This window comes from Pogoniulus pusillus, chromosome Z (genome assembly GCF_015220805.1).
Source record: "Pogoniulus pusillus isolate bPogPus1 chromosome Z, bPogPus1.pri, whole genome shotgun sequence".
Lineage (NCBI taxonomy): Eukaryota > Metazoa > Chordata > Aves > Piciformes > Lybiidae > Pogoniulus > Pogoniulus pusillus.
In genome coordinates, this window is record NC_087309.1 from 35927345 (window position 1) to 36201002 (window position 273658).

General features: G+C 43.0%; 4 long non-coding RNA genes across 18 annotated transcripts; 2 read left to right on the plus strand and 2 right to left on the minus strand.

Moving 5' to 3' along the window:
- Positions 1-2263: 2263 nt before the first annotated feature.
- LOC135173436 (uncharacterized) lies at positions 2264-214575 on the minus strand. Of its 11 annotated transcripts, none has more exons than XR_010301328.1 (7): positions 214002-214575; positions 141839-141983; positions 135429-135527; positions 8363-8437; positions 7361-7569; positions 5945-6142; positions 2264-3799 (listed from the first exon to the last, which is right to left on the minus strand). It is a non-coding gene; the product is annotated as an uncharacterized LOC135173436 (long non-coding RNA). The 11 variants fall into 11 exon arrangements; XR_010301325.1 differs by lacking the exon at positions 141839-141983 and adding an exon at positions 198048-198099; XR_010301327.1 differs by lacking the exons at positions 141839-141983; positions 214002-214575 and adding exons at positions 198048-198099; positions 205042-205368.
- LOC135173437 (uncharacterized) lies at positions 97298-101143 on the minus strand. 2 transcript variants are annotated; one of them, XR_010301334.1, is made up of 2 exons: positions 101094-101143; positions 97298-98589 (listed from the first exon to the last, which is right to left on the minus strand). It is a non-coding gene; the product is annotated as an uncharacterized LOC135173437 (long non-coding RNA). The 2 variants fall into 2 exon arrangements; XR_010301333.1 differs by lacking the exon at positions 101094-101143 and adding an exon at positions 98897-99022.
- LOC135173435 (uncharacterized) lies at positions 191991-200378 on the plus strand. 4 transcript variants are annotated; one of them, XR_010301318.1, is made up of 4 exons: positions 191991-192095; positions 194222-194768; positions 195159-195201; positions 197402-198749. It is a non-coding gene; the product is annotated as an uncharacterized LOC135173435 (long non-coding RNA). The 4 variants fall into 4 exon arrangements; XR_010301319.1 differs by lacking the exon at positions 191991-192095 and having other exon boundaries at positions 193907-194401; positions 194535-194768; XR_010301320.1 differs by lacking the exon at positions 191991-192095 and adding an exon at positions 199072-200378 and having other exon boundaries at positions 193912-194768; positions 197402-197716.
- Positions 214576-216945: 2370 nt separating the features above from the next.
- LOC135173431 (uncharacterized) lies at positions 216946-219914 on the plus strand. Its single transcript, XR_010301315.1, has 3 exons — positions 216946-217039; positions 218234-218340; positions 219661-219914. It is a non-coding gene; the product is annotated as an uncharacterized LOC135173431 (long non-coding RNA).
- Positions 219915-273658: the final 53744 nt, after the last annotated feature.

The following is a 273658-nucleotide window of genomic DNA, read 5'->3' on the forward strand; positions in this document are numbered from 1 at the left end:
GTTTGAGCTGAATGCAGCTGTGAGAGTCATCACAAGTGCTGTATTTAGTTTATTGTTTCCATCAAGCTGTAAAGCAATCAAACAAATCTGCAAATGTTCTTCAAAGAGTGCATCCAGAATGCCACCTCATTAAACATCTCCTTGGTATTTGTTCCATTTCCTACTTTGAATTGCTACATTTAGTTGTAAAAAGACCACTTGTACCAGTGGAATTCTATTAACTCTCTGATCCACTCACACAGAGGTGAAAATAACGGTGACAAGGTAAATAAAAAAATAATGGATCATTTTGATCTGAGTCATGATGGAGAGGCATGGAATGGAAGTTCTACAGTCAAATTAATTTGATACTGGTGGTATTCCCTTCAATCTCCTAACAGGTTGTTGACCAGTGTCATGGATCCATACCCATTTATCTTCTAGATTTCTATTAAATAAAGCAGGCCTCAAATACTCTGATTATATTCATACATTCAAAGTCAAAATTTTGTGTTTTTTACTTTTTTGCTTTCTGTTGAACAATAAACCTGGTGCCAGATTCCCCTGTCCCATGAATTATTCCTAAGCAATCAGGGTTAAGGCAACTCCCATTTAGCTGTGAAGAACCAATGCTACAGGCCACTCACATTCCACCCCTGCTACCATGCAGCTTTGAACACTCTTTCCTGTTACTGGAAAGAGTTCAATTGAGGCTATGAAGATGCTGAGGGGCCTGAAGCATGTGTCTTACAAGGAAAGGCTGAGACAACTGGGGCTCTTCAGCCTGAAAGAGAACAGACTGAAAGGTCATCTTCTTAATGCTGATAAATAGCTGAAAGTTGAGTGTCAGAAGGATGGAGGCAGGCTCTTTCCAGCAGTGGCCAGTAACAGGACAAGGAGGAATAGATGAAAACTAGAACCCAAGAGGTTCCATCTAAGGATGAGGAAAAGCTTCTTTGCTATGAGAGTGCCAGAATCCTGAAGCAGACTGTCCAGAGAAGTTGTGGAGTCTACCTGTCAAGACATTGTGATCCCGGGCAAGCTGCTGTGAGTGATCCTCGTTTAATGGGTGGATGAAGAAGAGGACACTTAGAGGGGACCTTGTCACTCTCTACAACTACCTAAAAGGAAGTCATATTCAGGCAGTGTTCAGGCTCTTCGGCCCGGTGACTAGTGACAGGACAAGAGGTCATGGTCTGAAGCTGCACCAGGGGAGGTTTAGATTGGATAGTAGGAAGCACTTCCTCACAGAAAGGGTGATGGACTGCCCAAGGAGGTGGAGGAGTCACCATCTCTGAAGGTCTTTAAGAAAGGATTGGATATGGCACTTGTGGCATGGTTTAGCTGATGTGCTGTCAGGTCATGGGCTGCATTTGATGATCACAGAGGTCTTTTCCAGCCTCGGTGATTCTGTGATTCTGTGCCTAGGTGATCTCCAGAGGTACCTTACAATTCCATCATCTGTGATTCTAAACCAATTATAATATATTGAATTAAATTCACATCTCTCAAAGCCATGATGAACATGTTGTGGTCATGTATCATATGGCCCCAAATGCTTTGAAAAATATCTTTATTTAAAATGTAAGTAGTGCTGTGCTATTTTTAATTATTCTATCACTACAGGATAGTGCTGCACAGAACTTTAGACTTTATCCATCACAATAATACCCTGAATAAACAGATCAAGATCATAAAGAGGAGCCTTTTTTATCATCTGGGCTTCATGAAAGGCATGGGAATTTATAAGAATTTAAAGATTTTCATTAGGAGTTCAACCAGAGAGACATTTTTAAGCAGTATGATCTGTTTATTTTACTGGTAAAGACATATACATTAATTGCATCTAGAGGTAGGTGATATTGATAGAAAAAGTCTTCTGAATATCCAACATGACATGGCTAGTGGTGATATGGAAAGTGGCTGGGAGGGGGTCTGTGTTGCACACACACACAGAGCTAATCTCACATCTCAGTCTTATAACCTCTGTTTCATGTAATTTCAACAAAGGTTCTGTCTACAGGATTGCAGAAAAGCTAGACTCCAAATTTTAAAAAATATTGTAAAATAGCTATAAAAATACTAGTGAGTAGAAACTGGTTTAAGTATTTTTTCCCACTTAGTTTTACTTTTTCTTTAGTTTAAAGCTATAATGTTATTGCTGAGCATTTAAAAAAAAAAAAAACACAGGAAAATGAAAGAAGTTTTGAAAAGACTAATTTTATAGGTAAGATGATGAAGATTTTTCTGAAGGTCTGTTAAAGAATGAACTAAAAATAACCACTTTTAGTAGGAACAAGCTGGCATTTAATTTTAAGGTAAAATTCATACATATTGTAACAGAGGACAGTCATGCTTTAGGTACTGATCATCACTTTTCACTGTTGATTTCCATTTCAAAATGATGATTATCTGTAAACCAGACTGTTTCTGAAGTCTGTATATGTTTACAATAAAATAATGACTATTAGGGCCCATGGTGCTGGAAGCCAACAAGTGACCAGAAATTAAGCAGCAGAGCTGAATTTTCACCATATAATGCAACAGGTAAACAATCAATTGGTCCCAGTATAAGTTATCATTAAGTTCTAGCTAAAACAAAGTCAGGAAGCAAGCAGATAAATAAATATTTTAGTGCAGTGGCTGTTCATGCGTCTCAAGGATGTTTTGAGATTTTTCCATTTTCCATGTAGTTTAACTCTGTATCATCTCTGTAGACTTGCTTCTACTTGAAGAACCCACCCAAGTGCTCAGACCATGGGTTAATGCACAAGTCAACACATGTCCCTGAAGATGAATGTAAATTATCAATCTCTGGGCACTCTCTCCATTTTCCCCCTGCACAGCTCTGACTTCAGAACTCAAGAACTGTACTTCAGCATGAGGACATTTTGCAATTAGGCATGCACTAGAAACAGTAAATGCGCTGAAGGTGCTTCTCTGAATTTGTTCAGAAGCTGGGGATGATTGATGAATTCTCAAATGAAATTTTGAAATAAACTGAGGCTCAGATTTTTAATTATTTTACATCTTAGTGATGTCCCTTGAGTACTGTGTTCAGTTCTGGGCCCCCCAGTTTAGGAGGGACATTGAGATGCTTGAGCGTGTCCAGAGAAGGGCAACGAGGCTGGTGAGAGGCCTTGAGCACAGGCCCTACAAGGAGAGGCTGAGGGAGCTGGGATTGTTTAGCCTGGAGAAGAGGAGGCTCAGGGATGACCTTATTGCTGTCTACAACTACCTGAAGGGTGGTTGTGGCCAGGAGGAGGTTGCTCTCTTCTCTCAGGTGGCCAGCTCCAGGACGAGAGGACACAGCCTCAGGCTGTACCAGGGGAGATTTAGGCTCGAGGTGAGGAGAAAGTTCTTCACTGAGAGAGTCATTGGACACTGGAATGGGCTACCTGGGGAGGTGGTGGAGTCGCCGTCCCTGGGGCTGTTCAAGGCAAGACTGGACGTGGCACTTGGTGCCATGGTCTAGCCTTGAGCTCTGTGGTAAAGGGTTGGACTTGACGATCTGTGAGGTCTCTTCCAGTCCTGATAATACTGTGATACTGTGATTTTACTTTTTTTTTTTTTTTAATGCTACTTGCTGTCCAAAAGCACAACTATCACTTCCCCAACATCAGTGTAAAATACACACCTCACACACTATAAAGTTTATCAATTATTGCCTTCAGACTATTATTTGATGCAGATAGACATCACATTTCCTTTTTGTGGTTAACTATTTTTATTTCCAAAACATTCAGAACTGTAGGTGTGTTTCTTGGTATTCAGTAATCACTCTTAAGTGCTCTTATGGAATGCAGCTATGGTACATCATCTGCAAAACAAAACAGAAGTTAGCATTAACTCTTTATTACAAAACAAATAGCAGAAAGGAAACTGTTTCTCTTACAGAAGTCAAACAATATTATCTATGATGTGTTATCTTTCTGCACTCACTTTCCACTTCAGATATGAAGAGAAGCAAAGAAAACAGAATTTTGTTCAAGGTATGGAAAACATTTGCTGATGTTGGTGATAATCACATTAACATATTTATAGGTAGTCATTTATACATATACTTAACAAAAGATTACACAAAACATGATGGAAGTAAACTACATTTTCACTTGTGTTTTCTTTTAAAAAGAAGGAAAAAAAAGATAATGCCAAAATTTGACCCTGATGCCATCCATTAAACTCTCCATTTTTTTTTAATTCGGAAGTTAATTTAATTCAAATATGTTTCAGCAATGGGAAATGTCTCTGTGAAATGACAGAATACCTTTTGTAAAACTAATGGCCTATTTCACAGCGATGGTGGAATGTCATGCAATTTTCAGCACAGATCAAGTACACTGATTTGAGTTTTCTTAGCATCTCTTCAGTAGGAGACAGCCAGTGGATAGGGGTGCAGGCAACACACCTCATAGCCTTAAGGGAATATGTTCTCCATGGAGCAGGGATACCTCAGTATTAGTGGAACTTTAATCATAGAATTGTAGAATCATCATCATTGGAAAAGACCTCTATCCCACACCTCCATGACCACTAGAGCAAGTCCCAAAGTGCCACATTGTGCTGGTTTGAGGCTAACTGGAATATTTTAACCAGAAAAATTAGATCATTGGCTGTAAAAAGAAAATAATAGTGATGTCTATATCATTCATTGGTTCTGTTGAGGGACGCAGTCAAAACATAAACAAAATCTCTCACTTCTTTGATCTGTGTGTCTCGCTGCATGTTGCCTTCACTAGTCTGCATGAAACCTGTGTAACTTGATCTAATAATTTCCTTCTAACGCCTTTATTGCCTGACTATAACCACCTTTCAGGTAACCATAAAGACCAATAAAGCCTTCTCTTAACCTCCTATTCTTTGGGCTAAACAATTCCAGGTCCTTCAGCCATTTCTTCTAAGACAGGCTCACCAAACCCCTCAGCAGCTTCACTGCCCATCTCTGGACATGATCCAGCGCCTCAGTGAGCCTCTTGCAATCACACCAGTGCTGAGTAGAGGAGCACAATCATGTTTGCATTTAATGATCTGAAAGGTCTTTTCCCACCAAAATGATTTTAGGAGTCTATGACATATCTGATGCTATTTACAGAAGGTTCAAGGGAGTAATTGCAATTCCCTTCAAGTCCAGTAACACACAATTGGGCTCTTGTGGGAACTGCACTGAAATTATTTTGACTTTTCAATATGGTTCATTTTTTTCCTGGCTGCCCACCACTGTACATCACACGCAGCAAAACAACAGGAAACAGAGGCAAGAAGAGCATGCTTCTAACCCAGATAGTGAAAGTGAAATGAGGACCTGCCCTCTTGGTCTTCCCATCATTTCGCACCACACTGACAGTCCCATAATATACTCTTTCTGACTTCCCATTGAGATCTGGAGGCAAAGAGCACTGCTTTCTTACTAGTAGGGTTGTAATGAAGAATGTTCTTGTCACTTTACACAGATGTTGTGCAAGTTTATCACATCCTAAGCATCTAATGGCTTGGGGGGTTATTTTGATTGAGATGGGAAAGAAAATTATATGCATAGTGTCGAGGTAGGCCTGGTAGGCCAAAATAAGCTTATACATGTCCTGGCTTTCCCAGACATGTTTTTCTGCTCTCCTCCCTTTTGTTCTGGGGAGAAGCAACTGTGGGAAAGAGGACAAAGAACCTGAAGCCACAGTGTCTAAGGACTCTGGTCTGCCCAGAATTGTTTTGCTCCTGTGGTAAACAAGGTACACACACTTAGCGTGCACCTGCCTTGTGCATGGTCTATGCTTTTCCCAAATTTGGGTAAAACAAGCTTACAGTTTCACCTAATTTGGTCAAGCTTGGCTAACAACCATTCTGACTGGCTATTCTGTGTCCAAAGGCCCATCAGTCTAGGGATGTACTGATAAAACAATATTAATTTTGGAAAATACAATCTTGCATTAATTAATTAACCCTTCACACAATAGCCCCAAAACTGGCTTACATTTTCAGTAGCTTACACAACTCCAATGAAGAGTAGACAACATGTAGGTGATGTAGGTGTCTTGGTATTGGCTGGCTGTTTTTGGATGGCAGTATGTGTTTCTTCTTCACAGATTTTCCCACTTCAAAGCATGTTTCCCTGGTTTCCTGTAGCACAAGAGTATGGAAAGGCTGCACTGCTGCAGACGGTGTGAAGTGCCTGCAACACACAAGTTAACACCATTTTTTCATACATTGTGGTGCTTTTTAAAGAAGAAACCCTCTGACTAGTGGGAAGTCACAGGTACATGTTACAGAGACCTATCTGTTGCTTGTCACGTTGAAACTGGTTGTTTGTTTTATCAGACTATGATTGCAACCATCTGCCTATGGAAGCCACTTAGAATCATAGAATCATAGAATCAACCAGGTTGGAAGTGACCTCCAAGATCATCCAGTCCAACCTAGCACCCAGCCCTATCCAGTCAACTAGACCATGGCACTAAGTGCCTCATCCAGGCTTTTCTTGAACACCTCCAGGGACGGTGCCTCCACCACCTCCCTGGGCAGCCCATTCCAATGGGAAATCACTCTCTCTGGCAAGAACTTCCTCCTAACATCCAGCCTATACCTACCCTGGCACAACTTGAGACTGTGTCCCCTTGTTCTATTGCTGGTTGCCTGGGAGAAGAGGCCATCCCCCACCTGGCTACAATGTCCCTTCAGGTAGTTGTAGGGTTCTGCATAATTCTTGTATTTCATGCATTATATTGCTCCAGATACTCAGCAACCTTGTTTACAGCAGACTTGATTTTTTAGAAGGACTGGTCTATATGAATTTTCTCCAGTTATTCCTGTTTCAAGCACACCAGTTAAAATTTTACATTTTTACTCTTCCAGTGAAAAAAGCTTGGAAACAGAATTGAGACAAACTTATAATGTTGGTTGTTTTTTGGTGGTTTTTTTTTTTTTTTCCCCCCAGGAGTCACAAGCTTTTACATTTTTTTTCATCTGAAACAAGAAATCAAGGAAGGTGGGTATCTGAAAATGTTGGTGAGTCCAACTTAACCTCCCTGCTTGTTACAGAACATAAAACCAGCTAAGACCTGGCTGGTTTGGAGTTTAATTCTATGGCAGCAATTATCGCTGTTTTTTGCTCCTGACTGCTTTAAAATAACATAGTGTGTATTTACTTGCTGTCAAGTTCTGGAGAACAGAGATTTACCATATCTCTGCCTAGAGGAGCAAGATCTGTTCTTAAAGATCTCTATTTCATGACATTAAGGTGCAAGCAAAACCAGATATCACCACAAAAATATTTATTAAAGGATAAAGTTGAACAAAACACAGAGAGAGAGAGAGAATAGGGGAGAGAGAAAGAGAAGGAAAAATGGGGAAAAAGAGAAGCAGGAAAGGAAAAGAGCAGGGATTACATTACCATCAGCCAAAGATGAGGGGGGAGAGAGAGAATTGTGCGTGCCCCAGGGATGTTCTTCAGTGGAGCTTATCAGGATTTCCTCCAGAAGAAGACTTCTGGAGTTGTTCTGCAGTTGTTCCTCGAATTCTTCTGGTGGAGGTGTACTGGTGGAGGTGTTCCTCTTGGCAGGCATTGCTCATGTTTTTTTTTAGATCGGTGTCCAGGTGCAGCTCCCCAGGAAATCATCCTGTTTATTCTCATGCATTCTCAGCGGGTCAAGCAGCAGCACCAGGGAGGGCCTCTGCCTCCTCCCTGCACTGCTTACTTGTCCATACCCCAAATACACATAAGTCTTTTCTCTTCGGGGTAGCTGATGTAAGGCATGCACATCCTGGACATTCAAGCCAGGCTGAGGTCTGGGAAGTCCACAGAGGCACTGTGTCTCTGTTGTTTTGCAACCCTGAGCTTTCAGCTAGACACCTCGCCTGAGCCCAGGATGGCAACAAAGGCAAACTTTATATTTGTTGATTTGAACAAGGGAAAGGCAATTTAGACTCTGACACTTCCTAATATAATTTAAGTCAGGCTACTGAAAGTGTAAGCTTTTACTCCTCAGCGGTTGTTAAAATGCCATTAGAGACTGTAATATTTACACATTACATAAAGAGTAATTATGTTGACATGAGGCAATAATGATGATGATGATATCAAGCATCAGCTGTGTGAACAAAAATGCACACTACTTATTTTAAACATCAGATGAAGTAAACGGGAATTTAAGTATCTTTTTGGGATCATTTTGTTAAAGTCAGTATAAATAATTCTTTAAATTGTATTCTTCATTAGAAGATGCAGAAAATTACTTTCAAACATTTGTCACAGTGTGGGTACTACAGCAGCACTGATGTTATTACTTCAGAGGTAGCTAACTGAGAAACACATTAGGTAAGATGTATTTTAAAATGCATATCAGGAGAACATTTTAAAATTTCATGTCCCTCTTGAAACGCTGTAGGTACTTACTATGCTTGTTCTCAGCAGAGTCTACTGCAGCACTGATAAGGACCTCCTTCACACCTCTAAGTATTTAATTGGTATCTATGAGAAAGATGACATAAGACTTGTTTAGCAGGGCTTGTTATGACAGGACAAGGGTTGATGGCTTCAAACTAAAAGAAGGGGATTCAGACTGGAGAGAAGGAAGAAATGTTTCACACTGAGCATGGTGAGACACTGGCTCAGGTTGCCAGTAGAAGCAGTAGATGCCTCACCCTTGGAACCATTCTGGGTCAGGCTGGACAGAGCTTGGCGCAATCTGCTCTAGTTGAAGATGTCCCTGCTGACTGCAAGGGAAGTTGGACTAGACGGCCTTTAAAAGTCCTTTCCAAGTCAGTCTATGGCATATGATTCTATGAGAAATCCCTTTTTGCGCATCTCACAAGATTTTTAATGAAACATCTACCAAACTGGACATGACAAAAACCCAGTGATGGAGTCAGAGACCTTTCCAGTTTTTGCTGTGTTTTCTCTGGTAACTCAGCAGAAGTGGTTCCTTCAACTCATTGAGCATTATCCCCTCCTTCGGCCTCTCAGGATACAGCCTAACTACCCAGTGCCCTGGAGGCAGAGACTCTCTCAGTCTACAGTATCTGTATGTTGCATGAAATTGTTCTACTTTGCTGAGCCATGAAAATATCAGCCATGGATAAGGCAGTAGTTGAGAAAGAGGGAAGGGCTCAGGTGGTGAAATGTACATCAGACATAAGGTCATACCTCAGCAGGTGTGATATCTTAAGATGAAGCACCCAAATGTGATGAGAGAAGGGAAGAGGCTGGGTATCATGAGGATCTCTCCACGTATAGTTTAGGAAGACAATTTGCTACCAGTTCTGCCACTCATGGTTGAAGGTCAAGATTTGCATCCCAGGATCTAAAACCATATTGGAGATTTTGATTGATAGGATGGCTGCATCTCAGAGTCTGTTAGAGCAAGAGCTGGCACCAATTAAAAAATGTGTAGGAAATTGTAGAAAACTAGGAACTGACTCTTGAACAGATAGTACAAATCTTAATTAGCCTTTGTCCTCTGTCACGAGCCTTCCTCAACAGTTTGCCTGCCACAACATGGAGAAAAAGCAGTATTTGCATCCAGGTTGTGATGGTGTCATGGAGGGCCTGTAGGCCTGAAGAGGGGCTTCTTTATGCCCCTGCATGCCTGGACATGTTTTTCTGCCAGGACCCCCGGTAGTAAATAGGGTTGTGTAACAAACACACATCCAGCCTGTGTATCCCTGGGATCCTCCCATGTGATCCCCATATTTGGGAGAGTCCAGGCAAAGAGCCTCCTGCCTATTATGGTAAAGTTTGGCTTACTGCCAACCTGATTGGTCACTGGTGGCCAAAGGGACACATTAATCTCGGCCCACAGTCTATAAAGAGATGTGCACAAGAGCCCCACGTGTTCAGACTCAGTTCAGATTCAGCTGTTCAGATCCAGCTCTCTGACCCACCTGCAAGGATCAGCTAAGCTCTAACCTGCACCCGAAGTGCTCAGCCACTCATATCCACATGCTCAGAAGCCCTTGCAGTGCTCCAGTGCTCACTCATGCTTTGATTCAATTCGAGCTAACCTGACTGCGTACCTTAGAAGCAGAGCACATTCAAGCCTGCACGCCTTTATCTATATATGGAGCCAATAGCCTCCTAATCTAGACCAGCATCAGCTGTGAGTATTTGCAAGCTATCTTGATTTATCTACGGAGCTCAGTCTCCCAGCAGCCTGGCACACTGCATGCCATTCTCTCTCCTGGAGAGAACCAGGAAAGCAGACATCTGGATTGTCTGTTAACCCACACACCCACGGCCTGAACCCATATGCAGAAGACCATGCCAGAGCCAGCATGGACATTCTTCTCCTGTTCCGGGAATCCTGCCAGCTGATTGTCCCTGGACGCAGTATCCAGAAGGGAACAGCATCATCGAGGCAGAGACTATCCCATGCCAGGAGAAAGGTTAGAGAAAACCTGTTTACCCCAGAGACTGGGAAGATTTATCATTTCCCTCTCAAGCCGGGAAGATTCCAGCCCCACAGAGTCCACAGGCAAAGCCCCTGTAAGTCCGGACACTGGGCACAGGCTGAGACACAGCCCTGGGAGGGTGATTAATAATTAAGAGCAATGCTTCTAAGTAAGTTTCAATTCCTCTGTAGTATAAGTTGCCTCTGCCTTAGAGCAGACAGAGTTTCAGCTCACCTTGCTGGGCAAACAGCATAGTTCTCAAGCAACATTAAGCCAGAAGGGAAATCTCTCTCTGTAAATAGTTTGAAAAAGTTTTGCTAGTTATTGACTAAATCCCTGTATATATTATATTTCTAAATTGTTTTCATAACCTTGCAAAAAAGAACTAAACAGTGGTTGGGTGTGGCAAGAGTTTGTAAATATTAATTTTTTAAAAATATATTTTTATATAAAATTAATACCACCTCAAATTAATTTCTCACCTCCACCAAATAGGCGTAGGCACTGTGAACCCCCTCTGCAACAGATGGATAGCCCTAGTTGGAAGGCACTACTACACCAGCTGTAATGAATTATAAAATAATTAATAATTAATTATAAGAAGAAAAGATCAAGGATTGTTCCCACCAATCTTAACCATTTTATTGATATTCAAGCATAGTAAGTTGGGGTTATTTTCTTGCATTTGGCATTTTCTTCTGAATGTCTATTCTGATTTGTTTTGGCCTCCTCCCAAATCTGCTTCAAGTATCAAGTGTCAGTTCTAAACTCCATTTCCCCTATAAAAAACCAAAGATGAGAAATAATTACATTTAAGAGCACTGCATAGAAAAAAGAGAGCTGTAATGAACTGTGATGGTTTGGGTGTTACCTGCCCCCTTCCCCCCTCCCCCCCCCCACTTTGGAAATCACCCAGACAAGACTCAGCTGGCTTGGGAAGTTGAATGAAGCTTATTATTTACAGCTTAGCACAATATACAGGCAGATATTTACAGTATATATAGTTATATACAGAAATATACAAGGTAAAAGGTAATACAGAAACATAGCAGTCCTCCCAGAAACATGAGTCCCCAGGAGGGGCTCCCAATCACTCCTTCACCTTCCCCCTACCCCTCTCAACCTTACCCCAGTCCCAAGGAAGAATGGAGGTTCAGCCAGGGGGTTAGGAAGCAAAGTGGATTATTCAGAGAAACGGCAGAGAGGTTAGAGAGAGATGCAGCTCATAGCTCCCCAGCATTAGATGTACTTCATCTATGTTCTGATTCTTATTCTTATACATCTCAGCAAGCCAATGGGTGAAGTAGACATCACCATTGTTTTCCTTTCACAGCCTGTGATCTAATCCTTCTCACCAAAACATTCTAACTAGGCTCAAACTAGCACATTAACTTCTGTGGGAAGACATAGAGCAAAATGATAGCTTTAAACAGACATATCTTATGAGCTGCTTGAACAGACCATTTGCACATACCGCTTGTATGCAAGGTCTTACAGTGAAGTGTTTAGAACTCCTTGCTGCAAGAGACAATATGCCAAATATGCGGTGTGGAGACAGCCCAGAGAACTCATTACACTGCAAGCTGTGGGTCTGAGAGACACATATATACATTTTCCTTAGCCTAATACTTGAGACTAATGCAAATAACATCTTCATGCCATATGACTATAGATCCTCAGGTCAAAGGAGGGTAAAGAAAGAAAAGTTTCGCTGGACTTAGACCAAGTCACAGATATAAGAACAGGAGTGTCTGTGTATACCAATATCATTAATTACTTCCCTGAAGCTCTCTAGGAGTAACGTTTGCTCTTGCAATCTCCAGCTGATATATCAACTGATATATCAACTCTTTAGAAGTCAATACACTGGTATTGAATGTATTTAGCAAGGTTTGTAATTCATTCTGTTTCAGAGTTACTGTTGTAAAACATTACAGCTTGGGCTTGTATTCAGACTACTAGAGATCTAGTCCAGCACCAGTAGGTTCACCCAGAGCAGGCTGCAAGATGCCATCAGTCAAAGCCAAAATATAACAAAGCACCTATGCACATCCCTACAAAACATAACTTTAATACAATAAAACTATTTGTTGATAAAAGAAAGAAAAAGTACTTGTGAACTTCAAAACTGCTTTTCTTACTGAAATTCTGTGTATCCCATGATCAAAAAGAGAGCATGAACATTGAGGAAGTTTTGGGGAAAAAGAGGAAAATCTTTCAATATAGACTGCACATAGCTTACTTTCAAGCACAAGGGTAAAACAGCATTTTACCAGCAGAGGAACTTAAATAAAGGTACTTTGAGTCCTTATGAAAGGTCATGAAAGACTGAATACTGTCTTTTTACATATATATCTATATAAATATATACATATACAAGTTACTTGGGTAACCTGCATTATTGTCCTGGTAGTCTTGGATGGGCCAAAATAGGCCTTTATGTGTACTGGCTTGCCCAGACATCTTTTTCTGCTCTCTCTCCTGTTCTGGGGAGAAGTAACTGCAGGAAAGAGGATAAAGAACCTGGAGTCACTGAGTCTAAGGACTCTAACCTGCCCAGATTTGTTTATATCCTGTGGTAAACAAGGTACACAGGCTTAGCTTGTGCTTGCCTTGTGTGAGGCCTATGCTTTTCCCAAATTTGGGTAAAGCAAGCCTATGGCTTCACCTGATATGGTCAACCTCAGCTAACTACCATTCTGATTGGCTATTCTGTGTCTAAAGGCCCATTTGTCTCGGGCTGTATTGATAAAAAGGAGATGAACAGGTAACACAATGTGCTCTGCTGTTGTATTCTTGGTTGCTGCTTGTTACTACCTGTTGCCATCTCTCTCTACCTCTAGCAGTGATTCTGCCATTGCCTTCTGAAGCATTATGCTTTGCTAAACTATAAGTTAGCGATCTTGAAGTGCCTGGAAGCTCTATTGCCTTGAGTTTACCAGGAATAGGCTCTAAATGTCTCTACACGATCGGCCTTCATAACCAGCATGATACTGTGCTAAGACTGCACACTGCGAGACATCTTGCCTACACCTCCAGGAAGTCCTGGAGATACACAAATCATCCAGAGAGTCAGGATCACGTCAGAGAAAATCTACCTCCTTTCCTCAGCATCCTGTGAAGCCTGAGAAGCGTCATAAGTCTCAGTGGCTGACTAGACAGTAATAGAATTCCCTGAAAGCGTTTGGCTGCTGTCTGAAGCAGTAGTTAGTCCTGGGCAATCGTGAGACTAGTATTTTGTGAGTAAATACTTAAAGCCTCTTGTAATTCACCAACTGCCTTCTGCTATAGGTAGCAAAAAGCTCTCTGAGTCCATCTAGTGGGCAAGCAGTACTGACCACAGGAACTTTCTCTTCCAGTTCAATTAATGTTTATATATTTTTGCTAGTTATTTCTAGACATAGTTATTCCTCTGTATGTTCCCATGACTGTACGAAGAACTGATTATTATTACAATTAGTGGTGGGATGGTGAGAGTTTTTAATACCAAAATTAATAAACTATATTAATTTTGGAAATATAATATATTAATTAATGGCCCCTCCATAACAATTATCAAAATTCATTGAGTGGTATTTTCATTATACAGTGAAACTGAGTTTGGCTCTGCATATCCTGGGTTTCTAAGGCCATTACAAGATATTAAAAATGTGCCTCCAGCAAGTACTAAGATTTTGTAAATGAAACCCTTCAACTTTTACATAAGTGCTGGGAGAATTCTGCAAAACATTAGAGCTATAATGTAAGAAGACAGGACTTTACCTTGTATAAACTTTAAAGGCAGGGAAGGATTTGCAACGTCTTTCACAACTGAAAGATTTGCAGTGTCTTTTGCAGCTGGAAAAGTGTCCTGATCTGAGGTAGACCAGAACTACTTCTGTTCAGGGATTTGACTTCTCACCTCAGTCTGTGCTTAGTGATGAAAGGAAGAAAGGAAACATTACACCCATTTTTATAAAGGGTAGAGAGAGGGACATTGGGAACTATTGAGCTGTCAGACTCACTTCAGTGCCTGGGAAGATCATGGAACAGATACTCCTAGATGCCATGCTAAGGAACATGGAAGACAGGAAGGCGATTCAAGACAGCCAGCATGGCTTTACCAAGGGCAAATCATGCCTGACCAACCCAGTGGCTTTCTATAATAAGATGAATGTTTCAGTAGATAAGGGATGACCTATGGATGTGATCTATCTGGACTTCTGCAAGGCCTTTGACACAGTCCTCCACAACATCATAGAATCATAGAATCATAGAATCAACCAGGTTGGAAGAGACCTCCAAGATCATCCAGTCCAACTTAGCACCCAGCCCTATCCAGTCAACTAGACCATGGCACTAAGTGCCTCATCCAGGCTTTTCTTGAAGACCCCCAGGGACGGTGCCTCCACCACCTCCCTGGGCAGCCCATTCCAATGGGAAATCACTCTCTCTGTGAAGAACTTCTTCCTAATATCCAGCCTATACCTACCCTGGCACAACTTGAGACTGTGTCCCCTTGTTCTATTCCTGGTTGCCTGGGAGAAGAGGCCAACCCCCACCTGGCTACAATGCCCCTTCAGGTAGTTGTAGACAGTAATAAGATCACCCCTGAGCCTCCTCTTCTCTAGGCTAAACAGGCCCAGTTCTCTCAGCCTCTCCTCATAAGATTTGTGCTCCAGGCCCCTCACCAGCTTTGTTGCCCTTCTCTGGACACGTTCCAGTACCTCAACATCTTTCTTGAATTGAGGGGCCCAGAACTGGACACAGTACTCAAGGTGTGGCCTGACCAGTGCTGAGTACAGGGGAAGAATAACCTCTCTTGTCCTACTGGCCACACTGTTCCTGATGCATCCCAGGACACCGTTGGCTCTCTTGGCCACCTGGGCACATTGCTGCCTCATCTTCAGCTCACTATCTATCAGTACCCCCAGGTCCCTTTCCTCCTGGCTGCTCTCCAGCCACTCAGTCCCCAGCCTATAGCGCTGCTTGGGGTTATTGTGGCCGAAGTGCAGAACCCTGCACTTGGCCTTGTTAAATGTCATCCCATTGGCCTCTGCCCACCCATCCAGCCTGTCCAGGTCCCTCTGCAGGGCTCCTCTACCTTCCAACAGATCAACACCTGCTCCTAGCTTGGTGTCATTTGCAAACTTACTGATGCTGGACTCAATCTCCTCTTCCAGATCATCAATAAAGATATTGAACAGGACTGGGCCCAGCACTGATCCTTGGGGAACACCACTAGTGACTGGCTGCCAACTGGATGTGGCACCATTCACCACCACTCTCTGGGCTCTGCCATCCAGGCAGTTCTTGATCCAGCACAGAGTGAATCTGTCCAAACCATGAGTCGCCAGCTTGGCTAGGAGCTTCTTGTGGCAGACAGTGTCAAAGGCTTTGCTGAAGTCCAAGTAGACTACATCCACAGCCTTCCTCACATTCACCAGGCGGGTAACCTGATCATCAAAGGAGATCAGGTTGGTGAGGCAGGACCTGCCCTTCCTAAACCCATGCTGGCTGGGCCTGATCCCTTGGCTATCCTGTAGGTGCTTTGTGATGGCACCCAAGATGACCTGTTCCATGACCTTGCCTGGCACTGAGGTCAGGCTGACAGCTCTGTAGTTTTCTGGCTCCTCCTTATGACCCTTCTTGTGTATGGGAATCACATTGGCCAACTTCCAGTCTTCAGGGACCTCTCCAGTGAGCCAGGACTGTTGATAAATGATGGAGAGTGGCTTGGCCAGCTCAGCTGCCAGCTCTCTCAGCACCCTAGGGTGGATCTCATCCGGTCCCATGGACTTGTGAGGATCCAAATGACGCAGCAGGTCCCTTACTGCTTCCTCATGGATTAGAGGGGGACTGTACTGGTCCCTGACTCCATCCACCACTTCAGGAGTCCAGCTGTCCTGGAGACAACCTGTCCCACTAGTGAAGATTGAGGCAAAGAAGGTGTTAAGCACCCCTGCCTTTTCCTCATCCTTTGTCACTATGTTCCCCTCTCTATCTAACAAGGACTGGAGGTTGTCCTTGGCCCTTCTCTTGCCATTCATATATTTAAAGAAACACTTTTTATTTTCCATGACAGCCGTGGCCAGCCTGAGCTCCAAGTGGGCTTTTGCCTCTCTAATTTTTCCTCTACAAGACCTAGCAACTTCCTTGAAATTCTCCTGGGACACCTCCCCTCTCTTCCAAAGGTGATACACTCTCTTTTTAATCTTTAATTCCTTCAGCAGCTCCCTGCCCATCCAGCCTGGCTGCCTCCCTCGTCGGCTCATCTTCCGGCTCAGTGGCACTGCCTGCTCCTGTGCCTTCAGGAGTTCTTTCTTGAAGTAGGTCCAACCTTCCTGGACCCCTTTGTTTCTAAGGGCTATTTCCCAAGGAACTTTCTGAATTAGTTCCTTAAATAGGCTGAAGTCTGCCCTTCGGAAGTCCAGTGTGGAGGTTCTGTTGATGCCCCTCCTGGTTTCTCCATGGATTGAAAACTCTCTAATTTCATGGTCACTGGACCCCAGGCAGCCTCCAACCACCACATCCCCTACCAGCCCCTCTCTATTTGTGAGCAGCAGGTCAAGCAGGGCTGCCTCCCTGGTAGGCTCACGTAACAGCTGGGATAGGAAGTTGTCTTCCACACATTGCAGAAACCTTCTAGACTGCCTCTTCTCTGCAGTGTTTAAGTCCCAGCAGATGTCTGGTAGGTTAAAGTCGCCCACCAGAACAAGGGCAGATGATCCTGAGGCAGCCTCCAGTTGTTTAAAGAGTAATAAATCAACCTCTTCTTCCTGGTTGGGTGGTCTGTAACAGACTCTAACCAGGATATCAGCCTTATTGACCTTCGCCTTAAGTCTCACCCATAATGACTCAACTTGATCATCTTTGATTTCTACCTCCATGACATCCAGAGCATTCCTAATATACAGAGCCACTCCCCCGCCCTTTCTCCCTTGCCTGTCTCTCCTGAAGAGTCTGTAGCCATTGATTACAGCACACCAATCATGTGAGCCATCCCACCACGTTTCAGTGATGGCGACAATATCATAGTTTTCCTCCAGCACCAGAGCTTCCAGCTCCTCTTGTTTGTTACCCATACTGCATGCATTAGCGTACATACACTTCAGCTGGGCTGCTGCTTTTACTCCTAGCTCTAGCCTACCATCCTCAGTTTCCTTTGATTTATCTCTAGTGCTGTCATGTTTAACCTCCTCCTCCTTCCATTCTAGTTTAAAGCCCTCTCAACAAGCCCAGCCAGCTTATGTGCCAGGGTCCTTCTCCCCTTCTGTGATAGTTGTATCCCATCTGCTGATTGCAGACCTGTGGCAAGATGAAGTTCCCCAAGATCAAAGAATCCAAAGTTATGTTGGAGGCACCAACCTCTGAGCCACTTGTTCATCAAATATGCTTTCCTATTCTTCTCTGTATTCCAGCCTGTAACTAAGGGTATAGAGGAAAAGATTACCTGTGCCCCTGTTCCCTCAACTGTTTTCCCCAGTGTCTTAAAGTCCCTTTTGATAGCTTTTAGCCCTCTGTTATTAATCTCATCATTCCCTGCCTGTATAACTAATAAGGGATATTAATCAGAGGGCTGCACTACAGTAGGCAGCCTCCTGGTAACATCCCTGACCCGGGCTCCAGGGAGGCAGCAGAGCTCCCTGTGGAAGGGGTCTGGCCGGCATATGGGGCCCTCTGTTCCCTGCAGAAGGGAATCACCAATAATAATCACCCTCCTCTTTTTCTTCTGGGTACTTGTTCTGATGCGAGGGGGCAACTGATTTGTCTCAGTTGCCCTCCCAGCCGGTGATGCTTCTGCCTGCTCCAGGATCACCTCATCCTCAACCTCTAGTGCCCTATATCTGTTATGTAAGGGCAGCTGGGGATGTGAAGATGGCTGGAAGGGTTTTTCCTTGCCCCTTCTGGCAGGCACCTGCATCCATTCTTCTTGGTTGCTCTGTTCGTCTCCCTCTGGCAAGGGGGACTGCAGAGCATGTTGCTCTTTTGTACCTTCCCTTTCAGCCTTCAGTCGTTCCACCTCTCCCTTGAGTTCAGCCACCAGGTTGAGCAGACAATCAATCTGCTCACACCTAATGCAGCCATTGCCTGTGTCGAGTGCCAGGCTCCAGCACTCCTCACATCCAGACGTCTGGACGCCTGCATTCCTACAGGTGGGCTCTGTTTGGGTGCCCACAGTTTTACAAGTATTATACAGCTTGGACCTAGTTCGAACCATGTCTGCTATCCTGAAGGTCCGAGGGGAGTTGTTAGGTGTGGTGTGTTTGTGGTTTTTTTTTTTTTTTTTTTTTGTTTGTTTTTTTTTCTTTCTTTCAGCGGTGCGCGCTGCGCTGCGCTCAGCAGAGACACCTGCTAGCCTCGGTCCTGCTCTCCTGCCAAACCAGGCTGTGGCTTCGACTCTGCCGCTCCTCGTTTAAATCTGCCGCTCGCCAGGCACTGCCCTCTGACTCACCTTCCTGCTTGCCAGGTTGGAGAGATACAGATTTAATGGGTGGAATGTTCAGTGGATAAGGAATTGATTGGATAGTCATATCCAGAGGTCAGTGCTTGATGGCTTGAAGACCAGATGGAGAGCAGGAACAAATGGTGTCCCTCAAGGGTCATACTGGGACCTATGCTGTTTAATATTTTTGTCAATGCTATAGACAGTGAGATCAAGTGCACCTTCGGCAAGTGTGCAGATGATACCAAGCTGAGTGGTGCTATTGATAAGCCAGAGGAAGAGGATGTGATCCAGAGACCTGGGCAAACTGGAGAGGTGGGCCCAGGTGAAAATCATGAGGTTCAACAAGAGTAAGTGCAGTGTTCTGCACCTGGGCTGAAATAATGCTCATTATCAATACAGACGAGGGGATGAGGAGACAGAAAACAGCCCTCTGGAAAAGGATTTGGGGGTGTTGATGGATGAGCAGACAGCATAAGCTTGCAGCCCAAAAGTCAAATGGCATCATGGGCTGCATCAAAAGATCACTGCCAGCAGATCCAGAGAGGTGATTCTGCCAGTTCACTGTGCTCTGATGCCTTAGGGAAAGGAAACCTCACAACACGCGAAGTGTTATCAGGTATGTTTAATCAGAACTGGCTGATAAGGAAAGGTCATCCTCCAAAGCCCTTGTACAACTTTACCTTGTGCAGGTGAAATGTTTATACTACAAAATCATACATATTCAGTAGAGGGGTAGGGGTAATACAATTAGTTCTGGGAATAGGTGGAGTTATTACAATCAGTTCCTGGAACTCATTTCCATAATGTCCCACCTTTTTACGCATCCTCATTGCCGCCTGGTGGTTGATTTTTGGGATCTTCGAGAGGAAGGCCAATGTCTTCCTCAGTCCAACTTCTCTACCTTTCATCCACTTAGCATCAGTTGTGAGTCATATTATTGGCTGGAGTCACTGATGTGCTCATCTTTGAATACAGTATTCTTCTTTTCCATGAGAATGCTTCAAGACCCTCTCAAGCTTAACCCACCTTCTTTGTGTTTATCTGATTGATGATGCTTTATATAAGTGCTCATATAGTTAATGATTTAACTAGGTTCCTATACTCTGTGTTCTCTATCCCTTTTTCCCATATCACTGGTAAGACCTCACCTGGAGTATTGAATCCAGGGCTGAAGCCTTCAGTGTAGGAAGGACATAGACCTGATGATGTAGGTCCAGAGGAGGGCCATAAAAATGACCAGGGGGCTGGAGCACCTCTGCTACAAAGACAGGCTGAGGGAGCTGGAGTTGTTCAACCTTGAGAAGAGGCTCCAGGGAGATCTAATAACAGCCTTCCACTACCTGAAGGAGATTACAGGAAGGGTGGAGAGAGACTGCTTACAAAGGCCTGTGGTGATAGGACAAGAGGCAATGGCTTCAAACTAGAGAACAGCAGATTTAGATAGGATGTTAGGAGCATGTTCTTTACTATAAGGGTGGTGGAACACGAACACATTGCCTGGGGAGATGGTTGGGGCCCCACACCTGGAAATATTCAGGATGAGGCTCAACAGGGCTCTGAGCAACCTCATCTAGTTGAGGATGTCCCTGCCAACTGCAGGGGGTGTTGGACTAGATGACCTTTGGAGATCACTTCCAATCCAAACCATTCTATGATTCTAAGAGTTTCTGAAGTTCAGGGCAGGTTTGCACAGCTTGTGGCTGCTTCTAGCAGTGACAACACTGATAGGTAGAGTGATTGCCAAGGGCTGGGCTGCAGAAAGGCTCCAACTTCTACTTTCTGTTATGGAAGTCAAGGCTACTGCTAATTCTTGTGTGCCAAGTCACACCAGAGTGGAGGAGTGGACAGGACAGGTGACTCTAAACTAACTAGGAATTTTATTCTGTCTACATCATGTTCAGAATAAAGTTGAGGGATCACCAGGATCAAGCCTCATTTTCAATGGCTGATGTCCCAGGATAACTGTCAATTCTGCCTTTGACTCGGTTCCAGAATCCAGTTCTTGTTTGTTGGCGAATCCACTCTGGGACTTCTCCAGTGTTTACTCATATCATCAACAGTGATGGCAATGTAATTACCATTAGGCAGCTAGGTTTGATACTGGTCCTCTATATATTTATATGCATTTCATTTTATTGTTCTTCTGTTCATTGAAGCTGGTTTAGTTTTTCAATCAGTGTCTCTCTATTTTGTTCTCAGTCTCTTCCCTTTGAGAAGGGTTTAGAGAGGACATCTGCCACTTGTCTAGGGCCCAGCACAGCCCTAAACCTTGTCAAAAGGAGACAAAAAACCTATCTGGAGCAACATAACAGAGACATTTCTCTAGCAAATATCCTGCCTCTGTTTTGAGTAGTACGGTTTAAAGTTGTGATGAGCTCCTATTCTAGCATATGCTTAGTCAGACAAAACAACCCAAATAATTGCTATTCAGGCTATTCCCCTGTGACAGTGAACCATGTAGCTATCAGATCAATGCAGTGCAAATGCATATAACGAGACTTCATTTTCAATACCCTTTCACAATATGCTTTGGCCAAGAGCATCAAAAGCTTTAATAGTGAAAACAACTACAATAAACATTTAGTTACTTCTAGATGTTCTGGAAATTTTCTTCAGCCTCTAAAAGTCTGACCTCTGCATATCAGCTAGAATACACTGGCCTCTTCACAAATCCATCCCAATACCCACTCTAGATGTCTTTGGATGCTTTTCTGGACTGTCGTGGAGGGGTATTCTGTGACCTACGCCTATTTTGGCAGAGGGGAGAAATTAATTGGGGTGAGATAATATTATATAAAAATATTATTTATGAAACTCAATATTCTGAACTCTTGCCACCCCCAATCACTGTATATTAATATTAAATGATTCTTTACACAGTTATGAAAACATTCTAGGATATAATATGTGCAGGAACTTGTTAATTAACTAGCAAACAGTTAAAACTATAAACAGAGAGAGGAGTTTTCCCCATGGCAAACACCGTTTGGGGTCTATATGCCAGCTGCCCAGCAGTGGGCTGAAAAATGATTCTGCTCTATGGCAGAGACAACTTATATTACAGAGGTATTAAAGCTTTTACTCACAATTCTTATTAATCATCAATCACCCTCTGGGCTATGTCACAGCCTATGCCAGTGTCCAAACTTCACAGAACCTCTGCCCGTGGACTCTCTGAGGCTGGAATCCTCCCGGCTTGATGGGAAAGGCTGAATCTTCCCAGTCTGTGGGGAAACGATGATCTCTGACTTAGTTCTCCTGGCAAAGGATGCAATCTCTGCCTTGGTGTTGCTGGCTTCTTCTGGATGCTCTGTCCAGGGACTCTAGCAGGATCTCAGGTGTGGGAGTAGGATATCATGCTGTCTCTGGCACGGTTTAAAGTTGGTCAGTGTGGTGGTTTGGCTGTCACCCGCCCCCTCCCCCCAACTTAGAAGGTACCCCAGCTAACTCAGTTGGACTCTGGGAATATAAATGAAGCTATTTATATTACAGCTAGCACAATATACAAGCAGCTATTTACAGTATATACAGTTATATACAGAAATATACAAGGTAAAAGTAATACAGAAACACAACTCCCCTCCCAGAAACCTGAGTCCCCAGGAGAGGCTCTCAACCACCCCTGTACCTTCCCCCTGCCCCTCTCAACCTTACCACAATCCTAATAAAGAATAGAGGTTCACCCAAGAGGTTAAGAAGCAAGGTTAGTGGCAGTGAGGTTAAGGAGATGCAGCTCAATCAAAGCCCAGCCTGAAAGTGAGAGCAAAATGGGGAGAGTGTTATCTAATATTCACTTTCTTGTACCCATACTTCTCAGCGAGACCGTGAGGGAAGGAGACGTAACCATTGGTTTCCTTTTCACAGCCAATTATCTACTTTTTCTCACCAAAACATTCTAGCCTGCTTCAAACTAGCACAATCCACCCCTGTCTACTTCGCGAAGAGTATCACTGAGAATTATCTGATCTAATGTAAACCAATATTTACATTCAAGAATATTACAAGTTCAGTTCACACTTCCTTGCAGCTATCTCAGATGTAGGTGATTCAAAAGCTCAGAACAGTTTGTCTCCTCACAGATGAGACAAGAACAAGGACTCCCAGGTGACGTTGGGTTCATGCTCATGTACTGTAGATTCTCTCGTAGATGCTTTCAGTGTTGGACGCTGACGGTACCTACAACAGAAAACTCCTAACAGCTTGTATTATACATTCTGAATTTAGACTCTCTCAGCTAAAGTTAGATTTCTCTGTGGAATACACTGGATTTCACCATTCTCCTGCATTACCCAGTAGGTGTGACCAGGACCTTCAGCAGATACCACCCCTCAGACAGGTTTCCCCTCGCCCGAAGGTGAAAATATATAAACAGTTTTCCTTAACAGATTCTTTTCACGCACAACAGGAACTTTATCACTGTCTACTGTTTGGACCAAGTCTGATATTGCAGGTCCTGCTCTGTTTACTGAACCTCTACTACTTACCAACCAGGTAGCTTGTGCTAAATGTTTGTCCCAGTTTTTCAGAGTTCCACCCCCCATGGCTTTTAGGGTGGTTTTCAGCAAACCATTGTAGCACTCAATCTTCCCTGAAGCTGGTGCATAGTAGGGTATGTGATAGATCCACTCAATACCATGCTCTTTGGCCCAGTTTTTCACAAGATTGTTCTTGAAATGAGTGCCATTGTCTGACTTGATTCCCTCTGGAGTGCCATGTCTCCACATGATCTGTCTCTCCAAACCAACAATGGTGTTACGTGCAGTTGCATGTGGAACTGGATAGGTTTCCAGCCATCCGGTGCTGGCCTCTACCATCGTCAGCACATACTGCTTGCCAGAACGAGATTGAGGTAAAGTGATGTAGTCAATCTGCCAGGCTTCACCATACTTGTACTTTGACCATCTCTCACCACACCATAAGGGCTTGATTCGCTTAGCCTGATTAATAGCAACACAAATGTCACAGTCATAGAGGACTTGGGTGATAGCGTCCATGGACAAGTCAATTGACCTATCGCGTGCCCATCGATATGTTGCATCTCTGCCTTGATGTCCAGATGAATCATGGGCCCACCGAGCTAGGAACTGTTCACCTCAGTGTTTCCAACCAAGGTCAAGATCAGAGTTGGTATCAACTTGAGCAATCTTAGCAGCTTGGTCTGCCTGCTGGTTGTGTTGGTGTTCCTCAGTAGCTCAGTTCTTAGGCATGTGTGCGTCTACGTGCCGCACCTTCACTGGAGTTCTCCCCAGTCGTGCATCAATGTCCTGCCATAGATTAGCACACCAAATAGGCTTTCCTTTTCTCTGCCAACCATGCTTCTTCCAGTCCTTTAGCCAACCCCATAGAGCATTGGCTACCATCCACGAGTCGGTGTAGAGGTAAAGGATAGGCCAATTCTCATGTTCAGCCACACCAAGAGCAAGTTGAACAGCTTTCACCTCAGCGAACTGACTGGATTCTCCTTCACCATCTCTCGCGTCAGTAACTCTCCTGGTAGGACTCCAGACTGCTGACTTCCATCTTCGCTTGTTCTCAACAAGATGACAGGAACCATCTGTGAACAAAGCATAGTTCTTTTCCTGATCAGAGAGAACTCCATAGGGAGGAGCTTCCTCAGCATGAGTTATTTTCTCCTCTGGAGATTTGGTACAGTCTGTGCCTTCTGGCCAGTTGGTGATCACCTCCACCAGACCAGGTCGACCAAGATTACCCATTAGTGCTCATTGAGTTATCAAAGCCATCCATTTAGACCAGGTTGCATCTGTGGCATGATGCAGTGATGAACTTTTGCCTTTGAACATCCAGTATAGAACTGGCAGTCTAGGAGCTAAAAGCAATTGTGACTCAGTTCCAATCACTTCAGAAGCTGCTTTCACTCCTTCATAAGCTGCTAGTATCTCTTTGTCTGTTGGGGTGTAAGTTGCCTCTGAACCTCTGTAGCTATGACCCCAAAAACTAAGTGGATGACCATGTGTCTCATTTGTAGCTCTCTGCCAAAGGCTCCAAGTTGGACCATTGTCACTGGCAGCCGTGTACAGAATGCTCTTAATGTCTGGACCAGATCGCACAGGTCCTAAGCTCACTGCATGGACTACTTCTTGCTTGATCTGATCAAAGACTGCTTGCTGTTCAGGTCCCCACTCGAAATTGTTTTTTTGTGAGTCACATCATGCAGACTTTTGACAATCTGACTGAAACCAGAAATGTGTAGTCTCCAAAATCCCACCACACCAAGGAAAGAAAGGGTCTCCTTCTTGTTTGTGGGAACTGCCATAATAGAGACTTTGTTGACCACATCCTGAGGAATGTAACGGCGACCATCCTGCCACCGCACTCCCAGAAACTGAATTTCTCTGACAGGTCCTTTGACCTTGTCTCTCTTAATGGCAAAACCTGCTTGCAACAGAATGTCAATGATTTTGTTACCTTTCTCAAAGACTTCCTCCGCAGTTTGGCCCCACACAATGATGTCGTCGATGTACTGGATGTGCTCTGGAGCTTTACCTTTCTCCAGTGCATTGTGGATGACTGAGTGACAGATGGTTGAGCTGTGTTTCCACCCCTGAGGCAAACGGTTGAACTGGTACTGGATTCCTCTCCAGGTGAATGCAAACTGAGGCCTGCACTCCTTTGCTATGGGAATAGAGAAGAAAGCATTAGCAATGTCTATGGTTGCATACCATTTAGCCTCCTTCGATTCCAGCTCTTACTGGAATTCCAGCATGTCCGACACAGCTGCGCTCATGGGTGGAGTCACCTCATTGAGGACAAAAAATCAACTGTGAGTCTCCAGTCGCCCATAGGTTTGTGCACAGGCCAGATGGGACTGTTGAAAGGTGAATGAGCTTTCTCGATGACAGCCTGACTCTCCAATTGACGAATCAGCTGATGAATGGGCAACAAAGTGTCACGGTTAGTTCTGTACTGCCAGTGGTGAGCAGTTTATGCAGCAAGTGGCACTTCCAGATCCTCTATGTCATGATGTCCCACAACTGCAGATTCATCTGAAAGTTCAGGTCTAATGGACAATTTCAATTTACCATCCTCAATCTCTACAGATGCTATTCCAAAACCCCATTTGTGACCCTTAGGATCTTTGAAACAACCTTGTCTCAAAAAGTCAATTCCCAAAATGCAAGGCGCATCAGGACCAGTTACAATAGTATGTGTCTTCCACTCTTTACCAGTTAAACTGATCTCAGTCTGCAACTTAGTTAACTCTTGAGATCCACCAGTGATTCCAAAAATAGATATGGACTCTGTCCCTTTGCAATTGGATGGCAACAAAGTACACTGAGCACCTGTGTCAACTAAAGCCCTGTATTTCCGAACTTTTGAACTGCCAGGCCACCTAATGAATACATTCCAATAGATTCGGTTCTCTCCACTATCCCTTTCCTCCTCCTGGCTGGAGGCAGGGCACCCCAATGCTAAACATGGCATGTAGGGTGTACACAATGATTGGTGCTGTTATGAGAGAAATTGCAATTGTTGGAATAATTGCAGTTGCTCTCGGAAGCTGAAGAAGTGACAGCTACTTTCCTGGCATTGTTGCTTCTGTTTCTGCCACTCTGCAGTTCCCTGACTCTCTTTGAAAGAGCTGAAGTAGGTTGACCATCCCACTTGTTCATGTTCTCACCGAATGTGTCACACAGAATTGTCCACAGTGACGCACATGACTGCTGCTGTCTGGGTGGAATTTGTCTCCTCCTGGGCTGGAATTGCCTTGCAGGAGGTGAGCGTCTGTTCCTGACTGCAGAAACATGCACCCATTCAGATGATGCAGGAATGATATCTCATACCAGATTGGAAATTGAGGTTTTAAGGTCCTCCTTCAGTTCTTTCATGCTGTTCTTAATGCCATTCTCAATGCCTTCTTTCATCTCTGTACCTAGAGATTTCATGGCACAGATTATACCAGAATGTGACAAGCTGTCCTCTATCTGCCTATACCAGAATGTGACAAGCTGCCCTCTATCTGCCTGAGCTGGTCAGTGAACTCATCAACAGTGAAAGACCTTCCATTATCACTCCTTGCTAGAAACATACTGGCCAAGATGTTAGCATAGGATGAAGGAGCAAGCTTAATAAGCTTCTTCATGAGACCTGTTCCAAGAGGAATGTCATCAGGCTCATGTGTGCCATGATCTCCATAAAGCACTTCCTTCACAGCAAACTCCTTCAGAAGCTTAATTCCCTGCTCAATGGTGTTCCACTTCTTGGCAGCCCATGGCAGATCATCTCGGCAAGGATATCTCATAGCCACAGCCAACAGAAGGCGTGTCCGCAAGCTAACCCTACCAAGAGGACTTGCGAGGTATTTGTCCACTCCACTCTCCTTAGTGAGTGGTCCTAGCTGCTTGGCAGACTTGTCTCCTATCTGCAGGGCATTGGCCCCAATGCTACAGCACCTCACTAGCCAGCTTAGGATTGGCTCACCTGATTCCCTTGAGTATTCCTTTCTAACTTCCCTGACTTCTCTGAGTGGATCATTGGATTCCTGGATGTCATCCTTCTCCTCTTCCTCTTGTTGATCTGGTTGTCCCTGGCCTAGAAACAGAACTTTCCTAAGAGCACTCTTAAACTCATTGGAACCATCCTCTTTCTTGGCAGTCAACCTCACAGCACTATTCTCATCAGAGTACTGGGATCTGAGCATGCTCGCCAGGTCCCAAAGACTAAATGCCTCCTCTTCCTCCTCTTGCTCACCAGAGGTCCCCTCTCTTACATCCTCCTTTGAGTCACACTTTGTCAAAAGCTGTGTCTTGGCTTTTGCCTTAGCAGGTGCCAAAAAGGCCTGCACAGCAACAGACTTTGACATGTCTGCCGGAGGGTTTGAATCACTGGGGGTCTGACCTGGGGTCTGTGAGTTCAGATCTGCTTTAGAGGTAACAGGGTTTTGATGTGCTGGCTGGGGATCTGAATAGGCCGATAGCATGTGCAGACAATCCAGAGTCTGCTTCCTGGAAACTTGGCGACCAGTGGTGCTTACCAGGCAATGAGAGGCAGTGGGCATGCAAGATATGCGTGGCTGCTGGGAGTCTGAGCTCCATAGGTAAAGGCAATACAAGATCTGGTCCTAATAACACAGTGGCATGCAGATGTGCACCGCTGTCTTAGGGGACTATAGGCTCCACATATATATATATATATATAGGCAGGCTTAAATGAGCTTCTGCAACTGAGGCACACAGGCTCAGAACTGCAAGTGAGTCAGGGCATGAGGGTCTGAGACTCTGAGCATCAAAGCTATGCAATGGAGTCCAAGCATAGGGGTCTGAGCAACTGAGCTATGCAGAGTCTGTGCCTGAGGGTATGAGCACTTCGTTTACCTATGCACCCGTATTTATTGAATGTGGGCTGAGATTAATGGCTCCTCTGGCCACTAGAATGACCAATCAGGTTGGCAGTCAACCAAACCTTACCATAATAGGCAAATGCCACTCACCTGGACTTTCCCAAAATATGGGAATCACATGGGCTTACACCAGGGAGGCACGAGCTGGGTGTGTGGGGGCTTACATAATCTGTTTACAAACAGGGATCCTGGCAGGAAAACTTGTCCAGGCAGGACAAGGCATAAGAAAGCCTCTTTTCGGGCCTACAGGCCCTCCACAACATGGACCAAACAGAATCTATATATATTTTTATTATTTTTTCTGTTTCTAGAAGTTCAGATTGTGCCCAGAATTAATAATTGCAACTGAGCTTATGGTACTATCTTGTAACTTATGTTTCTGGTCAATAATGTCAACAGCAGAGCCATGTTCAACAAAATCTGCTTTAGACTGTTCCAGTTTTGAAAAGGAGTATCTGATTCCATCTAGCAGATGCAGTAGCATCATCTCACAAAAAAAGCGATAAGCTGAAGAAATCACTGTTTTACACATTTCTTTGTTAATGTTATATTTTATACTTGTTCTAGATCTGCAACAGCATAATTGCAACTAATAAGCCAAGTTTTAAAATTCCTTGATGTTTTCTTGCCTTATAGATCCTACAGATGTGCATACAAAAACCAGTTACAGTAACATCTGGACTCTAGTAAATAAATTTGTTTTATTCTGTTGCCTTTTGAACACATAATGTTAGCTGAGGTCTTCTAAAACAATGGCTCTGATGAGGCGTTGTCAAGCAAAATTTTATGCACTATTTACCCTATTTTGGATTTATTAACTGTATTTTGCAATGAATGACAAAAGTTCACACTGAAGTTTGTCAATGGGAATTATGTGAGTAAAACTTCTGTAATCTATTCTAACATAGATAATAAGAATGAGATTCCACTATTTGTAAAGCGTCCTCGCACAGCCATCCTCATGGGTAGCCTCCTGAGGATACAAGCAGTAGAAATATTTTGATGAGGAGAAAAGCGTAGGGAACGCAAATTCTTTCCGCAATTTTTATTTTCTTAATGTTCTTTATTTCAGTAATTAAAAATGAGGGTTTATAATCCATTTCACAAAATCACAGAATCACAGAATGGTAAAGGTTGGAAGGAACCTCTGGGAAACATCAAATCCAACCACTGCACTCCAGCAGGATCACCTAGGGCAGGTTGCAGAGGAATGCATCCAGGCAAGTTTGGGAAGTCTCCAGAGGAGATCTCACAGCCTCTCTGGGCAGCTTGTTCCAGTGCTCAGGCTCCCTCAGAATAAAGCAATTTTTTCCTCATGTGGATGTGGAACCTCCTGGGTTCCAGTTTGTGTCTGTTGTCTCTTATCCTATCACAGGACACCACTGAAAAGAGACTGCCCCCTTCTTCTTGGCATCCACCTTTCAGATATTTGTAAACATTAACCTTCTCTTCTCCAGATTAAACAGACCCTAGATTTCTGCCTTTCTTCATCAAACTGATGTTCCTGTCACCTAATCATCTTCATAACACTCAACTGGACACTCCTTGGTACTTCCCTGTCACTCTTGAACTATACTATAGATTTGAATTTACTAGGGAAGAGTAGAGGGGAAGAAGAATCTCTCAATCTGCTGGTCACACTCCTCTTAATGCTTTCCTGGACATCCTTGGGCTTCTTAGCCACAAGAGCACATTGCTGGCTCATTGTCAGCTTACTGTCTGTCGAGACTCCTAGGCCATTCTCCATGGACTTTCTTTACAGCAGGTCAACTCTCAGTCTGTACTGGTGCAGGGTGTTGTTCTTCTCTAGGTGTAGGATTATACATTTGTCCTTGTTAAATTTCCTTATGTTCCTATCTGCACAAATCTCCAACCTATCCAGGTACTGCTGAATGGCAGCACAGATTCTGGGGTGTCAATCATTCCTCTCAGTTTTGATAATTCATCTTTGTCACTCCAATGCAATATCTCACTTTTAGAAAACATAAAGAAAATTTAGAGTATTCTACATGCATACAGTACTCTTCCTTGCTCCTTCATCTGGTTTGTAATTCCTAAAGCTGCTTCATACTTGTCTGTTCCTATGCGTAGGAATATGTTTCAAATAAGGGAGTCACCTGACTTGTTTTTTAATGTATTTAATTGACTTTTAAATGTAATTTTGACATATCATTTCAATAAAGCATTTTCTTCTCTTTAATGAATATTGAAACAACTGCAGATGACGCCAAGTTGGGGAGGAGTGTTGATCAGTTTGAGGGCAGGAAGGTTCTACAGAGGGACATGGAAAGGCTGTGTATAGGGTTAACACTCCTGGGGGAGTGACCCTTAACCTGACCCTAGGGGTCTTGGCCCCTCCTCAGGGGTGGGCCACACTCCAGGTGATGGTTAGCCCACTCCTCCCACTTCCTGCGGTATAAAAGAGGAGCACTTCCTGCTCCTCGCTCTCTTGCTCGTTCCTCCTCTACCTGCGTTCATGATCACACACACACTGATACTGCATACCAGCCACGAGGCAGAGACACCATCACACACTCGGGTTGTATCCATCCCTGTTTTGTATTTTGCTGTTTTCCCTTCCTTATCCTTTGTAAACTCCCCTACCTCCAATCCCTTTTTCTAAGTTATTGTTAAACTTTTCCTTTTTAACTTCCAAATCGAGTGAGATTGATTTATTGGGGTGTCCCTACCTTTTATCTCTCTCCCTGTCTTTTGGGGAAAGGAGGGGGAGGAGGGGAGGGCACTCTATAAATTCTATAAATTGTCATTGGGTCTACCAAATTTATAAGAGTCTCTGGGAACTTGCATTTGAACCCAAGACAATTTATTGAAGGTTGTTGGGGTCTCTGCCCAGCAGCAGTGCTCCCAATGTGGGGGCATATGTGGAAGGGGCACACTGAGTCAGTTTCTTTAAGAGGGCTGGCTTCATGCGGACATCATCAGGGTCCGAGGGCCTCTGGTCGGCTCCATAAATTATCTCTTGAACCGCCATTTGCCTCAGGTATGAGATCCCCTGTTCCATATCTGTCCATCTAAGGGGATGGAAAATCATGTCATCCTTAGTCGGGTACCTGTACCTCACAGCTATCAGAAGCCTGGCCCAAAGTGAGTGGGTACCATCGAGCCTTCCCAGCTCCTTATCCACACCTCCATCCCTCGACAAGGATCCCAGCTGCTTTGCCTCCCTGTGATCTAGGTCCACGGTTTCTGCTCCTGCATCCCAGCATTTCAAAAGCCAGGCTAAAAGGGACTGTCCGTTTGCCCTTGCATACTTCTGCCTTATGTGCCTGATTTCCTTTCTGGGCGTGGAGCTGATAAGGATCACTCCATTATCAGGTCCATTTCCAGCTGGTTGCTGTTGCTGGGGGGTGCTGGTTCCCGAAGAGGTCCCTTGCCCCGGATCGGTATCTGCGGGAGGATTTGGGTTTGATCTGGCTGGCCGCGTGGTGATGGGGGCAAGATGGATGGGGCTGGGCTGAGGGGGCAGGGTCCGGGGGGCTGCCCTGGGCGGGACCGGAGGCGGAGTTCGGGGCGGAGCCGCGCTAGGGGCGGTCTGCCCTGTCGCCCATCCCCCGCAGCTGCAGCTGGGGCAGTGAGGGCCACCCCTCCCCCTAAGCACCCTAATGGCGGCACCCACCCGAGGTCCCCACGTGTTCCAGCTCGGAGCTACGTTGTAAATTCCCAAACCCACATTTACACACAGTGAAATAACAGCTATCCAGTACCATTTCTCGCCCAAAATATCTGGAGCTTCTGTGCTCCAATGCATATACTCAGATTGATTCCATGTTCCAGAAACATTTCTAAACACAGTGATATTACTAACAGAATTCAGGAAATAGGCATAGACTCGGGCAGGCAAATGCTTAGAATATTCCCAGAGCATATCAATGACAATCCAGAAGACATGGTAACTTATAAACTTTAACAGCCAGCCCCACAACAGCCATGCAAAAGCGTTAATGATTAAGACTTTCAGAATATCCATTTTTTAACTTCCAAATCTTCTCTGAAAGAGTTCTTTCTACCTAGCCCCACGTTGAGACGCCAAATAAATTGTCTTGGGTTCAAATGCAAGTTCCCAGAGACTCTTATAAATTTGGTAGACCCAATGACAATTTATAGAATTTATAGAGTGCCCTCCCCTCCTCCCCCTCCTTTCCCCAAAAGACAGGGAGAGAGATAAAAGGTAGGGACACCCCAATAAATCAATCTCACTCGATTTGGAAGTTAAAAAGGAAAAGTTTAACAATAACTTAGAAAAAGGGATTGGAGGTAGGGGAGTTTACAAAGGATAAGGAAGGGAAAACAGCAAAATACAAAACAGGGATGGATACAACCCGAGTGTGTGATGGTGTCTCTGCCTCGTGGCTGGTATGCAGTATCAGTGTGTGTGTGATCATGAACGCAGGTAGAGGAGGAACGAGCAAGAGAGCAAGAGAGCGAGGAGCAGGAAGTGCTCCTCTTTTATACCGCAGGAAGTGGGAGGAGTGGGCTAACCATCACCTGGAGTGTGGCCCACCCCTGAGGAGGGGCCAAGACCCCTAGGGTCAGGTTAAGGGTCACTCCCCCAGGAGTGTTAACCCTATACAGGCTGCATCAATAGTCCTATGAGGAGAGGCTGAGGGAGCTGGGGTTGTTTAGCCTGGAGAAGAGGAGGCTCAGGGGTGATCTTATTACTGTCTACAACTACCTGAAGGGACATTGTAGCCAGGTGGGGGGTGGCCTCTTCTCCCAGGCAACCAGCAATAGAACAAGGGGACACAGTCTCAAGTTGTGCCAGGGTAGGTATAGGCTGGATGTTAGGAGGAAGTTCTTGCCAGAGAGAGTGATTTCCCATTGGAATGGGCTGCCCAGGGAGGTGGTAGAGGCACCGTCCCTGGAGGTGTTCAAGAAAAGCCTGGATGAGGCACTTAGTGCCATGGTCTAGTTGACTGGATAGGGCTGGGTGCTAGGTTGGACTGGATGATCTTGGAGGTCTCTTCCAACCTGGTTGATTCTATGATTCTATGATTAAAGCTGTTCAGCAGAAAAGGACCTAGAGGTGCTGGCTGACAGCAGGATTCATGTAGGTATAGCACCATGCATAAGCCACCAGTGTGCTCAAGTGACCAAGAAGGCCGAAGGCATCCCAGCCTGAATCAGCAACAGTGTGGTCAGCAGAAGTAGGGAAGACATTGTGCCCCTGTAGCTGGCACTGGTGAGGACAAACTGGGAATCCTGGATTCAGTTTTCAGCCTCTCACTACAAGAAAGACATTGAGGTGCTGAAACATGTCCAGAAAAGGACAATCAAGCTACCAAAGAGTCTGGAGAGAAGTTTTTCTGAGGAGCAGCTGAGGGAGATGGCATTGTTCAGGCCAGAGAAAAGAAAGTTGAGGGAAGACCTTCTGCCTCTCTACAACTACTTGAAAGGAGGTTGTAGTGAGGTGGAGAGTCAGATCTTCTCCCAGGTAACAAGCAATAGAACTAGAAGAAATGGTCTGAAGTTGTATCAGGGGAGATTTAGATTTGACATGAAGGAAAGAAAAATATCTGGAAGGGTTGTCAAGCCCTGGAAGAGGCTACCCAGGGAGGTCACAGAGTCCCTATCTCTGGAGGGATTTAAAAGACATGTAGATGTGCTGAGGGATGTCGTTTAGTGGTGGACTTAATAACAGCATTACCAGGTTGCTCTTACAGCAAGTCAGGATGGATCATCAGAGATTAACCATCAGCAGAACTATTTGTCTGTGAAACTTCTGCTCTTATAGGAAATATTTATGTGCTAATACCAGAGTGATCAACACTGTTCCAAGAGAGTCAACCCCACTTCTATCTTATTGTGTTAAAGGAAGACAGAGATCTCTGTCTTGAACAGGTCTTTATTTTTCTTCATTTTTTAGGAGTTTTCTCTGGCATTCCTGTACAACACCGTTGTAGAAATATTTTTAAATAGAACAGTGAAAGTCTACAAATCCTGAAGCAAAAAAGGAGGAAGTTATCACAAAGAGGTTTTACACCTGTGTTTGGATGGAAATTTGGCACCGTGCTGGAATCATGAAAAATACTGTTTTCCTAGCACTAAGCATGTGGGAGTCTGTGGGAGATGCTTCTTCCACTCCTTCCTCTGTTGAAGATATAAATTATTGTCACTTAGATGTGTGTTATTAGCACAAGGGCTCTCCTGGCCACACACTGAGTTGATGCTAACCTAGACAGCAAAAAGAACAATTCTGTTCTCCTGTGCCAAAATCACATCTTCATTTGCATGTGTGTGTACAGAGACACACATGTGAAGAACAGGTGTGTAAGGAACCCCCTCTCATTCTAAAGTAGGATGATGAAAATCAACCAACAGGAGACCCAAACCTGTGTGCCTCTTCTAGCTGAGAAGCAGCTACATGCAGAAGCAGTTGTTTAGCAAGCAGCTGTTGTTTTCTTTGTGTAGAGAAAAACAATTATAACCTGTTGAGGACAGGACAGAAAATGAGAAAAAAAAATCCCCCAAAACAACAAAAACAAACACAGAAACTATTTATTTCTTAAATATCTTTTAAAATAAATTAATTTTGCTACAATCCTGAAAACTATTTAGAAGTTACTTCATGCATTCATGGAGTGTTTTTTTTTTTTCACAATTTCCAGAGCTAACACACCTAGATCCTCATTTTAAAATGTGCAATGATGGGCCGGTCTTAGCTAAGGCTTACTGATCATTTCAGGACTTCACTTCCAATTTTAACAAAGCAACTATCTGATTTGAGTAGCATATTTAATACTAAAAAGCAAATGGTCCTTATCCTGTGATTAGAATATAAGTAACCTATAGAATCATAAACTTGTTTTGTTTGGAAAACACCTCTAAGATCAGAGTCCACCCTCTTAAGGAGGTGTTTGGATCTGGGTTAGGAGTGAATTGTAATGAGGATGATGTAAAAAAATTATTAAATGGTTTATTAATTATACAAAGAAAACTTCCCCAAACTTATTCACAATTAACACACACAGAGGCTGTGATGTGGTTGGTAAAACTCTTTTGCAGAATGTATATATATAGAGTCAAATTAAATGCTTTAGGAAAAGTCATTAGAAACATTTACAACCAGAGAGCCTGGCAGCACAGGCTGCTGCTGAAAGGTTAAGCACAAACCTTTACAAACTCGAGAGTTAGGGGACTCACTGGTCACAAGTCTAAATGTTTGTGCTCCAAAAGCATAAACAGGAAAATGCAGGTAGTGAAAGCCAGGTGGTGGACTTCAGGTGGTAATGATGTGATGGGGCTGTGCTGCTTGTTCAGTCCAGATTGAGCAGGCTCACGGACACCAGAGAGGTCTTCCGTGGCTCTCAGAAAGCCATCGGGTGTCAGCAGCCACCTGGGCAAAGCAGGGTCCAGGTTTGCAGGCTGGAGCAGTCTGACTGTGAGTGCTGTGTATAGCAAGGAGCTGGCCCTGGGGCTGGCACGGCAGGCTGGTGGGCAAGTCCCAGTGTCAAAACTCGCTGCTAGGTCGTTGCTGGGTCGTTACCTATATTCGGGCTCGATCAAGCAGGGTCAGGCTGCCAGTCGTAGGCAGGTCCCCACTTAAGTGCGATGCAAAGTGTGGTGGCAGACAGAGGCTTGTAAGGCAAACAGGTAGCGAGCAAAGCAAAAGCAGCATCAGCAAACAAGCAGTTCGCTAGGGTTTGAAGCATTTTGGCGAGTGCCTTTGCCCAATAGCAACAGGTAAAACCAGCCCTAGAGCCGGTCCTGAGTTATTTCTCCAACAAAGGAAGATGCACAGGCCTAGGATCCTGACCTGTGCTTATCACAAAACAGAGCAAGCTGCAAAACAAGCCAAAAATGGAGTCTGTGATAGACTGAGAGGTGCCAAAGGTTTTGTCTGCTTTCCCGCATCTTCCACAGAAGAATAAGTAGGAAGGGGCGGCCAAAATGGGTATTTGGGCAGGTGTTTAGGGAGTGTGATGGATAGGTGTTCTAGGCATAATTTGGACCTTCCACCACACGCCCATGAACCAAACACCACCACAGTCATTAAACTACGTCCCAGAGTGCCATGCCCGTGTGTTTCTTGAAAACAAACAGGGGCAGCGATTCCACCAGCTTCCTGGGCAACCTGTTCCAATGCCTGACCACTCTTTCAGGAAAGAAATATTTCCAAATATCCAAACTAAACCTCCTCTGGCATAATATTAGGCGATTTCCTCTTGATCTATCACTTGATACTGGGGAGAAGAGACCAGTCGCCACCTCACTCCAGTCTCCTTTCAGTGAGTTGTAGATAGCAATGAGATTTCCTCTCAGCCTCCTCTTCTCCAGGCTAAATGACTCCAGTTCCCTCAGCCATTCCTCATAGACCTTCTCTAGATGCTTCACCAGCTTTGTTGCTCTTCTCTGGACACATTCCAGCACCTCAATGTCCTTCTTGTAGTGAGAGGCTGAAAACTCAACACAGTACTTGTGTCATGGCCTCATCAGTGCTGAATCACTTTCTTACTCCTGCTGATCACACTATTTCTTGTCTAAGCCAAGATGTCTTTGGCCTTCTTGGCCACCTGAGCACACTTCTGGCTCATGTTCAGAAGGCTGTAGGTCAACACCCCCAGATCCTTTCTGCTGGGCAACTTTCCTATCACTTTACCTCAAGTCTGTAATGCTGCGTGGAATTGGTGTAATTCAAGTGCAGGAACCATTGCCTGTCCTTGTTAAGCCTCATACAATTGATCTTGGCCCAACAACCTAGCCAGTCCAGATACCTTTGCAGAGACTTTCTACCCTTAAGCAGACCAACACTCTCACACAATTTTAGTGTCATCTGAAAACTTATTGAGAGTGCATCCAAATCGCCTGTCCAGATAATTTATAAAGTTATTAACCTGCACTTTAGACATTACCTTAAATACTTAAGTGTCTGGAAAATGCAATATATTTGGATGACACCTAGATGTATTAAATAAAAATATCTTGTCATTTAAATCTGTCAATACTGAAAGATCTAAGCTTAAATTTGACCTATACTGTTACTTGTTGAGATGTTAGAGAAAGATAAATACTGCCCTGGAGCCAACTGCTAGCTAAGAAACTCTTCCTTTATTATGTAGAGTTTCCTGCACAGAATTAATTTGATTTAACTTTTCAAGGTGCTTTAAAAAATATTAAAAGTGCACAACCTTTATCAAGGCAATAGTAACATACTCAAGAAGAAAACCAATAATCAGCAGTAAGAAAAACAATTGCTTATTGAGCTGAATTTTTGCTTTCCATCTAAATTCAGAGAGACAGTGGCACCAGGACCAGATCCAGCACCGAGACCAGCTCCGAAGCTTAGCAGTATTGCGGTCGGGCAAACAGGGAGCTTCCCAATGCAGAGGCACCTGGAGAAAGGGGAGGAGGGGCGGCAGGATCGTCTCCCTTACGTGCCTGTACGAAGGGACTGGCGCAGCTGGGGGGACGTAGCCATGGTTAGGCGTGAGATACAAAGATGGTCGAGCCAGCAGCGGAGTGCCATGTGGAGAGGCAGCAGCTGCTGCACCGCATCCCACCCAGCAGAGCGCCCTGAGAGTGTTTTGGTTTTTTTTTTTTTTTTTTTGAAAAAAAAAAAAAAACAACAACCAACCAAAACCAACGAAACAAAAAAACCCAACCAAAACCCCAAACAAACAAGCAAGAAAAACCCAAGAAAAACAACAACAACAAAAAAAAAAAAAAGCCAAAATCCAAACACCAAATTATTAGCTGTGGTTGTAACCTGGGCAAATACTGTGGCTAAGAAAACTGTGGGCACCCAGACTGGTGTCTCATGCAAATATGTGTGTCCAGACCCCTTGCTGCAGACAATGCCTGAGCATAGCATTTGGAATGGAAGGTGGTGGGTATGAAACCTGTGTGAGGTGTGAGCAGGTGAGTGAACTGCTCAGTATGATAGCTGGGCTAAAGGAGGAAGTTGAGAGACTAAGGTCTATATGGAATTGTGAAAGGGAAATTGACTGGTGGAACCAGGCTATACCATCCCTGAGGGAGGGGCAGCAGGTGAGGGCTGCACAGCTAGTAGAGGATTCCATTTCCTCTTGCTACCCAGACAAAACGGGTAAAGAAGGAGAGCCAGGAGATGAGGAGGAGTGGAGGCAGGTGCCCCCAACAGAGGCAGGAGAGCCCCCTCCCTGTCTTCTCAGTCTTACCAGCTGCCCTTGCATAACAGATATGGGGCACTAGAAAGTGAAGATCAGGCAGAGGAGGATGGAGGGGAAAGTCTATCTGTTTAGTTGCCCAGCGCATGTCAGCCAGTCCCAAGAATTAGGACTAGTGAAAAAAAGTAAAAAGGAAAATGATGGTTGTAGAGGATTCACTTCTGAGAGGAATAGAGGGACAAATATATTGTGCAGACCCCTCTCATAAGGAGGTGTGCAGCAAAAGAGGTTCCGCCTCAACACAAGGGGGAACTTCTTTACTGTAAGGGTCACAGAGCACTGGAATAGGCTTCCCAGAGAGGTTGTGGAGTCTCCTTCTCTGGAGGCTTTCAAGGCCTGTCTGGATGTGTTCTTCTGTGATCTGTGTTAGATAGTATTGTCCTGATTTGGCAGGGGGGTTGGACTTGATCCTTGGGTCCCTTCTAACCCCTAACATCCTGTGATCCTGTGATCCTGTGCTGCCTACCTGGAGGCCAGGTTAGAGATGTTGCAAGGAAAACTCTTAGCTTGGTGCACTCTATGGAATACTACTCATTATTGATCTTCCATCTAGGAGGAGAAGAAATAATGACTGTTAGTCTCAGAACCATGAAAAAAGACTACAGAACCTTGGGACGAGTGATACAAAACTCAGGGGCACAAATAATCCTCTCTTGTTCCAACCAATGGCAGAGACATTGGATTAAGCAGCCACATACAGTCTTTTAATACATGGCTCCATGGATGGTGTCACCACCACAACTTGATCTATTGAGACAGAATATACAAAATTAATAATCTGTATTCATTTCAATATCCAGGTGAGGACTGTTAATAACTATGAAAACTGTTTATTAACATTAAAACTCACCAGAAAACTTATTCCTAAGGTTGAAAACACATGGTTTGGAAATTCATACATACAGGGAACAGGCACAACTAGAGCACTTATTTCTTAAAGTGGCAAATGAAAACATTATACTGGAAGAGAAGATTTTTGTGGTTAATTATGCCACTCCAGATGGACATAGGAAACTTCTTTCTGCTTACAGCAGAAGGCAATTAGTGAATTACAAGAGGCTCTGAGTATTTACTTACAAAATATTATCAGACAGTACCCAAAGCACATGGAGGAGTTGCTGTCAGCAGCCTCAAAGCTGCTAGAGGTTTTGGAGAGGAATCTGGGAGTCTGTTACAGCTACACTGTTTGCAGCAGCGGGAACATGGTCAAAGCTCACAAAGATCAGTGTGATCAAAAGCAATGCCACATGGACTCCAGGCCATTCAGTGTGAATTATACCAGAGACCTTTATTGATTGTTCTGATTCTCATTATATAGTCTTGAGCATAGAGCACACACCTACACATTAGCATAATTAGGCAAGAACAACCCAGTCCTTTACATGGCCATGCCTTCTTTTTCTCATTAACAAGATGTCCACTTATCTATCCCTTCTCAGATAAGGTAGCCAGCAGCTGTGGGAATCAAGGCCAGCACTTGTCTGTTATTCTTCTTCTCATATTGCATTCCCACAGGAGTCTATGGCATAGTCTCTAACCTGGTTCCTCTTGATTCCTAATCCAGAAGAAGCCTTGCAGTGGGGGACACAGGATGCAACATGATGTGCAGTCTTGGCACAATGTCACACTGGCTATGCAGGCTGATTATGTGCAGTCTGTTCCTGGTCAACTCAAGGCAGTGAAGTTTACAGGCAGTTCAGGATGCAATGAGGCAGCAGCAGTACACCATGCTACCTGCTCATCCCTTTTTATCAATACCAACTTGAGACTAATGGGATTTTGGACATAGATTAGCCAATCAAAAGGGCACTTTGCCAAGCTTGACCATAATTAGGTTAAACCAGGGCTTTCATTTTCCTCTCCTGTGGCTGTCTCCTCCAGCACAGAAGGAGGGGGTGCAGGAGGAACGTATCTGGACAAGCCAGAGTCCATAGACTCAGTGGCTCCATGTTCTTTGTCCTCTTTCTCATGGTTGCTTCTCCCCACAGCGTAAGTGGGGAGAGCAGAAAAACATGCCTGGGCAAGCCAGGGCATGGATAAGCCCATTTTTTGCCTATTAGGCCTACCATGACTTCTATAAGCACCAGGGTTGTTGACACCAAACAGAAGACACCTTTCTCAAAGGAGGAAGAGGATCTCTATGGAACAGATGGCAGGGCTAGTTGACAGGGCTTTAAACAGGATGTGAAGGGGGAGGGGGATAAAGTCATCAGGCTTCCATGTGGCAAGGTGTGGGTGGACACACCACTATGAGAGCAATGGGGGGGACTAATAAGGGCTCTCAACCCACTGCCCAGAAGCATGATGGGGACAAAATAATGCAGTCGGTCTTGCAGAGATGAGCCATATCCCCTTCAGGTAGTAGCTGCCAACAGGGAAACATCATGTGGTAGTGATGACATAAGAGGCTGAGATAGGTTGATAGCTACAAAGGTGCCTGAGCATGGACAGGTGGGATCTGACCCTAGGAGTTGTTTACAGACTGAGAAAAGAGTTCCCAAAGATCAGGGTAAGGGAAAATCAGTCAGCAAGTCAGCTCCAATAAAGGCACAATTGAAATGCCTCTACACTAATGCAAGGAGCATGGGGAACAAACAGGGAGAATTGCAAATATGTGCAAGCCTACAGGGTTATGATGTCATTGGCATCACTGAGACATGGTGGGATGGATCTCACAACTGAAGCTTGGTTATAGACTCTTCAGGAGGGACAGGCAGGGGAGAAGGAGAGGCAGCATTGCCCTCTACATCAATGATAAACTAGACTCCGTGAAGCTCCACCTGGGGATGTGCAATGCAAAACCAGAGAGCTTATGGGTAAAGGTTAAAGGGAAGGCAGGGGAAGGTGGCATCATAGTAGGAGTCTGCTACAGACCTCCTGATCAGGAAGGCAAAGCAGATGATGCACTTTACAAACAAATAGGATCACAGGCCCTGGTGTGGTTAAAACAATCACAGGCCCTGGTACTCATGGGGGACTTCAAACACCCTGACATCTCTTGGAAGGGCAACACAGCAGAGCATCAGCAATCTAAGAGGTTGCTGGAGTGCATTGATGACCACTTTCTCCTCCAAGTGTAGAGGAACCCACAGGAAAAGGTGCTATGCTGGATCTGGTCCTCACCAACAAGGAGGGTATGGTGAGTGAAGTGAAGCTGAAGGGTAGACTTGGCAGCAGTGACTATGAAATGGTGGAGTTTAAGATCCTTAAGGCATCAAGGAGGGTGCATAGCAAACTTGCTGCTCTGGACTTCAGAAGAGCAGATTTCAACCTCTTCAGGGACCTCCTTAGCAGGGTGCCATGGGAAAAAGCTCTGGGAGGAAGCAAGGCCCAGGTAAGCTGGTCAGTGTTCAAAGATCACCTCCTCCAGGCCCAGGAGCAATGCAAACCAAAAAAGAGGAAGACAGGCAAGAACAGCAGGAGGCCTGCATGGATTAATAGAGAGCTCCTGGAAACACTTAGATGCAAGAAGAAAGCCAACAGAGAGTGGAGGAATCTACAGGCAACTTGGGATGAATGCAAAGAAACTGCCTGTGCAACCAGAGCTCAAGTTAGGAAAGCTAAAGGACAGCTAGAATTAAATCTGGCTGGGGACATTAAGGGGAACAAGAACTTCTTGAGGGAAATACAGGATGGCCAAGGGATCAGGCCCAGCCAGCACGGGTTTAGGAAGGGCAGGTCCTGTCTCACCAACCTGATCTCCTTTTATGATCAGGTTACCTGCCTGGTGAATGTGGGGAAGGCTGTGGATGGAGTCTACTTGGACATCAGCAAAGCCTTTGACACTGTCTGCCACAAGAAGCTCCTAGCCAAGCTGGCAGCTCATGGTTTGGACAGATTCACTCTGATATGGGCCAAGAAGTGGCTGGAAGGCTGGGCCCAGAGAGTGGTGATGAATGGTGCCACATCCTATTGGCAACTGTCACTAGTGGTGTTCCCCAAGGATCAGTGCTGGGCCCAGTCCTGTTCAATATCTTTATTAATGATCTGGACGAGGGCATTGAGTCCAGCATCAGTAAGTTTGCAGATGACACCAAGCTAGGAGCAGGTGTTGATCTGATGGAAGGTAGGAGAGCCCTGGAGAGGGACCTGGACAGGCTGGATGGGTGGGCAGAGGGCAACGGGATGAGATTTAACAAGGCCAAGTGCAGGGTTCTGCTACAGGCTGGGGACAGAGTGGCTAGAGAGCAGCCAGGAAGAAAGGGACCTGGGGGAAGTGGTAGATAGTAGGCTGAAGATGAGCCAGCAGTGTGCCCAGGTGGCCAGGAGAGCCAATGGCTTCCTGGCCTGCATCAGGAACAGTGTGGCCAGTAGGACAAGGGAGGTTATTCCTCCCCTGTACTCAGCACTGGTCAGGCCACATCTTGAGTACTGTGTCCAGTTCTGGGCCACTCAATTCGAGAGATGTTGAGGTGCTGGAACGTGTCCAGAGAAGGGCAACAAATCTGGTGAGGGGCCTGGAATGCAAACCCTATGAGGAGAGGCTGAGGGAGCTGGGGTTGTTTAGCCTAGAGAAGAGGAGGCTCAGGGGTGACCTCATTGCTGTCTACAACTACCTGAAGGGAGGTTGTAGCCAGGTGGGGGTTGGTCTCTTCTCCCAGGCAACCACCAATAGAACAAGGTGACACAGTCTCAAGTTGTGTCGGAGAAGTATAGGCTGGATTTAGGTGGAAGTTTTTCACAGAGAGAGTGATTTGCCATTGGAATGGGCTACCTGGGGAGATGGTGGAGTCACCATCCCTGGAGGTGTTCAAGAAAAGCCTGGTTGAGGCACGTAGTGCCGTGGTCTAGTTGACTGGCTAGGGCTGGATGATAGGTTGGACTGGATGATCTTGGAGGTCTCTTCCAGCCTGACTTATTCTATGATTCTATGAGCTGGCATTTTGCACGTACAGCCCAAACAGCAACTGTGTCCTGGACTGCATCAAGAGAAACGTGGTCAGCAGGTCAAGGGAGGGGATTCTCCCCTTTTACTCTGCTCTAGTCAGACTCTACCTGGAGTATTGTTTGCAGTTCTGGGGCCCTGAACACAAGAAAGACATTGAAAAGTTAGAGTGAGTCCAGAGGAGGGACATGAAGATGATCAGAGGGCTGGAGTACCTCCGCTATGAGGACAGGCTATAAGAGTTGGGGCTCTTCAGTATGGAGAAGAGAAGGCTTTGAGGAGACCTTATAGTAGCCTTCCAGTATCTGAAACAGGCCTACAGGAAGGCTGTGGAGGGACTATTTACGAAGTCTTATAATGACAGGACAAGGAGTAACAGATTTAAGCTGGAAGAGGGGAGATTCAAACTAGATGTTAGGAAAGGGCTCTTTACAGTGAGGGTGATGAGTCACTGGAGAGATTGCCCAGGGAGGCTGCTCCCTCCCTGGAGGTGTTCAAGGCCAGGCTGGATGAGGCCTTGAGCAATCTGTTTTAGTGAGAGGTGTCCCTGCCTATGGTGGGAGGTTGGAACTGGATGATCTTTGAGGTCACTTCCAACCTAAACCATTCTGTGATTCCATGATTCTATGAAATTCCACAGTTTGCATCTCAGTCATATCAGTCTAACACATCAACAGCACAGCCAACACAAATACATCAAGAGAATACATGGATTTCTAAATAGGCAATTACATTACTAATCCACTGGATCACATAACATTCTTAATCAAAACATTTGGCATGAGAATGAAAAATGCTAAAGAATCTGTAACACCTTTCAAGAAGTGATAAAAAATGTACAGCTTGATCCAATTTAATACCACTTAAAGTGGATATTCTTAACAATTCAGGCTCGATGCTGTTGAATCACTTTCTTGCATTGCAAAGAACTGCAAACTTCTGCCTTTGCTAGCGTGTTCGCCATTCAGTACTATTTACAATCAGCAGGGCAACCTAATGAAAGCACTGAAACAGCATAAATATATTACCACAAATGACTACCATATGCCCCCGTAAACTTTACGGTTTATCTTCTGGAAGGCTTCTTCTATTTAATAAGATTTAGCCTCCTGCTTTTTATCTTGTGCTGCAGGAGCAAGGAAACACATAGTCCTGCTCCAGCATGTTGCAGTGTTGTTATAGACACACAAGTATGAACCATCACTTCCACCTGTTGTACAGGGTTAACCCTCCTGAGGCTGTGTTCTTGACCCTGACCCCAGGTGGTCTTGCCCACTCCTGCTTGCTGTCAAAGATCCATAAAAGCAGGGGGACTTCTGTTGCTCTGCCCACCAGCAATCACCATCCTGTTCCTGGTTCTCTTTGTTTTACCACATGGCCATCAAATCTGGTCTATTTACATATTTTGTATCTTTTCCCTTCCCTATACCTTTGTAACTTCCCTACCTCAGATACTTTTTATTTATTGTTAAACTTTTACTTTTTTAACTTCCAGATGGAGTTATTTTGCAAAATGGCTAAAGGAAAAAGGACATGACTTAGAGGTGGGCAAGCAGGATGAGTATATAGAACTAAATTAAACCTGTGCTAGGCCACACTGAAACAAAGGCAGCATTGAATAAACAGAGGCAGCATTTAATATAACTAGCTAGGGAGGCACTGTCCCTGACGAGTCAGCAGACAGCTCAAGCAGAGCAGAATCCAGCTAACTGAATAAGATAAGAAGTAGGTTTGCTGCTTGCAGCTGCACGTAGCAAGTAGGTGCACCATGCAAATGGGGTATTTAGAGATTCAGCCATTTAGCTTCTTACATGTATGCATATATTACCTGTAACACATATAAGCATGCATCTACCAAATAAAGTTGACACTTGCTTTTGATCCACACTGAATTGTGCGGTGTCCTTGCATATTGAGTTTAGCCCTTCTCTGCGAGATCTGCCTCACCACAGAGTTATTTGGGTGTGCTTACCTTTTCTTTCTCTACATCTAATTCCTTTTCTTTGGGAAAGAAGGGGGAAGAGGAAAGGACATTCTATAAATTGTTATTGGTTCTATCAACTATATTTGAGTCTCTGGGAAATTTAAATTAGAACTGAGACACCTGTAAATAATCAATATTCTCAAAGAATATTTGGGTAGGATTTACTAGCTCTCTAGCACCATTGGTAGCACAGGGCTCTAAATAAGCTTCTAGGTTTAGAAAAATATTCACACGGTATGCATATGTATCTTCATTTAGAAAAATCAAAGAGTAGGTGTTACTCTGTGTGTAACTTTCCTCACCTTTTATTTCAGTTTATCTTTGTTTCTTGTTTGTCAGAAGACATTTGTAGATTACAGGAGAGATAACACTCTAATGTAGCAAGCAACTTGGAGTAGTCACCTACCGACTGCTTAAACTAATTAGTTAAAACTTTACAAAGTGCAGTTTGCTGATTTTTATGAGTAAAAGACATTTCAATGTGCCAGCAAGGTTTTCAGTGTTATTCTCACCATTCTTACTAAAACCAAGTCCTCTTTCATCTTTGTAGCCTACTCCAGTCTGAATCTCAGTCTTATTAGTAAGTTTTTCAGCAACTGCAACAGGCTTGACTTGAATCTAGCAAATCAACATCTTGCATTTCAAAAAACAAAAGCATGGATTGCTAAGGATGTTATATTTTTCATGGAACATGAAACTTCACAGTAGTAAAGGTCTTAGCCAAGGACTCTGGTTTATCAAAGAAACAAATATGGAAACATCAAAATAAACTGGGTAAAAAACTCAGGTTTGAAAGCTCAAAACCCACAAATCTTTAATACTTGGAAAGACAATTTACTGAAAAACAATATAATTTACTTATATAGAGAGTTTACAATAGCAGGTAGATCTTCCTTGCTCAAATCACCACCATAATATGATGATTTGTTCAGGTGTGCACACATATGTATGACTGGGATGTTCTATTGAGTTTAATTGTTGGCATGTTTTTGCTGTTTAGCCTGAGTAAAGCTAATTTAAGGCTAGACAGAGTAAGTAATTCATGATGAATAATTTATTTGATAAATTTAACCATTTTTTCATTTCTTGTCAGATCTGACAGCAGATTGCAAGATAGCTTTGAGACTCTATCACTTCATTCCCCATACTTAAAACCTGCATTGAACTCATCAGCTGCCTTTAGTTGGGGAAGTCATAAACTGTACCTGTCCTTTTAGTTTTGGAGCTAAGCCTGTGTGCTGATTTGAGTGATCACCCTGGCCTCTACACAACAAAGAAACAAACTCCCATTTCACTGAGGGTTACTGAATCATAGAATGATAGAATCAGTCAGGGTTGGAAGGGACCACAAAGATCATCTAGGGTAGGGACACCCTACCCTAGATCAGGCTAGCCAGTCTGGCCTTAAACACCTCCAGGAATGGGGCCTCAACCACCTTCCTGGGCAACACAGTCCAGGGTCTTACCACTCTCATGGAGAACAACTTCCTCCTTACGTCCAGTCTGAACCTACCCATCTCCAGCTTTGCTCCCTTCCTCCTAGTCCTGTCACTACCTGATAGCCTAAAAAGTCCCTCCCCAGCTTTTTTGTAGGCCCCTGTCATGGAGGGCCGGTAGGCCCAAAAATAGGCTTGTTTGTGCCTTGCCCTGCCTGGACATGTTTTTCTGCCTTAACCAGAGGTAAACACATTAAATGGATAAAAAGGAGGCACAACAGACCTGGGTCTGGTCTGCCAGGACCCCTGGTTGTAAACAGGTTGTGTAAGCCCCCACACACCCAACTCGTGTCTCCCTGGTGTAGGCCCATGTGATTCCCATTTTTGGGGAAAGTCCAGGCAAGAGGCATTTGCCTATTATGGTAAGGTTTGGCTGACTGCCAACCTGATTGGTCATTCTAGTGGCCAAGGGACCATTAATCTTGACCCATATTCAATAAATAGGGGTACATAGGCAAACAACATGCTCAGACCCTTGCATAACTCAGTTGCTCAGACCCTCATGCTCTGACCCACTTGCAGCGCGGGCTCCCCCTGCATAGCTCGGGCTCCATACATCAATTGCATGCCTGTGTACCTTAGTTGCAGAGCTTACTTAAGCCTGCCTATGTATATACATGTGGAGCTCATGGTCTCCAAGCCAGCCATACACATCTTGCATGAACGCTACCTATCATGGTAGCCTGGTAAACACTGTTGCCACTGAGTTAAGCAGGAAGCAGACTTCGAATTGTCTGCACACACTAGTGGCCTGCTAGCTGCTTGAGAACCGTGCTAGAGACTGCATGACATCCTACTCCTGCACTTGAGATCCTGCCTGCTAAGAATCCCTGGACAGAGCATCCAGAAGAAGTCAGCAGCACAAAGGCAGAGATTGCATCCTTTGCCAGGAGAACCAAGTCGGAGACTGTCTTTCCCCAGAAACTGGGAAGAGTCATCCTTTCCCCTAAAGCTAGGAGGATTCCAGCCCCAAAGTTCACGAGCAAAACTCCCCTGAAGTTTGGACACTGGCATAGGCTGTGAAATAGCCCCAGAGGATGATTATTGATTAATCAGATTTGTCAGTAAAAGCTTAAATGCCTTTGTAAACACCTGTTGCCTCTGCCATAGAGCAGAATCCGTTTCCAGCCCACACTGCTGAGCAAATAGCTTATAGAGCCAAATGGTATTTGCCGCAGGGAAAATTCCTCTCTCTGTTTATAGTTTGAACTGTTTTCTAGTTATTAATAAGTTACTGTAAATATTTTATCCTAGAATGTTTTCATAACAGTGTAAGAACATTTTAATATTAACATACAGTGGTTGGGGGTGGCGAGAGTTCATAATATTGAATTTAAATAATTACCTATTTTTATAGAATATTATCTCACCCCAATTAATTTCTCCCCTCCACCAAAATCGGCGTAGGCGGCAGAATACCTCTCCGCAACAGCCCCCTTCAGATACTGGAAGGCCACAAGGTCACCTCAGAGCCTGCTATTCTCCAGACTGAACAGCCCCAATTCTTTCAGTTTGTCCTCACAGCAGAACTGCTCCAGCCCTCTGATCATCCTTGTGGCCCTTCTCTGGACACACTCCAGCACATATGCATCCTTCTTGTAATAGAGGCTCCGGAACTGGATGCAGTACTCTAGGTGGGATCTAAGCAGAGTGCAGTAGAGGGAGAGAATCACCTCCCTCCACCTGCTGGCCGCACTTCTCCTGATGCAGCCCAGACTCTGATTGGCCCTCTGGGCTGCAAGCACTCATTGCTGCCTCATTTTGAGCTTCTTGTCCACCAGCACACCCAAGTCCCTCTCCTCAGAGCTGCTCTCCAGGCAGCCACTGCCCAGCCTGGGCTGCATTTGTGCTTGGCATTGCCTCGACCCAGATGCAGGACCTTGCATTTGGTCTTGTTGAACCTCATAAGGTTGGCTTGTCCAGGTCCCTCTGGATGGCATCCCTTTCCTCCAGCATGTCTGCTGCACCACACAGCTTGGTGTCATCAGCAAACTTGCTGAGAGTGCACTCAATGACACTGTCCTGTCACTGACAAAGATGTTGAACAAGACTGGTCCGAGGACTGATCCCTGAGGGACTCTGCTTGTCACTGGCCTCCACTTGGACATGGACCCATTCACAGCCACTCTTTGGATATGGCCATCAAGCCAGTTCTTTATCCATCTAGTGGTCCACCCATCAAGCCCATGTTTCACCATCTTGAAAACCAGGATGTGGTGTGGGACAGTGTCAAAGGCCTTGCTCAGGTCCAGGTAAATTACATCAGTCGCTTGCCACTCATCTAAATGATTCTTAAGACATAGACAAAGCACCTTACCTTCAAGAACATGTATGTTCCTGCTGAACCCAGGAGTGCATGGACCTTCATGAAGAAGGAGCACCAAATGTTTCTAGCAAAAAGACTTCAGGATACAAAATTGGCTTTCCACAAGTATTTCATCATTAGCACTCATCTAGTACAATATTTACTGAAAGCAAGCACAGGGGAGACAGGAGCCCAACCAAAGCAGATAAATGCCGTGAATGGGTGTTTGCGATTTGGGGTGTTTGCTTTTACTGGTTACCCTTTGCTACTTGATAAACATCATCATCAAGCCCTATATGTTGTTTGTAAACTCCTTGGGGCAAGAACATCTCTCTTGTGCTCAGAAAGCATGCAATGCACTAAAATGATCAAGAAAAGAAATAATAAGTTATAACAATGCAATTTTTTTCTTTTTCTTTAGTAATTCCCAAATGTGACAGAAGTCACATTGCAGTTACATCTCTAAGGATTATCAGTAAAAATGAAGGTTATGGGATCAGACTCAACTGTTGTAGGCCATGTAGGACTGAAAAATACAAACACTTCAAGTTAATAATCTGTATGTTTAAACATTTGAAGCCCCATTTAAAATAAATTCTCTTAAAATGGTGAAGGTAGCCACAACACACTTGCAGTTAAGCAGCAGCAGATATTGATCTACTAATTTATTCCCTATTTAATGATGAAATTGTGAATTTTAACTCTTTTTTTTTAAAGGGAAACAAGAGAAAAAAAGACTTCTAAGGGTCCTAAGAGAAATCAAAGCATAAAGACATCCCTTAGAAATCAACCCTCTCTTTAGATTACTGCTTTTGAGGGCTAAACATGGGTGAGTTTTTCGTCCTCTACAAATTAACAGCAATGTGGGTGTGCAAGCACCATCCTGCCCTCCTCAGAAAGCCATTATGGTCTATAAAGCCGCAATTCAGATTACACATCCAGTACCGAGAGAGTTAATTTAAATTTGATAACAAATGGCTCTGCTTTTGAAATGAATGTAGCCTGGCAACTTCAACTGAGAACCCTTCATAGGGCCTCAATTATGTATGCAGCTTCTTTGAGAAATAGTTTCACACATCTGACCCAAGGCCTGCGATGCTGTTGCCATGAAATAAAACTGTACGCAGGCAACAATACATTTCTGTATAACTTCCTGCTTTCTGCACTCCCCCACCCAGAATGCACACATGAAACACACATAAAATCTCTTTCTCTGGGCGGATTTCTTACATATCTTGTGTCACATCATGCACAACCATCTGAATAGAAATTTAACACCTACAATCTTTATTCCAGCATTTAACCTGCACTCTTATTTGGGTGGTTTGTTATTTTTTATTTAGGAACTTGCAGCCACTCTACTAGGGCTGAGTCACTGTGTGAAACCAGAGAGACAGACAATGGGTTAAACACCCACGCAATTTCATTTTTTTTTATCCCATCTCCTCCCCTCCCCCTCCCCCCAAAATGGCTGCTTTGTCTGTGTGCATACACCAATAGCAAATGTCCTTCTGTTATTGTACAACCAATTCGATGTGTCAAGTATTCATATGCTAATGGTGGTACAGTTTCTCACTTTTTCACAGTAAATTGTAAGGATTGTTACAGACAGTGAAACACAAGAATAAACAGCTTTTATTTCAGATGTGATAAATTACTTTCCATTCAAATAAAATGCAACATTTGCTACTGACCATTATTGTTTCTATTCATTTGAGTTTGCCTTTTATTTTTCTTTCTTAGAATGGTGAGAAAATATTTAGCAGATAGAATCAGACCTGATGCAAGTAATTTAATTTCCTTAATTTGCTTTCCCCATTAGTGATAAGTTAATTTTTGCTCAGTTTTCACCAGGAATGAAAGTTTTGCAACAGGCACAGAAATTATTCTGCCCTATGGAGCAGCAACATTTTTTTCAAGCTTACAATAGGTGGGATTTAAAGACTGAAATATTTCCTTTTGCACTTTAACATCACATGCCATGCTCTGCATGCCCAGCACCCATTACTTAGGAATGCTACTGGCAAACAATTCCCTAAACATAGCATAGAGCAAGAGCAGATGAAAAAAAAAAAACAAAACATTTTCTTTTCCTCTTGCAAGATCACTTTTTAATCAAAACACAAAAAGGCTATGACTTAAGAACGATCATTTGTATTTATACCTGAGCCTCTATTTTGTAAATATAGACTATTTGGCATGGATAAAATAAACTTGCTTATTAAATAAACACTTTAATTTAAAAAAAAAAAACACAAATATTTTAATGGATTTTCATATCTACTGATTGAAAACATGGGGGTTTATGTAACATAGTCAAGGATTATATCTGTCCCCTCAATTCTGACATGAAAACACATTTATATAATTATATTGTCCCACAGTCAATTCATAAATGTAAGGAAAGTCTGAGCAAAACCCATGAGTCCAGACAGATGCTGTTAATTTAATTAGCCATAGCAGCTATCTGTGGTTGTGATGGTTTGGGTGTTCCCCACCCCCACACACACTTTAGAAATTACCCAGACTAGACTCAGACAGTTCTGGGAATATAAATGAAGCTATTTATTTACAGCTAGCACAATATACAAGCAGATATTTACAGTATATACAGTAATATACAGAAATATACACGGTAAAAGGTAATACAGAAACACAACAGCCCTCCCAGAAACCTGAGTCCCCAGGAGGGGCTCTCCACCACCCCTGCACCTTCCCCCTGCCCCTCTCCATCTTACCCCAGTCCTAGGGAAGAATAGAGGTTCGGCCAAGAGGTTAAGAAGCAAAGGTGGGTGGAGTGTATGTTAGAGAGATGCAGCTCAGTGGCAGCCCAAGCGAGAGTGAAAGAAAAAAATGATGAGAGTGTTATCTAATGTTTTCATTTCACCATTGTATTCCTTTCACAGCCTATAATCTAGTTCTTCTCTGCAAAACATTCTACCCTGCTTCAAACTAGCACAATCCACCCCTGTCTACTTCGCTCAGAGTATCACTGAGAATTATCTGATCTAAAACAATACTTACACTAAAACAATATTTACAAGTTCAGTTTACACTTCCTTGCAGCTATCTCAGATGTAGGTGATTCAAAAGCTCAGAACAGTTTGTCTCCTCACAGATGAGATGAGAACAGGGACTCCCAGGTGACATTGGGTTCGTGCTCACGTACTGTAGATTCTCTCGTAGATGCTTTCAGTGTTGGACGCCGATGGTACCTAGAACAGAAAACTCCTAACAGCTTGTATTATACACTCTGAATTTAGACTCTCTCAGCTAAGGTTAGATTTCTCTGTGGCACACACTGGATTTCACCATTCTCCTGCATTACCCAGTAGGTGTGACCAGGACCTTCAGCAGAAACCACCCCTCGGACAGGTTTCCCTTCGCCCGAAGGAGAAAATACCCAAACAGTTTTCCCTAACAGATTCTTTTCACGTACAACAGGAACTTTATCACCGTCTACTCTTTGGACCAAGTCTGATATTGCAGGTCCTGCTCTGTTTACTGAACCTCTACTACTTACCAACCAGGTAGCTTGTGCTAAATGTTTGTCCCAGTTTTTCAGAGTTCCACCCCCCATGGCTTTTAGGGTGGTTTTCAGCAAACCATTGTAGCACTCAATCTTCCCTGAAGCTGGTGCATAGTAGGGTATGTGATAGATCCACTCAATACCATGCTCTTTGGCCCAGTTTTTCACAAGATTGTTCTTGAAATGAGTGCCATTGTCTGACTCAATTCCCTCTGGAGTGCCATGTCTCCACATGATCTGTCTCTCCAAGCCAAGAATGGTGTTACATGCAGTAGCATGTGGAACTGGATAGGTTTCCAGCCATCCGGTGCTGGCCTCTACCATCGTCAGCACATACTGCTTGCCAGAACGAGATCGAGGTAAAGTGATGTAGTCAATCTGCCAGGCTTCACCATACTTGTACTTGGACCATCTATCACCATACCATAAGGGCTTGATTCACTTAGCCTGCTTAATAGCAGCACAAATGTCACAGTCATGGATGACTTGGGTGATAGCGTCCATGGACAAGTCAATTGACCTATCGCGTGCCCATTGGTATGTTCCATCTCTGCCTTGATGTCCAGATGAATCATGGGCCCACCGAGCTAGGAACAGTTCACCTCGGTGTTTCCAACCAAGGTCAAGATCAGAGTTGGTCTGCCTGCTGGTTGTGGTGATGTTCCTCAGTGGCTCTGCTCTTAGGCATGTGTGCGTCTACGTGCCGCACCTTCACTGGAGTTCTCTCCAGCCGTGCATCAATGCCCTGCCATAGATCAGCACACCAAATAGGCTTTCCTTTCCTCTGCCAACCATGCTTCTTCCAGTCCTTTAGCCAACCCCATAGAGCATTGGCTACCATCCATGAGACGGTGTAGAGGTAAAGGATAGGCCAATTCTCACGTTCAGCCACATCAAGAGCAAGTTGAACAGCTTTTACCTCAGCAAACTGACTGGATTCTCCTTCACCATCTCTTGCTTAAGTAACTCTCCTGGTAGGACTCCAGACTGCTGACTTCCATCTTCGCTTGTTCTCAACAAGACGACAGGAACCATCTGTGAACAAAGCATAGTTCTTTTCCTGATCAGAGAGATCACCATAGGGAGGAGCTTCCTCAGCATGAGTTATTTTCTCTTCTGGAGGTTTGGTACAGTCTGTGCCTTCCGGCAAGTTGGTGATCACCTCCACCAGACCAGGTCAGTCAAGATTATCCATTTGTGCTCTTTGGGTTATCAAAGCCATCCATTTAGACCAGGTTGCATCTGTGGCATGATGTGGTGATGAACCTTTGCCTTTGAACATCCAGTTTAGAACTGGCAGTCTAGGAGCTAAAAGCAATTGTGACTCAGTTCCAATCACTTCAGAAGCTGCTTTCACTCCTTCTGTTTACCCCAGACATTGCTTTGTGTCCAAAGAAGAGGGAAGGGTCGGACAGGAGGCTTAGGAAGCAGGTGGATTAATCATAGAAATGGCAGGTTAGCTTAGAGAGAGAAAATGCAGCCTGCAGCCTGGACTTAGAGCAATTCCCTTATCTGTGTTTGGATTCTTGCTCTTATGCATCTCAGCAAGCATATGAGCGACCATTGTTCCCCTTTCACAGCCTGTAATCTAGTTCTCTTCACCAAAACATTCTAGCTAGCTTCAAACTAGCACAGGGTACTGATAGAGAGTACACTGAACATGAGCCAGCAGTGTGCCCAGGTGTCCAGGAGAGCCAATGGCATCCTGGCCTGGATCAGGAACAGTATAGCCAGTAGGACGAGGGAGTTTATTCTTCCCCTGTCAGGCCACACCTTGAGTACTGTGTCCAGTTCTGGGCTCCTCAATTCAAGAGAGATGTTGAGGTGCTGGAACGTGTCCAGAGAAGGGCAACAAAGCTGGTGAGGGGCCTGGAACACAAATCCTATGAGGAGAGACTGAGGGAGCTGGGGTTGTTTAGCCTGGAGAAGAGGAGGCTCAGGGGTGACCTCATTGCTGTCTACAACTACCTGAAGGGAGGTTGTAGCCAAATGGGGGTCGGTCTCTACTGCCAGGCAACCAGCAATAGAACAAGGGGACACAGTCTCAAGTTCTGTGTGCATACGTGTGAGGTATAGGCTTGATATTAGGAGAAAGATCTTGCCAGAGAGAGTGATTTGCTATTGGAATGGGCTGCCCAGGGAGGTGCTGAAGTTGTTGTCTCTAGAGGTGTTCAAGAAAAGACTGGATAAGGCACTTGGTGCCATGGTCTAGTTGACTGCATAGGGCTGGACAGGATGATCTTGGAGGCCTCTTCCAACAAGGTTGATTCTATGATTCTGTGACTAGATGATCTTCAGAGATCCCTTCCATCCATTATCATTCTGTGATCCTGTATTTGTTACATTTCTGTAGGTTTTCTCACTGTTTAGTAATTCAAATAAATCATCCGATGTGAAGTTACTCTTCTGGTTTAATATATATCATAAATAGACAGGGCAATATGTTATCATAGATAAGCTGATGTCACAGCAAGGTTCTTTCTGCATTGCCTAATATCTTACTGTATGTCTGCAATGACCTAATGTTGCATGTGTTTAGCTGGCAGTGATGTTCTACAGAATAGTGGGGGATGCAAGGGACCTCTGGAGATAATGTAGTCTAACTCAACTGCTAAAGCAGGTTTGCCTAGATCAGGCTGCACAGGAATATGATGAGATGGAATCTTTCTGGATCCACAAAGGCAAGGAAAAGCCCTAACACACGCACACAAATCCCAGGTATGCCAATTATTTGTAGGTGACCTCGCTTTCCTGCCTGGGCTGGAGCAGGGCACAACAACTTAAAATGGGCATCAGTGGAGCACCACTGTGCTAGTTTGAAGCAGGGCAGATGTTTTTGGTGAGAAGAACTAGATTATAGGCTGTGAAAGGAAAACAATGGTGATGTCTACTTCCCTCAGAAGTCTCACTGAGGGGTTTGGGAAGAAGAAATTAAAACATCAGATAACACTCTCACCATTTTTTTCTCTCACTCTCGCTTGAGCTGCTGACTGAGCTGCATCTCTCTAACACACACTCCACCCACCTTTGCTTCTTAACCTCTTGGCTGAACCTCTATTCTTCCTTAGGACTGGGGTAAGGTGGAGAGGGGCAGGGGGAAGGTGCAGGGGTGGTGGAGAGCCCCTCCTGGGGACTCAGGTTTCTGGGAGGGCTGTTGTGTTTCTGTATTACCTTTTACCGTGTATATTTCTGTATATAACTGTATATACTGTAAATATCTGCTTGTATATTGTGCTAGCTGTAAATAAATAGCTTCATTTATATTCCCAGAACTGTCTGAGTCTAGTCTGGGCAATTTCTAAAGTGTGTGTGGGGGTGGGGAACACCCAAACCATCACATATTTTTATTTGGCACTCCAACGAGGGCCAAATCCATTTTGCATGATTGTTAATTAACTCTGGGAATCAGAAAGAAGCTAATGAAGCAGCTACTTTACTTAGTGGGGGCTACTGTGTGGCCTATTTTCTGTTTTCTTGTGTATAATGGGATCAAAGCATAATTGGTTATTTCTTGCTTAATGTAGTTTTTAAGAAAGTCAAAGCTAAACTCACAACCCTTTTCTGGAGCTGGGGCAATCTCATTCTTGGGTATGCTGGATTTAATATCACTGAAAATCTTACCAGTAATATTACAGGGGTATTTACCAATAATATTACAGGCAATCAAAGTACAACTACTGCTTTATCTACCGCACTGATGAGGGTTATCTTACCCAGAACTGAGATGCCAGACCCTGTTCAGAATTTTATTCACATCAAACTGTGGCATTTCTGGTGGGTGTGATTTTAGATCTTGTAATTTTGATTTTCATATTAATTCTGGCATTATGTGTAAAAAATACGAATGCAATGCCTGTAAGAACTAGGAAGTTGTCTGTGTCTGAGAAGAAAGATAAACAATCCAGTGGTCCAAACCAAAACAAAGATATCTCATCAGCACAACAAGGAACACCACCTCCTTCCCAGCAAGGCACAGCCACTACACCTCCCTCTCCAGATTCTGAGAAAGCTGCCAATGTTCCTAGTGGGAATGATGACACGGCAGGACTGGCAGGAGTCCCAGGAGTACAGGGAAATAATCAAAGCCAGGATGTTCCCTCTACTAATAACACTAACTCAGCCAGTTCAAATTCCCAGCTAGCAGACAACAACCAGAATCCTGTTACCTCTAAGGTAGATCTGAACTCACAGACCCCAGGTCAGACCCCCAATGATTCAAACCCTCCAGTAGACACATCAAAGTCTGTCGCTGCACTGCAAGTTTTTTTGGCACCTGCTAAGGCAAAAGCCAAGACACAGCATTTGACAAAGTGTGATTCAAAAGAGGATGTTAGAGAGGGGACCTCTGGTGAGCAAGAGGAGGAAGAGGAGGCATTTAGTCTTTGGGACCTGGCGAGCATGCTCAGATCCCAGTACTCTGATGAGAATAGTGCTGTGAGGTTGGCTGCCAAGAAAGAGGATGGTTCCAATGAGTTTAAGAGTGCTCTTAGGAAAGTTCTGTTTCCTAAGGCTAGGGACAACCAGATCAACAAGAGGAAGAGGAGAAGGATGACATCCAGGAATCCAACGATCTACTCAGAGAGGTCAAAGAAATTAGAAAGGAATATTCAAGGGAAACAGGAGAGACAATGTTAAGCTGGCTAGTGAGGTGCTGTAGCATTGGTGTAAATGCCCTGCAGGTAGGAGACAAGTCTGCCAAGCAGCTAGGACCACTCACTAAGGAGAGTTGAGTGGACAAATACCTAACAAGTCCTCTTGGTAGGGTTAGCTTGTGGACACACTTCCTTCCCGGGATGATCTGCCATCTTTTAGACATTGCCATTGTTTCTCTTTCACAGCCTGCAATCTTATTCTTCTGGCCAAAACATTCTAGCTAGCTTCAAACTAGCACAATATAACACCATGGAATGCTATACATTCCTCTTTTTCCATTTAATTGTCTAAGAAGGAGTTAACTTCTTTTTTTCTGATTTTCTTCCCCCTTGTAACTTCATGTTATCTATTTAAATAAAATTGCACCCTCTCCAGAGTTCTGAGCTTCTAGTTCAGAAACTTCATAGACTTCGAACTCTGCCTGCAAATGCACAAGTCAGCTGCCTGACCTTGCACTTTATTTGCAAATACATTAGTCAACCTCTGGGTGAAATTTTGTTCATCACTTAAGAACCAGTTTTGCTTGCTGCTGGGATTTCTTTCTAAAAGTCATTATTTAATGTACTAACTTGAACCTGAAGCAGTAAAATTGGGGTTGCTTCAGGATCACTTCAATACATGACAGCTCTGTAAGATACTTGATCTTTCATAATTTACTAATGTATACGAAAATCAGGGAAAGTGATCTGTGTTGAAGTGGCAATACTCTGTCCTCAGTAACAATGGTTTCATTTTAAGTAAAACCTCCATTAAAAGCAAGTAACTTGAGAGCAAAGTGTATTGGGACTTCATGAATTGCAGCCATTGGGCATTTCTTCTTGCTTCAAAAAAGTGCAGGTTGTGGGTGTAAATTATAAAACACGAGGAACTCATATCAATCTACCTTGGAGGTAAGAGTTCCCACTCACTGCAAAATGTAAAAATAAAAATAAATTTAAAAAAAGGAAAAAGAAAAGAATAAGAGACATGGATCTTGATGACCTTAGAGATTCATTCAGCTGAATACAGGTTTTATAACACAAACATCTCATGATAGAGAAACCAAAGTTTTCAGATGATTTCAGACCCAATGCGAACACTATGAAATGAGAAGTACTGAACCTGTGCATCTCCCCAGGAGAAATCATTCTCCTTGAAATGCGACCACTGCTACTGTCTCCCTCGCTGCCCTATGGTGTCTAAAGTTGCTATCTGAATGATAGCTTAGCCCTCTTAGATTACTTGAACTTGTCTCCAACTCTGTAAAACAAGATCTTTGCCTTATTTTCAAACTGAAAAACCAAAACCAAAACAAAACAAAGCAAATAGTATTCTATGCATGAAGGTCAAATATGAAACTCATGATTCTAGAGTCCTAATACTGCCTTTTCCTTTACTAAACTCTCCTTATGAGTATTTTGCTGACAGAATATGCAATAATTCATATAATGCTTATAATTTGCTGGCAAAATGAGTAACCCAGTGTCTTCTAGTGAAAATATAAACAAACTTAAGTCACCTTCCTCTGTTTATTCTCATTACTCACATGGTTTGAGTTTAGGAATTTAATTTAGATGCTTTAAATCAAGCCTAAAGACATTTAACTTCTTTCAGTGACCAAGACTTTTGGAGGTAGATGCACTGAATACAACTGAACCTAACGACCTATGCCCTATGAGGAGAGGCTGAGGGAGCTGGGATTGTTTAGCCTGGAGAAGAGGAGGCTCAGGGGTGACCTTATTGCTGTATACAACTACCTGAGGGGTGGTTGTGGCCAGGAGGAGGTTGCTCTCTTCTCTCAGGTGGCCAGCACCAGAACGAGAGGACACAGCCTCAAGCTACGCCAGGAGAAATTTAGGCTCGAGGTGAGGAGAAAGTTCTTCACTGAGAGAGTCATTGGACACTGGAATGGGCTGCCTGGGGAGGTGGTGGAGTCGCCGTCCCTGGAGCTGTTCAAGGCAAGATTGGACATGGCACTTTGTGCCATGGTGTAGCCTTGTGCTCTGTGGTAAAGGGTTGGACTTGATGATCTGTGAGGTCTCTTCCAACCCTGATGATACTGTGATACTGTGATACTGTAACTTTTTTCTCCAACATTCACTGACAAGCAGCGACAAAACCTCTGCCTCTTTATTTCTATTCACAACACTTGAATTTCTCTAGAGTCTTACTGTTTTGTGTGTGCATGCGTGGGCAGCTTGGTTTGAATACATGTGGTTCAGTTGTCATTATTGACAGCTTCTGATTTTGTTGCAATTATTGCATTATTAGAATATTGGGAAGGGAGGAATTCTTCATGTTCAAAAAAAAAAAAAAAATCAACCCACAACGAAAAACATGAATGGATCAAGTCAGAGTATTCTGATTTATTTAAACCCTCAGGGTGCAGAAACTAGAAGTTAAAGAACTCGGTTATGAGTTACGATTCTTTCTTAAACTGTTATCATTGTGTTGGAGGACTGAGGCTGTTGACTGCTTAGTTACTGTGTGAGCATTGAAGCAACCTACAGGAGGACCCAAATTCTTCATGTACTTTCTGTTTTCATATGAGTGTGGCACCCAGGACACATGGCACCTGTCTGAGATACAGACCTCAATCAGGAGACCTCAGAACCTGATCCTAATGGGTGGAATCTAGCCCACCACAGCAATTCAGGACAATCTGGGACCAAACTCATATTCCTGCCACAGATTTTGACTCTAAAATGAGCTTCTGAAACTTGACTCCAATGGAAGGGCAACTGCCGTAGTCCATCTTGGTGATGTTACACATAATTGTCCAGAGTAGCAGTTTGATGGGACTCGAACTCCCGTTGCAGACCTGGCATGGCCTGAAGGAAGAAAGCAGCATAAGAAAATAACAACAACTTAATTTTCATTTTGCACTTGCACTGCAGATGCAGGAATCATGATGTACTATGGCTTAGTAAAGCATAAAGCTGACTATCAGCTCCTGCTTGGCAACTGCTCTTACTATAAATAATGGTGGACTGCTTTTGAAATTATTATTAGAGCTGTGTTATTTGGGATGAGGTAATAAAAAAGTATATGTAGTATAGTTACATGGGAAAGTTAAGATTCCTTTCCTTTTTCGGTTACTATAGGATTATGGTTTTGAATGTGCTTAGCTTAGTTTACAGATTATTCTGATAAGGTGCTCTACTGTGTTTCCACAAGGCTGTTTCTTTATTTTTCCTTTCTCAAAAGAAAGAATAGCCTCCCCCTTGTTGATTGCCAAGTGTATCTTCCTTTGCTTAGCAGCTGTTACTGCTGCTGGAGTTACACATGTCCTAGGAGGCAGCTGTTATACATCATTCTCAATTAAATTGAATATGGGGCCATTCAAGATGTATCTTAGAACAGCAGGTGTATCTGCCAGGTCACTCCTCAGCACAGTCCTTAGTTACTTGTACTTACTCAGTACAAATAGCATTTCCACACAAGATGTCTCAGTACTTGCTGCTGATAGTACGAAAAGCTTATAGCAAGCACATCTATGCCACCATACCACCAAGTAACTATCCCCTCAGCCAAAAGCAAGGGTGATATTCACAACTTAATTGTCATGCATCTGCAGGTTTCATATTGGGAGGAAACACACAGGCACTGCAATGTGTAATTAATACTGCTGACATGATAAAGGTGACAATTAAGCAATAAAGTCAGCAACCTACTAAAGTAACTCATAGAATTGTAGAAATCTGCTGATAGGAAAAGACTTTAAGATCACTAAGTCCAACCACAACTTAACATCTCCCTATACACAACTGTTAGAACATATTCCTAAGCACCTCATCCAATATTGCCAAGGATGGTGACTCCACTACTTTCCTGAGCAGTCTATTCCAGTACCCAGTAACCTTTTCAAGTGAGGAATTTTTTCCTAATGTCCAATCTAAACCTCCTCTGGCACAATTTTTCCTCTTGTCCTATCATTTGTTATTTGGGAGAACATCCAACTCACTACGACCTCAAGTCTTCTCTCAGCCTTCTCTTCTCCAGACTAAATAATCCACTCAGCAGACTTATGTTCAAGACCCCTCACTAGCTTTGTTGCCTTCCTCTGGACACATTCCAGCACCTCAATGTCTTTCTGGGAGTGAGATGCCCAAAACTCAAGACAGTACTTATGGCATGGCCTCATCAGCACTGAGTATAGGGGGAAAATTGCTTCTCTGATCCTGCTGGCCACACTCTTCTGGATCCAAGACATGATGCTGTTGGCCTACTTAGATACCTGAGCACACTGATGGCTCCTGTGCAGCTGGCTGCCAGCCAGCACCCCCAGATCCCGCCCTGCCAAGCTACTTTCCAGCCTCTCTTTCCCACGCCTCTAGTGTTACATGGAGGTTTTGTGACCAAAGTGCAGAACTTGGCACTTGGCCTTGTTGAATGTCATGCATTTGGTCTCAGCCCATCAATTCAGCCTGTCCAGACACCTCTGCAGAGTCCTCCTTTCCTCTATCAGATCAATACTCCTGCCCAGCTCTGTGTCACCTGCAAACTTACTGAAGGCATGCTCAGTGCTCTCCTCGAGGTCCATAACGAAGATATTAAAGAGAACTGCCTTCACTACTAAGCCCTGGGGAGCACTACTCATGACCAGATGCCAGCAGGATTTAACTCCCTTTCCCACCAATGTAAAGGGTTAACCCTCCTGGGGGGCACATCTGAACCTGGCCCCAGGTGTAGTGGTTAGCCCACCACCACTTCCTTTCTAGGGCCCCTATGAAAACACAGGAACTTCCTGCTTCTTTCTCTCTTTGGCCTCCCTGCCTGATAGTACCACCCTTGTTCCTGCCACTCCTGTTTTACCACGTGCCCATCCTTCCAGATGGTGGACAAGCCCTTCCCAATTATACCTCCATCCATTGTCATCAATCTGGTTGTGTGTATATATATATATATATATATATGTATCTTGTTTCCCTCCCCTATACTTCTCTGTAACTTCCCTACCTTAAATAACTTTTATTAATTTTTTTTTTCTTTAAACTTCCAAATTGAAGCAAGATTATTTGGGTATTTTACCCTTTTTCTCTCTACATGTAATTCCTTTCTTTCCAAAATGGGGGAGAGGGGAAGGCATCCTATTATCATATTGGTTCTCTTAGCTACATTTTGAGTCTCTGGAAAATTTAAACTAAAACAAAGACAACCACTCAGACAATTTTTGACCCAGCAAACACCATGCCTGTCCAGACCACAGGCAGCCAGTTTTGCACAGAGGTTGTTGTGCAGGGTTATGTCAAAAGCCTTACTAAAGTCCAGATACACAACATTCACAGCCTTTCCCTTATCCACCATGTGAGATGCCTTGTCACAGAAGGAGATCTGGTTCATCAAGTGGGACCTGACTGTCATAAATCTACACTGTCTGGACCTGATCCCCTGGTTGTCCTAGACATGCCATTCTATGGCTCTCAAGATGATCTGCTCCAAGATCCTCCCAGGACTGAGGCCATACTGATAGTCTGTAGTTTCCCAGATACACCCTACAGCCTTTCTTATCAATGGGCATCACATTTGCCAGCCTCCTGTCATGCAAAACTTCTGCAGTCATCCAGGACTGCTGAGACCTAATAGAAAATGGCTTGGACGTCACCCTCACCAGATCCCTCAGCACCCTTGGGTGGATGCTGTTGAGCCCCATAGACTTGTCTGTGTCTAAGTGGCAGTGCAGTATTTTGGGAGTAAAAGAGAAAATCTATTAAAATCTGCAATTATTTCAAATTTCCTCTGTTTCAGACTTCACTTTCCTTCCTGTTCTCTGTCCAAACAAACCCTCACCTCAGTGGATTGTATTTCAGATCTTTCTTTCCTTTCCTGTTTAATGATATCACTTTGCTATGTGAGTTCAGTGGGAATGGAAAAGCTGCTTCTTGAAGTGGAAGAGAGATGCAGATGTGCTGAAGATGGGAATGACATGCATTCCACAGAACTTCTGGACTGCATCTGGAGCTAAATGGGCCTTATTGTTTTCTTCAGTGTGGCCAACTGATATCAAGAGCCTTCAGTAAGCAGACACTACTGTAACTGCAATTCTCCCATGGGAATTGGAGTTATCTTACGTTCTATACACATACAGGGAACACAAGGTCATCTCTGTGCAGCATTTGATCTGTGTTTAGCCAAAACCTACAATGTGTAATCTATCCCTCCCAGTCACATCCAAATGGATTTTGACCAAGAACCTAGTTTGTGATGTATCTGTCTCCCACAATTTGTCTGGAGTTAAACAGTATTTCATGGACTATTGGGAGAAATGCATTCATGGGAAATAAGTAATTATGTGAGAAGAAGAGATTTGGGAACAACCAGAAAAGACATCTCTGGGTTTTGGTTTTGTTATTGTTGTTATTTTTGCTGTTTTGTTCATTTGTTTTAGTTGAGAGTCTCTAATCTTTACAGCTACAAAGAAAAGATGAATAATCTGACTTGGATATAATAGTGATTTTTTTTTTTTTAATTCTGAAATAATCTGTAAAAAATAAAAAACCCTAATCTTAGGAGATTCAGAGGGAGTTGATTCCTGGTTTTCAAGGTAGCCGCTAACAATGCTGACATATTTTCTGCTCTCCCCAGTTTCCCAAATACTGCAGTAGAGTTTTCATATGCTGCTGTAGATTTAAAAGCAAAATTTCCCCAGCTGGTAGGAAAATATGACCCACTTTTACAAATGTGTCTTGGTTCGAGGCACTTCTCACCTCTATGGAAAGAAAAAAAAGAACAACCAAACAACAACAGAATGAAAAATCAAAACATAAAAAAGAACACCAAACCCCAAAATAAACAGGAAACAAGCAAAACCCCAATTAACAAAACAAACAAATCTACCAGTCTGAAACCTCATCCTATCTCCTTCAGTAACCCCTCAAGGATGGTATTAGGGAAAAGGAGGGGGAACCCAACATTTTGAACACAATGCTATGGGTAAACTAGCAGAAGACAAAGAAACTTCTATAACCTCCATGGATGGGGTGGTAGTGAATTTTCCCAAGGAATTCAGTGTGACGATCTGCCTAGTCTCCTGGCTTGACTTGTAGGAAGCTGATCCTGGTAAAGCTATAGGTGAGGAGAACTAGCCAGGACTGACCACAAGCAGTTTCCATGACTGACTCATTTCCTGTACAAGATTAGTTCTAGGTTTCTGACCTGTGGGCAAAACCGAACTTCGCCACTCAGTGACAGGAGCAGATCAGAGGAGAGCATGTAGTCATGCCATAGCTTGTCAGAGAGCTATGAAAAGCTGAGATTACTCTTCAGAGAAGGTAAAACAAACTGCCATTTTAGACTCCTGAACCACAGTACTGATGGTTCATAATGATCAGATTTTTCACCACAGACACAGTGAACATTCTGGCTTTCCAGGACATGGACACAAGAAAAGCAAGTAGAGCTCCTGTTTGCTGCTCCAACAGGCTCCTGCCTCATTTCTTCTGTAATTAGACTGGATTGATCACATCCATAGAATCACAGAATGGCTTCAGCTGGAAGGGACTTTAAAGGCCTTTTAGTTCCAACTGCCCTGCCATGGGCAGGGACATCACCTACTAGACCACATTGCTCAAAAATTTGATCTTAAACACTTCTAGAAATAAGGTGTCCACAACTTCTCTGGACAGCCTGTACCACTGTTCCACCACCCTCATCATAGCAAAGAATGTCTTCCTACTGTCCAGTCTAAATCTACCCTATCCTAGTTTAAAAACTTATTTAAAGTTCTCTGCTAGTTTTAATGTAAGACCTTTTCAGATGTGGGAAGGCTGTTCTAAGGTCTCCCTGAACAGACTCAACTATCTCAGACAGTCTTCATACTCCAGTCCTCCAGTCACCTTTGAGGCTTCCTCTGCACTTTCTACAACAGATCTATGTCCTTCTTCTGTTGGGGGCTGCAAAGCTGGACATAGTACTCCAAGTGTGGTCTCACAAGAGTAAAGGGGCAGAATTACCTCCCTTGACCTGCTGTCTACGAATCCATGTTATTCTCAGAATTCTTCAGAAGACTTTTGGACACTTTAGAGCAATACTATCCAGTCAGGCTTGTGTAGATAGCCAAAACTGTCAGATTTTCATGTCCAGAAGCAACACAACCTTCTGGGGAGGAAGGATGTACTGCCCCCAGGCAGCATATTAGCCGAGTATTGCATAAGGATAGCAGCTTTTATGAATATTTCCTTTTGAGTTCTGATAACAAATCTGATATGAAGGTCAAGATTGACAATGCACAGGTCAAAGGATTCTGACTGTTCATGCTGCTGCTCTGCTGGATAATCTGTGAAGTTTATGCAAACAGAACAGCAAAGACTTTAAGCTGCCAAGCATGAAAATAAAGAAAAAAAAAGGAAAACAAAACCCCTAAATGCACTATTGGTGGAGGAAGACATGGTTCTCGTCATGACCTAGACAGGTTTGATACACGTAGGAGCTAAAACTTAATGGAATCAGTTAAAATATTTTCACTGATTTAGGTGTGATTTGGCTCATGTCCAAATGGTTTAAGTCAGATTGAAGAGGAGATAGAGTAGTATCTGTGTATAAAATAAAACCACCTAGCGTAGTTGCAGAATGTAAGATACATACAACACACTACATACACTTTGAGATTTTATCAGGATCAGGGAGAAAAATTATCATAACAAGTTACTTTAATTTGCTTGAAAAAAAACCAAAAACATGTATGAAAAACACTTGGATTGATTTCACCATGTTTATAACACTCTGTAACAGAGATCAGGCATAAAAGCAAACAGAAAACAAAACAACCATTGTACCTCCGGAGCTGCATGTAAACTAAGTGGTTGCTACACTGTTAACATAATTTACCTTCAAATTTTCTGCTCTAATACAACAAAGATTTCTTTAATTCTGTTGTGGCTGATATAATTATGACAGAATTCCATAAAGCAAATTTGTACACTCATGAGCCTATGTAAACAGTGCTTACATCTTCATGAAATTCTTCTAGTTGACTGCCATAGAATCATAGCATCAACCAGGTTGGAAGAGAACTCCAAGATCATCCAGTCTAACTTATCACCCAGCCCTTTCCAGTCAACTAGACCACGGCACCAAGTACCTAATCCAGGCTTTCCTTGAACACCTCCAGGGATAACAACTTCACCACCTCCCTGCGCAGCCCATTACAAATTAAAGGAGGGTAAGGGGATATATAAGAGCTTAGGACTGAACTGACAGGAGCAATTACACCCTCACAAAACAGGATCTTCATTTGTGAGTTCTACCTTGCATGGGATTTCAGAAGGTCCAACTTTCAGTTTAGCATTATTCCTATGTGGGGATTTAGGTATCTGCAAAACACATATTCAGGTTACTTCTTCAGTTCATAAAGTGAGGGAATGCCTTTCCTCTGACCTTGCTTTATCTATGACTCTTAAAAAGAAAAAAAAAAAAAAGAAGAAAAAACAACCACTTTTTACTGAAACACAGAGGATCAAATATTTTAGTTAAGCATCTGATTACGCACTCTTAACAATAGAGAGTATTGAAGCTAGTTCGCAACACAGACATGGTCTAATTACTTTCCCCTTCTTCGTTTTATAAAAGCCTAAAGAACAGCAGACATTTGGAAAAATAAAGAACAGTAGCCAAACTGAGGAGGGGAAGCAGCAACACAAAAAAATACTTTTCATATCATTATCAAAGCTATCCTATGAGATGTTTTTAACTGTCTAAAGACAAATGTTTCCTCTGTTAAATACCACTTTTAGTTTTCGACAGAATACGAATTCTTTTCCAGTTCAATGGAGAATTGGACCAAACCCCAGTCATCTGAAAATGTTTCCTGACCAAAAAGACTAGAAAATTAGTTTCTTTGTGGTGTGAGTGATCACTTATAACACTTTGAAACTAAATACTTTGCTAATTCATATAAAATGTAACAAGCAGAAAAATCTTAGAGAATTTAGAAAGTTAAAAACTACTAAAATTATCCTATTCACACAAACTTCAATGAAAAGCTGTTCTGAATAGAAAGAAAAATTATACTTTCTGTATATCCCACATAATAGAGGAATGCTATTATATCAAAGAAAAAAGTTGCAATTTGTGACAAAGTAACAGTTAACTTTATTTTAGAACATTTATTATTCCATAAAAAAGGAAATGAAACTTTAGATTTTGCAAATCAAACCTTAATCTTGCAGTAATTCTGCTATAAGTGGTACAGAGACCTCACTGTATGCCCTGGCATGTATAGATTACCTTGCAGCAAAACAATAAATTGACTCATCTGCCATGTAGGTGATACTTCAATTGCTTTCTTTTTATTTTAACAACCACTTGGAGTATGGAGAAAGAAGTTAAAAATACTCTGTTCTACATGGCTGGAAAAGTCATTGCAAGTTAAATATGATTTGAAGAAAGTATCTTATCAAAATGAAAATTATTTCAGGATTTTTCTGGTTTTGACTTTGGTATATTTCCGCGGGGAAAAATGAATCAACACAGGAAATGTCAAAATGTAGGCAATTTAATGATATTTAAGAGGAGCATCAGGTCCAATTTTATTAAGTTCATTGGTGCAGTTTTATCAAAAGTTTAGATGAAAGGTTGCCTTTTCAAAGATTCTTTGTTCAAGAAAAATAATGGGTCTGTAACACACTGTCTTGGACATAATACGTGATACCACCTTTGCACATTACAGTATTATTACCTACATATTGAAAGCTTGATTTCTTTTTTGATAGCTTGACAGTGGTTCTCCATTCTCATATCATTTCTAGTGTTTCACAGAATTTGTTTCCTGAAGCTGCCAAATGCCAAGGACTAGAATTTCTGCATCAGAGAGCAAGTTTTTCTCACCGAATAGCTAAGCTGGTTTGGGCATGACATCAAGATTTACTTTTTTAGTCAAACAAACAAACAAACAAGCCAAAAGCCACCACAAACCAACCAACAACAAAATAACCACCAAAAAAAAAACCCAACCAAACTCACAACAACAACAAAAAAATCAAACCAACAGAATATACACACAAAATAAGCAGAGAAACTGTACAGGGAAACTTTCATGGCCATAATCTTTTGTCCAATCCCATTCCAGTTTAGAATGCTGCATATCTTGAGATGCGTTAGCAGATTTGTGGAAGTTAGGTTTGTGATCCCTCAAAGCTTTTTGCTCTGTTTTGCCACAGTTTGGTTTTTTTTTCATTCTCCTGTATATGCATTCTGTGCATCTCAAGATCTTAGCTTACTGAGACAAATGGCACAGGTCAGTAGCTTGGTGGTTGTGGCGCACATTCCTCACTGAGCCAGGCTGGCTCAAAGATGCTCACCATAGGTTGTCAGAAAAAGAGAAATTATAGTTCATTTGAATTTTGTGATATAACTGGACCCCCTCCCCGCCTTTCCTTTTATTCTCTCTTAAAAAGACACTTTGCAATTTTCACAAGATAAGGCAAAAATAACCAGCTTTTCTCATGCTAAATTAATTCACTTTTTGGTGCCATTTTCCATGTTGGTATGCTACAATTTTGTTATTCTTGATAACACTTAATGGAAAATACTTTTTTTTGTGCAAACATTCACTTCTAAATAAGCAAACAAAACTTATGAAAATGTAGAAAAATAGGCCTTCCTGCATCTTCAGTCCCTAACTCAAATTACTCATTGAGGATAAACTTATCCATGTGGCTGGTGGAACACTCACCAATAATCAATAACATAATTACTTATACTTTATATTTGGTGTGACCCAAGTTTCCTTGAATGCTTTTCCAGAGGGTATTCCTTATGTTATTTCATAGTCAGACCTCTGAAGTGTCCTGAGTCAAGAGCTGTTCCTGTTCAATATGCCTTGTGAAGTGATGATGTAATACTCAGTATGCTGTAAATACAACATCTTTTTTCACCTTAACTCTCTTCATATTTACAATTCCTTCTTCCCTCCTCAAAGAGAAAGATGCCCAGTTGGCTAGCATCTTTCATTCCTTCTTTTCTTTATGTGAGACATCCCTAATCCCGAGGTGATTCCTAAAGTAAATCTATAACTTTGTAGAATAATAGAATTGTTTCAATTGGAAAAAGACCTTTGATATTATCAAGCCCAACCATCACCTAACTCTGTGAAGCCTGATGTTAAGTCATATCTCTCAATACCACATCTTGGCATCTCTTAAATACCTCCAGGGATAGGAATACAACCACCTACCTGGGGACCTGTTCCCATGTTTGAGAATCCTTTCAGTGAAGAAATTTCTTCTGAGATCCAACCTAAACCTCCCCTGGTGCAACTTGAGGCCATTTCCTCATGTTCTATCACTTGTAACAAGAAAGAAGGTATCAGGATGAAGGTGATGTCCTCTTTTCAGTGGTGCCCAGTGGCAGAACAAGGAATAATGGGTACAAACTGGAGCACAGAAGCTTCCAATTCAACATGAAAAGAGAAACTTCTTTATGGTGAGGGTGATGGAGCACTGGAGTGGAGTCTCCTTTTCTGTAGACTTTCAAAATGCGCCTGGATGTGTTCTCATGTAGCCTGCCCTAGGTGATTGTGCTTTGGTGGAGAGGATGTAATCAGTATCTCTAGAGGTCCCTTCCAACCCCTAACATTTTATGATTCTGTTTCCCCCACCTCACTACAACCTCCTTTCAGGTAGTTGTAGGAAGGGAGATAGTCTTCTCTCAGCCTCTTTTTCTCCAGACTAAGCAACCCCAGTTCCTTCAGCCACTCCTCATAAGACCTGTTCTCCACACCCTTCACCAGCTTTTTTATCCTTCTGCAAGGTCTATCTGCTGTCCTCATCACCTGCCAGGGCAGACTGATGTGCAAAAGCTGTGACTCACACAGAAAATCTGAGCTACGTGTGCACCTTTGCTCTGGTGGGATGGTGAAAGAATGAGATCATCTTCTCATCAGTGGTATTTACAGCAATGTGGTCACAACCAGGAAAAAATACTAATCTAAGAGGCATGTCTCACAAGTCTAACCACACTGGTTTTGTGCTCTGCACTACAGTTTTTGTGCTTTACTGCTACATTGCCTTTTAAAATTTTTTTTCTTTGTTTATTTTTATTTGGGGTTTTGGTTGGTTGGCTGGTTTTGTTAGTTGGCTAGGAAGGAAGGTACTGCCTTAATAGACAGGTAAGGCAAGGAAAAATATGCAATTTTTGCCCTAGTCTTTACCCAGAGCAGTGCTTCTTACGAGACATAAAAGTCACTGAAATCAACTTCAGGCTGATACAAGTTACATCAGAAGCTACTTGAGCCCTCAATTTGTCTCTGAGGGTGTGTTAGGGTTACATCACCTCTTACTTTAAATTTGTGTCTGCTGCAGAGATCAGACGAAATTATTTCATTTGAAGAGCTGAAATAAGAAGTGCCATTCAAAATTATGACCTTGAAAAAGGCACTGTGTTGATGGTAAACCAGCACTACTCGATGAAGCAAGAAAATGGACTGGGACAAAAAGCCTGCTCTAGAAGTGGGAGGAACAGTCCATTTAGCATTTGGAAGTCTTTTAATTATTTCTTATTCTCTTCATTTTTTTCTTGAGTAAACAGCCAACCTGCTAGAGAAGTTCATCCCAGAGATAGTAAGATCTTGAAGTGCTTTTTACCAAAGTGAGAATACTGCCCAGGAGAGGAGCTTGAGAAGTCGCCATCAACAGCTCAGGCAGTCCTCCTGAAGAGTCATTAATTTTTCTCTGCTAACTACTGCCCAGCCTCCTCCCCATCTAGAGAACATCGTGTGCCTGAAGGTAAGAGCAGGATAAGAGCATGCAAGCATCAGGTTTTGATAGAGAATATGTGTTAGAGAAAGAGATAAGAGCATAGAAATAGAGAAGAACATGACCTGGCATGATGGAAAGTGGAGAAGAACTTGTTAAGTCCTGCAGTGAAGCCAAGAATAGAGACATAAGGCTGCAGAAAAGGCAGGGAAAAAAGGTAAATCAGCACTTGACTAGGGAACAGAAGTACAGCTGTTTTGTAAATATGACAAATGTAACATAACACTTGAAAACTTATTCAAAGAGGGAAGTCATCTGGTACCTGGCCTTTTTAATTCTGTGGCAAAAGAGCTTCAAAGATGGAAGATAAAGTAGTGTTTGTGATCTTACAGGAGACAAACACTAATGATGAAAAAACAGAAATAAATATTGAGAGTTTACATTATTAAAAACCCATAGTTGTATACTATAATCCAAGTAGAAGTAACACTGTCAGGAGTAAAGAACAGAATGTACTGTAGAAATGAGAGACATTTCCAACTTGTGAGTCTTGGAAAGGGCAGAAGGTAGGGGTGAAGGTCCACAGAGAAAAGAGATTTGGTGTGAAAGATCATAACGAAGGATTACTTTCAAGTAGAGGCGAGGTTGAAAGTACTGCAGTTAAGATGTGAGAACCAATGGACCATTTCAGGACAAATGATAAAGAATAGGAAACAAGAGGTAGCAAAATGGAATCACCGGCTGCTTGATGACTAAAACTAACAGAGAGACTGGGGAGTTTGAAATATAAATAAAGGGGGGTGAGCAGTCAAAAGTAAAGTGGACATACAACAAAAGATGTGTAATGAGCCCAGCCATAGTGGAATACAACCAAAAACTAAGTTTTTTCAAAATTACCCTATTTAAGTGATTTTGCAGCAGCCATTTTCCTCACAGTCACTTATTTGACTGGTGCACACAGTGTCTTATTCTTACTTAACAGTCACCTGAGAGATACAGGCTGACAAAGCCAGCTATAAGTCAGAGAGACATTTGAGATAAGAGTAGATAATGGCTGGCTGAAGAACATTGTTATGGAACCTTCAAGTTTCTTTGTACTGAGGAACAGTTTAATCTTGTTCAATGAACATAATCACACAAGCAGAATCACAGAACATTAGAGGTTGGAAGGGACCTTCAGAGGTCATTGAGTCCAGCCCTACTACCAAGGTAGGATCACCTAGGATAGTTTGCACAGGAACACATCCAGGCAATTTTTTAAAGTCTCTGGAGAAGGAGACTCCACAATCTCTCTGGACAGCCTGTTCCAGTGCTCTGTCACCTTCACTGTAAAAAAGTTTCTCCTCGTGTTAAGGTGAAACCTCCTGTGTTCCAGTTAGCAGCCATTGCTCCTTGCATTATTGCTGCTGTCCACCTGAAAGAGATTGGCCCCATCCACTTGAAACTCACCTCTTGGAAGTTTGTATACATTGATCAGATCTCCTCTCAGCCTTCTCCTCTCCAGGTTAAACAGTCCCAGGTCTCTCAGTCTCTCTTCATAAGGTAGATGCTCAAGGCCCCCAGTCATCCTTGTAGCACTTCACTTGACTCTCTTCAGCAGGTCCTTGACTTTCTTGAACTGGGGAGCCCAAACCTGGACACAATACTCCAGGTGTGGTCTCACCAGGGCAAATAGAGGGGGAGAAGAACATCCCTAGACCTGCTGGACACACGTTTACTGATGCACCCCAGGATGGCATTGGCTTTTTTGGCTACAAGATCACATTGCTCTCCTGATCAGAACTTCCTCTTCACCAGGACTCCAAGGTTTTTCTCCACAGAGATGCTTTCCAACAGGGCAGTCCCCAACCTGTATTGGTTCCTGTTGTTATTCCTCTCCAGATCCAGGACTTTGCACTTGTTCTCATTGAATTTCATGTGGCTAGCCTTCCTCCAGTTCTCCAGACTGTCCAGACCTCACTGGATGGCAGCACAGCCTGACAGGTGTCAGCCACAACCCCACCCCCCCAGTTTCGTATCAGCAAAGTTGCTGAGGGTACACTCAATGCCCTCATCCAGTTCATGGATAAAAATATTCAACAAAACTTGACCCAGTACTGATCCCTGGGGAGCACAATGGGCTACAGGCCTCCAACCTGAATCATAGAATCATAGAATCAACCAGGTTGGAAGAGACCTCCAAGATCATCCAGTCCAACCTAGCACCCAGCCCTAGTCAGTCAACTAGACCATGGCACCAAGTGCCTCATCCAGGCTTTTCTTCAACACCTACAGGGACGGTGCCTCCACCACCTCCCTGGGCAGCCCATTCCAATGCCAATCACTCTCTCTGGGAAGAACTTCTTCCTAATATCCAGCCTATACCTCCCTGTACACAACTTGAGACTGTGTCCCCTTGTTCTATTGCTGGTTGCCTGGGAGAAGAGGCCAACCCCCACCTGGCTACAATGTCCCTTCAGGTAGTTGTAGACAGCAATGAGGTCCCCCCTGAGCCTCCTCTTCTCCAGGCTAAACAACCCCAGCACGCTCAGCTTCTCCTCATAGGATTTGTGTTCCAGGCCCCTCACCAGCTTTGTTGCCCTTCTCTGGACATGTTCCAGCACCTCAACATCTCTCTTGAATTGAGGAGCCCAGAACAGGACACAGTACTCAAGGTGTGGCCTGACCAATGCTGAGTACAGGGGAAGAATAACCTCCCTTGTCCTACTGGCCACACTGTTCCTGATGCAGGCCAGGATGCCATTGGCTCTCTTGGCCACCTGGGCACACTGCTGCCTCATCTTCAGCTTACTATCTATCAGTACCCCCAGGTCCCTTTCCTCCTGGCTGCTCTCCAGCCACTCAGTCCCCAGCCTATAGTGCTGCTTGGGGTTGTTGTGGCCAAAGTGCAGAACCCTGCACTTGGCCTTGTTAAATGTCATCTCATTGGCCTCTGCCCACCCATCCAGCCCGTCCAGGTCCCTCTGCAGGGCTCTCCTACCTGCCAACAGATCAACACCTGCTCCTAGCTTGGTGTCATCTGCAAACTTACTGATGCTGGACTCAATCCCTTCATTCAGGTCATCAATAAAGATATTGAACAGGACTGGGCCCAGCACTGATCCCTGGGGACACCACTAGTGACAGCTGCCAACTGCATGTGGCACCATTCACCACCACTCTCTGGGCTCTGCCATCCAGCCACTTCTTGATCCAGCACAGAGTGAATCTGTCCAAATCATGAGCAGACAGTGTCAAAAGCTTTGCTGATGTCCAGGTAGACTACATCCACAGCCTTCCCCACATTCACCAGGCAGGTAACCTGATCATAAAAGAAGATGAGGTTGGTGAGGCAGGACCTGCCCTTCCTAAACCCATGCTGGCTGGGCCTGATCCCTTGGCCATCCTGTAGGTGCTTTGTGATGGCACCCAAGATGACCTGTTCCATGACCTTACCTGGCACTGAGGTCAGGCTGACAGGTCTGTAGTTTTCTGGCTCCTCCTTATGACCCTTCTTGTGAATGGGTATCACATTGGCCAGCTTCCAGTCTTCAGGGACCTCTCCAGTGAGCCAGGACTGCTGATAAATGATGGAGAGTGGCTTGGCCAGCTCAGCTGCCAGCTCTCTCAGCACCCTAGGGTGGATCCCATCCAGTCCCATGGACTTGTGAGGACCCAAATGACGCAGCAGGTCCCTTACTGCTTCCTCATGGATCAGAGGGGGACTGTACTGGTCCCTGACTCCATCCACCACTTCAGGAGTCCAGCTGTCCTGGAGACAACCTGTCCCACTAGTGAAGATTGAGGCAAAGAAGGTGTTAAGCACCTCTGCCTTTTCCTCATCCTTTGTCACTATGTTCCCCTCTCTATCTAACAAGGACTGGAGGTTGCCCTTGGCCCTTCTCTTGCCATTCATATATTTAAAGAACCTTTTTTTATTTTCCATGACAGCTGTGGCCAGCCTGAGCTCCAAGTGGGCTTTTGCCTCTCTAATTTTTCCTCTACAAGACCTAGCAACTTCCTTGAAATTCTCCTGGGACACCTCCCCTCTTTTCCAAAGGTGATACACTCTCTTTTTAATCTTTAATTCCTTCAGTAGCTCCCTGCCCATCCAGTCTGGCTGCCTCCCTCGTTGGCTCATCTTCCGGCTCAGTGGCACTGCCTGCTCCTGTGCCTTCAGGAGTTCTTTCTTGAAGCAGGTCCAACCTTCCTGGACACCTTTGTTTCCAAGGGCTTTTTCCCAAGGAACTTTCTGAATTAGTTCCTTAAATAGGCTGAAGTCTGCCCTTCGGAAGTCCAGTGTGGAGGTTCTGTTGATGCCCCTCCTGGTTTCTCCATGGATTGAAAACTCTATAATTTCATGGTCACTGGACCCCAGGCAGCCTCCAACCACCACATCCCCTACCAGCCCCTCTCTATTTGTGAACAGCAGGTCAAGCAGGGCTTACCCCTGGTAGGCTCATGTAACAGCTGGGATAGGAAGTTGTCTTCCACACATTGCAGAAACCTTCTAGACTGCCTCTTCTCTGCAGTGTTTAAGTCTCAGCAGATGTCTGGTAGGTTAAAGTCGCCCACCAGAACAAGGGCAGATGATCCTGAGGCAGCCTCCAGTTGTTTAAAGAGTAATAAATCAACCTCTTCTTCCTGATTGGGTGGTCTATAACAGACTCCAACCAGGATATCAGCCTTGTTGGCCTTTGCCTTAAGTCTCACCCATAATGACTCAACTTGATCATCCTTGATTTCTACCTCCATGACATCCAGAGCATTCCTAATATACAGAGCCACTCCCCCGCCCTTTCTCCCTTGCCTGTCTCTCCTGAAGAGTCTGTAGCCATTGATTACAGCACTCTAATCATGTGATCCATCCCACCACGTTTCAGTGATGGTGACAATATCATAGTTTTCCTCCAGCACCAAAGCTTCCAGCTCCTCTTGTTTGTTACCCATACTGCGTGCATTAGTGTACATGCACTTCAGCTGGGCTGCTGCTTTTACCCCTATCCCCTGTTAGCCCTGACTAGAAGGTTCATATGAATCACAGAATCATAGAGAAGCCTAGATTGTAAGGGCCTTTTAGAGACCATTTGAAGCAAATTTTTTGGCCTTGGATTAGGTTCTCCAGGGTCATATCAAGTCAAGACATGAACATTTTCAGTAAAGTGGTTCTACCACTTCACTGGGGCAGTGAGTCCAATATTTAAGAGTGCTCTTACTGAAGTTGTGCTTATATCCAGACAACATAATTCCCAAAGCACCTTGTGCCCCTTGTATCCTGTCCTGTCACTGTGCCTTGATGCGAAGTGAGGACAGTTTCAACTCTAAAACAACCTTTTATATCTTTTATCCCATGATCCTTATCATCTCCAGGTCAAAACACACTCATTTCCCTCCCTCTCTCTCTCTCTCTCTCTGGCAAGTTTGCCAGTAGTCTAATGACCTTATTGGCCTCTAACTGGACACACTGTAGTTTTCTTGCACTTCTCTTGAATTTTCTTTTAATCCCTTTGCAATGTCAAAATGTGAATGGATTGTCTCTGTGAGATAATGAAAGAAGAACACCTTTATATGCTAATCCTACTGAATCTTCAGTATCTCCAGTAGCCATCTACTTTATCTTCTTTCCCATCATCATTCATGATAATCCGTAGCTTTTCCATGCCCTTTCTGAGTCTTCTTTCCTCCACCATCACAATGCATGCAAGTTTCCTGCCACAACAGCTCTCCTCAGTGTTACACCATTCTCCTCCATTCTTTACTAAGCTTTGTTTTGCAGGACGTTCAAGCAAGAGGCAAAGCGTGCTGACTCTAACCATAATGGATGACAAGTCAACTTCCTTGCTTCTTAAAGGGCACAAAGTGATCCTTTTCTTTGTAGAAGACTGTCTGCTTTAGGAGTTTGGAGGAATAAAGTGTATTATGAAGGTGAGAGTGAGGGAAAACAGGAGTAGCCAGATTCCAGACAGAGAGCACTGGCTGCCTTCAGAGCGGTTAAGAGAAATTGTCATCAAGGGACCAAACAAATATTTCAAGAAACATGATGTCATGCGATATCTGTGTCTGTGACATTGCTGACAATCATGATTTATTGCTTTTACTGATGATCTAAAGAATATGAAGAAAGCAGGGCAAAAATAAAAATCAGAAAATGGCAGGTGTGGGGTTTATTCTGGGGTAATGTTCAACAAGACTATTTTACCCTTCATTACTTTCAGGGCTGAAATTTGGAAGCAAAAAGCTATTATCTGGATGTTTGGGTAGACTCTGAACTAAAATAGGATTTTTTTTCCACATCTTTTGTGCTTCTTTGTTCGGCGAAGGCTGTTGCAGTTGAAACTTAGCACAAAACATAATGCCAGTGCATTGACAGGGCTGTTTCCCAAGACAATTAAATGTGTTTGTTCACTAACTTTGACACAAACTTTAGTCCAGATACTTAATCTAGGTTCATCACAAGGTTGACAACCCACGGAGGAAACAAGTAGTGATCTGGAACTGGATAATAAAACAGAGTAACTCAGAAATGTGCAACTGTGTAAATCTGGAATGAGAAAATTTAATTTAAGATAGGAAGAGCTGTAGTACTAAACAGACATCCTTCCTCCTTACCAATGTGATCCTTTACAGGGAGAATTATACCACTTTCATAGGCAGATCAAGTCTGAGATCTTTAATGTACAGAGTGTGTCACGGCTACTTAATACTATCACTTTTAAAAAGATGGCTAAAAGCTACTGAAACTAGAGAACATACAAATCTATACACTCTCACTAAGCTAAAAAAGAGGCAATGAACTGAAAGGCTGCTCTGAAGCAAAACAGGGACTGATATATTGGCCTCCTGGTGGCCTGGAACTCAATAAAATGGAATCATACAATCATAGAATCAGTCAGGATTGGAAGGGACCACAAGGATCATCTAGTTCCTGCCATGGGTACCAACATCCTACCCTAGATCAGGCAACCATTCCAGGCTCGCACCACTCTCATGCTGAAGAACTTCCTTCTCACGTCCAGCCTGAATCTACCCACCTCCAGCTTTGCTCCATTCCCCCTAGTCCTGTCACTCCCTGACATCCTGAAAAGTCCCTCCCCAGCTTTTTTGTAGGCCTTCTTCAGATACTGAAAGGTCACAAGAAGGTCACCTGGGAGCCTCCTATTCTCCAGACTGAACAGCCTCAACTCTCCCAGTCTGTCCTCATAGGAGAGGTGCTCCAGCCCTCTGATCATCCTCATGGCCCTTCTCTGGACATGCTCCAGCAAGCCCACATCCTTCTTGTAATGGGGGCTCCAAAACTGGGCACAGTATTCCAGGTGGGGTCTCATCAGAGCGGAGTAGAGGGGGAGAATCACCTCCCTCAACCTGCTGGCCACATTTCTCCTGATGCAGCCCAGACTCTGGTTGGCTTTCTGGGCTGCAAGTGCACACTGCTGGCTCACGTTGAGCTTCTCATCCACCAGCACCCCCAGATCCCTTTCCTCAGGGCTACTCTCCAGCCACTCACTGCCCAGCCTGCATTTGTGCTTGGGATTGCCCTGACCCAGACAGGACACTGCACTTAGTCTTGTTGAACCTCATAAGGTTGGCTTGTGCCCACCTCTCCAGCCTGTCCAGGTCCCTCTGGATGGTATCCCTGCCCTCCAGCATGTCTGCTGCACCACACAGTTTGGTGTCGTCAGCAAACTTGCTGAGGGTGCACTCAGTGCCACTGTCCATGTTACTGACAAAGATGTTGAGCATGACTGGTCCCAGGACTGATCCCTGAGGGACTCTGCTTGTCACTGGCCTCCACTTGGACATGGACCCATTCACAGCCACTCTTTGGGTATGGCCATCAAGGCAGTTCTTTATCCATCTCATGGTCACAGTATCACAGTATCACAGTATCACTAAGGTTGGAAGAGACCTCACAGATCATCAAGTCCAACCATTTACCACAGAGCTCAAGGCTAGACCATGGCACCAAGTGCCACCTCCAATCTTGCCTTGAAGTGCCCCAGGGACGGCGACTCCACCACCTCCTCAGGCAGCCCATTCCAGTGTCCAATGACTCTCTCAGTGAAGAACTTTCTCCTCACCTCCAGCCTAAATTTCCCCTGGCACAGCCTGAGGCTGTGTCCTCTCGTTCTGGTGCTGGCCATCTGAGAGAAGAGAGCAACCTCCTCCTGGCCACAACCACCCCTCAGGTAGTTGTATACAGCAATAAGGTCACCCCTGAGCCTCCTCTTCTCCAGGCTAAACAATCCCAGCTCCCTCAGCCTCTCCTCATAGGGCTTGTGCTCAAGGCCTCTCACCAGCCTCGTCGCCCTTCTCTGGACACGCTCAAGCATCTCAGTGTCCCTCCTAAACTGGGGGGCCCAGAACTGAACGCAGTACTTGAGGTGTGGTCTGACCAGTGCAGAGTACAGGGGCAGAATGACCTCCCTGCTCCTGCTGACCACACCATTCCTGATGCAGGCCAGGATGCCATTGGCTCTCTTGGCCACCTGGGCACACTGCTGGCTCATGTTCAGGCGGGTATCAATCAGTACCCCCAGATCCCTCTCTGTCTGGCTGCTCTCCAGCCACTCCGACCCCAGCCTGTATCTCTGCATGGGGTTGTTGTGGCCAAAGTGCAGCACCCTGCACTTGGAGCTATTGAATACCATCCCATTGGCCTCTGCCCATCTGTCCAGGCGGTCAAGGTCCCGCTGCAGAGCCCTTCTGCCCTCCAACCCAGTCACATCTGCCCCCAGCTTAGTGTCATCTGCAAACTTGCTGATGACTGACACAATGCCCTCATCCAGATCATCTATGAAGATGTTAAAGAGGATGGGGCCCAGCACTGATCCCTGAGGGACACCACTAGTGACAGCCTCCAGCTGGATGTGGCACCATTCACCACCACTCTCTGGGTTCGGCCCTCCAGCCAGTTCCTAACCCAGCACACAGTGTTGCCATCCAAGCCGCGGGCTGACAGCTTAGCTAGCAGTTTGCTGTGGGGGACAGTGTCAAAGGCCTTGCTGAAGTCCAGATAGACCACATCCACAGGCCTCCCCACATCCACCAAGCAGGTCACCTGATCATAGAAGGAGATCAGGTTAGAAAGGCAGGATCTGCCCTTCCTAAACCCATGCTGGCTGGACCTGAGCTCTTTGCCATCCCACAGGTGCGCAGTTATTGGCCCCAAGAGAACCTGCTCCATCAGTTTCCCTGGCACTGAGGTCAGACTGACGGGTCTGTAGTTCCCAGGTTCCTCCATCCGACCCTTCTTGTGGATGGGGACCACGTTGGCCATTTTCCAGTCTCCTGGGACCTCTCCGGTGAGCCAGGACTGCTGGAAAATGATGGAGAGCAGCTTGGCCAGCTCAGCTGCCAGCTCTCTCAGCACCCTGGGATGGATCCCATCTGGTCCCATGGACTTGTGGGTGTCCAGGTGGCTCAGCAGGTCCTGAACTAATTCTTCATGAATTTCCAGGGGAACACACCGCTCCCCGACCCCACCCCCCAGTTCAAGAGGCCACTTGCCCTGAACTCCTCCCTCCTTACTGTTGAAAACTGAGGCGAAGAAGGCATTCAGGACCTCTGCCTTTGCTTCATCATCAGTTATAGTGTTCCCTTCCTGGTCCAGTAAGGAGTGGAGGCTCTTCTTGCCCTTCCACCCATTACACCATCTTGGAAACCAGGATGTGGTGCAGGACAGTGTCAAAGGCCTTGCTCAGGTCCAGGTAAATGACATCAGTTGCTCACCCCTCATCTATTCATGTTGTGACCTGTTCATAGAAGACCACCAGGTTTGTCAGGCAGGATTTGCCCTTGGTGAAGCCATGATGGTTATACCAAATCACCTCTTCACTATTCCTCTCTCTCAGTAGTGCCTCCAAAATGGTCTGCTCCATGATCTCACTGGGCACAGAGGTGAGACTGACTGGCATGTATTTCCCTGGCTCATTCTTCCTACCCTTTTTGAAAATGGGAGCTATGTTTCCCCTTTTCCAGTCAGTGGGGACTGCACCAGACTGGGAATAGAATAGAGAGGGGTTTAGCAACCTCATCTGCCAGTTCCCTCAGCACCCGTGAGTGTATCCCATTGGTCTCATGGACTTGAACACTTTCATGTTCTTCAGATGACCATGAACCTGATCTTCACTTATGATGGGCAGGATAGAACAAGAAAAAACAACCTCAGATTTTACCAGGGGATGCTTAGGTTGAACATCAGGACCAGTTTCTTCAGGAAAAGCCTTGGAATAGCCTGTCCAGGGAAGTGGACAGGTCAGCATCCCTGGAGGTATTTAAAAGATCTGCAGTGATAGCACTTAAGGACATGGTTTAGTGGTGAACTGGCAGTGCAGGGTTTACAGTTAGACTTGATGATATTAAAGGTCTCTTTCCAATCAAAATGTTTCTATGGTTCCAATATGCTAAAAACCAATTTTCGAGAGGTGTAGAAAAAGGCAGCACAGGAGTCCAAGTGCCTGTAATGGAAACAAGAATGATTTTTCTCTGGATTTCTGGGAAAAAATAATAGGCAAGAAAGAGAAGAATCATGTGAGAGACTAGATTATGAAGGAGAATAATAGCTAACACAAAAGTATGTCTGAGGGGTGAAAGAATATATTTAGCTCAAATGAGAGTAGTAAAGAAATAGAATTACCACTTTTTGCCTCCAAAAAACATGATAGAGTAGATTATGAGCCTTATTCCTGCTAGCTGATTACTTACATCAGCAGCTTGTTCACTAAAGTCTTAGTTTTCCATTCAGCATGAGTAAAGATGTCAAAATAAGGACTTTTCTTTTTTCAATTAAATAAACTGTATGTACATCAATATCTTTCTAGATATAACCTGCAAACTTGCAGCTGAGGTACTGGTCAGGCATGTTATTCAGGCATGAGTAGATCTGTGCTGGGCAAACTATGGAAAAGATTGCACCAAAAAGGAACGATCCTTCTTCAGTGCAAGGAAAAAGAGATGAAGTGTCATAGAAGCTCATTATATAGCAGAAGATAAAGAAAAAATGTTTTGGATATACCATATTACAGACATTAGAAAGATAAAGAGAGTCCAACCTTTCTCAAACTCTGCCAAATCTGATGCTAGATCATGTCTCACAACACCACACCTCTGACTCTTTTAAACACCTTCAAGGGTGGAGATTCAAACACTTCCATGGACAGCTGTTTCAAACTTTGAGAACCTTTTCAGTGAAGAAGTTTCTTCCAATATCCTATTGAAGCAGGTCCAGACAAGACCACAGCAGGGCTGGAAGCCTTCTGCAGTGAAGATAGGTTGAGAAAGTTGAAGTTGTTTGGCCTGAAGAAGGCTGAGGAGACCTTCTTGTTGGACATTCAGTACTTAAAAGGTCTGATAAGAAAGAAGGGGACAGGCTTTCTATCAGGGCCTGTTGTTACAGGACAAGGGGTGATGGTTTCAAACTAAAAGAAGGAGATTTAGACTACATATTAGGACTGTATGTCTTACAGGGAGGATGGGAAAACACTAATCCACATTGCCCAGAGAGGTGGTAGACTCCCTATGCCTGAAACCATTGCTGGTCAGGTTGTTTAGGACTCTGAGCAACCTGCTGTAGTTGCAGACGCCCCTGCTGATTGCAGGAGGGCTAGACTAGATGACCATTAAAAGTCCCTTCCAACCCAAAACTTTCTATGATTCTATGACAGGGGTAAGGTATGCCAGAAGTGGGGCTGAGATTCAGGGCTAGACTACTGCAAGGATCAAGAATCTTTGTCTATGCTCTTGGATTAGGCAAGTTTAATAATTTCTGCCAATTGTGTAATATGACCTATCCCCACAAATCACTAGAGGCTGCTAGTGAAAAGAGTTTCCCCATCTAATATTGCAGTTACACAAAGCTCAACTCTGTGAAGCCAGAAAAGCTCAGCACAGAAAAATGGAATGAAAGTGTTTTTACAAACCTTCTAGCTACAAAAGCCTAGCTGTGCTGGGATTCTGCTGTCCTCCAAAAGGGACATTTGGATGCATCAGCATGTTGACATGTTGAATGCACTTGTGCTGACACATCCCAAAAAGGGCATGTCATCTGAGATTTTATCCACTCATGCCAGTTGTTTATATACTGCTGACTGAAGCTATCGAGGCTCTGTGTGTATTCATTCTTGCTGAAATAAACAACACAGCTGAGGCTTCTCAGATACATATCAACAAGCAGTTCCCTCTCTGCACAAGATTGTAGGTCTTGTGCAGCAAATTCAGAGTTCTAAATACTGTTCACATGGACACTGGGTAGATTTGTGACTCCATTTGAGGAAGCTGGGATCCATAAACCAATGAATGGATCACCCTCATCAATATGCAGGTTTAATTTTCCACTTTTCCAGGAATAATGTCAATGCTACACCTCTTAAATAACCATAATGCAAGCATTGTTCAATACCAGCTACTGATATGATTTAGAATTTGCATTAGCTTTAACTCTTTCAATCAAACATTGAACAGTTTCAAATCAATGTCAACAGTGAAATGACCTGCAGAAAACAATGCAAGATTTTCTTTAACACAACATCTCTTTCATTAAAAGGAAAGAATCTCACACAGTGACACAGCAAAATAATCTCAATCCCAAATTTGTAATGCAGCTTTTACTTCAGTATTAATAAGACTTGACAAAGATCCTATGAGCCTGAATCAAGTCTTGTGTCATGTGCATTAAATCACATGCAATTCTGCTAAGTTGCACCACAGCAAAAAATCCCTGAAACATGCAGAAGGAGCAAAGTGCTGCAACAGAAAGAAATGGAGTAGAAATCCAATCTCAAAAGATTTCAACATGCTATCCTAAGTAATCTTAAGAACCCTTCAATGAAAATCTCAAATCCAATCTGCTATGTTTGTCTCATTAGAAGCTAAAACAAAATGAGTGAAAACTTTCCACAAATGAAAATCAATTCACAGTTTTCAGAGATTTTTGTATTCTTTAAGAAGAATACAAAAGAGCAAAATTAAGATGAAAATTTTACTTCTAGAAAGTAAACTTAGCAAGTTTACAAGCAACTTGACCATGGTTGCCTCTTAAAATGCATGAACGACAGGACTAATGTTGAGAGTATTTAATTCCTCATCTTGCATACCATATAAAATTACTTTAGAAAATGCTGTATGTTCCTAGTTTCAAAATCCATTCCTATCTACATTATATCTAATATGAGATGATAATGAAAAAACTCATCAGTTCATTAGTAGAACACCAATAACTTGCAAAGTCTACCAGTCAAACAGTGCTCGATCTTCATGCATAGGAAAGACATAAAATCATAGAATCGTAGAATTGTTTCAGTTGGAAAAGGCCCAACTATTACCGAATTTTACCAAGTCTGATGCTAAACTATATCACTCATGTGCTAGTTTGAAGCAGGCTAGAATGTTTTGGTGAGAAGAACTAGATTATAGGCTGTGAAAGGAAAGCAATAGTGATGTCTACTTCCCTCAAAGTCTTGCTGAAGAAGAAATTAAAACATTAGATAACACTCTCGCCATTTTCTCTCACTCTCGCAAGGGCTGCTGACTGAGCTGCATCTCTCTAACACACCCTTCCATTTGGCCTAACCCACCATTGCTTCTTAAACTCTTGGCCAAACCTCTATACTGCCTTAGGACTGGGGTAAGGTGGAGAGGGGCAGAGGGAAGGTGCAGGGGTGGTTGAGAGCCCCTCCTGGGGACTCAGGTTTCTGGGAGGGGAGTTGTGTTTCTGTATTACCTTTTACCTTGTATATTTCTGAATATAACTGTATATACTGTAAATATCTGCTTGTATATTGTGCTAGCTGTAAATAAATAGCTTCATTCATATTTCCAGAGCAGACTGAGTCTAGTCTGGGTGATTTATAAAGGGGGGGGGGGGGGGGGCAGGGAACACCAAAACCATCACATATTTTCATTTGGCACTCCAACGAGGGCCAAATCCATTTTGCATGATTGTTAATTAACTCTGGGAATCAGAATGAAGCTACTGAAGCAACTACTTTACTTAGTGAGGGGCTATTGTGTGGCTTGTGTTTTTTTGTGTATAATGGGATCAAAGCCAACATTGGTTATTTCTTGCTTAATATAGTTTTCAAGAAGGTCAAAGGTAAACTTACATATGTCTTCTGGGCCTGGGGCAATCTCATTCTTGGGTATGCTGGATTTAATATCACTGAAAATCTTACCAGTAATATTACAGTGGTATTTACCAATAATATTACAGGCAATCAAAGTACAACTACTGCTTTATCTACCGCACTGATGAGGGTTATCTTACCCAGAACTGAGATGCCAGACCCTGTTCAGAATTTTATTCACATCAAACTGTGGCATTTCTGGTGGGTGTGATTTTAGATCTTGTAATTTTGATTTTCATATTAATTCTGGCATTATGTGTAAAAAATATTAATGCAATGCCTGTAAGAACTAGGAAGTTGTCTGTGTCTGAGAAGAAAGATAAACAATCCAGTGGTCCAAACCAAAACAAAGATAACTCATCGGCACAGCAAGGAACACCACCTCCTTCCCAGCAAGGCACAGCCACTACACCTCCCTCTCCAGATTCTGAGAAAGCTGCCAATGTTCCTAGTGGGAATGATGACACGGCAGGACTGGCAGGAGTCCCAGGAGTACAGGGAAATAATCAAAGCCAGGATGTTCCCTCTACTAATAACACTAACTCAGCCAGTTCAAATTCCCAGACAGCAGACAACAACCAGAATCCTGCTACCTCTAAGGTAGATCTGAACTCACAGACTCCAGGTCAGACCCCCAATGATTCAAACCCTCCAGTAGACACATCAAAGTCTGTCGCTGCACTGCAAGTTTTTTTGGCACCTGCTAAGGCAAAAGCCAAGACACAGCATTTGACAAAGCGTGATTCAAAAGAGGATGTTAGAGAGGGGACCTCTGGTGAGCAAGAGGAGGAAGAGGAGGCATTTAGTCTTTGGGACCTGGCGAGCATGCTCAGATCCCAGTACTCTGATGAGAATAGTGCTGTGAGGTTGGCTGCCAGGAAAGAGGATGGTTCCAATGAGTTTAAGAGTGCTCTTAGGAAAGTTCTGTTTCTAGGCCAGGGACAACCAGATCAACAAGAGGAAGAGGAGAAGGATGACATCCAGGAATCCAATGATCCACTCAGAGAAGTCAGGGAAGTTAGAAAGGAATACTCAAGGGAATCAGGTGAGCCAATCCTAAGCTGGCTAGTGAGGTGCTGTAGCACTGGTGCCAATGCCCTGCAGATAGGAGACAAATCTGCCAAGCAGCTAGGACCACTCACTAAGGAGAGTGGAGTGGACAAATACCTAACAAGTCCTCTTGGTAGGGTTAGCTTGTGGACACGCCTTCTGTTGGCTGTGGCTATGAGATATCCTTCCCGAGATGATTTGCCATGGGCTGCCAAGAAGTGGAACACCGTTGAGCAGGGAATTAAGCTTCTGAAGGAGTTTGCTGTGAAGGAAGTGCTTTATGGAGATCATGACACTCATGAACCTGATGAGATTCCTCTTGGACCAGGTCTCATGAAGAAGCTTATTAAGCTTGCTCCTTCATCCTATGCCAATAGGATGCTATGTTTCTGGGAGGGGAGTTGTGTTTTTGTATTACCTTTTACCTTGTATATTTCTGTCTGTAACTGTATATACTGTAAATAGCTGTTTGCATATTGTGCTAGCTGTAAATAAATAGCTTCATTCATATTTCCAGAGGAGACTGAGTCTAGTCTGGGTGATTTCTAAAGTGGGGGGGGGGGTGGGGAACACCCGAGCTGTCACACCTCAGCACCACACCTCTGTCTCTTTTAAACCTCTCCAGGAACAGGAATACAACCATCTCCATGGGCAGCCTGTTCCAGACTTTGAGAACCTTTTCAATTAAGAGCTTTCATCCAATATCCTGTTAAAGTGGGTTTAGAGGAGGCCACAATAATGATCTGAGAATTGGAACCATTCTGCAGTGGGAACATGATGAGAAAGTTGGAGTTGTTCATCCTGAAGAGAAGAGAGCTCTGAGGAGACCTTCTCTTGGCCTCTCAGTTCATAAAGGGCTCAACTGGAAAGATGAGGACAGACTTTTTATGAAGGCCTGTGATAGTACAAGGGCTGAGGTTTTAAGGTAAAGGAGGGAGATTTAGACTAGATAAAACAATGATTTTTTTTTTTTTTTTTTTTTTTACAGTGAGTGTGGAGAAACACTGGCCCAGGTTTCCCAGAGTGGTGACATTCCATCCCTGAAACCACTGCAGTCAGGTTGTTGTCTGGGGCTCTGAGCAACCTTTCTATTTGTTAACTACAAGGGGGTTGGACTAGATGACTTTTAAAAGTCCCATCCAACCCAAAACAGTCTATGATCCTATGATTAGCAGTGTACATGATGCATGTGTGAATCTGTAGAATTGCAACTGATTTCCTTCAGACTGACAGACGTTGTCAATATTAGCTTCCCAACACTGCTTTGACATTTTCATTTCCCTTTAGAAGTATTTTCCAAAAAAAAAAAAAAAATTCTAAATCAGGTTCTTCTGATCTGTCCTGTGCTCATTCTGGTGTAAATTAGGCATAATTCCTTCAAAGTATAGCCATATGAAAGTGATGACAAAAGACTGAATCACTCCTAAAAGAACTTTATTTTCCCCCTCTATTTATGTGGAAAAGGCATTTATGGGAAACCAATGCATTGATATCTGTGAATAAACATTAAAATTAAAATATTTCCAAGTATTTATGAATATTTCTGATTAAATATTCTCTTAAAAGTTATATCTGAAATAATTGTATTGGAAAAAAATGAACGAATTTCAGTTCCAGTTTCTCATGGGAATGGGAATCGATACAACAAATAGAAACAGCTTATTGTTATTGCTTTCCAGTCTTGGGCTTACATCACTGGAGCTGTTCTGCTAAGATCATCCCTCAGTTCTCATGGTTCATAATCTTTCAGTCAAGAGAAAGTTAAAGCTTCTTTCTTTCAGTTTTATGTTTCTTTTTAGTGTCCAATAGCTCATCTAGCTAGAGAAAAGCAAAGCAAAACAAGTTATTAAAATTATTTCCTCTCTGTCCTAGGGAAAAAAAAATAAAATAATTTTAAAAAAAAAGAAGGCTCAGGCTCAGTGAAAGACTGGGGGGAAAATGCACATGAATCAATTATGAAAAAGAGAAAGTTTCTTTGAATGAGGAAATGCTGATTGGAATTAAGATAGGCTTTGTTCATATCTGCAAGGTACAAGGAGAGGACTTTTCAGTGGAACAGAAAAGAGGGATTTGGGAGTGCTTGGCTGCTTAATGCTATAGTGTTTCAGAGCCCATGTGAAAATTTGCTGTTAGCTATTAATCGTGATTGTGCCTCTGCAAAGAAGCTGTTACAATGATGACTATATGTCATTATATTCCCACTGTAAGTAACGAATCAGAGAGCTGGGAAAGTTGGATAAAAGTGGCTGGCAAACTTTTAAGCAGTGGAATCTATTTAAATAAATTTACATCACATTTGCTACTTTCACTGGTATGGGAATCATACTCTAAAATGAAACAATATGCTGTGTTCATAGGCCTTGGTCTTTTATTCTCCTGTCTCTGAGCCTACTTTCCAGGTCAGCCTTTGCCAGTGCTGACAGCACACTTTTCTCATAGGCTCTCCTTCTTCTAGCCTTTGGTTGCTTTCAAGTTCAATTTAGCACAATGAAGTTGTTATGCATGACAGTTTGAAGAGCAGAATAGGTGGTGTCTGAGCCTGCTGTGTCGCTACAAAGTGGGCTCATTCTCCACAAGCCGGCTCAGTTACTGAAGCCTTGCTGGTGGGACACTGCAGTGGACTTCCAGACGTTCCCATCCTGACGAAAATAATTAGCTTCAAACTGCAAGAAGCCGCAGGGTTGCCCTCTCTTTCATTGAGTCCACACCATTTTATATGCTGCACTGGATTTCAAATTCGTGTTGATTTACCCTGTTGTATTCTTCCTTCATGGTCTTTACTGTGTAAAGGATGTGTAAAGGATATATGTGTAAAGGAACACAGAAAGTTTGAGTCTCACACAGTTCGAGAGTTTTATTAGAAATCTAAGCCATTGTTTTATGTTTATTTTATAAAGAAATAGAGTTGAAACATGTCAGGCTTAATTCTGTTAGGCTGCACTGCCAAAAAAAAAGAGCCCTGAGGTTCCTCAAACAGAACCTGAAAGTGTCTCTTCTGCTGACCATCAGCAGCAAGCCGAGCAATAAACGACCACAAAAATATTCAAGATGTCAACACATCTGCTATGAGAATATTGAAATGAGATAAAAATAATTTACAAATGGCAAGTTGTTCAATTATTAAAAATAAATTAATGTTGAGTCCACGTTGAGGTGCTGCAAGCTGTTTTTCTGTGCCAGACACAGGTTGTGTGCATAGCTAGCAACACTGTGGGCCAAATTCAATTGTATAGTGGAACTCAAATTCAATAGTACCACACAGATACCACTCCTACGGGCTAAATATCATGTTATTTTAACATGAACTTAGCTATTAATACCATAATTTGTTTCTTCTCATATCAGACACTACTACCATTGCTATGTCAAAGCAAACCAAAACCAGCTGCACACCATTTGGCTATGCTGGTAGCAGATGTGCTCCATTTCTCATATTCTCCAGTAGAAAAGAGTCAGTTACCTTGATTTAGGATCTTGCTGATAAATGGGTAAATCCATCAAATAATTCTCAGATGAAAAACGAGCTCAAAGAATACTTTAGCAATGCTACCAGGAAAGATTACACTGTATAGGAATATTCTCTCACCTCCTTTGCCTCTCCCCTCCCCATCTGCCCCCTCCTTTTTTACTAATTTCTAAATATTTAAATCCCTTCTTTGTAAACTGCTTGGTTTGACACTGTGCTGTGGAAAGGTAAAATTAAATTATACTAGGAAGTCTTTTGTATCTTAAAAAAAATATTTCTGTTTATCTAAAGAACTAGATAATGTAATTAAAATGTCTAGCTTTGAACCAGTACCTCTATTACAACTGCAAAAATCTGATCTAATTGCAGTTTGGATTTCAGAAGGTTGATTTTTACTAATTAACCTTCCTCCAAAAACGTGTAAGTATGACTTGGTGTAATTAGCAAGTTACAACAAAACTTAAATTAATCAGTACTACGTTTAAGGCAAGATGTAGACTTCTTGGGCAAAAATGGAGGACAAAAGTAGAATACTTGTTTGTTTGTTTGGTTTTTTTTTACTTTATTCTGACATCATTTATTCTGGTGTATCAAATCATCAGAACTACTTGTAATTGCTAAAGACAGATGATTTCTCTGTCACTCACTCACAAAAAGTCAAACATTGTTTTTTGCAATATTGCTGCAGCTAAATACATTTTTTAGTAGCCATTGGCCTCGTGTGAGGAATATGTGATAAATTATAGTGTTTGATCCTTGTTTGAGAAGTGGAGGAGTCCAAATGAGTTGTGTCAGTGAGCAGCCAAGTTAAAATATAAAAGAAAATGATACATCAATCAGTCTTCAAAATCAGAAGAACCTTTACTTGCTGTATTTTGTCCAAACTGTATGGACTTGTCATGTTTCTTCAGCTATCAATGATGTAGGTCTCATTGGTTTTATCAGTAGCAGATTTAGATCTATCAAGTGGGAAAAAGCCATCAAAATACAATATTTTTCCAGACAAAATGGAATAAAAAAAAAAGAAAATACACCAGGAAGAATGAAAATAGCAACACATCCTTGAAATCACAAACAGTATAAATCAGGAATGCCCTAACAAGGAATGTACCCAGTCAAGTCAAGCAAAAAATAGAGCCTAATTTTAGGCCTATAAAAATAAAGTGGTTTAGCTCACTGCTTTGTTGTGGTCATGATGGCCCCAGTGCAAGAAGTACACACCTTGAGTATGTGTGTTGCCCTATCTAGAACACTGCACTCAGTTTTGGGCCCCTTCTACAAGAAAAATATTGAGGTTAAAGCAACTAAGCTGATGAAGGGCCTTAAACACAGAATCACAGAAACATCCAGGTTGGAAAAGATCCTCAACCTATAACTCTACTCCACAAGATTAACCTTAAACAATATTCCTAAGCACCACACCCAAATGACCTTTAAACACATCCAGGGTTGGTAACTCCACCACCTCTCTGGGCAGCTCATTCCAGTGCCTGACCACTCTCTCTATGACAAACATTTTCCTAATGTCCAATTTAAACCTATCCAACCTCAACTTGAGGCCATTCCCCCTTGTTCTGTCTCCAATTCCCTGTGAGAATAGACCAGCAGCAGCCTCTCCACAATGTCCCTTCAGGGGGACATTGCAATGAGGTTTCCCCTCAGCTTGCTCTTTTTCAAGCTAACCATCCCCAGCTCCCTCAGTTGATCCTCATAAGATTTATTCTCTATTATCTTCACAAGCTTCATTGCCCTCCTCTGGACCAGCTCCAGCACCTCCTCATCTTTCTTGTATTGCATTGCCCAAAACTGAACACAATACTTGAGATGTGGCCTCACCAAAGCTGAGCACAAGGGGACAATCACCTCCCTACTCCTGCCAGCCACAGCGTTTTTAATACATGCCAGGATGCCACTGGCCTTCTTGGCTGCCTGGGCACACTTAGGGCTGCCTGGGCTCATGTTCAGCTGCCTGTCTATTACATCCCCCAGCTCTCTTTTTAACAGGCAGCTCTTCAGCCACACTGCCCCAAGCCTGTAGCATTGGTTGGGGGTTGTTGTGACCCAGAACCACAAGTCTTATGGAGAGCAGCCAAGGGAACTAGAGTTTAGTTTTCACAAGAGGAGGCTGAGGGGAGACCTTATCACCCTCTACAACTACCTCAAAAGGAGTTAAGAGTGAGGTGGGTGCTGTTTTCACATATACTAAGTTACTGGAATGGGCTGCCCGGGGAGGTGGTGGAGTCGCCGTTCTTGGAGCTGTTCAAGGCAGGATTGGACGTGGCACTTGGTGCCATGGTCTAGCCTTGAGCTCTGTGGTAAAGGGTTGGACCTGATGATCTATGAGGTCTCTTCCAATCTTGGTGATACTGTGATTAATTTCTCAACAAGACAAAAGGACATATCCTCAGGTTGTGCCAGGAGGGGATCAGTTTGGGTATTAGGAACAATTTCTTCATAGAAAGCATTATCAAGCTCTGAAACAGACTGCTCAGGGCAGTGGTGGAGTCACCGTGCCTTGAGGTACTTAAATGATGAATGGATGTGGTACTGAGGGATGTGGTTTTGTGGTAGCAGCTCTAGTGGTAGTGGTGGGACTGTGAGCTCTAGGGAAACTATTTGACTTGATGACCTCTCAAATGCCTCTTCCAACCTCAGCAGTTCTATGATTCTATGATTCTAAAGCTTATAGGAAAAGTTAATGTCTCTTATGAGGCTGTGATATCAGGAAGTGTTAAGGAATATGAAAGCTTTTCTGAATGTTTCAATATGTCAGTTGAGTTAGCAAGAAATTTTGCTTCTCCTATTAACCTGTTTAGGGAGTTTGGAAAAAAAAATCCAAAAATTTATTACTGGAACTTCTGTCAATGTCAGTAGGAACTGCTGGTTTCAGAGCACATCCAAAACAGGGAAAAATCAGACTCAGTTTCTTAACTTTGAGGCTTTTGGTTTTTGGTAGCATGGCCTTGTAATTCATGCAGAAATACAGACGCTGATGCTAAAACAACACACGCACCTAGTTAAATAATTCTGTACCGTTGGTGGCATATTTGTGTTTGCCTATACATGCACACTAAGGGGTGGAAAACTTGTTATGCAAATAACTTTTCTGTACTACTCTGGTGCTCTGTGCCATTGTTGTACTTTTTTTTTCCCTCTGTAATTCAACACTGCTTCGTTTTTTCTTAATTTTCCCAATAAACATAGCACAAAGGATAGTCAATGATTTACTTTAATCCAAGCCCATTGTTTTCTGCAGAGTATGCTCACCCAGAGTCATGATGCTGCTTAAATCACCTCCTTCAGGCAGAGCCAGATGCACAACATAGATGGTGTTTCCACCACAACAGTACTCATGATGGAGTTGAGTTTTTTTTCTGTTGCTTGTTTCAGAGTGGGTTTTGGGGTGGATGAAGCATAAAATACCACTTTGGCTGCATTGCAACCCTCAAAACTGGAAACTACCCAGAACCAAGCATTGCACGAGTTAAACCCGAATGTCTGACAATACTAAGTTGCAGAAGTTGACTAATTCATTTTGGAGCATTGAAAACTCAGTCAGTACCTTAGTTCAGACGTTGGCATGCTGACATCAACACTGATATCCATCTTTCTTGCAAGCTGCAGGACAGACTTCCTCTGTATGCCAAGGGGCAATAGTTTAAAATAGAAAAAGAAGTGGAGAGGCTCAGTTTTAATTTTCCAGTTGCACTGCTATAGCGTGGCATGAAGTGAAGGTTTAAGGACTTGTAACCATGTGACAACAAACTTTGGAACCTTTGGGTGCATGGCTGAACACAGGAACTGTTTCACTGCCTTGGATGTATGAGAGGAGGATGACACAGACTAAGTGGGATTAAATAGCCTTAATTTTATTTGTTAGCACTGCAAAGGATTCATGTGCTAGCAGATACTGTATTCCTAAGGAGCGGCTGGTTTAGCTTTCAGCTGTGCTCTTTTGACAAGTTAAAGCTGGATCTCTATTTGAGCTATAACTTTTAATGGAGTTAGGCCTTCACCTTCCAGAGTGATGAAGGGAGGAAAAAGCTTGTCAGCCACAGCCAGATCTTTCTGGATACCCCTCAGTAAGTTTACCAGGTAGGTTACCAGGTGTCTTATCTTGTGATTCTAAAACCTGCTCAGTGACCCAGCGACAATGGAAAGGCTGAGATTACAGCTTTCCACTGAAGACCCAGATTAAATGATAGAGTCTCTGGTAAAGATCTGGCAGGTAAAGTATAAAGCTAGTTGCAAGTAAGTGAGATTCTCAGTGGAGGGTTAAATTGGTAGTACTTCATCTGGAGACAGCCATTGCCATCTGGGGACCCCTCACACCATCACCTGAACATCAGCTGAATCTACATGACAACATACATGTTCTCATGGGCTCAATACTCCATTGCAAATGATTCAAGGCCTTCTGATTGCACAGTCTAAGGCGCACCCTTATCAGCTCAGCTTAGATAGCTGGTGTGTAACTGAAGACTGCTTTCAGCTGGTGCCTATTCACTGGTTTCTGTCAAATTAGTTTGGGAGTCTGGGTCTGGTTCCCAATGGGCAGGTGTCCATATCAGAGAACAATGGCAACAATTGACACTAATTGGCACCCCTGTCAACAGTCTCAGCAGCTTGGAGCCTTAAAGGTGTTCCCTCTCCATCAGGTGCTGGTAAGTTTGCTCTGTGGCAAAGGACCTCAAGCAGTGCATGGGAAAGCAGACAGAAAGAAAAAATGAGGAAATAGCTTTGTATGGTAAAATCTCTATTTTTGAGTAGAGCATTTCACAACCAATAGCATTTGATATACAACTAATGTCATAGTGGTTTACTGTGATGGTGAGGTCTACCCCTTTTGAAGTCCTTGATCAAGCATCACAACATAAACTAAAATAAATGTCTCTTAAGCAAGTTCAACGAAATTAGATCTTCCTCTGGCCTCATTGTGAAAACTACAGTAAAAAGTATTTAAAGTTTCCTCAAGCATCCAGCACCAGGTCTCACTTTTTCTGACATCCTCTGTGCACTGGTTTCCAAAAATCATATTTTTTAAACTAAAGCACTGCATTTACAGGTAAAGCATGATGTTAGAATGAACAATTTTCAGCAGTGTTTACAGGGCTTGTGCAGGAGAGCAGTTATTAAAGATGCATATTTGCTGTTTCCTCCATCAGTATGTTTTACTAATGCCTCATAGATAAGCACCACGACTTAAGTCGTCTTCCAAAGTTTGGCAAGCTTCAGTAGGTTCATTAGTGAGATTTTCTTTAGCACCAATCAAGCTCAAAAAGCCCCTAATAACGGAGCTAATCACGTTCTCTTCCTTGACCCAGCTTACATTTTCCCCCTTTACACTACAGACTCATTTCTGAGCAATTGCATTTCAGACCAAATAAATATCTGCTGCTTTTTCTTCTTCACTTGCTTACATATTTTGTGTCTATTTTTGTGTTTGCAGCTGCCAATATTTAAACCAGCACAATAAAAGGCAGAGTTCTTCAGATAATCTTTCACTGGGCATAAACAGCCACTCATTAAAATGCTGATAATGTTATGTCAATTAGAGAACACCACGCAACACTTTAAAACGGCACAGTTAAATGTTTGGACTAAACAAGCAAGCCTGCCTTGTTGGGAGCGGCATTGGGCAAGCCACAATTTCAATGGCCTCGCTAATGAATAAATGTGAAAGTGTATCAACAGTTCGGAGCAGGCGGGGAGTGCAATGGTATCAGTTGACTGGCTCTTTGTGGTGGTTATAAAGTACCCTTGAATGTGTCAATAGATGGAATGCATGCGGACAATGAACCCGTGACAGCTGAATGTCAGCAGCGACCTTGAACTTCAACCGGTACTACCATCCCAGTGACTCCAGCTGCATGGATGGACTCCGTCCATGCGCGGATGGACACACAGACCTTCAGCGCTGCCTGTCACTTTCCCTGCGCTGGCTCCCTGCACTGTAATGACAATTTCACCATGCGATGAGGCCCTGCTAAAAAGTGCCAGGGACCGTTCACTTATTAGCAATGTTGGTAACGATCTGTTCAGCATCCTAGTCAGGCTCTCACCTCTCACTGGCATTTGCACAACAACAACAAAAAAAAAAAACAAAACAAATAAACAAAAAAAACCCCAGAAAGCAAAAAACCATAAAGCTAAAAAACAAAGCCAGTAGCTGCTGATTAGATGTTCCTTTTCAGCATCTGCAGCCAAAGAAGGCACAAGATGCTCCACTATGAAGCAAAGTTTTTTCTTCTTGATTTGTGCGTCATGTTGTGTTTTGGAGACCACTTCCTTTATTGATAGAAACAATTGCACGATTGGTTAAAATACTGCAGGGAAGGAACAATTTGCATCCAGCCTGCAAGTTTTTTCCTATGGGGAACAATAAAATTTTCCTGAAGATCAGCCTTCTGGATTAGATGTTGATAGTGTGCTGCAATTAAAACATGCACAGTAAACAGCAGAGACATGCACAAGCATGTAGCCAAGTGTGTTGGCAGAGACCACTAACAGCATCCCATTGCGAAAGGAAAGCAAGTTGCCATGCTTTATGGATGGCACACTTTGGCCACTCCTGTGTTCCCCTCCCTTTCAGGAAGGATGCCAGGACAAACATCCACACTGAGAAAGGCAGGATCCTCCCCCAGCTCTTCATGCCTGTCTCATTATTATTTTTGCTGATGGCATGGCAAATTACTTCTTAGGGTGGAAAGGGTTAATATACAAACATCAGGGCTTTTTTTTTCATAGAACAACAAGTTGGTGAAAGGAGTGGGGGGTGGGGAAATCAAGACATACAAGACAGAATTTTTTTCTTTCTTAAGCTTCTGGCCTGACATACCTAGCCCACTGAGCAGCCAAAGCATGTTTGTAAGCTTAGCATTTAGGTTGAATTGAGAACCAAGCCTGGTTTTGGCCTATCATGGCAAGGTTGTCTTATTTTAGTCTCATTCTTTATAAGCAACCACCAGCAATGGAGGATAGTTTTGGGAGAGATAGTGTAAACACTACTCAAAATAAATAATGAGTCATTAGCAATTTCTGCCTGGGACCAGGTCTTCCATAAACTAGGAACTAATGGGGGAACTTTAACTGTCACAAGATCTAATTCAATCTTCTCTTTGGTTCTGAATATGGAGAAATAAAATAATGAAAACGGAAACAGTCACATTTGTTTTATTTAAAAAAAAAAAAAGAACATTTATACATTTTCTTCCCCCTTAGGTCTCTGTGGAATTTCTTTATTTTTTTCAGAGCCAAAGACAACATGAAAAAAAAAATCTTGTGTTTGATTCAGTCCATTTTTTTTCTCTGGCTATAATTTCTACATTAGAAATGGGAAAGACCATCTCAGTTAATAAACTCGGTCTTCATTCTCAGAGACACATGGTACAAAAATAGATTAATGCTTTTCTAAATATTCCTATTGTAAAAAAACACTTCCAGTGTTTGGAAAAAAAAAGTAATGTAACATTACCATAAAATAATTTTTCTTGGAGCGAAGTATTTCATTTGTGGGGTGAAGTATTTATCTTAACTTCTGATCTTTCTTTATGAACAGAATACTATAGTTCATACTTTTCCCCAGTAATAGCTGCATATGAAGTGTTGGCACAAAAGTGAGGTGAGTAAACAAAAATTTGCAAATTGTTTTATCATCTTGTGAGAAAGAAAAGAGTTCAAGTGGCTTTATCTACTAACAGAAAGTCTGGTAAATAATAAAGAGGGTTGGCTGTGGCTTGCTGCATATGAATAAGTGTAATTCACAGATTTACAGATTCGATCTGTCATGGATGGGGTATTCTGCCGCCTACGCCGATTGTGGTGGAGGGGAGAAATTAATTGGGGTGAGATAATATTCTATAAAAATATATATTTATTAAACTCAATATTCTGAACTCTTGCCACCCCCAACCACTGTATTTAATATTAAAAGGATTCTACACAGTCATGGGAACATTCTAGGATTAATATCTACAGTAACTTATTAATAACTAACAAACATTCCAACTATAAACAGAGAGAGTTTTCCCTATGGCTTAATGCTGCTTGGGGTCTATATACTATTCGCCCAGAAGAGTGGGCTGGAAACTGTTTCTGCTCTATGGCATAGACAATAGGTATTAAAGAGGCATTAAAGCCTTACTTACAACTCATATTAATTATCACCACCCTCTGGAGCTACGTCATAGCCTATTACTAGTGTCCAAACTTCAGGGGAGCATTGCCCGTGGACTTTGAAGTGGAATCCTCCCAGCTTCAGGGAAAGGAGAATCTTCCCGGTTTCTGGGGAAAATGAATGTCTCTGGTGTGGTTCTCCTGGCCTTTGTCTCCTGGCCTCTTCTGGATACTCTGTCAAGGGATTCTGTGGTGGTTTGGCTGTGACCCGCTCCCCCACACTTTAAGAAACACCTCAGCTAACTCAGCCGGACTCTGGGAATATAAATGAAGCTATTTATTTACAGCTAGCACAATATACAAGCAGATATTTACAGTATATACAGTTATAGACAGAAATATACAAATTAAAAGTAATACAGAAACACAACTCCCCTCCCAGAAACCTGAGTCCCCAGGAGGGGCTCTCAATCACCCCTGCACCTTCCCCCTGCCCCTCTCAGCCTTACCCCAGTCTTAAGGAAGAAAAGAGGTTCAGCCAAGAGGTTAAGAAGCAAAGGTGAGTGGCAGTGAGGTTAGGGAGATGTAGCTGAGTCCAAAGCCAGCCAGAAAGAGAAGACAAAATGGTGAAAGTGTTATCTAATGTTTCATTTCTTGTTCCCATACCTCTCAGCAAGACTGTGAGGGAAGGAGACATAACCATTGTTTTCCTTTCACAGCCAATTATCTACTTTTTCTCACCAAAACATTCTACCCTGCTTCAAACTAGCACAATCCACCCCTGTCTACTTCGCTCAGAGTATCACTGAGAATTATCTGATCTAATGTAAACCAATATTTACACTCAAGAATATTTACAAGTTCAGTTCACACTTCCTTGCAGCTATCTCAGATGTAGGTGATTCAAAAGCTCAGAACAGTTTGTCTCCTCACAGATGAGATGAGAACAGGGACTCCCAGGTGACATTGGGTTCGTGCTCACGTACTGTAGATTCTCTCGTAGATGCTTTCAGTGTTGGACGCCGATGGTACCTAGAACAGAAAACTCCTAACAGCTTGTATTATACACTCTGAATTTAGACTCTCTCAGCTAAGGTTAGATTTCTCTGTGGCACACACTGGATTTCACCATTCTCCTGCATTATCCAGTAGGTGTGACCAGGACCTTCAGCAGATACCACCCCTCGGACAGGTTTCCCTTCACCCGAAGGTGAAAATACCCAAACAGTTTTCCCTAACAGATTCTTTTCACATACAACAGGAACTTTATCACCATCTACTGTTTGACCAAGTCTGATTGTGCAGGTCCTGCTCTGTTTACTGAACCTCTACTACTTACCAACCAGGTAGCTTGTGCTAAATGTTTGTCCCAGTTTTTCAGAGTTCCACCCCCCATGGCTTTTAGGGTGGTTTTCAGCAAACCATTGTAGTGCTCAATCTTCCCTGAAGCTGGTGCATAGTAGGGTATGTGATAGATCCACTCAATACCATGCTCTTTGGCCCAGTTTTTCACAAGATTGTTCTTGAAATGAGTACCATTGTCTGACTCAATTCTCTCTGGAGTGCCATGTCTCCACATGATCTGTCTCTCCAAGCCAAGAATGGTGTTATGTGCAGTTGCATGTAGAACTGGATAGGTTTCCAACCATCCAGTGCTGGCCTCTAACATAGTTAGGACATACTGCTTGCCAGAATGAGATCAAGGTAAAGTGATGTAGTCAATCTGCCAGGCTTCACCATACTTGTACTTTGACCATCTCTCACCATACCATAAGGGCTTGATTCGCTTAGCCTGATTAATAGCAGCACAAACGTCACAGTCATGGATGACTTGGGTGATAGCGTCCATGGACAAGTCAATTGACCTATCGCGTGCCCATTGGTATGTTGCATCTCTGCCTTGATGTCCAGATGAATCATGGGCCCACCGAGCTAGGAACCGTTCACCTCGCTGTTTCCAATCAAGGTCAAGATCAGAGTTGGTATCAACTTGAGAAATCTTAGCAGCTTGGTCTGCCTGCTGGTTGTGTTGGTGTTCCTCGTTGGCTCTGTTCTTAGGCATGTGTGCATCTACGTGCCGCACCTTCGCTGGAGTTCTCTCCAGTCGTGCATCAATGTCCTGCCATAGATCAGCACACCAAATAGGCTTTCCTTTCCTCTGCCAACCATTCTTCTTCCAGTCCTTTAGCCAACCCCACAGAGCATTGGCTACCATCCACGAGTCGGTGTAGAGGTAAAGGATAGGCCAATTCTCATGTTCAGCCACATCAAGAGCAAGTTGAACAGCTTTTACCTCAGCGAACTGACTGGATTCTCCTTCGCCATCTCTCGCCTCAGTAACTCTCCTGGTAGGACTCCAGACTGCTGACTTCCATACTCGCTTGTTCCCAACAAGACAACAGGAACCATCTGTGAACAAAGCATAGTTCTTTTCCTGATCAGAGAGATCACCATAGGGAGGAGCTTCCTCAGCACGAGTTATTTTCTCCTCTGGAGGTTTGGAACAGTCTGTGCCTTCCGGCCAGTTGGTGATCACCTCCACCAGACTAGGTTGGTCAAGATTACCCATTCGTGCTCATTGGGTTATCAAAGCCATCCATTTAGACCAGGTTGCATCTGTGGCATGATGCAGTGATGAACCTTTGCCCTTGAACATCCAGTTTAGAACTGGCAGTCTAGGAGCTAAAAGCAATTGTGACTCAGTTCCAATCACTTCAGAAGCTGCTTTCGCTCCTTCATAAGCTGCTAGTATCTCTTTCTCTGTTGCAGTGTAATTTGCCTCTGAAACTCTGCAGCTACATCCCCAGAAACCAAGTGGATGACCACGTGCCTCATTTGGAGCTCTCTGCCAAAGGCTCCAAGTTGGACCATTGTCACTGGCAGCCGTGTACAGAATGTTTTTAATGTCCGGACCAGATCTCACAGGTCCCAAGCCCATTGCATGGACTGTTTCTCGCTTAATTTGATCAAAGGCTGCTTGTTGTTCAGGTCCCCACTCAAAATTGTTTCTCTTACGAGTCACATCATGCAGAGGTTTGACAATTTGACTGAAACCAGGAATGTGTAGTCTCCAAAATCCCACTGTGCCTAAGAAAGATAGAGTGTTCTTCTTGTTTGTGGGAACTGCCATGGTGGAGACTTTGTTGACCACATCCTGAGGAATGTGACGGTGACCATCCTGCCACGGCACTCCCAGAAACTGAATTTCTCTGGCAGGTCCTTTGACTTTGTCTCTCTTAATGACAAAACCTGCTTGCAACAGAATGTCAATGATTTTGTTACCTTTCTCAAAGACTTCCTCAGCAGTTTGGCCCCACACAATGATGTCGTCGATGTACTGGATGTGCTCTGGAGCTTTACCTTTCTCCAGTGCATTGTGGATGACTGAGTGACAGATGGTTGAGCTGTGTTTCCACCCCTGAGGCAAACGGTTGAACTGGTACTGGATTCCTCTCCAGGTGAATGCAAACTGAGGCCTGCACTCCTTTGCTATGGGAATAGAGAAGAAAGCATTAGCAATGTCTATGGTTGCATACCATTTAGCCTCCTTCAATTCCAGCTCGTACTGGAGTTCCAGCATGTCTGGCACAGCTGCACTCGTGGGTGGAGTCACCTCGTTGAGGGCACGAAAATCAACTGTGAGTCTCCAATCGCTGTTCAGTTTGCGCACAGGCCAGATGGGACTGTTGAAAGGTGAATGAGCTTTCTCGATGACAGCCTGACTCTCCAATTGACGAATCAGCTGATGAATGGGCAACAAAGAGTCACGGTTAGTTCTGTACTGCCTGTGGTGAACAGTTTTAGCAGCAATTGGCACTTCCAGATCCTCTATGTCATGATGTCCCACAACTGCAGATTCATCAGAAAGTTCGGGTCTAATGGACTATTTCAATTTACCATCCTCAGTCTCTACAGATGCTATTCCAAAAGCCCATTTGTGACCCTTAGGATCTTTGAAACAACCTTGTCTCATAAAGTCAATTCCCAGAATGCAAGGCACATCAGGACCAGTTACAATAGTATGTTTCTTCCACTCTTTACCAGTTAAACTTATCTCAGCCTGCAACTTAGTTAACTCTTGAGATCCACCAGTGATTCCAAAAATAGATACGGACTCTGTCCCTTTGCAATTGGATGGCAACAAAGTACACTGAGCACCTGTGTCAGCTAAAGCCCTGTATTTCTGAACTTTTGAACTGCCAGGCCACCTAATGAATACATTCCAATAGATTCATTTCTCTCCACTATCCCTTTCCTCCTCCTGGCTGGAGGCAGGGCACCCCTAATGCTGAACATGGCATGTGGGGTGTACACAATGATTGGTGTTGTGAGAGAAATTGCAATTGTTGTAATAATTGCAGTTGCTCTCAGGAGCTGAATAAGTGACAGCTACTTTCCTGGCATTGTTGCTTCTGTTTCTGCCACTCTGCAGATCCCTGACTCTCTTTGAAAGAGCTGAAGTAGGTTTACCATCCCACTTGTTCATGTTCTCACCGTATGTGTCATGCAGAAGTATCCACAGTGATGCACGTGATTGCTGCTGTCTGGGTGGAATTTGTCTCCTCCTGGGCTGGAATTGCCTTGCAGGAGGTGGGCGTCTGTTCCTGATGGCACAAACATGTGCCCATTCAGATGATGCAGGAATGGTATCTCTTACCAGATTGGAAATTGAGGTTTTAAGATTCTACTTCAGTTCTTTCATGCTGTCTTTAATCTCTGTGGTCATAGTTTTTATGGCAGAGACTAGGGCAGAATGAGACAAGCTATCCTCTACCTGCCTACGCTGGTCAGTGACTTCACCAACAGTGATAGTCCTTCCATTATCACCCCTTGACAGGAACTTGCTGGCCAAGATGTTAGCATAGGATGAAGGAGCAAGCTTAATAAGCTTCTTCATGAGACCTGGTCCAAGAGGAATCTCATCAGGCTCATATGTGCCATTATCTCCATAAAGCACTTCCTTCACAGCAAACTCCTTCAGAAGCTTAATTCCCTGCTCAATGGTGTTCCACTTCTTGGCAGCCCATGGCAAATCATCTCGGCAAGGATATCTCATAGCCACAGCCAACAGAAGGCGTGTCCACAAGCTAACCTTACCAAGAGGACTTGCGAGGTATTTGCCCACTCCACTCTCCTTAGTGAGTGGTCCCAGCTGCTTGGCAGACTTGTCTCTTACCTGCAGGGCATTAGCACCAATGCTACGGCATCTCACTAGCCAGCTTAGGATTGGCTCACTTGATTCCCTTGAGTATTCCTTTCTAACTTCCCTGACCTCTCTGAGTGGATCGTTGGAGTCCTGGATGTCATCCTCCTCGTCTTCCTCTTGTTGATCTGGTTGTCCCTGGCCTAGAAACAGAACCTTCCTCATAGCATTCTTAAACTCATTGGAACCATCCTCTTTCTTGGCAGCCAACCTCACAGCGCTCTTCTCATTTGACTACTGCGATCTCAGCATGTTTGCGAGGTCTCGCAGACTAAATGCCTCCTCTTCCTCCTCTTGCTCACCAGAGGTCCCCTCTCTTACATCCTCCTTTGAATCACACTTTGTCAAAAGCTGTGTCTTGGCTTTTGCCTTAGCAGGTGCCAAAAAGGCCTGCACAGCAACAGACTTTGATGTGTCTACTGGAGAGTTTGAATCATTGGGGGTCTGACCTGGGGTCTGTGAGTTCAGATCTGCCTTAGAGGTTAACAGGGTTTTGGTCTGCTGGTTGGGGATCTGAACTGGCTGAGCTGGTGTTATTAGTATTAGTGGGATTATTTGCCTGTGCTCCTTGGATTCCTGCCAACTCTGACGTGTTATCTTTGTTAGTAGAGGGGACATTCTGATTTTGAGTACCTGCCTGTGCTCCTTGGACGCCTGCCAATCCTTGTTTGTTGTCGTCTTTGTTAGGAACATTGGCAGTTTTCCCAGAATCTGGAGAAGGATGTGCAGAGACTGGCTGGGGAGAAGGAGATTGTGTCCCCTTGTTTTGGTTTGGTTTTGAAACAGACACTTTCCTAGTTCTTACAGGCACTGTGTTTGATTTTTTCACAGAGAATATTAAAAGCATTACAAAATCAAAAATTATATGAGCCAGGATGACACACATCAGACATGCCACAATTTGCTTTAAGTCATTACAAGGGTCTAGCATCTCAGTTCTGGGGTGAATTATTCTCATGAGGGCTGTAGATAAAGCAGTATTTTGATTACTTGTAATATTATTGGCAAATACCCCTGTAATGTTACTGGTAAGATTTTCAGTGACATTAAAACCAGCATACCCAAGAATGAGATCACCCCAGGACCAGAAAATGCTTGTAAGTTTAGCTTTGACCTTCTTAAACACTACATGAAGCAAGAAATAACCAATTTGGTCTTTGACCCAATTGTACACAAAAAAACAGAAAACAGGCCACACAATAGCCCCCACCAAGTAAAATAGCTGCTTTATTAGCTTCATTCTGATTCCCAGAGTTAATTAACAGTCACTCAAATGAATTCGCCCCATGTTGGGGAAAGTCAAATTAAAATGTGTGGTGGTTTGGCTGTTACCCGCCCCCCCACACTTTAAGAAACACCTCAGCTAACTCAGCCGGACTCTGGGAATATAAATGAAGCTATTTATTTACAGCTAGCACAATATACAAGCAGATATTTACAGTATGTACAGTTATAGACAGAAATATACAAATTAAAAGTAATACAGAAACACAACTCCCCTCCCAGAAACCTGAGTCCCCAGGAGGGGCTCTCAACCACCCCTGCACCTTCCCCCTGCCCCTCTCAGCCTTACCCCAGTCTTAAGGAAGAAAAGAGGTTCAGCCAAGAGGTTAAGAAGCAAGGTTAGTGGCAGTGAGGTTAGGGAGATGTAGCTGAGTCCAAAGCCAGCCAGAAAGAGAAGACAAAATGGTGAAAGTGTTATCTAATGTTTCATTTCTTGTTCCCATACCTCTCAGCAAGACTGTGAGGGAAGGAGACATAACCATTGTTTTCCTTTCACAGCCAATTATCTACTTTTTCTCACCAAAACATTCTAGCCTGCTTCAAACTAGCACAGATTCTTAGCAGGACCTCAGGTGCAGGAGGCAGAGGATGCCGTGCTGTCTCAGCACGATGTAACACTGACCAGACCGGCTGATCGCATGCAGACAATTGGAGTCTGCTTCCTGGTAGCTTGGCAGCAATGGCACTTATCAGGCAATGATAAGGCAGTGGGCATGCAAGGTGTGCACAGCTGCATGGGATCTGAGCTCCGTAGGTAAAGGCAGGCAATACAGGATCCGGTCCTGATAACTCACTACAGTGGTGTGCAAGTGTGCACAGCTGGCTGGGAGACTATGGGCTCCACATATATATAGGCAGGATTAAGTGAGCTCTGCAAGTGAGTACCCAGGCAGGCAAGCAAGATGGGGAGTCCAAGCAATCGTCAGAGTCCGAGCACGTTGTTTACCTGTGTACCCTCATTTATTGAATGTGGGCAGAGATTAATGGCCCATTGGCCACTAGAATGACCAATCAGGTTGGCAGTCAGCCAAACCTTACCATAATAGGCAAATGCCACAGGCCTGAAGTTTCCAAATATGGTAATCATGGGCCTTACACCAGACAGGCATGAGCTGAGCGTGTGGGGCTTACATGACATGTTTACAAACACCTTATACAATCAGAGGTCCTTGGCAGTTACACTGAGTAAGGATACCTCCAACTAGATCATGCTGCTAAGGGGCATATTGAGTCTGGTCTTGAATGTCTGCAGGAATGGGGCCTCAACCACATCCCTGGGCAACCTGTTCCAGTATTTTACCACCCTTATCCTAAAGACTTTTGTCCTAATACTCAGCCTAAATCTCCTCTGCTCCAATTCCAAACCATTGACCTTCATCCTACAGCTACAAGCCCTTCTAAACAGTCATTCCCCAACCTTCAGATATTGAAATGCAGTTATAAGGTCATCCCAGGGCCTTCTCTTTTCCAGGCCAAACAATCCCAACTCCCTCAGCCTGTTGTCATAGGAGAGGTGCTCCAGCCCTCCAATCATCTTTGTGGACCTCCTCTGGACTTCCTGCACCAAGTTCATACCCTTGTGTTGAGATCTTCAGAACTGGTCAGTGTACTCCAGATGAGTCCTCATCAGATCAGAGTGGCAGAATCACCTCTCTTGACCTGTTGGCCACACTTCTTTTGATGCCACCCAGGACATGGCTGGCCTTGTGGACTGCAAGTGCAGCTTGCAGTCATCTTGCATCTACTTTGGAAGGTACTGTGTGATCTAAGCGCAGAGGATGGACAACATTCCTGGGCTCCCTGGAAGGCACAGGAATACAAGGAGTGAGGGATAATTTACTACCGGAAGAGATCACCTACAGGTTGTTATTCTCTGGGGAAACAGGTGAGCAAAAGGAAAAATAGTGACTTCCTAGAAGTCTCTCTGACACGAATCAGTGCCCTCACTATTTATTGCTTAGGGATGACTGTGCAACCAGTCAAGCCCTGTTGAGGAATGGCTAAGAGAGAATGGGCATGGAGAATATATGAAATTGGTGGGTCAGCAGAATTAAGAGATTGCAACATGCTGATGTGACAAAGTGACCAAGGACACTGTCCTTGGGCAAAGTGGTAAACAAGGGGGAAAAGGATATGTTTCCGGTTGTGAAGAAGGAACACAATACTTGTTTTGAAGGAAAGGACCACACAAGTGCATCCCGTAGAGCTACAGATAAGCAATTGCTGACAGTGGAATACATTAGCTGCTTGCTATAAAAGAACGCTACTGCTCCAATAAAGTTGTCACCTGCTTATAATCCATATTGGATTGGCTGCGGTGTCCATTTCTTTCCTTCTCCCAACAAAGCCCCAAAAGAAGAGGATTCCAGTAACAGAAATGCAGCTGTATGTTCACTTGTAAAATTAGTAACTCAGTGAGCAACTCAGCAGCTTTTCCTGCACTGATACCTTAGTAGGATCTTTATTATTTTTAAGGGACACTAGTGCATAAAAGAAAGATGATGTTTTAAGAACACAATAATATGAACGTTTAAGAATATAGATAACTTTTGCCACAGAAATAGTCCCAGAAAAGTCACCATAGCTGCATATGCTTCACAGTTTATAATTCTGGGCACTTGGTGCTATCTTCTTTTATTTTGAATCACTGAGTTTTGTATTAAGTATGTTCACTCTAGAAACACATTATCTAAACTTTTATTTATATTGATACTTAGAATATAGATTTATGGTGTAAATTTTGTGAATGTCAGAGAGTAAAGTACCTTTTCCAAAATGCACTGACATCCATCATGACCTAAGATCTCTGCAAAGTGCTGCCTTTTCTCTCATGTTCACGTTTATTTTATCTGGGATTAATCCTGAAAACAACTACTACGTCACTAACTTTATCCATGGAAAGGTTTGCGTGACCTTCTTAAGGGCCCACCCTTGCCAAAACTTATGTGCAAGCACTGTCCTTACAGAAGAGAGCTTTCTGAGTAATAATTTCCGCTTGAGGATAATTTCACATGACACATGAAAAATAAACTCCTTCATTAAAATGTGCTGTTTAATCTTTCACTGGGAAGGTACTTGAGGAAATAAATAGATAAATAAAACAATAATCAATTGGCAGAGTGTGCAGGTAGTAAATGAAATTTTAAATACAGGAAGACTCAGGAATGAAATTCAAGCCAACATTTCATTGCAATGGCTAAGCTGGAACACTCGTTTTTGTTTGCCGACATCCAGATGCACTCAGCAGATTTGATTTAACTCAAATGTGTGTGCTCATGTCTGAAGACACACCAGCCTTCATAAAATAGTAAAGAAGCATTTTTAATGCACAATATGGAAGGTTACCTAGAAAAAAAAAAACTTATAAGGGTGCAAAATATTTCTCTCTGATTAAGAGTATTTGATGGGGTGAAGCCCATGATTGTGCAGAAGCAGCTGAGGATGGGATTCATCCCTCCTCACAGGCAGGATAAGTGCACCAACTTCAAGTTAAGAATGACTGCCCAGGTGCACTCAGTGGAGCATTCCGGCCACTATGACCATTCTGGCAGGAACAAAACAACCCCTCCCAACTAATTCTCATTGCCTTGTGGTTTTATGGGAAAAACACAAACCAGCACCTGGAGGGTGCAGCAGCCTTTATTTTATGATTGTTTAATGCAAAAGGGCAGGCAGTTTTCCTTACTAACCTGGGGATCTTCTGCAAGGACTTTTCACACAACATGACTCATTGGATTTAATACTTGCACATGGTGCAAGTCAGCATGGCATTTGGTCCGTGTCATGCTTCTGACAGGGAGAATTGCACAATTGTGCTTTTATAAATCACAAGCGTGCAAGCAAGAGAGGCTAAAGAGCTGAAAGCAGGGGGAAATAGTCTCAGTATACATACTGCTGTTCTAAGACAGACTGTGACTCAAGAACACAGTCTTAGGCTACCTAAAGAAAGGGTGCTATAAGCTCTCCTGATAAAGAGAGTTTTCTTTGGCCCTCTCATATTCAAAAGAGCAGTCACGTGCATCTCTGATACTTCTCTGGAGAGAAAAATGTCTCCCAATAACACTTCAAAGTGAGTGTCTTATTTGTGTCCTGGTGAGCTAAGTGAGCAAGTGCTGGCTGCAGAATTAATACCAGGGATCCACTGAAAGCATTGGTATCTGCAGAAGCAGAATGGTTGTGTGAGTAGGGAAAACTGGAAAGTAAATAGACAATAGAACGCTGGAGGCAGGCTTAATGGTATGGATAGCAGAGAAAATGCAATTGAGGAAAAAGAGTGGAGGAGAGGCAAAATGAAGAAAACAAGAGATAAGGAATGAGTGGAACACCTCTGGCAAAAAAAAAACAATGGAGAGCAAGAGGAAAAAAAGGTGGGAAATAATCATTTACCTCTGTGAAAATTAACAGAAAGTTGAATGATAGCCAGGAAGCTGCCGAGATGAACATATCCATGACACAGTTCAGTGTTTAGCACTAGCCTTTTCATAAGAAAACTGAGCAACAAAACTGAAGTCACTGCTGGAAGACAGAAGGCCTATAAACAGATGACATTGCTGTTTAGGATTTTTGTGTTGGAGACAAAACTGGAGTGAGAAGTAAAGATATTGTGGCCTCCAATGCTTTATGTCCTCTTCTGTAAATTTCTAAACTGACTCTGACAGGCCAACTTTTATTCTTAGCTCATCAAGAGTGACTGTTTTGCCAGAGGAATGTACTAAAAAGCAGGTATTTCCAAAATATCCCCCATAGCCAGAAACACAGAATTCCTTCAAAGGACTGAAAATCCTCTCTACTTTGGATATCAATTAGTAAAATCTTTGCTCTGTAAAATACACAGATAAGGTTTTGGAGTTTGGCACCTTATCCAGCTTTGTGTTGCGCTGAGCAAATCTCATCAGATGTGGATAGACAGAAGCCAAATCTGCACAGTGCTTGTTTCCCCTCCTTCATTTAATGCTTCACCTATGCTGTGCGGTGGGTTGGACTTGTGAACACACCTCCTCCAGGTAATACCTGTGGGAAGCTTTCTCCTGCAGCGGAGCATGAAAGGTAAACATCAGACCCTGTGATGAGAAGTGTCCTTGGAGCCTTGAGGCTCCCAGGGCCTGAGCCAGCGACTATGAGCAACCCACGCACAGCTGTCAGAGGGTGGAATCTGCCGACCCCTGGGGCGGACGCAGCCCCAAGGGGGGCTGACCCTGGCCAGCCCCCCTGGGTGGTACTCACAGGTTGTTTACCACAGGTAACCTATCTCTGCCTTACACATAACTTGGGGCCAATCTGTACTGTCCACTTCTGCCAGCCCCAGGCTGGCTGGAAACACCTCCTCTGAGCACTATATAAGACACTGCACTACCCTAATAAAGTGGTACTGATGTACTGATGCACAGATGCCTAGAAGCTGCTGTCTCCAGTCGTCAGTACCCCGATCTCGCCTCTCGCCAGCCTCCGTACCCCGACAAATACCAGTATTTTACTATTCGTAGCCCACTCAGTCATCGTCTGATGTCCATTAAATTCTGTGCTCAAGTGTGGGACTGATGCATTTCACAGCACAACCACGAATCTTAGTTTTTACTTACACAAGGACCTTTTATCTAAATACATAAGTATTTGTTTCAAGGCAAGAAATGTTATCTGTTGCATTTATCTCAGTGGACATTAATCTGATTAATCAGGTTGAATGTGACCTCAGAAGCTAGATCCTTGTCATAAAGAAGTCTCTGGCAGCATTGAAAACAAAACTTAGGTCTTATATCTTTGTTGAATGATTTTCGTTATCCTAAGGAGAACATAAAATTTGACATGGTGTGTGACATAGAATCATAGAACCAACCAGATTGGAAGAGACTTCCTAGATCATATTTCAGAAAATCCATTCTCAACACTTACAGCAAAATGCTTCTCAAAAATCCATCAAACAGCAGAGCAAGCAAGTTCTGCTCATTTTCTCTCCTGCTCTGCAAAGTACTTAAACCTGTGCATATCTTTAACTTCGAGAACACACTCAGTTTTTCCTGCTCATGAGTTCATGTCAAATTAGCTGCAAAGTGCTCACTGTTTTACAGGATTGCTCCAGTGATTTCTCTAAGATTTTAAATATTCCTTCCAGAGTCTATTTCTGCAGTTATCACTCACCTTACATGTCATTGGCTAAGTAATGCTGGTGAAGACTATTCACAGGAGTGCTACAGAAGTGAGTGAAAAATGGCATATTCTAAACCTTATTAAATGATTCATCATAACCACACAGTAATATTTTACTTTAGTGCCTCTTTCTTTTACTTTATTTATTATCTTTCCTGGTAAGGAGGGAGAAATGAAAACACAAACTTTATCAGTTGTTGCTGGGGGGCGGTTTTGTAAGAATGAGTCTGTTGGTTTATGTTACGTTCAATATTTTACTGCATATCATACTTCTTTTTCTTCTTTTTTTTTTAGAAGCAGTGTAGTAATACATGAAAAAACATAAAATGTTATCTATAGATGAAAAAAAATCTGAGGATAGTGCATATATTTATATATATTTATGTATAACAAAGATATATAAACACAAGTACATATACATGCGTGTACATTATACGTGTACTTGGATGCTTCATATACACACACACACACGTATGGCTACAGCATAGTAAGCATGTGTATATACAGGTATTTTAATATATGTTTGCATGGATATACACTTTCTTTTTTTAATGTATTTTTTTCTCAGATTTATTTAAAAGATGCTTTCAGACAGGTTTGTTGTGTTTGTTTTTTTCCCCTGGATAAAATATATCTAGAAAGGGAACAATATTACAATATTTATTTTGAAAACATTTCAATAATTTCCTCAAAGGACTTTGCATATGCAATCTATTTTTTTTTCCCCAAAAGCTACTTAAAGCATAAAATATGCAGTAATTTCAGCTAAATCTCCCTGGAATTTGAAGGCTGCAGTACTGCTGTCTGGCCAGCGACAGTCTTCAAAAAAGTGGTTGTCTAAATATTCTCTGTATAGATGTGGCATCAACAACCACACACATAAACACATGAAATACAGTATCACAGTGTGCTAGTTTGAAGCAAGCTAGAATGTTTTGGTGAGAAAAACTAGATCATAGGCTGTGAAAAGAAAAAAAAACAACGGTGATGTCTACTTTCCCTCAGAGTCTTGCTGAAGAAGAATGTAAACATCAGATAACACTCTCGCCATTTTGTCTTCTCTTTCTGGCTGGGCTCGGACTGAGCTGCATCTTCCTAACCTCACCTGCCACTCACCTTTGCTTCTTAATCTCTTGGCCGAACCTCTTTTCTTCCTTATGACTGGGGTAAGGTTGAGAGGGGCAGAGGGAAGGTGCAGGGGTGGTTGAGAGCCCCTCCTGGGGACTCAGATTTCTGGGAGGGGAATTGTGTTTCTGTATTACCTTTTGCCTTGTATATTTCTGTATGTAACTGTATATATTGTAAATATCTGCTTGTATATTGTGCTAGCTGTAAATTAAATAGCTTCATTTATATTCCCAGAGCCCGGCTGAGTCTAGTGGGGTACTTCTAAAGTGGGGGGGGCGGGGTACACCCAAACCACCACACACAGTATCACAGTATCACCAAGGTTGGAAGAGACCTCATGGAGCACTCTGTACAGGCTTCCCACAAGACATTTAATTTCTAAATGGTGTTAATGTATGTTATCACCTGATTACATACCTGTAATAGTTACCATCTGCTCAGCAGTGCTTTCTGGTGCTGTTTTTATTGATCATGTAATGGTACATAAAATCAGAAATTCTTCAAGGGACAAATGGTTGCCTATGCAAATAGTGCATAATTCTCATGCACACAGGAACTATAGATCTGACAATATATTTTAACTGTTCCATAATTGATATCCAAATCACATTCTTATTTGTGCAAAGCTCACTTATTTGTGTAGACAATAATATGACCATATAGTGGAAAACTGCACTAATACTTGCCTTATGCTATTGTACAGCTGTTCTGGCTTTTGTTGACATCATTTAACTCTTTTACAATTAATTGAAAATAATTGAAGGGCTGCTTCTTAGCTTAACAACAAACAAAACTAAAATAATCTATTTTTGGTGTGTAATGAGTAGCTTCACAAAAATAGCACAAAATCACATTAGCACAAAATGGGTTTCTGACTAATAAACACAGTAGTAAATAATATCATAAAGATTATTACTGAATGTGGCCTTTTTTTCCCTCTCTCTTTAAATCTGCAGAAGCATTTCTCAGATAAAAACATTTCATTTTGTTAGGTCTTAAACCATAAAAGCCTGACAAAACACTAGCCCATTATGTGCAGAAAAGGTATTGCTAATCTTTGTAATAGAGAAGTACTTCTTCATTTTAGAATCATAGCATATTTTTTAATGAAATAGAATTAAAGGGATTTGATAATTACAATAAAAATTGGAGAAATTAAATAAGGCATACATGCACTGAGATCTCAGAGGGAGGAATCTTTACCAAATAGGTATCAATTTTGCAATTTAACTGCATTTTAAATACCTTTTCTTTTGTGTGCCACTTAGGAGTGAGTATGTGTAGAAAGAAAAAAATAGAGAAACAGAAGTTTTGGTAAAACCTTTAGTATTTTACCCTGTTAGGTCTTGGTGGCACATGCCAACATTCACAAAACTATGTGTTGTGCTGTACTTCAAATATTTATGCATTTTCTTTCTATAGAAGACCACACCTGAAAAGAAGCTCCACTTTGCAAACAGCTCTTATGTCACCCTTGCACAAGATTTGGCTGTCCAAAACAGAGTTTTTGCAAAACTCCTGTTTAGAAGTCAAATGTTTTTCTATAAAACATGCTGCATACATCTCTCTGTGGCAGTGCCTTCTTAGCAATAGGCTACTTTCATCAAACACACACCTGAGGTTTCAAAGGCAGGGATTTATTACAGATCTTTCCTGTAGAGGCTCTACATATATCTCACAGCACAGCAAACACATCATTCAATTAAGGTTAAGGTTCTTTTATTTTCTTTAGAATATTAACATTTAAAATACACTCTACTGGTTTCCCATGGATGACAGATAGCTTAATGCAGCAGAAATGAAGAGAGGTTTCATGCTGGGTCCACGCAGAACACACCTTTCCGCAGGTGATTGATTACTTACAACAACAAAAATAATTATGACATCATGCATGTCAAGCTTCAATTTTCAGGTAAGTAGGTACACCTGTTTGTGAAAGTAGCACCTGACAACTGTTCCCAGTGTTCATCTTCTTTTTGTATATACTCAACTATGAAAACATAAAATCACTGCACAGAAATAGAAATATTTCTCTATGTATGCATATCTACCGGTCTCTCCACACAGATATGCACATAGATGATGAATGTAAACATTTTTAATAACCTCCAGGCTCCAAATTATCTACTGGTATAAATTAATCAAAAATTTTGTGTGTGTTTTGCCCCAATTCATTGTTACAGTGATATACATTCAAGCACAAAACATTTTACAGGTTTCAGTATTTTCTCTGCATTAAAGAACAGCTAATGCAGGACCAAATCCTGAATCCTTGCTCAGGATACAATTCTACAGGCTACTTTACAAAGATTTCCATTGTTGAATGATAACCTTCCCCTGCTGACAGTGTAGTTCACAGGCTTGCAGATCAGGGCCTTAATTCTTCCTACCACAAAACACAAAATTTCCATTGACTCCATGAGAAATGGGATAAGCACAAGGGTTTTGTGTTGGGACCCTGGCTTATGGCCACCTTGCTCTGATTGCAAAATGAAGCAGGACTGGAGATCCAGCTTGTGAGCCCTGTCCTGTGCTCGCAGCAAGCAGCCTTTGGCCACATTTGAAACACTGATGAAAGTGGAGCTGCTCATCAAGAGCATTGTCCAGGGAGAAGAGCTCATAGCTCAGTCTCGGGGGTAACCTGGGGCCGGCAGGTGCTGGCATTGGTCCTGAAAAGCAGATAGAGATTTAACAAGATACAAAGGGCCATGTGATTATTCACTCAGAGGCATGCATGTGTGTTAATAAAAGGTGTGAGTGAACACTCTGGGTGGAAGAGGTGCAATGGTGCTAATATTAGCATTTTCAGAGCACATTTTTGTGGGCTTTAGCAGTGGTTGTTGACAGCACTGTTAAAAATGCAATTTTTCACAATCACAGTCTCCAGGTTACAGATATGTGGCCATGGCAAGATGTATAAAAATACACCAAAAAAAAAACCCTGCCCTCACCAATGTCTGTCTCTTCCTCTGAAAACAAAACAAGCAAACTAAACGTCCTATGCAGTCATCCCTCCAGAGCTGGATCTTGTTGAGGGCAAAAAATTGCATGTGCTAACATGGCTTGATATTCCCTTTTGAGTTTGTTTCTTCTCTAGCAGCGCTTCTGCCCCTCCTCTGAGGGTTTGTTGAGAAAGTGGTATGACAGGCTTGGCATCTCCCCACGCAGCTGGCACTGCCGATGCCAGAAGCTGGGGCCTGCTGTAGCAGGATCAGGATAGCCTCCTCCAAAGCATGGTCTGGCTGTCATTTTCCCACCCACCTCCCTGCACCCAGCTCCCTCCCCAGTGCTCCTTAATGAGAAGTCCAGCACAGTGCTACTATTGTTGTTCCTATTTGGGATCTGGTGGAAAGAACAGTCACTGTTTACCCAAGCATCAGCACTGCCCAAACCCTGCCAGTAATTACTTCTAGAGCTTCTGATTAACTTTGCTCTCTGCTTTTGGCATAAAAATCTCTTGAACCACAGGCAGCTCAACCTTTCTGTCCCTCTTGGTCTTTTGCATGAACGTGCACCGGGTGGGCCTAATTTTGGGTGCAGAAGTGAGAATGCCCCTGTATGTGTGCTGAGCTCATCTGTGTTGGATGAACAGATGAAGCACCATTACAGTGCTGGAAAAGCAACTGTTCTGCCCTTTTTGCCTCCCCCCTCCAAAGAGGTAATTTCAAAAGAGCACTCCTCTGATTTCTTATTCATGTTTGGTTTTTTTTACAACTGTCAGTAATGGGGGAGGGGACGAAAAAGGGGGAATTAGGACAGGCATCTCTCAACAGTTTTACCCTGGCTACAATTTTGCAGCCAAGCAGGCATCACAAAACAGCTCATGAATGGGAACAAATGCCAGAGCAGCGTAAGGGGTGTTGTTTTGGTTTTGCAAAACTGAGCAAAATGGAACTGCTGCTGAGTCTATTTCTGGGATGCTGTCAAACCATTCGGTGTTTCCTCACCCACCTCCCTTCATAGCCCTCCCCCACCCAACACTGCAGCCTTATGCAAAGCAGTATCATGAATATGCATAATTACAAAGCTTCATGGTAATTTCTCAGGTTTATCCAATGTGACATTTATAGGACAGTGGCATACATCAGTTTAAACAAGAGTGACAAATATCTAAGCCTTTTTATTTCAATAGTATTTATAATATTTCCTTGGCTTCTCCTGGGAGAAGTATTAACTGGTAAGAATTTGAACAAAATGTTATTAAAAAATAAAATATTTTACCAGCAGGCTACTGTTTAAAGCTTCATATTTTCAATGTATGTGTGGCATGTGTGCATTCATGTAAGACAGCCTTACCTTAATGACAATTCTTAAAGGGAGATGAACAAAAAAACCTTACTGTAGATATTTTACATTCAATTATAACGCTGCCTGCAGATAACAATGGAAAGTCAAATGTCTCATGTACTGGACTGCTTTCTGAAAATGACATTGATCTGTCTAATTACTTCAGTAATCTAACTACTCACCAGAAAGAGTCGAGGGAGGTGATTCTCCCCCTCTACTCCGCTCTGATGAGACCCCACCTGGAGTACTGCATCCAGTTCTGGAGCCCCCATTACATGAAGGATGTGGACATGCTGGAGCGTGTCCAGAGAAGGGCCACTGGGATGATCAGAGGGCTGCAGCAGCTCTGCTATGAGGACAGACTGAAGAGTTGGGGCTGTTAAGTCTGGAGAATAGGAGGCTCCCAGGTGACCTTATTGTAGCCTTTCAGTATCTGAAGGTGACCTACAAAAAAGCTGGGGAAGGACATTTCAGGATGTCAGGGAGTGACAGGACTAGGGGAGTGAAGCAAAGCTGGAGGTGGGTAGGTCCAGGCTGGACATGAGGAGGAAGTTGTTCAGCATGAGAGTGGTGAGAGCCTGGAATGTGTTTCCCAGGGAGGCAGTTGAGGCCCCAACCCTGGAGGTGCTTAATGCCAGACCAGCAGGTTGAGGGAGGTGATTCTCCCCCTCTACTCTGCTCTGATGGAGCTCCCATTACAAGAAGAATGTGGACACTGTCCCTGAAGGTGTTTAAGGCCAGGCTGGATGGGGCTCTGGCCAGCCTGATCTAGGGTGGAGTGTCCCTGCCCATGGCAGGGGATTTGGAATTAGATGATCCTTGTGGTCCCTTCCAACCCTGACTGATTCTATGATTCAATGAAGAGTGATTTAGCAACCTTTTCTTCCTGGTTTTATTTTAAGCGCAGACTTTTAAAACAACAACATGAAATTATTTGCTGTTAACTACAACAAGCTGCAATTATGTTACAGATCTCTTGTATATTTCCTAAGGATTTGGGCACATGGTTTATTAGTGAGATTAGTTGGGATCTGATCTAAAAATATGGTTTCTGTAATGATTATTGCCCATGAGCATTTTTGCTCTTGATATTTTGATTGAATATCAGATCAGCTAGACCTTCAAATTCGCTTCATTTGAGATCAGTAAGGTTACTTCCATGTGAAGGTATAGGGCCTCAAAATGTCAGTGGATATTCACCATATGTTAGTATGTACTGGCAAGGTTCAGAAATCTAAGATTTCCACACAAAAAATAGTAAAATTGCCTGATATACTGCAAATTGCACTTCTACTGTACATTGATATAGAGTTAATTAATCTGAAACCCAGAAATCTGCTATTTACTCTGACACATCTCAACATACTCACAAAATACAAGACACAGTATCATTACTGTATGACTACTTCAATCTTAACAGAAATTTTCTATTAAAAAAGGAAAAATTTTGCAGGTGCAATAAAAGGAAGGAACCGTGCTCTAATTTTAATTGTATGTGTCCTTAGTAGAACTTATTTATTCTTCATAACATTTAGGAACACACTTTAGTGGCTCTTTTAAATACATAAATATGCCACTGCATTTACATGTAGAAAAAAACCCCGTGTATTTTGTTGGTTTAATCATCATTTTGCTTTCTTTCATGTGGTATGTTTTATGAGCATAAACTCAGTCCTGCTGTCCAGCACAGGGGAAGAGGAGCTCACTGAAAGTCCTGTCTTTCATTATTATGCAAGATCTCAGATTCAGTTAGGGAAATTAGCCAGAAGGCAACAAAACAATGAAGGAAACCTTCACTTTTGCATAACACAGAGGTGCAAAATCTAGCATTTTACATTTATCTGTGGTTGTATATACAGACAGTATAACCCTGACTGTGTCAGACTGGAATTAATAACTTAAAACTGTGTTACTGCATGTGAAGGGAGTGCAAAATGCTGTTCCCAAGTACTCAGGTGCACATGTGCACACGTATCTGGACATGTGCTATGGTCCCCAAGCATTACATTTCTTTTTATGACTAGCATATAATAGGTCAGAGCATCCATGAAGATCAAATGAATGTCTTAACATGCTTGCTTCCCCCCCAACCCCCAAAATAATGTGTAAGTATTGGTATGACTATAGGAATTTTCTCTTTGCTTTGAGTTTGTATTTTGCATTTGTCAGCCACAGAAAGAGTGAACAAGGTCTACCCATCTGCCGTGTGTTCACAAAGGGTCTAAGCATGAAGAATCCCATGCAGTCACTCAGAGATGTCCCCTTATTGTTGCTCAGTGCCTTGCAGATATGGGGCCATCAATGTGTGGCTTCTGACTGACACAAATCATCTCAGGCTTATCAAAGAAAATGCTAGAGTAGTGTCCCTATGTGCTCTCAGTGAATGTTTTAATGTTAGCAAACCCTAACCCTTCTAAGATCAGCTTTGAGGCTAAGCTTGTGTTTGCCCTCTCTTCCCACCACTCAGACCAAGCTAAGTTTCAAAAGCTGTTCAGTGAAGACTGGAGATTTGGGAGCCACATTTAAGTAGATCTGCTTGCTAAGGCCCTGATCCTGAAAGCTACTAAGCAGCTCACAGAAGGTGCCAACATCCTGCATCAGAGTAACTGGGAGACTCTCTGGACAGCAGCACCTTGAGGAAACTGTAATGTGTTCCTTTAAATTAATGACAAGTCAAACTAGCACTCTTTAAAAGTGAAGTTCTAGTTTATTTAAAATTTTATTAAGCAGTTGGGTTATGAGTCTTTATCACTACCAGTAATCAAGACTGCATTTTGCCAAGCACCACCAAAATATATTAGGAAGATATTAGGTGAGGAAAATTGGCTAGGGCTATGTTATAAATTCCCTGCGTGCATGCTCACATGTAACAGTTGCTTGCATTTTTCATGCTGCCTGAAAAACACTAATTGATACATACAGCAGGTAGAAAATTGCATCTCCTTTCCTAAAGATAAAAAAAGATGTAAAATGTTTCTCACAGAGCTTTTCAAGGATGGTTTTAATATGCCTTTAAACTCATGATCTGTAATTTTATTTATGGGAAGTAAACTTCTGGAATTAAACAGACCCATTTTTACAAACATCAAGCAATGGGTGTGATAGATACTTTCTCTTGAATTGCTGAGGAGTAAAATGCAATAATTTGATGGCAAGCATCTGTCTGATGATTACATAAGATAATTTCACAAGAAATATGGAAAATATAATTATTTACTGCTGCTGATAAGCCAGTTTGTATTTATTTTAGGAGAATTTTTTTATCTATGAGTGGGAAACAAACTTTTCTCCAATAGGTCTGTGAACTCAATAATAAAAGTGGGGTCTAAATCCCATATGGAAATCAGCTGGGGTTTAATCCTGGGTATTCTGCAGGATGTAGATGAAGATGGGAGGTTTCCCTCATCCTGCTGTCATATGGGCAGCCAATTTACAGGCTCGGGTGCACACTGTACATGCTGCAGGGCTCTCCTTCACCTCCCCCTCAACCCAAGTCTTGGACTCAGCTGCCTGCCTTTCAGAGAAAACCACAGACCAAGGAAAGATATCAGTAATAGTGTCCTGTAAATTAACTTGACATTTGATGTAGGGAAAAAAATACCAAAAAATACAAGGGAAAAAAAAACACAAACAAACAACCAAACCACAACACACCAACAACTAAAAGCTTACAAATGACATTGAAAACAAAAGCCACTCAGGATCCACACTACATATAGTATGGATTTAAGAGATCTGGAAAGTGGTTATTCTCTTGCAAGCAACACACTCAGCCCTCCTCGTCTTTGTTAAGACAACTCAGACACCCTTTGTTAAAGCCATAGCATCTATTAAATGCACCAAAAAAAAAAGCCTCCAAACCTATACTTCCACAAACCAGCCACCACAGAGCCAGGGAAATGCATTGCTGTGTGCTTGGCTTCATGTTATATCCCTAAAACTGTGACTATGTTAAAAATATGCTGTTGTTTAAAAAGCTGAACTAGAACTACTAATATTAATTTGCTACTAATAAGGTGTGCTAGGCAACTAAGATATAAATAATGTAATGCCATATTTTGTGATTGGCAAGCAGACTGTTCAACACGTCAGGCATGTAAGCACTGCTGTGTCCTGATAATGCCATAAAAGTAAACAATTCATTTTTCCTTTTACTTGAAGCTACAAATATTTATAAGCTTTCTTTTTTTTCGGGGGGGCTGTCAAAAAGTAGTTGAATGAAAGACAAACTATTGATGGAATATGACTGCTGCTCTGACTTTGTTTGCAGTATCGATAGTAATAGGATACAGAAAGATGGAGCATATTTGACCTATTAGACATGGAGGAATGTTATGCTTTATTGTGTCTGCCTGTTCCCACCTCTTTTCTCTCCCCCTCATCTCTCCCCTCCTCCTCCCTCTCTCCTGTATCTTGCTCTCACACACACACATACATAACATACATACAAACACACACACTCCTCCCTCTGCAGAGCTGCCAACACTGCATCTCACAAATGTCTGGCCCTTATGGTCTACAAGCAAAGAAGTGTACTGCTAAAATTCATACTCTTATCACCCCTGCTTCTTGATATTCATGGATTTATTTACAAGTCCCTGTGTTCTACTTTTTCCCTCCTCTTTGTCTCTATGGTTTACATCACTGGCATGCCTATGTTGTTGTGGAAACCTCAAATGAGAATCAAGATGCGACTGGCAAATATCCTGTAATGCAGACTGAAATTTCCCTAATTTAGCTGTTTGGGTTTTGTGGGTTTTTGTGTTTTGTTTTTCCAAGAGAAAATTTTGAGACATTTATGGACTTACAGATATAGGGAGAGCATTTTGATTGCCTTTTTTTTTAGCACTTCAACTACTTAAGGTTCTGTTTGTATGAAATGGCTGTAATAAAATGAATTTATGTATATCTATATGCTTGTGTATATGTAAACTCATCTGGGAAGAAAAAGTTCATAAATCCTTGTCAATTGTGCTGATTAAGGCCCACACTGACACTGGCAGTCTTAAGATTTTTCACAAAAGACTTAAAATGCCAAAGAAGGAGTTATTCCTTTTTTGTTTTCCTTTTGGCAGCAAGTAAAGAAAGGATTTAACCAGTTCAAAGGAAGTCACTCATACTCAGAAAATTTTTACTTCTTGAAGAGATGCTTTCATTAACACATTTTACAATTGCCAAATGGACATTTCCATCTTGTAAACAGGAGGATATGGTGCATTTCATCAATTATTTATTCTCTAAATATTTACAGACAAAGGCTTGGTTCTGCAACTTCTTATACATGAGTAAACCTACACTTTCCTAAGTAAGCCTCTTTAATTTCAGTGGATTACTCATACAAATAATTTATTGTAAGCAAAATAATTTTATAATGCATTCTCTTTACTATTTGGGTGTATTTCTAATGACATTCACTTTAGAATAAATAATTGAAAATTAATGCTTCTCCAAAAGCTGATATTATTTTCCCTAGGCTACAGGAATAAGTAATAGCATAACATGCTCTTCCCATGTGCAGCACTTTTTTTTTTACATTTTCTCCCTTTTTTTTTTATTTGAAGCAACAAGATAGTCATAAATTCCCTATAAAGTAAAATAGCATTGCCTTTAATGTAGGCATGCACTCCACATTATTAAATGAGAATATTGTCTTTTTAAAAAGACAGTTAATTTGCAGTCAGATGCGAAACAATTCACATTTGACTTCATTCTGTTTGAAGGTTTGTTTTCTTCTCTAAGTAACTGCAGTGGTTTTGCAAGACGTTGCCTCAGTAGTAAAGCAATTTAGAGTAGAGGATATTTTTAGACCACATTCATTTAAAGGAGGGGGAGGGAAAGGCCATGCAGTATGATATACATGTATTTGTAATTCATATTGTTGCTGTGCTTCTATTGTACTCTGAGCTCCCATCATGGCTGAGATGGGGAGCTGGCATCCAGACAGTGCAGTGGGGCAAGAATACCAGACCCCCCTCCCTTCACTGAAAACGCAAATAGCAGGGTTTCTCCTTCTCCTCTATTATCCCCACTGATTATCACCATACTTCTTCTAATTTAAAATATAAAAGTGAATAGTTGTAGGCTAGGAAAGGTATATCTGGACAGTCTGTTAAATAAGATTATTAAATCTTTTGGTCCAAACCAGAGATTTTTCATTATGATCTTTCATAAGCCTCAATCTACGTGTTCAAACAGATGAAAGAAAAATCAGCTGGAATGTGCAAGCATTAAACATTTATATTCTCTACTCCTTGGTCATTATACTGATGGCCATGTTTTACATCTTCCCCTCCCTCACCATACTTTTGCTGATTTCACCTCATTTGCATGACCTTATTGTGCATATAGCCTTTGTTTTTCTGATATAGAGCACAGCATGGTGACAAAGCAAAACCCATATGCAGAGATAACCTTTTCTCATCTTTAAAGTAATTCCAGCCATCCACTATTTTAGTATTTGATTTATTGGTAAAACTCAATATTAAACCTGAAGCATGTTCTTGATAATAAAATGTTAACAGTTTTAATGTTATTATTAAAAATTAACAGTCCATGTCTAAACTGCCTCCAAAAATATTTTTCTTTAATCTCATGTTCTGCTGGTAACAGTTTAAGCAAATACACTAGCTGTAGGTAGCAATTAAGATGTACCTGTTTATTTATGACAAGTGAGATATCTACTATACATCTGACTGTATGGATCTTGATAAGACAATATTAAAAAATACTGGATTTGACAGATGAGCCTTTGATTCCAAGGTTTCCTGCTTGCCTTGCAACTGAAAAAAAGGGATTGGATCCCCTAAGCATGTTATTACTCTGTGACTGTTCTTATCCTATACTTTGTGTTGTGTATTCTGATGTTATGGAAATTTGACACTTATTCTTCCAGATTTATCTACTGATTTCAGTGGATTTGCAAAGCAGAAGGAAGGTTTCAGAATCTGTTCCTTGTTTTCTGTCCAAAAGTAGGTGACAGGGAGGTTAATGTTCTTCACTCAAAATAGAAAATCCCAGTGGCTGCAACAGGAAGTCAACTGGGCCCATCTTGAGAGAAGCATGAATTCAGTAAAAATGAAAAGAAAAAAGAAAGAAAAAGAAAAAGAAAAAGAAAAAGAAAAAGAAAAAGAAAAAGAAAAAGAAAAAGAAAAAGAAAAAGAAAAAGAAAAAGAAAAAGAAAAAGAAAAAGAAAAAGAAAAAGAAAAAGAGAAAGAAAAAGAAAAAGAAAAAGAAAAAGAAAAAGAAAAAGAAAAAGAAAAAGAAAAAGAAAAAGAAAAAGAGAAAGAAAAAGAGAAAGAGAAAGAGAAAGAAAAAGAAAAAGAAAAGGAAAAAGAAAAAGAAAAAGAAAAAGAAAAAGAAAAAGAAAAAGAAAAAGAAAAAGAAAAAGAGAAAGAAAAAGAGAAAGAGAAAGAGAAAGAGAAAGAAAAAGAAAAAGAAAAGGAAAAAAAAAAAGAAAAAGAAAAAGAAAAAGAAAAAGAGAAAGAAAAAGAAAAAGAAAAAGAAAAAGAAAAAGAAAAAGAAAAAGAAAAAGAAAAAGAAAAAGAAAAAGAAAAAGAAAAAGAAAAAGAAAAAGAAAAAGAAAAAGAAAAAGAAAAAGAAAAAGAAAAAGAAAAAGAAAAAGAAAAAGAAAAAGAAAAAGAAAAAGAAAAAGAAAAAGAAAAAGAAAAAGAAAAAGAAAAAGAAAAAGAAAAAGAAAAAGAAAAAGAAAAAGAAAAAGAAAAAGAAAAAGAAAAAGAGAAAGAAAAAGAGAAGGAGAAAGAAAAAGAAAAAGAAAAGGAAAAAGAAAAAGAAAAAGAAAAAGAAAAAGAAAAAGAAAAAGAAAAAGAAAAAGAAAAAGAAAAAGAAAAAGAAAAAGAAAAAGAAAAAGAAAAAGAAAAAGAAAAAGAAAAAGAAAAAGAAAAAGAAAAAGAAAAAGAAAAAGAAAAAGAAAAAGAAAAAGAAAAAGAAAAAGAAAAAGAAAAAGAATCACCTTCAATAATTTTTTTATTGAATCATAGAATTGTTCCAGTTGGGAAAGACCTCCGAGATCATCAAGCCCAACCATTGACCTAACACCACCATGGCCACTAAACCATGCTTCAGTGTGCCATGTCTACATGCTTTTTTGACACCTCCAAGTGTTCATTTTAAGATGGAAGGAAAAAATTGGCTGCATCAGCTTTATCTTGCATGACACCAAGTAATTTGCCTTCTGTGAGATTCCTACATAGGATATTAATTATTTATTTAATTCTGTGATCTCACAGAAATAATAAAATCAATCAAATGTAACATCATTAAATTTCTTCCTAAACAAGAATGATTCCCATAGTGATAGATTGTTACAGTGCCATCATCATCACATTCCTGCTAGAAAACAGAAGATAATGAAGTGTTTTCTTTCTCCAAGGAGGATATTCTCATTCTAGTCTTAAAGCACACAATGCTGTCCTCACTCATCACCTTATCTCCCAGCAGAAGAATTGGTTGCACCTCATCAATGAATAAATAAATAAATAGATAAATAGCATAAATAAAATAGCTCCATAATTCAAAGGATGAAACATCTCTAGCATTACTTGCAAGAATTTCCCTGTGCTTTGCAGGGAACTGTCCTAATCACTCTATTCAGGCAGCTATACTCAGTGCCTGATTTTAAATATAATAAGGAGATATGTGGTGATTTTAATTGCAACTTTCACTTTGTTCCAAATATTTCTTGCACTAGTTAACCAGGTTATTTTTCATAGAATCATAGAATGGCTTTGATTTGAAGAGACCTCAAGGATCATCCGGTTCCAATGCCCAGCCAAGGTTGCTTAAGGTTCCATCCAACCTGGCCTTGAACACCTCCAGGGAGGGAGCATCCACAGCCTCCATGGGCAACCTCTTCCAGTGTCTCACCACCCTCGCTGTAAAGAACCCTTTCCTAACATTTAGTTTGAATCTCCCCTCTTCCAGCATAAACCCATTACCTCTTGTGCTGTCATTACAAGACCTTGTAAATAATCACTCCCCAGCCTTCCTGTAGGCCCCTTTGAGATACCAAATGGTGACTGACTATAAGGTCTCCTCGAAGCCTTCTCTTCTCCAGGCTGAAGAGCTCCAACTCTTGTAGCCTGTCCTCATTTTTCATACACGGGAAGTAACAGATGTTTCTGTTCTTAGAGTATTTTTTTTTTAATGGGGCATAGTCCATAATAACTGGAAGGTACAGTCTAGAAATGAGGACTCAGACTTGTCAAAGCATCACACAAACTACCAAACATTAAATAAGCTCTGCACATGCCTGTACCAGTGCCCCATGTGCTAACTCTCCCAAACTAAAATATTGCTCTCTATCATGTTTCATAGAGCTGTAAATTATATTTAGAAAACCAAGGTCTAAAGGCTTTGTCTTGGCATGTTTATTACTCTGCTAGATTCCTGCCTGGATGTGTGTGTGGCTGATGCTATTGCTGCCCACAGAAAATAGCACATTGAACAGGGAGAAGCAGACCAGCCTCATTATGCAGAAGGAAGAAGCTCCTTCATACAGGCTGCCTCCTATGAGCCCACACTAAGAACCAAGAGGTGACCCGCAACATGACCTCCTTCCCCCTGGTGCCTCCCTGGGAGGTATAGGCATGTTTGTCATACTACCATAAAACATTATTTTGTTTGGAGCTTTTGTTTGAGGTGCCTAAGAATCCCTCCTACATATGACCTTAGATGTTTTTCCTTTAGAGAAGAACTAAGATCAAGATCAAGTGTTATGGTAAGAGCTTTCAGGAGCAGGAATGAAGTCAGAAAACTGGTAAATATGTAAACAACTGGAGAAGAATATAGCCTACAATAATTTAATTATTGTGATACTTGTTCATCTTCATTCAGCGAGGGACACATAGACTTTACCATCAACTGACTTCTTGTGGAAAACCTAGGCATATCATAGAGTCACAGAATCAACCAGGTTGGAAGACATCTCCAAGATCATCCAGTCCAACCTAGCACCCAGCCCTAGCCAGTCAACCAGACCATGGCACCAAGTGCCTCATCCAGGCTTTTCTTGAAGACCTCCAGGGACGGTGCCTCCACCACCTCCCTGGGCAGCCCATTCCAATGGCAAATCACTCTCTCTGTGAAGAACTTCTTCCTAATATCCAGCCTATACCTACCCTGGCACAACTTGAGACTGTGTCCCCTTGTTCTGTTGCTGGTTGCCTGGGAGAAGAGGCCACCCCCCACCTGGCTACAATGTCCTTTCAGATAGTTGTAGACAGTAGTAAGATCACCCCTGAGCCTCCTCTTCTCCAGGCTAAACAACCCCAGCTCCCTCAGCCTCTCCTCATAGGATTTGTGTTCCAGGCCCCTCACCAGCTTTGTTGCCCTTCTCTGGACATGTTCCAGCACCTCAACATCTCTCTTGAATTGAGGAGCCCAGAACAGGACACAGTACTCAAGATGTGGCCTGACCAGTGCTGAGTACAGGGGAAGAATAACCTCCCTTGTCCTACTGGCCACACTGTTCCTGATGCAGGCCAGGATGCCATTGGCTCTCTTGGCCACCTGGGCACACTGCTGCCTCATCTTCAGCTTACTATCTATCAGTACTCCCAGGTCCCTTTCCTCCTGGCTGCTCTCCAGCCACTCAGTCCCCAGCCTGTAGCACTGCTTGGGGTTGTTGTGGCCAAAGTGCAGAACCCTGCACTTGGCCTTGTTAAATGTCATCCCATTGGCCTCTGCCCACCCATCCAGCCTGTCCAGGTCCCTCTGCAGGGCTCTCCTACCTGCCAACAGATCAACACCTGCTCCTAGCTTGGTGTCATCTGCAAACTTACTGATGCTGGACTCAATGCCCTCGTCCAGGTCATCAATAAAGATATTGAACAGGACTGGGCCCAGCACTGATCCCTGGGGAACACCACTAGTGACAGCTGCCAACTGGATGTGGCACCATTCACCACCACTCTCTGGGCTCAGCCTTCCAGCCAGCTCTTGACCCAGCACAGAGTGAATCTGTCCAAACCATGAGCTGCCAGCTTGGCCAGGAGCTTCTTGTGGCAGACAGTGTCAAAGGCTTTGCTGATGTCCAGGTAGACTACATCCACAGCCTTCCCCACATTCACCAGGCAGGTAGCCTGATCATAAAAGGAGATCAGGTTGGTGAGGCAGGACCTGCCCTTCCTAAACCCATGCTGGCTGGGCCTGATCCCTTGGCCATCCTGTAGGTGCTTTGTGATGGCACTCAAGAGGACCTCTTCCATGACCTTACCTGGCACTGAGGTCAGGCTGACAGCTCTGTAGTTTTCTGGCTCCTCCTTGCGACCCTTCTTGTGAATGGGTATCACATTGGCCAGCTTCCAGTCTTCAGGGACCTCTCCAGTGAGCCAGGACTGCTGATAAATGATGGAGAGTGGCTTGGCCAGCTCAGCTGCCAGCTCTCTCAGCACCCTAGGGTGGATCCCATCCAGTCCCATAAACTTGTGAGGATCCAAATGACACAGCAGGTCCCTTACTTCTTCCTCATGGATTAGAGGGGGACTATATTGGTCCCTGACTCCATCCACCACTCCAGCTGGAGACAACCTGTCCCACTATTGAAGATTGAGGCAAAGAAGGTGTTAAGCACCTCTGCCTTTTCCTCATCCTTTGTCACTATATTCCCCTCTCTTCTGCAAGTTCAGGAGGACCAAGCTCCTGGGAACAGTGTCAGCCAGGTGATTTCCCTTGTGGAGCTGACAGAAACCAATCATTTGAAGATCTTTAAAGAAAATGTAGCTATGAGTCACCACAGTCTTCCAGGCTGATGGTTTTGAAAAAAAAACAGAGATGAGGAAAAACACTTCTAAAGGCCCATACACACACCTTGCCTTCTTATACCTACCCCCAACACAACTTTAAGAGACAGGGGAAAAAATTACTCCTTCCAAAAAGCCTGAAATTATGAAGAGTCTCCTAAAAGACTATCATGTGTGAGAAGATTGAAATGGAGGAAGAATATATCATCTGTAGCAACACAGCTACTTGGGACTTCATCTACTTGGAAAATATGACATGTCTGTACAGTGCTTAATGCATTGGAAAGTGGTACTACAAAACAGATGGGAGCTACAGGGATAAATAGAGAGAGTTGTGCCCAAGGCAGTGCCATCTTGCCTTGCTGGAATTTGAAGAGGAGAGCTAGAGAAGTTACTAGATTTTATACAGCCAAGAGTGCAAGAGTATAGAGTATAAATAAAAGATAAAGAAATCTTACGTACATCTAATATAAATACATATATTTTTCAAATTTTCTTTGATATATTAGCTACTTAGTTTATGAATAACTGTGAAAATCGTTTCTGAAATAATTGTTTCTAAATCCCTAGCCTCATTTGGCTACATAAGTACACATCAAATGTTTAACTAATTTAATTAACTTAATTAATTTAATGCTGCTTTCGGAATGCAGCTTCTCACACCTACGATCATGAATGAAAAGGTTCCATGTCATGACAATATTTGTTTAAAATTCTCTGTAACAGAAAATTTCTTCCAGTAGACTTAAAATATTCATGCACAGAAGAGCTTTCTTAGAATATTCATACAGTGAAGAGCAGAGCAAATAACTTGAAATATGAACAAATATTTATTGCCAATGATGGAGGTATTTGGGTGAATACTGGTGAATATACTGAAGAGTCTAGAGTACAAATCTTGTAAGGAGCAGCTGAGGGAACTGGTCCTGTTTAGCCTGAAGAAAAGGAGGTTGAGGGAAAACCTGGCTGTCTATAGCTCCCTCAAAGGAGGTTAGAGCTAGGTTGGGTTGGTCTTTTCTTCCAAGGTAGAACAAGAGGAAACAGGCCGAAGTTGAGCCAGGGAAGATTTAGACTGGACAGAAAGAATAATTTCTTTCCTGAAAGTGTTTTCAAGCCCTGGAACTGTCTGCCTAGAAAAGTGATGGAGTCCCTATCCCAGGAGAGACTTAAAAGCTGTGTAGATGTGGTGCTGAGGGACCTGGTTTAGTGGTGACCTGGCAGTGCTGGGTTAATAGTTGTACTCTCACAGGTCTTTTCCAATTAAACCAATTCTCTGATTAAGTGATTCACAAGGCTCTAATGCAGAAGGAAGGTAACAGCTGGAGGCATTGGAAGTCATGTCTGCAGCCTTCAGCAGTGTACAGGGTTAACCCTCCTGGGGCAGTGGTCTTGACCTTGACCCTAAGTGGTCTTGATCCTTCCCGGGGGGTGGGTCTGAACACTATCAGGTGTGGTGGTTAGCCAACTCCCCCTTCCTGTCTAAGATCCATAAAAGGAGGGGGACTTCCTGGGATTTTTTTGCTCTCTCTCTGCCTCCTGCTTACCAGGATCACAATCCATTGTCCTGCTGCTATTTGCTTTACCACGTGGCCATCACCCACGAGGCAGACAAACCCATTGCCATCAAAATATGGTTGTATTTATACATTTTGTATCTTGTTTTCCCTTCCCTATGCCTTTGTAACTTCCCCACCTCAGATACCTTTTATTTTTTGCTAAACTTTTCCAAATTGGAGTGAGATTATTTATTTGGGTGTGCTTATCCTTCCTCTCTCTACATCTAATTCCTTTTCTTCGGGAGAGAAGGGGGAGGTGGGAAAGGCATCCTATAATTTGTTATTTGTTCTATCAACTATATTTGAGTCTCTGGGAAATTTAAATTAGAATCGAGACAAGCAGATTAAAAACAGGGAGTTAAAGTGTTTGGTTTGGGTTGGGTTTGGTCTATTCACCTGGTAGATTCTCTGCTTATACTGACTGACTTTCTCTGGGATTACTGCTCTAAGTTTTGGGGAGCTCAGCAGTCAGTTTCATTCTACCTTATGTTGTTGTTGACAGTGGGAGTTTCAGCTGTCAAAATCTGATCTTCTTTTATATATGTAAAAATATTCATCCAGATGCATACAATTTCATATTAGAGTTGTAGCCCCATAAATGCATTTTTTTTTCTATTTCTGGGGAAAAAAAAAAAAAGAAAAGAAAGAAAAAAAATTCACAACACAATGTAAATAAAATAAATGCTTATAAAAGCATTTTATAAGAGAAAATTATGATGTTTTTTGCACAAGTAGATGCTAATGTTTATACAAAGGCAGCAATCACACAATGCTGCTGTTTCCCTATAGTGATGTATGAATGGTAGCCTGGTAAAACTCTTGATTCAAACTGGGCCTTGAACCCTTCCACTGTAATTTTTCTGAAGTTCAACTTGATGGTGGGTGAGTTGTCTACAGCAAAGCATGGTGCCACAGCACAGCACTCAGAGTGCTAAATGGATTTGGAACTAGTAAACATCCATTGATAACTTTCCTACTATGGTGTATTCCAAGATACACCATGTCTTGAACATGATGTATAAGCAGCACATGATTGTTAATGATTTGATAAAATTATTTGAGCACAGAGAATGTGATAATACTGCAAACAGCATCTCTGAAAAGAAGAACCAGTCTTGCAGTTTTCAGAGAGAGCTCCCCAGGGGTATTCTTGCTTCCCCATGCTTTGAAACACACTACATTCTGTTGTCTTTGAGTTTTATTTCCATGCATACATATATATACAGCACTCCACTGTGGCAAAGGTAGTTATATATAACATCTGAAGGAGAAAAAGCCAACACAAGCTTTAAAAAGTTGATTTACTAAAGGAAAGCACACTTAGGTGTGATTCAGGAAACAAAAGATCTGTTCTTATTTCTTTTCACTGTGCTAAGAATTCCACTCAGTTTATAGCCCTTGTTCCTCAGTATGATGCACTCTTCACAGGTAGCCAACAAATACCCACTTTGCAAATAAAATGCTTGTAGGGTTATAATTCTTGCAGAGCCCCTGGGCTACCAAGCCCACCCCAGCTGCAAAAGCACATCTCAGCCACCCCCTTTCCTATTCACTGCTGCCTCTGCTGCAAAACCTGGTGGCAAAGTACATGTCATCTCTGACTCTGAGAGCTGCCCACATACAGCAAAGTGTCTGACCTCAGTTATTGGTTGCTCCGTTGGCTCAGATGAAAGGAACCTGCACTACAGCTTTGAAGATCTTACCTTCAAACTCAGATGTTTGAATAAGTGAGAAAAGCAGTATGTGACAGCAGCAGAATGGCTTCAAAGGAAGGCTTAATTCTTACAGTTCCAAACTTTCAAAAGCTGAACCACATAATTCTCTCCTACTGAAACTTTTGGTGTACTGACTTACAAAAAACTCCCGGACTCAACAACTTTCCCAGGTGTTCATGCAAGGAGAAGGGCTTGCCTTTTTATCTTTGCCATATACATTCCAATGTACATCAGGGGTTTTTTCCACCAATGACAAAAGGACTGAGTGTTCAGTTAACAGATAGAACATGGAAGAAGTATAACATTGTCTGCAAGTGATTGCACTGATCAGTTAATTAAAGCTGAACAGCATTTATGATGTGAAACTGTACATAGAGGAGTGGTGTGGGGTAGCTATTGATACATATTTTACCCTTTGCTTTCATCTTGGTTGCTAAAACTTACCCCTCTCAGCACAAAGGAGGTCATTTCATCACAGGGTCATTTTGTATCATAAAGAAGCAAAAAAGCTGCATGTGATAGGTAGGAGAGGAGGTGGTGGCAGGAGAGTGGAAGATGCTGTTGACAAAGCTTTGCTCAAGAGCCTTACTTTTCAATTAAAAAGTAGCCTTGTTTCTGACAGATTCAGCAATCTGTTCATCTGCCTATCACAAACTCACCACCAAACTCTGACCTATTTGGCAGAGCTAGAAGAGATGTCAAGATGAATGAGTCAGGACGAATGAGTTAGCCTGGATCCAGCCAGCCTCAATTTCACCTTCTGCTGAGCCTCATTATCAGCTGCCTCTAGGTCTCACCTCAGCAGAGGAAGTCAGAACTAAACCTCACCATCAGGAATAGGCAGTTCCCAGGTGAGGGCATACAATCCTCACTCCTTAACTTGCAAAGAAATACTCAAAGACTCATTAGGCCAGAAAGATAAAAAGATTTTTTTTCATATATATATATATATATATATATATATATATATATATATAATTATTATTATTAAAAATAAAAAAATATTACCTCTGATATTTCTGTTCTTCAGAAGATTAACAGATACCACATCAGCTCCAGTCAAGTTAATGATCCAAGTCAGCCTAGCCAAATACAAAATCTGTCCCATCCAAACTCATTTGCAGGGATAAGGCAACCTAGGTGCTGTTAGCTACCTCAGTGATTCTCCCTGCGCATCAACAGTTCAGGTGGGACCACATCTACATTTAGATGAAATTTCGTCAAAGCCTTCCCAATGAACAGCTGCATAACACTGCAAGGTAATTCATATTCTCTCTGTACCTGCTTCCTAAATTAAGGTATTAATTACTTTCCAAGAGACTAGATATTTACAGGAGACTTAGATATGCTACTGTTTCCACGGCTTTTGTACCAGAAGAAGACCAACACTGGAGTTACGTGGAAGGCAGGACCAAGGGGACTAACTACGTCAAAATCAATCTTAGATCTCATTAATGTTTTCACAGAATGGTGCTATGGTTAAAAATGCTAAAGAGATTAAGCATTTTGTTGTATTTTAAATTAATAAAATATTGTTTAAATTACATAAGAAATTGACAAAATATTTGTGTTAGAACATAAGAAATTGACAAGGTATTTGTGTTAGAGAGCAATGTACACTTCAAGAAAACACCTCTAAACAAGACAAACACTTCATTTACTTCTAGAACTAGAGACCGTGAGAAATAAGAAGGGGATATGCATACATGTGTATATAAATGCATACATAATGATGTACACAATTCCTTTTAATGAGAACTGGGCATATGTGTCGTGACATTTTGACCTGGCAGCAAGAATGTAGTTCAGATAGTTATTAAGAAATGAAGTAGCATTTGTCTTCAAGAGATGTTAAGACCTAGAAATCTCACAAGTGTGTTCTACTCCTTGAGACATTTATTAACTTTATATTGACTTGTGCATACAGACTTTTGATAACTGAATGAAATAACTGACAAACTTGTGAAAAATATCTTCATTCAAGTTTTTCCTTAAAATGCATTTGACTTTTGTCATTTGTAGTTTTGGAGAATTTCTATTTTATTAGAACCTAGATTTTCAACCCACTGCTTACAAAACTCCTATTGAAATCAGGTCAAACCTGGCAGGTAAAGGGGATTTCTCAAAACAAAGGATTTGTGCATTGTTTTCAATGTATTTAGGGATACATTGATAACAATCTGATAATAATTTGAGTGCCCTGGTGCAAGTTTTTCAGGTTACATAAGCAACAGAAACATTTGAGGGTTATTCCTCTTCCCAAAAGAGGCAGCAGGAGCATAATGTACCAGTAATATAATTTAAATTATACTGACTTTGTCTTGCTAAAATTATTAGCAGATGCTATGAGCATTTCAATTTGTACTACAGACAGCTTAATGGCCATTCATTATCCTTTACTATTGTCAACAAAACCAATTCTTTAAATGCTATAAAGGGAGAAATAATTAGTGAAAGTTATTACATAATCATTAATATCTTTCTGAGACCAGACTGTTAACCACAGTGAAGAGGGCATACATAATTTATGTAGCCTCAAGGAAGTAGAATGAGACAGGTATACCTTAGATCTGGGAGTATTCTCTTCTGCTTCTGCTACTTCTGAGCTACCACCATTTAAAGAAAACATTTCAAAAAACCATTCCACAGCTAATTAGTTTCCATGCATACTGCTCAGCAAATCACATTTACCTTATAAATGTGTACATCCCAGTAAGGCTCTCATTTTTTGTCAAGTTAACCTTCATGCAAAATAATTGCAACCAAATCCTCTCCTGGTGTCTACAAAGTTGAAAGGGGGGGGGGGGCGGGGGAAAAGCCACAAAGAACATCCAGTCCAACCCTCCTGCCAGAGTAGGATCAGCTATACCAAACCACACAAGAACACATCTAGGTGAGTCTTGAATATCTCCAGAGAGGGATACTCCACAACCTCCTTGGGCAGCCTGTTCCAGTGTTCTGTTACCCTCACAGTGAAAAAACTTTTCCTCATGTTTCTATGGAATTTCCTCTGCCTCAACTTCCACCCATTGCCTCTTGTCCTGTCACTGGGCATCACTGAGCAGAGCCTGACTCCATCCTCTTGGCTCTCATCCTTTATTTATATATAAACATTAATGAGGTCACCCCTCAGTCCTCTCTTCTTCAAGTTAAAGAGCCCCAGCTCCCTCAGCTTCTTCTTGTAAAGATGTTCTACTCCCATAATAATTTTTGTGTCTCTGTACTATACTTTCACAAGTAGTTCCCTGAGGTCACTCTTGAATTGAGTGGCTCAGAAATGGACACAATATTCCAGATGTGGCCTCACCAGGGCAAAGTAGAGGGGAGGGAGAACCTCTCTTGACCTATTAACCACAGCCCTTTTAATACACTAGAGAATGACATTGGCTTTCTTGGCCACAAGAGCACATTGCTGGCTGTGCTGGTTTGAGGCTAATTACAATACTTTAGATCATTGGCTGTGAAAACAAGCAGTAGTGATGCCTCTATCACTCCTTTGTCCTGCTGAGAGATACAAAACCAATAAACATAAACAAAGCCAATCAGTCTCTGGCTGTTACTCACTTCACTAACTCCCCTGCCTGGATCTGTAAAACTCAAAGTAATTAATTCAGCTTCTAACTCCTTATCTGGCTTCCTGCATCTCACCCCTTGCACATAAAAGATTCAGAGGTAAGGGAGGATGGGTGCAAAGAAGGAAGGGAGTTGGTTTGAGAGCCCTCCTGGGCAGTTCTGCTGTTTGGGAGGGATTTGTATTTCTGTATTGCTTTTAACTTGTATTTAATTGTACATAGTTGTAAATATCTGTATGTATATATACTGTGCATTTTTGCTTGTCTATTTGTGCTATGCTGTAAATACAGCTTCATTCCTTAACTTCCAACTGGATGGGTTAGTCTGGTGAATTCATGGGGGGCCAGGACTACAGTCAACCTTCCATCCGCTATCACCCACATGTCCTTTTCCCTTTTCACTGCTCTCCAGCAGGTCAGTCCCCAATCTATACTGATCTATGGGATTGTTCTCTCCCATTTACAAGACTCTACACTTGCCCTTGTTGAACTTCCTTAAATTTCTCCCTGCCCTCCAGCCTCTATAACTCTCACCAAATGGCAGCACAGTCTTCAGGTGTGCTAGCTACTCCACCTAGTTTTGCGTCATCACCAAACTAGATGACAGCACACTCTGTGCCTTCATCCAGGTTGCTGATGAATATATTGAATAGTACCAGTCCCAGTACTGACCACTGAGGGACTCTACTCTATACAGGCCTCCAGCTAGATTCTGCCCCTTTGACCACTGCTTTCTGACTCATAATTGTCTTTTCTAGCAGGAAGCTTAGGGCTGAGCAACATCAAACCATATAATATTAACTGTCCATTGTAAATGGTCTGATTTTCTTTTAATGGAATGTCAGGTTGCAAAGGCTCTAATAATTAACCAAAAATGAAAGCAGTCTTGTATTTACCATGGCAATTTATTGTTAGGTAAATAAACAGTGAGTTAACCTGTTTGAAGCTGCTTCAACAAGGCAGAAGTCTGAGTGATCACTGTTAAATAAACCTGCCCATCGTCTAAAGAAGCTTTTGGCTCCACTTAACTAAGTTATCCCTCAGAAAGAACTTCATGTTTATTGTGCCTTACAGAGGTGTTGGTGTCCCTTGGTTTGCCTATTCCCCTGGGCTGTGGGGTTTATTAGTCTCCAGGCATGTGGAACTTTTGCCAGGCTTGACATTGTCCATGCGCTCAGCTGGAAATAGACCACTTTCGATTTCTTGCCTTTCGGCGATATTACCTCATATTGGTAGAGGAGACCTCACGCTGGTCTAATTCCAGGAATATCTCCAAACAGACATCTTAGCTCTTCTCCTTAGGAAGATAGCCACACATTACTCTGAAACAGAGAATTAATAAATGCATCAGAAAAAAAAATGTTTGTTGTGCTCATTTTTTCTACTTCACACAAAGATGTAAAGGACAAAATGTATTACACTCTGATGCAGATGCATAGTACCTTGCACTATGTGCACTAGAGCACTTATCCACCAAGAGAAGATGAATCATTTGTTTTACAGGCAACGTGACACAGAAATAATTGAACAGTAATTTTTCAGATATTTGCTCTTTCACATTCTTGTCATAATAAATTCATTTGTATCAGAATAAAAGGACAACTGAATTGTCAATGTCAAGCCCTCCTAGTATACAAAAAGCACTAGAAACCCCCTATTTTTAACCACATTTCTGCCAATATCTTGTACTTGACCTCTAAACTCTTTACCTCTGTGTTTACCTCTATGTCTGTGAAAAAGGAATAAAACCATACTCAGACACATTGACTAGTTGTGAGGCTTATTACCTCAGAGTTAGGTATGCTGGCTTAAGGCATTATGCAAAAGGTATTGCTGTTAGTAGAGGTTCATGCAAGAATTTTTTTTAAAGAAATATATTTCCTGGGCATAAAATCAGCTTAGAGCATGACTCATTTATGAGATAGTTTTGCAAGGCTGAGCAGCATCCCTCTGGCTCAGATTTTTATTGTTGTTGTTGTTGTTTGGTTGTTGGGTTTTTTTTTAGTTTAATACCATTTTACTAGCTGAAGCCCCAAAATACCTTTATCTAGACAGAGAGACAAAAATCAGCTTTTTTTTTAATGCACAGATGCAAGAAATCTAGGTACCTTGGGGTACCTCAAAACTTCCTTGATTACTACCATGGCCCGGTGATAGATTGCAGCTTGATTTTGGTCTGAAATAGTCTCATAGCTCCATGACTAAAAAGCATCACAGAGGAAGGTGGCTGGCTCACATCTTCAGCCAGGACAGGTCAGATCGAGACATCAGAACAAGTACCCAGAAGAAAAAGAGGAGGGTAATTGTTATCGGTGACTCCCTTCTGCAGGGAACAGAGGGCCCCATATGATGGCCAGACCCCTTCCACAGGGAGCTCTGCTGCCTCCCTGGAGCCCGGGTCAGGGATGTTACCAGGAGGCTGCCTACTGTAGTGCAGCCCTCTGATTACTATCCCTTATTAGTTATGCAGGCAGGGAATGATGAGATTAATAACAGAGGGCTAAAAGCTATCAAAAGGGACTTTAAGACACTGGGGAAAGCAGTTGAGGGAGCAGGGGCACAGGTAATCTTTTCATCTATACCCTTAGTCACAGGCTGGAATACAGAGAAGAATAGGAAAGCATATTTGATGAACAAGTGGCTCAGAGGTTGCTGCATCCAACATAACTTTGGATTCTTTGATCTTGGGGAACTTCATCTTGCCACAGGTCTGCAATCAGCAGATGGGATACAACTGTCACAGAAGGGGAGAAGGACCCTGGCACATAAGCTGGCTGGGCTTGTTGAGAGGGCTTTAAACTAGAATGGAAGGGGGAGGGGGTTAAACATGACAGCACCAGAGATAAGTCAAAGAGAATTGAGGATGGTAGGCTAGAGCTAGGAGTAAAAGCAGCAGCCCAGCTGAAGTGCATGTACGCTAATGCACGCAGTATGGGTAACAAACAAGAGGAGCTGGAAGCTCTGGTGCTGGAGGGAAATTATGATATTGTTGCCATCACTGAAACGTGGTGGGATGGCTCACATGATTGGAGTGCTGTAATCAATGGCTACAGACTCTTCAGGAGAGACAGGCAAGGGAGAAAGGGTGGGGGAGTGGCTCTGTATATTAGGGATGCTCTGGATGTCATGGAGGTAGAAATCAAGGATGATCAAGTTGAGTCATTATGGGTGAGACTTAAGGCAACGGCCAACAAGGCTGATATCCTGGTTGGAGTCTGTTACAGACCACCCAATCAGGAAGAAGAGGTTGATTTATTACTCTTTAAACAACTGGAGGCTGCCTCAGGATCATCTGCCCTTGTTCTGGTGGGCGACTTTAACCTACCAGACATCTGCTGGGACTTAAACACTGCAGAGAAGCAGCAGTCTAGAAGGTTTCTGCAATGTGTGGAAGACAACTTCCTATCCCAGCTGTTACGTGAGCCTACCAGGGGGGCAGCCCTGCTTGACATGCTGCTCACAAATAGACAGGGGCTGGTAGGGGATGTGGTGGTTGGAGGCTGCCTGGGATCCAGTGACCATGAAATTAGAGAGTTTTCAATGCATGGAGAAACCAGGAGGGGCATCAACAGAACCTCCACGCTGGACTTCCGAAGGGCAGACTTCAGCATATTTAAGTAACTAATTCAGGAAGTTCCTTGGGAAAAAGCCCTTGAAAACAAAGGGGTCCAGGAAGGTTGGACCTACTTCAAGAAAGAACTCCTGAAGGCACAGGAGCAGGCAGTGCCACTGAGCCGGAAGATGAGCCAACAAGGGAGGCAGCCAGGCTGGATGGGCAGGGAGCTGCTGAAGGAAGTAAAGATTAAAAAGAGAGTTACCACCTTTGGAAGAGAGGGGAGGTGTCCCAGGAGAAGTTCAAGGAAGTTGCTAGGTCTTGTAGAGGAAAAATTAGAGAGGCAAAAGCCCACTTAGAGCTTAGGCTGGCCACAGCTGTCAAGGAAAATAAAAAGTGTTTCTTTAAATATATGAATGGCAAGAGAAGGGCCAAGGGCAACCTCCAGTCCTTACTAGATAGAGAGGGGAGCATAGTGACAAAGGATGAGGAAAAGGCAGGGGTGCTTAACACCTTCTTTGCCTCAGTCTTCACTAGTGGGACAGGTTGTCTCCAGGACAGCTGGACTCCTGAAGTGGTGGATGGAGTCAGGGACCAGTACAGTCCCCCTCTGATCCATCAGGAAGCAGTAAGGGACCTGCTGCGTCATTTGGATCCTCACAAGTCCATGGGACCAGATGGGATCCACCCTAGGGTGCTGAGAGAGCTGGCAGCTGAGCTGGCCAAGCCACTCTCCATCATTTATCAGCAGTCCTGGCTCACTGGAGAGGTCCCTGAAGACTGGAAGCTGGCCAATGTGATACCCATTCACAAGAAGGGTAGTAAGGAGGAGCCAGAAAACTACAGAGCTGTCAGCCTGACCTCAGTGCCAGGCAAGGTCATGGAACAGGTCATCTTGGGTGCCATCACAAAGCACCTACAGGATGGCCAAGGGATCAGGCCCAGCCAGCATGGGTTTAGGAAGGGCAGGTCCTGCCTCACCAACCTGATCTCCTTTTATGATCAGGTTACCTGCCTGGTGAATGTGGGGAAGGCTGTGGATGTAGTCTACCTGGACATCAGCAAAGCCTTTGACACTGTCTGCCACAAGAAGCTCCTGGCCAAGCTGGCAGCTCATGGTTTGGACAGATTCACTCTGATATGGGTCAAGAACTGGCTGGATGGCAGAGCTCAGAGAGTGGTGGTGAATGGTCACTAGTGGTGTTCCCCAAGGATCAGTGCTGGGCCCAGTCCTGTTCAATATCTTTATTGATGATCTGGACGAGGGCATTGAGTCCAGCATCAGTAAGTTTGCAGATGACACCAAGCTGGGAGCAGGTGTTGATCTGTTGGCAGGTAGGAGAGCCCTGCAGAGGGACCTGGACAGGCTGGATGGGTGGGCAGAGGCCAATGGGATGACATTTAACAAGGCCAAGTGCAGGGTTCTGCACTTTGGCCACAACAACCCCAAGCAGCGCTACAGGCTGGGGACTGAGTGGCTGGAGAGCAGCCAGAAGGAAAGGGACCTGGGGGTACTGATAGATAGTAAGCTGAAGATGAGGCAGCAGTGTGCCCAGGTGGCCAAGAGAGCCAATGGCATCCTGGCCTGCATCAGGAACAGTGTGGCCAGTAGGACAAGGGAGGTTATTCTTCCCCTGTACTCAGCATTGGTCAGGCCACATCTTGAGTACTGTGTCCTGTTCTGGGCTCCTCAATTCAAGAAGGAGGTTGAGGTGCTGGAACATGTCCAGAGAAGGGCAACAAAGCTGGTGAGGGGCCTGGAGCACAAATCCTATGAGGAGAGGTTGAGGGAGCTGGGGTTGTTTAGCCTGGAGAAGAGGAGGCTCAGGGGTGATCTTATTACTGTCTACAACTACCTGAAGGGGCATTGTAGCCAGGTGGGGGTGGCCTCTTCTCCCAGGTAACCAGCAATAGAACAAGGGGACACAGGCTCAAGTTGTGCCAGGGTAGGTATAGGCTGGATATTAGGAGGAAGTTCTTCACAGAGAGAGTGATTTGCCATTGGAATGGGCTGCCCAGGGAGGTGGTGGAGGCACCGTCCCTGGGGGTCTTCAAGAAAAGACTGGATGAGGCACTTGGTGCCATGGTCTAGTTGATTGGATAGGGCAGGGTGATAGGTTGGACTGGATGATCTTGGAGGTCTCTTCCAACCTGGTTGATTCTACGATTCTATGATTATTTAATTACACTCTTACTAGGATAAGTATCCAAAATCTTATATAAGCCTTGCCTGCCTTTAGCACTAGACCTGAAACACCAGTAGTCCTTCAGGCAAACCCTGCAGAACTTCATGAGACAAAGGCATGAAGGCTTTGGTTCAGGCATGTGGACACCCAACTTTCAGTAGTGTCTTCATCCTCTGATACCCAAACTCCTTTTCAAACCTCTTTGCGTCCATTCCACAAACATATAGCAGAACTGTATGATGACATACTCCAAAACATGCCAGGTAAATGAAAGAACAAAACAGGCTGCTGAAATTCACCTGCAAACTAGCCTTGGTTGGTTGGTGCAAAATACCTAGGTACAATGCAGGTTTTTCTATCTGAAAGCAACAATACATTCCTCTGGAAAGATGTCTGATGAATAAATGGAAAAGCTGATATAAGAAAGACAAGAATAATAAATATATCTCTTTTACAATGTATTGACTATAAAATTCTATGTAATAACTTTATCAAGGTAAGCACTTGAGAGTTTTGGTCCATTGCAGCATTTTTATCCCACGGAATTTGATATTTACATAGCACAGATTGTTCTTCTCTATTTTGTAGATGCAACAGTGGGTTTTTTTCCCTGCCATACTTTAGAATTTCTACTTTCTGAGTCCATTTCCTTGTAACTGCTCAAGTTAGATTAGCTCTATTCACGTACACCAAATAAACATATGCATAATAAAAAAAGTAATTGTGGCTCAAAGTTAAGTATTGGAAAGATACACTATAGACATCAAAGAATCACAGAGCTTTAGGGGTTGGAAGGGACCTCTGGAGATCACTGAGTCCAACCTCCCTGCCAAGCAGGATCTCCTAGGGTAGTACACACAGGAATGCATCCAGGTGGGTTTTGAAATCTCCAGAGAAGGAGACTCCACAACCTCCCTGGGCAGCCTGTTCCAGTGCTCCGTCATCCTCACTGTAAAGAAGTTTCTCCTCACATTCAGGTGAAACCTTCTATCTTCCAATTTGTAGCTGTTGCTCCTTATCTACTGCTGCTGACCAGTGAAAAGAGATTGGATCCACCCACTTGACACGCAGCTCTCAGATATTTGTATACATTGATAAGATGTAAATAAGCAAGGAAAAGTAAGGTGAGAAATACTTGTTTTACAGGTTTAATCTAAGTCATGTGAGAGAATATCTTTCCCAACATTCATTAGATAAAATAATCAGGACAAGTAGTGTTACAGGTGAATATTGTATTGAACTTGGTCTAGTTGAGGATGTGCCTTCTGTCTGCAGGAGGGGGGGGGTTTGAATTAGATGACCTTCAGAGGTCCCTTCCAACCCAGACCATTCTATGAATATTGTCATAACAACTGCATGCCTTCTATGAATGGGTAAAAGATACACCTCCAATACAGGTAATGCTGAATTATGTTATGACTGTGGGTAGCACAAGTTGCCATCCTGAAGTTGTGACAAAATTCAGTCTAAAGAAAAGAGAGATGGGAAGATATTTATCATTTTTAACTTCAAGACAATACTGTTCATAACAAGACATTCAGAAAAACTAGGTAAAATATCTTTCTCCAAATTACAAAGATATGTAAGTGTTACATGGGCAAAGACATCCACTACCTATATCCTTCCTATATCACCATTCCATGAAGTTAAATGAATTTGTTTTTCATTTCAAGTGTATGTGAGTTTATAAAGCACAAAATCATATTTATGTAGAAAATGTTTCTCAGAAATGCTTTGCTAATCATTTTCAAAACATCTTCCTTCCTGTCCTTTTTTTATCTTTTTAACCTTAAAAAATGAATCACAACCCAAAACTGTGTTACAACTTAGTGTCTGCTAATCCTTCACTATACTAATTTGCCTCTATATTAGAATAAAGTTTCTTACCTCTTACCTCAGTCTATTTCAGGTTGCTTCAGGCTGCAGTGCAAGTTATGCTTGCTGTCTGTATGCAGCACTGCTGTGAGAATAATGTGCTGTACACTCCTGATGTAGCTATTTCATAAGGTCAGCTCCCCCATCTGAGTTCAGTGGCATGGCTAAGGCACAAAAAGTTAAGCATAAGCATTCAGTCCTCCCAGCAGGTAAACATGAGTGCAGGGACAGGGAAGCAAATCCATGCAGAACCCCACTCTGAGTCACTGTGGGCCCCAAAGCATTCACAGGACAGGGGCCTTTAAAAGCAATTGAAACACAAACTATTGCAGCTCTGCTTACACATCACTTCACTAAAACAACAACAAAAGAAGCTGTTTTTTTTCCATTTTTACTCAATTTTCCAGTACTGTCCCTGCAAATCATAACAAATCAAAATGATTATTTTCTTTATCGTCTGTCATTCAAAATGGGAAACAGCCATACATACATACATATATCTATATATATACACATATATACATACATAAACATATATGTAAATATATATATAAAAAAGTAATGTATTTCATAAATATAAGTATCTTATATATGTGTGTATTTTATATGTGTGTATGTATATCACAGAATCACAGAATTAATCAGGTTGGAAAATACCTTTGAGATCATCAAGTCCAATCTATACATATATGTATACCTTATATTTATATATATACATGTATTTTATACTTTCAAATAAAGACCCATTCAACAGGAGCACCCCAAACTAACTGACACTTTGCGAAACAGGTAAGTGCAGATTAAACACAGACACTATTTTTGTCATGTTTTTATGTTCATCCTTCTCAGATAAACCCCTATCAATATATCAGTTGATTCAGAGCACTTTCTGACTTCAGTTCTCACAAGCAACACCCTGCTCCTTAAAACAGTTGTCTCACTGGAGTCAATGCTTCTTCAGGATGAGCCATGATGGGGTTTCACTTGTGCAAGGGCTATCCATAGTGATGCACAGATGTGACTAAAATTCTCGTTGTAAGAGAAATTCAACAAATAAGACCACTGTGCTGCAATTCTAGTGTTTAATATTATGCATGTGAATCATCTAACTGCCCTGAAGGGGATTCTTGCATGCATAAGTATTTGCAAAATGGGGAATGACACACTTTTGATGTACAAAAAGGAATAGAATTAAGTTTATGTCTCAATTTCTTATGACTGTTTGGGGATCTTTTTCCCACTGATTCACATTATGTTATTTCTAGTCTTCTGGATGATGACTGAAACTGTGTAACAAAGACAACAGAGCCGATTTGAGCTTATTCTTGACATCAAAGTTAAAAGAGAAGGAAATTGAGAGCAGTCAATACACTGGCATATTTACATGATGTTGCGGAGTGGTATTCTCCCACCTACGCCAATTGTGGTGGAGGGAAGAAATTAATCGGTGCAAGATAATATCCTATAAAAATGTATATTTATTAACTTCAATATTTTGAACTCTTGCCACCCTCAACCACTATATATTAATATTAAAAGGATCTACACAGTCATAAAGACATTGTAGGATTAACACCAAACCATAACTTATTAATAACTAACAAACAGTTCAAACTATAAACAGAGAGAGGATTTTCCCTGCGGCTTAATGCCACTTGGGGTCTATGTGCTATTTGCCCAGCAAGTGGGCAGAATGCTCTTTCTGCTCTATGGCAGGAGGCAATAGAAATTACAGAGGCATTAAAGCATTTGCTTACAAATTCTGATTAATTATCAATCACCCTCTGGGGCTACGTCACAGCCTATTACTACTAATGTCCAAACTTCAGGGGAGTCTTTGCCTGTGGATTTTGGGGCTGGAATCCTCCTGGCTTCAGGGGAAAGGAGAATCTTCCCAGTTTCTGGGTCTCTGACCTTGTTCTCCTGGCAAAGGATGCAATCTCTGCCCTTGCCTCCTGGCTGCTTCTGGATGCTCTGTCCAGGGACTGGCAAGCAGGACCTCAGATGCAGAAGGAGTACGGTGCCATCCAGTCTGAGCACGGTCTCACGCTGGCTAGCAGGGTGATCACATGCAGGCAAGTGGGGTCTGCTCCTGGTTAACTCAGTGGCAGTGGTGTGCTTACCAGGCAATGATAAGGCAGCAGGCATACAATAGGGTGCACAGCTGCACTGGAGTCTGAGCTCCACATATATACAGGCAGGCTTAAGCAAGCTCTGCAAGTGAGTATGCAGGCAGGCAAGCAATGCAGGGGAGTAAGCAAGTGAGCGAGTGAGCTGGCTGTTTACCTGTGTGTCCCCATTTATTAAATGTGGGCCAGGATTAATGGCCCCTTGGACTCTAGAATGACCGATCAGGTTTTGGCAGTCAGCCAAACAATACCATAATAGGCAAAAGCCACAGGCCTGGACTTTCTAAATGTGGTAAACACACAGGATTAGCACCCAGCAAGCATGAGCTGGGTGCATGGGCTTACACAAACATGTTTACAACCACATTGTACAACCTGGACCCTGGGCAGGCCAGACTTCATGGCACCAGGACTTTGTGCCCCTTTTATCCATTTAATGTGTTTACATCTGGTTTGGGCAGAAAACCATGTACAGGCAGGGCAAAGCATAAATAAGCCTGTTTTCGGACCTACAGGCCCTCCACAACATATGATTAAGCCATTTCAGAGCTGATCTTCTATATGTTTATATGCATAAGTGTAATGTGTGTATGAATGCATGTTCATATATGTACTTGTTAGCTGAGTATATGCTAGGCTGGAAAACACTAGAATTTGTTGTGAAAATGAGAGAATGATGCATACAAAAAAGACCTGTGTCCACTTACTGGTAACATTTAAGAGATTTCTTACTTTCTATGACATGCAGATGTGATTCTTCTGCTATCTAGCAAATGAAGAAAATTTTCTATTTTTTTTTCTTTGGAATATGAAAATCAATTTATTGAAATGTTAAATTCTTGTTACAGCTTCTAACTTCTGAAAACACAGTCCAGTCAAAATCAATGTTTTCCAATGGCTTGCCAGGTTTCTTGAATTAACTCTTTGTAAAGTTTCTTGAGTAAATGTGAAACAATTTTTTAAACTTTATTATGTCACTTTCATTAACATTTTTTTCTACAAGTACCATGTAACACACCCTAACAAGACAGAGATGATAATTGAGCTGGAACTGCAGCTATCAGAAATGCAAGCTTGTAATTTTTGAGTTTGATTTAAAAAAGAAAATAAAATTTTGTCTTTCATACCAAAGGAAATAACTTTCCTATGACAATGAAGACATTAAACCTGCCCTGTCCAGGATGCTTAGCAAGGGGCACTCCAATACCAGCCAAGTTTAAGAAAGTTACATGACTTATATCTCCATCCAGAAGGTGAAAGCTCCTTCAGCATCGTCCTGTATGTCAACACTCTGCTGCTACTGCAGACGCTGAGACTCCTATGGAGCTTGGTTTTGCTCTGACAGTAGCCTCAGGCCCTTGCTGAGCTTTCCATTTCCAATTCATGATTCCACAGCCTTTCAACAGCCTGGGTCCTGGTGAACCCTCTTACCCAGGAGATCCAGCTGTCACCACCATGCTTCCTCTTCCACAACACCAGCTCAAAAATCATCCCACTTGTAAACACTGCTATGGCACATCCTGAGTTTATCAACCCTCTGCATAGCTCCTTTATGCATGGGCACAACCAAATCCCCCACTGCAAGCCAATTATTAACCTCTAGGATGTGATACAAAGCATGGTCCTGAACTAGGCCTTCCTAAGTGGTGCTCATGGGTGTTTATGATGTGGCAATTATCCCACCTGCCACCACTACAATGTGCTGTGGGCAACAGCTGTGTGATTAGATCCTTTCCCAGCACAGAAGTCACACACGAGTACTGCTTGTTTTAACAACACAACCCCTTTCAGCAATTCTATCGTGCTATCAGCACTGATTCTTCTTTTAAATAATATTGTCCATCCTCCCAGTTTCTCTGTTAAATTATCCCTCCCTTTCATTCCAAATTCTGAAAATGGATTTCCAAATCCTAATGCAAATAGTACCTTCAAGCACCTGCACCACCTTCTGCAGCTTTACTTGCCTGCTTACTCTGAAACTGCAGGAAAAGTGTAGTGGTTTTGGAGTTACCTGCTCCCCCACACAATGAAATTCACCCAGACTAGACTCAAATGGCTGGAAGTTAAGTAATGATGCTTAGCACAATATACAGGCAGATATTTACAATATATTACAGATATTTACAGCTATATACAGCAGTATACAAGTTAAAAGTAATTCAAAAACATAATACCCCTCTCAACAATCAGTGTGCCCAGGAGGGGCTCCCAACCACTCTTCCACCTTTTCATGCCCCCCTCCCTTATCTCAGAGTCTGCCTTACGTGCAAGATGAGTTGGAAGAATTGGTAAGGAGGTTAGAACCAACATGATTAGTTGAGTTATGTGCGGAGTCAAGCAGATGCAGTTAATAAGGCAGAAGCCAGAGAGAAACATTGCCTTATCTATGTTTGTGTCCCAGTTTTTATGCATCTCAACAAACCTATGAGTGAAGTAGACATCATCACTGTTTTCTTTTCACACCTGTGATGGTTTGGGTGTTTGCCACCCCCCCACATTTTGTAAAATCACCCAGACTAGACTCAGCCAACTCTGGAAATTTTGAATGAAGCTATTTATTTACAGCTAGCACAATATACAAGCAGATATTTACAGTATATACAGTTATATACAGAAATATACAAAGTAAAAGGTAATACAGAAACACAACTCCCCTCCCAGAAACCTGAGTCCCCAGGAGGGGCTCTCAACTACCCCTTCACCTTCCCCCTACCTCTCTCAACCTTACCCCAGTCCTAAGGAAGAATGAAGGTTTGGCCAGGGGGTTAGGAAGCAAAATGCATTAGAAAAGAAACAGCAGAGAGGGGTGAGGTTAGAGATGCAGCTCAGCCAGCTCCCCAACAGAAGTGAGGGGTTATCTGTGTTTTTATTTCTTGTTCTTACACATCTCAGCAAGCCTATGAGGGCAGTAGACATCACCATTGTTTTCCTTTCACAGCCTGTAATCTAGTTCTTCTCACCAAAACATTCTAGCTGGCTTCAAACTAGCACAACACCCGATAATCTAATTTCTCTCATTAAAATATTCCAATTAATTTCACACCAGTACAAAAAATTAAAATTAAAGCCCCTGAAAAAGAAGTCACAACTTTTTTTTTTTAAACTATTATTTCTACAGGAAAATAAACAGTCACATAACATGAAGCAAGTGATGTAAGGGTTGGGGGGGGTGAACAAACAAGCATTAATGTATTAATGCTCAAATATCTGGTTACTGCACGTTCTGTGCACTTCCATTTATTTCAGCAGCAAGAATGAATGCTTACCACTTCTGAAATGATGGCAGTGGACAAGAACTTTGAGTAAGATTTTTCAAGGCAGTTTGATGGAAGGGAAAAAAAAAAAGAATAAAAGCTGTGTTATCTTTGGCTTCCCACAGAATATCACCAAATTGTGGTCTTGAGAAGTATTACATCTTTTCTGTGTAGGATGGAAGATACTAAAAAAAAACTCATCAGCTGTGTATTCTCTACCACAAAACTTCAGTAGCAAAATATTGCCAAATTGGAAATAAGATTAAAATAAAGGACTGCATGGGAGAAATTTTATAACACACTCATCAGCTCCTGTAAAAGCACAGATGTTACAAAGGACACCTGTATCCAAAAGTAAAAGTTGTAGCCACTAGAGCAGGAAAAGAGTTGTTCAGTGATACCAGGATGCGTACTTATCTGTAGTCAGAGAGCTCATATCTCATAAACTAAGTAAAGCTGGGCCATGTCAGTGACTGAAATAATACTGAGGTGACACTAGAAGTTGTTTCTATGAACCAGCAGCTGGCATGTTTCCACATAAGTCAGTATTAAATTAAACATTCAAGTGAGCAGTCAGTTGCAATACTTTGCCAAAAAAAAAAAAAAAAAAAAAAAAAAAAAAAGTCTTTGCTGAGGAGAAAATTGAGATCCTATCACTCTATTGATTAAATATTTAGAGAGAGTATGAAAATCACCACATAGTACAAGCATATATAGTTGTCTGCCCAGTACTTATGCAAATAATAAGCTTAAAATTAATATTTTGGCCTTATAAAAAATATGTTTTAAGTCACATAAATTTTACCACCACAAAGTCCACTGAAAAAGCTGAGCTGGATTTTGTGACCGTTCGAAGGATTCCACAGCTGAAATTGGGCCCTACACTGGTTTCCTTACTAGTCTGAATCATCTTTGGAGAAGGTGAAAAACAATCAATGTTCAATTAGATAATGTAAAAAAATAGTCCTTTCTGTGGTGTAATGCAGCAGTCTGGAGGGGCACAAATGTGCAGTGATTGATGATGAAGGATCTGAACTCTGGATAAACACATTCCCATGAGAAGTGGTGACTGGATGTAGCTGAGCAATAGGTGAAGAAACACAACCAGAAATGTACATTAAGAAAATAAAAAGATGTGGTCATTATCTGGCAGTGTAATTGGGAATGCAGAGTGTGTGTGCATGGGATTTTGTGGCTATGCTTCACATTGTTCAAAGAAATAATATGTTTAAAAAAAAAGTATGAGTGATTTGAGAGAAAGGAAGGACCAGAATCTAAACGCCTTAGTTAAGAGAAGAAAGATTACAAAAGCACTAAGGTAGCTAGGAACTGCACTAAAAGAGGTTTCTTTATTCCATATAAAGATACCATCACTTCTGAAATAAGTTCATAGAGGAAAATCATATATATGTGTGACATGAATTTTCTTAAGGCTAAAAGAGAAAGAGAAGTAACAAAGATGCTTAGGTGTGTTATTTTACTCAAATCACTTTCAAATAATCAAGATTTTATTGGAGGATTTGTTGGATTTATGAGTGGGTGCATTTGGAAAAAAAAAGTCAAAGAACAAAGGTATTTGTGCTAGTTTGAAGCTAGCTAGAATGTTTTGGTGAGAAGAACTAGATTACAGGCTGTGAAAGGAAAACAATGGTGATGCCTACTTCCCTTACAGTCTTGCTAAGGAATATGGGAACAAGAAATGAAAACATTAGATAACACTCTCGCCATTTTCTCTCACTCTTGCTTGGGCTGCTGGCTGAGCAACATCTCACTCCCTAACCTCACCTTCCATTTGGCCTAACCCACTTTGCTTTTTCTTAACCTCTGGCCAAGCCTCAATTATTCCTTGGGACTGGGGTAAGGTAGAGAGGGGTAGGGGGAAGGTGGAAGGGTGGTTGAGAGCCCCTCCTGGGGACTCAGGTTTCTGGGAGGGGAGTTGTGTTTCTGTATTACCTTTTACTTTGTATATTTCTGTATATAACTGTATATACTGTAAATATCTGCTTGTATATTGTGCTAGCTGTAAATAAATAGCTTCATTCAAAATTTCCAGAGTTGGCTGAGTCTAGTCTGGGTGATTTTATAAAGTGTGGGGGGGCGGGGAACACCCAAACCATCACAGTATTAAAAGTAATGAAATAATATTTTTTTTAAATTCACTTTTTTCATTTAACAAAATCATTTTTTATATATATTTATTAACACTTATGTTGTAGTATAAAAGACACTGGAGAATTCTGGTATACAAATAACTGTTAAATAAATTGTTTTCTCCTCTGATAATAGAGGACACTTTTGCCAAACTGTTAAGTGCTGATAATTTAAAGATGCTGCTCCTAGGTTGCAGGAGACAATAGAGAGCTTAGGACTCTGTCCGGAGATAATACAGGCCTGAGGCAAAGAGTAGGAGAAAATTTAGATATCAGTGAAGCAAATAAATATCTTCTGGTAAAACTGAGAGGTACTTATGTCAGATCAAATAAAGAATAAAACCAAGACAATTCCCAAAGGAGCTGCAGAAGGTAATAAAAGATAGCAACAGAACTAGAACTAACACCAGGAAAATATGGTCTTCCCAGATTTCTTTCCATGCAAGATCAAAAAGAGAATGGAAAATAGGTGGGGTTTGGGTTGTTTTGTTTCTTCATAAATCAATCAAAATGTCTCTTGAACAAACTTCTCCCCTTGTCATTCATCCAGCCCACAATCACTGGATGCTCCACTTCTTCTACCTTACTTTCTTCAACCTTTCAGAGCTAAGCAGACTCACTTTCAGATTTAGTATGCATGTCAGCCTGAAAACTCTTGATGGTGCTTCCAACGAAGGTATATATATGTATACACACACAGAGAGAGATATATACTCACCTAGAAAACAACTTTGACAGGGCTGATAAAAAGGCAACCATAACACTTGAGAAAATAACTGCTAATTTGCAGATACAGTTCAACACCTAGCCCAGACTCATTGCAAACACTTCTGTATTTCACATCAAACACATTAGTCATTACTAGGCTTCAGTGGCCTAAACCATTCTTTGCACCTTTTTTTCCCCATATACTGGGGAATTCCTGACATTTCCTCCACTCAAAACAAAATCTGAGGTCTCTTTTTTTTCTCTAATTGGTTTCTATTTATTATTTCTATTTATTAATTTTCTTGAAGCTCAAGCTACATTTGATGCTATTGAAAACAATGGATTTATTTGGCTTACTAACAACATTGGTTTTCTACTAACTTATTTCTTTGTTAAATTAAGAATTGTACAGCCAGAGCAAACATATCCTTTTCCCAGAGAAGTTTATCTTTACTGCAATCTCAACACAAGTGTGAGAACAGGATAAAATGAGAGGAGAGATACAATCCTTACGGTAAAAAGTAAAGAACTGCAGCTATTTAGCAAAAGCAAGTTTAAGTTAGAGCTGTCTATTTCCATATTCATAACAAGTAAAATAAATATACCTCTAAACATTCAGAAAGATCACCCATCTTGATTTAATTTTGATACCACCCTGGTGGTTTGGGTGTTCCCCAGCCACTCACACTTTATAAAATCACCCAGACTAGACTCAGCCAACTCTGGAAATTGAATGAAGCTATTTATTTACAGCTAGCACAATATACAAGCAGATATTTACAGTATATACAGTTATATCCAGAAATATACAAGTTAAAAGGTAATACAGAAACACAACTCCCCTCCCAGAAACCTGAGTCCCCAGGAGGGGCTCTCAACCACCCTTCCACCTTTTCCCACCCCTCTACCTTACCCCAGACATTGCCTTGTGACCCAAGGAAGAATGGAGGGTCGACCAGGGGGCTTAGGAAGCAAGTGAATTAATCAGAGAGATGGAGGGTGAGGTTAGAGAGAAATGCAGCCCAGATCTCAGGCAGTGCCCAAATGCCTTATCTAGGTTTATACTCTTGTTCTTATACATCTCAGCAAACCTGTGAGGGAAGTAGACATCACCATTGTTTCTCTTTCACAGCCTGTGATCTAATCTTTCTCACCAAAACATTCTAGCTACTTTCAAACTAGCATGACCACAAACTGGAGTTTAGCCAGAGCTCCTGCTGAGTGAGGAGAAAAGTGGGTGTTTCATAATTCAGTTCACAGAGGATGCTGGGTGCAAATTGAAAGTAAGAGACAAAATTGCTCAGACGAGGAGGGGAGCAGGCAGCCAGGGCACCAAGGGTAACATCATTAGCAGAAAAGGGAGGGCAGAGGCAGGTCAAATGTCTATGTCAGATAAGGTAGGACAATGTTATAGAGAGGTTTGTATACAAAAGCAAATGGCTTGAATTTAACTGGTAGATGCTGAATCTGAAAGATATTCACAGATGCCCAGCATCTTGCAGAATCATATCTGAAGACTAAATTTTCTTTCAGTAAGACATTGTGCATTAATAATGATTGCAGAATTAGGTTCCAAGTGGTGGGGAATGTATCTGGAAAGATGATATGGTGTGATTGTCAGATCATTATTGTTAAATAGAAGTACCTGAATGAAATGAAGAAAAGGAAAATGTAGGGTGAACAAAAGGGAAATGCTTTTAATGGTGAATTCTATTAGATTGTTGAAAAGTTTCCCAGGGGATGTAGTGGAGTCCTGTTCTTTGCTAGACAAAACACTAAATACACTCTAAGAAACAATCCTACATTGACACAGAAAAGCATTAGATAACTTATTTCTGTGAAACTGAATAGACACAGCAGTAAGAAACTACTACTATTATTTTAGCCAAATCTTACTCCATTAATGTTGGTGTGACCTGAGACATAGGTGAGCCTGCTACCTTTGCAGAAGTGAAAGTACCATAAATGCTAATACTGACACTTTTGCAAACAGATATTCATGCAGGTGTCCAGAACAAACTACAGATCTATTTTGAAAACTTCTAGACTTGAGGTAAGAAGCAACAGGTTGCAGTGTGTGTATGATAACATAACATGGTATCAAGACAATATCTCACACCATGTAACACATATTGAATTGGCATATAAGGCATTTGAAAGAAAGCACACCAAAAAAAAGCCTGAGAGCAATTCACTGCACTAACTTTTTCTTGTGCAAAATATGGCATAGAGTCCTTCATCTGGGGAGGAATAACCTCTGCACCAGCACAGGGTAGCAGCTGACCTGCTGGAAAGCAGCTCTGTGGAGAAGGGACTGGGAGTGCTGTTGGACAAGTTCACCATGAGCCAGCAATGTGCTCTCATGGCCAAGAAGGGCAAATGACTCCTGCAGTACATTAAGAAGAGTGTGGGCAGCATGTTAAGAGAGGTTGTTCTCCTTTTCTTCTCTGCCTTAGTGAAGCCACATTTGAGGTAGTGTGTCCAGTTCCGGGCTTCCTAGTACAAGAGGGACAAGGAATCACAGAATCAACCAGGTTGGAAGACATCTCCAAGATCATCCAGTCCAACCTAGCACCCAGCCCTAGCCAGTCAACTAGACCATGGCACTAAGTGCCTCATCCAGGCTTTTCTTGAACACCTCCAGGGATGGTGACTCCACCACCTCCCTGGGCAGCCCATTCCAATGGCAAATCACTCTCTCTGGGAAGAACTTCCTCCTGACATCCAGCCTAAACTTCTCCCAGCAAAACTTGGGGATGTGTCACCTTGTTCTCTTGCTGCTTGCCTGGCAGAAGAGACCAACCCCACCTGGCTACAACCTCCCTTCGGGTAATTGTAGACAGCAATGAGGTCACCCCCGAGCCTCCTCTTCTCCAGGCTGCACACCCCCAGCTCCCTCAGCCTCTCCTCATAGGGTTTGTGTTCCAGGCCCCTCACCAGCTTTGTTGCCTTTCTCTGGACACATTCCAGCACCTCAAAATTTCTCTTGAATTGAGGGGCCCAGAACTGGACACAGTTGCCAATTCCATTTTGTTCCTTTTATATCCTTCCAGAAGGAACTATTGGAGTTCAACTCGGGGAGTTACTGTAGAGTCAAAAGGATGGTTATGGGCCTGAATATCTATCTTATGAGAAAATGCTGAGATACCTGGGGCTGTTTAGCCTAAAGAAGAGCAGACTGAGAGGGGATCTTCTCAATGGTGATAAATAGCTAAAGGGTGGAGGTCATGAGGATGATGTTAGACTCTTCTCAGTGATGCCCAGTTATAAGACAGGGGACAATAGGTACAAACTAGAACCCAGGAGGTTTCACTTGAACTTAAGGAAAAACTTCTTTACTGTGAAGGTGACAGAAGACTGGAAGAGGCTGTCCAGAGAGGTTGTGGAGTCTCCGTCTCTGGAGAGATACAAAACCAGCCTGCATGTGTTCCTTTGCAACCTGATCTAGGCAAATCTACTCTATCAGGGGCCTAGAGGTCACATCCAACCCCTACCATTCTGTGATCCAATGATTTGACATTGATAGTGACCTTGAAGAATAATCCCTAATAAAACACCAATCTGATCATTATTAAATTGGTTGTTTTAGGTTTTTTTTACTTGAGTGCTTTCTGTGTAATTTTGAAAGCTATTTTCTCAGAAAATACAAGGGAAACAATTTTGTAAAATATTTGTGTGCTACTTAATGTCAACTAGAGGAGTCAATCGTGTGACACAACATGAAGCATCAGAAAGAAGTCTTGATGTAAAGTCCAGGAACTGAAATGATGTTATGTCTGGATCTGCCCACTCATGACCAGAAGCCTCAAAGTGAAGAGTAAAAAGTGTGAAAAAGCAGCACTGCCAAGCTGCATTTCATTACTGTCACTGTTCTGATCTGTAAATTTTGTGCTATGCCTTCCATCCTCCAAAAATAAAAACCTACAATATCACAAGGAGTAAAGAAGTGGCTACACAGAACTATTATCACCCTGTTCTTCAGTGTCAGGTTTTTATTTTGATAACACTCTTCCCTAGAAGAAGTAAGGAAAGTGAACTAAAACTCATTTAGTCTTATCCCTGCTCTCAAAACGACAAGGGCAGGAGCAGAGAAGGGTTATGATCAATAGTCAGGACTAAACATGTCACACACTGTAAGGGCTTGATTGCTATTACAGCTGGAAACCTTCACAACGACACTGCACGTGCTATTCATCCCAAGCCAGTCTTTTGAGGTGATGCTTGCACATCTTTCTCCAAAAATACCATGAAGATCATGTCAGGGAACTTCCCTGGACAGGGCTGCAGCTATCTTCATCATGTAGCCCTGCACTGTGTTGTGCATCTGAAAACTGTAGCTGATAAATTGTATTGAACACTACAAACTCAGCTCTCTTCCAGAGTCCTTGAAGTTAATTTTCAACACACACTTTTTATTAGAAGTTTTCAGAGAGCATTGCAGAGTTCTCCTGATTTGCTGTATTTGATTAAACAAGCATTATTATCCACCCTCTCTGGTGTTATGTCTATATTCTGCATAGTGGCATAGGAACAGGGGGAAATATCACTTAAAACAGAAGCCAAGCCCAGACTATTTTTTAATATACTAATTTTCTTATTGTTGATATCTTCATTGAAGACATTATTCACGACTCAAATACAAAGACCTCTGTAGGGAAAAAATATGAGAGAATCATGCTTTCAGTTTTAGTTTCTGAGTTCCTTTTTTCCTGGAATCCTATATTTTTTTATTATTATTATTATTATTTAAAAATATATATCTACATGTTTAAATACATTTTTGTTTCTAAGAAGAGATGTCTGATCCCAATGCATGTAGGAAAACTAAAGACCAGAAACTGTGCAAAAGCAGTTGAAAGAATGGAGTATTCTAGTATAAGACCCATTACTGTGTCCCTCCATGTCTCACTCTTTAAGGGAAAATGCCTCAGTACATCTTGCATTTGAGAAAAATTATGTTGCAGACTCCTTAGCTTATCCTGGGTCTGAGTGGCTGGAGAGCAGTCAGGAGGAAAGGGACCTGGGGGTACTGATAGATAGTAGGCTGAAGATGAGCCAGCAGTGTGCCCAGGTGGCCAAGAGAGCCAATGGCATCCAGGCCTGCATCAGGAACAGTGTGGCCAGTAGGACAAGGGAGGTTATTCTTCTCCTGTACTCAGCACTGGTCAGGCCACACCTTGAGTGCTGTGTCCAGTTCTGGGCCCCTCAATTCAAGAAAGATGTTGAGGTGCTGGAACATATCCAGAGAAGGGCAACAAAGCTGGTGAGGGGCCTGGAACACAAACCCTCTGAGGAGAGGCTGAGGGAGCTGGGGTTGTTTAGCCTGGAGAAGAGGAGGCTCAGGGGTGATCTTATTACTGTCTACAACTACCTGAAGGAGCATTGTAGCCAGGTGGGGGGTGGCCTCTTCTCCCAGGCAACCAGCAACAGAACAAGGGGACACAGTCTCAAGTTGTGCCAGGGTAGGTATAGGCTGGATATTAGGGGGAAGTTCTTCCCAGAGAGAGTGATTGGCATTGGAATGGGCTACCTGGGGAGGTGGTGGAGGCACCGTCCCTGGAGGTGTTCAAGAAAAGACTGGATGAGGCACTTAGTGCCATGGTCTAGTTGATTGGATAGGGATGGGGGATAGGTTAGACTGGATGATCTTGGAGGTCTCTTCCAACCTGGTTGATTCTATGATTCTATGACCCAGCTTCTGTGGCTTAAAAACATTTCTGAAACTCTTCCTCCACCCTTTTGACGTCGAGCAAACACTGTCCTCAGACATTTAAATCAAAATGAAATTTACTATTCTGATCAAGAAAAGATGGTAAATATAGGTAATAAGGAGTTAACAGGGATTTGGGTTTTTTATGTTATGGACATTTTACTTTTTTTTTTTCCTATTACATGATAGAAGATAGAAAAGACAAAAAAAAAAAAATATTACAACATTCCATCAAAACATTGGCTCAATGCCAATGCAGGATTTTGGGACTCTAAAGAAAGGATCTGGTTCAGATTATGGTTATGATTTCTTGTGCTCACACACTGTATGTATTTGACCATCTGCTGGGCCACAGGTCTAAGATCCTCAGCAAACACTTTCAGAGAGAGGCACTTCCTGTGTTATCAGAAAAAACTTAGATCTTTTCATTCTTTTCTGTTATTTAGTGTTTAGGGATGAAAGTGTTTGTTGTATAATGAATGGCAAATGCATAGTAACAAAAATAGTGTTTCTTGGATCTTAAACTGAGTCCAGGTTATCCTAAGACGTGGCTTCAGAATCTAAGTCTAATTAAGAAAGGCAAGGAATGACATCCTAAAATTAGTGACGAGTGGCAGTAATGTCCTATTAGTGTGCATATTTGTGCATAGGCAAGCATGATGAACAAAGCTTAGGGTTATTATGTATTTGTCTGTTGGAACTAGATTTTTTAAGATTCCAGGGATGTCTAGCAGAACGTTAAGAAAAGCCTTTTATGACACTGTTGCCAATGCATTACATTATTTTGATAACAAAAGAGCTGAAATTCTTTAGCCTAGCTTCAAAAGCTACATATTCTCTAGTTTCAGAATGCATATGCACATGTCGATGTGATCTGGAAAGGCTTTATGCTATGCAGGGCTGTAAATTTGTCTTATCATTTACTGCTGCTATGATGGTTAAGCATACGTAAAATGCACTGTAATTTTGATCTTGTGATTCTTGTCACAATCAGAAGTCTTTAAATAATAGTTCCAGCAATATAAAGGGTTTCCTATCCATATAAAGGGCATGATTTTCGTATATTTATGCCAGGCTGTTTATTAAAGCCTCTACACCAATTTGGAATTGATGGCTGGTGTGACAGATAACTGCACAAACTCATGGCAAAAGCAATCTACTTCACTAACTTAAGAGAAAGATCACCTGCCAGTACTTGAATAGGAAGAGTAGGAAAGTCAAAAGGTGTGCAGAAGAAAGAGGCAGAAGAACTTCACTGAGACTCAGGTAGAGAGAGCAAAATATATAGTGGAAGACACAATGAGTACAGCTGTGTGAAAATTAGACAGAAAAAAAGCAAACAAACCAAGCACTGAAAGAGGATACATGCAAAAAACTTGCAAGAGTCTTCCTCTGCCTCCAAAGAAACCCACCGTATATTAATTTTTGCAGGAAGGGACTACAGAAGCACAGTTTACATCAGAATTTTACAGAATAAGGAGCCCGGTGCTCTTGAACTGTTCTTAGAGATAAACAGAAAGATTCATTTTGAAATTTCAATGCAGTATTTCATCTACCAGTAGTCATATTGAAGAAACATGCCTTGAAAGTAACCTAAAGAAACCTCGATTCAATCATATTTGCTGAAGTTTAAAACTGTAGCCCTAAAATTATTATTTTATTAATGTCCTATAAAATTCTTATGTCTAAGATATCTCCAATTTTTACAGCTGGAGGACTTCATTGGTTTACTACTACCAATATAATTTCCCTCCCTTTTTTTTTTTTTTATTAATAAGCAAAACCTTTAATCACAATCCTATCAACTTTTTAACCAGTGCTGTCTGAGATGTGATTTCTATTAGTTCTATAAGAATTCTGTATCCAATAGGGAAAAAAAGAATTGGAATTTATATCCTGTATCAGATCATACTGATTCTGTGGCTGGCCAGCACTATTTACACAGAAGAAAAAGCATTCAGATGCAAGAATGGTGCAGAAGGAAGGTGGGTTTTTGGGGTTTTTTTGCTGTTTGACGTGTTGATTAGTTGATTAGAAGTACAGCATCTTGCTTCTCATATAACACTAATACTTGAGTTGTCCATAGCATACTTAATGGTTTGCTCAGGTGTCACCTTGTTTATTGTTTATATAAAATTAGTTTATAGAAATCAGCTTATCTTAAGAAATACAACCTTGTCTCCTCTGACTTAAAACATTCTCTTCAGTTTTGACTGTTAAGTCATTGGGGATTTCTATATACTTTCTATGGCAGAAGTTACTAAGTCATGCTTTTGCCTTAACATGTTATTTCATTTAGACTGTAAATACTACACATACTTTGGATTTAAAAAAAAAAAAAAAAAAAAAAAAAGCCAGTTGTTACTGGATGCATTCAATAATTCAATAATTTAAAGAGAATCGTAGAATCAACCAGGTTGGAAGACACCTGCAAGATCATCCAGTCCAACCTGTCACCCAGCCCTAGCCAGTCAACTAGACCATGGCACTAAGTGCCTCATCCAGGCTTTTTTTGAACACTTTCAGGTATGGCGACTCCCTGGGCAGCCCATTCCAATGCCAATCACTCTCTCTGTCAAGAACTTCCTCCTAACATCCAGCCTATACTTCCCCCGGCACAACTTAAGACTGTGTCTCCTTGTTCTGTTGCTGGTTGTCTGGCAGAAGAGACCAAACCCCATCTGGCTACAGCCTCCCTTCAGGTAATTGTAGAGAGCAATGAGGTCACCCCTGAGCCTCCTCTTCTCCAGGCTGCACATCCCCAGCTCCCTCAGCCTCTCCTCATAGGCTTTGTGTTCCAGGCCTTTCACCAGCTTCCTGACCTTTCTCTGGACACATTCCAGCATTTCAACATCTCTCTTGAATGGAGAGCCCCAGAACAGGACACAGTATTCAAGGTGTGACCTTGAATATGAAATCTCTTCCTGAAACTTGCTATTTGCAACCCCATGGGACATATACTTTAACTCTTGAAATCATGCACAACTATTTTGGACAAGGTCATTTAAAGGTGTGGTTGAAAACCTGATAGTAGAGAAATGGGATAAATCAGCATTGCTTTGAAGTTTGCATGTCAGTAGGTTACCTTAACATGACCTTAGGAAAATGTTAATGGATAGGCAGAATTGACAGTTTTCACATGTCAGTCAAGGGGATATAACCACAAAGCCAGAAAAGTAACTGCTGAAATACTAAATTATAGGGAGCATGAACTACAGTTCATTCCAGGACGCCTAATCTGTATTTATAGCTAAAATTTTAACATCAGAAAAATTCAAAAGTCTTGCAAACTCTAATTGAAAGTGGCTATATGAAAAAATAAGTTCTACATTTATTATGTAAATGACACAAAATTGGTAGAAAGTATATTTTCACGGATTATAAGCGGAGACTTGGATGGTCCACACAGAGTCCTAGTGCACAGTGAGTTCTCTATGGGACAGCAATGTGCCCTTGTGGCCAAGAGGGCCAATGGTATCCTGGGGTGCATCAGGAAGAGTGTGTCCAACAGTCTAGGGAGGCTCTTCTCCCCCTCTACCCTGCCCTGGTGAGAACACACCTGGAATATTGTGTCCAGTTTTGGGCTCCCAAATTCATGAGAAACAGGTACCTGATAGAGAGAGTCCAACAGAGAACCATGAGGATGATTAGGGAACTTGAGCATCTCCCCTATGAAAAGAGACTGAGACCTGGGGCTGCTTAGTCTGGAAAAGACTGACAGGAGATCTGATCAATGTCTACAAATACCTGAGGGATGGGTGTCAAGTGGAGGGGGACAATCTCTCTTTGGTGGTGCACAGTAATATGACAAGGAGCAATGGCCACAGACTTGACCATAGAAGATTTCTTCTCAACATGAGGAGAAACTTCTTTACAGTTATGGAGTCTCCTTCTCTGGAGACTTTCAAAACCTGCCTGGATGTGTTTCTGAGCAGACTAGCCTAAGTGATCCTGCTTTTGTCAGAGGGAGTTGGACTTGATGGTCTCTGGAGGTCCCTTCCAACCTCTAACATTCTGTGATGCTGTGATTCTGCTTGTTTCAGAAACATGTTAAACTGGCCATATGCATCTCAGTAAGCAGAACTTAGAGCCCATCAGGGATTTGGTGGTGGGTAAAAAATGCAGTGGGTCAAGTGAATTCTCTTTACAATGTTGCCATTTCAAAGGTGTCTAGGATTACGTTAATCACACTACTGAAGAAACACTTCATTTTTCAATCACTATATGAAAAACAATACCCCAAAACCCCAAAATATGCCAAATTAACTAAAACAAATTAGATTCAGGAAGGAGCAGGCCTTGCCTAGTCTACTATGTCTATACCTACTGTATTCTACTCTGCACAATTTGTTACAGAAACACTCATGACTGTGTAGATCTTGCTATGTTTTGTTCTATGACACAATTTTGTTCACTTGTACATTTTATTTTACCTAAAGCCATAGCTATACTAAGCAGAAAAGACATCAAGTCAAATTACCTATCTTACTGATGAATTAGTTAAGGCTTGTGCAATGCTGTGAACAGACCATGCTGTAAATGTGTCAGTTTGGGGTTTTTTTGTCACGGAGGGGGATTCTGCTACCTGCACTGATTTTGGCAGAGGGGAGAAATTAATTGGGGTGAGATAATATTATTTAAAAATACATATTTATTAAACTCAATGTTCTGAACTCTTACCACCCCCAACCACTGAATATTAATATTAAAGGATTCTTTACATGGTTACAAAAACATTCTAGGATAAAATATGTACAGTGACTTATTAATTAACTAGCAAACATTCAAACTGTAAACAGAGAGAGAGGAGTTTTCCCTGCAGCAAATACCGTTTAGGGTCTATACACTATTCGCCCAGCAGAGTGAGTTGGAAACCGATTCTGCTCTATGGCAGAGGCAACAGATATTTACAGAGGTATTACAGCTTTTACTCACAATTCTTATTAATTATCAATCACCCTCTGGGGCTATGTCACAGCCTGTGCCTAGTGTCCAAACTTCAGGGGATCTCTGCCCATGGACTTTAAGGATGGAATCCTCCTGGCTTGAGGGGAAAGGATGAATCTTCCCGGTTTCTGGGGAAATAACAGTCTCTGATCTGGTTCTCCTGGCAAGAATGCAGTCTCTGCCTTTGTGCTGCTGGCTTCTTCTGGATGCTGTGTCCAGGGATACGTAGGCAGGCAGGATCTCAGGAGCAGGAGGAGAATATTGTGCTGTCTCTGGCATGGTTCTCATGTGGCTAGCAGGCCGATACTGTGTGTGCAGACAATTCAGAGTCTGCTTCCTGGTTACCAAAGCGGCAGTGGCACTTACCAGGCAATGATAGGCAGTGGGCATGCTGCTGGGAGTCTGAGCTCCATAAGTAAAGGCAGGCAATACAGGATCTTGTCCTGATAACACAGTGGTGTGTAAATGTGCACAGCTGGCTGGGAGACTATAGGCTCCACATATATATGTATAGGCAGGCTTAAATGAACACTGCATCTAGAGTACACAGGCAGGGAGCTGTGCACTGCAAGTGGGACAGAGCATGAGGGTCCGAGCCTCTGAGCATCGGAGCTGTGCAATGGAGTCTGAGCGTGGGGGTCTGAGCCATGCAAGTGAGGCTCCAAGTGTGAGCAATGGCATCTGAGCAGGGGTCTGAGCACTTTGTTTACCTGTGCACCCCTATTTGTAGAATGTGGGCCAAGATTAATGGGCCCTTTGGCCACTAGAGTGACCAATCAGGTTGGCAGTCAGCCAAACCTTACCATAATAGGCAGAAGGCTCTTGCCTGAACTTTCCCAAATATGGGGATCACATGGGCTTACCCCAAGGAGACATGAACTGGGTGTGTGTGGCTTACACAACCTGTTTACAATCAGGGGTCCTGACAGAAAAATATGTCCAGGCAAGGCAAGGCATAAATAAGCCTCTTTTCGGGCCTACAGGCCCTCCACAGCAGTTTTGTTGGCTTGGGTTTGTTTTTTTGGGGTTGTTTTGTGTGTGTGTTTTTAGGTTTGTTGTTGTTGTTGTTGGGGTTTATTGTCTGGTTTGGTTTTATGGCGATTCTTGTAACTCTAAATTCTGCATGTACTCCTACAAAGTCAGTGTTATTCCATTGCTTCATCTTGAAAATGCATCCTCCACATTTTAGGCTTTCATACATAATGCCCATGAATGCCACAGCTAGTGCATGCCTAGGGCCACATCTGTCAAAGACAGACCCATTTTTAGCAGAGCATGCTGTGCTAGTTTGAAGCAAGCTAGAATGTTTTGGTAACAGAACTAGATAACAGGCAGTGAAATGAAAAACAATTGATGTCAACTTCTCTCACAGTCACGCTGAGAACTCTGGGAAGAAGAAAGACTTTTTCTCCATTTTGTTTCTCACTCTTGCTTTTGCCTTAGACCTGGTCACATCTCATTAACCCTGCTCCTACTAACCTTGCTCCCTAACCTCTTGGCTGCACCTCTCTTCTTCCTGAGAACTGGGGTAAGGTTGAGAGGGCTGGGGGAGGTGTTGGGGTGGTTTGAGAGCCCCTCCTGGGGACTCAGGTTTCTGGGAGGGGAGTTGTGCTTTTGTATTGTTTATCCTTTGTATATTTCTGTATATAATTGTATATAACTGTATATATTGTAAATAGCTGCTTGTAAATTCTGCTAGCTGTAAATAAATTGCTTCATCTATATTCCCAGGATCCGTCTGAGTTAGCTGGGGCAAATTCAAAAGTGTGGGGGGGCGGGGTAACCCCCAAACCATCACATTTTTTAATTGGCGCCCAACGTGGGGCTAGTTATTTGAGTGAGTGGAAATTAGCTCTGGGAATTAAGATGAAGCTAATCAAGCAGCTATTGTATTTGGTTGGTGCATTGCTCTGGTCTGGTTTTGTTTACTTGGCATTTAATTGGATAAAAGCTCAAATTGTTGCTTATTTTATTGATCTGGCTTATAATAAGGCTAAAGCTAAGGTTTCAGATATGTTCTGGAGCTGGGGTGATTTTATTCTTGGTTATGCTGGTTTTAATATCTCTGAGAATATTACCAAGGACATTACAGGAGCTCTGGTCAATAATGTGACAATCAATGGAAATTCTGCTTTGAATATGGCTCTAATGAGAGTTATTCAGCCTAAGACAGGAATTCCAACTGTTTGCCTAGGTACATGCTCGTGTAAAACTGTTTTTCTTCTCACAATTTTTAATATTTGCCTCATGATTTTAATATTCATATTAATTTTGGCATTATTGGTGAAAAATTCTAAACCAGCTTCTGTAAGAGCTAGGAAAAATTCTGTGTCTCAGAAGCAGTCTCTTTCACAGCAAAACAAGGGAACACAGTTGTCGGCTTCCCCCTTGCCAGCCTCTCCACCCTCCTCTATAGGTTCTGGGAACACAGCCAGTGTTCCCACCACTAACATAAACACTGATAACAAAAACAACAACAATCCACAGAGTTCGGCAGGAGCCTCAGGAGGACAGGCAGGTACCCAAAATCAGAATGTTCCTAGCAAAAATGATAACACCTCAGGGTTGGCAGGCATCCCAGGAGGACAGGCAAATAATCCCACTAATGTTAATAATACTACTAGTGCTAGTAATGCTAGCCCAGTCAGTCCAAATCTTAATGACACCAGCTCAGCCAATTCAAACCCCCAGCCAGCAGACCAGAACCAAAATCCTCCTGTTAAAAGCAAGGCAGATTTGAACTCACAAGCTCCAGTTCAGACCCCTAAGGATACAAATGCTCCAAGTCAGACCTCCAATAATTCAAATGCTCCAAGTCAGACTCCTAAAGATTCAAATCCTCCAGCAGACACATCCAAGTCTGTTGCTGCTCAGGCCCTTCTAGCACCTGCTAAGGCAAAAGCTAAAACAAAGAGTGGTTCGCAGGAGGATGTAAGACAGGGGACCTCTGGTGATCAGCAGCAAGAGGAGGAAGAGGAGGCAGTTAGTCTGCGAGACCTTGTAGATGTGCTGAGACAACAATACTCAAGTGAGAGGAGTGCTGTGAGGTTAGCTGCCAGGAGAGAGGATGGTTCCAATGAGTTTAGGAATGCTATGAGGAAGATTGTGTTAGGCCCAGCACCACCAGAACAACAGGAAGAGGAGGAGGAAGATGACATCCAGGGTTCCAATGATCCACTCAGAGAGGTCAGGGAAGTTAGGAAGGAATACACAAGGGAATCAGGTGAGCCAATCCTAAGCTGGCTAGTGAGATGCCGTGGCATTGGTGCTAATGCTCTGCAGGTAGGAGACAAGTCTGCCAAGCAGCTGGGACCACTCACTAAGGAGAGTGGAGTGGACAAACACCTGGCAAGTCCTCTTGGTAGGGTTAGCTTGTGGACACGCCTTCTATTGGCTGTGGCTATGAGATATCCTTCCCGAGATGATTTGCCATGGGCTGCCAAGAAGTGGAACACTGTTGAGCAGGGAATTAAGCTTCTGAAGGAGTTTGCTGTGAAGGAAGTGCTTTATGGAGATCATGGCACTCATGAGCCTGACGATATTCCTTTGGGAACAGGTCTCATGAAGAAGCTGATTAAGCTTGCTCCTTCATCCTATGCTAACATCTTGGCCAGTAAGTTTCTATCAAGGAGTGATAATGGAAGATCTTTCACTGTTGGTGAATTCACTGATCAGCTCAGGCAGATTGAGGACAGTTTGTCACATTCTGGTATAATCTGTGCCATAAAAACTATGACTACAGAGATTAAAGATACTATGAAAGAACTGAAGGAGGATCTCAAAAATCTGGTAAAGGATACTATTCCTGCATCATCTGAATGGGTGCATGTTTCTGCAGTCAGGAACAGACGCCCACCTCCTGCAAGGCAATTCCAGCCTAGGAGGAGACAAATTCCACCCAGACAGCAGCAATCACGTGCGTCACTGTGGATACTTCTGCGTGACACATACGGTGAGAACATGAACAAATGGGATGGCAAACCTACTTCAGCTCTTTCAAAGAGGGTCAAGGAACTGCAGAGTGGCAGAAACAGAGGCAGCAATGCCAGAAAAGTAGCTGTCACTTCTTCAGCTCCTGAGAGCAACTGCAATTGTTCCAACAGTTGCAGTTCCTCTCACAACACCACCAATCATTGTGTACACCCCACATGCCATGTTCAGCATTAGGGGTGCCCTGCCTCCAGCCAGGAGGAGGAAAGGGATAGTGGAGAGAACCGAATCTATTGGAATGTATTCATTAGGTGGCCTGGCAGTTCAAGAGTTCGGAAATACAGGGCTTTAGTTGACACAGGTGCTCAATGTACTTTATTGCCATCAAATTGTAAAGGGACAGAGTCCATTTCTATCTTTGGAATCACTGGTGGATCTCAAGAGTTAACTAAGGTACAGGCTGAGATCAGTTTAACTGGTAAAGAGTGGAAGACACATACTATTGTAACTGGTCCTGATGCGCCTTGCATTTTGGGAATTGACTTTTTGAGACAAGGTTGTTTCAAAGATCCTAAGGGTCACAAATGGGCTTTTGGAATAGCATCTGTAGAGATTGAGGATGATAAATTGAAATTGTCTATTAGACCTGAACTTTCTGATGAATCTGCAGTTGTGGGACATCATGACATAGAGGACCTGGAAGTGCCAATTGCAACTCAAACTGTTCATCATAGGCAGTACAGAACTAACCATGACTCTTTGTTGCCCATTCATCAGCTGATTCGTCAATTGGAGAGTCAGGCTGTCATTGAGAAAGCTCATTCACCTTTCAACAGTCCCATCTGGCCTGTGCGTAAACCTACGGGCGACTGGAGACTGACAGTTGACTTTCGTGCCCTCAACGAGGTGACGCCACCCATGAGTGCAGCTGTGCCGGACATGCTGGAATTCCAGTACGAGCTGGAATCGAAGGAGGCTAAATGGTATGCAACCATAGACATTGCTAATGCTTTCTTCTCTATTCCCATAGCAAAGGAGTGCAGGCCTCAGTTTGCATTCACCTGGAGAGGAATCCAGTACCAGTTCAATCGTTTGCCTCAGGGGTGGAAACACAGCTCAACCATCTGTCACTCAGTCATCCACAATGCACTGGAGAAAGGTAAAGCTCCAGAGCACATCCAGTACATCGACGACATCATTGTGTGGGGCCAAACTGCTGAGGAAGTCTTCGAGAAAGGTAACAAAATCATTGACATTCTGTTGCAAGCAGGTTTTGCCATTAAGAGAGACAAGGTCAAAGGACCTGCCAGAGAAATTCAGTTTCTGGGAGTGCGGTGGCAGGATGGTCGCCGTTACATTCCTCAGGATGTGATCAACAAAGTCTCTACCATGGCAGTTCCCACCAGTAAGAAGGACACACTTTCTTTTCTTGGTGTGGTGGGATTTTGGAGACTACACATTCCTGGTTTCAGTCAGATTGCCAAACCTCTGCATGATGTGACTCGTAAGAGAAACAATTTCGAGTGGGGACCTGAACAACAAGCAGCCTTTGATCAGATCAAGCGAGAAGTAGTCCATGCAGTGGGCTTGGGACCTGTGAGATCTGGTCCGGACATTAAAAACATTCTGTACACGGCTGCCAGTGACAATGGTCCAACTTGGAGTCTTTGGCAGAGAGCTCCAAATGAGACACGTGGTCGTCCACTTGGTTTCTGGGGACGTTGTTACAGAGGTTCAGAGACAAATTACACTGCAACTGAGAAAGAGATACTAGCAGCCTATGAGGGAGTGAAAGCAGCTTCTGAAGTGATTGGAACTGAGTCACAATTGCTTTTAGCTCCTAGACTGCCAGTTCTTAACTGGATGTTCAAGGGCAAAGGTTCATCACCACATCATGCCACAGATGCAACCTGGTCTAAATGGATGGCTTTGATAACCCAACGAGCACGAATGGGTAATCTTGACCGACCTGGTCTGGTGGAGGTGATCACCAACTGGCCGGAAGGCACAGACTGTTCCAAACCACCAGAGGAGAAAATAACTCGTGCTGAGGAAGCTCCTCCCTATGGTGATCTCTCTGATGAGGAAAAGAACTATGCTTTGTTCACAGATGGTTCCTGTCGTCTTGTTGGGAACAAGCGAATATGGAAGTCAGCGGTTTGGAGTCCAACCAGGAGAGTTACCGAAACGAAAGATGGCGAAGGAGAATCCAGTCAGTTTGCTGAGGTAAAAGCTGTTCAACTTGCTCTTGATGTGGCTGAACGTGAGAATTGGCCTATCCTTTACCTCTACACCGACTCGTGGATGGTAGCCAATGCTCTATGGGGTTGGCTAAAGGACTGGAAGAAGAATGGTTGGCAGAGGAAAGGAAAGCCTATTTGGTGTGCTGATCTATGGCAGGACATTGATGCACGGCTGGAGAGAACTCCAGTGAAGGTGCGGCACGTAGACGCACACATGCCTAAGAGCAGAGCAACTGAGGAACATCAAAACAACCAGAAGGCAGACCAAGCTGCTAAGATTGCTCAAGTTGATACCAACTCTGATCTTGACATTGACCTTGATTGGAAACACCGAGGTGAGCTGTTCTTAGCTCGGTGGGCCCATGACTCATCTGGACATCAAGGCAGAGATGGAACATACCGATGGGCTCGTGATAGGTCGATTGACTTGTCCATGGACGCTATCACCCAAGTCATCTATGACTGTGACATTTGTGCTGCTATTAAGCAGGCTAAGCGAATTAAGCCCTTATGGTATGGTGAGAGATGGTCAAAGTACAAGTATGGTGAAGCCTGGCAGATTGACTACATCACTTTACCTAGATCTCGTTCTGGCAAGCAGTATGTGCTGACGATGGTAGAAGCCAGCACTGGATGGTTGGAAACCTATCCAGTTCCACATGCTACTGCACGTAACACCATTGTTGGTTTGGAGAGACAGATCTTGTGGAGACATGGAACTCCAGAGAGAATCGAGTCAGACAATGGTACTCATTTCAAGAATAATCTTGTGAAAAACTGGGCCAAAGAGCATGGTATTGAATGGATCTATCACATACCCTACTATGCACCAGCTTCAGGGAAGATTGAACGCTACAATGGTTTGCTGAAAACCACCCTAAAAGCCATGGGGGGTGGAACTCTGAAAAACTGGGACAAACATTTAGCACAAGCTACCTGGATGGTAAATAGTAGAGGTTCAGTAAACAGAGCAGGACCTGCACAATCAGATTTGGTCCAAACAGTAGACGGTGATAAAGTTCCTGTTGTACATGAGAAGAATCTGTTAGGGAAAACTGTTTGGGTATTTTCTCCTTCGGGCGAAGGGAAACCTGTCCGAGGGGTGGTTTCTGCTGAAGGTCCTGGTCATACATACTGGGTAATGCAGGAGAATGGTGAAATCCAGTGTATTCCACAGAGAAATCTAACATTAGCTGAGAGAGTTTAAATTCAAGCTGTTAGGAGTTTTCTGTTCTAGGTAACATCGGCGCCCAACACTGAGAGAATCTACAATAGAATCTACAGTACGTGAGCACGAACCCAACATCACCTGGGAGTCCCTGTTCTGAGCTTTTGAATCACCTACATCTGATTGAAGTGTGAACTGAACTTGTATATATTGTTTTAGTGTAAATATTGGTTTAGATTAGATTGGATAATTCTCAGCGATACTCTGAGCGAAGTAGACAAGGGGTGGATTGTGCTAGTTTGAAGCAAGCTAGAATGTTTTGGTAACAGAACTAGATAACAGGCAGTGAAATGAAAAACAATTGATGTCAACTTCTCTCACAGTCACGCTGAGAACTCTGGGAAGAAGAAAGACTTTTTCTCCATTTTGTTTCTCACTCTTGCTTTTGCCTTAGACCTGGTCACATCTCATTAACCCTGCTCCTACTAACCTTGCTCCCTAACCTCTTGGCTGCACCTCTCTTCTTCCTGAGAACTGGGGTAAGGTTGAGAGGGCTGGGGGAGGTGTTGGGGTGGTTTGAGAGCCCCTCCTGGGGACTCAGGTTTCTGGGAGGGGAGTTGTGCTTTTGTATTGTTTATCCTTTGTATATTTCTGTATATAATTGTATATAACTGTATATATTGTAAATAGCTGCTTGTAAATTCTGCTAGCTGTAAATAAATTGCTTCATCTATATTCCCAGGATCCGTCTGAGTTAGCTGGGGCAAATTCAAAAGTGTGGGGGGGCGGGGTAACCCCCAAACCATCACACATGCTAGCACATATACTGCAGGAGCAGGTCTGTGTGAGATCTCTGTGAGAAGAAATTAATTGAGCTTTTTTTTAAAAAAAAAGAGTCAACATTTCTGTTTTCTCCCCCAAATATCCCTCAAATTCAAGCACAAATTAGTATAAAGATTTTACACTCACATATGATCTATAAACCTGTAAGTTGTAGGAAATATGTATTAGGTAGACACACAAAACATGACATGAATGTTGAAATTTGTATCTTTAAGAGAAAACCTAGGTGCTCAAGCATGTAACCTTACAAGCATAAATAAATCTTATGCAATATACCTTATAAGCTTTTACTTGCACTGCTGTAAATCTAAAGTAACTCATCTGACCTTAATAGCTTTACTCAAGATGTACCCCTTGTACAGATGAGATTAGAATTTGGCCTTTTAACCTCAATTAAACTCTGTGGGTAAGTAACACCATGCCAAGAAAGTCAGGTCCTCCACATAAACCACCATCACCAGGGAAATGCTTAGACAAGTGATTTTCAGAGGAATGTTTAGATCTATAATTGGGCTTAGTTAAGTCAGTAGCAGTCTTAATTATTTACCATCACTGTCCCTGGATGGAATACTGAATGCAGAGTAACTCTGGGGGTATAGTTCTCAGAGTCTATTTAGTTAGGAAAAAATAATGGCAATTTTCTTCTGATCTACCCTACCACTTCTGCCCCAACAACATTCTTCCAATCTCTAAAACACATGTTGGAATACAGAACAAGGTTAAAAACAATGCTTCATCTTTGAGGCCTTCCTCAGGCTGAAGAAGAAAGAAGAAATACAAAAATGTTAGTTTTTGGCTTATGGCCTGAAGACCTAAGTCAAAACATCACTTTTAACTGAGCTTCTATTTTTTGCTTATCATTTGCTCTTCTTCCATTTCCCAGCTTTCACACCACCTCTACGCTCTCAGTACCTTCACTTATCCTATTTTTATGAGGTGTCAGGTTCTTCCTTGCTAAGGAATCTCACAGTGACCCTGATCAGGCAATTGATTTTTTAGCAGAACCTCCTATTAGAGTCAGTGGGGAGTTCTAGTTAAAAATCAATGTCACAGTCTGACCCAAAATAGCTAAGTCTTTGAGAAAAGCAAGAAACGAATGAAACCTTAATTCAAAATAGGATGTTGTTCATCAGCTCCTAAAAGTGAAACACTAAAGTACATGCATTGTCTTTGATTTTTTACTTCTTTCCAATTGCATAGGGAAAAATAATCAGAATTTAAGAAAAATAATCAGAATTTAAGTGGATTGAGAAAAAGGTAGACAAAATAAACTGTCAGTTATACTCTATGAGATTTTTTTTTCACATTCCTTTCCATATATCTCCTGCTCTGTAAGAAAATGCAATTGTCAAGAAATATTCCTTTTTTGTTGTTGTTTAGAGGTATAATTTACATTTCTAAATTATCATAAAACATACTTCTCATTTCAAACAACTCTGGCACCACTGCCAAACCAAAAAGATCACACTTACTGGCACTTATATTTATATTGCATGCTTCAGTATCTTTCTGTTTGCTACCATAAAATACGTATTTGCTTGTAGCACTGATTTGGTTTTGGTTTACAATTTTGGTATGTTGCTGTTTAATTTTTAAGATTACTTTTTAAATTATATCAACCGCTGATATTTGTGAAAATTACAGCACTTACAACAATGTAACTAAGAACTGGTTTGGTATTGGGTTTTTTTTCCACATTTTTAGATTAAACACAATGAAAGAAACATCAAAATACATAAACCAGCGCTTTAAAAATAAATTAATTTGGAAAATTAGGTTTGGCAGAAGATGTGTTCAGAAGTAATACATTTCAACTTCTAAACTGGAGCATCTAACATGCGAAACTTCTCCTACACTTGACACTGGGGAGAAAACAAACAACTAAATGAACAGAATCCAAACAAACAAACAAACCCCAAACAAATAAAACCCAATTCACAGAATCTTGTGATTCAGATTCAAAAATAGTTTATCCTTCATTTAGGTTAGTCTAGTGAAGGGAAACACAAGTGTTCCCAATGGAGGGATGAAAACTTTGATGCAGACCTTGAAGTCTGCACTACTATCTGAGTAGATGAGGTGTTGGAAGTTCAGTCTTGAATCCAATTTCTGCTCATATAGATTACCAGAAAGTTTTATTAAAAATAATGGTGATTATGGTTATTAAAATCACTTTTTTCAAAACAAAGACATGATCCTGGATGTTAATTTGTCTAGACTGAGAATCTGTCAACTTTCTGAGGAGAATCAACAGGATTGCTTATTAATTACTCACTGTCATGGTAGAAATAATCTTGCTCTTCATTACTTAATCACATTTCATCTACACTAGCCAATGAACTTGATTTTATTTCTCTTTTCCAAACTGGTAAGAGTGATGTTTGAAGTGGATACATAAGCTGGGGAAATGAAAAACTTGGGTCATAGCTTTTTGTTTGACCTAAGCAATAATACACTCATCGAAGAAATTGTCTGAAGTCCCATTTCAAAATTATCTCTAGATTAAGGTAATGTTTTCTTAGGTTTAGCATATATATGATATTGTAACTTAGGTAAAACTAGTTATGCTAGCTGACATGCGCAATTATCATGCAAATTTTTGCAATTTTCAGATTCTGTTATTTCTTTCTTCCATTTAAAGCTATTCTTTTCTCTGTGAGGAACAAGGGTAGCTTCTGCTCTCTAGAAAACAAATGCAACTGTAAAATAGTCTAAGTTCAAAAATTTAATACAAAAATTAAGTTCCCCATGATCTCTTATTTTAAAATCTCATTGCACCATCATATCCCATCGGTTAATTTTCCATTGTATTTCCTTAAAAGGTTTTTAATTCTATTGTTTTGTTGTTTATATTCCTTCATGCACCAAGTTTGTTTTCTAGTGCACAGGCATTAGCAGCTACAAAACTCCAATGATGTGTCTGCAACATGATTAGACACAAGAGGATACTGCACTTCTCATATATGAGAAAAGGAATCTTGCCTTCAACACTCATGAAGCAATATTAGAACACAGATACAACTCAGTAACAATAAACCCAAACATTTTATTTGTGGTTGTTTGGGTTGTTGTTTTGGGTGGTTTTGTTTTGTTGTTTTTTTTTTACAAAAGAAAATAAAAACATTTCAACAAACATGACAATATTAATTAGTGAGTTGGGTTTTTTCCATCAATTTCATTCTCAAACACTTTCATTCATATGTTCCGTTGGCCTAATTCAACAAAGACACAGCAGAAGCCCTCAGTGAAGAAAAAAATCCCTCAGTAACAGGAAGGTTAGATTTACACATAACAAATATCCAGAACATGTGTACAGATACCCTACAGCTCAAAATTTAGGTTCTGTGCTTCAAAGCTCTACCAGCAGTGTTCCAAGAATTTAGACATCCACATTGCTTTAGATGCTTTAGACATCCACAAGTAATCTATCAACAAGCAAAAATAATCAAAATCTAATAATACACAAATCTTGACATTTAAATTACACTCAGAGCCATTTCATTCACTTACAAAAGTAAAAAGTAAAGGAACATTTATAAAGTGAAATTTTTGAGATGTTGTAATGGTTTGGGAGTTAGCTCCCCCCCTAGTGAAATCACCCAGACTAGACTCAGCCAGACGGAGGTTAAGGAATGAAGCTTTATATTCATGGCTTAGCACAATATACAAGCAGATATTTACAATATACACAGCTATATACAGAAACATACAAGTTAAAAGTAATACAGAAACACAACATTCCTCCCAGAAATCAGAGTCTCTAGGAGGGGCTCCCAACCACCCTTCCACCTTCTTTTTACTCCTCTACCTTATCCCAAAGTTTGCCTTATGTGCAAGCTGATTTTGGAGGATTGGCGGGGGCGTTAGAAGCAGAATGATTAGCTGGATTACAGAGATGCAAGCAGAAGAGAAACACACACTCTGACAGATAGAGACACACTGCCTTATCTACATTTGTTTTCTTGTTTTCATACATCCCAGCAAACCTATGAGTGAATTAGACATCACCATTGCTTTCTTTTCACAGCCTATGATCTAATTTCTCATTAAAATATTCCAATCAGCCTCAAACTAGCACAGATATTTTCACATCACATGCACTACATTAAAGCTTAAGAGTATGTTCTTCTTGGAGTGAGGGGCCCAAAACTGAACACGGCATTCTAGGTGTGGCCTTGCCAGCAGTAAGTACAGGGGCACAATAATTTCCCTACTGCTGCTGGCTACACCATTCCTGAGGCTAGTCAGAATGCTCTTGGCCTTCTTGGACACCTGAGAACACTTCTTGCTCATATTCAGCTAGCCATTGACAAATACCCCAGGTCTTTTTCTGCCAGACAGATTTTCAGCTCTCATTCATATTAATCTACGCAAAGTGCCCCATCAGAAGAATGAGATTTTCTTACAGGAAGTAGAAGCCTATGCCAGCTTTTCCACTGGCAGACCCACTCTTCTGTTTTCCTGATCTTCTCCACTGCTTTGATATTTGCCTTGATACTAAAGCTCAGAAAGGAATAGCTAGGTTTCATAAGTGGCTTGTTCTGGCAGAAATTTCTGATGTCCTACATACTGCATTTCACTGATTGCTAGATTTGGGTCAGAAAGAAAAATTTCCTCAAGGGCACACTGACTCTGTCTTGAGATTTTACTTTATTGTTCTTTCCCCTGCATTGGAGAAAGAAATTTAAGGCCTTTGAGCTACTGAGTGTCTACTACAAAGTGCCAAACAGGCTCAGCTTCCATTAAAATTAAAACAAGCATATCCTAGAAAGCACTTAGGTTTTTACAGGATTGTATCTTTGCTGAGTCCTACAGGGTAAAGAAAATTCACCCAACCAAAACACAGAAGCCTGAAGAACTTCAATATCTACCCAAGCTGTTGGTTGCATCCTTTTCCTTCAATACAGACTTTAAAATTTTTTTTTAAAAAAGAGAGAGAGAAAAAGGAACCATTTTAACCATGTATGAAGTATTTCTCCTTACATCATTTAAGAATTTGCTTACAAAGATGTAAAATCTCCAGATAAGCCCATAAAGATTAAACTAGAACACATCAAAATGGGACTGACATTAAACTGTCAAACTAAGGAATAAGGTTGTCTTATTGCCCATGAGTGATTCTTTCCTTAAGAAAAGTTCTTACATGATTCTTGTTTTGAAGTTGAATCTCTTGTATGAACTTGGCGTAAGAGTTATAACTACAGAGCCTTTGTAGGAAGGTTTGCTGAACCATTTGCTTGACCCCAGTGTCAGGGTGATTCTGCACTTGCTTTGATATTTAACTTAAGTGGTCACCCTTGTCCTGAAATCCAGTTTCAGTTCTGATCCTTATGGAAAGGATGATCATACAAGTTTATATTCCTGAAAACCACTGCTGTACATCTGAAGTACAAAACTCTTCTCCCATCTGTCTGGAAATGAGGTACACTTACAATAACCTTCAGGTTAAGAGTTCTCTCTGCCTGTTCCAACAAATTTACTGAAATTCTCCAGAAAATCTATGGTCTGTAGATTTATTTCATTTATTTATCACATTTACTAGAATAAGTGCTGTCAGGGCTTTACAAAAACTGATGGGCCTTCTAAGTATTAATGCAGATAAACATTTTGGTATAATTTTGTCTTTTACAAAGTCCGTATGTAGAGGAAAATGCACTGTCTTCTAAATGGATATTCATCTAATACCTCTTGATGTTGTCCAGAAGATGTTCAGACCTTGTGGCGTAAGATGTCTTGAGGAGTTTAAAAAATATTTTTTATTACACAAGCCACTCAGTGACACAAATTTGGATGTCATAATCATTAGTTCATTTGAAACTTACTGAAGATTATCTGTTTAATTAGCAGGCAACCACCACTCCAAATCAGGATTTTTGCTTTCTGTGTATGCTTATCTACTAAGCAGCCCTGAAGCTGAAGAACATTGACCCAGTGGCTTCATTATTTTACACTAAGTTGTGCAACTGTCTCTCCTATGCCAAAATGCCAAGACCATTAGAGTGAATATTTAGTTCTTTATAGTTCTGTCAATGAATCTCTCAAAACATTGCATATGTCAACTCTAAATTCAAAAATGCCTTTCCTCAAAAGATGTTGTTGAAATCAGTTGACATCTCAAAACAAGCAAAAGTTCTTTGTGTAATTTATTAAAATCTCTTTTCTTTCCCAGTTACCCTGTTTTCAACACCTTCACTCTTTCCAACATCATCATGCTACTAACTGTCAGCTACTAAGGAAAAAAAAAAAATCAGTTGCCAATATTCAGAAGGGTAAAATACATCACTTCTGAGCAAGGCCCAATCTAGCACCTAAACAGTGCTGATCACACTCTTGGTCTATCTACATTTTGAGGTTATGTCTGAACAGACAGATGTTTGTCAAAATAATTATACCAGATGTTCACCATAAAGCATACTAAACACTTTCACTCAGAAATTATACTGAACACCAGGTATCCCGTTAAATATCCCTGTATAAATAAGCTTAAAGATAGATAATTGTAGTATCAACTCAAGCTCATAGCAGCAGGTAAGTTTCCCAATGAAAACGTGTTTTTTGAGATTTTTCGTGGATATTACAATTTCTAAATTCAAAATATATATGTGTATATATATAAATATTAAAGAAAAACATTATCTCAGGCCTTCTTAAAACATAGAAAATAATTTTATATATACATATATATATTTCTGGTGGAGCAAGGTCCTCTCTCAAGCCCTCCTGAAAGACAATGTTTACATAATTGAGAAATTTCCCTGCCTTGAAAAAAAAATCCAAGCAGTCAATCTTACAATCAAAAGTACCATATTTTGAGATTACTTAATAGAAATTCATGAAAAATTTGGTATGTGATGTGTTTTGTTGCCATATATATTGTATACATAAAAATATACACATAAATATATGCATACCTGTGTTATCTGTTATAATAGAGATGCTGTATTACTTGAATTGCCTTTGGAAAGAATGATAGCAAATTTGCTTATTTTTATCCTGATGTATAAGTCAAGATCAACAGGCTGTAATATTTCAAGGTTTTTTATGTTTTAAGATACTCCATAATTTTACATTTTGTTCAGTTACTACTTGAAAATTACATTTTATAGAATATTTTAAGTATTTTAAGATTAAACAGAGGCATTTTAAGAGACGAAAATTATTCCACCTTAACTGGTTACAGCAGAATCCATATTATTTACTTTAACAGGTTTACTTCATTCAAAAAAATATTATTTGTTTTGTGAAATATTGATTAAAGTGTAACAAATCCTTCTGTAACCTGCCTCAAAAATTACTGCACAGAAAGCCTCATTATTAATTTATGCACATATTTTGTACCTAACTTGAAGGGAGACAATCTGGCAAAAACAGAAGCCATGTCATTTTGTTAAATTTATTCCATAAAAAGGAAAAGATATCTCTTTAGTTACTAATTAAATTTCAGTCCTTAGCAGACCTTTTAGAGCAGTAGTTTCAGAACTCTGCAAGCTTTGCTTCAACAAATTCATTTATATCCACATTCACAATATATTAAATACAATATTATCTGGAATTTTAACCTGTACTGTGAAAAATAACTTCCACAAAATTCATAGTAGAATGAGTTTTCATAGCAAAATTATTAACAAAGTTGGTTTATTATTGCAAATTGAAGTGCAAAGATGCTCAATTATGGAATAAAACTTACTCTTGGGTTTGCAGTGCTTTGCATTCCAGTTGACCAAAGAGTTTCTGATGTTCTTCATCACCGCACAGTTGTTTCTCTTTCAGTATATACCCTACAAGTTCCCTCCTATTATTTGGCAGAAAGTTAGGTAGAATGTAAAGAATAGCTGTGTGGTTATCTTCTGATAATTTCACTCCTACAATCACCTACGATACTTCTTCTTAGGCTGGCTATGGAAAACAAACTTTTCAATCTGTCAGCCTCAGCTTATCACTTATTTAAATTCTGCAGAAATGTATGAAGGAGGGATCCTTTGGGGGGGGAGGAGGGGGGGGAGGAGAGAAATGAAAGAAAAAAAATTATAAAACTAAAGAAGAAAAAATATACGGTATCCTGTTCTGATGGCAATTCACAGACAAATCATGGCAATTTTGAAGTAATTCTGTTAACCATTACTAGAGACATCCAAAGTCAAAAGATCAGAACATACCCTGATTTGTAAACGCTTGTGCTAGTTTGAAGCAAGCTAGACTGTTTTGGTGAAAAGAACTAGATAATAGGCTGTGAAAAGGTAAACATGGTTGTGTCTCCTTCCCTCATCAGTCTCGCTGAGAGTTCTGGGAAGAAGAAGGAAAACATTTGATAACATTCTCCATTTTGTCTTTCACTCTGCCTTGAGCTTCAGACCTAGCCACATCTCCTTAACCCCACTGCCACTGACCTTCCTTCTTAACCTCTTGGCTGCACCTCGACTCTTCCTGGGAACTGGGGTAAGGTTGAGAGGGGCCAGGGAAGGTGTTGGGGTGGTTTGAGAGCCCCTCCTGGGGACTCAGGTTTCTGGGAGGGGAGTTGTGCTTCTGTATTGTTTATCCTTTGTATATTTCTGTATATAACTGTATATACTGTAAATATCTGCTTGTATATTTGCTGCTGTAAAATAAATAGCTTTCATTTATATTCCCAGAGGCCTTCTGAGTTAGCTGGGGCAATTCCAAAAGTGTGGGGGGGCGGGTAAGAGCCCAAACCATCACAACACTGAATTCTAGTACTGACACCCTCAATGCAGCATGCTCTTCTCCTACACTGACTTACTCTCAAGGATAGCAAAGATCTTATCCCAAGAGCAGAAGCTAAGTATTTGCTTTCTGTGTTTACTTCTAATAGCAGAATCTTCCCCTGCACTGATAAGCAGAAAAAGACACCAAGCATGGAAAAAGATATAAGAAGGAAGAAACAAGGAGACATGGAATAAGAAGGAATTGTGAAGCACAGACGCTGTAAAGAAGGCTTTGCCTACACCTGTACCAACACAGAACTACAGAAAACATCTATTTGGAAGACACTTCAAAGATCATCCAGTCCAACCTTCAACCCAGCTTTGAGGGATCACTACTAATCCATGTCCCTAAGCACCAGGTCCACAGGCTGCTTAAACACCCTCAGGGATGGTGACCCCACCACTGGCCTGGGCAGACCATTCCAATGTTTGATAATCCTCTCTGTGAATAAGTAGCAGCATCTAATCTACACTAACATCCGGATAGGGTCTTGAAACTTAGTGTTGAAGCAAACAAGACCATATGAGAAAATACACAGCCTACAGACTCACAATTAGGCCCAGGTCTACTTGATGTATGCCCAAACCCTTAACTAAAAAGCCACACTCCTCCATTGCCCCTCCTTCTCCACCCCACTGAGCTTTCACATTGTCACAGCCTCGCTCCACTCATAGTTGTTATTACTGACCACATACACACCTCCCCTTTAAATAAGGTAGAAAATGGCACTTTAAAAGTGAACAATCTTCCCACATCAACTTTCAATGGAATGAAAAAATTGTTTTCAAAGGTTCTCCAAAGGGAGTTAAGGTTAATAGTTGATTTTTTTTTTCCTTTTTCTTTTGGATTTTTATTTTTTTACTATTTACGAATGGTCACTTCTTTCTCTCTCTCTCTCTAACTTAGCAAACAATGACAGCAAGAAATTCTCTGGGGCAAACTTTATGTAGTATATCTTTACAGTCGATAATATCTATAGTTTGCATATATATATAGATAGAGAGAGAGAGAGAGAGAGAGAGAGAGAGAGAGAGAGAGAATGAATTATCTACATATACATATATATATACATATATATTTTGGTATACATGCACATATATGTAAATCTAAACTGTGCATAGCAAGGACACATGCCAGTAAGGCATCCAGAACTCGAAGACATCAAATCAGCTCACAGGTCATGCTGTAAAAGCACTTGAGTCTAGCACACTGCACAATTGTATAGGGTTAACACTCCAGGGGGAGTAACCCTGAACCTGACCCTAGGGGTCTTGGCCCCTCCCCAGAGGTGGGCCACACTCCAGGTGATGGTTAGCCCACTCCCCCCACTTCCTGTGGTATAAAAGAGAGGGGCTTCCTGCTTCTCTTTCTCTCTCTCTCTTGGTTTGCTCCCTCTCGTCACACACACACACACTGCATACCAGCACACTACGTGGCAGCCACGAGGCAGAGACACCATCACATTGCTCGGGTTCTATCCATCCCTTTTTTGTATTTTGCTATTTTCCCTTCCCTATTCTTTGTAAACTTCCCTACCTCAAATACCTTTTCTAAGTTATTGTTAAACTTTTCCTTTTTAACTTCCAAAATGAGTGAGATTGATTTATTTTGGTGTGCTTACCTCTCTCTCTCCCTATATCTAATCCCTATCTTTGGGAAAAGGAGGGGGAAGAGGGGAGGGCACTCTATAAATTGTCATTGGGTCTATTAAATTTATTAGAGTCTCTGGGAACTTGCATTTGAACCCAAGACAACAATATTCCTTTTATAGAGCCAGGTTGCTGAATTCTTATTCCATGTTAAAACTGAAACTTAAGGATGACACCAGGACAGGTACCTTTATAGTTAACTTGGCCTGGTATTCTGCCAATATCTGCTCAGAGACAATAATTATTAGAGACTTAATGATTTCAACTTCCTAAAGACATTTGCAAAGAGGTCTTGGTCTTGCTCAATTTCAAGTATCACTCATTGGCTTCAGTGAAAAGATGCTTCAAGGGCCTTTAAAGAAGAATAAAGGTTGACTAGAATACAGACAGTAAAAAACACGTTTTTAATCACTGCATTTATAAACATATGATATGTTGCTATAGGCCATAATGCAATGTGTAAAATAATATATTTGTACTTCACTAGTTCACAGGAATAATTCAGATACTGTCTCATAGGAAACAGTGAAAAAGGCAAAGGCAGTATATATCTATGTCAAATAGATGGAAAGAATGTGCCTATATCTAATATAATTATACCTTTGGGATCTTAAGCATAAGGCTACACATCTCAAACCAACCACTTTCATTTCTTATTTTTCAGGTTATATTTCAAGCCAATGTTTGTATTTCTATTACTCCTGTGATAGTAGGCAGGCAGCAAACACTGACACAATAGGTCTGTATCACAACTGTTTCTCAAAAAGAGTGTGCAGGTGAACTCCAGATTTTTCTGTAGAGAACATTTTATTTGAGGATTTCACTCTGGGCAAAAGAATCACCTGGAATCAAATGATAAAAAGTTATGGATGAAAAAAGATCTAAGAGCTGATCCAGTCAATCCTCTTAAGTACACAGGACTGTAACCTGCAGTGAACTCTCTGGAGTATTCTCAGTTCTGAGTTTAAATAACTCAAGCAGTAGAGTCACCATTTTTTTGCTTTGAATCTATACCATCACCCACCTCTGAACATCTGGAAAAACTCCATACTAGATATTTTATCAGACATTCAGACAGCCATCTCTTGTGCTCAGTTTCTTCTCATCTACTTTTCATAGTTGCATAGATTATCATGTCAGCACTTCTCTAATATCACATTCCATTTTGGGTTATATTGACCAGGTTTTGGTCAACATTAGAGAATCATAGAATTGTCAGGGTTGGAAGGCACCTCAAGGATCATCTAGCTCCAACTCCCCTGCCATGGGCAGGGACACCTCACATTAGATCAGGTTGCTCAGAGCCAATCCAGGGATTGGGGCTTAAAAACTTCCAGGGATGGGACTTACCACCTCCCTGGGCAACTTGTTCCAGTGTCTCACCACCTTTATGGTGAAGAACTTCTTCATAACATCCAATCTGAATCTACTTCTAGTTTTCTCCATTCCCCCTAGTCCTATCACTACGTGACACAGAATCAATGACAAGTCAACACCATGCAAGCCTTCATCTGACAGTGTTGCTTCCTCCATACACTTGCTTTTGATTGTCAGTGAGCTCACTCACTTCTCTCAAGCTTTCCTCCTTAATCATTCCCTGGTTTCTATCACTTTTAACAGGTTTTATTTATTTTCCTCTGAGTCTCATCAGTTTGACTCATAGGTTTGTTTTCTAATGGTATAATGTTTTGCAAGTAGCCTAATGTGGCTACATGAAAATTATGAAGTCCCAACATGATTTATTTTTTTTTTTTACATTTGGCATAAAATAGTTTGCTGCTAGTTCTTTTTTAATTCTTATTAATTATATTTTAACTTTGCAATTAATCTGCTGTTCAGATCACTCTTGAGCATTTTCTTTTTATTTAGTATCCCATTTTCACTGAATATTTATATGAATTTTAGAATTATTTTTAATGGTTATTAATTAGCTTTTCTTCCATGTTAAATCCTATATATTTATTTACAAACAATATTTTTAACCTGTCTTTATTAGTCTTAATTTTCCACTTTTCCCACAAGTGTTTATAGCATCTCCAAATAAATTAACCTGAGTGTTTCACTTGCACTCTTGAAATCATTAGTAAATAAGTACATTTAGATTATAAATTCATTGTTCACAGAAATAGATTTTTAAAATACTTAAAATCACTGAAATGTGTGGAAATTACTTAAGAGTTTGAGGGGGAAAAAGCTATGTACTTTTGAAAAAATATAATTTTTAAATTGCATATTCCTTTGTTCTTTTTAAGATGAACTCATCAAAATATACCCAAGAATATCATGTGGTCTTTACTGTTCTGTGTGGCTAGTTAAGGACAGAATTGATGTTTACCTAAGAGAACAAAACCATAGGGATGAAAACACAGAAAGAGGAGGTCAAAATTCCGTTTAAAACTAGAAATAGAGTCTCCATTGATGGTAAATGCTAACTTCATGTGTGATACACCCAAGTCACAACTTGTGTTTGTTGTAGCAACTCTTATTTATAGGAGCTGTTTCACTTAAGAGTTTAAGAAAGTAGTAACTACCTGAAAAACAACAGTCTTACAGGATTGGGCTCAATACGTGACTAATCATTCATACAAAATATGTTGTCTGGCATTTTGGCCTACGTTCCTACAGACACCACTTGTGAAAAGTCTCATTAAGCACACTGAGATTTTTTTTCCCTGTAAGATGAATGTGGAATAGTGTTTCAAACTAAATTAATAAATTAAAAGTTTGTATTAAATATAGCCATATTTATTGTGCATACAGCAGGGGAATGTGTCTGCATGCTGTACATTGGCAAAATGTGTTCAAATGACTGACTTTCATTTACATTAACTGGCTTTTGGGTTTTTTTTCCCTTCAATGATACTCTGTTTCATAGAAAAATGCTTTAAAATTGTATACTTCTAATGTGACAAGAACATTTAATTTGAGAAGCGTATCCCATTTCTGTTCAAAATAGAGTATTTTGCTAGGAGAACTTACATGTTTCAGTATCATCTCTCAATAGTGTTCAGAATAGGAGTGGGATCTTTTCAAATGAAGCATTTTCAAGTCATCACTTGTCATTAAATCTAACCGTATATTCAAGAGGTCTGTAATAATAGCCTTTAATTAAACTGGGGACTGTTAGAGAGATTCTGTTGCTCTGTGAAGTTCTTAATTATTAGTTGAATCCAGCCTTTTTATGGTGCACTTAAGGTTAAATTAAATAATTAAAATGCACCTCCAAGAGACATACAAAAGTCTTTACATGTTTTAATTACATTTCTGAATTTCAAGGGTTTAAAAAAATAATAACTTATGGTTTTATTGCCTTGTGTTGGGATGCTGGAATGCTATATACATTAAACAAAACAAAACAAATTTTGGTTGTTTTTTATGGGAATAATCGCTAAGCATGACGTATGTAAATGAGCTATTTTCTATGCATGGCTGGCAAAAGTGCTAATTAAATAGTTGGTATTCAAGGCTATGCTCATTCATTGTTTAGTGACATACAAATCCAGCGATGTGTGCCAGCAGACATTTTAAGTTGAATGTTTTCTCCTCTACGCCCTTTGTCATGAAATGGTGGCACCATGATGAGAACACTAGTGTAAGCAAAACACTGAAATATGCTTTAATAATGCTTTAACCATGTAGTGACACTACTTGAGTTTTCTAATTAATTTTTAATTTCTTTCTTCTCATAAGGATGTTCCCAGTTATCGCTGATGCATATTAAATCATATACAAGTCATTTTCTCACTTAATTTGCATTAAATGGCTAAATGCTCATGCACCAAATAGGGCTTACTGTATATGGTACAGTCAGTATACCCTTGCAGGTTCTCTACAATCAATCCCCTGAACTTCATTAGCAGGCCCATAAAAGTCCATTCTGAAAGGGAGTAAGAAAAACTATTGCTTGTATGCTATGAACTTAGGATGGCTATGATGATTTCTATACAATTATTACAACCCAGTCTAGAATTAGACTTGGCACAGAACTGAAAATAGAGTTCCTTGGCAAGTGCAGGTAACTGGTGCCCCTGAAAGCAGGATAATACACTGCTAATAATGACCAGGCTGCTCACCCAGTCTTCTGAAATTTTGCACTGACCAGTTGGTTTAAAAATCCACATAGCCCAAGATCCTAATTTTGCAATGCTTGATCTACTTCTAATCTTCCTTCCTGGTTCTACAGCCACCGAAAGCTTGCCAGCTCCTTACAATTTCTCAATGCAGCTTAAAAATGTTGATCTTCTTTTACTGTTATGCACATTTAACTGTTCCCTTCTTGTCTTGCTGCTAATAGAAATTGCATTCATTGGCCAACATACCTTTGAACTGATAGCACAACCACAGTAATAATGGAGTCACTGTTGCAATATTATTAATCTGAACAAAAGCCTTACATTTAATGACAGAAACTTTGTTCTCCCTCTCTCTTTTTTTTCTTTTTGACATCTGGAACAATTTTATATCTGGTGGGGGAAAATGCTATTTAAAAATAAATGCATGCTTTGCCCTACAGTTATTTTTAATTAGTCATGATAAATAATTAAGTAATGCATAATATATTATTTAGGTGCAATGGTCTTAAGAATTTGAGTGGTATTTCAACTACAATTATAGTAATTTATTTATCAGTGAAAAATTTACATAATCATACTTCAAAATCCAGTGGACTGGAGAGATATCAGAGGGACACCCAGGAATGTGCATAATGACTATGGGCATTAAAATAAGTTAATAACATAGTGATGTGCAAGATGGTATAATATCTAAAATAGCTACATTTGATGAAACATTTTTGAATGAGGGTACCTAAACATTTCCTCTTTTCAGTTTTATTCTAAGAAAAAATTAAAAAATTAAACACAGAACAAGAATCAGACCATCTTCTAGGAACTAAAATATTGTACTACTAGCATGGGAAAAATAGCATTTACTATAAAATCCTGGAGTCTTCTTCAGTTAACCAGAGGAAACATGGATTTTATTACAATGTCATGAATTGGTTATTTGACTTTGTGTAGTTATATGATACTATCACACTGGTCATCAGTGGTAAAGCACAATACAGGGAAGAAATGCAACTATTCCATCTTGCCAATGTAGACAAACCGATGATAGAGATGACTTATTCCTAGTGACAGTGTCACATTATAGATCTTCCCTCAGCCTATGAACTGGTTTTGAGGCAAGTGAGGTAGGGCTTACAGATATGATGGAGCAAAGACAACTCACTTTGTGATGATTCACACGCAGATCACAGGTTTTCTGCACACATAGTAGTATGCACAGACACAAAGATGCTTGCAAGTTTGCAGATATCAGTTGTGTCCATGGATACACTTCTAATATAAAGACAGGATCTATGTTTTTGTGATAAGAATCCAATTTATGCCTTTTGAGAATTACAGGAATTTAGAGGAAGACATAAAATTAATATTTGTATACTTGCCACCAATATATTTATGTCCACTGAAAACATATTGGTGCCCCATGAAATCCTCAGTACCCAGCTGAAGTGTAACCTATATCATATATGCTTATAGCAATTACAGCCACAGAGGTGGATGTTTTAATGGGTTTGTTTGAAACAATATTTTAATACAGAAAAATAAGTGGAGAATAAGCTTTGGCTCTGTTTCAGACCATACCAAGCCTAGGTTATACTTTTCTGTGTACCTACACCTAGTTCTGTAGATGCTACAACAGCAAATGCTTTCTACGACAGAGAACGCCTAGAAACAATAATTCATACTTTACACAAAAGAGGACTAATTTTACATATTTCTGTGTACCACAACTGCTGCTGAGAGAGACAGGTAGGAAGAAACTGCGTATGCACAATCCCATCCTTACTGTGCTGATTTTCAGTTACTGACTCTAGCCTTCTCATAGAAGGTTGTTTTGTGTTAGAGTCCAATTACATCAAACTATCACAGTTATTCTCATGATAATTATATTATTTTATAATATCCCAAACACTTGTTTCCTAATGATAGTATTCTACATGACAATGAGAATTATGTGTTTTTTTATGTTAATGTCCCTTTCAGAGAACTGGTGTCATTAACAGAATAAATGTAATTTACTTGAAAAGAGATCTCCTTGATTTTCTTTTAAATCATACTTTAAAATAACAGTTATATGCCCCTTTTCATTGGCACAGAGTTTATTCTGGAATCAGAATGATCCAACTTAGACCATACAGATCCTTTAACAAAGACTGAAATGCTTGTCCTATATGAGTCCAAAGATAGTCTGAAGAAGCTTTGACCCAAAACACAGGATGTTAATTTTCCCCAACAAACTCTTCTTGGACTCTAAAGAAGACAAATTACTGACTTGTTTCCCATAGTCATTGATTTATGATTTTCATTTTGACCCAGCTTCTTCTTTCTCCATGCTGATGAACAAGCTGGAGGTCAAAAGGCTAAGCAGAAGGTGGTTCCTTATCACAATATCTTACAGATTGGCAATTTCCTTACTTTCTTTGTCACATGGGTCTGTTGATTCTGCTCACTGCTGCAACTTTACTCACAGCCATGTGGCTTTCAGTGTCATCAAAGCCATAACAGTACACAAATTATTAAGAAAACTAAGGAGATCTGTGCTCTTACCACATCTTCAGTATAGATATTTAAGGCATTAATGTTTAGAAGCAAATGTCTGTTCACCATTTTTTTCCAGCATGACATGTACAGATTTCAGTAACAGTGGAAAGAACAGGAAAAGGTGGCAAGAAAGCATCTACATCTGCAGGAGCAACATCACTTGTGCTTAAACTCTACGCATTCCATGATTGTTCCTACATAAAATATGGCTGTGTTTACCATTTTAGTCCAAAATACTTGAGAAAGATGGTCTTATGGTGTAGCCCAGGCACAAAAATTCTAAAGGCAAGTGGTTACACATATAAAAATGAAAAGCATGTCAAATGTCTGAGGCACTAGAGTCCTTTCCAAAACATTACTCCTTCACTTACAAGGTGCTAGAAGCATCCACACTTGTGACCAAAGCACTCAAATCCCTAACAAAGTCCAAAAATGGGCCTTTTCTTACAACACTAACATAGGGCTGACTGTTTCTTACAAGATGCTGTCCCATCTCAACAGGAAATTAGTTAACACACACCCACCAAAAAAAAAAAAAAAAAAAAAAAAAAAAAAAAAAAAGATGGCAGGACCATCCAAATGGCTTTTCTATGGCCCAGGTGCAGTGTCTGCCAGCAGCACCGTGACAACACAGGGAGTGGCACAGGGCTGTCACCGTATCAGTCAGTCCGAGATGCAACTTACAAGTTTAAATGTCCGTGTATGATCACAGAATCGTAATCAACCAGGTTGGAAGAGACCTCCAGGGTCATCGAGAGACCCAGTGCAACCTGTAAGCCAGTCCTGCCCAATCAGCTAGACCACGGCACTAAGTGCCTCATCCAGGCTTTTTTTTAACACCTCCAGGGACGGCAACTCCACCACCTTCCTGGGCAGCCCATTCCAATGGCAAATCACTCTCTTTGCGAAGAACTTCCTCCTGACATCCAGCCCCTTAAGGATCCAGATTTTTTTTTCTACCTCTTTCGGTTTTGTTTTGTTGTCTCGATTTGTTGTTGTTGCCTGGGGGGGAGGGGAGAGGGGAGGAGGGCGTTTATCTGCTTGTTTTTCCTTTTTGGAAGCCTCCCCACTCAGCAGAGCAGCACCGATAATAACTCAATTACTTGAGAACTGAGAGAGCCGAGGGGGGATGGAGGGAGTGGGCTGGCTCTTCATATGGCGGGCAGCCCTAATTAGCTATAACGGTTAACAACGATTAACAGCCGCGGTTCGGCGGTAGGCGGGCGATGAGCCGGGGCTGGTCACGGGCCGCGTTACCCGTGGGCAGCGCTGCCGAGACCCCGAACCGCCTCACCCACTTGCCCGCCGCCGCCGCCGGTCTCCCTGGAAACAGCAATCAGCGCTGCGGCCGCTCCTGCGCGGACGGGACTTTGGTGGTGCCGCCCAAATGGCTGGGTCCCGGCAGCCCCCGCGGCCAGTGGCCGCCATCTCGGCGGTGTCGGGCTGGGTTTGGGTGGCTGCTGGCAGCACGTTAAGGCTTGCGAATGGAGCTGGGCGAGGCGGGTCCTGGGATGAGTTTGCTGTGGAGGGCCGTGCGTGTTGTAAGGCAGAGGAGAGGCCTGAGACCTATCCCAGCCTCCCCATTTAATCTCCGTGTTGCAGGGCCAAAGCATAGCCTGTGTCCTGCGGCAAACATCAGGGAAAATGACTTTACCCTCACCCCTCCGAGCCAGTCCACCATGGTCAATACCTGGGGGAAACACCACCTCCTTGGCAAAACAGGCTGCAACTTTTTTCACATTTTTTTTGCTGTCAGGTAATGGACGAGACCCAAATTCATGGAGGCTAATGATAATTATTGATTTGGTCTGCTTCTTGTCCAAACTCTACTGGAGAGAGCAGCTGTGAGCCTGCTGTAGAACTTACAGGACAAGCACTGTCAGATTTGGTTCAGGGCAAGTGATCACGGAATTACAGGGGTTGAAAGCAGCCTTTAAAGATCATCTAGTCCAATTCCTCTGCTAGGGCAGGATCACCTGAAGTAAATGACACAAGCATGTCCAGGAAGGTTTGTAAGGCCTGCAAAGGCAGGAACTCCACAGCCCCTCTGCAGTGCACTGCTACCCTCTGAGTGAAAAACTTTGTCCACACAAGCTTTACACCAAATGTATGCACATAATGTATATGCATGTATGTTTACAGTTCTACACAAGTGAGACCTTCAGGAAGACCAAAACATGCTATTGTTGATGGACAAAGCAAAAGGGAAAGGCTGCTGTCTCCTCCCTACCTCTCAGAATACCCATTTAAAGTGCCCTAATTTTCAACTCATGCAGTTAGGAACTTTAGTTGTCAGAGTTTAATAGTCTCTTTCTTCTATAATAAAATTGTTGCGTGAGGTAACAGGCGCAAACTTGAACATAGAAAGTTTCATCTAAGCAGGACAGCAAACTTCTCTTCTTTGAGGGTGATAGTGCACTGGAATGGGCTGTCCAGAAAAGCTGTGGAGCCTCCATCTCTGAGATTATTCAAAACCTACCTGGATGTTGTCCTGTGCAACCTGCTCTAGATAAACTTGCTCTGGAAGGGAGGTTGGACTAGATGATCTCCACAGGTCCCTTCCTACCATGCTGGGATTTTTGTGTGATTCTGTGTGAATGAAAACTATGAGGAAGGTAAAGGGTAATTAATGGGCTCACCCCAGGATCAATAATCTATGGCATGATGTTCACTTTAAAAATCTAACTGATCTTTTTTCATCATATGTGGGACAAATACACACCCAGCTGCTCTCATTTCTGGAGGTAGCCAACAGAAATCAGAAAACAACTTCTAATTTAGGCAAAAAGGGACCTGCCCTAGCAGACAGTATGCTCGCGAGTTCTCCACAAAGTGGAATATTTCCCAACATCTGTTTTAGTTGAAACAGGAGTAATGAATCAGGAGTAGCGAAACAGGACTAACATGCTAATGCATATTAATGGTGACTTTAGAGGAGAGGGAGATGCCCTGGTGACTATGTCCATTCATACAAGCAGCCCTTTCTGGAAAAGTGAAGGCAGCATTCCCCCAGCTGCAAGGTTTTGTACAGTGGGCAGGGCCACTGTACAGATGCAGTCCACATCTACAGACAGGATTTTAGCACCTGCTTCTGCTGCTTTGCCTCTGCTCTGAGCCCACGTGGCCCCAGCTGCCCCTCCCTCACCACTGGGCATGAGAAAGTCAGAAAAGACCATTTCTGCAGGACCAATGACTGCCCAACCACAACATGAATCCTCTGCTCAAACCACAAAGCAGTATCCCCAATGCCCAGTGCTACAGGTGATGGCCCTGCTGGGAGAGGCAGAAGGTGGAGAGGCTGGAGGATTGTGTTATTCAGCACAAGGACAAGTGCTCAATGTTATGTGGGTTTATAACAGGAACTATACAGTGCTTTATGACAGAATCTTGATCACATAGATTAAAACCAGAAATTCTAGTGGTGCACATTCAACTAACTCGTTGCAGTGTCTTTTGGATAACTTCTTAGCCCGCACTGTGCACAGATGGTAAACAGAGGTCTTTGAAATTTTCCATATCACTCATCATGGAAATCACTATCAAATGGTGGGGGTAGAAGGGGTGGGGGAATCAGTGGAAATAATAATGGCAAAAACTGAGAAAACTGAAAGATTTTCTTCTGGTACCTGGGTCTACAATGAGGTGCTCTGATAGATGTTCTTCAGCAACTGGAGAAATAAAATTCCCACTGTTATGTTTATCAGATTCAGCCTTATTTATGCTAAACACTGAAGAAGAAACCTTCTAGTCTCAGAAGAAGCGGCCCCTGTTCTGTGGAGCACACTCGTTAACATTTTACCAATCCCGGGCTTGGAGGGCTACAGTAGTTGCTGAATATGAGTTTGTTCACATAGTTTGTTTTCTTAAATACATAAAACCCAGTCTGGTGACTTGAACTTCTTAGGAAACGATTAGCCAGCTCTACCTGCTGAACTTCAGTTCCCATAAGAAAATTAAAATGTTTATTTGGCTAAAACAATTTGTACATTAACTTTTTTTTTTCCCCTCTCGGCTTCTTTTTGTATTTTGTGCATTGTGGACCCTAGCAATGATATTAGTTCTAGTGTGGGAAAATATTATAATTGAGATCTGGTAAGTTATTTGCAGACTTCAAGTTTTTCTTTGCACTGTGCTGACATTTAGTACAGCCCCGGTGAGGAAAACAATGCTGCCATTCATAGCTCTAGACGTAGATTTCAATCGACTTAAGAGGGCACAATGAAACTTGGTCATTCACTGGTTACCCATATTGTGGTCTCAAATTTTCTCTCAGCAAAAGTATAATGACTCGTTATTGTATGGTCGCATAGACAAGGGCTCAGAACAAGAGACACTGGTTTTGTCTGACGGTGTGAGAAAGTCGTGAAGGGATCTTTTCTTCCAGATGGTGTTAAATTCAGCTGCCTTTTTAACATTGGCCTTGCACAGCAATCTGCTGCTCCCTTTTCACAAAGATAAGCTCGAGTCCCTTCTAGTTAACATGCATGCTCACGCAACCTGCAACTTCACTCCAACTGCTTTACAAATGCGCTGGCATGCTAAATAAACTCGATCTAGCCTCTTCCAGTCCTAAAACTACTCTTGCAAGAGCTACCCCACTAATATTTGCACTTTTGCTTTGAGCTACCCCACTAATATTTACACTTTTGCTTTTGTCCTGTTACATAAAGATGCATATAGTTTGATAATTCTTTTCTCTCTCTTTTTTTAACCTACACGTTTTAAGGCAACAGCACCTAAACAGTCAGATAACCCCAGGAAACTTTACGTACTGCCTGAGCCCCTCGAAAAATAAACTCCAAGAGCTTCGCTGCCACGTTTCTACACTTTTTTTCCCACGTCAGAAGATGTGCAGGACGAAACGGGGTAGAAATGGGGCGCTTTTCCTCTAAAGCAGTGAGTATCCGTAATAATAGTAACGATGGCCAAACGTATTTTATTGATTGGTAGTCACATCACATTAATAAATTACAAAACAATTTAGCACGACAGTGGCAAACATGCCATTGTAATGCTGATGTTTTTCTCGGGTGTTTTCCCTCACAAGTTTACATCAAAGACCGAGGACGCAAGCAACAGCTTAAGTAAATTGACCCTATTCAGCGCCTAAGTAAACAATGAGTTCCTCCAGAAAACAGCTTATTGCCTTAATTGATGCTCTTTGAGAAAGGAACCCGCGTACTTTGTCATGTAAATGTTAATTTTGTCAGACAGTGGCTGTAGGTAAATAGCACCCCTGGACGGGCAGTCAATAGGAGGCGTGCGGGCACGCTGCAGTAACAGCTTGGTGGCACAAACACGGTGTCAGATGTAAATAAACCAAGGTCTCCTAGCCCGTCACTGCGACAGTAAACCTTTTGGCACGTGTAACGCAACCAAAACGCGAGGATTAAAAAAAAAATAAAATCCACCACAACAACAACAAAAACACCCAAACCCAAAAAAAAAAAAAAAAAAAAAAAAAAAAAAAAAAAAAAAAAAAACCACCACCCCAAAGCAGCCTGGCCGGTACTGCCAGCAAGATAAAACCCTCCGATCCAAGCTGTGGTGCAGATATTCTTGGACCTCGGTGGGGCATGGGGTTACTTTTGAGGCCAAATTCTTTGTTTAACATTGAGGGAACCCTCTGCCGTCCCGGTGTGTGGCATGAGGGTTAATGTTCCCACTGCATGCCTCCAAAACAACGTTTGGTATCAGCAGTCCCATTGCAAAGTGAAAGAAATAGAGAAGAAAGTACAGAAAACTGAAAACCCGCGCTCAGAACGTTAGATTCGCGTGTGACTGAGACCGACGGGCTCCCCCTTCCCTTATATCTGATCTTATTTTAATCTGCCGCTGTTTCTAGCAGGTTATCACACTCCATTGTGCCTCTGGGAAGATGCTTAGGTGAAGTTCAAAGAAAAGTGGTCCCTTTCGCCATTAAACTCTTCTCGATTTCACCGCGAGAGGGGCCTGAGCTGCGCTAGTTTAAAAGATAAATCTCCCCCCACTTCCCTTTTACTAAAAACACGGGGATGCTCTTCAGGCCGGCCCGCCGCACCTGCTCTTCCCTTCTCCCACTGGGCCCATCCTCTCTTCTTCAATTCCCCACCCCCTGCCCCCCATCCCCATCATCCGCGGGCAAAGGGTGGAACTTGCGCCTGGAAAAAAGGGCAGGCTCCTCATCCGCGAACCCCTTTCCTGGCATCCCGCGGGTGGAAGTTGCTCTAGGAAAAGGTAACGGGGATGGGGAAGAATGAGGAGAGGAGCACGGTGCCGGCGGTGGATCCAGCCCCCCCCCCCCCCCCTCCAGTTCCCTCCTAGTCTATCCCGGCCCCCGCCGCAGCCCTCGGCCCCTGCCGGGCTTGTCCGTCACGGGCTGCCGGGGCACGGCATTGCCACTTGCCCCGAGCGTGGGAATGGGAGCGCCCAGCCGTTCACATCTCCTATACGCCGTTTAACGGAATCAATTAGGCAAGACAGACTCTCAGCATTTCCCCACCGCCCCCTTCACCCCACCCCAACCCGCTCCTCCCCTCCCCCCGTTTTTGGTTTGGTTGTGGGTTTGTGGGTGTTATTTTTTGTTTTGGTGGGGTTTTTTTTGTTTGGGTTTGTGGAGTGGTGGTGTTTGTTGTTTGTTTGTGTTTTGGTTTTTTGGGGTTTTTTTGTCAGGTCTCTATACGTCCTGATTATTTCGGTTTGGGATGCCAGAGCTGTTTCCTGGATAGATCTCATCATCCTTAAACAAAAAGAGAGGAGGAGCACACGTGGGTTTGGGAGTAAATGTCACTTTCATTTCCAATGCTAGGCGCGGAGTAAGGCATGGAACATTTTTTAACACTTTTGACAAGGGGGGAGGTGTTCTCGTCTCCACCATGTCTTTCTGCTTCAGTAGCTTCCTCAAGGAAACCATCTCTGAACAGAGAAGCATCTGTCCTCGCGTTTTGAATAGAAGAATAAAAATCAGTCATCACTTCCCCCCCCCCCCCCCCCCCCCCCCCCCCCAATCTTTGTGCGGCTCCGTCGAATTCTCAGCAGATATAGATTATTGAACTTGCCTACATTCCAGTGTAAACTTTTTTTTTCCTCCGAGAGCCTGCTTCCATATTAATTGGAAATAGAAACTCCAATGCTCTATCCATATACAGGCAGACAGGTTTTGAGTTGGTCTGTTGATTCTTTATCGTTTTACTTTGTTTTCCTTAGTCCAGTCCACCATCATCTTCATCATTGTCTTACTCTTAAGACCATTTCATTGCAATGAATCGTTTTGTAAGATGAAACCCGAAATTCTCAAACAGCTTTCTAAGACAAAATAAATATGTAAATTCCTCTGAGCCCAGATAAGCATGATCTGGCCTAGCTTTGTCTTTAGATGTTTATCCAGAACCAAGCACATTGTTTACCATTTCGTCTGTGCAGCTCCTGGCTATCCATCCTATGCCACCTGACAAGTGCTTATTTTGGAATAAGTATGCCATTTAATTTCCTCCACTCCCACCTCCAGCGGTAAAAACGTTAGATTCAATAAACGTTCCCGGGCTTCCTGGGTTTTGGGGGATGGTTTGGTTTGTTTACAGTCTCCCGCTGTAGTCTTTCATTTCACACGCTGTACGATGATCTTGAAGGAGTTTTTACTTTCGGTTATCTAGCTTTATGAAGACCAAAACACTCATACAGCTAGATAACCAAAGATAACAACTCGCTTCCCTCAAAGCTTTTATATAATAGTTATTATTATTATTATTATTATTATTATTATTATTATTATTATTATTATTATTTCCCCTTTGCTAGAATCCGGATTCTGACAAATAGCCGTGTTGTCTCCTCCAGGAGCACCTAGTGCTGCTTAAAAAATATTCATCCTTTTATGCAATTGTGGCCTGGTTTTCGTGTCTGTCTATGGCTAATAACATCCAAAATGTTGCCTTCAAAGTTTATTCCGAACTTTGTTGGGTTTTGGTTTGGTTTTCTTTAAAGCCCGTAATTTCCGGCAGCGAAAGCCAAACGTTTCGTCTGTTAACACCAGAAAATAAAACCAGCTGGTAAGGTACGTCAAGCTGCGTTAAGAGTGAGAAGCATCCATTCCTTCGCAGGCCTCTCTTTGCATTGTAAATCACTTCGTTCTCACGAAAATAGTCTTTAGCTTCTATAAAGATGTAAAAGTCATCGGCAATTTCCAGCGCGGTGTAAGGAGAAGATGGAAAAAGGGGGAATTTTATTTTTTAAATCCCATTTCAGTAGAAAGTGCCAAGATGATTCGAGGACGCGAATCCTGATGCCTTTAGATTATGCACAGAGCTTTTTTAGCAAATGGTGGCAGCTTGATTGCAAACATCTTGCGTACTTGTATGTTTTAGGGGGGAAGATCCTCGCTTTCTCGGGGCTCCTAGAGCTGGGGACAAGAAGATGCAGTCTTGCCGGCTTGCTGCTTCCCCCCGTCTGAAAGAAGGAGAAAAGAGCCATCATTGGAGGGGTTTCAGTTCCAAAACGTGGACCAGCCCGGCAAGGTCAGAGGTCCTGGACCGCGGGAGACCAAGGTAATGATGATGTCATGAGAAATCTCAAGTACACACAGCTATTGCTATGCATGAGTGACCAGCAACCGGCCCGTCTCGCAGCCAGCATCGCCTTCTCCTCCTCCTTCTCCTCCTCCTTCTCTCCCGGCTGCAGGGAGATCCGCCCGCCGCCTTCACACTCCGCCTCGCCAGCGCAGACCGCTCCGATATCCGAACACTGGCAGAAAGATCTCTCTAAGGACAGATAAAAGCGTTTTCAGAACCGGGGAGGATCAGCTTTTTGCCTGCATTTCTCTTCTGGTAGCCTCAACTTGTGCAGAGGGATGCGAGGAGGCACTTTGCTGTGGCTCAGAGCCGAGGCCTTGCTGTCTGAGAGGCCGGGAACCAGGTCTGTTTGTTACGCAGTGAGTCGGTGTGTAATTACATTGACAATTTGCTCCGCTGTATTGTGACGGGGCTGGGGTGGTGTTGAGAGGGGTTGTATTTTATTTTTAATGGCTCTGCATCTCGGTGGTGTTTTACACGGGGACTATTTGTGCAAGGCGTTTTCCTTTATCTGCCTGCTGGGAAAGCTGCGAGCTGCATTTTATAACATCCATATCCCCTTCTCCCTCTTCCATCCCTCCCAGCATCCCTCCCAGCCTCTGTGTGTGTCCCTGCGTTAGAATGCAACACAGGTGAACATTGCAGCAAGGCTTATCTAAGGCTATACATCATCTGACCAAACGCCTTCATAAAACACTGATTTATCTTTTGTTTTTATTTACCTCGTACATAGGGAGAAGAAATGTATGCTGACGTTACTTCAAGAACCGATGGAGGCAAGTCTTTCCAAACTGTTAATATGTGTTATGCAGTTTTAGGATATAAGTCTCTCAGTTTCCCCTCCCCCCATTTTCCCTCTCCCCTCACCACCCCTCCCCCTCCCCCAAAAAAAAAAAAACAAAAAAAAAACCAAAAACCCAAACCCCATGGTACCTTGAATTACTTAGCAGTATAACCTGCAAAGAGTTTCTCTAAGTACAAACATTAAATGTCTCCCAAGTATACATAGTACAATGAATTTCCTCATATTTACCATCTATCATGTTTACTCTTGATCTATCATATTTACTCCTAAAATTAATAAATGCACTTTAACAGCTCATCCACACTGGACACAGTATAGGATGCATATGGCAATTTGAGCACAGACAAAATACAAAATCACAGAATGGTTTAGGTTGGAAGAGACCTTAAAGACCATCTAGTTCAACCCTGCCCCCTGCCATGGACAAACACCTTCCATTAGGTCTGCACTCCTGAAGAAATTACGACTTAAAATACATGCTGCTACTGTTCTCTTAATATGCAAAACATACCATGATGCATTGTGTTGTTCATATCATTATGTCCTCATATAGTCCAACAGTGCCAGACTGCATTTAAACATATCTGTATTTGCTGGTTTTGGAGGGTGTGGGGGGAGGGAAATTCTTTTATGCATGGGGTTAAACTGAAGTTATTGCTCTGAGCTGGCTGCATAGCCTGCTTGCATCATACAGCATATGTGTGTTTGTGTGTGCACAAGGGAACCATATGTACATGTGTCAGTCTAGGTACATGCATATGTATATGTTTATGGTTGTTGCGGGGTTGTGGTTAGACTGTAAAATTACAACTATGAGCCAGTCAATTTTTTAAAATAAGTTAATATTACAGAAGCATCAAAAGTGGGAACCAATTTTGTCTGTCAGACAAGGCCCCAGAATTACCACTGCCACCACGAAGTAACACATGTTCTGCTCAATCTCTAGTTGAGCAGCAATACAGCTAATGAAGCCACTCACTTATGCTTTCAGACTCTCAGCATCTCATTTCAAACAGGTTTGAGATATTCTGGTGCAGGGGGATGCCACAATTTACTATCAATCTTTTGTAGCCGAGAGAAACCAGAGCTGATGGTGCCAGTGTGTGTGAAATACAAAGCCTGGCACAAACCAGTTAGAATTCTCATCATGCTGCATTATTAGTTCCTGAGCTTCTTCATCACCTCTCAGGCTGTTCAGGCACAACAGGGAGGACCAAATCAGACATCTAATACATTCAGAGGCACATAATCATTTTGTTATGTAAAATTCTAATGAGCTTTTCTGAACTGGCAGATAGAGGGATGGAGGCTTTTTCTGGCAATAGCTGGGGGCTGCAGCTTTGTTGATCAGGTATGTATTGCTTGTAAGCCTGCACACTAAATGCTTTCAGTGAAGAGCATAAAACTCCAAGTGTTCCTCATGCTATGTGTGTGCACATCTAGGCTGATGTAGTTATGTGTACATATAATGCATATTAAAACAGGTGCATGTACACATTAATGTATGAACCTAAATAAAATGTGTCACCAAGTTACTAGATTTATTACACCTAAATGTAAGGCATATTAGTGCAAATTGGTGTGTTTCAAGCATGCAACTTATACCTGTAAAACATCAAACCCTGTTCTCATGACCACCTCACTTAGGCACAGACTTGTGAAGTAACAGCAACACACCTGCCACCTTTGTTCATTAAACAGCAAAGCCTCTCTAAGTCAAAAGATCCGACATGATGGTTATGATCTAGCTGTTCATTAGCCAAGCTGCCAATTACATCTAGCAGTCCTTCACAGATGGTGGATGTTCATCAAGACTTGCTCAAAAAGTCTTTTCTTACTCTGAATATCACCAACATGCATGCAGCAGCTGTAAAATGCATTTCCAAGAATGCAGTGTTGTCTGGCATGTGGAAAGTTTTGGCAATGTGTAGTTCTGAAATTACTGTCAAAATATCACCTGCATTGTCAAAAGCAGGTGCTAACACTGCCTGCTTCCTTCCAGCTTACATAACTGTATAAAGCTTATTCATTCCAAAACCACCATAGAAATTATGTGCATGTTGGAAGACAGGAAATCCAAACACTGACTTTTCCCTCCTCCCTCCCTAATGTATTCCCACTAATGTAGATTAGTGTGTGATTGCCATGCTTGTTTTCTAATCTTTTTATAGGTCTCCAGATGGCTGTGACTTAAAGAATAAATACCCTGCATGGATTTCTCAAAAATAAACAGTCTCTATTTACTTAGAAGAGGAATACTGATGATTCTCCAATTGCTGTCATCGGAGATCCGTCCTTATGGCAGCACCCCCACCTTCCACAGGGAAGACGCACAAACCTCTGAGAGGTACATAAGAAGAGCACACCATCAAATAAATCTCCTTGTCCTACTAAATTATGATAGAATTCGTGTGGATGTAAAGAGTAGTACAACAGCACAACAGAGACCAGCTTTCTCTGCAGAGCATCCCTTCCCTCTCAGCCAGGTAAGTCACTAGATGCTGCCTTCTAGTAAAAGTGTCTCATCATCTCTTTCATGACTACAATTTCATCTCACAGACAACTGCAGATTACTCTCCTGGTATACTGAGAGTACGGCATGTAAATATCTATCTAGTACAAATCCAAATGACAAAATAAGAAAAGGAAAACCATCAAGAACTCAAAGTCTTGGCGAGAAAATATATATTCAGCCCACAGATAGTCAGTAATTACACACAGAAACACTGTGCTCTTAAAGAACATTCATCCATGTCTGAAGACAATCCGTATTGTATCATTTGACTTCTATGAAGTAACAAAATATGTTGAAATTACCATTTCATGTCATGATTGTCAATCCCTGTGGGCCTCTCTGTGTTGTCTAAATCTGAAAAACAGGGATGGGGGGAGGGGGAGGGATGGGAGGGAAGGAAACAGATCATAATTCAAATACTGCTAGCATTTGGTTCTTATCCGTGAAATATAGGTGAACAGGTAAACCTCCGTCTGTGTGTGTGTGTATTTAGAAGACACTGAGCATATTAACTTCTGAGATTATTAAATACATCAGTAAACCACTTGTTTCTAGATTAAATGGGGAAGTAACTAGGTACATTGCCTACAAATGATCTAATGTGATACAAAACAGGTATGGGAAACATGTTCCAGTGTCTGGAGGGTTAAACATGTTAATCAATATTTACAGGAGATAATGCGATTTTTTTTTTTTTTTTTAATATCAAATTATTTCCGGAGAACTACTTAAAAGCAAAAGGTTTGGGGATGCTGGAGAGAACTGATGGAAATTGCAGAGGCAGATATAGAATTTGCATACTATAAGCTACCAGTTATTTAATAAAGGCTAGAGGCTCCACCTAGCCTTCAGTTCAAAACATGCAAAACACATTAACCCAGCGTTTCCCCGCCAGATTTCCCAGCCCTTGTAGACCTCTGGTGTCCTGAAAACGGGATCGCCGGGAAGGCATGTTCTCTGTTTACTGCCCTCCGAGCGGGGTCAATAAATACAACGTAACCTACTCTTTTCTTTTGCATCATGTCGATTACACCAGCCTCATAAAAAAAAAAAAAAAAAAAAAAAAAAAAAAAAAAAAAAGGCACACTATCATTATTTCCCACGGAACAACCAAGTTTGTTTTACAGTGAAGCGATTTCATATGATTCGTGGATCTGAGGTGAATTGGAGGGATGCTAGTTTTCGGTAGGAAGGATGGAGGGATGCAGCAAAGCACCCCTGGGTCGAGTTCCCCACTGCAAGGGAGACTCTGGGACAGAGTCGGCGGCTGTGCTGCCCTTCAGCGATGCTCCCCAGGCTTCAGCTTAGCCCCCTCCTTCCCAACAGTAGTCCCCCTAAACAGTGCCCTCCTGAACCGGGATGAGCCGAGACGGGCCTGCCGCACCCTGCCTTGGCCGGAAGGCGAAGAGTGCCACGAGCATCATCACAGCTTTGCCAACAACCTCCTCGGCACAGAGGGAAGGAGAGTTGCGTGTTTAGACAGGGATAAGTCTTGAGAAACCCGTGAAGTGGTGACTGCTTTCTACAAGTGACCCACTGCGTGGGGCAAGGGATGGACTGATTGCAGCCTCTTGCACCTCGGCCAGGAGCAAGAAGTGCCTTCGGCTCGGTTTTTGGAGGAGGGTTTTTTTTTGTTGGTTGGTGTTTTGATTTGGTTTGGTTGTTATTGGGTTGTTTGGTTGGGTTTTTTTGGTGAGTTTTTTTGGTTGGCTGTTTGGTTGGTTTGGGTTTTTTTATCTTGAATATCTAAAGGCCACAAGAGTTTTCCCTGTGTTCCACCTCAATGAGTGTTTGTCCCTCTTACTGCACACCTTCCGAGGGCACCCAGGCATTGTCAAGGCTCCTCTCTAAGAAGCCACGGCTCTGCTTTCTTTGACACCCTGCCTGATAATTAACATTTTCCACAGCTAACTACGGCCCACGACCAACAGTTTAACATAAGACGCACAAAATCGGCCTGGTAAGCCGCCGTGTCAAGTCATAAAGCCTGTCTTGTTAACCAAATTTCCCTCGCCTGGGGTCGAGTGGAAGCTTAGAGACTCGCCGGGGCCACAGACTCCAGATGCCCGGGGAGAGGGGGCCCTAGGGTAGTCTCACAGTGCTCCAGAAAACCCTCATCTCTCTGGGGCTCTGCATCCCCTATTTTGCAAGGAAATCAAGATCGGTCTATCCCACTCCTCTCCTGCACACACACGCACTCCGCGGTACTTACATTTTTCGCCTTTATCAGAGCAAGATTCGGCCCCAGATCTAAGGGGTGAGCCGAGTCTCCTGTGGCAAACAAAGATCCCCAAGGCTGGACCCCCTCGTAGCAGAGAAAGCTCTTTCATGTTTTCAGAAAGTCCTGTATTTCCCCTTGCCATCCCTGTTTAAAAGTGCCGCTTAGCTCCACAGTGTCATTCTTGTACCAATGGCTCTGAGTTAGAAATCATCCATCCGAGGAAAACGGGAAAGGAATAGAAAGTTGGCTTGCGTTTGCCTTGGTTTGTTTTGGTTTCGGGGTTTGGGGCTTTTTTTTCAATTTTTAGTTCTTCTCCCCTCCTCCTCCCCCTCCCCGCCTCGTCTCCCCCTCCCCTTTTGTTTCCATGTCTCTTCCTACGCCCCGGAGTAAAAACTGAAGTGTTGCGTGTGAAGCTCTGCAAGTGTGTTTTTCTTTTTTTTTCTTTTTTTTTTTTTTTTTTTTTGGGGGGGTGGGGGGGAGAGGTTGGCCAAGGTCTAGTCCAGCCCTCTCTGCTGAGGAGGACGTGCTCTGAAATTCAACCGATCTCCCCAGCGCTTTTGTTGCTGGCGAACTGAAGCCCAATTGTTCATCCATTGCCACGGTCTCTCCAGTTCCTACTATACAGGATGCGTTGCCAGAGATAATGAATTTGCACCAAAACCTCTCAAAGTCTGACAGTCGGAACAAATTAGAAATGTCTAGTCTTAAAGAAGAGAAATGGCTGCCTTTTCCTGAAGAAGAAGGAAAGTGCTCATTTCACCGGGAAGATATAAGAAAAAAATAATGTTGTTTAAGGTGTTTTCATCCAGCTAACTTCTTCCGAATCTTATTTTAGGGAAGATATTGACATTTTGTACAGCTCTTGTCCAAACCAACCAGCCGGCCAACAGCATGGAAAAAATAACAATAAGAAAAATACAAACAAAAGGAAGAAAGAAGAAAATTGGCCCAAAATCACTAACAGAAAAGAGACTGTTTCCATCCCTGCTGCCATGAAAACTTGAAGCGTGACCTCTCGTCGCTGAAAGGAAGATGTACTGAAACGCTGACGGTTCCTTCTGTCCGCTCTCATCCGTCGCTCCCGGTTTGGAAACAGCGTGACAACAACCGTCACAGCCTCGGGTGGGTTTTAGGGAGCGGGAGGCGGGTAGAGATGGGGGTGGCAAAGCAGGCTAGGAGAAGTTTGTGTGTGTGCCGGAACCGGAGGTGTGCAGAGAGGGATGGAGTGAGGTGGCGCACGGCAGGATGGTTCTCCCCTACCACAGCTCGCGGTAGTGGATGTCTGCTGGCTTCCCCACTTTGAGATGTCTTTACCCGACGGCCCGGCCCCACGTGGACGAGTGTCAAAGAGCGTGGGTATGGGGGGAGCTGGGGTTGCGGAAGGTAGGGGCGGGCGTGGGGAGGGGCGAGTCTCAAAAACGAGTGCGTATATACCTATAACACCCGCGTACATATATATATATATATGTGTGTGTGTGTGTGTGTGCGTGTGTGTGTGTATATGCATATATATATGGCGCAAGATGGACGTCCAGCCCGCAGCGCGGCTTCAGGAGTGGGGAGGAACTCAGCCATGCGCCGACGTAGATTTCCGCGGGCTTGACCGGGGACAGAATCCCCGCCACAGCCGCCCGGTACCGAGGCATTTCCCATTGGCAGAGCCCTTGGGGATCCGGCGGACAAAGAGAGCTCTGTGAGGAGCGAAAATAAACCAGCCCGCAGCTAACCAAGGGATTTCAGGAGAAGCCCCCAAGACTACACCAAAACAAAATTAAAAAGCAAAAAAGAAAACCAAAATCCACACCAAAAAACAAACCACAAAAACCAACCAAACAAAACCCCCACATAAACAAAACAAACAAACAAACAATAAAAACATCAAAAAGACCCAGGCAAACAACACTCCTCAAAACAAACAAACAAAAAAACTCTGACCCTGCTAAGAGTATACAGGACAGAAATACATTCGCGTGTCCACTCCCTGTCATGAGCACTGGAGTTGAGGTCCTTGAATGGAGAGGCGAGGGACGGGGGTGGTGGGGTGTGCGGCGTGTGATGCTCCTGTATGCAGCTGGTTTGCTCTGGGAAACCATGCCACGGTCCGGAGAGATGTTCTAGAACATCTCAGAGTAGGCTGAAAAAATACGTAAATAAGGCCAGAAGGAAAAACAGGAATTCGGGCTCTAGTTCAGAACACCCTTTCTTTAAAGCTGTTGGTTTGTTTCTCCGGCAGGAATTCAGGATTTCTCCTAGCTCTGAAAGTTCTCCAAACATCGTTACACAACGCCGGGAAGGTAGGAGGGGAAAGCAAGAGGAGCATAAAGATCCATTTCCCACCTTCTGCTACCCTTCTCCTTCCGATGATGATGTTGAGAGAGGGGGAACGACTGCAAAGCCGTGAGAGTGGCTTTGACTTGCAGATCGGACTGTAGCGGGAAGTGGCTTCAGCCTTCCCCACTATAGCTCTCCCACTCCTGTCTGCTTCCATTTCCTCACAGTGAGCCGAACACCGTGGTACCCGCCAAAGCATCGCTGCCCAGCAGAACAGATGCTTCGGCTATGTCTACATGCCTCTGTCATGCAGTATTTTGGGAAGGAAGAGGAGAGATTTATATAATTAAAATTGCTCAGAGTTTTGTATTTCCCGCTCGTCGGCTGATGAAAAGAAGCACCAAATAACATGCCATTTAAAATAAATCTATTAAATACAAGGCTCGGCAGTGCTCCCGGAAGGTAAGCTTTGTTTTGGGGCCGGACAAGGAGGGGCCGAGCGAACTGCTACCGCTGCTGTTGCTGCTTCCAGTGCTCATTTCAGCAGACAGAAGAGCAGCCAGGCAGACTGCTCTCCTGCGGAGAGTGCTGCCGGCTGCTCTGCCAGATCTGACTGCTCTAAGCGGCTCGGAGCTTCTCCGCGGCTGCGCCCCTGCATCACGTCCCCCATCCCCACTTCACGTTCACAGTTTAACGGCGAGGTCACGTCCACTGACGTCAGCATACTGTACGTCCGGCTAAATTTACATTTATCAAGGAAATTAGGCCATTAAAACAGGGAAGGAAAAAAGTGTGTGGGGAGGAGGGGGTGCGCGGGAAGTAGAATATGCAAATCTCGCTGTTTGGAGAAGAGAGCTCGGATTCCCGGAGCCATCGCTCCTGATGAGGACGATCCTAATGAACGGAACAAAAAATAAGGCCTCCCTTCTCCTTCCAAACATCACCATCCTCGACAACATAACAAACATCCCCGCAATGAGCGATGCGGGCCGCGGAGAAGAGCCTGGACGAGAGTGGGCGGCCCTGGGGCGTGATGTGGGCTCCGCTATCCTCCTGTCATCTTCCTCCTGTTCTTCTTGGCTCCAGCGTCCGTTGCTTTTAACACAGACGCTTATGTAAAGGTATATTTGCATTTCCCCCCCAGTATTCTGAAAGTTGTAGGCTGTCGCTTTTCATCTGGTTTCTCCTTTCTGCCCTTTTCCTTTTTTTCCCCCCCTATTTTGTGCCTGGGTTTTTTGGTTCTGTACATGTCTTTAAATCCCATTTCCTTCATGCGTCTGTTTGCGTCAGGCTGGGAAGCTCTGATATTACAAAGCAAGTTGAATAAGATGCTTATTGACTGGGTCTTGAAGGGAAAGGAGGATCTCATTGCCCTGCTCAGTTATCACACCTTCCAGCTCCGAAAAGGAAGTCTGATCACGTAATTATCTTATAAGGAAAAACGATCAAACAAACAAACAAACAAAAAACACCAAAACCACTCTGAAACATTTTAAGGTACGAGCGATATATATAGTGCGTGTAAATGGGACTGTTTCAAAAGGATTTGTGTAATCTCATTGCTAAGTGACTGCCTGAAACACCACTTACGTTTGCCTTCATTTCAAGACGTTTTTATTTCTAAATCTTTCTTTAAAGTGTGTGGACCCAGGTACGGAGAGGGATCTTTCTCTGAAGACGACATTTTCTACTCTCTGCCTTAAGTGCTATAGTGTTAAGTGCATTATATTTCATCTTAACCTATGTGGCTTTAAATCTACTACCTATTTTTTCACCAGGGGGAAAAAAATCCCGACATTTATAGATGTTATTTTAACATTGCTGTCCGATATTTGTTTTATCCGAAATTCCACAGGCCTTGAATTATATTACAAACACTGTTGCCATGTTTTGCTTTACCTTAACAGGGAAATGAAGAAAGAAGAGTAGCTTGAATATGACTAAAATCAGGAGATTACTCTCTTTTTATGATCCAGGCATACTATATTTTTAATATTATTCCATTAAAAAAAAACCCACAAAACCAAAACAAAACCAAGTAGCCCCCAAAACAAAGAAACAAACAAACAAAAAAAAAAAAAAACCAGCCCACACACACTTTAAAAAAACCCCACGAAGTCCATGCATAGATAATTAATTACACTATGAATGACTTACCTGCATGAATGTGTAGGACCAAACTGGCCCTCCCCAATGTCTGTCCTGAGTTTATATATATATATATATATATACATACACACATACTTTCCAAATAAAGAACAGCCTTTTATGCTTGGTCTTTGTCAGTCAATGCCTGTTTCACCAGCCCATATAGATGTTAATTTTTCGGCCTTCCTTATGCTATTCCCAGCACTCCAACTTCACAAGCTGTGCACTGATACGTTGCCCAGTAAAAAGTGGTCAGATGGGCATATGCAAAGCACTAAAAAAAACAAACGAAAGAAAACCACAACACCAAAGCAACAACAAAAAACATCCAGACAAAACGGAAGCCGGGAAAACCATCATCCATGAGTCTAGCTCTCTTACCTTACACATAGCAACAATTTGTGAACAAAATACCAATTCTGCACGATTTTTGCCAACAGCGGGGACTCCTGGCCCGCGGACACCAACCGAACTTCCCTCACCTCGTTTTTAATTAGCGCACGTGCACCTCTCGCTCCCCTGCGGACCCTCATTAGCATTATGAAGAGGGAGTGTGTGGGAAGTGGGAGGTGAACGCCAGTCCCTACTCGCTGAGCATCTCCCACCAACCCCCATTAAAGGAGGGGGGGGGAAAATCCCTCCCGCTGCTTGCTTACCTCGCAGAACCTGGCTAGATGGGCAGGGCCGCCCCCGAAGCACCACCTCGCACGGGATGCTGAGGGTCCATGTCGCAGTATCTCCCCCAGACACACCCCAAATCGCCCTCCCCTTCCCCGCCCTGCATTATCATACGGCGGCGGCGTTTGAATAAGCCTAGTAGGAGAAGGGGGTTTGAAGCGAAGGCAGGGGAGTGGGGCGGGCGGAACTAGGCAGCGCTGGCCGAGCTGTCTCTCCTCCGTCACTTGCCACTTGAACGTGAACTCGACGGGTGGAAAAGGAGCAATAAATATCCATCTCCCTCCACTCCCTCACACGCGTTACCCAAGGTTGGCCTTTCACATAGACGCACCCGTACGGCTTCACCCGAGGTGCCCAAAATACCACCGAAAACGGCGATTTCACGTGTAAATAAGTAAACACACACACCCAAATAAACAAACAAACAAAACCCCAAACCCAACCCCCTCAAAACACTAGCCATGCTCAAGCTTGAGTTGGCTGCTGCAGCTACGGAGATGAGACTGGGAGCCGGGTTGATAATAAGTAAATGGATGAAATACATCCATTTTCTCATCTTCTCTGCCACATCCCCCTATCCTCGTACGTTTTCCTCTCCCCCCATTTTCTCTCTTATTCTTTTATGCCCCCCCAGTGTTTTCAATACTTAGAGTTATCTTTCAATACTTAGAGTTATCTAAACAGAGTTTCCAGAGTTACACATTTTCTCCGTCGTCTCTTTAGCCCTACCAAAATATAAGTAATCAGGACTGCAAATCGCCCTTCACGTGAACATGCGCGTTTTGGCATAAAAAAAGTATTATTTTAGGGAAGAGGAGATGCAGACATAGATAAATATTGTGGTCGGGTTTAGCGGTTTTGGTTTGTTGGTTTTGTTTTGCCCGCAAGTATTTATAACTGAAATTAAAAAATGTAGAAGTTCCAATATATAATTTTAAGTTAAGCCAATGAACTTTAGCATGAGAAAACTAAAATATTTTTCTCTTAGGAAGGAAAAAAACCCTTAATTTATAGTTTTATACCTACTTAAACACAGAACCCCTACATTAATAATTTAAAATCGTTACACAAAAAGCTTTCTGTTCGGATACACACTCACGGCACCTTTGGAAAAAAATAAAGGAAACCCCAAAGTAATATTCTAGAGGTTAGAGGTGGCAAGTCAGAAGCCAAGAAGAGCGGCAGAAGAGTAAGGGAAATGAGAGCTTCAACAATTCCATCCATATTTCAAATAACGGCTAAATAGTAAGCACGCAAGCTTAACTTTTTTAAGTCAAGCTTTTTGTTAGGGGCTTTTTAGTGAGCACGCAAAACTCCAACTTCACCTCCAGCCCTGGGTGAGAGGCCTGAGCAGAAGAGTTTTCGTGCATCGAGCGATTTTGTCTGGCCGAAGGGCGACCAGACCGATTTTTCCGATGGCTCTTTAAAAAAAAAAAAAAGTTAAAAAAAAAAAAAATATATATATATAATATATATAATAACCTGTCAATAAAGACGGGGTTTGAAATGCACAGATATTTCGCAGTTTCCTATAAACTACGCCCCCGGAATAATTTAAGATGTAAACATACTTTTCCTTTTACATTTCAGTCTGGATGAGAGGTTTTTTTTCTTCTCCCTGGTTTGGCTGGACTCTAATTACGACTTGAGCAAGGGAGAAAGGTGGGTAGGACGAGGGATCAGGGGGCACCTTGATACTTTGCGTGGCATTTCCTACCCCCACTGCCCCTCGGCTGCCTGGACCTCTTGTCCGGAGGGCTCCCGGCTCCAGTCTCCAGTCCTGATCCCATTCCTGGCGGTGGTGGCGGCGGCAGAGGCACAGCGACACCCGCGGGTAGGAGCAGGCAGGAGCAGTCAGGAATGGGCAGGAACAGACAGGAGAAAACAAAATCTCCCTGTTCCCAAATCCTGGAAAGGGTAGGAACGGGGAGGAGGAGGAAGGATTTCCCTAAATCTCTGCCCCTTAAAGCCGAATCTGGGCTCTGCTCCAACAATAAAATATTTATTGCTATTATTAAGTATAAAAATATTAAGACGTTATGCTACTACGACCACCAAAATTTAATAATATTAATAAATATTAATCTTTAATAACCAATAATAACAAACATATTTTAAATATTAATAATACATAATAATATAGAGACTTGTCAAGAATAAGGATGAACGGCTACCTGCAAGCAGAGCATCCACCGTGTCTTCGGGTGATGGGCAGCACACCCGTTCCCTCCCTCCCCCCCGGTCCCTTCTGCATCTCTCCGCACCTTTCACACACGGAGGCAGAATACTCGCACCCCACCCCCGCCTCATCCCATTCCCTCTCTTCTCTTCGCATATTATTTGCTAAAATCAAAACAGAGTCTGTCTCTTTGAGTGCCGAAGAAAAGCTGGCTTACGAACCGCGGAGCAGGGAGTGGGGTGGGTGCAATGTCCCAGGGAGGGATAATATTCCTATGTTTGTCTCTGCATAACGTCCCTATTCCTTATTTAACTTGTGCCGGTGCTGCACGGGAAAGACCCTTTCCTCGGAAGCTAATCCTGCGAGGCTTTACCTTTTCACGAATCTTCCTTCCTTTTTATTTATATATGTAATTTAAAAAAAATAGAAATCGTGAAAATGAAATGTTTGATGATATTGAAAGTCTTTTTTTTTTTTTTTTTTTTTTTTTTTTTTACGAGTAAGTGAGAAGTTCTAATCGCACTAGACTGTCAGGAGGAAGACACACTCCCGAGAAGCTGGAGGTTACGTTTGATTGGACTAGCTGCCACTTCTCCCAATATTTTTTTTTTTCTCTCGTCATTTTGGTAGTTCATTAGCCGGCGTTCCGCTGAGCTGGTATGCTTCTGTAACTGATTTCCCACAACTCCTTCTAGGAATTTTGGTTGTCTAGTATCTCAGCAGGGTAGAGAAAAGAATAACCCGGCCCTTTGGGAGAATATTTGCTCTGCGTCTGCGGGAGTTGGTTTCTTCTTGTCAGCAAAAAAAAAAAAAAAAAAAAAAATAAAAATAATACTAACAATGCACTGGGCTTTTGCTGTGCACGCACGATCAACTATATGTATTAGAGTGTCGTGGCTGGTATATACGGTTCCAGAATCAGTCGTGACATATTTTGCACCACTCTACCGAGGCAAACCAACACAAATCGGTTCCATCTCCCTTGTCGTAAACCCCGAATGTAAGTTATCCACACTACTCACGGTGTAACAAGCCCGAATTATCCTTCTTAGTAAACACATCGCAGCTAAAGGACCTCCTGGGTTATCTGAGAGGTGGTCTCGCTCGAAGCAGTGGGAAAATAGGGATTAAAAGCAACGACCGAGCCCCGAGGTGCCTCAGTGCTGCCTGCCCGCCCTCGGGCCAGCGCGGGGAGAAGTGAAGGAGACTTTTGTCCGTCTGTCCTCCTGGGGTGGGTGTTGTCCTTCTGTCCCACTGACTCCCGGAACCGCCGAGGAGTGTTTTGACATTAAAATGATAAACACGAATATAGCTTCCTTCCTTCCCCACCAACTCCGCCACATAGGGCCAGGCTAGAGGCGTCGCATCCTCTTGCCGGGCCGTGCGGATGGACGGATAGACAGACGGACGGCGATGCTGGGGCCGGTTCCCACGCTCCGGCAGCATCTCCCGAGAGAGCATCGCAGTACCTTCATTAAACCCTTCCTATTCTTGTGCGCATGCTTGTCGACAAAAAGCTCCCGTGCTCTTTCAGTACATCTTCCGCTCCGGGTACCAGGGGTAGCCCCCTCCCTTTAGCGCAACTACTGTAATGCTCGCTGCCACCCCCTTTATTTTGGTTTCTCCTCTGGAAGGGGACATCTCCCGGTCTATCCACCAACCTGTGGGTGGGTGTTTAAGGAGCCCATAGACGAGCCTCTGCCCCCCACACCCCATCAGGTGATCAGCCTTGTAATCCAATGGCTTCTGTTCGTCTAAATAAGATTTGACACTGACGGTAAAATATCGGGGAGCGGGGGTGGTGGGGTGTGTGTGTATTAAGGAGAAAGGGGGATGTAGAGGAATCCCCTCTCCCGGCAGGGTTGCCTCCGCAGTTCACTTCACCGCTGCCTGGGGTTGTTGTCACTCCGTCACCTTTCCACATCCCGCTCGGCCTGGACCTCAGCTTGCTCCTTTCGGTGCTTTCAGGAGATCGGCTTGGGGATGTGCTATACCTAGCCTTGCCCGCGCTAACTCCCCGGTGCTCCCCGGAGTCCCTTGGCTCTCCTCTGGAGCCTCTACCAGAGCACCGCGGCTTGCACAGAGCCCGGGGAAGTCTTCTCCAGCCGGGTGGGGAAAAGGGAGAAGGCGATGGAAGAAGACAGACAGAGAAAGGCAGGTGGCCACGGGTGCTGCTCCAAACCAGGCTGCGACGTGGCTTCCCCCCTTCCCTTCGCCTCAGCATTTCCGATCCACTCACTTCCCCCTTCCTCAGCCACTGTGGACGGCGACACGTTTTAAGGGTCAGCCCCTCCTTCGGGACCCGCGCTCGGCAGAAAGTGGGGGGAAACTCGAATCTAGGGCCAAAAGAGTCCGAAGGAGCTCGAACGATGCTGGTCCCATCCTCTACGAATGGGGCATCGCTTCCTGTTGTTGTTATTAACGTTAATATTCCTGCTGATAATTAATTAGAGGGGGCTCTGCAAAGGGAGAGCGGCCGCCGGGGCTCGCCAAGATCGAGGACACCGGGGAAGGTCTGTCAGCTACCCTCCGAGAAAGCGATGGCTGCACATCCCTGCAACATCACCTCTGGGAAAGACAAACACCTCAGGTCTTTGTTAATTACACAGGAAAATTGATGAGTTGCGCTTCAGGAGTGCGCTGGCAGCACTTCAACGAGGTGGGGGGTGAAGGAGGGCTCGCCCCAGACCTCCTCCAAACTTTCCGTGCTGCAAGACGTACCCATTATCCTTGTCATTCCTCGTCTGAAGGCGATTTTCTACCGAAGGTCTATCGAAAACTTAGTATCTGGAGAGGATGTTGCAGCCTCTACCAGAGATCACATCCCCACTTTCTTGACGGCATCTACTCCTATTTGCTGGAGGTTTGCACGCCAGATGTTACAACACTCCAAACCTTTCTCTCTCTAACGCAAATGACAACAAAATACCGTTTGCGGTGTAGCTAATTAGAGCTGAGCGAGGTGCCTCAGTGGTTTCTGTAGGGATTATGGAAGTTTCGTTTTCGAAGAGAGTTAAAAATGGCAAACACTGATATTTACCAAGGCGTTTTGGGGTGTTTATACCTGATATATACATTACATCCCAAAAAATACTGTAATGAGATACTATATCAATAATATAAAAATAAAATAACTCATGAAATTGCATTATATTTAAACACATATTGCTCAAAAATAAAACTAAATCTTCGTTGCTTTAGCATGAATAACAAAAAAAGTATTGAAAATATTCTATATTGTGTTCAGAAATTGTCCTTAATTTAGTATTAATCTTTGTGTCATGTAAATTGATGGATATAATCAATAAGAACATCTAAGTCACACTAAACTGAGACTTACTAATATTTAAATTATGTAAATAAAATGGTCAAATAACGTTTTTTATTCTAGTTATGGAAAGGTTTTCATTTTAACTTACTTATTTTTCAAACAGAAACTAAAACGTGTTAGAACTGACTTTTTTTGCAGGTCAGAAGGGCTAATGTTAGAACCCTCTGCATGTTCTCTCTGTAGTGTGCCGCCACCTGAAGCATACAAAAATGAACAAACTAATGGTTTTGTAATGTATTCGTTTTGCTTGCTTGTTTGTTTTATATACTTTTAATTTTATTTTTCTTTATGCTGTCTATAACCACTACTGTGAGTACCAAGTGCTCACTGTCTCATACCATCCTTTCTCTGGTGTCAGCAGTGTTTTGATCTCACTCACACTAGGGTTTATCCTTTAGGACAGTTCTTAAATGCATTGAATAAATATATTAACATTTTGTTTTATTTAAAATAAGGATAAATAAAAATTGTTGTCAACTTCGAAATTTAGTTAAGCTCCTTCTGGGCAGGTCAGGTGTTTGCTATCAGTTGCTGTCAGACGGGAAGAATAAAAGCGGATTTTCAGTTATGAAATCATCACCAAATTAACCAATTTGGTCATTGAAATCAGTGCAGTTGGTTTTAAAGGGGCAGGATTTGGCCCAGGCATCCACGTTACAAGGATGTGTGGATGTTTGTTTTAAAATACAGTTCTCAGATTCATTTGTTGTTAAACTTAAGCACATATATATACATATAAGGCATATATATATCCACACACACATGTATGTATATAGACAGGTAAACATAGGGAGTTCAACTTTTCCAAATGTATTTAAGTGTGGCAAGGTTTGGTTTATTCCCAAATTTATCAGATAGTTCTGCCAGTGCAGTAGTATGAAATAAGAACAAAACCCCCCAACCAACAACAACAACAAAAACCCCACAAAAACAACAAAAACAAACCAACCAACCCCAAACAACAACAAAAAAAAAACCATCCAAACAAACAAAAAAAACCCAACAACACCACAAAACTCAAACCAAACCAAAATAAAAAAATCAATTTAAAAAAAAAAAACCCAAACTTGCCAAGAGGTTGACATAATAAAAATGGGGAGAAAACGTTTTCAATCATCCCTAATTATTTCACCTTTCCTCTAATGATTTTTATCTCTCTAACGCTCTTTATGTGAACAGTACTCCTGGGTAAAAAGTAGGCCACTCTCAAAAGTGCCTGTTTGGGCAGTGGAAACTGGAATTAGGGTGCTCACTTTGTCCTTGGCACGTCTTGTACATAATTCGGCTTAAAACAGGGCACACTCCACCCTCCTTTTTAACTAGGTGAAAACATTAATATAAAACATTGTAAGTACAAATCCCTTTCCATGTCTTCCTTCCTTCCTTCCTTCCTTCCTTCCTTCCTTCCTTCCTTCCTTCCTTCCTTCCTTCCTTCCTTCCTTCCTTCCTTCCTTCCTTCCTTCCTTCCTTCCTTCCTTCCTTCCTTCCTTCCTTCCTTCCTTCCTTCCTTCCTTCCTTCCTTCCTTTTCCTTTTTATTTTTTTCTCTTTGAGTAACTTTATACAGTCTGGCATTCCTGCAACTGGTATTCCAGCAAAACTTACAGGGAAAGGACTCCTTTCTTGAGGAAGGACCGAGTACCAAAAAGTGGCAGCAGAAAGTTTATTATGTCCTTTAGAAGCCTATTTTTAAAAGTTTGGGTGGTGTGTTGTAAAAAAAACCTGTTGAAGTAGCAAAATTTCTCTAGGGTGTGTGCTGAGCCTTATTAAAGACAGAGTAACTGGCTCCTTGCAACTGGGTGTATGAGGAGCATCAGTCAGTTCTTCCCCAGGCTTCACTGTCTCATTTCAGCTTTCATTGTTATGTTAATTTTGTTAACATAACTATGTTAATTGCATCAATAACCCTATTTAAAAACAAACAAACAAACAAAAAACCCTCAACCACAAACAAAAAAAACCTCAAACCATATTTTTTTAGGGGGAGACAGATTCTTTCCACACATGCTTATTAAAATGGGGATGATTTCCCCCAAACACTAGAAACAACAAGACAATTTTTTAAAATGTGCATAGTTGTCCTTCTTGTTGATAATTTTTTCCTGTTCCTTGGGTTATTGAATTTTCATTTGGGCTTTTGCTTTCTCTCTATCTTTTCTCTTCCTTCCTTTCTCTCTATCTTTTCTTTTCCTTCCTTTCTTCCTTCCTTCCTTTCTTTCTTTCTTTCTTTCTTTCTTTCTTTCTTTCTTTCTTTCTTTCTTTCTTTCTTTCTTTCTTTCTTTCTTTCTTTCTTTCTTTCTTTCTTTCTTCCTTTCTTCCTTTCTTCCTTTCTTCCTTTCTTCCTTTCTTCCTTTCTTCCTTTCTTCCTTTCTTCCTTTCTTCCTTTCTTCCTTTCTTCCTTTCTTCCTTTCTTCCTTTCTTCCTTTCTTCCTTTCTTTCCTTTCTTTCTTTCCCATTCTAAATAACAAACTCCACTTCCTGAACTCTGGAATTGAGGAAAAAAATGTATTATCTTCACGAGTCATTAAACCCTCACCGGTAGTGATCGTAGATCAGTTGCAAGAAAACCACCACAGGGACTTCGTGTCCCTGTAGACTCGCAGACATCCTGTAACGTGCAGCACATCAAAACTCTCTGGTCGTATGTTATTAAGCGTAGATGGTAGAGGATCACCAAATGCAAAGTTGTGTTGCGGAGGAGTTCCCAGATGAAGGTCCTATTGGGTGACGAAACCTAGCCTGTCTTGCACGGACATCTTTTACCCAGACACCAGTGACAAGTCGTTTCTTTCCTTCTTTTCCCGGGAAAAAAATTCCCCAAACCCCTCTTATCCGAACAGCAGAGTTCCCAAATCTGGAGTGGGAAAAAGCTCAGGACGCAGGAACTCCTTCCAGAAAAGCGGTACATTCCCTTTGCCTTGGTAAGAGAGAGTACCATCCAAAGCAGACACCTGTGCGAAATCATGAGACCTGGAGACACCTGCCGCCAGATCCCCTTAACACCGTGAGGGCACGCAGCCGCGATCCTCTTGCTGTCTTAGGGGCGCCCTGCCGGGACCTCTCTGCCCACCCCACCACCGAAGTACATGAAAGTCAACCCGCCAGCGTTCAGGAAAACAACGGCACTGACAACAAAAATGCGCTTTCCTCCTCCTGGCCAATGTAATACCATTTTTTCCATCCCAGTGGTAAGTGCTTCTGTCCCATTTTCAAGCCGCCCTGAGCAGGTCGGTGCCCGACCTCTCTACTCTCAGGGCCCCTGTGGAGGGTTACATATGACAATGATGTAATAATAATAGTAAATACAGAATTAATAGTATATTACTATTGTTACTTTTATCAATATTATTAATAGTAATCATCACCGTTAACATTTTCATTAGACTATTATCAATAAAACCTTATTAAAAGAAAAGGCAAAGAAACCAACCTGCGGAGCAGATCCCTGTCCCCGGCACGGAGAAACAAGTGAGCAGATGAACAGTGAGAGTGGGGAGTTAAGCTGAGAGGTCTCTAGTGGAACCCTCCGACCCCCCACCTCTCAGCGCCCCGATCAGCTCTTGGTCTCGGGTCCCGATCAGCGGGATCCGCCGCTCACCTCCGGTGAGTACGTGGAGCAGAAGCGAGCCTGGGGCGGCCGTTAACCGCGGAGGGGGACGGTAAAAGGGGCGGGAGGGTGACGAGAAAAGTAGGATGGGGAGGGCTAGGAGAAGGAGGATGAAGGATACGGGGAAGAAGGGTAGAAGGGAATGGAGAAAGAGGAAGTGGGGGACTGAAAAGGAGAATGGAGAAGGAGGATGGGAGTGATGGGGTAAGAGGATGGGGTGGCCAGGGAAGGAGGCGGAGGGAGACAGGGAAGAGGTTGAGGAGAAGGGAGAGGGAGGGAATTGGGACAGTGGGAAAGAGGATGGGGGAGACGAGGAAGGGGTTGAGAAGAATGGAGGAGTAGGATGGGGGGACAGGGTAAGAGGACGATTAGGAAGGAGGTTGGCGGGGACGGGGGAACCTGGGGTGGGGGTGTGGATGCGGCTGCACGCGCGGTGCTGCTGCCCTCTGGCGGCGCCGCGAAGCGCCGTCCAAGTCCGCACTCGCGGAGCAGCGCGGAAGAACCGGAGGCAGGTTAAGGGGAGTTTCCCCTGTTTGAAAGTTGTCTGAAAGTTTGGAAATACCACGTGGAACTGTGGCAGTGTGGCTGAGGCGGCGCACACTGTCCCGCGGATGCGGGATGGGGTGGTTGGTGCCAGGGCAGTCAGAGGTTAAAGGGAAAAAGTGGGGAAAAGAAGAAATTTGAAAGCAGTGAGGAGGGGAATGTGAAGAGAGAGGAAAGGGAGATGTGGTGGAATAAGGAGGAGAAAGGTTGCACCAAGCACGGGTGCAGAGGCAGGGACGTAGCTGAAAAATATGTGAAATTAATGTGGAAAATCACTCACAGAGGGCAAAATACCCCAGTTCTGCACTTTGTTTATTTTGTATTTTAATTTTCTCCAAAATGAATCAATTGATCTACCTATTTTACTCTCTGCTGGGCACAAGTACAGTTCTATCAGTCAGGGAATATAATTTCTGTTCCCACCTATTCCTCCCCCTTGCACCTCTGCAGCAATGTACAAATCTGTTGAAAACTTTTTAGGAAAAATTGAGTAAATGCAGGTTTAAGGAATCAAGTCTAGCCCTCACCACTGTGGAATGACCTTGAAAATTAGTCAGTCCAGGGAGGAACATCAACCTGTCATCTTTGTAAAAGTAAATAATAAAGCCCAAATGGGACAAATTATTCCCGGCATTATTGTAACCATAATTTATAAGCCTCCTCCCCTGGATTCTTCTCTCATTGCAGGTAGGACAAAACTAGATTTGGGAAGACAATGACAGCATGGTTCATGATGAAAAAGTACTACTTGACCCCCCCACCCCACCACAGGACAAATTTTGCCCACAGAAGGAGATGAGAGCTTATTGGTTTAGGTGTCCATATGTAGAAACTGTTACCCTATGAAAAGTTCAACTTGAGGTGTGAGCTCCCCACAGCCACCTTTTTTTGTCATTAGAACCATAGAATCATAGAATCAACGAGGTTGGAAGAGACCTCCAAGATCATCCAGTCCAACCTAGCACCCAGCCCTATCCAGTCAACTAGACCATGGCACTAAGTGCCTCATCCAGTCTTTTCTTCAACACCTCCAGGGATGGTGCCTCCACCACCTCCCTGGGCAGCCCATTCCAATGGGAAATCACTCTCTCTGTGAAGAACTTCCTCCTAACATCCAGCCTATACTTTCTCTGGCGTAACTTGAGACTGTGTCCCCTTGTTCTGTTGCTGGGTGCCTGGCATTGGTCCCCTTCTCCTGCTTTCATAAGGGAAAATTAATCCTTGAAGGTAAATCCATGTGCCAGAGTTCTGCTGCTGCTGAGATTAAACCACCACGTTTGGGTCATTGGCAGAAAACATCTATTTCAGGTGCCAGCTGACACTTTCTTTGAGACTGTGATGAAGAATCGAGGTCTTGTTTCTGATGCTGGGCCTTACTTTCCACAGAGCCCTCCTGCTTTGCTTGTTATTACTCATACCAAAGCATGTGAAATAAATAGTTCTTCTTCCTAAAATATTGGAGATTTTTGTTTCATCTCAATTTTCAGACAAATCTGAATATTCAGCAAACATAATTTAAAAGCCAAGTGTCATGACATAAAGCCATAAATACTTGAAACCAAATACTCTTTCACTTGCCTAAAGATTGTTAAAATAAAAAAATATTTTCTGGATTAAAATTTTCTTCATCCATGGACATGGGCACAACAGTCTTTCTCTGTGGGTTAACATATAGTAGTTGTTAAATAAAATAGTTAGATATTCAGTTGCGTCTCCTGAAGTGTGTTTTATAATTTTGCCAAATAGAAACCAGACAATTAGTAAAATAAAATTTAAAGTCTGTTCTCTGTTAAGTGCTTTTTAAAGAGAAAGATCAGAAGAGGTAGAAGTAACATGAGGTATTTTTCTCCTGCTCTCTACAGAGCCAATGGAGGCAAATATTAGACGATAAGAAGCCAAAAGGGTGTATTTGAAGCTACCTTCCCTCCCTTCTGTTCTTGGTTATAGTTTTGAGAAATCTAAGGTTTTCTATATAATTAGAATAAAATTTAAAGTCTTGGGGTGCAGAGTAGATATTCGCTTTCTCACCTCGAGTCACTGTAACTCTTAACACCATCACAACTACTGTTGTTTTTGTTATGTGCTAAATTAATTATATTTCAGAAATGTTGAGCAGTACCGAGATGATATATTTTATATTTTAGGATTAAAATTTAGAGTCCGGACACCTTTAGCTTTGCTGCTCTGTACAACACTCATGCTGTAATTCTTTCTTATAGCATATTGTCATCCTGAGAGCTTCACTTTCTGACCCAGAGGTGATTTGGTAAGATCACTGCTTCTCTTAATGCAGCAAGGACTCTTGGCTTGGAGCATAGGCAATTATAAGACTTCCATTAAATTTCCCTAAACCAGTCCTTGAAGTACAATCCATTGCACTCACTAGAGATGAGAAGTACAGATCTAGACCGTAGTCATAATGATTTCAACGTTAACACGCTCTTTGCAAACATTTATAGGACTTAAAATTTTATTAAGTGCACATTTCAAAAATCAGGTCATGTATTTTGTGGTTTTATGAAGAAGATGAAAGCAGCAGTTTGTCTCTGAGGATGACACTCAGTGGAAAACTGAGAGTCTACTAGACTGACTCATAACTCGTTATTTCAGCTGTGAGGAGGTGAACAGTTCTGTTGATGGAATTATCTCCAATAGAAGGAAGTACTTAAAACAATATTACAACTATGTTGTCTTTTCTACTCTCTGATACTTCACAATTACAAGTATGTGCAAGGACAAAACCCAGTACTTAATCACTGTCTGGACTATCAGCTGAGACTTTCTGTAACTATTTTTTTTTTTCTGCACCAGATAAAATAATTTTTATCAAATATCTGGAACAGATAAACAGAAGAAAGCACCTACTCTTAGATAATACATATTTCTGCTTTTAAAGGCATTTTTAACAACAAACTGATAATTCTTCCAGTTTCCCAAAAGTGACTACTTGCTTCCTCACCTGCTTCTAGAGACAACCTGGCCTTTAAAATTAGAGGAATAAAGAGCAGTTAAGTAGAAAAGAGTGAATAAACCATAAAACTCTATCCACAGTTTGTGCTTACAAAGGGAAAAGAGTCAGATGGTCAAGAACGGTGGTATTATATATATTTTTTTCCCCAGGAAGAAATTTGTGCACTATGGTAACAGGAAGCAGTACTAGAAGGCAGATCTGAGTTAAATGGGTTGTTTTGTACTTTATTTAGTAGAATAGAAGAAAAGCTAATATTTAGAGAAAGCCATTTCCCCTTTCACAATCATAGACATCTCCTGCTACACACACATTGTCCTTAACAGTCGACGTCGACATTTCAAAATGAGTCTAGCATGAAGAACAGAGTTACCTTGGCATCACTGAAGAATATTTTATATTTTTAAATAGTTTTAATTTTGGCAAAGGGGAAGTGATTTTCCTTCACTAGATAAATTTAGCATTGTGACACAATTCTGTGTGATTTGGAGGGATTCAATAGCAGGGTCTGATTGCCGAACCCAGCCTGTTTTGGTTCTTGCAGGGGTTTCCAGCAGTGATCGCAGCTACAAGGAGGTCTGGTGAAGAAGCAAACTGAGTGAGTTGTGGACATTTATTCCCTTCAGCAATGAAAATAAATGACCCAGCTGGGTATGTATCTGTCGTGGAGGGCCTGTAGGCCCGAAAAGAGGCTTGTTTATGCCTGTGCATGCCTGGACATGTTTTTCTGTCAGGACTCCTGGTTGTAAACAGAGTGTGTAGCCCCACACACCCAGCTCGTGTCTCCCTGGGGTAAATCCAAGTGATGCCCATATTTGGGGAAAGTCCAGGCAAGAGCTTCTGCCTATTATGTTAAGGTTTGGCTGACTGCCAACCAGATTGGTCATTCTAGTGGCCAAAGGAGCCATTAATCTCAGCCCACATTCAATAAATAAGGGTGCACAGGTAAACAACGTGCTCAGCTCTGACCCTACCCACAGCTCAGCTCTGACTCACCTGCACGGCTCAGACACAGCTCTGAGCCTCATTCACAGCTTACCTGCCTGTGTACCTTAGATGCAGAGCTCATTTAAGCCTGCACATAATATATATATATATATAAGGAGCCTATAGCCTCCTAAGCCAGCTGTGCACATCTGCAAGCTTATGCTACCATCCTGCATTGCTTTACCTACAGAGCTCAGACTCCCAGCAGCTGTGCACACTTTGCATGCCTGCTGCTTATCATTGCCTGGTAAAAACCACTACCACTGAGATAACCAGGAAGCAGACCTTGGATTGTCTGCATACACGGCCTGAAGCCATGAACAACCATTCTCCTGCTCCTCACATCCTGCCAGCTCAGAATCCCTGGACACAGCACCCAGAAGAAGTAATCAGCACTAAGGCAGAGATCATCCCACGCCAGGAGAACAAAGGTTAGAGAAAACTAATATTTCCCCAGAAACTGGGAAGATTTATCCTCTCCCCTCAAGCCGGGAAGATTCCAGCCTCCAAGTCTGCAGGTAGAGATCCCCTGAAGTCTGGACACTAGGCACAGGCTGTGACATAGCCCCGGAGGTGATTAATAACTGATAAGAATTGTGAGTAAAAGCTTCGATACCTCTGTAATATAAGTTGCCTCTGCCATAGAGCAGAAAGAGTTTCAGCCCACTCTGCTGGGCAAATAGCATAAAGATCCCAAATGGCATTAAGCCGTGGGGAAAACTCCTCTCTCTGTTTATAGTTTGAATGTTTGTTAGTTAAAGAACAAATCCCTGTACATATTTTATCCTAAATTGTTTTCATAATTGTGTACGAACTTTAACATTAATATACAGTGGTTGGGGGTGGCGAGAGTTCAGAATATTGAATTTAATAAATATATATTTTTATATAAAATTTATATCACCCCAATTAATTTCTCTCCTCCACCAAATAGGCATAGGTACTGAGAATCCCCCTCCTCAACAGTATCCCACTCTTTTATAGGATGCCTCAAAACTGCTGATCGAATTGTGACAAGCCAACCACTTGCAAGGTGACATCTCAGCCTATCTGAAAACATTCTTCACCAAGCTGCCAAAGAGGTGTGTGACGTGTTGACTCTTACTTCCCCTCAACAATCTTTTACCTTTTCCATTCTTCTTAGATGGTGCTGATGATTGGATTTTCAGATTCCCCTTCCTTTTCTTATTGTACTGAGCTGGTGACAAAGACTACTTCCCACCATACTGTACTCATTAAACAACAACAACAATCCCCTCACTGGATTGTCCAAACATTAATTCTCACATTTGCTACTGTTAGGTTATTATAACATGTTTGTTTGGCTTTCAGCACAAGATTTCTTTCCTGTTGTCCACAGCTTGCGTGGAATGTGGAGATGATGCAGATTTTGTGTCCCAAGTAAAATCACAAGCATCTGCCATTCTGGCCTCTTACATGAACTGCTCATGGTCTTCCTCCTCACCTTTACCCACCTCAACTAATTAAGTCTACATTCATCTTGCCCGCTCTGCTGAATTGGCCTTCAGTCACTGACTGGTTTTTCCTTAAGAATTCTGTGATTTATATTACATGCTCCATGATCTACCTGTCTTAAACACTACAATCCTGCCTTCTTTTTACATCTCATCTCTCAGCTCACTACATCCTCTGGCTACTTCTCACTCAGAGGGACTTTAAAATGTCTTTCCAGCTACATCCAACTCAATGAGCTCTTCATGCTGATATGTACATAATAGTCTTCATTCAGACTATAAGTAAACTTGCCTTTTCCAGCGGTATCTACCCACCTCATTGCTCTGAAGCTAAAGCATCTTTCAGGAGAAGCTGTCTACTCATGGCTTGGATGTATAGACACTTTGATGGATAAAAACCTGTCTGGATGGTTTGGCCCAAAGATTGGTAGTTAAAGAAGTTAACCAATTGGTGGCCAGTCACAAGTGGTGTTCCCAGGAACAGGGGCCATTTCTCTTTAGTATCCTTATCAATGATCTACATTAAGGGATCAAGGGCACCCTCTGTAAGTTTGTAGATTATTCCAAGTTGGGTGAGCAAGTTGATTTTTTTTTTAAAAGTAGGGAGGCTCTGAAAAGGGGTCTGCACAGGCTGGATTAATGGTTAAGGTCAATTATATGAGGAACAACAAGGTCCAATGCAAGGTCTTGTGCTTGAATCATAAGAAACCCCATGCAATTGTACAGGTTTTGGAAAGAGTGGGTGCAAAGCTGCCTGGTGGGCAAGGATCTGGGAATGTTCATTGAAGAAGCCCAACAACATCTTGACCTGGATCAGAAGTAGTGTGGCCACCATGAGTAGGGCAGTGATTGTCCCTCTGAACTCTGTATTGGTGAAGTTATGTCTTGAATATTGGGTTCACTTTGGGCCACTCACTCCAAAGAGGACATTGAGGTGCTGGAGTGTGTCCAAAGAAGAGCGATGGAGCTGGCGAAGGGTCTGGAGAACAAGTATCACAGTATCACCAAGATTGGAAGAGACCTCACAGATCATTGAGTCAAACCCCACAGAGCTCAAGGCTAGACCATGGCACCAAGTGCCACGTCCAATCTTGCCTTGAACAGCTCCAGGGATGGCCCATTTCAGTGTCCAATGACTCTCTCAGTGAAGAACTTTCTCCTCACTTCGAGCCTAAATTTCCCCTGGCGTAGCTTGAGACTGTGTCCTCTTGTTCTGGTGCTGGCCACCTGAGAGAAGAGAGCAACCTCCTCCTGGCCACAACCTCCCCTCAGGTAGTTGTAGACAGCAATAAGGTCACTCCTGAGCCTCCTCTTCTCCAGGCTAAACAATCCCAGCTCCCTCAGCCTCTCCTCGTAGGGCTTGTGCTCAAGGCCTCTCACCAGCCTCGTCGCCCTTCTCTGGACACGCTCAAGCATCTCAATGTCCCTCCTAAACCGGGGGTCCCAGAACTGAACACAGCACTCAAGGTGTGGTCTAACCAGTGCAGAGTACAGGGGCAGAATGACCTCCCTGCTCCTGCTGACCACACCATTCCTGATGCAGGCCAGGATGCCATTGGCTCTCCTGACCACCTGGGCACACTGCTGGCTCATGTTCAGGCGGGTATGAATCAGTACCCCCAGATCCCTCTCTGTCTGGCTGCTCTCCAGCCACTCCGACCCCAGCCTGTATCTCTGCATGGGGTTGTTGTGGCCAAAGTGCAGCACTCTGCACTTGGAGCTATTGAATACCATTCCATTGGACTCTGCCCATCTGTCCAGGCGGTCAAGGTCCCGCTGCAGAGCCCTTCTGCCCTCCACCCAGCCACATCTGCCCCCAGCTTAGTGTCATCTGCAAACTTGCTGATGACTGACTCCATGCCCTCATCCAGATCATCTATGAAGATGTTAAAGAGGATGGGGCCCAGCACTGATCCCTGAGGGACACCACTAGTGACTGGCCGCCAGCTGGATGTGGCACCATTCACCACCACTCTCTGGGTCCGGCCCTCCAGCCAGTTCCTAACCCAGCACAGAGTGTTGCCATCCAAGCCATGGGCTGACAGCTTAACCTGCATCTTGCTGTGGGGGACAGTGTCAAAGGCCTTGCTGAAGTCCAGATAGACCACATCCACAGGCCTCCCCACATCCACCAAGTGGGTCACCTGATCATAGAAGGAGATCAGGTTGGAGAGGCAGGATCTGCCCTTCCTAAACCCATGCTGGCTGGACCTGAGCTCTTTGCCATCCCTCAGGTGTGCTCTTATCACCCCCAAGATAACCTGCTCCATCAGCTTCCCTGGCACTGAGGTCAGGCTGACTGGTCTATATTTCCCAGGTTCCTCCTTCTGACCCTTCTTGTGGATGGGGACCACGTTGGTCATTTTCCAGTCTCCTGGGACCTCTCCGGTGAGCCAGGACTGATGGAAAATGAAGGAGAGTGGCTTGGCCAGCTCAGCTGCCAGCTCTCTCAGCACCCTGGGATGGATCCCATCTGGTCCCATGGACTTGTGGGTGTCCAGATGGCTCAGCAGGTCCTGAACTAATTCCTCATGAATTTCCAGGGCAACACACCGCTCCCTGACCCCATCCCTCACTTCTAGAGGCCACTTGCCCATAACTTCTCCCTCCTTACTGTTGAAAATTGAGGCGAAGAAGGCATTCAGGACCTCAGCCTTTTCCTTGTCATCAGTTATAATGTTCCCCTCCTGGCCCAGTAAGCAGTGGAGGCTCTTCTTGCCCTTCTTTTTAGCATTGATAAATTTATAAAAGTGCTTTTTATTATCTTTCACAGAGGTGGCAGCCTAACTTCTAGCTGGGCCTTAGCCTCTCTAATTTTTCTCCTGCATAATCTGGATACCTCCTTAAACACGTCAGGAGAAGCCTTCCCCTCCTTCCAGAGGTGATACACCCTCTTTTTTTCCCCCAATTCCTTCAGGAGCTGTTTGCTCATCCAGGCTGGTCGCCTTCCCCGCCGGCTCATCTTTCGGCACATGGGAAATGCCAGCTCCTGTGTCTTCCAAAGCTCCTGTTTAAAGTAGGTCCAACCATCCTGGACCCCTTTGTTCTCAAGGACTGCTGCCCAGGGGACTTTGCAAATAAGTTTCTTGAACAAATTGAAGCCTGCCCTCTGGAAGTCCAAGGTGTGGGTTTTGTTGTAGTGCCTCCCTATCTCCCTGCATATTGAAAACTCCACTAACTCATGATCACTACACCCCAGGCAGCCTCCCACTGTCACATCTCCTATCAGCCATTCTTTGTTGGAGAGCAGCAGGTCAAGCTGAGCTTGACCCCTAGTCGGCTCACTTAACAGCTGGGTCATGAAGCTGTCCTCCATGTGCTCTAGAAATCTTCTGGACTGCCTCATCTCTGCTGAATTAAGTTCCTAGCAGATATCTGACAGGTTAAAGTCACCCACAAGAACAAGATCTGATGATCTTGAGACAGCCTCCAACTGTTTGTAAAATATCTCATCTGTTTCCTGATCCTGGTTGGGTGGTCTATAACAGACTCCAACCAGGATGTCAGATTTATTAGTCCTCCCTCTGATTTTAACCCACAAGCTCTCAACCCCTTCATCCCTCACCTCAAGCTCAGTGGCATGGAGTGACTCCCTAATATACAGGGCCACCCCTCCTCCTCTTCTCCCTTGCCTATCTCTCCTGAAGAGGCTGTATCCCCCCAGTATAGCACTCCAGTCATGCCTGTCATCCCACCAAGTTTCTGAAATGGCAACTATATCATAGTCACCCTGGTGGACCAGGACTTCCAATTCCTCCTGCTTGTTACCCAAGCTGTGTGCATTGGTGTAGATGCACTTCAGCTGGGCTCTCGATTCCCCAGTTGTCCCTAGTTTCCTTCCTACTCTCTCCTTCTCAGAGAGAGTAATTGCCTCACCCACCCCCTTCAGATCTAGTTTAAAGCCTGCCTAATGAGCCCTGCCAACTCCAGTGCCAGGACTCTCCTGCCCCTCCTAGACAACTGCACCCCATCAGGATTGAGCAGGTCTGGCTCAGCAAAAGTTTCCCCATGGTCAAAGAACCCAAAGTGCTGCTGCTGGCCTCATCCCTTGAGTCTTACAAGGAATGGTTGAGGGAACTGAGATTATTTAGATTGGAGAAGAGGAGGCTGAGGGCAGATCACATTGCTTTCTACAACTCACTGAAAGGAGGTTGTAGAGTGGTAGGGGCCAGTGTCTTCTCCCAAGGAACAAGCAATAGAACAAGAGGAAATAGCCCCAGGTTGTGACAAGGGCAGGTTTGGAGTGGACATTGTGATTCCCCCCCCCCACCCCTTGAAAGGGTTGTAAAGCTGCCCAGTGCAGTGGTGGAGTCTTCATCCCTGGAAGAGTTGAAATAGACCTTGTGCTGAGGGATATCGTTTAGTGGTGGACATGGCAGTGCTGGCTTAACAACTGGACTCGATTATCTTTAAAATATCTTCCAATCAAAACAATTCAATGGTTCTGTTACTCTATGATTATAAATTACACAGACTTCCCCCCCCAGTGTTTACTGTTAGTTACACATTGAATAAAAAGAAGAAAGAAAGGCAATTATTATTCAATTGCAACGGGGTTGAAACTAGATGATCTTCAGAGTCTCTTCAAATCCAAACCATTTTATACAACTCTGTGGTTGCTCAGTGACATGTTAGCAACAAAACTCACTGATTTGTGTGGATTAGAGTAATAGAAATAGGTTTTGTTTGCACTCTGACTTTTATATGTAGGTTAGTTCACCACAGAACGTCACAGAATCACAGATTGACACAATGTCAGGGGCTGGAAGGGACCTCGGAAGATCATCTAGTATCACACCCCTGTCAAAGCAATTACATCTTGGTTTTCAATCATAAGATCAAAGATGGACTGAGAAGATAAACCTAACTGCATATGATATCACTTTGTGTAGCCTTGCTTCTTTGTAAAAGAGAAAAAATAACATTGGAATTGCACATATTGAGTGTTAAAACTGCTGTTCTTCACTCAGGTCAGTGAAGGCTCTCTATATTAACATACATTTTTAAGAAGATGTCAGATTTTATATGTATATCTGTTGAGCACTAATAATTGACCTTTGAGCCTAAAAAGTTCATTGATGTGGTTATTTTCTCAAGGAAACTGTGCTTGCAGAAGGTAAGTTGGGGTGATGCATTGTGGTGGAGGGGCTGCAGCCTCAAAACAGAGGCTTCCCTATGCCTCTACATGCCTGGACATGCTTTTCTGCCAGGACCCATGGTAGTAAACAGATTGTGTGACACACACACCCCCAGTCTGGGTATCCCTGGGGTCTGCCCAGGTGATGCCTATATTTGGGAGGGTCCAGACAAACAGCTCCTGCCTATTAAGGTAAGGTTTGGCTTACTGCCAACCTGATTGGTCACTTTAGATGGCCAAAAGGGCCACGAATCTCAGCCCAGAGTCTATAAAGAGGGGTGCAAAGGAGCACCACGTGTTCAGAGGTTCAGACTTAGCTGTTCTGACTCAGCTCTCTGATCCACATAGCAGCTCTGACCTGCTTGCAAGGCCTAGACATAGGATCTGGCCCTCACTTGCATACTCACTGAGGCTCAGCCCTCTTGCATTGATCTCAAGGCACAGTTAACCTGTCTGCGTACCTTTGGAAGCAGAGCACATTCATGCCTGCACTTGATACATATGGGGAGCCAATAGCCCCTAAGCCTAAAGCAGCCGTACATACTGGCCTGCTATCTTGAATTATCCACGGAGCTCTGTCTCCCTGCAGCCTGGCACACATTGCATGCCCACTGCTATAGCCTGGAGTACCAGGTCAGCAGACCTTCCAGATTGTCTGCAAACCCACGAGCACAGCCTGCTAGCTGTACAGACAACTGTGCCAGAAGCTGCACTGACAAATCCTTCTCCTGTTCCTGGAATCCTGCCAGCTGACCATCCCTGGATACGCAGCATTCAGAAGACCAGCAACATCGAGGCAGAGACCACCTCACACCAGGAGAGAAGGTTAGAGAAATCCTGTTCACCCCAGAGACTGGGAACACTTATTTTCCCTTGCAATCTGGGAAGATTCCAGCCTCACAAAGACCCGGACACACTGGGCACATGCTGTGACACAATCCCGGGAGGGTGATTATTAATTAAGGGTAACACTTCTAAATAAGCTTTGATTCCTTTGTAAAAGAAGTTATCTCTGCCTTAGATCAGACACAGCTTTCAGCCCCTGCTGGGCAGACAGCATAGTTGTTAAGAGGAATTAAGCCTAAGGGAAATCTCTCTCTGTCTATAGTTGATAATTTGATTCAAATCCCTGTACATACATCATATCCTAATTGTTTTCATAAATTTGCACAAAAGAACTATTCAGTGGTTGGGGGATGGCAAATTTGTAAATATTGATTTTAATAAATATTTTAAAATAAAAAATTAATACCACCTCAAATGAATTTCTCACCTCCCCCTAATAAGGGAGGAATAGAGAAATCCCCCTCCCCAACATGCATTCATGCATTTTTCATCAAGAGAAGTGTGCCAGCAAGTCAAGAGAGGTGATTCTCCCCCTCTACTCCACTCTGGTGAGATGCCACCTGTAGTACTGCATCTAGTTCTGGAGCCCCTTTTACAAGAAAGATATGGACATGCTGGAACATGTCCAGATAAGGGACATGAGGATGATTAGAGGTCTGGAGCACCTCTCTTATGGAGACAGACTGAGAGAGTTGGGGTTATTCAGTCTGAGGAAGGCTCCAAGGAGACCTTATTGTGGCCTGGCAGTATCTGAAGGGGGCCTACAGGAAAGATGATGAGGGACTTTTTAGGGAGTCAGGTAGTGATAAGACTGGGGGAAATGGAGCAAAGCTCCACTACAGTGGATATAGTCTACCTTGACCTTAGCAAGACCTTGACACCATCTCCCATGACATTTTAGTGAGCAAGCTGAGGAAGTGTGAGATGGAGGAACAATCAGTGAAGTGGATTACCTACCAGACATCTGCTGGGACTTAAACACTACAGAGAAGAAGCAGTCTAGAAGGTTTCTGCAATGTGTGGAAGACAACTTCCTATCCCAGCTGTTACGTGAGCCTACCAGGGGTAAGCCCTGCTTGACCTGCTGCTCACAAATAGAGAGGGGCTGGTAGGGGATGTGGTGGTTGGAGGCTGCCTGGGGTCCAGTGACCATGAAATTAGAGAGTTTTCAATCCATGGAGAAACCAGGAGGGGCATCAACAGAACCTCCACACTGGACTTCCGAAGGGCAGACTTCAGCCTATTTAAGGAACTAATTCAGAAAGTTCCTTGGGAAATAGCCCTTAGAAACAAAGGAGTCCAGGAAGGTTGGACCTGCTTCAAGAAAGAACTCCTGAAGGCACAGGAGCAGGCAGTGCCACTGAGCCGGAAGATGAGCTGACGAGGGAGGCAGCCAGGCTGGATGGGCAGGGAGCTGCTGAAGGAATTAAAGATTAAAAAGAGAGTGTATCACCTTTGGAAAAGAGGGGAGGTGTCCCAGGAAAAGTTCAAGGAGGTTGCTAGGTCTTGTAGAGGAAAAATTAGAGAGGCAAAAGCCCACTTGGAGCTCAGGCTGGCCACGGCTGTCAAGGAAAATAAAAAGTGTTTCTTTAAATATATGAATGGCAAGAGAAGGGGCAAGGACAACCTCCAGTCCTTACTAGATAGAGAGGGGAACATAGTGACAAAGGATGAGGAAAAGGCAGAGGTGCTTAACACCTTCTTTGCCTCAATCTTCACTAGTGGGACAGGTTGTCTCCAGGACAGCTGGACTCCTGAAGTGGTGGATGGAGTCAGGGACCAATACAGTCCCCCTCTAATCCATGAGGAAGCAGTAAGGGATCTGCTAAGTCACTTGGATCCTCACAAGTCCATGGGACCGGATGGGATCCACCCTAGGGTGCTGAGAGAGCTGGCAGCTGAGCTGGCCAAGCCACTCTCCATCATTTATCAGCAGTCCTGGCTCACTGGAGAGGTCCCTGAAGACTGGAAGCTGGCCAATGTGATTCCCATACACAAGAAGGGTCGTAAGGAGGAGCCAGAAAACTACAGACCTGTCAGCCTGACCTCAGTGCCAGGCAAGGTCATGGAACAGGTCATCTTGGGTGCCATCACAAAGCACCTACAGGATAGCCAAGGGATCAGGCCCAGCCAGCATGGGTTTAGGAAGGGCAGGTCCTGCCTCACCAACCTGATCTCCTTTTATGATCAGGTTACCTGCCTGGTGAATGTGGGGAAGGCTGTGGATGTAGTCTACTTGGACTTCAGCAAAGCCTTTGACACCATCTGCCACAAGAAGCTCCTAGCCAAGCTGGCAGCTCATGGTTTGGACAGATTCACTCTGTGCTGGATCAAGAACTGGCTGGATGGCAGAGCTCAGAGAGTGGTGGTGAATGGTGCCACATCCAGTTGGCAGCCAGTCACTAGTGGTGTTCCCCAAGGATCAGTGCTGGGCCCAGTCCTGTTCAATATCTTTATTGATGACCTGGACGAGGGCATTGAGTCCAGCATCAGTAAGTTTGCAGATGACACCAAGCTGGGAGCAGGTGTTGATCTGTTGGAAGGTAGGAGAGCCCTGCAGAGGGACCTGGACAGGCTGGATGGGTGGGCAGAGGCCAATAGGATGAGATTTAACAAGGCCAAGTGCAGGGTTCTGCACTTCGGCCACAATAACCCCAAGCAGTGCTACAGGCTGGGGACTGAGTGGCTGGAGAGCAGCCAGGAGGAAAGGGACCTGGGGGTACTGATAGATAGTAAGGTGAAGATGAGCCAGCAGTGTGCCCAGGTGGCCAAGAGAGCCAATGGCATCCTGGCCTGCATCAGGAACAGTGTGGCCAGTAGGACAAGGGAGGTTATTCTGCCCCTGTACTCAGCACTGGTCAGGCCACACCTTGAGTACTGTGTCCAGTTCTGGGCCCCTCAATTCAAGAAAGATGTTGAGGTGCTGGAGCATGTCCAGAGAAGGGCAACAAAGATGGTGAGGGGCCTGGAACACAAATCCTATGGGGAGAGGTTGAGGGAACTGGGCCTGTTTAGCCTGGAGAAGAGGAGGCTCAGGGGTGATCTTATTACTGTCTACAACTACCTGAAGGGACATTGTAGCCAGGTGGGGGTTGGCCTCTTCTCCCAGGTAACCAGCAATAAAACAAGGGGACACAGTCTCAAGTTGTGCCAGGGTAGGTATAGGTTGGATGTTAGGAAGAAGTTCTTCCCAGAGAGAGTGATTTCCCATTGGAATGGGCTGCCCAGGGAGGTGGTGGAGGCACCGTCCCTGGGGGTCTTCAAGAAAAGACTGGATGAGGCACTCAGTGCCATGGTCTAGTTGACTGTCTAGGGCTGGGTGATAGGTTGGACTCGATGATCTTGGAGGTCTCTTCCAACCTGGTTGATTCTATGATTCTATTCTATGATTAGGAGCTGGTTACAAGATAGAGTTCAGAAATGCTGCTAGGTCCACTTGGAGAGCTGTGGCTAGTAGTGCCCACCAAGAATCAGTGCTGGGTCCAGTCCTGTTCAACATCTTCATAAATAACATTGATGTGCCTGCTCGGCAAGTTTGCTGATGACACCAAGTTGGGAGGCTTGGCTAGTACAGCTGAAGGCTGCGTGGCCATCCAGAGAGCCCTGGGCAGGCCGGAGAGCTGGGCACAGAGGAACCAGGTGAAGTTCGACAAGGACAAGTGCAGAGTCCTGCATCTGGGGAGGGATAATAAACTGCACCAGTACAGGCTGGGAGGTGATCTGCTGGAAAGCAGTCCTGTGGAGAGGGACCTGGGGGTCCTGGTGGATAACAAGTTACCCATGGCACAGCAATGTGCCCTTGTGGCTGTGATGGTTTGGGCTCCTACTTACCCCCCCCCCCCCCCCACCACCACCTTTGGAATTGCCCCAGCTAACTCAGAAGGCCTCATGGAATATAAATGAAGCTATTTATTTACAAGCAGCACAATATACAAGCAGCTATTTACAATATATACAGTTATAAACAGAAATATACAAAGGATAAGTAATACAGAAGCACAACTCCCCTCCCAGAAACCTGAGACCCCAGGAAGGGCTCTCAAACCACCCCTGCACCTTCCCCGGCCCCTCTCAACCTTACCCCAGTTCTCAGAAAGAAATAAAGGTGCAGCCAAGAGGATAAGAAGGAAGGTTAGTGGCAGTGAGGTTAAGGAGATGTGGCTTGGTCTGAAGCTCAAAGGCAGAGTGAGAACAAAATGGAGAATATTGTCTAATGTTTACTTTCTTGTTCCCAGACTTCTCAGCGGGACTACGAGAGAAGTTGACATCACAATTGTTTTCCTTTTCACAGCCCATTATCATTCTTTTCACCAAAACATTCCAGCTTGCTTCAAACTAGCACAGTGGCCAAGAAGGCCAATGGGATCCTGGGGTGTATTAGGAAGAGTGTGTCCAGCAGATCAAGGGAGGTTCTCCTCCCCCTCTACTCTGCCCTGGTGAGACCTCATCTTGAATACTGTGTTCAGTTTTGGGGTCCACAGTTTAGGAGGGACAGGGATATGCTGGAGAGGGTCCAGAGGAGGGCTATGAGGATGATTAGGGGACTGGAGGCCATGGTTTATGAGGAGAGGCTGAGAGACGTGGAACTTTTTAGTCTGGAAAAAAGAAGACGTAGAGAGGATTTCATAAATGTTTATAAGTATCTGAAGGCTGGCCAGGAGCAGGGGGACAGGCTCTGCTCACTTGGTCCCTGGCATAGGACAAGGAGCAATGGGTGTAAATTGCAGTAAAAGAGGTTCCACCTCAACACAAAGGTGAACTTCTTGACTGTAAGGGTCACAGAGCACTGGAATAGGCTCCACAGAGAGGTTGTGGAGTCTCCTTCTCTGGAGCCTTTCAAGGCCTGTCTGGATGTGTTCCTCTGTGATCCTGTGAAAGTTACAAGTGGCTAGATTCAAATTTGATGTTAGGAAGAAGTTCTGTACCGTGAGGATGGTGAGACACTAGAACAGGTTGCCCAGGGAGGTGGTGAAAATCCCAACGCTGGATTTGGCTCTGAGCAACCTGCTCTAATGTGAGGTGTCCCTGTCCATGGCGGGAAGACTAGCACCAGATAGAATCACAGAATCATAGAATCAACCAGGTTGGAAGAGACCTCCAAGATCATCCAGTCCAACCTAGCACCCAGCCCTATGCAGTCAGCTAGACCATGGCACTAAGTGCCTCATCCAGTCTTTTCTTGAAGACCCCCAGGGACAGTGACTCCACCACCTCCCTGGGCAGCCCATTCCAGTGGGAAATCACTCTCTCTGGGAAGAACTTCTTCCTAATATCCAGCCTATACCTACCCTGGCACAACTTGAGACTGTGTCCCCTTGTTCTATTGCTGGTTGCCTGGGAGAAGAGGCCACCCCCCACCTGGCTACAATGCCCCTTCAGGTAGTTGTAGACAGTAATAAGATCACCCCTGAGCCTCCTCTTCTCCAGGCTAAACAACCCCAGCTCCCTCAGCCTCTCCTCATAGGGTTTGTGCTCCAGGACCCTCACCAGCTTTGTCGCCCTTCTCTGGACATGTTCCAGCACCTCAACATCTCTCTTGAATTGAGGGGCCCAGAACTGGACACAATACTCAAGGTGTGGCCTGACCAGTGCTGAGTACAGGGGAAGAATAACCTCCCTTGTCCTATTGGCCACACTGTTCCTGTTGCAGGCCAGGATGTCATTGGCTCTCTTGGCCACCTGGGCACACTGCTGGCTCATCTTCAGCTTACTATCTATCAGTACCCCCAGGTCCCTTTCCTCCTGGCTGCTCTCCAGCCACTCAGTTCCCAGCCTATAGCGCTGCTTGGGGTTATTGTGGCCGAAGTGTAGAACCCTGCACTTGGCCTTGTTAAATCTCATCCTATTGGCCTCTGCCCACCCATCCAGCCTGTCCAGGTCCCTCTGCAGGGCTCTCCTACCTTCCAACAGATCAACACCTGCTCCCAGCTTGGTGTCATCTGCAAACTTACTGATGCTGGACTCAATGCCCTCGTCCAGGTCATCAATAAAGATATTGAACAGGACTGGGCCCAGCACTGATCCTTGGGGAACACCACTAGTGACTGGCTGCCAACTGGATGTGGCACCATTCACCACCACTCTCTGAGCTCTGCCATCCAGCCAGATGATACTTAAAGTCCCCTCCAGTCATGACAGCTCATGATTTTATGATTCTAAATGTCTGGCTTTCCTAATCCAACCTTGTGTTGACAAAAAATAGGAGCAGGATTATGTCTCTTGAGTGTTGAGCAATGCAAAGAGCCATCTGCTTGTCCCATCAGCAGAATCTCTCTTAGCACAATCTTCCAATTCTTTGTGTTTTCAGGGTTTTATTGATGAATGTTGCAGTTTCACCACTCAGTAATTGCAATAGTCACAGGCATAAGGTCTCTCATAAAGTTGATTTTAAAATAGCAAATACAGACCACAATTTTCAAGAGACAATCAAAATGTAGGCAAGTTTATCATATTTAAAGCAGTGTTTAGGAAAACTTTCACCAAGAACAGTTTTGAGTCACTCATGTGAAAGTTTCTTTCTGTATAGCTCTATTTTTTTTAATAACATCATATTACTCAGGAGATAAATAATTTATCATCAACCTGAGACAGCATAGTGAAGAGACTAATTGATGACCAGTAAGTTTGCAGATGACACCAAGCTAGGAGCAGGTGTTGATCGGTTGGAAGGTAGGAAAGCCCTGCAGAGGCTGAGACACTTAGTGCCATGGTATAGTTGGTTGGACAGGGCTGTGTGATAGGTTGGACTAGATGATCTTGGAGGTCTCCTCCAACCTGGATGATTCTCTATGCGATGAAGAAACTGAAGGATGAAAGGGCAAACTAGTGCCAAGTCAACAGCTTTTTTTTTAAAAAAAACAACTTTTAACCAAAGAAATATGAGTTTAGTTATAATGAAATAATTGGGTTATTTCATAATAAGAGTCAGTGTATAGGTCTGTTTGATTTAGCAATGCATGACAGGCTGACTGAAGACCATCAGGCTATCAGTGATGATGACATTATTATGGACTGGGGATTGGTCAACCAGGAGACTTACAGAAATTTACATTAGTGGAAAGACTGTCAGATAAATGTTTTCTTGACAGCATTCCCATTGGCTGATTGATGACTTCATCCTTTTCCAATATTTTATTAATTATCTGAAACCCAATTAAAAGACACAGCTGGCAATATTTGCAGATAATATAAGCTCTGGGCAAGAGAGAAAAAAGGTTACAGGGGAGTCATACAGCCTGTTATGGGTTTGTAGCTAGTCTATGCTAGTCAAAGAATTTTCTAGTACATGCAACTCAAGTGCAAAGTCATGCATCATGAGATAACAGTTGCAACCACCTGCAGAGTGGTGTTTCATTTGAAAAGCAATAACCTTGCAGAGGTTCAGAATCTATAGGCAATGCAACAGTAATTCTCAACTCAAGACTGCTGGGAAAAGACTATTCTAAAATGGTAGTAAGGAATTAGTGTGCGCAGAAAGAACATTTCACAGTGATTGTACAGATCAGGAATGGTCTCTCACAATCAGGACACCGTCTCGTGTTCACAAATCTACAGGTCCACCTTTAGTGGAAGCTGAAAATCAGAAACCATGCCTAGAAACTGTCTGAATGCTGTGGAAAACAAAAGCCTGAGTCAGGCACATAAATGTATATATATTATTTATTATTTTTATTACAATTATTGGTATTACTAATATCAACAACAACAATACTGATAATGATAAGAAAAAGAAAAAAGACACTCTTGCTTACATAAGTAGCTTTACAGAGAAAAGCAAACTGAAAAGGGTCTCCCTTGAGGGAGGAAAAGACAGAGATGAAAAGCTGTACTTGCCAAGAGTACATCTTTAATGGACAGGAGAGACCACCAGTAGAGTGAAAGAGAACTCTCTCAGCCTTGCTGTCATGCCTCAAAGATGTATTTTAGCAAGTTAGAAAGCTCAATGTAGGGTGTCTTGTGAAAATCTGCATCCCACAAGACACAAAATGTCAGCTGAGATGAGGTCAGGTTGGGTCTAGTTTTATATCCTGAGGAGAATCACTTGAGTTGCCTAATTTTAACTAGTTTAGAAAGCTGTTCCCTGCAGGTACTCAGTCACTGGAGGGAGACAGAGTCCTCTGTGAGAGCATTTAGAGACTGCTGCAGGAGAAGCTTTTTTTTTTTTTTCCCTCTCCTCAATAGCTTAACGAGAGGTCCACAAAAATAAGGATTTTATGATGTTGAGTTAAGGCAGGGGTGGTATGGTGCTGTCGTATGTACAATGCCCCTCTGTCTTGGGCTTCTCAGTGACTTGTGACACCTGGAAAGTAGCACCTACCTGGGAAGGGAGAGGAGCAGAACAGCCTAAAATATTGTCCCAAAAGTCTCAGGAAGCAAAATGGTCTCCAAGTGGAGGGCAGGCTGGTAGCAGACAGTATTTCAAGTGTGCTGTCCACGCAGAAACAAATGAAGACAGTGTAACTGAAGGGCTAAACTCTGCTTTGGAAGAACATCAGATGTGAACAGGAATGGTGTGCCTGGTTATTTGGATACCAGCTCCACACAATTAATTTCTGGAATAGGACTGCCAGACAGCTAGCTTGCGAGGCTCATTTTCAACAGTCCATAGTTTGGGAAGGAGAGGTGGTATTCTGCTGCAGACAATGGGAGCCAAAATGGGGGACAAAGGCTGGCAGCGCAGTATGAATGCAACTTTTCCTCATACAAAACCAAGATGTAAAATTATGGTCCTTTAAGAGCAAAAATTCTGGACGACACAGTCTTCTATACATCAAGGGAAATCAGAATATGTGTATGCTCATGGAGAAAAACTTCTGTTCTAAGCCCATAAAGAGGCATACCTCTCCAACTCTCTGAGTACCCTTGATTTTGTGCAGCTGTGAAATAAAGAGCTCCAGGAGCTTCCCCCTTCCTCTGCATTGAATTATTCACATTCAAAACATGAAGTCCAAACTATGGTTCATAGTTTGAGACTGAGCTCACACACTAGGTTAGACAACCTGATGACCATTTCAGCGTCAACAATATGACCCAGTGGAAGTACTGTCTATGGCTACATCAGATCTCTCTAGCCATGCAGTAACGAAGTGACCTGGTAACGCCAGCTCCCATCCTGCTCTGCTTGAGACCCACAGCTCAGGTACAGATTGTGATGGTTTGGGGGTTACCCCGCCCCTCCCACACTTTTGTATTTGCCCCAGCTAACTCAGACGGACCCTGGGAATATAGATGAAGCAATTTATTTACAGCTAGCAGAATTTACAAGCAGCTATTTACAATAGATACAGTTATATACAATTATATACAGAAATATACAAAGGATAAACAATACAAAAGCACAACTCCCCTCCCAGAAACCTGAGTCCCCAGGAGGGGCTCTCAAACCACCCCAACACCTCCCCCCGGCCCTCTCAACCTTACCCCAGTTCTCAGGAAGAAGAGAGGTGCAGCCAAGAGGTTAGGGAGCAAGGTTAGTAGGAGCAGGGTTAATGAGATGTGACCAGGTCTAAGGCAAAAGCAAGAGTGAGAAACAAAATGGAGAAAAAGTCTTTCTTCTTCCCAGAGCTCTCAGCGAGACTGTGAGAGAAGTTGACATCAATTGTTTTCATTTCACTGCCCGTTATCTAGTTCTTTTACCAAAACATTCTAGCTTGCTTCAAAGTAGCACAATCCACCCCTTGTCTACTTCGCTCAGAGTATCGCTGAGAATTATCCAATCTAATCCAAACCAATATTTACACTAAAACAATATATACAAGTTCAGTTCACACTTCAATCAGATGTAGGTGATTCAAAAGCTCAGAACAGGGACTCCCAGGTGATGTTGGGTTCGTGCTCACGTACTGTAGATTCTATCGTAGATTCTCTCAGTGTTGGGCGCCGATGTTACCTAGAACAGAAAACTCCTAACAGATTGTATTATACACTCTGAATTGAGACTCTCTCAGCTAAGGTTAGATTTCTCTGTGGCACACACAGGATTTCACCATTCTCCTGCATTACCCAGTAGGTGTGACCAGGACCTTCAGCAGATACCACCCCTCGGACAGGTTTCCCTTCGCCTGAAGGAGAAAATACCCAAACAGTTTTCCCTAACAGATTCTTCTCACGTACAACAGGAACTTTATCACCGTCTACTGTTTGGACCAAATCTGATTGTGCAGGTCCTGCTCTATTTACTGAACCTCTACTATTTACCAACCAGGTAGCTTGTGCTAAATGTTTGTCCCAGTTTTTCAGAGTTCCACCCCCCATGGCTTTTAGGGTGGTTTTCAGCAAACTGTTGTAGCGCTCAATCTTCCCTGAAGCTGGTGCATAGTAGGGTATGTGATAGATCCATTCAATACCATGCTCTTTGGCCCAGTTTTTCACAAGATTGTTCTTGAAATGAGTACCATTGTCTGACTCGATTCTTTCTGGAGTTCCATGTCTCCACAAGATTTGTCTCTCCAAACCAACAATGGTGTTACGTGCAGTAGCATGTGGAACTGGATAGGTTTCCAACCATCCAGTGCTGGCTTCCACCATTGTTAGCACATACTGCTTGCCAGAACGAGATCGAGGTAAAGTGATGTAGTCAATCTGCCAGGCTTCACCATACTTGTACTTTGACCATCTATCACCATACCATAAGGGCTTGATTCGCTTAGCCTGCTTAATAGCAGCACAAATGTCACAGTCATAGATGACTTGGGTGATAGCGTCCATGGACAAGTCAATTGACCTATTGCGAGCCCATCGGTATGTTTCCATCTCTGCCTTGATGTCCAGATGAGTCATGGGCCCACCGAGCTAAGAACAGCTCACCTTGGTGTTTCCTATCAAGTTCAGAGTTGGTATCAGCTTGAGCAATCTTAGCAGCTTGGTCTGCCTTCTGGTTATGTTGATGTTCCTCAGTGGCTCTGCTCTTAGGCATGTGTGCATCTATGTGCCGCACCTTCACTGGAATTTTCTCCAGCCGTGCATCAATGTCCTGCCATAGATCAGCACACCAAATAGGCTTTCCTTTCCTCTGCCAACCATTCTTCTTCCAGTCCTTTAGCCAACCCCATAGAGCATTGGCTACCATCCATGAGACGGTGTAGAGGTAAAGGATAGGCCAATTCTCACGTTCAGCCACATCAAGAGCAAGTTGAATAGCTTTTACCTCAGCGAACTGACTGGATTCTCCTTCTCCATCTTTCGTTTCGGTAACTCTCCTGGTTGGACTCCAAACCGCTGACTTCCATATTCGCTTGTTCCCAACAAGACGACAGGAACCATCTGTGAACAAAGCATAGCTCTTTTCCTGATCAGAGAGATCACCATAGGGAGGAGCTTCCTCAGCACGAGTTATTTTCTCCTCTGGAGGTTTGGAACAGTCTGTGCCTTCCGGCCAGTTGGTGATCACCTCCACTAGACCAGGTCAATCAAGATTACCCATTCGTGCTCGTTGGGTTATCAAAGCCATCCATTTAGACCAGGTTGCATCTGTGGCATGATGCGGTGATGAACCTTTGCCCTTGAACATCCAGTTTAGAACTGGCAGTCTAGGAGCTAAAAGCAATTGTGACTCAGTTCCAATCACTTCAGAAGCTGCTTTCACTCCTTCATAGGCTGCTAGAATCTCTTTCTCAGTTGCAGTGTAATTTGTCTCTGAACCTCTGTAACTCCGACCCCAGAAACCAAGAGGACGACCACATGTCTCATTTGGAGCTCTCTGCCAAAGACTCCAAGTTGGACCATTGTCACTGGCAGCCGTGTACAGAATGTTCTTAATGTCCGGACCAGATCTCACAGGTCCCAAGCCCACTGCATGGACTACTTCTCGCTTAATTTGATCAAAGGCTGCTTGTTGTTCAGGTCCCCACTCGAAATTGTTTCTCTTACGAGTCACATCATGCAGAGGTTTGACAATCTGACTAAAACCAGGAATGTGTAGTCTCCAAAATCCCACCACACCAAGAAAAGAAAGTGTGTCCTTCTTACTGGTGGGAACTGCCATGGTAGAGACTTTGTTGATCACATCCTGAGGAATGTAACGGCGACCATCCTGCCACCGCACTCCCAGAAACTGAATTTCTTTGGCAGGTCCTTTGACCTTGTCTCTCTTAATGGCAAAACCTGCTTGCAACAGAATGTCAATGATTTTGTTACCTTTCTCGAAGACTTCCTCTGCAGTTTGGCCCCACACAATGATGTCGTCGATGTACTGGATGTGCTCTGGAGCTTTACCTTTCTCCAGTGCATTGTGGATGACTGAGTGACAGATGGTTGAGCTGTGTTTCCACCCCTGAGGCAAACGATTGAACTGGTACTGGATTCCTCTCCAGGTGAATGCAAACTGAGGCCTGCACTCCTTTGCTATGGGAATAGAGAAGAAAGCATTAGCAATGTCTATGGTTGCATACCACTTAGCCTCCTTCGATTCCAGCTCGTACTGGAGCTCCAGCATGTCCTGCACAGCTGCACTCATGGGTGGCGTCACCTCGTTGAGGGCACGAAAGTCAACTGTCAGTCTCCAGTCGCCCGTAGGTTTGCGCACAGGCCAGATGGGACTGTTGAAAGGTGAATGAGCTTTCTCGATGACAGCCTGACTCTCCAATTGACGAATCAGCTGATGAATGGGCAACAAAGAGTCACGGTTAGTTCTGTACTGCCTATGATGAACAGTTTGAGTTGCAATTGGCACTTCCAGGTCCTCTATGTCATGATGTCCCACAACTGCAGATTCATCTGAAAGTTCAGGTCTAATGGACAACTTCAATTTATCGTCCTCAATCTCTACAGATGCTATTCCAAAAGCCCATTTATGACCCTTAGGATCTTTGAAACAACCTTGTCTCAAAAAGTCAATTCCCAAAATGCAAGGCGCATCAGGACCAGTTACAATAGTATGTGTCTTCCAGTCTTTACCAGTTAAACTGATCTCAGCCTGTATCTTAGTTAACTCTTGAGATCCACCAGTGATTCCAAAGATAGAAATGGACTCTGTCCCTTTGCAATTAGATGGCAATAAAGTACACTGAGCACCTGTGTCAACTAAAGCCCTGTATTTCCGAACTCTTGAACTGCCAGGCCACCTAATGAATACATTCCAATAGATTCGGTTCTCTCCACTATCCCTTTCCTCCTCCTGGCTGGAGGCAGGGCACCCCTAATGCTGAACATGGCATGTAGGGTGTACACAATGATTGGTGTTGTTGTGAGAGGAACTGCAACTGTTGGAACAATTGCAGTTGCTCTCGGGAGCTGAAGTGACAGCTACTTTCCTGGCATTGCTGCCTCTGTTTCTGCCACTCTGCAGTTCCCTGACTCTCTTTGAAAGAGCTGAAGTAGGTTTACCATCCCACTTGTTCATGTTCTCCCCGTATGTGTCACGCAGAAGTATCCACAGTGACGCACGTGATTGCTGCTGTCTGGGTGGAATTTGTCTCCTCCTGGGCTGGAATTGCCTTGCAGGAGGTGGGCGTCTGTTCCTGACTGCAGAAACATGCACCCATTCAGATGATGCAGGAATAGTATCCTTTACCAGATCTCCCAGCAGGAGCAGGGAGGTCATTCTGCCCCTGTACTCTGCACTGGTCAGACCACACCTCGAGTACTGTGTTCAGTTCTGGGCCCCCCAGTTTAGGAAGGACACTGAGATGCTTGAGCGTGTCCAGAGAAGGGCGATGAGGCTGGTGAGAGGCCTCGAGCACAAGCCCTACGAGGTGAGGCTGAGGGAGCTGGGGTTGTTTAGCCTGGAGAAGAGGAGGCTCAGGGGTGACCTTATTACTGTCTACAACTACCTGAGGGGTGGTTGTGGCCAGGAGGAGGTTGCTCTCTTCTCTCAGGTGGCCAGCTCCAGAACAAGAGGACACAGCCTCAGGCTGCGCCAGGGGAAATTTCGGCTCGAGGTGAGGAGAAAATTCTTCACTGAGAGAGTCATTGGGCACTGGAATGGGCTGCCTGGGGAGGTGGTGGAGTCGTCATCCCTGGGGCAGTTCAAGGCAAGGTTGGATGTGTCACTTGGTGCCATGGTCTAGCCTTGGGCACTGTGGTAAAGGGTTGGACTTGATGATCTGTGAGGTCTCTTCCAACCTTGGTGATACTGTGATACTGTGATACTGTGATACTGTGAAATTGAGGTTGTAAGATCCTCCTTCAGTTCTTTCATGCTCTCTTTGATGCCATCTCTAATACCATCTTTAAGCTCTGTAGTCATAGTCTTTATGGCACAGATTATACCAGAATGTGACAAGCTATCCTCTATCTGCCTGAGCTGGTCAGTGAATTCACCAACAGTGAAAGATCTTCCATTATCACTCCTTGCTAGGAACTTACTGGCCAAGATGTTAGCATAGGATGAAGGAGCAAGCTTAATCAGCTTCTTCATGAGACCTGTTCCCAAAGGAATATCGTCAGGCTCATGAGTGTCATGATCTCCATAAAGCACTTCCTTCACAGCAAACTCCTTCAGAAGTTTAATTCCCTGCTCAACAGTGTTCCACTTCTTGGCAGCCCATGGCAAATCATCTCGGGAAGGATATCTCATAGCCACAGCCAACAGAAGGCGTGTCCACAAGCTAACCCTACCAAGAGGACTTGCCAGGTGTTTGTCCACTCCACTCTCCTTAGTGAGTGGTCCCAGCTGCTTGGCAGACTTGTCTCCTACCTGCAGAGCATTAGCACCAATGCCACGGCATCTCACTAGCCAGCTTAGGATTGGCTCACCTGATTCCCTTGTGTATTCCTTCCTAACTTCCCTGACCTCTCTGAGTGGATCCTTGGAGCCTTGGATGTCATCTTCCTCCTCTTCTTCCTGTTGTTCTGGTGGTGCCGGGCCTAACACAATCTTCCAGTAGTAATAAAAGATAGTAATTAAAATGGTTTAAGAAGATAGCCGAGGAATGAAATCACCCATTTGAATTTCCTCTAGAACACCTCCCTCAACATCTCTCTTTGGTATACGCTCCTGCTTTCTAAAATATGACAAATTTGAAGAGGAGGTTCTTGTAATCTTCTTTTAGACCCTTTTCACTCTTCCTCATTTTCATTAACATCTTTCAGGTGACTCAGGCTTCCCAACTGGATTTTTGTCTTTTAATGTCATCTCTGTCTTCTTCTTTCTTTAACAGAGACTTGTTAGTCTAATCACCACACCCTCCACATCAGAGACCAGCAGAAAAATGCCATTGCAGTTCCTGTAACTCAAACTAGTGTTGGGCTGTGACGCATCCTCACCCTGAAGAAAAGCACACAGCCATATGGTCTCAGGTTTTGCTTATAAAGGTGGTAATTCAGGTTGTCAGATGACTATTTAATTTCATGACATTAAGTGATACAAGCAGGTGAACATCCTCATAGATTTTCTTCGGCAGGGAAAACAAATTATCCAATGTGTTGCCTTAAAACCAAACCTTAGAATCATAGAATCATAGAATCAACCAGGTTGGAAGAGACCTCCAAGATCATCCAGTCCAACCTAGCACCCAGCCCTATCCAGTCAGCTAGACCATGGCACTAAGTGCCTCATCCAGTCTTTTCTTGAACACCTCCAGGGACGGTGTCTCCACCATCTCCCTGGGCAGTCCATTCCAATGGGAAATCACTCTCTCTGGGAAGAACTTCTTCCTAATATCCAGCCTATACCTCCCCTGGCACAACTTGAGACTGTGTCCCCTTGTTCTATTGCTGGTTATCTGGGAGAAGAGGCCACCCCCCACCTGGCTACAACCTCCCTTCAGGTAGTTGTAGACAGTAATAAGATCACCCCTGAGCCTCCTCTTCTCCAGGCTAAACAGGCCCAGCTCCCTCAACCTCTCCTCATAGGATTTGTGCTCCAGGCCCCTCACCAGCTTTGTTGCCCTTCTCTGGACATGTTCCAGCACCTCAACATCTTTCTTGAATTGAGGGGCCCAGAACTGGACACAGCACTCAAGGTGTGGCCTGACCAGTGCTAAGTACAGGGGAAGAATAACCTCTCATGTCCTACTGGCCACACTGTTCCTGTTGCAGGCCAGGATGCCATTGGCTCTCTTGGCCACCTGGGCACACTGCTGGCTCATCTTCAGCCTACTATCTATCAGTACCCCCAGGTCCCTTTCCTCCTGGCTGCTCTCCAGCCACTCAGTCCCCAGCCTATAGCGCTGCTTGGGGTTTTTGTGGCCAAAGTGTAGAACCCTGCACTTGGCCTTGTTAAATCTCATCCTATTGGCCTCTGCCCACCCATCCAGCCTGTCCAGGTCCCTCTGCAGGGCTCTCCTACCTTCCAACAGATCAACACCTGCTCCCAGCTTGGTGTCATCTGCAAACTTACTGATGCTGGACTCAATGCCCTCGTCCAGATCATCAATAAAGATATTGAACAGGACTGGGCCCAGCACTGATCCTTGGGGAACACCACTAGTGACTGGCTGCCAACTGGATGTGGCACCATTCACCACCACTCTCTGAGCTCTGCCATCCAGCCAGTTCTTGATCCAGCACAGAGTGAATCTGTCCAAACCATAAGCTTCCAGCTTGGCTAGGAGCTTCTTGTGGCAGACAGTGTCAAAGGCTTTGCTGAAGTGCAAGTAGACTACATCCACAGCCTTCCCCACATTCACCAGGCAGGTAACCTGATCATAAAAGGAGATCAGGTTGGTGAGGCAGGACCTGCCCTTCCTAAACCCATGCTGGCTGGGCCTGATCCCTTGGCCATCCTGTAGGTGCTTTGTGATGGCACCCAAGATGACCTGTTCCATGACCTTGCCTGGCACTGAGGTCAGGCTGACAGCTCTGTAGTTTTCTGGCTTCTCCTTACAACCCTTCTTGTGAATGGGAATCACATTGGCCAGATTCCAGTGTTCAGGAACCTCTCCAGTAAGCCAGGACCTTCACAAATACTATAGCAGTAACAGGTATCCTTCATAAATGTTTAGCTGCTACTGATTTTATCCCAAAGGAGACCTTTTAAAATTAGGTTAATGAAGTGTTCTAAACATTTATGTTTAAGTCCCACTATTGTGTATCACAAGCAATAAATTTAACTACATCACAGCTGAACATGTTGATCTTAGAGGTCTTTTCCAAACATGGTGATTCTGTGATTCTGTGTGGTATATAGTCAAGTGTAGCCATACATGTAATTTGTCTCATTCAGGGTTTGTAAGATATGGAAAATATCTGCCATACCTTGCTTAATTTCAAACCCAGATATAATTATGAGTGATCCTATAAGTCTTTCTAAATACTTCATGGGCACCTCTGTAGACAGAAGATAATGGCAACTCATAGAAAATACATTGAGTTTCCATCTCTACATTCAGAGATTTAGAGTCAGTTAGAACCATTTGTATCACTGTGCAAGGTCAACACAGCCCCTCCAACACAGAAGTAAGGCAAAATAATAAAAAAAAAATCCATGTTAAAATAAAGACATAACAGCTTTAATGAAAGGAGGGTGGAAGAGATAATACAATACACAGTTCCTTAGCTTGTTGCAGAGAAAGTGCAGTGAAATGCAGAAACAGCAGCAGAAGTCCACACCACATCCAGAAAGACCAACGCTCCAAATCCAGACCTGAAACCAGCAACCAGAACAGGAAGCCTCTCATGTTACAATCTGAACTTCAGCCCCCTTTATACTTCACTCCAGCCAGCATTTTAATTTTGAAGCTGATATTACAGCAGCATGATGTTGAATATCATCAGCAGATTCAATTGCAAAGCATAATAATCACATAGCCAGAGGTCTCTACTTCCAATATGTAAAGGTTTTGTGCTGGTTTGAGGCTAATTGGAATATTTTAATGAGAGAAATTAGATAATTAGCTGTGAAAAGAAAAAGTGATGTCTATATTATCCACTGGTTTTGCTTAGAGATATTTAAAAAAAAACAACAAACCATAAACAAAGACTCTTAGTCTGTGCCTGGCTGTGGCTTGCCTTTGGTCTCTTCTGGCTGCCTTGCTCACAGTCTCTGCCTGAGTCTGTGTAACCCAATCTAATAATTTCCTTCTAACTTCTCGTCAGCTCTGATATCTCACCTTCTGATTCCTACAATTAATCATGTGAGCTATATGTGGCTTACTTAGTTTATTTTGTCAGAGATAAGAGGGTGGGAAGAAGGAGGCAGGTTCTACAGGTCTACTGTTCATAAGGGATTTTGAATTTTCATGTAATTGTAAATATTTGTAAACATTGTGTATATATGCTGTAAATATGTGCTATGATGTAAAATACCACTTCATCTTGCTTCCAGCCACCAGAGCTAGTCTGGTGATTCAAAGGTGGAGGGGGGGAGGGAAAGTCCCAAACCACCACAGGTTTGTGCAGTTGTGCTGGTTTAAGGCTAATTGGAATATTATAAAGAGAAATTAGATCATTGGCTGTGAAAAGAAAATAGTCATGCCTCTCTCATTTGTTTTGCTGAGAGATATAAAACCAAAATCACTCAGAGTGTCTCTGGCTGCTGCTGCATTAACTATCTCTGCCTGAGACTAACCCAAATTAATCATTCTGCTTCTAACTCCTTGTCTGGCAATCTCACCCCCACATGTAAGACTTCTGATATAAGGGTAGGAGTGGAAAGAAGGAAAGGAGTTAGTTTGGAAGTCCTCCTGGGTGGTTCTGCTGCAGGGGTTTTGTATTTCTGTATTACTTTTAACCTGTATATAATGGTATATAGTTGCAAATATCTGTATATATATTGTGCATATATGCTTGTCTGTTTGTGCCATGCTTTAAATACAGCTTCATTCCTTAACTTCCATCTGGCTGAGTTAGTCTGGTGAATTTGTGGAGGGACAGGAAACTCTGAAACTACCACAGCAGTGAATTGATGTTAAGAAGTGGCTGGATGACTGGGCTCAAAGAGTGATAGTGAACAGAGTTAAATCCTGTTGGTGGCCAGTCAGCAGGGCCAGTTTGCTTTAGAATCTTTCTCAGTGATCAGATGAGACGATTGAGGGCAACCTCAGTAAGTTTGCAGATGACACCTAATTGGGTGGGAGTGTTGATCTGCTTAAAGGTAGGAAGGCTCTGCCTGGATAGGCTGGATCCATGAGCCATGGTCATTGTATGAAGTTTGATGAAGCCAAGTGTTGTGTTATGCATTTGAGTCACACCAACTCCATGCTATACTACATGCTAGGGCCAGAGTGGTTGAAAAACTGCCTGGAAGAAAAGGATCTGGGTGCCTTGGTTGATAACCAGTGGACATGATCCAGGAGTGTGCCACATAATGACTGCTGTGTTCAGTTTTGGGCCCCTCACTCCGAGAAGGACATTGAGGTGCTGAAGCATGTCCAGAGAAGGACAACAAGCTTGGTGAAGGGTCTGGAGAACAGGTCTCGTGAGGAACAGTTGAGGAAGACTGAGGGGAGACTTCATTGCTCTCTACAGCTACCTCAAAGGAGGTTGTAGTGAGGTGGAATGTGGTCTCGTCACTCTAGCATCAGGTTTATAGAATAAGAGGAAATGGCCTCAAGTTGCACCAGGGGAGGTTTAGGTTGGATATTAGGAAGTGGTTAGGCATTGGAACAGGTTGCCCAGGGAGGTGGTGGAGTCACTGTTCCTGGAGGTGTTCAAGAAAAGTGTGGACATGGCATTTTGGCACATGGTTTAGTGGGCATGGCTGTCGTAGGTTGACAGTTGGATATGATGATCTTGGAGGGCTTTTCCAACCTGAATGGTTCTGTGATTCTTTTTAACCAAAGGCTTGCCAGCTAAGAGCAACAAAGCAGTGGCACTAGTAGTTTCTGTAGCTGCTCTGCCTGGCAGGAGCTGCTGTTGTGCGTCTGAGGGCAGAGCTGAGCCCACAGGGACTATTAGCAAGCTGGAGTTTTACCTGCAGATCTATCAAAACACAGAACTATTAACACAACCACACACAGAGAGATGAGTGCATGATTGCTTCCAGCACTGCTAAACTGAGGGACTGTAGATCACACAAGCAGCGGGTAGTATCACAACATTTATCCTCATCTTGCCTGCTTTGACAAGTACCTGCTCCTGAAGGAGAAATGGAGCTCATGCTGCTTTCCCAAGAGTTAAGAATTGGAGCTCTAAGGAACAATGCAGAGATAAGCTCCCATCAGGGGCAAGAAGCTTTAAAATAATTCTTAAACTGTTTTGCCATCTTTTCTTTGTGAAGCTTGTGTATTAGGACCAGGGTTTAGCAGGTGAAGGGTAAGATCCCACTTCTATGTCAGGCTAAAAGAGCCAAGTCTGCTCAACCTGGAGAAGAGAAAGCTCAGGGGAGACATAGTGGCCTTCCAGTACCTGAAGCAGGCCCACAATAAGGACAGGAAGGGATTTTTCACAAGGGTTTGTAGTCAGAGGTTGAGAGGGAGTGGATCCAAGCTAGAGAAGGGCAGATTTGGACTGAATATTAGGAAGAAATTCTTTACAGTGAGGGTGGTGAGACACTGGAACAGGTTGCCCAGGAAGGTTGTGGACATCCCCTGCCTGGAGGTGTTCATAGCCAGCTTGGATGAGGCCTTGAATGACTTGGTCTAGTGGAAGGTATCTGTTGTGGAGAGCAGAAATTAATATGTGGCCGAGTCGGGAATTTATCAAAAATAGTTATTTTTTATTTTCCCAAAAACCCGCCCCCACAACTATATATACAAAGATTAATTTAGTTTAATAAACAGGTTCAGTTGCATGAGAATTAACCTACAAGGATACCATCAATAATCTGACTATTTCGGAAGTCAGAAGTTGGAAAAGGACTCAGCTATTAATTAATAGCGGTTTCTTACTAAATTAAGCTAAGCCAAATAACTCACTCAGGCTGACTCGTGCGGTCTATGTTCCTCTTCCTTTCAGCGGCTGCAGGTGAATCATTAAGGGTCGCTAAGGGTCGTTAGGCACACAAAGGTGTCAATAGGAAAGCGAATCCTTGGTCTCTCTGCAGTCCAGCCGAGGGGAGTGTGTGAGCTCAGGCAGACACATACGTCCAGGCACGGGCAAAATCCAAAGCGGGAACCCCAAAGGCGGGAAGACCCCCAATATTTATAACCTTCGCTAGACAAAGGGCAGAGTTACCACACCTTAGGCACGAAAGCGCACGGCCAATCCCAGCCTGGCTCCAGCGCGGGAACTCACGGGGCAGTCGCCCCCTTCACGGGGCAGTCCCCGCCCCCTTCACGGTTGCAGGGCAGGTGAGGGGGGAGGGAAACCAAGCGGCTTTTCCCCTTTCCCCCCGAAGTCTGGGCAGGAGAGGAATTTAGGGGTACAGGACTCCAGGACAGTATCCCTGCCCATGGCATGGAGGTTGGAACTAGATAAGATTTATAGTCCCTCCCAACCTAAACTCTTCTATGAATCTGTGAATCTATCAAACACAGGTGAATGAGGTCTCTGCACCAAAACCAGCAGAAGCCTAAGGGAGATGCCTGGGTGCTGTTACAGAAAGCACATTTTATTGCCTGCGGCAAAGGTCAGGCAACTGCTGAGGTCCCTCCTGAGCATTAGAGAAATGCCTTTGGACAGAGAACTCCTACTCCAAAGCTTGTTGAAGACCCTTAGAACACCTTTTGTAAGCTTTAGCTTGAAACATGCACTCTGGATCTTCCTGGACGTGCAGCAGACTGATGATATAGCTGTGCAAGGGTGTCTTGATAAAACAATTTGATCATACTTCTGTTTCTGTGTTTGAAAAATTGTGTTGGTAATCATGCAGGTGGTGCCAAGCCACCAAGTTTGACTGCTAACGGAGAGGTTTCTCCACCCCAGTGCTCAGGCCAAGGTGAGTCTGACATTCTCTCTCACCATGAAATCAGAATATATGTTTACATTTGTCATTTGCTTCCTTGGGGATTTACAGGTGAAAAAGTCTTGTCAAAGTTGCTTTGACACAAAAGAAAGCTGAAACAGAGGCAGGACGGCTTGCCTGGGAGGAACTGCAGAATATTGATTCAATTAAAATGGTATTTAAGTGAGAAAATTGCCTAGGAAAGTCTCTACGTGTCTAATAGAGATGTGTTAATAATGTCAAGTCCCAGCAGCACAATAATGTTTTGAAACTGCATCTCAAGCCAGTCAGTTACAAAAGCTTTGTTGCTGTCCTATATGCCTCCAGGAAGGATATCCCCATTGTTTCCCAAAAAACCTTACCGAAGAGATGTCTTTTGCAGCATGGCCAGAGGAGTGACAGCCTTAAGTCACACACATTGCACAACAGAGAGGAGGTTAAGATAATTTGTACAAATTTAGCTATAACATGATAGCCACATGCTCAGGGCTGGGCATGCCTTTACAAGCTCCCAGACTTAAAACTACTTTTTTTTTTTCTTGTCTATTTGCTAAGTCTGCTATTAAAAGTAAAATACTAATCTCCTAGCAGTCATTAAAAACAAACACACAAACAAAACCAAACCACAAAGCAATAAACCAAACAAAATCAAAACAACCCTATAATGCAATTGAAAGGAGACAGATTATCAGAAAAAATAATCAGAAAATTTGAATTTTGCTTTTCAAAGCATTGCAAAATTCTTCTGAGTGTAAGCTTGGTGCCAGAGAGTGTCCTGTTTCAGTGTTCTTTTACTATAAAAAAGGTAAAAGTAAAGGGGTAGGTAGACAGTATTTTTCTCTTCTGTACCACACAGGCAGGTAGATGGTTTCAGAGATCCAATGCACTTTCTTAGCTGTTGTATAGACACTTAACACTTTGGGAATGGTCAGTTCACTGACACACTGGTCTGGCACAGTAAGGAGAACTGAATGACAAGTCCCAGTGTAAAGCTTAAGTGTCACAGTCCTTGCACAGGAGACCTACACATGATCTGGATAATCTCTGAAAAAATCTCTTCTTGATCTGTTTTTGGTCTCTACTAAACTCCAACCTTCCAGCAGAGGTGTCTGTGAATTCTCACCCCACCATCAACTGCCTGACCCTCTGTGCTGATGCACAGATCATATACCTAGAGACATATGCTTTATATTGTCACCATCTTACATATCAGCTGCTCTCCAGAAGCACTGTGTGGTGGAAATTGTGTGTGCCTCCATCACCTGAATACCTACAGAGCAGAGTAAGTTTTGCACTTCTTGTTTGGGTAATGTGATGACAGGAGGAGGTTTTTCTGCTTGTTTGTACACACAAAGAAGAGTTTTATACTGTAAATCAGATCCATCCCTGCTTAGCCTGTGCTCTGGAGTAAAAACATTTATTTCAGGGAAACGAAATTTCCCGGGAATGAGGCTGGGCCAAAGTGCTGCTATTCAAAGTCTGGGCTTTGCATTCCGTTCTATTTACACTTAACCAGCTGTTGGATTGGCAAATCCGGTACAGCGAGCAAAGCACAGGAGTGGGACCACCTACTGGCGGAAAGTACAACTGCACCTGTTCTCCCACACTAGCGAAGGCAGTAGTGAACTATGATGCTGCTTTAAAGCAAGTGCATCTGGTCCAATGTGCAACATTGACTCTTGAGGGCACTGCATTTAAAAAAAAAAAAATCAACCAACAACAGCAAAAAAACCCAAACCAAACCAAATACCAAAAAACCACAATCCCTCCCTAGCCAACCAAAAAAACAAACAAACAAACAAACAAACAAACAAACCACATAAAGAATCCAGATCAGAGGAAATTTGAATGCCTGGGAGATGAAAAGGGAGGATTTTCCTGAAATCTAATACTCTGCATCTCCAAAAAATGGGATGGAAAATTCTGTATAGCAGAGATTGATGCTTCTCTCTGTGGTAAAATTAACTCCTTATAATATAATAGGCTGGAGAAATCTGCCATTGTTCATAAGGTGGGAAGAGAGCAGGTTTGGTTAATGCTGTCTTTCCAGCAGCTATTCACAGGCTGTTTGAAGTAGACTGATGTTCATGTTAGCAGTTGTCCAAGCTGAGCTATGTGGCCTGATTCAAACTGGCAGCATAACATGAAATGTTTATCAGAAACAGCAGCTGATCTGCTTAAGCTTTGTCAGAGGAAATCAGCATGTGTGGGCAGATCACACTCTCGCAGCTATGATCTTTTATGATCAGAGACTATAATGGATAAAAAGATGTAGAGGGTTATGCTGTCTACTGAAAAAGGTAAATGTAGCCTAAGGAAGTTTTGCTGTCTTTTATACAGTATTATCTTTCCATGTCTGGAAAATAGGCCAAATAATTATGATGCTGTGCTAGTTTGAAGCAGGCTAGAATGGTTTGGTAAGAAAAAGTAGATCATAGGCTATGAAAGGAAAAGAATGGTGATGTCTGCTTCCCTCAAAATTTTGCTAAAGAATAATGTAAACATTAGATAATACTCTGGCCATTTTTTTCTCTCACTCTCGCTTGGGCTGCTGACTGAGCTGCATCTCTCTAACACACCCTCCACTCACCTTTGCTTCTTAACCTCTTGGCTGAACCTCTATTCTTCTTTAGGACTGGGGTAAGGTTGAGAGGGGCAGGGGGAAGGTGCAGGGGTGGTTGAGAGCCCCTCCTGGGGACTCAGGTTTCTGGGAGGGGAGTTGTGTTTCTGTATTACTTTTACCTTGTATATTTCTGTATATAACTGTGTATATTGTAAATATCTGCTTGTATATTGTGCTAGCTGTAATATAAATAGCTTCATTTATATTCCCAGAGCTGGCTGAGTCTAGTGGGGTACCTTCTAAAGTGTGGGGGGGCGGGTAACACCCAAACCACCACAGATGCTAACTGGTTCTCCCTAGAATAAACAAATTTTCTTTCTACCAGCTTCTGAGTTGGGAAAAGTAATGTTTCAGTTAGTAAGGAACCAGAAGGGGATTTTACAGCTTAACACAGAACAAACCTCTGGGTACAGTCTGTTTGATACTTGTTTGTGCAGCCACAGTGGGCTGGAAACTGTCTTGATATCCACAGAGATGTATGCTTTGAGAGCTCTGGCTGAGCTAAACCTTCAGGTCATACTGTCTGACTTATTTTTACTGAGAGCATCTCTACTTCTGTCATCTCTCATGCAAGCCTGTCTTAAAATGTTACTTCTTAAACACAAGAAAACTTCACATAGCAGAGTAACAGGTTTGCTGAAGTACATAATAAGTAGAGCGGGGGAATTAACTCCTCTTTCTCTACATTCTGGTCTTCATTACTAGAAAGACATTGAGGTGTTGGAGTGGGTCCAGAGAAGGGCAACAAAGCTGATGAAGGGTCTGAAGAACAGGTCTGGTGATGAGCATCTGAGGGAACTAGAGTTGTTTAGTCTGGAGGATTCTCAGGGGAGACCTTTTCACTCTCTACATCTCCCTGAAAGGAGACTGAAGTGGGAGTTAGTCTCATCTACCAAGGAACAAGAGATAGGAAGAAAGGAAATGGCCTCAAGTTGCACCAGGCGAAGTTCAGGTAGGATATCAGAAGACTGAAAGAATTCTCAAAGACTGGAACAGGCTGCTCACCATTCCTGGAGGTGTTGAAAAGATTCAGAGATGTGGTGCTGAGCAACATAATTTAACACCAGTCTCAGTAGCTAGGTAATGGCTGGACTTCATGATCTTAAAGGTCTTTTCCAACCAAAATAATTCTCTGGTTCTGATTCTCTGATTCTCTCTCTACTAGTCCTATGTTCCACTCCAGCAGGCTTTGACGACCTCTTGCTGTGTAGCCTGCATTGCACAAATTTCAGACAATTCCCTTCAGCCTTCTAGGAAATGTTGTTTTTCTTTCTATTTTTAGCCTTTTCTAGGGAAGGAGATGATCAGTTATCCACCCCTGCCCAGCCACATCACTCCAGAAACACCCTGTACAGATTCTCCCAGGGATGCTCCATCTCCTTGGTTTTCTAGAGGGCTTCACCTGACTCAAATAGTCTGAGCTATGGTAAAGCAAGATGATTGGCTTCACAGACACAGCCTTTTATGTAAATCATACTGCAAAGCACACACTGAACTGCAAACTGACAAACCATCCCCTTCACAAGGTGTATCGCCTGCAGGATACACAATGCTGCAGAAGAAGAGAGAACCCAATCAAAGAAATCATCATATCCAGTCCCTTGCAGAATCTCAGAATTATAAGCAGTTGGTTATATGTTATATATATATATATATATATATATATATATATATATATATATATATATATATATTTCCCCCCCCCTCCCCACCCCCTCTTTGATACCCTCACTCAGCTATTACTCAGTCTGGAATTTTCAGTTAGAGTCCTCTTGTATGGAGTGTGATTAAAATAAGAAAAAAATGTTAGCTCTGAGAAGATGAGCACGTCTCTTGCTATTCTGCTTTGAAGTGTGACTCTTAACCTGACCCCAAGAAAGAGAGACTAAGATAGATTGACTGGTACTGACCAGCATGTGTGGGAGAGGGTTGAAGGGAATTGGTGATCTAAATTATTACTAATCACTCAGGAGTGATTAATTGGAAGTGACAAACTGAAAGAAGACCCAAAGTAAAATGTGCAATGCAAGTACTACTACATGGAGAAGCAATGAAACTCTTGCCTATGGAAAGATGTCCTCAAATCAATGCATGTTTTCACAAATAATTTCTTCATGATGGAGTCTTGCCTGCATAGACACACATTTAGACAGTAACACACAGACTGGACACTGATTCTCAGTTTAAATTGTCTGATTAAAACTATTTCTGTCACTGGAAACACATCATTAATTCTCTTTCTAATATGACAACATTCTGCCTTAAATTCTGCTCAGTTGCACAGAAACACAGCCTGGTTCGGCAAGAGAGCAGGACCCAGGCTAGCTCAGCTGAAACGCGCTTTCTCGCAGCCTTTTTTCTCCTCTTTTCTTGAGGCTCTCTCGATCTGAGGAGCCCAGAGGGAGGCAGGGAGCGGCAAGCAGGCGCTAAGTACTCGCAGGCAGGTGAGTCAGAGGGCGGTGCCTGGCGAGCAGCACATTTAAACGAGGAGCTCACTGCTGTCTCTGCTCAGCGCAGCACAGCGCGCGCCGCTGGGAAAAAAAAAAAAAAACAAACAAACAAACAAAAAAAAAAAACCACACCACATCTAACAACTCCCCTCGGACCTTCAGGATAGCAGACATGGTTCGAACTAGGTCCAAGCTGTATAATACTTGTAAAACTGTGTGCACCCAAACAGAGCCCACCTGTAGGAGTGCAGGCGTCCAGACGTCTGGATGTGAGGAGTGCTGGAGCCTGGCACTCGACACAGGCAATGGCTGCATTAGGTGTGAGCAGATTGATTGTCTGCTTAACCTGGTGGCTGAACTCAAGGGAGAGGTGGAACGACTGAAGGCTGAAAGGGAAGGTACAAAAGAGCAACATGCTCTGCAGTCCCCCTTGCCAGAGGGAGACGAACAGAGCAACCAAGAAGAATGGATGCAGGTGCCTGCCAGAAGGGGCAAGGGAAAACCCTTCCAGCCATCTTCACATCCCCAGCTGCCCTTACATAACAGATATAGGGCACTAGAGGTTGAGGATGAGGTGATCCTGGAGCAGGCAGAAGCATCACCGGCTGGGAGGGCAACTGAGACAAATCAGTTGCCCCCTCGCATCAGAACAAGTACCCAGAAGAAAAAGAGGAGGGTAATTGTTATTGGTGATTCCCTTCTGCAGGGAACAGAGGGCCCCATATGCCGGCCAGACCCCTTCCACAGGGAGGTCTGCTGCCTCCCTGGGGCCCGGGTCAGGGATGTTACCAGGAGGCTGCCTACTGTAGTGCAGCCCTCTGATTACTATCCCTTATTAGTTATACAGGCAGGGAATGATGAGATTAATAACAGAGGGCTAAAAGCTATCAAAAGGGACTTTAAGACATTGGGGAAAGCAGTTGAGGGAGCAGGGGCACAGGTAGTCTTCTCATCTATACCCTTAGTTACAGGCTGGAATACAGAGAAGAATAGGAAAGCATATTTGATGAACAAGTGGCTCAGAGGTTGGTGCCTCCAACATAACTTTGGATTCTTTGATCTTGGGGAACTTCATCTTGCCACAGGTCTGCAATCAGCAGATGGGACACAACTATCACAGAAGGGGAGAAGGACCCTGGCACATAAGCTGGCTGGGCTTGTTGAGAGGGCTTTAAACTAGAATGGAAGGGGGAGGGGGTTAAACATGACAGCACCAGAGATAAATCAAAGGGAATTGAGGATGGTAGGCTAGAGCTAGGAGTAAAAGCAGCAGCCCAGCTGAAGTGCATGTACACTAATGCACACAGTATGGGTAACAAACAAGAGGAGCTGGAAGCTCTGGTGCTGGAGGAAAACTATGATATTGTCGCCATCACTGAAACGTGGTGGGATAGCTCACATGATTGGTGTGCTGTAATCAATGGCTACAGACTCTTCAGGAGAGACAGGCAAGGGAGAAAGGGCGGGGGAGTGGCTCTGTATATTAGGGATGCTCTGGATGTCGTGGAGGTAGAAATCAAAGATGTTCAAGTTGAGTCATTATGGGTGAGACTTAAGGCGAAGGCCAACAAGGCTGATATCCTGGTTGGAGTCTGTTACACACCACCCAACCAGGAAGAAGAGGTTGATTTATTACTCTTTAAGCAACTGGAGGCTGCCTCAAGATCACCTGCCCTTGTTCTGGTGGGCGACTTTACCCTACCAGACATCTGCTGGGACTTTAACACTGCAGAGAAGCAGCAGTCTAGAAGGTTTCTGCAATGTGTGGAAGACAGCTTCCTATCCCAGCTGTTACGTAAGCCTACCAGGGGGGCAGCCCTGCTTGACCTGCTGCTCACAAATAGAGAGGGGCTGGTAGGGGATGTGGTGGTTGGAGGCTGCCTGGGGTCCAGTGACCATGAAATTAGAGAGTTTTCAATCCATGGAGAAACCAGGAGGGACATCAACAGAACCTCCACGCTGGACTTCCGAAGGGCAGACTTCAGCCTATTTAAGGAACTAATTCAGAAAGTTCCTTGGGAAATAGCCCTTAGAAACAAAGGGGTCCAGGAAGGTTGGACCTGCTTCAAGAAAGAACTCCTGAAGGCACAGGAGCAGGCAGTGCCACTGAGCCGGAAGATGAGCCGATGAGGGAGGCAGCCAGGCTGGATGGGCAGGGAGCTGCTGAAGGAATTAAAGATTAAAAAGAGAGTGTATCACCTTTGGAAAAGAGGGGAGGTGTCCCAGGAAAAGTTCAAGGAGGTTGATAGGTCTTGTAGAGGAAAAATTAGAGAGGCAAAAGCCCACTTGGAGCTCAGGCTGGCCACGGCTGCCAAGGAAAATAAAAAGTGTTTCTTTAAATATATGAATGGCAAGAGAAGGGCCAAGGACAACCTCCAGTCCTTACTAGATAGAGAGGGGAACATAGTGACAAAGGATGAGGAAAAGGCAGAGGTGCTTAACATCTTCTTTGCCTCAATCTTCACTAGTGGGACAGGTTGTCTCCAGGACAGCTGGACTCCTGAAGTGGTGGATGGAGTCAGGGATCAGTACAGTCCCCCTCTAATCCATGAGGAAGCAGTAAGGGATCTGCTAAGTCACTTGGATCCTCACAAGTCCATGGGACCGGATGGGATCCACCCTAGGGTGCTGAGAGAGCTGGCAGCTGAGCTGGCCAGGCCTCTCTCCATCATTTATCAGCAGTCCTGGCTCACTGGAGAGGTCCCTGAAGACTGGAAGCTGGCCAATGTGATTCCCATACACAAGAAGGGTCGTAAGGAGGAGCCAGAAAACTACAGAGCTGTCAGCCTGACCTCAGTGCCAGGCAAGGTCATGGAACAGGTCATCTTGGGTGCCATCACAAAGCACCTACAGGATAGCCAAGGGATCAGGCCCAGCCAGCACGGGTTTAGGAAGCAGGTCCTGCCTCACCAACCTGATCTCCTTTTATGATCAGGTTACCCGCCTGGTGAATGTGGGGAAGGCTGTGGATGTAGTCTACTTGGACTTCAGCAAAGCCTTTGACACTGTCTGCCACAAGAAGCTCCTAGCCAAGCTGGCAGATCATGGTTTGGACAGATTCACTCTGTGCTGGATCAAGAACTGGCTGGATGGCAGAGCCCAGAGAGTGGTGGTGAATGGTGCCACATCCAGTTGGCAGCCAGTCACTAGTGGTGTTCCCCAAGGATCAGTGCTGGGCCCAGTCCTGTTCAATATCTTTATTGATGATCTGGACGAGGGCATTGAGTCCAGCATCAGTAAGTTTGCAGATGACACCAAACTAGGAGCAGGTGTTGATCTGTTGGAAGGTAGGAGAGCCCTGCAGAGGGACCTGGATAGGCTGGATGGGTGGGCAGAGGCCAATAGGAAGAGACTGAACAAGGCCAAGTGCAGGGTTCTGCACTTCGGCCACAATAACCCCAAGCAGCGCTATAGGCTGGGGACTGAGTGGCTGGAGAGCAGCCAGGAGGAAAGGGACCTGGGGGTACTGATAGATAGTAAGGTGAAGATGAGCCAGCAGTGTGCCCAGGTGGCCAAGAGAGCCAATGGCATCCTGGCCTGCATCAGGAACAGTGTGGCCAGTAGGACAAGGGAGGTTATTCTTCCCCTGTACTCAGCACTGGTCAAGCCAGACCTTGAGTACTGTGTCCTGTTCTGGGCTCCTCAATTCAAGAGAGATGTTGAGGTGCTGGAGCATGTCCAGAGAAGGGCAACAAAGCTGGTGAGGGTCCTGGAACACAAATCCTATGAGGAGAGGTTGAGGGAGCTGGGCCTGTTTAGCCTGGAGAAGAGGAGGCTCAGGGGTGATCTTATTACTGTCTACAACTACCTGAAGGGGCATTGTAGCCAGGTGGGGGTTGGCCTCTTCTCCCAGGTAACCAGCAATAGAACAAGGGGACACAGTCTCAAGTTGTGCCAGGGTAGGTATAGGCTGGATGTTAGGAAGAAGTTTTTCACAGAGAGAGTGATTTCCCATTGGAATGGGCTGCCCAGGGAGGTGGTGGAGGCACCGTCCCTGGGGGTCTTCAAGAAAAGACTGGATGAGGCACTCAGTGCCATGGTCTAGTTGACTGGCTAGGGCTGGGTGCTAGGTTGGACTGGATGATCTTGGAGGCCTCTTCCAACCTGGTTGATTCTATGATTCTATGATTCTATAGCCAGAAGAACTTATTAAAAAGGAACAAACTGGAACTTTGTATATATTGCAGATTTTTTTTTTTTTAAAGGAAGAAACCAAGACAAGTCAGGAGAAATTTGGGATATCACTCTGTGTAAGGAAATCTGAAAAAAAAATATATCCATACAGACATGCTATGACATTAAATCAGCTCTCTTTCCTATCCCCCAGCTTAAAATGTGTCAGAAGGAGAAGCAACCTCTGGGGTCCAGCACAAAAGAAATGTGCTTCTGAGTCTTCCTTCTAGCCAGTGTACTTCTAAGGCAGTACAGCAGAAGGGTGCTAAGGGAAGGTAAGAGATCATAGAATCACAGAATCAGTCAGGGTTGGAAGGGACCACAAGGATCATCTAGTTCCAACCCCCCTTCCATGGGCAGGGACACCCTACCCTAGATCAGGCTGGCCAGAGCCCCATCCAGCCTGGCCTTAAACACCTCCAGGGGCAGTATCCACATTCTTCTCGTAATGGGAGCTCCAGGTGGGGTGTCATCAGAGCAGAGTAGAGGGGGAGAATCACCTCCCTCAACCTGCTGGCCACACTTTTCCCGATGCATCCCAGGCTCTGGTTGGCCCTCCAACTGTGAGTGCACACTGCTGGCTCATGTTGAGTTTCTCATCCATCAGCACCCCCAGGTCCCTCTCCTCAGGGCTGCTGCCCAGCCACTCACTGCCCAGCCTGTATCTGTACTTGGGATTGCCCCAACCCAGATGCAAGACCCTGCACTTGGTCTTGTTGAACCTCATGAGGTTGGCTTGTGCCCACCACTCCATTCTGTCCAGGTCCCTCTGGATGGCATCCCTGCCCTCCTGCATGTCTGCTGCACCACACAGCTTGGCGTTGTACTTGGTGTTGTTTTCTCCTTTTACCCATCAGCAAAGGGAGAGAGGGGCAGCTGGATGTTTGCCTTTGCTCTGTAAGTTTTTGGGTTGTATCCTGGTTTGCATCAAGTGTGGCCTGCAGGTTAAGTGATTCTCCCCTCTACACTGCTGTCATGAGAGCCCACCTGGAGTATTGCATGCAGTTCTGGAGCATGCTGGAACATGTCCAGAGAAGGGTCATGAGGATGATCAGAGGTCTGGAGCTCCTCTCCTATGAGAACAGGCAGAGAGAGCTGAATTTGTTCAGTTTGGAGATGAGAAGGCTTTGAGGAGACCTTATTGTGGCCTTCCAGTATCTGAAGAGGGCCTACAGAAAAGCTGGTGAGAGACTTTTTAGGGTGTCAGGTAGTGATAGAAGTGGGGGCAATGGTTCCAAGCTAGAGGAGGGCAGAGTTAGGTCAGACTTTAGGAAGTTCTTCAACATGAGGGTGGTGAGACATTGGAACAGGTTGCCCGTGGAGAAGGTGGAAGCCCCATCTCTGGATATTTTTAAGGACTCTAGGCAACCTGATCTAGTTGAAAATGTCCCTGCCCACAGCCCGAGGGTTGTAACTAGATGATCCTTGAGGTCCCTTCCAACCCTGACAATTCTGTGAGCTATTTTTCTGTAGCTTTCCTGACTATTTGCCCCTGCAACATTTGGCACTGAGTATCAAAGCTGCTGGTTTTCTCAGAGTTTTATGAAACAGAGTTTTGTTTTCTCTGAACCACACCAGTACACATTGATGGGGATTTGTGTCTGTCTTCATGGTATACAAATAGCATTTTGAAATAATAAGAACTAAAGAGAGGAAATGATAGATATTTGATACACCAGCTCAGGAATTTACTTGCAATATGTAGCTAGTGTTTAACAGGTGAAAGGCTCAGAGAGGCCAGCAGTGGAAAGAAATGTAAATGAACAGCTCAGGAGGTGCATCCTGGAAGAAAAGACCCACATATGGTACCACACCATAATATAACAAATCCATGTTTCAGCCTGGAGAAGAGAAAGCTCCAGGGACACCTTAGAGCAGCCTTCCAGTATTTCAAGGTGGTTGCAGGAGACCTGGAGAGAGACTTTTGACAAAAGCACTGTAGTGACAGGATAAGGGGTAAGGGATTCAAAATGGAAGAAGCTAGATTTAGACTAGACATTAGGAGCAAATTCTTCACCACAAGAGTGGTGAGGGACTACGTCATCCAGAGAAGTTGTGGAGGCTCCAAGCCTGGAACTGTTCAAAGTCAGGTTGGATGGAACCTTGAGCAGCCTGGTCTAGTGGGAGGCGTCCCTCTTTATAGCAAAAGATTGGAACCAAGTGTCATAATTAACAGGCACAAACTGGTGTTCATGCAAGTTAAGGCTTTAATAAAGTTGCAGGAATCAAGCAATGTACAGGCCTGGGTGCGAGGAGAGACTCTGATCTACCCCAACGCACACCCTTTGCCTTCAGCTTTCTCTTTTTATACCCTAGTCTATTCCATATTTACTAAGTTCTAAGAAAAGGTTGGGTTTTCTTTATCAGTTCTTAGGAATGTGAGATGTCTCTTCCACACAGGCCTCCTTTTATCCGGTGGTCCCTCTGGTAATGTTTGATGAAGTAAGGGGTCTTGCTTAAGTGTCTTCCTCATGAACTCCAAAGTCCTGGTTCTTCTATTTGCTCATACAGGAAAGGTGGCACCAGGAGGAATGCATTTCCATTTAAATATGCAAAAGACTATCTCTTCCACATGCCTCCCTCCTTTGTCAATCTAATTACTCTTATCTTTAAGCTTATTGAGATGGTGGTGCAAGCAGGAATGCAGTTACATTCAAACCCCCCCCCTTCCTCCTTGTCTGTGACCTCTTGCCACGAATTGATCGGATCAAACATATGATTCTATATATTTATCACAATCCCCCATTTGCTTTTTTATCAGATTGATTCGTGTTTTAGCTTCAAATCGGGCAATTACTTGCTCTAGAGAGTTTAACTCTCCATCTTTCCTCCTTTCTTTTATCGCCTGAACAATCATTATAGGTTGGGGTTTGGTTCTCTCTTCTGGGTTATGGGGTACAAGAGTCACTTGCATTCCTTGCACAACCATCGTGATCAGTCTTACAAACCATGGAATGAGACAAGGTACAATTAATATCACAATCAGCACTCCCCCTCCCACTAAAGCCAATTTAGTCTAATTATTCTATTAAGCATATACATTGGGGTTCCATATCCCCAAGATCCATCTTCTGCCCACGTTGCAGGGTCATAATAGGCAATGATCCTTTCAGGAGGCCACTCGTTGTCTTTCCAATTTCCTATTTGGAGATCCCTCCTGGCCCTTCTTGGCTCGTCAGTCTCAATGTACAGCTGTTTGCCTAATCTTACTCCCTTGGAGACAGGCAACAGGAAGAAGCTGGGTCTCATTATTCCCAATCCGATAATATCCAACCAGGGCTGGCCACCCATTTATGATTTTGCTACCATTTTACCATGTAACCCCCTTCACATTCCAAATTCCCTATAAAATGACCATTACCCAGTCTCTGCCAGCAACTTCTTCCAATTACATTGGTTTGTAGGACCCACTGGTGCTTTCTGTTACCTCTCTCCACTTTCCAGGATGTTTGCTTCCATTGATTTCCAGGGCCATCGATCTCCTTGATTGGTACCTCCACAGACATAACAATTGGTTACATTCAAGGATTTTGCAATATTCTCAGATAAATTTACAAACAATATTTTTAGCAACTGTTGGAATTTCATACTTAACTCCTGATTCTATTTCATGATAAAATGAATGAAATACCAAATGTTGTGATTTTCTCTACGATACTGGCAGCACTGGCCAGGATCCTCTGGGCAAATGTATTTTTCTTGCACACTATAATAACATCTCCACCCCATATTCCCACAATTTGAAGCACCGTTGTTGTCAATAGCCTGGCAAGCAGCAAAAGTGACCCAAAGGGGTTGGCTGCGGTCAGTAGCCATTTGGCTTCTTCCTAACAACTTTCCTTTCTCATCATTTGCACTTACTTCTACCCACCAAGGATAGGAGCTCCTTCCTTTGGATCATAACAAGTGATTTTTAATGTCTCATTACCCCTTGTTTTTATAACAGGGATCTAACTTTCATCCTTCGTGCTCATAAATTGTATGGTACACCAGTGTTTGAGACACAATTTTGCCCCTCCGAGTCGCAGCAATGCAGTCACTGCAATTCTGGGCTTGTTCCAGGACAGGAGGCTTAACCCAAATATGCACAGCAGAGGTCCGGTCAGGGCCATGTCACTCGGCGGTCACAGCCCAGAGGGGTTGCAGCCCTCGGCAGACCTTCTTCAGCCGCAGCACTGGTTCCCACTCCGGTCTTGCCCTCTTTTTGTTTCCTTGGGTGCCTCTCACTGCCCTTTTTGCTTTCCTTGAAATATGTGTCACAAGTTAAATTAAAACACACAAACAAAACAAACAACTAACTAACAGGCAAAACAACAACAACAACAACAAAAACCTCTTCCCCACTACACAATCCCTCCTGTTTGTAACAATTTCAACACCTTCCGTCAGTTTGAGTATTGGTTATGAAGTCTCAATTAGTGCCCCCCCCCCAGGAGTGATAAGTATTTAGAAATTCCAGCAGTGCTTAGCCTTAGTGTCACTTTGTTTCTCCTGGGTCCGAAGTCACTTGTCCCTCCTGCACAGGTGCTTTTACTCGTGAGGCTGTGTCCGTCTTTTCTCTGCTGTTCTGAGCGCCGTTCCTGTGGTGAGCAGCACAAGAAAAGAACCTTCCCACAGAGTTAACCAAGTTTGTTCTTTCCAAGTCTTTATCAGTAAAGTATCCGTGCAGGGCACCCCCCATCCAACGAGAGACTCCCTGAGTTTCCCTAGGTGAAGCTCTTAATAGAGTTGACTTAATTACTTTGAATGGGCCTGTAAGTTCTTTTGATCGTTTCAGCTTAAGCCAAGCTAAGCACAAACCCGAATCCACCTCCCAAACCCGGTACAATTTCACTACTGACTGGTGAGCTCACAGATCTCTATGCTTCACCCCCCCCACTCACCACAGAGGGGTGAAGCCTCAGTTCCTATGAGGCACACCTGTCCTCTTATCGAGGGTGGGCTCAGGCCAGTGCTTCACAACCATTTCTAACTGCCTTGTGAACAACCCGTCAAGCACTTCTTTTGGGATCCCTTTCTTTCGGCCTACCCACCACCAATACTGTCTAGTATTCAGATGCTCCCTTCCCCCAGTGTCGCCTGGGGATTCGAAGCATCTGGCTCCGGGGGTCTGGACTCGGAGGTCGGCGATTAATGTTCACCTGCCTCAAGCCTCTAGGCTCAGGCTTATGAACTTCCTCAGGCACCCCATACTGCCTGGCATAACCTAATAGCTCTCTGGCCACCTCCTCCCACGTCCCTTGTCTGCAATCAGGCTGCCTCCTCCCGGGTGTTAAGTTCTCCCTCAGAGCAGCTTGTATTCGGGAGGTAAGTGGGGTGTCATCTATCTCCTTTTGGAGCTGAATGCCTTTCATCTTAAGGGAGTCAGGAAGCCCCCGACCAAAGGAGTCATTCGCTTTGGGTCCACCACGAGAGAAAGGGGTGATTCAAAATAATGTTTCAGTTCTCGATCATAGACCATTTGCAAACAAGCTGCTTCTGCACATTTTCCATTATCTGATGCATGCCTCCCCTCAGAACTAGAGGCTCTCCTCTCTCTTTTGAATCAAAGCCCCCCAGCCCAGAAAGTTGCTCGCTGAGTAAGGCTCCAGGGACCACTCCTATTTCCCGTAGTTAGGAACATATTAGCACCCCAATAGCCTGTAGCTTCAGCCTCTGTCAACCTAATTTGATCACCTCCAGTTTTAGAAACACGCCATACATATTCCACCTCAGACTCCCCAGCAGAACGTGTAAACTCTTTACGCTGTTTGGCCAGCTCAGTGGAAGAAAAGGGTATCTCTCTCGTTGTGATGGCAGGGGTGCCATCCTCATCCTCATACAGCATCTCGGTTTTAATGAGAGGACGCATGTGAGCCGCAGCTTCCTCTGCTGCTGCCAGCTCTGCCTGAGGGTATGTGGAGGCAGGCTCTGCCTGCCGTTCTTCCTTCTTCAAAAAAAACAATTTTGCCACTTCTGCTCTGTTTTTAATCTGTCCTTAAGATCTGCCACTTCGTCCTTTAAAGTTACAATATGCCCTTGCAGGGAATCTACCAGCTCCTGCAAGGAGGAAATGATTTTATTCTCTCGTCCGTTTTGGCTTTGCTTTTCATCTCTCGAAGCGGTGAAACACGCACCCAAAACTGCACAGATGAAAGCTTTGCCCTTTCCGACTTGGCCGTGCCTCCTTCTGCAGGGCCACAATCCGATCCGCCACACTCTGACAGTTACTCAGTTCTCACGGGCCCAGCCCAGCCCTTCCACAGACGGGCGAGCTCCATGAGCCTCCAACAGACACAAAAACCTCTCCACCGTGGCCATTGCCTTTAACGTAAAAGCTTCACGGGGAGGTCACAACAACACAAAAGACCTTTTACCTCAAAATCTTCCCTACAAAAACCGCTCAAGGAAAGCTCCCCCACAAACACTGTTCTCTAGGAAACACACAATAAATTCCTCCAGGGAGATCCCACCAAGATCTAGCTTCTTGAAGAGGACAGTAATACTTTTCCCCATGAGGACACATTTTACAACAAAGAAATTTCTCAGTTTTGTTTTTTCTAATTAATTTTGAGGCAAAATGTGTCCCTTGATCTGAATCAATATGTTCCACTTCCCCATATCTTGGTATTGTATTTTCCAATAATACCTCTACCACCATATGTGCAGTTGCTCTGCTCACTGGGTAAGCTTCCACCCATTAGGTTAGGTGACCTACTATAACTAATAAGTATTTTACCCTTTTGCAATATCCTTCTACCCATTGTCTACAATATCCAAGGAGTCCCAGTAACTGCCTGACTCCTTCTTATTTTCTGGAGTCTTAAACCCCAAGATCCCAGATGTTCTTTCAGGGTCTTGTTTCTTTCCCCTTTGCTCAACCAATGCACTAAATACTTTACTTCTTATTCCACGAATTGTAACTTCTGTTTTGGACACCTTATGTCCTTTTGCTCCAAAAAATAAAAATAAAAAAAATAGAGTCTGTACGGTGGCTTCCCGGACTGCTTCTTCAGTTTTTCCTGCTATACTGTAACAATGTTATCTCTTCTGGAAACACCAGCTGTTCTAATACCTTCTCCAATGTTTGACCAAATAAGTTGGGGAATTCTGTAAATCCCTGGGGTAATGCCGTCCACCTTAACTGTTTTCTTCTCCCTATCTATGGATCTTCTCATTCACATGTAAAGGGATCCTTTGATCCCTTCTTTAGTGAACAAACCCAGAAGGTTAATCCCTGTCCCACTGAAATTCTGGAGGGAGATAGTTCCTTTGTAGGTTATGCTCTGCCTCCAGTAATAATAACAAATCGTTTAGACAAATTTTATCTTCTGCTTCCATTTCTACTTCCTTTAAAACAGGTACTTTAAATGGTTCTCCTTCAGCTCCTGTGTCCACAAAAAAACTCCTCTTCCTCCTTATGGAACCTATTAATAATTTTATCAAGGGCTCAGTAGATGGTGAGGTCTCCAAAAGATACAGCCCCTGACTCCCCTAGTCTTCCTTGAATAATTTCTCATCCTGTGTCCTTTTGCAGCGATATTGCTGGATATGTCCCTTCTTATTGCAACAATGACACACAGGAGGTTCTTTCTCTTGAATTCTGATTTTCCAGAGGCCCCTTGGGCCCCATCCTTTTTAATTCTTTAGTTGTAGTTTGTACTGTCCAACCCTCCCTCACTGCTGTTACAAGGATCTTTAGCTCTTGCTCTCTATTTTTCTGCGCCCCTGTGGACAGATAACTTCTGGGCTTCTCTAAGGAATTCCTCTGATCCCTCTCCGGCCGTTTTGCCACTGGATTGAGATCTATTAAACTCTTTTTCAGCCTTTCCACCTAGTCTCTCAGCCACCCCTCAGGGATCATCCAATAACGTTCCGCCCCCTGAACCCTTAGTGGGTACAGGCCAGCCCCAACATTCTCCCTTGTAACATTAGACGGCACTGGGACTGGAGCCGCCGGGAAAAAAAGGAACTCGACGAGAGAGAGAGACAAGCGGCAGCGGCGGGGCCGGGGTGGGGCTGGAGCGGCGGCAGCAGCAAGGGAGAGGCTGGAACGGGCAGTGAGTTCCAGCCTAAGGACTCCCGTTCCTCCCTCGTCTTCCGAGCATACAGCTCTGTAACTTTTCTTTCTGCTCATAGTTCCCAGAGCTCAGCATATTTACCCTCCTCCGGGCTAAACGTTTTCCTGTTTCTCACACACTCTACCAGGGCTTGACAAACCCAGTCCTCTAAACACTCAAACATAGACCACTGAACATGTGGCCGTGCTGGTTCCTTTGGCCATATTCTCATACAGTAATAGACTAATTTCAGTTTTGGTTTTGCTTTTCTGGGGCCCCTATCATTCCAATATTTAATCATTAATCTGGTAATTTTGTTTTGCTCCCTCTGTTAAGGTCTTGGGTCCTCAACTTGACCCATCTTTCATGACTGCCTAAAGAGTGTCTTGCAGGGGGCTAAACGACCCTCCTTTAACCCACCCACGAATCCTATAGGAATCGCTTTGAATCCTTTACCGGCCAAATCCCTCGCGGGAGTTTGGAACCGCGGCTTATCGGACCTCCGCACTCGCTCCGGAGTCAGACTCCGTCTCAAACACACTCTTTCACACCAGGCAGTCGAATCCCACCCAACCGAACGGTTTCCGCAATACTCACGGCTCTGTCGTCTTCGCTCGGGTCTGTGCGCACAGAATTAAGGGTCTATAAAAGTGGCTGCAGCCTCATCAGGGAGCTCAAAAAAATGTATTGGTTGATTCCGGCAGAGTTCAGGATATCACCAGCCCCGTATGAGTCTCCCCAGGGAGCCACCAAAAAAAAGGTGGGGCGCCCCTCCCTAGGTGAACCCCCAGAGTCTGGTGATATCCCGGACGAGCCCCCAATTTGTCATAATTAACAGGCACAAACTGGTGTTCATGCAAGTTAAGGCTTTAATAAAGTTGCAGGAATCAAGCAATGTACAGGCCTGGGTGCGAGGAGAGACTCTGATCTACCCCAACGCACACCCTTTGCCTTCAGCTTTCTCTTTTTATACCCTAGTCTATTCCATATTTACTAAGTTCTAAGAAAAGGTTGGGTTTTCTTTATCAGTTCTTAGGAATGTGAGATGTCTCTTCCACACAGGCCTCCTTTTATCCGGTGGTCCCTCTGGTAATGTTTGATGAAGTAAGGGGTCTTGCTTAAGTGTCTTCCTCATGAACTCCAAAGTCCTGGTTCTTCTATTTGCTCATACAGGAAAGGTGGCACCAGGAGGAATGCATTTCCATTTAAATATGCAAAAGACTATCTCTTCCACATGCCTCCCTCCTTTGTCAATCTAATTACTCTTATCTTTAAGCTTATTGAGATGGTGGTGCAAGCAGGAATGCAGTTACATTCAAACCCCCCCCCTTCCTCCTTGTCTGTGACCTCTTGCCACGAATTGATCGGATCAAACATATGATTCTATATATTTATCACACAAGTGATCATGAAGGTTCCTTCTAACTCAAACCTTTCTATGATTCTATGATTTTGTGACTGTGATTTCATCCTGTGGAAACAGAGTGAATCACTCACAAAGTGAGTGGTTGGAAAAAGCTCTCCTATGTTTTCAGGAGGCAGGGCTTCTAAATTCAAAAGGGTAAGGCTATGGGAAATTCTTGCCCATATCAGAAGTCAGTATTTTCTAATCTGTTGTCATGGTTATTCTGAAAATCTGGACTAAAGCCATTGTGGGATCACAGGCCATTAATGTAACAATGGCCAATCATGGATCAGTGGCAACACAAGCCTTGGCCAAACTATCTGAGTCAGAGTGATCTGAACATTGTGCAAGAGAAGAAGAATGAGAATTTGCATATCAGAAAAAGCAAGGAGACAGGTCCTTCTTATCTGATGAACATGCTAAGACTGTTGCTCCCTGGAAACCAGATGTGGCAGACAGAATTTAGATTGGAAGAAAAGACGATTTTGCATGTGATAAAATGACTAATCAATAGATAAAAATATTAAGCCTTCTGATGCTTTCTGAAAAGTATAAATATCTCTGTATGTTGCCTAATAAAATCGGAACTTAGCTTGCATCAAGCTGTCTCCCTGTCTCTTCGTTGCGGCAAGCCATGATGTTCTTCCTCTTTTCAAAGCCCTTTAGCTTTAGAAAAGGGAATAGAAATCTTTGCATTGGTAACTTCCATTGTTTGATCTGGAAGCTGGTTCCAGTTCTGCAGACTCCCAGACAACCAGTATTTACACTTGTAAGTGACTATGGTGAGAGACCCATTTGAAAAGCTAGATCAAGATTAGCTTTACAGCTATTTAACTATAGCTTCTACTTTGAAACCAGTCAGATTTAAAGCTGCTGAGATCTCAAACAGATGAAAAAAAAAAAGATGGCACTGAAATGGTGTTTGTAGACTGCTTGCTACTTGCTCTTCTCGTATGTATGCCTCTTCATGTGATCAGCTGTCTTCTATCTATCTGCTACCTTGGGACAAAGTCTGCTTTTCTGCAAGAATGAAATGACCTGACACAGTGAATCATTCAGCTAGCAGTCAAAGAGTACATATATGTATGTATGCATGCATGCATGCATGTACATATATAAAGTTATTACAGGAGGTTGTGTTTGACAAGGTTCAATCTCTGTCTCTGCATGCTAAAGTAATACAAGATAGAATTTTAAAAGTAATTTACATCTGTCATGAATGTTTCTCATGAGCTGCTGAAGTGCTCTCACCAAATCATAAAGCCATAGAACTGTTGAGGTTGGAAGAGACCTTTGAGATCATCAAGTCCAACTGCTTGCCTACAGCTCTGAATCCCACCACTGTTGCTAAGCCATTACCACTAAAACACATCTCTAAGCACCAAAATGATTTCATGGTTTAGGATATTAATATATTTGACAAGTTCACAGCTTCAGAGGTACAAAAACATTTTTGGAAACTCCTAAAATACCTTAGTCTACACTTAAAGATATTAAAGGCAGTATTGAATTTAATCTGTATTAATATATCTGTGTTAATATATCTGCGGAATTTTTCTTAGGTGTTTCTGTGCTCAGCCTTGGAATTTTGATTTAATTACAGAATAGCCTTTGTTGAGTTAGTCATTTTAGATAAGAAACCAAAGTCTGCAAAGGGATGGCTGGTGGTAACTGGGATCCTTTAGTCTGGAGAAGAGGAGGCTGAGGGGAGATTTCATTGTTCTCTCTGAAAGGAGGTTGCAGTGAGATGGAGTCAGTCTCTTCTTCCTAGTATCAGGTAATAGAATGAGAGAGGAAATGGTCTGAAATTGTTACAGGGGATGTTTAGGTTGGATATTAAGAAGAATTCACTTCCTGAAAGAATGGCTATGCTTTGTAACATGCTGCCCAAGGAGGTAGTAGACTCACTGTCCCTGGAGGCATTCATGTGTGTGTGGACATGGCATTTTGGGACATGGTTTAATGGCTATGACCATCTTAGGTTGACTGTCATGGGCTCAGTGATTTCAGGGGTCTTTTCCAGCCAGAACAGTTTTATCATTCTATAGTTCCACTTGCACACTGATCTAATAGGCTGCTTGCAAAAAGAATCATAAGCCCTGGAATGGGGACATGGAAAGCATTTCCCGGTAGTGCTGTTCCGTGGAATTTCTGGTGTTGTTGGGTACTCTGACAGTGAATAAAGATTTTGTCATTTATTTTGTGCATGTGTGTGTTTTATAAATTAAATGTTGGTGCTTAATATTGGCATATTTGCTTATGCTTATGAAAGCATTTTTTTCTAATGGTGAGGCAGATCCAATGCTCTAGCTGGCAGTTAACAGATAAATACAATTCTGTGTTTTGACCAAAGTTCTGGTGCTTGGTTGGACAGCAGAATGTGAAGCTTCAAGCAGAGGTCTGTACTTGTGTCATCTCTCCATTTCCCTTTCCCACCTCCGTGCCTACACATTGATATTGTCTCGTTCCTCTATGTGCACATTAATTCTATAAATCATTCATCCTTAAGTGTTCTCAGGGGCCCATAATATACACAGTTATTATTTTTTCCTGTCTGTTCTGTGGTGGAATTAATAAACAGGTGCACGTTTACATTTTAAGTCACCTGTATCTCAAGATACAGAGAAAGTAATGCTGTCCTCAATGGAAAGGCCTGATGTTTTAGCTCTTGGCTTACTGTGCATGCTAACTGCTTCATTTGTACTCTACTATAAGTTTCTAACACTGTAAAATCAACACACACAGCCTGGGGGGAAAAAAAGATGTTTCCAGGGAAAAGAAGGAAAGAAGGATGTCTGTATTATGTGCTATCTAGACACAAGTGTCCTGGGGTCCTGTGTACCCCTCTCCCTCTGTGGTTTGAATGGGTGAGGAAAGGTGTGAAAAACCTGTATCCCCCCTGCCCTGCGGGCGTGAAGGAGGGGAGCAAAGGGCCCTTCCCGCATGAGGGGTGCTCCGTGCAGATGCCCACGCTGGAATCAGGCTGGGGATTGGCTGTGGTCTGTGCGCCTAGGAAGTGGTAACTCTGCTCTTTGTCTAGGAAGGGTATAAATATTGGGGGACTTCCTGCCTTGGGGTTCCCTCCTTAGAGTTCTCCCCCACCTGGATAGTTCCTGCAGAGAGAGTCCACTGGCACTCCGAAGGACAAGCTCCTGAGGGACAGGACCGTCCCTGCTTTGGATGGCTTCCCACCATAAGCACCCTTTGTGCAGGCTTAATAGGCCTAACGAGCCTCGGATGTCCTTTGACAGAGAGAGAGCTGACAAGCATCTGGACCACCCTTTCTCTCAGGCAGCCTTGGTCACCTGTGAGTAAACTTTCTGCTCAGCCTGATTGATACTGGGAAAGCTGTGTTTATTGCTTAGCCTTTTCCATCTCCTGACTTCTAAAATAGTAAAATTTATCGACAGTATCCTTCTAAGATCTTCTCAATCCAAGTGAGTCTGCTAATTAAACTAAATTGATTTCTGTATATAGTTTTGGGGGCGGGTTTTCAGGAAAATAAAATAATTCTATTTTTAGATGTATTCCTGACTCAGCTGCATTAATTCTCTTCCTCCACAACAAGAACTACCATATTGGATCAGATCAGAAGTCCATTTATTTCATTATCTTCTTCCTGATTATGGTCTGTAGGGGATTTTCAGAAGGAAGAACATGAAAAAAAAAAAATTGCATATATGAATTCTCCCCTAGAATCTATCTCTTATTTTTCAGAAATAAGCCATGGAAATTCTTCCTTTGCTCTAGCTGGGAACTGTGGGCATATAACCATGCTTAAAAAGATGAATGGAGCTATGTTCTGCCTGCTTATGTAACCCTCCATGAACTTACCCAGGCTTCTGTGTTCCACCATATTTTGTTACTTCTTAGTTATGTGTAATTCTGTCATCAGACATTCTTGTGAACCTGTTGTCTGATGGTTTGCACATTCTTTGCTTTCATTATTTTTGAGAGAGACCACACTGTAGTTTCCTGCGGATGTGTCTTCATGTCATCCACACAAGGATACTTCCTCATTCACTTACTTTCCCAGCTGAAAACTCATATGTTATGTATTTTCTCTTTTCAAGCAGGTTTATCCCCATCTTATCTTATTCTGTATTGGTTTTGGTGTGGAGTAATGCATAATAGATGAGGATATTCTACCGTAAGAACACATCTGCAAAGGATACCATAAACTCTCAGTTCCTTTTAAAAGAAATTCTACCACAGTGTAAAAATTTGCAAAAAAAGTGACATGGGCCTCTGCCAAGGAGTGATAGATTTGCTTCAGATGAGTAAGTGCCACACGAGTTACATTTTCACAAGTTTATCTTTGAAGGTGCGCTGCAATCTCCTCCAAGTTTGTGTTCTTTTAAACTGCTGAAAATCCAGGATCCATAGTGCAAGAGTGGTGCTGTAAATCAGGCTGCTTTTCCTGGTCTACTGACCATGAATTAAACACATCTGGCCAGGAACCTCTTTTCAGATTATCCAAGTTGACTAATAAGCAATGCAGTCAAGTTAGAGAAAGTAACATTTTTCCTGATGTCCGACAGAAAGAAATGGATTGTATTTCAAGCACCACACTTTTGACACATGTTCAGGTATCTAGGCATAGAAAGGCAGAAATTTATTTATTTAGTTTTAAACACACACACACACACCCTTCCTTTGCAATGATTTTCTCAATGCTTTGAAATTGCATTTGAAAATGCCAATTACATTTCTGCTGGCCATTTTGCTGCTCTGGGTGCTGTATCTTGGCTTGTCAGCTCTCTGTAGGCAGATTGCAGAAGCTTTTCCCTTGTTTCTTCCACTTGAGTTTTGGTGATGCAACACACTTTTGTTCACATTCATTACAGGATGTTGTGTTTTCATTGTGACACTGCACCCACCCCAAGGAACTCTTGTAAATGTAGAAAATAACTAACTATATAATGTATTGCCAAATAATATTGTGGTTTACACCAATTATGGTCATCTTGAAAATACACTAACTTTTGAGTTTTATACTCAAAAGTATAATGCTCTGTTATAGGACTTCTTGTCTTCACTCAAAGCAGTGGAAGCTGTAGAGTGGTCAACCACCACCTCCACAGAATGTTTTGTAGACTAAAACAACTTACAAATCATTGTCCAGACAAATATAAACACGTATCTGGAACTGAAAACTCCGGAAAAGCTATGAATGAATCACAAACAGAAGCACAGAAACAGGAGAGGTTAGAAAGGACAATTAGAACAGCAGGCTTTGTAGCTTTTGGAAGCAATGTACTCATTTGAAGGGTATCCTTCACACAAGCACACTCATGATAGCTTTGAACCACCACTAGCAATTAAGGTGATGCAGAATGGATCAAAAGCATGCTCTGAAGTCTGATGGAAGAGGAGAAAGAAATGTCTTAAACTGTAGAAATATTCCTGTTAGCTGTAACGCCTGCTGACAACAGTTAAAGTGATCTTGGATGTGTTTGCAATCAGCTGCAGAAAAAGCAGCATAGATTTGCCTGTTACAGGTGGAGTGAATACTCACTGTAAAGTGTCAAGTGCAGTACATGGACACCAAATAAATGCAGCCTCAGTTTGCTATGGATAAGTAGTCTGAGCTTCCCAAAATTAGGAACTGTAGAAAACTGGAGATCCAGTGGAAAACTTTACTGTGAAGGTCCTGGAACCCTGAAGCAGACTGCAGAGGGAGGTTATGGAGTCTCCTTCTCTAGAAGAGATTCCAAACCTGCCTGCACATTGTGATTCTGGGCAAGCTGCTGTGGGTGCCCCTGCTTTAGCAGAGGATTGGACTATATGCTTTCCATGGGTCCTGTCCAACCCTCACCATGTTGGTATTCCATGATTCTTGATTGAAGAAGCAGGTAAAACCTTGCTGCACTGGTGAATTTCATCTAGATAAACAAGGAATGGGCTATGCTTGTTCAACAGAGCCATGAACAACGTCTTCCTACTGTTTAGACTAAATATTCTGATTGTTTTAGAGACATTCCTCCTTGCTGCTCTTTGGGTCCTCTCTACTCCAGCATTTTACCTGTAGAAATGCAGGCACTGTGTTTGAAGAAGGGTTGCATGTGAATGGGTCACACTGATGATAAGGGAATAAACAGAAACATCAGTGTGGGCTCTCTTGTGAGACAGATGCAACAACTGTCTTAGCATAGTTCTCCAGTTCTAAAAAGACACTGTACTGGTGTTTCATAAAGAAAGCAAGACAAAACTTTGGAGAGAAAGTGAACACTCTTGGATGGAGAAGCTACGTGGGTTTGTTGTCTCAAAGTACGCACTTTACCATTGCTGCTCAGAGTGACTTGTGAACCTAAGTGACAAAGCTTGTTCAAACACCTAGTGACCTCTACACTTCTATTGCAGCACACCATTGTTAAATTAGTTTAAAAATGTAGTTCACAGAAACTAAAGCAAAGCAATGAGTGTGGTTATTTTTCTGGAGTAATAAATAATAACAACACAAGAGTATATAGCAGACTGTTTGCTCAGAAATTCCTTTCCCTTTGCAGGCATCAGTATTAATCACACAGATTGTCTACAACTAGTCACACAGGTAGTCTACAACTACCTGAAGGGAGGTTGTAGCCAGGTGGGGGTTGGTCTCTTCTGCCAGGCAACCAGCAACAAAACAAGGGGACACAGTGTCAAGTTGTGCCGGGGAAGGTGTAGGCTGGATATTAGGAGGAAGTTCTTGCCAGAGAGAGTGATCTGCCCTTGGAATGGGCTGCCCAGGGAGGTGGTGGAGTTGCCATCCCTGGAGGTGTTCAAGAAAAGACTGGAGGGGGCACTTAGTGCCATGGTCTAGTTGATTGGACAGGTCTGGGTGATAGATTGTACTGGATGGTCTTGGAGGTCTCTTCCAACCTGGCTGATTCTATGATTCTATGATGACTGCTTGCAGGTGCAAGGACTCACATACACAAATTTTCTCTGATTTCAGAGACTATTACACTTCAACTGCATTTCCAGATATACTTTGCTTATCCCTGCTAATGGTGACAAAAGGTGATTTTCTTGTGAAAAATGCATTATTAAATAAAACCAATGACATTTGATCCTACTTTCAGCATATAATCATTAAAGTTGCATCCAACACTGCAATACCAGAAATGTTCCTCTTTTAAGAAATTG